The 282,053-nt window shown below is 40.2% G+C and overlaps 7 protein-coding genes across 7 annotated transcripts; 4 read left to right on the forward strand and 3 right to left on the reverse strand.

The window, feature by feature from the left end:
- Nucleotides 1–4,019: 4,019 nt before the first annotated feature.
- On the forward strand, nt 4,020–17,465 carry LOC139461784 (A disintegrin and metalloproteinase with thrombospondin motifs 9-like). Its single transcript, XM_071243242.1, has 7 exons — nt 4,020–4,358; nt 4,918–5,008; nt 5,392–5,559; nt 8,443–8,714; nt 14,616–14,783; nt 15,602–15,746; nt 17,404–17,465. The coding sequence occupies exons 1-7, from the start codon at nt 4,020–4,022 to the stop codon at nt 17,463–17,465; spliced, it is 1,245 nt and encodes a 414-aa protein (XP_071099343.1).
- Nucleotides 17,466–23,973: 6,508 nt separating this feature from the next.
- On the reverse strand, nt 23,974–31,908 carry LOC139462662 (uncharacterized). Its single transcript, XM_071244491.1, has 6 exons — nt 31,570–31,908; nt 28,294–28,384; nt 27,485–27,649; nt 25,706–25,956; nt 24,936–25,059; nt 23,974–24,044 (listed from the first exon to the last, which is right to left on the reverse strand). Exons 1-6 carry the CDS (start codon nt 31,906–31,908, stop codon nt 23,974–23,976), a joined length of 1,041 nt encoding a protein of 346 aa, XP_071100592.1.
- Nucleotides 31,909–43,203: 11,295 nt separating this feature from the next.
- On the reverse strand, nt 43,204–64,734 carry LOC139461785 (glucoside xylosyltransferase 1-like). Its single transcript, XM_071243244.1, has 8 exons — nt 64,624–64,734; nt 59,898–60,377; nt 58,742–58,907; nt 56,865–56,999; nt 50,735–50,927; nt 48,555–48,704; nt 46,438–46,610; nt 43,204–44,750 (listed from the first exon to the last, which is right to left on the reverse strand). Exons 2-8 carry the CDS (start codon nt 60,260–60,262, stop codon nt 44,550–44,552), a joined length of 1,383 nt encoding a protein of 460 aa, XP_071099345.1. The 5' UTR covers nt 60,263–60,377; nt 64,624–64,734; the 3' UTR covers nt 43,204–44,549.
- Nucleotides 64,735–83,709: 18,975 nt separating this feature from the next.
- LOC139462238 (uncharacterized) lies at nt 83,710–111,410 on the forward strand. Its single transcript, XM_071243837.1, has 20 exons — nt 83,710–84,096; nt 92,835–93,040; nt 94,423–94,512; nt 95,043–95,196; nt 96,326–96,521; nt 97,759–97,852; nt 98,399–98,476; nt 99,473–99,621; nt 100,059–100,114; nt 100,518–100,629; nt 101,275–101,445; nt 101,599–101,734; nt 102,041–102,160; nt 102,620–102,671; nt 102,806–102,958; nt 103,145–103,375; nt 104,088–104,243; nt 106,578–106,979; nt 108,239–108,679; nt 109,232–111,410. The coding sequence occupies exons 1-20, from the start codon at nt 84,033–84,035 to the stop codon at nt 109,429–109,431; spliced, it is 3,261 nt and encodes a 1,086-aa protein (XP_071099938.1). The 5' UTR covers nt 83,710–84,032; the 3' UTR covers nt 109,432–111,410.
- Nucleotides 111,411–112,440: 1,030 nt separating this feature from the next.
- On the reverse strand, nt 112,441–151,304 carry LOC139462239 (A disintegrin and metalloproteinase with thrombospondin motifs 7-like). The gene is made up of 17 exons (XM_071243838.1): nt 150,963–151,304; nt 139,058–139,281; nt 133,662–133,742; nt 133,319–133,439; nt 132,953–133,055; nt 131,737–131,824; nt 131,122–131,193; nt 130,226–130,368; nt 129,002–129,051; nt 127,504–127,612; nt 124,818–124,988; nt 123,943–124,075; nt 122,567–122,695; nt 119,000–119,051; nt 117,754–117,903; nt 116,957–117,205; nt 112,441–115,195 (listed from the first exon to the last, which is right to left on the reverse strand). Exons 1-17 carry the CDS (start codon nt 151,039–151,041, stop codon nt 114,999–115,001), a joined length of 2,151 nt encoding a protein of 716 aa, XP_071099939.1. The 5' UTR covers nt 151,042–151,304; the 3' UTR covers nt 112,441–114,998.
- A 19,345-nt stretch (nt 151,305–170,649) lies between these two features.
- LOC139462240 (ETS-related transcription factor Elf-3-like) lies at nt 170,650–184,035 on the forward strand. Its single transcript, XM_071243839.1, has 7 exons — nt 170,650–170,680; nt 173,516–173,756; nt 174,432–174,500; nt 175,111–175,215; nt 175,487–175,879; nt 179,480–179,672; nt 180,633–184,035. Exons 2-7 carry the CDS (start codon nt 173,558–173,560, stop codon nt 180,805–180,807), a joined length of 1,134 nt encoding a protein of 377 aa, XP_071099940.1. The 5' UTR covers nt 170,650–170,680; nt 173,516–173,557; the 3' UTR covers nt 180,808–184,035.
- A 44,184-nt stretch (nt 184,036–228,219) lies between these two features.
- Nucleotides 228,220–233,135, forward strand: LOC139462241 (ETS homologous factor-like). Its single transcript, XM_071243841.1, has 10 exons — nt 228,220–228,293; nt 228,726–228,795; nt 229,034–229,223; nt 229,375–229,629; nt 229,826–229,948; nt 230,326–230,460; nt 230,626–230,826; nt 230,982–231,177; nt 231,841–231,968; nt 232,177–233,135. The coding sequence occupies exons 2-9, from the start codon at nt 228,781–228,783 to the stop codon at nt 231,941–231,943; spliced, it is 1,218 nt and encodes a 405-aa protein (XP_071099942.1). The 5' UTR covers nt 228,220–228,293; nt 228,726–228,780; the 3' UTR covers nt 231,944–231,968; nt 232,177–233,135.
- Nucleotides 233,136–282,053: the final 48,918 nt, after the last annotated feature.

The raw sequence follows: 282,053 nt of genomic DNA on the forward strand, positions 1-282,053 counted from the left end.
AATTGGGATACGATAATATGCATCAACCAAGTCAGCGAGTCTGACCACTCGATCCCGTTAGTGGCCTCTTACGACAAGCATAGTCGTTTTTTTCGGCAAACATGGGCTGCTGAAGACCTATTCTACGCCAGATGTTCACGGACTACTAGAATGATGGTATATATTTTTGTAGGGATTGATACTGTCGTGATTCAGGAATTGTATGATATTGCAACTAGATAGATACCTACAAATGTTTTATTAAAATTATTGAAATACGAATAAATACATTCATAGATGTGTTTCTAGATTTAGTGACATAATTATTATGAAAATTAAAATACGATTTCAAGAATGCATGGACGGGAATTAAGTATAATACATAATATTTTGAGAAAGCAGTTGCTTAATATATATTTACTGGGTATTAATTGTATTAATACTTATTTTTAAAAGTGTGAATTTTAATTTTGCGGCGTTTGGGATATTCTCATAAATTTCTCATCCTGTGTGTTTGCTTGTTTGATGAATACCTGTATTTATTTATATATGATTCATATATTATACCACTCGATTTTAGATGTAAACATTTTCAAAGCACTTCAACTTGCATTTATTTGTAGATTGATTTAATGATAAACAAAAGACAAATTAACTGACACGAATTTGACCCAAAAGGAATACAGGAGAGCTCAGCGATTCTACAAAATTAATACACTCGGCAAGGTAGATTCTACTCTACAGGAGTTCACAAAGGGAAACAACTCCCATCTAGAGTATTAACTAAGATTATCTGCCCTTGAATTATCCAAAAGGTCAAGGACGTTACTAATCGCTTGCAGACATCTTAGGTTTTTATCCTTCCCTTAATAAAGCTAGCGAAAAGGTATGTTGTTTCACACAAAGCCCGAAGTGATGCAGGTCTTAGACATTTACCACTTCGGTGAAACCCACGACCACGGGTATGATGCTGACAAACCTAGAAACATAATCGGGGCGAACCGGGATTCGAACCCATAATCATAGGTTTCTGGCGTGCCCAAGGGTCGCAACTCTGCACAGTGAATCGCGGCGCCTTAGACGACTGGGCCACCCGTGCCCCCGTTTTGCGCTTGACCTCCTTCAAGAGGGTGTCAAGGAAATCGTCCCCGAATAGTTTCCATTTTCCCCAAGGCCGACTGCAAACAAGCATCATGTTTTAAGATGAGCTTTTTTGCTATTTCCTTTGGGGTACCACTGAATGCAACATTATCTTTTGATTGGCCTGACTAGCAAAGTCTGATTTCTTTTCAAAAGACTTACCCTTAGCCTGGAACAGATCATCTAAGTAAGTGTCGAAGCTAGGGGTGGATAGGATGGGTTCAATGGTAACAGATAGATCATCAATGATATTCTCCTATAATTGGCTGTCGTTTACAAAAGGTAGAGAAGGATTTCTCAGTTTGTTTTGACAAATGGGGAATGCTCGAGGCGAGAGAGTGAAAAGGGCATGTAATTGTAATTGTTACAGCAACTCGATAAATTCCCGTTAGGATTTTGAGAGGTTCAATTTCGGAATAGTCAGAAGAGCTATCCGAATGTTCATCAGACATCTGATAGGAGTCAAGAGTCTAGAAATTGAGAATCTATTTTTCATACGGACGGGAGCGGTCCAGCCTCTGGTCAAGACGATAGACTTTAGTCAGCCATGACTTGGTTGATGCATGTCATCGATCCCAATTGCGTCGACTGATGCTCATGATATCAATCACTGGACTGTCTGGTCCAGACTCGATTGTTTCAGACCGCCATCATATTGCTGGAATATTGCGTAGTGGCGTTATACAACAAACACACACACACACACACACACACACACACACACACATCTTTACTCACTCGCGCTTGGTGACGTGGTTGACAGTGTGGCTTTGTAACCCGACACCATAGATCATTGCTCATATCGATCACTGGGGGCGCTGGGGGTACCCCCTTGCTTGAAGCCTACGCTCGTCAGGCTGAAGACCCGGATTCGATTCCCAACATGATATAATGTGTGAATGTGTTATTTCTTGTGTCTCCAACCTCGATATTGCTGGAATATTGCGAGAGGCGTCGTAAAACACTCACTCACTATTAATCACTGGATTATCTGGCTCAGGCCGCCGTTATATAGCCGGTTTATGATGGTTGGTTGGTTTATTGTTTAACGCCGCACTCAGGAATATTCCAGCTATATGACGGAGGTCTGTAAATAATCACTGAAGGGAGAGCTATCTTCTACCTCGGGTGCATCAGGTGACAATTATTTGCGCGTGTATGCTTTGGAACTCTTTGGACAGTGCGAAATCTGTAATTTTTCTACCTTGGTATGAGTCAGAGAAGAATTACCAATAAACTTAATGTTTGACAGTTTGTGATTAACAGATTGTAAATAGTTGGTTGGTTGGTTGGTTTGCTGTTTAACGCCGCACTCAGCAATATTCCATCTATATGACGGCGGTCTGTAAAATAATCGAGTCTGGACCAGACAATCCAGTGATTAATATCATGAGCATCGATCCACGCAGTTGGGATCGATGACATGCATCAACAGTCAGCGAGCCTGACCACCCTATCCCGTTAGACCCCTCTTACAGCAAGCATGGTTTGCTGAAGACCTATTCTAACCCTGATCTAGGATCTAGATCTATGTAATTAAGTACCTACGTGCAACGACACATTCACAGCCATTGTCAAATCCCTACCATCACCGCGTTTTGCCAGGGCAGTTGTAGTGTATACAAACACAAAGTATTTGCTTGAAGGACAAGATGTGTGTTGAGAATAAATCATAACCTTAGAGTCGACAACTCTTCAGCCATTATTACACATTGATTGTCCATATTGACACATTAAAATTCTCAGAAATATTACACTACGGATAATTGGGAAGCCTTACATGTAAACAGTATGACAAATATCCCTATACGTTCATGAAAAAAGCATGGGGTATTTTCATTCCGTCTAAACAGCGTTGAGTTATTTCAGCCTTGTGTAATGTAAATTCAGGAAAACTAAAATTGAATTGTATTATTGAATTGCACTGTAATATATTCGTAAAGATCTTCAAGAAGGAATAGGTTTTCAGCAACCCATGCTTGCCGTAAAAGGCGACTATGCTTGTCGTAACAGGCGACTAACAGGATCGGGTGGTCAGGTCCGTTGACTTAGTTGATGCATGTCATCGTATTTCTAATTGCGTGGATCGATGCCCATGACGTCAATGACTGGATTGTCTGGTCCAGACTCGATTATTTACAGACCGACGTCATATAGCTGGAATATTGATAGTCATTCATAAACACATGCTCATGATATAATCGGTATCGTACTATCGACTCTGCTTTATCAGTAATAAAGGATTACAATCCGACTTCAATATGGTAGATACAATCATGCCAAGAGGATAAAAAACATTATTTTCACTATTCATATTTAAAACAACTCAAGGAACTAAACTCAAGAACTACATGGAAAAACTGAAAAGAAGTATTTTGTGTAAATTATTGGGAGATGACACTTAATAATTTTAAAGAATATGTGGGTAAGTGAATTAACCTCTTTGCACATAATTTCATCTAGATTTGGATAATACTTTCTCTAATAACAATGCCACTTTCCAACTAACATCGAAAAGACAAAAGCAAAATGAACAAGCGAATCAAGACAGGTCTCAATTAAAACATTTTTCATGTCTGGTGCGCGCTATGCTCTTGAAAGTGGTGGGATCCCCTAAGGCATATGAGCATTAATGCATCTTGAGTGGTTCCTTTCCATATGTCGCCCTCCTCTGATACATCATGGCCCCATCAATCGATTAAGTTGCATTATTGGTCTTGAGGGTGCTACACTTCTGTACGACTATGAGATAATGCATAACATGTAGAGACACATGCATTAATTACGTACAACGGGCGTTGCTATGGTCTCACTCGACACACAAACGATATTGATATAGATTGAATGTCTTATTGCGGCTTACACTTTAAAATATTATTTGGATCTGTTGGACAGGTATTATGTATCGTCTTGGTATCGATTGGATTCTTTGTACTTTATTTCTGATTTCTTCCGTTGCTTCAACTAACGCCATCGAGAAGACATGTTCTCCTATTAGTCAACTACCAGTTGTAACCGCAACAAGATTGCATGGAGCTGTGATTGAAAAGTTCACAACTTCAGGAGTGGTTTCTTGTGCCAAGGAATGCCTCTCAAGACGAGTGTGCCTGTCCTGCAACTTTAATCTTGATGACGGCACGTGCGAGCTCAATAGTGAGGGTGGCACTGTCATCAATGGAACAGTGTCGTTAAAGACAGAGCCAAGCTACGTGTATTCCATGTCATTGAATTGGACACAGGTTGGTATGCTTGACATAAATAATGCTGTACATGTCGGTATATGTATTTGCAGAAGATAAGATAAGGGGTCTGTCATCACGGCATTCACTTTAATAACACCATAACAGGACTCATAATAATTTGTAACTCTTAAGCATCATAATGAAGACTTAACCATTCGTATACACATTCGATTGAACAGTATTCCATACATAGTATGACTGGTCTGCTTAATGTGGGAGGGAAGTTCTTTGTACCCCAAAGGTACCACAAACAATGATAAGATGCTGACAAACTAAGTAATCAGGGTTTCGAACTCATAATTCTGACTCTGGTATGCCTAAGGGACACAAGACTGCTGTGTGTCTAAGTGAATACTGTTGAGGGGCTGTCAACTGATTACTGTTTACTGATCGAACTTGAGGACTCAATATTTTCAAGAGACTGGCAATATTGTTTTCACTGAAGTTCACTAAAACATAATCCACTAGAGTAAATCTGAAATATTTCAGCTCATTTTGAATTGTTACAAATTGCCACCTTTTAAAAGGTGACATTGCGTTTGTGTTTTTTCCTCAGAACATACTTGGTGTTTGCCAACACCACAACTGTGCTATCAACTCGCGTTGTGTAGAAACAGCGGACGGAGGCTGGGCGTGTGTTATCACATGTATGTAAACTGATATTTTCTTGTGTATTCTGTTTAACTGAAACCATACTACATTGCATATTCAATACGGAAAGACAGCAAATAATATTGGATTTCTTCAGGAATGAATGTTTTAGAGCAAACTGTCAACTGACCATTTCCCGTAAATTGTTAAAAAAGGTTGTCTGTATTCCCTTCATATTTCATTCACGAATCTCGGAAATCGAACTGTTTTTGTTTTAATCGAGAATGCACGTGCATATAAAAGAACATTTTGTAAATAACTTTAATTCTAACTGTGACCGACCAAACGATGCAATTTTTGTAGGAACATTTCCCAGAAAATAGCCATGTATACATAATTGTGGATATAAATTAATATGTTTCAATATTGATACTTATAGATTGCACGGATCCACCTACTGTTGAACATGCCAATGATATCGATTCATCTATCAACCACGTCACGGTGGTAAACTGGTCCTTGACCCTGGAGTGCATTGTGGGATACGTACCATGTGGAACTCTGACGTGTAACCCAGATGGAACATGGACTCGTGTGACTTGCATGCGTAAGTTGACAACAATCGTTTGCACCAACTGTATGTTGTGTTGTTTTATGTTTCATTCAATCGTGAAAGTCTTGCACAAACGTTCAAATCTACTTTTAATTGAATATCTGTTATATGATATTGATTATTGCACTGTCAACGTTGACATGATTCATAATATAATATACTGAACGGCAAAAGAAACGCCAATCCAAGTAACATTGCATGAAAGTATTTGGGTTATTTTTGGCAATGTTTCTAAAATTTAACATTACTTTGTCCGGAAAAATGAAATTTGATGATAGAAAAACAAAGCATCAAGGCAACGGCTATGGTAACCCGATGCACGTGAGTTCCGTGCACAATGAAATGCACATGCGTTCTCCCATTTCTTGCCCTTTAAAAATCCACCAAGATCGGATAACATTCATTCGTTATTGAATTGCTACCACATGCCAAGATTGACACGAAATCAGCGACACCAGGCTCTAGGACGATTGCAAGCTGAACAAACCCCCCGGCAAGTAGCCAATGCATTTCAAGTCCACGTAGGAACATATATAGGCTCCAGCATCGGTTCCAGACCACCAACACTACAGATCACTGACCACGTAGTGGAAGACCAAGGGTCGCCACCCTACGTCAGGATCGTCAGATTGTGCGACAGCATCTTCAAGATCGCTTTGTTACTGCTGCGAAAACTGCTCGACAGACCATGGGGACACACCAGCGACACACTAGTGCGGACATCGTGCGTCGACACTTCCACTGTCACAGGCAGGCCTCATTCAGGACCCATTCTGACACCACGTCATCGCCGGGACCGGCTACAGTGGGCAACACAGCACCACCATTGGCGCCACCAACAGTGGGGAAGAGTCCTCTTCTCAGACGAACGCCGTTACTGTATCTCAATAGCAGATGTCAGAGAGAGTCTGGCGACGCCGTGGGGAACGTTATTCGGATGCTTGTGTTGTTGAGAGATACTCGTGGGGTGGTCCAAGCATCATGGTGTGGGGTGGAATTGATCTTGCACAGAGGGTCGGCCCTGTGGTCTTCCAGAACATCGGTCCAGGGAGAGGCAATGGTGTCACAGCAGCTCGGTACATTGATCAAGTCTTGGGACCACACGCCATACCTCATTTGGCACGTCGCCGCAACAACGAATTTCAGCATGATAACTCCCGTGCCCACACTGCGTGAACAACAAGAGACTTCCTCCTGCAGAATGGCATCAGAACCATGCAGTGGCCTGCCCTTTTCCCCTATATAAATCCCATTGAGCGCCTGTGGGACGAGATTCAAAGACGGCTGAATGATGTCCAACCAAGGCCAACCAGCTGAACTGCGTCAGGCGTTCCTCAGAGTGTGGGCTCAAGTGCCTATGGCCTTCATCAACCGCCTCATCCATTCCATGTATCGACGTTGCAAGGCAGTCATCAATACACATGGCGGACACACGAGATACTGACTTGTGATACCATTTTGTCAGAGACTAGCGTTGTGTTTCACTTTAAGAACATTTGACACTTTAATTTCAACCTTGATGATCAGATTTGCCAAGTTTCATCTTTTTAATGTCTCAAAGTATGATTACAGTGTTTGGACAAATTAGGTTTCTCATATATCGATCCAAGGTGACGTTTCTTTTGCGGTTTAGTATTGATATATTATAGAGTCTAGTCAAAATTCTGACGTACAATTCTGTCGACGTGACTTGTCTGTTCACTTCAACAAAAGGCCCGTGAACATCCGGGTTAGAAGAGGTCTTTAGCAACCCATGTTTGATGTAAAAGGTGACTATGCCTGTCGTAAGAGGCGACTAAAGGGATCGGGTGGTCAGGCTCGCTGACTTGGTTAATGCATGTCATCGATACCAATTGCGTGAATCGATGCTCATGTTGTCAATCACTGGATTGTCTGGCCAAGACTCTATTACTTACAGGCCGCCGTCATATAGCTGGAATGTATGCTAAGTGCGGCGTTAAATAACAAACAAACTTGTGAAAAAACCCGCCTCCTACCATATTTCCACCATCAGTTAACGGAGTTAGCAGAAACTACAACCGTGGAACGTCTGAACACTTCAAAATGTATCAAATAAATACAGAAGTAGGGGATGTACCAAAATCTTATACAGTTGTCTTACGTGTTACAATTTAAGAACAACAACACTGAAGGTAGAGCTATCTTCTACCTCGACAATTATTTGCGCGTGTATGATTTGAAACTCTTTGGACAGTGCGAAATCTGTCATTTTTCTACCTTGGTATGAGTCAGAGAAGAATTACCAATACACTTAATGTTTGAAAGTTTTTGATTAACAGATTGTAAATAGTTGGTTGGCTGGTTGGTTTGCTGTTTAACGCCGCACTCAGCAATATTCCAGCTATATGACGTCGGTCTGTCAAATAATCGAGTCTGGACCACACAATCCAGTGATTAATATCATGAGCATCGATCCACGCAATTGGGATCGATGACTTGCATCAACCAAGTCAGCGAGCCTGATTACCCGATCCCGTTAGTCGTCTTTTACGACAAGCACAGTCACCTTTTACGGCAAGCATGGGTTGCTGAAGACCTATTCTATCCCGGATGTTCACGGGTCAGATTGTAAATATATTGTAAATAGATTCTGCCAACACAATGGACTTTCTAAATCCATAATACCTATTTAGGATCGTCTCATCAGGACCACTGGTTCAACAGATGACCAGCCAACTATACTAGCTATTAAAGGTGTGACCTATGAACACATATATGACGTCTACGCGTCCACCATCGACACTTACCTACCTTGGTGTGCAGGTTTGCAGGTTGTTCATGACGATATGTGCGCCGTGATGTCTCACTGCTAATAACACTGTCCACCTGAAGAACTCTTTATTCATATTGCTTCAGCCGTATCGACTTGTACCGAGGTACAACAGCTTGGTCCTTCGTACACTGACGGAGAATACTGGCTGTACCCACGACAACTGAATAGCGCCCGAGTGAAGGTGTACTGCCATGGTATGAACAGTACAGCCTCTGAGTACATCTCTCTGAGTACACCCTACTTCATGGACGGTCCTATGGTGGCGAATCCTGGCTGCCGTGGGGAAATACCGATTTTGAATCCCAACCCATCTCTGGGTTATCATGTCTATACAAAGTTTGGATTGAACATCGAGGTAAGGCATAACTGAAATGTTCACGATGCACCGTAGGCTTTAGTTCAAGAATAACGTCTCCATGTATTCACAGAAAATATTTGAGACAAATGTCGCTTTGTCGCGTTGTCGACCTTGTTGATTAATGGTGCACATGCGTAGCAAGTGAATTAATCTACGAATGCGGCGAAGTGGTTTTACTCCTTTTCAAACTCCAGCGGTGATTGTGTCAGCTCCAATGGTTCTAAAACCAACGTACCAATGGCAATGTGGTTTGCTTTTCTCAAAATGAAAACAAATTGTTCATCGTTGCTTTAGAAATTAGTTCATATGTCGTTATGTTTTGTGTCGGTTTTCATAAACCAAACGTTTTTGGGGTTTTTTTCACAGCAAGAAACAAACACTTTGCATTTCCATTTAATTACGATCTCCTAATTCCTTTTTTTTCAAATGACGCACGGCTGGGTCTGTCGTTTTAGATGGCGCAGTTCGCTGTGCGTCTCATAGACGTACCAGAAAACTATGACCGCGTGTTCGAATCCAAGAAACATACAACATTCAAACTTTACATAGCTTCTTGGGTGGATCTTATTATGGAGAATGGGGTCAATGTCACCAGAAAACTAATATACCAAACATGGAATATATGATAATTCATAAAAAAATAAAAATAAAGAATAGTACACAATGATCATGATATCAATCTTCTTTATCTTAATACTGAATGGTCACTGGCTCATGGCATAAGCGGAGAGGTTGTACATACAAATTATTTTCTAAATGGCATGGCATGATAAATTTACATTGATAAGTTACGAAAGTCAATACAAATTCTGTTCATAACTTATGAATGTATTAGTCCGGCAGAGAGGACAAAATCCAAGAATTGAGGGATAAAGTTTTTTTTATTGCTGGATTTGTTTAAGTACACATTCTAGGTTATGAAATTGACTGATGACACTCTGTCATCTTTGGGCATTTTAAAATATTCAAGATGGCCGCCAAGATGGCCGCTTAAACATGAAAATATCTCTTCCGTGCTAATTGTATGGAATATGGGACTACTTTTGGTGCATATCACTATTGTTTTGCCATCAACATATAAGAATATGTTATTCTAAATGAAATAGTTTCATTTGGAAATGTAATTAATCAAAATAATAGGCAATATTGTCTATGAAAACCCCCAAATCAGTATATATCGTTATATATACATTTGTTATTATATTATTCAGTGTCAACTGGGATGCTTGTGGATTTTGTAACTATTGTTAATGTTCTATAGTTACAAAATAAGATAAATTCCCACTGCATTTTGAAATCAAATTATAAAAAACAATAAAGATAAATAAAAATAATAGTAACCTCAAAAGAGGTGCAAATAAAGCAAAACCTATTATGTCTGTTATACACATGGTTGTATTAAATTGTGTTAAATACTTTTAAGAAATTCATGCCAAAACAAACTGGGCCAAAAAAGATTGGGCCAACTTTTTTGGAAAAAAAGAATGGAACAATTAATGACTGGCCCCTTTCAATGGCTGCCTCAAAGCTTGAACTTGACATCTCAGCATGCACTGCAAACACGAAAACGACGTTTTTTTCCGTATATGGTCATTGGACGGAAAAACAACTAAAAATTCATTAAAACTGATTAATTGGTTAGCGTCTTCTAGAAAGTGTCCGGAAAAGCGTCGAGTTTTTCAAGCGTAAAATGGACGGGAAAACGATGCTTTTTGCTCCGCCTTGTACAACTGTTAACGGCCAATCAGATGGCGCTGGTCCCCCGACGCACGTGATACCCAAGGCTTCTTTTCGGAAGCATTAGGTTTCGTATTTCTGGCATGCCTTGCTCTAGTATCTGTCGCGCGCAGTGCAGCGAGATTTGCTGATAAGTCAGTTTTAGGATATGTAACATGGTAATGGAATTCAGACACGCGCCAAGAAGTCAAACCGAACCATGCTACCAAGTTTATTGAGATAACATATCCCTCCGCTATGCACAGTTACCTCTATCGGATAATGGGTTGTGTTTCATTTGGTTATAACAGTAACTAATTTTGTAATGTGAAGTTTACACGATATACGGCTTTTCCATAGGACGAGAGGTGGGTCCCATGACGTTTATCAGGTGACTGTATTCTTGAAATTACGTAAACACTGACTTCCACATTCCTGGGGAAAACCCTGGGAATTCCCAAGTACGAATTCATACAGAAGCTTTGTTTTTCATCATTTAGACCCTTTAATTTTGTACGTAGCGTCTTAGCATACTCTTGGATAAGTCATAGAGTTTGGTTGCATGCCCGTTCAAGGATACCCATCCTAGAGAAAAAAAACAACCCAAAAATCCAAACTATCGTAGTGATAATCTATAGCAATCTATGAATTTACCTTAGTATCTATTTGACACATCTTTACAATCACCTTTCAATGATCGGCCAATTGATCTGTGATGACAAAGGCTTGAAATCGCCACAGGTTAATTAACAACTTCGGAAATATCTCCCGTCACGTTTATCGTGTCGGCCATTTTGTCATTGTGATTGACTTACTGAGGTAGTTCTTAACAGACCTCATCTAATGAGGATATTTTTTGGAATACATTTCTTGTAAACAAACTAAAACAGATGTTCCTCGCTTTGGGGGGAACTATTTAATTCCGGAATGGCCTATTAAAGCTAATAGTAAGTCAAGGCACAATGCGTGTATATGATCTGTTATTATATGTGTTTAACAAATACGGTTTTGGGCGTTAATAAAATACACTGACGCAAGTATATTCTAATCAAATCAATTGGATAATTGAATATGCTTTATTTTACATATTACATAACATCACTACACAAAATTTGGACAGTTGCAGTAACACACTACGGTGATCGCATTAAACACCACTTTGAACAGTATTTTAGTTATATCACGGTGTATCAGACTGATGTGGGATAAAAATCCGAAGTGGTTCAGGCCATCCAATGGGTGTTCGCGAAAGGTGAGCGTATTCTGCCATACAGGTGGCACCCGTCACAAACACATGCAAGGACAAGTCAATTGTTCACCTGAACAAAGCACGGAAACACACAATGATGCCCGTCCTCACTATTACCGAGCACATAAATTATATTGTCCGTCAAAAACATGGACGAGTATAAGCAATATGTTCCTACAGGTAATACATGTCATACATTTGACAAAATGTATTGGCTCAGAGCAATATTGTTCATCACAGCGTATAGACTCGGCATGCAGATGAACTCATCAGCGCATTTTTACACTTTATCTTTTAACTTGCATGTTAAACTTCTATTTCATAACTCAGTTTTATTTGCACGGATCACTATGGAATCTTGGAAGGGACATTGTCGCGTTGTCGTATTGCCGCATTGACGCCTTTACAAAAACAAGCAAAATGTGTCGAAATTAACCAAAGCGCGACAATTCGACAAAGTGATATTTTGGCCATTTGTCGCATTGTCGCGTTGTCGCATTGTCGCATTGTCGCTCTTTGAATAATCTTTTTCTATATTTTACAAAAGGGCGACAATGCCGTAACGCGACATTTTTCAATGTCAAAATATGTCTCGTTGTCGCGTTGTCTCCCCATCACAAATATGTATAAAAGGCGTAATGTTCAGTTAATGTTACAGTTAGGAAGCGGTAACCAAGTTATATCTGTCGTAGAAGTTCAACTTGATACATGTACGTCTTGAATTGAAAACACAAGTCCGTCAGCGAGTCCATAACGTTTTATGGTGAGCTCTTCTCTAAAATTGTTTGTGTTCAACTCCCAGTTTCAAACACGTTGTACCTCATCAACAATCCACATTCCTCTAGTGCAGTGATAGTCCGGAAGATCTTACTCTTGACCGTATCAGACAACTGACGAGTGCACGCCTGACCTGTGACCTCATTACACCCCCCATGAGGTGTTTGCAGAAGGGAGAGGGGCAGGAAATGTGTGCTCCAGCCCAGCGCGGAGCTCGCGACACACTGTATACTGCATGTTGTATACAGTAAATTGCAGTTGATATACTGTATACTGCATGTGATACTGATTTGCGGAAAAGCTGCAACTTTCAAGATTCAAGATTCAATTTGCATTTATTTCATATACAACAGACCGCCATCATATATCACTGGAATGCTGCTGAGAGCGGCGTTAAAACAACTTGTTTTGATAATGGAGCGCTGCAGTCATTTAAAATGGAACCGTATACATGTGTTGTACCAACTCAATCACTCTGTTACGAATATTCAGCAGCAAAAATATATAATAACCAGCTGTGAGGAGAGATATAAGATTTTTATAAGCAGTCAAATATGGATGATAAAGGACCCCTCACTGATTAGGTTCTTGTTTACTTAAGAGCAGAGTTGGCCATGTTAGATGATATAACGGTGTCCTCCCAGATCGCCTAATTTCTCCCCACAAGGTACCAAAATACAATTAGGTGATGTGGGTATGCCATGCCTGGATGAGATTTATAATTAGGTAATGTGGGTAGTTGGAACAGTCCACTTTACTGAATGAAGAGATGACAAAACAGCCAGAGATACATAGTTTTACATATTTTAATCAACAATATATTATAACAAGTAGCCTCTATCAAAAACTATGTGTCTCTGTGTCTCTTGTTGAATTAGCATTAGATAAGGTTGAGAAATAATTTGGAAAGTGTGTCGTCTCCTACCCCAGCTGGCACCATCACAAATCGTCAATCACCCACTGACCCATAGCCCCGGCAGCTGAATGTCCTGCTATTTTTCACAAATTAAACTACCAGCGGCGGTATTGATTTAAACATATTTTATTTCGGAAAAACAATGGGTTTAGGCACAAGTGACACACTTACGAGGCCTTCTCCTATTACATTGTAGCTCCAGTGTCTGCTTCAACCAACTCACTAACCGTGTTGTTGATGATGAGGAAGAAACCTAAACTGATTGTATGTATGTGAAGAAAACCTTGAGCCAATATTCATTTTTGAAAGTTCAGAATAATCAATTATCCTTAAATAGAATGCCGTGCTTGTTGACTTTATGTTTCGACAGGCATTTTGCCAGTTATCTTGCTTATTTTAGAATCAAATTATGTTTTAAATGATACCAGTTCATTTAGAATACCATATTCTAATTAGTTGAAAGCAAAATATTAGTGATTTGCTCCAAAAGTGGTATCATATTCCATACTGTTAGCAAGGAAGCGATATTTTCATGTTTTGGCAGCCATCTTGTCGGCCATCTTGAATATTTCAAAATGCCCAAAGATGACAGAGTGTCATCAGTCAGTTTCATAATCTAGAGTACATCATTAAACAAATCCAGCAATAAAAAAAACTTTATCCCCTAATTCTGGGTTGGGGGAAAATATTCATTTCTCTGCCGGATATGCTGTTTGTTTGTTTGTTTGTTGTTTAACGCCGCACTCAGCAATATTCCAGCTATATGACGGCAATCTGTAAAATAATCGAGTCTGGACCAGACAATCCAGTGATTGATATCATGAGCATCGATCCACGCAACTGGGATACGATGACATGCATCAACCAAGTCAGCGAGCCTGACCACCCGATCCCGTTAGTCGCCTTTTACGACAAGCATAGTCACCTTTTACGGCAAGCATGGGTTGCTGAAGACCTATTCTACACCCGAATCTTCACCGGTCGAATGTATATGCATAGGATTTAAAACATATCAATGAAGTAAACCTTGACCTGAAGCCAAAATGTTTAACGAAATTAATGCACTTGCTCAATACATAATGCTAAGAACAAATGACTCATTTGTAACTCCGTTTGAAGATTTGAGGACATCCAAGAAACATGTAAAATAATACAGGAAAAACATGACGACAAATAATGCTTTAATATATGATGCATTGTATTTGAGATTGACGTTACCTAATCGCATCATCATCCACAGACACTGTCCATTACAATAACAGATCGAAGATTTTACAACAGAACAGGAGGCATGGATGCCAATGTGGGCGTGGTCAAGGACTGCTACGTCCTCCGAGACAGCGCATGTGGCCCACGTGGTCGGGCAGTGATGGACCTGAGAGGGACAGGATTTGCTCTTGATGGTTTGGTCAGTTTCGAGGTTATGTCTGTAAATAATAGTCCCGACCAGACAATCCAGTGATTGACGTCATGAGCATCAATCTACGCCATTGGGATACGATGGCATTCATCCATTATTTCAGCAAGCCTGACCCGCTAGTCGATTCTCACGACAAGCATAGTTGCCTTTTACGGCAAGCACGGGCTGCTGAAGATGTATTTTTACCCGGATCTCCACAGTTCTCAGTTTCAGTTAAGATGTGCATCTCAAAACAGAAAAGGGACATTCATTTTATTCATTCACTCAGTGAAGTTGCCTGTGATCTAATTAATATGATATGTCATGTTTTACATACGTGATACCCGTGAAGATCCGGGTAGAAAAGGTCTTCAGCAACCCATGCTTGCCGTGAAAGGCGACTATGCTTGTCGTAAGAGGCGACCATCGGGATCGGGTTGTCAAGCTCGCTGACTTGGTTGATGCATGTCATCGTATCCCAATTGCGTGGATCGATGCTCACGATGTCAGTCACTGGATTGTCTGGTCCAGACTCGATTATTTACAGACCGCCATCATATAGCTGGAATATTGCGGTGTTAAACAACAGACAATCAAACATACGTGAATGTCTTTTTTCATTTTATTTAGCAGTTAACACAAGTGAGAATACAGTGTAGTTTGTCTTAAATTGGTTAGACCTGTAAAACGAAATAATATATTAAAATCTGATTTGATTTAAAGTTAATGTGTTGCAAATCACAGGCATTAATATCACAATGTTTTGTACTTTGTAACTTTCCATGAAAATATACCAGTGTTCCCCTCAATTTTCCTAATTATCCCAGGTAACATGGGCGGTCGTGGATGTTGGTTGGACACCAATTGTGACTCGGTCTTCAAAAGACCAGGTGATTGAAATACGCTGTGGAGGAAGATGTGGTAAATGCTCTCCTCAAGACCCTCTACGACTCGTCTTGGTGGAGTCTGATGGTAAGTTAGCTAAATGTAACGATTGTCAACATCACTGCTGTCGCATATTACTCTACGTCTGCAACAGAACTAGTGTTACATCAGTGGCTGCAGGAACATCAACACTACATTATCAAATGTAGTCCATCAGCCAGACTGAGTGCAAATGAGTAATGTGGGGTGAGGTGAGGTGAGGTGTAATTGGGTTTATTGCACTTATTGTAAGATTATTGCACTTATATAGCGACGTGCATGCACGTGTGTGTGTCTGGCTGCTTGTACAAGTCCGGACTGATGTCGATTTATAGTGCTAGCCCACTGAGATACCATGCCGCAGTTTAACATGAATACTCCACTCAGACACAGTATACTGACTCCGAGCCGACCAGTCCTTGTTTTAGCCCCTTAACGCCGAGCGCCAGACAGGGTAACAACAAGTACCATCTTTTAACGTCTTTTGGTATGACGCGGCCGGGGATCGAACCCCGGACCTTCTCCGGGCGGACGCTCTACCACAAGAGCACGGGGGCGGTCGCAAGTGAGTAGACCAAATATCACTGAACACAATGTGTGTCACTGCAGTGTGCCCATCTGTTTTTAGTCATCATGCATGCTTAAATGATATAACTGTCACTCACAGATGAACTTTGCGATTCGCCGTTGCTGAAAAATTTGGAAAGATGTCTTACCGCAGAATTGCAGAAAACGCGCAGAATTTGTCTTATGTTATCAAACCAAACGCTAATTTGCATTCTTTTCAAGCTCATCTATCGATTTTTCTCTCGAGAATGATGCCCAAACATTTAGCATGCAATTCTATCGTACATCATATGAGTGAGTGTGTGAGTGAGTTGGGTTTAACGCCGCTTTTAACAGTATTCCAGTTATATTACGGCGTTTCAGCTTAATGTGGGAGAAAAGCCCGAAGTGATGCAGGTCTCAGACACCATATGAATCCGTCAATAACGCGAAATTTGAAACACACCATTCTCACTATTAAATATTCTTTTGGTATTACAACAACATAAATTATGTTTACATCTAACGATAAATAAATATCTTAAACTATACATATGTATTTCCAAACTTTTATGTCTTGATAAGTCTAAATGCTGGAGATTAAGAATTTTACACAAAAACAAATGAGTTTGTAGTAACGTTTGACTGGGAAATGGTTATATGCTTACCGCTGAATTCGTCTGGGACTGAATCGGACACTGTACAATGGGCTTATGACTAAGGAAAGGGCTTTGTCACTTATACGGGGTATCTTTAATTATTTAACATTAACAAATAGCTTGTCCAAATCTTTGCATCATTAGCTCAACCATTTTCTTACGGACTTATAACCCGAGGTATTACCCACGGCACCCGTCACAAACACATGCAATGGAAAGTCAATTGATTTACCTGAAAAAACACGGGAACATGTGGTCGAAGTCAAAATGGAGAATTGCATTGGACATCATTCTTGTCACTTATGTGTCAAATTTGAAACGTCCTCCACACGTCTACCTTAAAACGTTTTGAAAGTTTTAACGAGATCTCGAATATTCTAACCCTTAACTTCTGAGGAAGAGTTGTATGACGCTCTTTAAAATTTTGGTGGAAACAGCATGCTAAATGTAGGCACCAAAAGAGGTATTCAAAAGGGGTCGTTGTTTTGATTGTGTTTCAGTTCCACCAGACAAGAGTGCCCTGACACCACAATGTGACCCTTCACATACAAGACAGCCCTAACGGATGGACACAGGATGGGCCATATTGAGGGTACCAGCATATTCCAAGCAAGTCCTGATAGCTGTGCGCACTAAATCATGATTTAATGTTATTGAGACATAGTGAGTGATAAAGTTGGTTTTGTAAGAGTATATCCGTTATATCATGACGTGAGAGTTGATTTGGGCTGAAAAACCGAATGATGCAGATCTTAGATGTTTATCACTCCTGATAAAGGGAACCTGGGACTCACGACAAGGATCAAATATGTATGGAACTGGTTCAGCACCGCAGCAAACTATTACACACTATTTTGCCAATAATAGGAATACAATAACTACAATCATAAAACTAGTTTTCATGTGGAGAACTCCGTGAAAAGGTTTTACATGATCTCCATATTGCTAGAGGAGTCGTCTAAGGCGCCGCGATTCGCTGTGCAGAGTTGGGCACGCCAGAAACCTATGATTGTGGGTTCTAGTCCCGGTTCGCCCCGATTATGTTTCTAAGTTTGTCAGCACCATACCCGTGCTCGTGGGTTTCACCGAAGTGGTAAACGCCTCACGCCTGCATCACTTCGAGCTTTCCTCCCACATTAAGCTGACACGCCGTGATATAAATGGAATACTGTTAAAAGCGGCGATAAACCCAACTCATTCACTCACACTCACCCACATTTCTAGATGAACTACATCTCCAATGTACAATTTGAAATTCATGTTCGATAAATCGAAATATGTTATTTCTGATATACTAGTAAGCACTTCTCTATTTCCGATATTATAAGCTCCTCTAACATTGGTATCTGGATAAGGTTCAGAAACTGAAGAAGACCTCAGAAGCAAGAATCTATAATATATATCTTAAAGTATTTTTCTTGGGGGTGTTGAAATCTTATGATCAAATAAAATGACTTCAAGTTCACATACACGTTGCGTCAAGTATTTGAAGCATTACGATCAGAGCCCAATTGGAGCTGATTGAGACTACATGTTCAGACCCGCTGACTTGGTTGAGACATGTCATCGATCACAATTGCGCGGATCGATGCTCGTCATATTAATCACTGGATTGTCTGGTCCAGACACGACTATTTACAGACCGCCGTCATATAGGTGGAATATTGCTGAGTGCGGCGTTAAACAACAAACCAACCAACCAACCAACCAAAAAAGTGACGCTGTACAATGTTGGTAAAGAAAGACAACCTCGACATCAACATTCCTTACTATTTAATAAGAACATTAAACAATTCATTACCACAAATGGGACGAGCTGGATGTACTGCTCATGTACAGACATAAGCTGATCTTAAAAGCAAGTACCGTATTCGACGTAATAAGCGCCCAGGGCGCTCTCAAAATTAGATCGTCAAGATATGGCTGAAATATTGCCGATGTGACGTAAAGCTTTAACTCACTCAAAATTAGAAATAAGGTGCTCTTTTTAGAATATTTAAAAGATAAATTTCGTGGTTTATGCTGACAGCCTGAAATGTTTTTGTACGACAGATATATTTTTTCAGAATTTAATTGCCCATGATTAAGTGTGCATGTAACACACGAGTGCGTATTATACGCGAATATGTAAGTCTTGTGTACATTGATCAATCGGAAGGGGTGCTTATTAGGATTGTTCACTGTGCAATATATAAGCAAATATCTCCGTGGGCACTTATTAGAGCGGGGTGCTTATTACGTCGAATACGGTAAGTGGAGCTTCTGGTAAAACCATCTTTCTGACCAGGGCGCATACCTTGTATAAGGTGATGTAACTACCACATCCAGACAAATGCTCTCACGGTGTAACTGTATACAATACACACTTTGTCAGCACGTACACATTGCAATCACATACCCAGGATGTACAGTACATTCACCCTGTACACTTAAAAGAACCGACCGCCTCCGTGGTCTAGTGGTAGAGCGTCCGCCCGGAGAGCGGAAGGTCCGGGGTTCGATCCCCGGCCGCGTCATACCAAAAGACGTTAAAAGATGGCACTTGTTGTTACCCTGTCTGGCGCTCGGCATTAGGGGGTTAAAGAAAGGACTGGTCGGCTCGGAGTCAGTATACTGTGTCTGAGTGGGGCATTCATGTCTAACTGCGGCATGGTATCTCAGTGGGATAGCACTATAAATCGACATCAGTCCGGACTAGTACAAGCAGCCACACAAACACACACACGTGTATGCACGTTGTTATATAAGTGCAATAATCTTGGACGCGACGTTAAACCCAATTACACCTCACCTCAACTTGAAAGAACCCACTTATCCTATAGCAGATGACCAGATGGTGGACACACGATTACCTGCATCTATCCGAAATACAAGGGTAAAAACGTGTGGCGTGACGTGGGCAAGAAACTTAATTCAAATGTGCCTCTGTTCACCCAGCAGGGAATGGGTACCCGATATGTGAGGCGGATGTACAAACCTTCTAGAGCCCCTGGGCAGCTTGGGTTGTATACTCCCCAGATCAAATTATCAGAATTACATTTATATATAAACAATCCTTTCGTTTCCTTACTTTTTTAGATCAAATTAACAAAAGTACCTTTTTTAAATTAAGGATGCGTTCGTTCCCCACTTTTTTAGAACAAACCTAAGCGAGGATAGTTACTCTAACCTAAACACCTACACAAATAGTACTCAGTGGCTCGCCCGAGCATGTCGATTGACAATAATGTCAAGTTACATATTCACAGTTTAATTACAATTACTATTTATTACAATCAAACTAAACGAGGATATCTTAAATAGCAACGCAAATGCTAAATGGAACTCTTGGGTATAAATGGGCCGTATCAGTACAAACCGAACATAATCGGATAAATTTCTATACTGATAAGGAGCAAGGCCAGGGAGAGACGATAAAAAGCATATATTTTTTTAAATAAAAAGAGACAAAACATTACAGTAATCATAGAAAACTTCAACCAAAAGGCCGAGTCCATTGTAAGATTCTGACGAAATCATAATCATGGACTGCCTTCATATAGCTGGAATATTGCTGAGTGCGGCTTTAAATAACAAACAAACAAACAAACAAACATTAGCATGGCTTTATGAATCAATACGAATAAGAGTAATAAGAAAGATCTTCTATGTATTATCTAGTCCTAACGGGCGAAAAAACATATCCTAGCCAGCTCCGACGTCTAAAATAGTAATCTCACTGTTTATGCTGTTAGGGTCACACGTACCATCAGATACTATTTCACGTCACAGTGCGGGAATGGAACAACACTTACAGGCAACATGTAAACTACCAACAATATAAATACATCATGTCAATACAAATTGGCTGTCCATTACAAGACGCAAGACCTTAAAATTTATATATTTCCCATTACTGACGCGCACAGGAGAATTCTCTTTTGCGAAATCAAATTAAACAATTATATATTCCTTTTCGTGTCGACTCACGCTTGGTGATGACACATCCAAAACATAAACAAAGCCACTTAAACAATAAAAATTACGTCCTATTAATATTACAATACGACAAATTCAACCATAGAAAACTGTAAGATTTGTAACATTGTGAAAAATGGAACATTTTGAAATTTGCAGCAGATGCAAATAGACAATTACAGTTTAATAAGATAATGTTATAAATCCAGACTCCAGTACTTGATTCTGTCGTTAGAGGGGCGGTCGGGTAGCCTTGTGATTAAAGCGTTCGCCCGTCACGCTGAAGACCCGGGTTCGATTCCCGACATGGGTACAATGTGTGAAGCCCATTTCTGGTGGCCCCCGCCGTGATATTGCTGGAATATTGCTAAAAGCGGCGTAACATCAACTCATTCACTCACTGTCGTTAGATCCAAGCGGACATCGTATTTGCCTGATACTACTAGGCTTGAAAATTTGTAGATAATTTGATAAACTAATAAATGTATAGTTTCTAATGTATAGTGACCTAAAGTGTGACGTCTACCTGCGTTTCTACCGAACATGGCAATGGATTGAATTCAAATGGAAACATATCTTCCGCTTAGTCATTGTCTAGATTACTTGTACCATATGTATGTACCGATGACATATGCAGGCATGACATATTGCTTAACTGTACATCTATCTGACATATCATAAGCGTACACTCTTTTGGAGAACAAGAAATCTATCGATCTGTTAAGCTATCCACAAATTAACGAACAAGCATTAAACAACCAGTCAATTTAAATGTCCTTGGTTCACTTGTACAAAACAATCTAAGGCTATCGTAAGTATAAAATGTCAATGCAAGAGAATAACCAGCCGAGATTTTTCTGCCGAAACAGATTCTGTTGGGCGTAAAGGGCACATATCCGTGGAAATTATATGAATGGACCACTGATGTGAGTGAGTGAGTTAAAATGTAACGTCACATCGGCACTACGTCAGCCATATGGCGACTAAAGGTAAGGTAAAAAGGTAAGCATGTCCTGCCCTACAGGTAGCACCCACCATTCATACAAATTGCATGAAAAAGTAAATATTTATTGCCTGACACAGCATTGCAGTATTTCTGACAATCAAGCCTGTGTTGGAGTACTGGAAAAATATGGTCTTAGCCCTAAATTCGCTTTGTGCATGTAGGTTTTGGAATAAAAGAACCTGGATGTTGACAGCGTAAATTCGGAAAAGAAATTAAAGAATTAGACAGCAGTGATATAGATATTATTCAAATCTTGACACGCTGTCAATGAGGTCGTCTCAATTTATCGTATTTTGACATCATCCACGTTAGAAGCCCGATCACATGTGGGGATTGTTGCACTGTTTTCTGGTAGAACTGCAAAAAACAACAAAATGAGATCAACACTACACAACGATAAACCAACACCTCAGCCATCGTTTTGAAGTTAGTGTCAATGTCAGCGGCATTAAGACAGTTATACCTGTATATTATATATGCTTAAAAGGCAAGTTCACACGGAAATGAACCATTTTTTCTTGTACTTTTTCCACTTTAAAAGTGTTAACATAGAAGTATCATAGACAAAAATATAAAAACATCATATTTAATTAACATATTTATTGCACTAAAACGATTTATATTTTTCACATTTACCAAGTGTTCTTTTTCCATAACAAAAACACCATGGCTTATGCCCCTTGCAATATGACGTCATTGGTGCCAATTGATAAACATTATGACGTCATCATGCTTTGTTAGAGCCGCTTCACGTGGTGTAGGTACAGTTTTGTGATTCTAGCATCTCAGATGCCAGCCAGAATTGTGTTATGCTGAGTCACCACTGCGCCGGAGTGTGTCGTAGACCATGTTGTTTTACCGCAAACTGGTCCTTGATATCTTTTGCGTTGAGAATAGACAGGGCCCCAGTTGAATTGGCACCAATTACGTCATAATCTAAGGCGGATAACTCAGGCCTATTTCGCTCGTAAAACGAAGGCCTCATAACGGCATATCACTTTCACACCATTGTGAGCTTCCTACTTTCACTGTGAAAAAAAATGAGTGTATATTTTCAAACACAGATACTAACTAATTCTAAAATTGCGTTTTGTTTAGAAAAAGAAAGAAAGTGATTTTTGCGTGTACACTTCCCCTTTAACTGCTACGGTTACGACAACTTTACAGTTATTATATGTATGTTTTCTTCAGTGATAGTAGTCATTAGACAAGTAGACACTCCTAATTCATACGCATACACATATGTGCAGGACATTAAACAAGCCTCCCATTTATAAATCAAGCTTATATCCTGTATGGAATAACAGATATGTCAGCAAAGCAAGCGAATTCAAGAACAGGTAATTACTGAATGATTATCGCCTATGTCAGTGTTGTAGCCAAGATTGCGAGATTCAAATGAAGACGTGGGTAGGTCAAGTCCACCCATCTGACCGGATTGTACGCACGATACGCCATATTTATTTAAGTTGTTATCACAACATCACCAGCATCGGAAATATACCTTTCAAATTCATATTACAAATAGTTTCGATTTTAAAAAATAAATTATAAGAAGCAAGCACTACTTATTTGGCGACTATGTTTGTCGTAAGAGGTGACTAACGGGCTTGGGTGGTCCGGCTCGCTGACTTGGTTGATGCATGTCATCGATCCCAATTGCATGGATCGATGCTCATGTTGTCAATCACTGGATTGTCTAGTCAAGACTCGATCACTTACAGACCGCCGTCATATAGCGGGAATATTGCTGAGTGCGGCGTTAAACAACAAAAAACACTACAGCGGGTGATTGAAAATGACCACAATCACTAACGTCCGTAAAATATGAATTCCAGCGAGGTCAAGGTGGGGTAGCCTAATGGGTAAGGCGTTTGCTCAGCACGCCGAATACCTGGGTTCGATTCCCCACATGGGAAACCTATTTCTGTTGTCCCCGCCGTTGTGTTGCAATAATATTGCTAAAAGCGGCATAAAACCGTACTAACTCTATATTGAAGCAACAATCACGGCATTATTACCATCTGTATCCGCCATCGAGAGGTACATAGGACTAGGAATATAACAGAATCCACACTCTGCTTCACACCGAAATTCAACCAGTTGATTATTTGAGGACCAAGTCAAAGTCGAAGTCCTCTTTAGGAAAGTTGAAAGGTACTTTACTTTCCACCTTGTCTGAAACAACAATTTTAAAGTACATGTGTCACATAGAGTTTATTAGAGGACTGTGATTCCCGTATCATCTTGGAAATAAAAATTATATTATGCGACTCTTTGTCGAGCGTAGTACATATGTTTTATTTACGGTTCGGAACAAAACGGGGGTAATACTAATTGCTGTATATTTGCGTTGTTTAACGACACACTCAGCAATATTCCAGGTGTATGACGGCGGTCAGTAAATAATCGAGTCTGGACCAGACAATCCAGTGACTGACATCATGAGCATCGGTCCACGCAATTTGGATACGATGACATGCATCAACCAAATCAGCGAGCCTGACCACCCGATCCCGATAGTCGCCTCTTACGACAAGCATAGTCGCCTTTTACGGCAAGCATGGGTTGCTGAAAACCTATTCCTTGTTGAAGATCTTCACGAATATATTACAGATGCAGTGCAATTCAATAATACAATTCAATGTTACCTATTCTACGCCAGATACTCACGAATTACGTTATAACCGTAGTTTACAGTAATGGCAAATCATTGCCTCGCCCTATCATACCGTATCGACTTCTTGATACCCTGTTAAATGATTATCTTGTAAAACATACTGACATACAGAACTATGCAGATACTGTTCATGATTATTTGTTGCCAACTGAAATATGATTCAGGAGCAAGTCAAACCAATATGCTGAAGGAAACAATTTTAGTGCTGACAACTATTGTTTTGAAATGTTCCAAGTTCCAACATTGTACAATGTATCCGACAAAGGAAATACCAACAACACAAATAGCTCAATAAGGTCTTGGGACTTCTGTCTGTTATGAAGTTTAAGTGAAACTGACCGTGTTTTTGATAGAGAGTCCTGTTCCCCTGAGATCCATCACAAACCGACCTGTTGGCCCACACGTAGAGTTTGCCACAGTGGAACATCCGACCACAGTGCCCACTGACAAATGGATATCTGAGCGGTTGTCTGTCTTGTAGAAGGTTGTATCTGACCTATTAATCGCCATATTCTAGGACACACAGATTAATATATAACAGTGATGATTCAAATCCAATTTTACACAACAGAAACATGTGGAACAAAGTGAAACCTTGTGCAATATTAACTTGAAAACAGAATATCGTGGACAGTTGACAGAAACAGTTGAATCAGATACAATCAGCTGTATACGTAGTTCGTAAAACGATGAGTGGGCGGACGAATGAGCTTCTGAACATACTTGGTATGATCGATATACCTTCTCTAACTTTATCAGATTACTGAATTACACTGAATAGTTGGCGAGATCGGACAGTTTCTCTACCTTTATCAAAACAGAAAAATACGTGGAATGGTATGAACGATAGGACACCGTCTTTGTTTTTTTTCAGACCAACTGGGTAGCCCTTGTTGGAATGACGTATTAGAATAGATTCCCAGCAACCTATGATTGCAGGATGGATGCTTTGCGTGATTAACTTACCCCGAAAACTTTGGAATATCAACCATTGCTGCGTCTGGCTTAAGTTCATTTTTTTCCTAGCGAGCTCTCATGTGGCTTGAACATTGCCAACTGCGGCGATCATCAACAAACAAGCAAACAAAGAAACAAACAAACAGATGGCAACTGGATTATGTTTATTTGAACGGAAGCTACACATAAACAACGAACTTACCTGGATATCCAAGCCGAACTTTGAAAAGACATAGTATCCATAGTATCCATAGTAGAATCGTGTGCAATATGGCGCCTGAGTTGCGTCCATGACGTAGGGTGTACTCAGAGAGATGTACTCTGAAGGTGTGCTGTTCATTGCATGACAGTACACCCTAACTCGGGAACCACTCAGTTGTCGTGGGTACAGCCAGTATTCTCCGTCAGTGTACGTGGAACTAAGTTGCCGTACCTCGGTACAGTTCGACACGGCTGAAACGACAATATGTCCAGTTATTGTTGCACGCTGTGAACTCATGAAGATCCGGGTAGAGAAAAGGTCTTCAGTAACCCATATTTACCGTAAGAGGCGATTATGTTTGTCGTAAAAGGGGATCAACGGGATCGGGTTGTCAGCCTCACTGACTTGGTTGATGCATGTCATCGTATCCCAACTGTAGATCGATGCTCATGATATCTATCACTGGATTACCTGGTCCAGACTCGATTATTTACAGACTGCAGTCATACAGCTGGAATAGAGCGGCGTTAAACAACAAACAAACAATTGCTATACGCCGTGACCTAGTATAGTAGGATTCTCTGTTATTTTATTTTGTTATTTTTCTATCAAGTCATGGACATGCGCAATCATTTGTCCAAGTGACAGTTGGGGTTAACGCTGTTTTGAGTAGCATTGTATCTACATCTCCGCGTGTCATCTTAATGTGGCAGGCGAATACCAAGATGGAGCGGGTCTTAAATTCTTACAACTTTGGAGAAACCCAACACCAAGAGCGTGGTGGTGATAAACAAGGAACCACTAACTGGGGTGAATTTGCCCGTCGAATGGCGGCTTCTACAAAGACGATGGGTAGATCACTTAGGTCTGCGGCGCTGACGTAGAGTTGCATACCCTACCAGTGCCAGGATCCGCTGATAATGGGTTTGAACATCAGATTCGCCCAGATAATGATCCTTTGTGTAACAGGATCATGTGCGTGAAGGCCTACTTTGACTCCCCACGTTAACACATCGTGATATACATAACTGAAAACCGGCCACAGCGGTGTTTAACCCCACTCACTTATTCTCTCTCTCAACTCAGTAATTCCAGACCCGTGAAGATCCGGGGTAGAATAGGTCTTCAGCAACCCATGCTTGCCGTAAAAGGCGACTATGCTTGTCGTAAGAGGCGACTAACGGGATCGGGTGGTCAGGTTCGCTGACTTGGTTGATGCATGTCATCGTATCCCAATTGCATGGATCGATGCTCATGATGTCAATCACTGGATTGTCTGGTCCAGACTTGATTAGTTACATACCGCCATCATATAGCTGCAATATTGCTGAGTGCGGCGTTAAAAAAACCCAAACAAACATTAATTCCACAATAGTAACTGGCCAAGGCGGCAATTAACAAAAACCGCTAATGCAGTCACATACTATATTTCTCTTGTTTGAAGTGGTGCGGTCGGGTAGTCTAGTGGGTAAAGCGTTGTCTTGTCACGCCGAAGACCCGGGTTCGATTCCCGACATGGGTACAAAATGTGAAGCCCATTTCTGGTGTCCGCCCCCGAGATAGTGCTCGAATATTGCTAAAAGCGGCGTAAAACCATACTCACTCACTCATTCACTGCTTTGAAGAATTTAATTTCAGCTTCTAATACTATCTGAGATGGTAAATGTCTACACACAAATCAGAACTGTGGCCACCCCACGCTTATATAAGACACACAATCTAAAGTGATAGAAGAAAGAAGGTCATAAGCACACGTACAGTAAACTTTTATCAACTCACGCATGCAAGTCATCGTGATCCATGTACCTTCCGGGTTACAGGTGACATTTCCACACGCTACATATCCCACAATGCACTGTAACGGCAATGACTGGAGCACCGGAGTAAGGTCGTTGATTGGTGAGGAAGTAATGGCGTCCCGAACTGTTGGGGGAGTCGTGCAGTCTACAATGTGCAGTGAGTGACAATTGCTTTACGCCGCATCAAGAATTTTCCAAGTAAACTCAGTGACTACATGTACCCGTGAAGATTCCGGTGTATTGCGACAAGCATAGTCGCCTATTACGGCAAGAATGGGTGTATAAAAACCTATTCTACCCCGGATCTTCACGGGTCACGAGGGGACCCGGGTTAGACATGGTACCCAGCATCCTATGCTGGTCATCAGGGGCGATTTAATGGATCGGGTGGTCAGGCTCTGACTTGGTTGATGCATGTCATCGTATCCCAATTGCGTGGATCGATGCTCATGATATCAATCACTGAATTGTCTGGCCAAAACTCGATTATTTACACATCGCCGTCATATTGCTGGAATATTGCTGAGTGCGTCGTTACACAACAAACAAACAAACAAACAACAATACGTAGCTTCGTAACTGTGACGCGACAGAAACGGCTTTGTGACATACACTTAACACAGGTCGTGCTATCCATCTTCCTAAGGAAAGACAGTGAGTGTGTGAATGTTTGTTGTTTATTGGTAAAGTTGGTAATTAAAAAAAAATATTACTTCACTCAGCAATAACGACAGTTAACATCAAAATCTGTCAGACAATTAGAACATCGATAAATTATATAGTACATACATGCAGTGACACATTCCCAGCCATTGTCTGATGCTGCCACACATCGGGTGTTGTTAGGGCAGCTGTGGTCTTTACAAACACCAAGTATTCGCTAGGGAGACAAAATGTGTGCAAAGAATGCATCATTAATATGAATTAAGAAAAGTATGTGTACATCACTTTGAGATTTAAATTAGGATATTCAGTGTCAATATTGACACATCAAAATAAAAAGGAAAGATTATGAAGCCCTTAACGGGAATATCAAACAGAAAGAACATTATTGCAATAATTTGGGATTACAAACTCGCTAAAATGTTAAATATTTTCTTTGCCTGTCTAAACAGCCCATTATGCCCGATAGTGTATGAGGATATAAATAAATATACTCACACGCAAAAGAAACGCAAGTCGAGTATGCAGTATACATGTTATTTATTTTCAACAGTGAAGACAAGAAATACTAATAGGGCAAGACTGACAAAAGAATTGACTGAAGGCAGTTTAATGGATTAAAAGGCAGATGACATAAATGTTTTTTTCAAATGTTAAGGGCTTACACAGCTTCGGGTCAATACCCAAAATGTCAGTCAATACCTGGTGTGACTACCATTAGCATTGATCACTGCCACACATCTCCAGTACATTGAGTGGATCAGACGATTTGTGAAGGCCCTAGGGATCTTCCTGCACACATCCAGAGCAGCTATGCGTAGTTCATCGGCAGTTGTAGGGACTGGGCGCACATTGTGCAGACGCCTTTGAACCTCATCCCACAAGTGTTCGATTGGGTTCAGATCAGGGCTGAGGGCTGGCCACGGTAGCACGGATGTTGTGTTGTTGCAGAAAGGCCATGGTACATGTAGCTCTGGTAACATGGGGACGAGCGTTGTCCTGCTGGAAAATGTGTTGTTGATGTTTTGCCCAAAACGGAACAACGTGGGGTCTGATCACTTGGTCGATATACCGCTGAGCAGTGACGCCGTGTTCCCGACCTCGACCAACATTCAGAAAGCACATGGGTCCAAGTCTCGCATTAAGTCCAATCCCTGCCCATATCATGACGCTAGGTCCACCCCATGGAACTATTTCCACAACGTTTCTGTCAGCGAAACGATCACCTCGACGCCGCCAAATTCTGCCTCTTCCGTCTGCATGGGAGACACAAAAGCGACTTTCATCAGAGAAGATGACACGCCTCCACTCACGATGACGCCAATTGTGATGACCCTGTGCCCACTGAAGTCGTGCTTGTTGATGCCGTGGTTGGAGAACAGGACGACGTGCTGGTCGGCGACCGACCCGTGAAGATTCCGGGTTAGAATAGGTCTTCAGCAACCCATACTTGCCGTAAAAGGCGACTAACGGGATCGGGTGGTCAGGCTCGCTGACTTGGTTGATACATGTCATCGATCCCAATTGCGTGGATCGATGTTTATGATGCCAATCACTGGATTGTCTGGCCAAGACTCGATTATTTTACAGACCGCCGTCATATAGCTGGAATATTGCTGAGTGCGGCGTTAAACAACAAACAAAAGAAACAAATGCTGGTCGGCGACATCTGAGGTTGTTGGAACGGAGACGTCGGATCACAGTGTCCCGGCTAATGTGTCGATTATGTGTTCCTATGGTCTGTCGAGCACTTTCACTTGCAGTTAGGAACGCATGTCGCTGGTGTTGACGGGTAATCTGCCGATCATGTCGAGGTGTGGTGACCCTTGGACGACCGCTCCGAGTAAGGTCATCTGGGGTATGTGTAGCATTCAATTTGTCTCGATGCAGGAGACGGTAAATTGTTGTTATGTTAACGTTGAAATGACGGGCAACATCTTGGGACAGACTCTCCGTCTTCCAAATGTCCAATAGCCTGGTTTCTCTGAATTTGAGTAAGGCGTGGCATTGTTGACCAAGGAGTGGTAGGTCCAAGAATCGGCCACAGTTTTATACCCACTACAGTTCGTGACAGTTCGTGCATTTTCGATTTCGTGAGAAATGGGTGCATGATACCCACATATTCAATGAAATGGGGCGTTTTGGCGATTCGTTTTTTATGTTGCGTTTTTACGTATTGATAACACCATCAGGCGTCACTACATGCTAAAACTCAATTTATGGTTCTGTGTTTGTTAACTATTTGCTTAAAACACTTGCGTTTTTTTCTGCGTGTGAGTATATAATCACTGCATCTGTAACAGATTTGTTACCTGATTCAGAAAACCAAGACCAAATGGTTATATAACAAGAACTATCGTACTGAAGCAGGACTTCAAACAATCAAAGTATGGTCTTACATTATGATATGACAAATATTGTTCCCTGCAAGTTATACTTTTTTGGTGGAATGGTGAGATGTAGGAATGCCCTGGTTGGCACGGCTCTGAATGCGATTAAAGTGATTTGTATAGCATGCACAGTATCTCTGGAATATTATATATGGTAGGTGGTACTAAAGAAATATTTAACATATTATAGGAAGCAAAGCACTGAGATTGGTAGTTAATTGGTTGGTTGGTTGGTTTGTTGTTTAACGCCGCACTCAGCAATATTCCACCTATATGACGGCGGTCTGTAAATAATCGAGTCTGGACCAGACAATCCAGTGATTAATATCATGAGCATCGATCCACGCAATTGGGATCGATAACATGCATCAACCAAGTCAGCGAGCCTGACCACCCGATCCCGTTAGTCACCTTTTACGACAAGCATAGTCACCTTTTACGGCAAGCATGGGTTGCTGAAGACCTATTCTACCCCGGAATCTTCACGGGTCGAGATTGTTAGTGGCTTTACCCTTGGTGGGGGTTGAAGTTGTGTAAAATGAGAGAGGGTATGTCAGACCACGTCATTCAAAGTAATTGTTTTTCCACCACAATTTTAATCATGGTAAATATGTTCATTGTTGGCTAAAGTTGTCATTAATCGCCAACAGCGGAAGGAATGATGTAAATCCGGCTAGGCTCCAAGCAGGTAGCAAAAGTACTGTAAGTCCCCATGGACCCTAGCATGGTGATCTACCTTCAGCTGCTGGGGATCTATAGTCCTTTTTATATTGTGGCGTTACTTATAGTGATATCTTTTTATAGTTGTATGCTAGTTTTAAATATTTATCTGTGATATTCTAGTAATTTTACTGTCCATCGATGACAGGTTTTTATTTAGTTTAAATATATGTATTAAAAATGGATAATTTCTCGTCACGATATGGCTGAAATATTGCCAGTGTGACGTAAAGCATTAACTCACGCACTCACTCACGCAAAGAACCAATTTGTGTTGTGTATATATACTCACCTGTGGCCAATTGTGTGCTTTGGAAAACACAAAGGGAGCCTCTCTTGTCACAGACACTGACCCATTGCTTCCTGGTCCAGCCTCACTGCTTAGCTCGCATGTGCCATCATCAAGATTAAAGTTATAGGACTTACAGGAATGTCTTGATAAACATTCCTTGGCACAAATCACAACGCCTGAAGTCACAAAAGTATCAAAAACAGCTCCACTCAATCTTGAATGTTCTTCGACTGGCAGTTGACTTAATGGGGAACATGTCTTCTCGCTGGCACCAACAAGAACAACAGCATTAAGTAGAAATAATACTCTCCGAGTTGAATATTTAGTGCGATCGGGCATGATGGAAGGACATCAATTAGGAGAACGTTTACTCCGTTGCTTGATTATATATTATATTTACCTGGAACCATGACAACAACCTCATAATAATCATCAACTTCTAAACCCCGTAACCTTCAACGTGTAGACATAGCGTGAATTTCGCCCATTGAATTTACCATCGTGTGATTTCAATCAGTTATAAAAATCATATTGGTTAATTACGGACAGAATATTTAAGTGTGCATGTGTGTGTATTTGTTGTTTAACGCCGCACTCAGCAATATTCCAGCTATATGACGGCTGACAACCCGATCCCGTTTGTCGCCTCTTACGAAAAGCATATAGACCGCCGTCATATGACTGGAATATTGCCGATTGCGGCGTTGAACATCAAACAAACACAGAGCTACGGGCTGTCCCATAGTGTTTTCCTAAAAGAAATCCCCGATGCTTCAGCAAATGTGAATGTTCGTGATCTCACAGCCAATGTAACATGATTCACTTCCCAAAAGAATTGTGCCTCCAAGAAGGGGGACCTTATATTTTACTTTATGCAACAATATATTTACTTATCGAGTTGGAAAAAGGACCGGTAAAGGTGATATACAGACCGCCATCGTATAACACGTTTTCATAAATGGACGGGGATGGAGTCTTAGGTCATAAGATTGCGGATTGGGGCATGAGAAAAATAAAGGTCACTTTATCTAATTGTGTCATTAATTTCACAATATCGCCATTAAATGGAGTTCATACAAGAAGACCATGGCCATTTGAATAGGTTCGCCCCTTTAGCAGCTGTCCTTACTGCTGTGCGCTGAGGACAAGCATGTGACATCTAGATCTATTTAAGGGAAGTGATGTTTGTTTGTTGTTTAACGCCGCACTCAACAATATTCCAGCTATATGACGGCGGTCTGTAAATAATCGAGTCTGGACCAGACAATCCAGTCATTGACAGCATCGATCCACACAATTGGGATACGATGGCGTGCATCAACCAAGTCAGCGAGCCTTACAACCCGATCCCGTAAGTCGCCTCTTACGACAAGCATAGTCGCCTTTTACGGCAAGCATGGGCTGCTGAAGACCTATTCTACCTTCGATCTTCACGGGTCTAGGATGATTGTCCAGACATGGCTTAAGTACCTGACCCGTGAAGATTCCGGGGTAGAATAGGCCTTCAGCAACCCATACTTGCTGTAAAAGGCGACTATGCTTGTCGTAAAAGACGACTAACGGGATCAGGTGGTCAGGCTCGCTGACTTGGTTGATACATGTCATCTATCCCAATTGCGTGGATCCATGCCCATGATGTTAATCACTGGATTGTTTGGTCCAGACTCGATTATTTATAGACCGCCGTCATATAGCTGGAATATTGCTGAGTGCGGCGTTAAACGACAAACCAACCAACCAACCAAACTTAAGTACCTTGTGGGACATAAAATTCTTACCTTTGACATTATACAAATCATGGAAATGACGCCTTACTTTTACCCTTACATTTGTTACAAAAGTAGTTTAACATTGAAGTTGCTTTACATACCAAAGCTTAATTTTAAGGTGTATTATGTGTTTTTTCTCAAAGAAACGATCTCCGCATCCAAGGAACGCAATTCACCACGCCTGATCATCCTCATCAACAAGGGCGAAAACAGCTTCCTAACATCCTACATTGTGTGTCCAGACAAAGGGATCTTGCCTAGATCCATCCATTTTAGATGCAGCCTTTTTACTTTATCTGCATTGTATGCGAGACACGTGTTTTAGATTCCTGAAAGAGAGAAAAAGGATCGATACTATTAGATACGTATGGCATTCCCAAGTGCTTACTTACATGTAAGTCCACACTACCTCATCATCTTCGCTCAATATGTCAATTCGTGTAGCAGTCAGTACGTTGTTTAATTGACATGCATTGGAAGATAACAGGCTACATTTCCTGTGTTAGCAGCAGTCGTCACGCATCAGTTCGCCAACTCACTGCTCTAGGATACTGAACAAAGCTCTACCGATACCACTTCGAGGTTCATAAACTGGCTGATCAGCATCCCGCCCCAAGGGTTGATCTAAAGTATCATCATTCCACGGCACAATACAAAACATTTCTAAAGCAACATTTAGAAAATCGACAAAATCCTTTCAATAAGAAATCTAAAACCAGAGTCCATTTAATGCTTCCGACTATATCATAATCATGTGTTTACGAATCACTATCAAATAATGACATTACCAGGAGTGTTCTGACACGTGAAGATCCGGCGTAGAATTGGTATTCAGCAACCCATGCTTGCGGTAAAAGGCGACTATGCTTGTCGTAAGAGGCGACTGACCGTGGATCGATGCTCATGATGTCAATCATTGGATTGTCTGGTCCAGATACTGTTTGTTTGTTGTTTTACGCCGCACTCAGCAATATCCCAGCTATATGACGGCGGTCTGTAAATAATCGAGTCTGGACAAGACAATCCAGTGATTGATATCATGACAACCCGATCTTTTGTTACCTCGTTCGACAAGCATTGGTCCGAAGTCCAACCTACTGGGGTGACAAGAAGAAGCTGATCAGTTATTTTTGTTTCTAGTATAGCACACGTCACATCGTATATAATCCAGAGCCGACCACAAATATACATGTTGAGCAAATCTATGTTAACTGATTTAGAACAAATGGATATTTGCAAATTTTATAGAAAAGATTTATCGGTAAATTTACACAAAGTTTGCAGTGAGAACTTCATATGTTAACATCAAAGAAAAATGGAAGACATTATCACTCTTAACCTAGTCCGTTACTGATTAAATCATAAGTGTTTGGGATCCGTGAAGTTCCGGGTTAGAATTCGTCCTCAGCAACACATGGTTGTCGTAAGAGGCGACTAACAGGATCGGGTGGTCAGGCTCGCTGACTTGGTTGATGCAGGTTATCGTATCCCAACTGAGTGGATCGATGCTCATGATATTAATCACTAGATCATTTACAGACCGTCATATAGCTGGAATACTGCTGTGTGTGGCATTAAACAACAAACAAACAAACATAAGTGTTTGCAACTTACAATAGTTATGACGGACAGTATATTCATTAAGAGTTCATAGTTTCATCAGAGTTAATTCAGTTCATATTTTCAGTCGTTGGGGTTGACAATTTGTTTCGCCAAACGTTTCGTGCATTGTAGTATACAATAACATAACCATGGTCTCTAATATAACATTTATGAACGTAATCTTTGAATATGGTCTACATCTTCCCGAGGCCCTTGCCGAACTAGGCTGGACTAACGAGTCTTTGAACAGTCTAATCAAAATTGCATAACGAACTTGACATCCGGTTCGTAAACATGGATTTCAAGATGCAGATTTCGGTCGATTGAAGGATTTTCAAAGCATGTGTTCCGCTAAGTGGGCGTCGACAGATATTTTGCAAATCTTTTCATGTTTTTATTCAAGATGCTCAAGTGATTTGATGCACTTTTCAAGGTGATTATCGATCAGATCGTCTTGACTTGGCGCCGCCATTTTGTTTTGAAACAATTGCAAGTGATATGAGAGGTGGTATCAAAATGAAAGACATAGTAGGGACATGTCTGTAAACAGCCACTGGTGGCGGTACAGTGGAGCCCAGAAATTCCAGCCTACTTCGGCAAGGGTGGAAACAGGACTTTTACAGTCAGTTAACGCCCTTGCCTCGGGAAGAAGTAAGGTCTATTGATACTCGAAATCTGAAATCGAAAGCCTAACCTAGCACTGATATTTTGTCACTGTCGTCCAGTTCAAATCTAAACTGTGAACATCAAAAAGCTGTTTGTAAAACAAATTGAATAAAAGAGTCAACACTGTTAACTTAGGCATGTATAATCAATAAAGTTTCCAGATAGTTGTTGCTAAAGAACATCACCTTGTCTTGCACAACTTCGCATATTGATTTATGTGATTTATTATTGATGGTTCACTTGAATAGAAGGCGTAATCATGAGATTTCTGTAATGTTAATTCAAATATCCTTCTGGCATCAGCGGGTTATAAACAGAGTGACAAAGTGATTTCAGAATACAGGACGCAAATCAGTATCTGAAAAGTAAACAGTCTAAATATGCGAGAATGTGGAGACAAACATTAAAACGCATCCGATGTATTGTTTGTTTACTCATTCGGCAATGTTCAGCTATATGACCGCGAGCCTGGATAATCGAGCCTGGGCCAGACAATCCAGTGATTAACGTCATGACCCACGCAATTGTGATACGATGATATCAGCACAGTCACAGCGCCTGACCACCCGATCCATTAAGCCGCCGCGTACCACCAGCATACAATGTAGGCTGCTGGAGATCTATATTCTTACCCGGAATCCTTACGGGGGATCCCCCCGGTGCCCCGCCGTGATAAGGTAGAATTATGCTGAAGATGACGTAAACTTAACTCACTCACTCACAATGTTGTGTGCCATTTTTTCTCAATCCTGTTTGTTTGATATATAAATAAAAGAAAACAAAAACAATTTAATGTTCAAAAGTTGTTATTCCAGTTATGGTTATTATTTTTTGAACATTTGTCTGCTAAAAACACTTGTTTACTTTTAGCGTTTGCAAAAGACTTGTTGTTGACAGCATGATCTGTGGTTCTAGAGCTTTAAAGCAGAGAACACACAGTTATGTCAGACAATGACTAGTGAAGGTAAATCTTCTCAAAGACAAAAGTAAAATGAATTTATTTATTTATGAATATTAATAATCGTGAAGATATGAACTATGTGGATTCTTGTATTAATTGATCTTCTGTTTAATCGCGGGATTGCTTGCAAAACTTGTTTGTTTGTTGCTTAACGCCCAACTCAACAATAGTTGCCATTTGTCACCACACGTACGCCCCTTTCCGTAACCTGCAAGTACACTCTTCGATGAATGTTTTGTGTGAAAACAAGACAAACCAATCAGAATGTACATATGACTTCAATTACTTCGGTTAAAGAATCCCTCAGGAATAATGTTTGATTTTACACGTCTTGCGTTTTTAAAAAATACCCAAGATACAGTTGAATGTGTTCTACCATACTGTATAATAATGCAAGTCCCAATGTGTTGCCAACAGCATCTGGAATATATATGATATATGGGGGAAATATATATGAATCATTACGCAACGAGTTGACAATTCTTTAGCTATTTGCGCTTAGACGGAACCCATGCCAGTCACGAAAATGGCCAAGAGAGGGGCACGAATCGCTATTCGGCTTGTCCCGGATTAACACGAGTGGGTCACGAATGCAATAGTTGCCTCCGTCTGGATCAGACAATCCACTGATTGATAACTTAAGTTCAGCCTCATGTCCTGAATCTGTAAATCTTAAATTATAACGTGTTTCATTATAGCCTTGAAGACCTTGCGGTTGTATGAGATAGGCCCAAGCTTAATGGATTCAGGGGTAGAATACTGGTTCTAAGTAACATAAAGGGTTGACACGATGCAAAGAGTTGACTGGAGATAGGGAGGACTGGAATAAAGTATTTTAAAGTTAGTTTGCCAAATATACAGTTGTCAATAATAGTATGCATAGCTGCATAAAATACACAGTAAGACAGTGAAGCTGTCAGGAATTATCACGATTGCTCAGGCGAGGTGAAGTGGGGTTTAACTTCGCATGCACGCGCGTGTTTGTGTGTATGTGGCTGCTTGTACTAGTCCAGACTAATACTGATTTTATGGTGCTAGCCCACTGAGATACCATGCCACAGTTTTAATTTGAATACCCTACTCAGACACAGTATACTGACACAGTAGCACAGTATGACGCAGCCTTGGATCGAAACCCGGACCTTCCACTCTCCATGCGGAAGCTGTACCACTGAACCACGGAGGCAGTCGCACAAGAGAAAGAGATGCTTTTCACAATAACCCTCACGATGGCCTCCCTCAGACACTGATACTTCGTGAGGTAAGGTACTTGCATGTTGATGCCTAATCAAATTTACCGAAAGTGTCAAAGATTAACCACGGATCCGCCCCTCTCTCCTTTGAAGAAGGATACAGGATTCATTACTAAACCAAAAGCTACGAAAACGCTTGGCAAGCCACTGATGATGTTATTGACACCACTACAACCGTTGAAGATAATTACATTGAGGTAAAATAACAGGGGGCTTTCTTGCTCGGACTTTGGCAGCTCGTAAATGTTAAACGGACAGTCTTGTGAGCATATGGCATCTACACCAGGAATTTGTGGTTCCAGGGAGTGTCCTGATAGTGGGTTCAAATCCTGATTTGCCTTCATTGTTCTCAAGTTTGTTGGCGTCATGACCATGAGTGTCAATCACAACCTATTAGTGGTAAACTTTCATCACTTTCAGCATTCTTACTTCTATCGATCTACGCAATACAGGATACCATAACATGAATCATCAATGTCAGCGAGTCTGACCACCGGATCTGTTAGTTGCAATTTACTGCAAGCATAGGTTCCTAAAGACCTATTCTAACCTGGGTCTTCACAGGTCTAAAAGGCGACTTACAGGATCATCATACCCCAATTGGATAGATTGATGCTCATGGTATCAATCACTGGGTTCATACTTATTTATTTACAGACTACATTGATTTAGCAGGAAAAAGGCTGTGTGTGGCATTAAAAACAAACAAACAATGGGTATTGAGTCCTTTCAATTGTTTGCATTAATTCTGTCCTTGTGACGTCAACTATATGACTAAGTCTAAAACCATAAAGAGGCCAGTTTAAGAACAATCCTATATCCAATTCCTTGATCAACATATCCCGACACGATAGTTCCCATTCCAATACTTCCTAAACGGTACAGGTAAACAAACAGTGGATCTAATAAGAAACAAAGGCAGTAGATGTTTTATTTCTGAATATGAATCATCACACAATCATGACAATAATCATCATAATCATGCATCACATGGATTAATGCTTGTACACACATGACTTCAGTTAGCTCTTATCTTAGACGAAGGCTCACTAAAGAAATATTTTTGTTCATCACAAGAACACATCTAAGGGAAAACCTATTTGCTAAAATATATGTAAAAAGGAAAAATAGTAGAACATTAAAGTCTTCATTTGAACTGCAGGAATCAAACAAATATTTCACAAAGGAAATATTGCACTCTCCATGTGATATTTACTTGTTCTCATCCTTGAGCAGTGACCTAAATAATTTCATGCTTAAGGCATTAAAACTAATCTAAATAATCTAATTCTGAAAGCTGTAGCATTTTGTAGATCAATCAAAAGACATAAGGAGAGAAACTAAACAATACTTTACAAAACTTCATTTTTTATCATTTTTGTCACAAGACCTTGTACATTTGTCACATACAGGGTGTGTACCTTGGTTAAGTAAACATATCAGGAAAATATGGCAAATATCAGCAGGACAAAGTGCCAATATGGGGTCTATGTAGAATTTTTATTTTAAAGTGAACTTTTTCAACCACTCCTTAAAACAGACTGCATCAAAAATATATTCATCCATTCTAATTTACAGCATTCCACACTCAAAAAGCCATAAACCTATCCTAAGTTTTCACAAAGCTTCTAAGACTTTTCACTAATTATTCCTAGTTTCCTCGAACTTTAAGTATCATTATTTTGGTTGAAGTTTTTTCCTTTTTGTTGCTAGATCTATATATTGGTCATTCTTTTGGATTTCTTTTGAATGGCTGGTTGTTGATATTGATCGGGTGGTCAGACTCGTTGTCTTGGTTGATGCATGTCATCGTATCCCAATTGTGTGGATCGATGCTCATGATGTGAATCACTGTATTGTCTGGTCCAGACTCGATTATTCACAGACCTCTGTCATATAGCTGGAATATTGCTGAGTGGACAGTTAAACAACAAATAACCTAACCTTACCTCACAAAATGCTTGGACTTTGTACTTACAACACTCCTAACTTAGTGATGGGATCCCTACAGTATCACCGTGGTATGTCATCCTACTGGGGGAGGCAATCCTAGAGTCAGGGACTTTGTACTTACAACCCTCCTAACTTAGTGATGGGATCCCAACAGTTTCACCGTGGTATGTCATCCTATTGGGAGAGGCAATCCCAGAGTCAGAGACTCTGTACTTGCAACACTCCTAACTTAGTGATGAGATCCCAACAGTTTCACCTTGGTATGTCATCCTATTGGGGGAGGCAATAACAGAGTCAGAGACTCTGTACTTACAACACTCCTAACTTAGTGATGCGATCCCTACAGTTTCACTGTGGTATGTCATCATATTTGGGGAGGCAATCCCAGAGTACTCTGTATTTACAACACTCCTAACTTAGTGATGAGATCCCAACAGTTTCACCGTGGTATGTCATCTTATTGGGGGAGGCAATGCCAGAGTCAGCAGGTGTGTGCCCAGTTGATGAAACAAGCATGGGTAAGGTGCTGACACACTGACATGTAGGATCATAACAGGGGCTGATGTGGGATTCAAATCCAAGACCAGCGCAGATGAAGAACACAATTCTGTCCAACACCCCTGGGACACTTATCCTATCCTCTAATTCATCACAGGCTTTAAACAATTTGAGGAATATGGTTAATCTATCAAAGGCAAACGTAACTGTGATCACATATACTTTCTGATAAATGAAGCTTGATTATGATGATTTTGATGAAATCAAACTTTTCCAATGGAAACAGAAAAAAATATACATTCTAAAAATCCCTAAAGAGCAAAAGGTATGAGTTGACAAACCTGATCTTTGAGTGTGCACTTCCAAGAAAGAGTACCGGGTACCTACTAGTTTTAGAGATATGGTCTGGACAAACACACCACTATGAATATAGTCAAAGTCAAACTTGCTGTCATGAAGGCAGAAAAAAATATATATTATAAACACCCCTAAGTAGCAAGAAACAGGAAAAAACTGATTTAAAAAAAACCCCTAAATTGCAAAAGGCACCATTTCAGCCCCTGATTAATACATGTGCCAAGTTAGGATGCAAAATGTTAAATAGCTTTTTAGTTCTGTTCTGGAAACGACATCTACCTCCTTTTCAGCTGAGTCTAACTTGCTTAAATGGAAACAGGGAAAAATTTTGAAAAATTCCTAAATAGCAAAAGGCACGACTTCAGCCCTTGGTTAATGCCTGCTACATGTCTCAGGTTTGGATGAAAAGTCTTTCCATACAACTGTTTGGCTATAGAAGTGTTTGACAACTGTTTGGCTATACAACTGTTTGGCTATAGAAGTGTTTGACAACTGTTTGGCTATACAACTGTTTGGCTATAGAAGTGTTTGACAACTGTTTGGCTATACAACTGTTTGGCTATACAAGTGTTTGGTAACTGTTTTGCAATACAACTCTTTGGCTTTGCAACTGTTAAGCTTTACATATTGAAACATGCATTATTTACATATTGTTTTCCTTCTAATGTACTGTAAATCAATTGAGAGTGAAAATAAGGAAATATTCCAGCAAACATGTGAAATCCACAAAAAATCCTAAGGGATAATTGAAAAGGAATTAAATATCTTTAAAAAGATTAATCAAGACATCTACCTTCTTTTAATAAGCACCCAGCAATAATGTACTTTGAAAAAAAGATCAGTAAATTAGAACATAATTACAATTCATTTTCTGTTAGGTAGACATAGATATCTCAAGAGACACAACACACAATCAGTCATTGATTCTTCCTGCACATTAAACAACAAACAGATTCTTCCTGAAATATCTTCTGAGACAAGGGGACATGCTGAGTCTAACACAATTCAGTCAGTGCTAATTTTACAATACCATACAAATTAGGCTGTAATAAAGTTAACACATAAGCAACCATACTTGCATACAAAGAGCTGCCTACTGAGGATTCGTTGGATACAATGTCTGACCTGGTTTATTGTATGTCCTAATACCTATGATGCTCAGAACATTGCTCTGCTGTCACTCACTGGTTCGTCTGGACAAGATGTTATTTACAGGCAACTTTCAACAACTTTTAGTCTCATTCCTACAGAAACATATGTCATGTATTTTGAAATGAGGGAGGCCATCTATGAGCTTAGAGTTGCTAAATATGAAGATGAATGATGCCATTTATCAATCAGCGAGAGGACATATGTTTGGGCATCAGGTGTTATGTTGGGTGGTATCAGGTGTGGGGGGTGTAATTGGGTCTTGTATGGGGTGAGTGAGTGAGTGAGTGAGTGAGTGAGTGAGTGAGTGAGTGAGTGAGTGAGTGAGTGAGTGTTGAGTGAGTGAGTGAGTGAGTGAGTGAGTGAGTGAGTGAGGTTTTACGCCGCTTTTAGCAATATTCCAGCTATATCACAGCGGGGACACCAGAAATGGGTTTCACACATTGTACCCATGTTGGGAATCGAACCCGGGTCTTTGTCATGACGAGCGAACGCTTTTAAAACCACTAGGCTACCCATCTGCCCCGGGTGTTGTATGGGGTGGTATTGGGTGTGGTGTAGGGTTGTATCAGGTCTTCTGTGGGGATGGTATCAAGTGTTGTGTGGGGTGGTATTAAGTCTTGTAAAGGGTGGTATTGGGTGTTGTGTCGGGTGCTATCAGGTGTTGTGTGGGGTGGTATTAAGTCTTGTGTGGGGTGGCCACAAAATCCAAAACCCTTAAAGAAACTGGCCAACATTGATGTAGTCTTCAATCGAAGAAACAGTATTCACAACACCATTAATGCCATAGGAAAACCACTATCCAGCCACAAGCTAGAACCATCAGGAGCAGTGTACCACATTCCATGCAATTGTGGACAAGCTTGTTGAAAGATCAAGGCACCTCAAAACCCGAACTAAAAAACATTAAAGCCCAGCCTCTACAGCTGACTCTAAGTCAGCTCTATTTGACCACATCCATGACAACCCAAGCCCCAGCATCCAGTGGGACAAAATGAAGGCCCTTACAACTGACCTAAAAGACTTCAAAATCAGAAAACTTCCAGAAATCAACATCAAAATACTCCAACCATCAATCAACCATGATCAAGGCTGTTACATACCCCTTGCGTTCCATCAACTCATCAAGGACTCCAACCATCAATCAACCATGATCAAGGCTGTTACATACCCCTTGCGTTCCATCAACTCATCAAGGACTCCAACCATCAATCAACCATGATCAAGGCTGTTACTTACCCCCTGCGTTCCATCAACTCATCAAGGACTCCAACCATCAATCAACCATGATCGAGGCTGTTACTTACCCCTTGCGTTCCATCAACTTATCAAGGACTCCAACCACCAATCAACCATGATCAAGGCTGTTACATACTCCTTGCATACCATCAACTCATCAAGGACTCCAACCACCAATCAACCATGATCAAGGCTGTTACATACCCCTTGCGTTCCATCAACTCATCAAGGACTCCAACCATCAATCAACCATGATCAAGGCTGTTACATACCCCTTGCGTTCCATCAACTCATCAAGGACTCCAACCACCAATCAACCATGATCAAGGCTGTTACATACCCCTTGCGTTCCATCAACTCATCAAGGACTCCAACCATCAATCAACCATGATCAAGGCTGTTACATACCCCTTGCGTTCCATCAACTCATCAAGGACTCCAACCATCAATCAACCATGATCAAGGCTGTTACATACCCCCTGCGTTCCATCAACTCATCAAGGACTCCAACCATCAATCAACCATGATCGAGGCTGTTACTTACCCCTTGCGTTCCATCAACTTATCAAGGACTCCAACCACCAATCAACCATGATCAAGGCTGTTACATACTCCTTGCATACCATCAACTCATCAAGGACTCCAACCACCAATCAACCATGATCAAGGCTGTTACATACCCCTTGCGTTCCATCAACTCATCAAGGACTCCAACCATCAATCAACCATGATCAAGGCTGTTACATACCCCTTGCGTTCCATCAACTCATCAAGGACTCCAACCACCAATCAACCATGATCAAGGCTGTTACATACCCCTTGCGTTCCATCAACTCATCAAGGACTCCAACCATCAATCAACCATGATCAAGGCTGTTACATACCCCTTGCGTTCCATCAACTCATCAAGGACTCCAACCATCAATCAACCATGATCAAGGCTGTTACTTACCCCCTGCGTGCCATCAACTCATCAAAGACTCCGATCAGTCATAATCACTTTGTTAAACTACTAGCTTCACCTGTTAAGATGTTTATCTTGTATGACCCCCTTTTATGAACATAACAGGCTTCTCCACTCCAGTGTAACTACATCCTAATGTATCCAACTGTATAAACATTGCCTCCTATCCTGTATATATGCTTGTCAACCATACTCTGTACATCACTTGCTTTATAACAGTGTTAGAACATATGCCAAAATGTAGCTCATAATTGTAATAAAGAAATTGTTCATCCGCATATCTTATCCTTACTTAGTACTCTAACTTCTAAAATGCCTCTCAAAGAAGTTGCACCAAAATGTAGCTAAAGCTGGAAATAGATAAGATCTGGCCTCGAAAACAAAAGCAACAATGAAAACCAATATCCAAATCAAACACAAATTTGTAAACTTCTGTTGTCAGATTACTATTTCAGGCCTTAAAAATAATGTTTAAATAAATTTCAAGTCTTAAATAAGCAAAAACTCATTAAGTTGCATGGATATTTGCATATGAAAATATATACACCAACATCTATGTACATTTTCTGTTATCTCGGGGGATGAGGAGGCTTTTTATCTTTCATTTTTTCTCTAGCTTTTTTCTCTGCTTCTCTCATGTGATTGGAGTATATCTGAACTTGTTTGGTGTAGATGTGTCCATGTTGGCCACAGCTGCTTTTGATGGTGCCCTCCAGGTTCCTCTCAATCTGGACCAACAGCTTATACTGGATATCATCCCCAAGACGGTGCTGCAACAATAATGGCGTGAGTGAGTGAGTGAATAATGTTCACCTCTGCTTTGTGCAGTATTTCAGTTACATCAAGGTGTGTCAGCCTAATGTGTGAGGATTGCCTGAAGTGATGGAGGTCTCAGACGTTTACCACTTTGGCGAAACCCAGGAGCATAGAATATCATGAAACAGTTTCAAATCAACAATAGTCATATTTTCTATCACTATTTAAATCAGCACTACTTAAAAGGAGTTACGGACCACCCGAGTCTATCATATTACTGTAGTTAATCTGTCATGAAAGATTAGCTCTTCAGCAACCCATGCTTGCTGTAAATGGTGACTATGCTTGTCGTAAAAAGGTGACTAACTGGATTGGGTGGTCAGGCTCGCTGATTTGGTTGATGCATGTCATCGATCCCAATTGCGTTGATGATGCTCATGATATTAATCACTGGATTGTCTGGAGTGCGGCATTTAACAACAGACCAACCAACCATGAAAGATTAACCATTGTAATTTGAATGAATCAGGTAGTCCTTAACTTCTTTTGAGTAGTATATATGAATATGAGGTAAAAATGCATTGACCACAATCAAATAATTGTTTTCCATGGCAACTGCTACTCTAGTCATTGATCACAGACATATGCGTATCGTAATGGTTGTAGACTCACCTATGATCAATATGATGATAGTACTGGTGTTTTGTGTTCTTTAACGCCGCACTCATCAATATTTCAGCTATATGATGGCGGCCTGAATGTAATCAATTCTGGACCATTTATAAGACACACCACAGTCTACATTGTATGCACGCCTTCTATCAAGATTATTTTATTAATAATTTGTTTTATTATGTCTTCTACTTTGATTGTAAATCATCTTCCCGAGGCAAAGTCCAATTTCCACCCTGCCGAACCAGGCTGGAATTACTCGGCTCGATCGTAGCGCCACCAGTGGCTATCACCAGTTATATCCCTTCTAAGCCTTTCCTATGGACCAGTCATATTCCTCCTCTCATATCACTTGCGTTTGCTTCACACAAAATGATGGCACCCAGTCAGGACAATTCTGATCGATAATCAAGATCTATATTGTGATAAAATGGGTCTTACATCGCAAAATGCATCAAATCACATGAGCACCTTGATTAAAAACATGAAAAGATTTGGAAAATATCTGCTGACGAGTTGGCGGTGCACATGCTTTGCAAATCCTGCGATCGATCAAAATCTGCACAACAGTTTACAAACCGGATTTCGATTTCGGTGCTTGGATGTACTTGGAAATGGAATAAAATTTATTCAAAAAAAAAAAAAAGGGTTCTGGACCAATCTAGTGGTTGATATCACGAGCAGAGTTCTAGGACGTTTGGGTACAGTGACATACAATCAACTAAGTCACAAGTTATCTCTAACCTGGAATCCCCACGAGAGATAGCACATGTGCTTAACAAACAGGTTTTATTGACTGATGCTTCAAAGCATACATGTACAAAGACAAAACAAATACTAAATCGACCCAAAAATTTGACAAACTAAGAAAGGGATACTTTAAGTAAAATAAGACAGAACTGCAAAATATCAGAGATGATAGCCCAGAAATATGTTGACCAAAAATTGTTCCTTGAAGGCTGAAAGTCATGTCCCAAATATAAAATATTTTCAGCCTAATGCAAAGAAAGCGTGGATCTAAATAGCTACCTCTTTGAAAGCATCGTACACTGCTTTGAAGGCTGGCTGTTTGTCATTGAGAAACACCCTCCGACTGCCGTGCAAGATGTAGGCGCCATTGGTTTCAGCTGCACGGCACACGCTCATGTACATACAGTGGTCGGCGCGGTAATTCCAGTCACACCCGAACACATACAGCTGCTCTGAAAGCCATTAGACAAAAGGTCAGGTGAGCCATTGTCACACTTTTGTATGTTATTGTTTGCAGATTTGATTTTTGCCAAAATGTTAGCTACAGTAAGTTATAATGAACATAAAAATTAATGTTACTGCACAATAGTACCAGAATACTGAAATATGCTTTTCAAATGATATAGATTGTAATACTTGTTCTGTGTACTGGTATATTGGGAAAACAAGTTTTGTATAATTTGTATTGTTTAATCTATAATTTACACAGAAATTCACTCACAAATGATGTTTCCCTCAAAATTGATTGATTTATGATTGATTTATGTACCCGTGAAGATTCCCGGGTAGAATTGGTCTTCAGCAACCCAGACTTGCCCTAAAAGGCGACTATGCTTGTCGAAAAAGGCGACTAATGGGATCGGGTGTCAGGTTCACTGACTTGATTGATACATATCATCGTATCCCAATTGCGTGGATCGATGCTCATGATGTCATGACGTTAATCATTGGATTGTCTGGTCCAGACTCGACTATTTTACAGACCGCCGTCATATAGCTGGAATATTGCTGAGTGTGGCGTTAAACAACAAAGAAAGAAAGAAAGAAAGATTGATATCTCCCCTGTGTCCATGTCTACAAAATGGCGATGACTGACCATGCGGAGTAATATGTATTTTAGTATGCTGTTTGTTTGTTTGATTTCTAATGCTGCATTCAGCAATATTCCAACTATATGACAGCAGTCTGTAAATAATCAAGTCTGTACCAGACAATCAAGTGGCTGACATCCCGAGCATCGATCTTTTCAATTGGGATCGATGACATGCATCAACCAAGTAAGCGAGTCTGACCACCCGATCCCGTTAGTCACCTCTTACGACAAGTATAGTCGCCTTTTACGGAAAGTATGGGTTGCTGAAGACCTATTCTACCCCAGAACCTCACGGATCTACTTTAGTATGTAGACAAGAGAATCTCTATGTACAACCAGTGTCAATCAGTATCAAACACTTTAGCTCCCAGTATATGTAACAATATATATCACAATATATATCACAACAAGTATACAATACAGATGTATATCGCAATATAATGCCAGAAAATGTTTGATGCCAATACACAGTTCCAGAAATGAAATACATCTGTGAAGATCAACGTCATATAATTCTATTTGTCGTCACATTGTTTTGGTCAAAGAAACAATAAGAAGAGTGCCACAGAACAGTAGCTCACCTGGATGTGTAGACAACAGAGTTAGGTGGAAACAAAGACAAACAGGGCTGTAGGCACTTATATTAAAAAAAATTCAGGCCTTAATATATGACCGAGGACTTAAAACTAACACTTAACTCTAAATAACTTGAACAAAATATGATGCCCCCATCAGAAGAAACATACATGCCAAAGTTCAGTTCCCTGGCTATTTCAAAGGAGAAGGTTAAAGAGCCAAATGTGCACCTTGAGACGATAAGAGCATGAACGTTTTACTCTGATATCCTGATATATGATATACTTCACACCTGTGAAGTAAGTAGATATTGATGAGGTCCTGATTTAACAGGTTACACTATATCATGTTTATATCCTGATATATAATATACTACACCCCTGGGGTTCAATTGGGAAGTTATGAAAGTAGATGTTGATGAGCTCCTGACTAAACAGGTCACACTATATATCCTGATATATGATATACTACATACCTGGGAAGTTATGAAAGTAGATGTTGATGAGCTCCTGACTAAACAGGTCACACTATATATCCTGATATATGATATACTACATACCTGGGAAGTAATGAAAGTAGATGTTGATGAGCTCCTGACTAAACAGGTCACACTATATATCCTGATATATGATATACTACATACCTGGGAAGTAATGAAAGTAGATATTGATGAGCTCCTGACTAAACAGGTCACACTATATATCCTGATATATGACATACTACATACCTGGGAAGTAATGAAAGTAGATGTTGATGAGGTCCTGGTCGCCCCAGGCTATTTTCAGTTTATATTCTTTATAATACTCTATCAAGGACGGCAGCCAAACTGATTCTCGCAGACGAGTCAGGTTCATCAACATCACTCCAGAATTAAGACCTGAAATATGGAAATTTAAAGACGTTACTGAATAAGAGAATATAATGCAGATGTTCAGAGAGTAAATATGTTTCATTCTTGGAACATTATTTTAGTTCTGAAGCTCTGATCAATGTTATATGCCAGTCTAATGTCATGACACAGCAAGATATACCTGATGCAAGCTAAGCCGAGGGATCCAGTGAGGTTCCCGGTGTGTGCATCCCTCCTCTTACCAGTTACCGGTAATTACCATTTTTTCACCAGTAAAATTAGGCTTGGACAGGTAATTCATGTGACTGCCAGTCATTGTGGACTGTCAAATAAAGTACCTTATAAATCTTTGTTGCTGAAGAAAACATTGGTGATATTCATACAGTGATCCCTTGCTACAACGCTACCTTTGAGGTCAAAATAATTGATGAGCGTTATAGATGATCAGCAGTTTAACAAAGGTTGAGCCTCAGGTGACAGATTATAAACAAAACTGTAAACATGCTCTGCCTACCTGACAGGATCAAGGCTGCACGTTTCAGAGTTTAAAAAAAGATTAGAATATAAGTTTGTTTGTTTATGATTCAGAGTGTGATATTCATACAGTGATCCCTTGCTACAACGCTACCTTTGAGGTCAAAATAATTGATGAGCGTTATAGATGATCAGCAGTTTAACAAAGGTTGAGCCTCAGGTGACAGATTATAAACAAAACTGTAAACATGCTCTGCCTACCTGACAGGATCAAGGCTGCACGTTTCAGAGTTTAAAAAAAGATTAGAATATAAGTTTGTTTATGATTCAGAGTGTAAAAAAAGATTTATTGAGTATTAATATGCGCTTTATAAAACCACATCGTATCCCTGCAGCGAATTCAGTTGAATAAACAGGTATAACAAACTTGGTCAATAAAAAAATGAAATTTAATATATAACATCACTAGACATGATGATTAAAATGTATTTCCTGCTCACCAAGGCATTATTTTATATGCAGAGATTAAGATTACCATGTGTATTTTCTTGTAAACTAAGCCGGAAATAGCAATCAGCTGTGCACACGTTTCCTCCCAATCTACCGGTGATTCAGTTAAAAAGTACCCAATGATACAACTTTAAGGAATTTTGATGCAATGGTCGGAAGAAACTGTATCTGAAATTATTATTTTATCAGGAATAATATATTCCAATATCGTGTTATTTTCGTTGGAGCTTCCACTATATATATATGTACTTAAATTTAAAAGAATCATAAGCATAGCACTTTGGTACAGGTGGTATGCAGGATATTTTTTGACGTCATTGCAGTGAACATGATGTTTCTTTGGAAGATTCATATGTGATCCAATTCTACTGTAGATTCAGTCCACAACATGCACTCTTCCTTTGTCATTGTTTGTTTGTTGTTTCACTTCACACCCTGAAATATTCCAGCTAGATGACAAACAGTCAATACAGTGATTGACATTGTGAGCAATGATCTAAGTAACGGTACAATAACACCTAATGAAACATGTCACCAAGCCTGACCACTCGATCCATTATGTCACCTCTGACGACCAACATAGGTTGCTGAGACAAATTCTAAGCTGTATCCATGAACATGATGAAGGGGATGCAATTCTAAACAGACTTGCAGCAAACATTTACGCCTTTTAAGACAAGCATAGTCGCCTTTTACGGCAAGAATGGGTGTATAAAAACCTATTCTACCCCGGATCTTCACGGGTCACCAGGGGTTGGTTGGTTGGTTTCTTGTTTAACGCTGCCCTCAGCAATATTCCATCTATATGACAGCGGTCTGTAAATTAACAAGGTCTGTACCAGACAATCCAGTGATTGGATCATGAGCATCGATCTACTCAATTGGGATAAGATGACATGCATCAACCAAGTCATTGAGCCTGACCACCCAATCCTGTTAGTCGCCACTTACAACAAGCATGGGTTGCTGAAGACCTATTCCACCCAGTGTCTTCACGGGTCTGCATCAAATGGACAACTGGGCAAGTGCTGCTCCTAGAAATGAGGGAAGGAATCAGGTACAGAAGCACAAACCTAGATTCCCGTAGTAAGGGTGCCTGGCAAAGCGGTTGTACCATCCTGCCGCCGCATCCTCATGTTCTGGCGCCAGGGCGGCGAGCTGGGTGGAGTTGAAGAGCTGGAAGAAACTCCAGATACCCTCCAGCGGGCTGAGGAACAGGATGTCGGTGTCCACATAGATCAGAGCATCAACATCAGTCAGCAGTGTCTGGAACAACAACATCTCACATGGTCAAATAGCCTGTTCACTCAGCAGTTAAAGGTACCCCTGTTAGGATTAAATGTTGATGTGAATGCAACATACCTCGACGTCTATCAGCAAGCCTTGGTGTTTACTCCCCAGGGAGCTGGGAATGCTATTTGGGTGAATACTGGTTGGTTGCTTTGTTGTTTAACGCCGCACTCAGCAATATTCCAGCTATATGACGGCAGTCTGTAAAATAGTCAAGTCTGGACCAGATAATCCAGTGGTTAATATCATGAGCATCGATCCACGCAATTGGGAACGATGACATATATCAACCAAGTCAGCGAGTCTGACCACCCGATCCCGTTACGACAAGCATAGTCGCCTTTTATGGCAAGTATGGGTTGCTAAAGACCTATTCTTTCCCGGAATCTTCACGAGTGAATACTGATCCTGTTAATGAGGCTTTACTGCATGTGCTTGATCATGTTGAGTGGGCCATTCCATGGATAGAAACTGTTTGGGTAGTTGTCAAGTGGACACTTATAACACTCAGATGTTTACGTGTGCCTGTTGGAATTTAAGTGTTCTGAAAAGACGAATAGCTTTGATCGATCTTCGAAAGTGTTGATTCTAATTTCATTATGACCTAACTGTCATTTTACCTCCATGTCAGAATTTTGAGATCCGATTGGATTGCTTAACGCCTCACTCAGCAATAATTCAGCTGTATGAATGCTGTCTGTAAATATTCTGGACCCGACAAACCAGTGATTGACATCACGAATATTGACCCACTCATTTGGGACACGATGACATGCGTCAATCAAGGCAGCAAGTCTGACCACCCAACCCCACCCTTCTATCCGGATCTTCACGGGTCTTTCGTGATCTGATTAGTTCATGTGATCGTGATAAAATACTTCATATCCCTGGGAGGGAAATAAACATCTGAGGTAGGACAACAAATTTCTTGCACCCCACAATGAAGAAAAAGTTGCATGTTGTTTAAGTCACCTGACACAGCACAAGTTAACCTCAACTCAATCGCACAGCTGTCTTCTATCAATTTTCAGTTTATTTTAATTCTGTTCCAATGGCAGATTGAACATGATGGCAAGATCAATTCGTTGAAGAAGTATCACCCAGGATATATATGTGATTTTACTCCTCATGATACCACTACATCTCAGAATATGCCCAATCTCATTAAAATCAGATCTAAGTTCTGGCTGCCGCTAAACAAAGATCTGAGGACATCCCATTACAGGACACGTCAGAACAAACTTTGAAATGACTAACAGCAAGTCGAATTAGCCAATTAGAAAGCAGCTTTCTCTAGCTTTATGGCACTCGTTTCAACCTGGCGACGTCCATTTCAGACTACGCTTCAAAAATATGTTGACACAGTTCTCGATTAAAAATTTGAAAACTGAACAAACGAATATTCTAGAATGTCTAATATATGGTTGAGATTGTATGGCAGCGCTTTCCACGAACTGTGCAACGCCTCCTCCGTTCAATTGTATATTCCACGGAAGCGGGAGATAGACGATAATTTTCGCGGAATCAGTCGTTCGGAATACCCCGTTATTTATGATCAGAAAACACATTCCGACTGTCACTTTCAAGATCTGGTAAGCGACTCTCTGATTAGTTGGATGAAAGGTCGTTCTGACGTGACCTGTAATGGGATGTCCTCAGATCTTTGTTTAGCGATAGCGAGAACTAAGGTCTGATTTTAATGAGATTGGAATATGCCCAATTAACATGTATTTGTCTAGTTCTCTTACATTGTGTCTTATGTGAAAGTACACATATCAACTGAAACATTATCAAAAGGTTTTCATGCACCCGAGCATTATGATATTGTTTGTTTGTTTGTTTGACACTCACTAAATAATCAAGTCTGACCTGGACAATACAGTGATAGACATCATGAGCATCGATCTACATAATTTACTATGTGGCCTACTTATGTTTTTTCAGGATAATGACTGAAACAGGCTAGGGGTCAATGGGGTATCCTAGTGGCTATGCCTCATGACGATGCTGGGTAGAATAGGTCTTCAGCAACCCATGCTTGCCGTAAAAGCTAACTATGCTTGTTGTAAGAGGCAACTAATGGGATTGGGTGGTCAGGCTCGCTGACTTGGAAGATGCATGTCATCGTATCCCAATGATCAGTGCTCAAGATGTCAATCTCTGGATTGTCTGGACCAGGCTTGATTATTTACAGACTGCCGTCATACAGCTGGAATATTGCTCAGTGCAGTGTCAAACAACAAACAAGCAAACAAACAAACAGCATAATCCCGTACCTCAGCACCTTAGGTTAACTGACACAGGCTAGGTGTCAGTAAGGGTAGACATTTTCACACATAACTTTCTCACTGGATCCACACAAGTACATCCCATGTAGTACATACATGTCTGATGTCTGAGTGTGCCCTGTAGGCACCAGGAAACTGTTTCAAAAGCATCACTGCGATTTCAATTGTGCCACTGGCAAACATATACAAGAAATCTGAACCCTGCACAACAAGAGCTTGTATTGACTGAAGCACCCTAAAAAGGACCACATATTGTCTATCATGTCTATGCTATACCGCGATACATGTATGTATATGTCAAGAAAACAATGCCATGTGTTCCAAATACAGAAATATTGTTAAAAATGCTGACCCCAAAACTGTTACAATCACGTTCATCCATATGATGTGATTGAGATGCCTAATCGTGTAGCCAAACTTAAACAAAACAACTAATGCAGGTGAGGTGCCAACAGAACAAATACTACATGCTGCTAAATGATGAACACGTGAACACGCTGGTTGCACTGTATGATTCCCAAAATATATTCAGCTATTCAGATTTCAATAGAAAGGAAGTGGACATGTCACAGGAACAACAAAGTCCATACACTAGGCTGATGCTATATTTTGCTATGGAAGAGTCCTGTAAATATAACAAATGAAATGTTATGTGGCTTGGTGGTCCGGCATGGTGTGTCCGGCATGGTGTGTCCGGCATGGTGAGTTGTTTTAACTAGCATATTATTGATATATATTTTTGATATATTTGGTGTGTGCTGGGTTCTTTATAGAGGACAGTCATGTGATCTGCCTCTACATCAGTTGCAGGGACTGCATGTGCCAGGGCCCAGGATGTACCTCACAGACCACAGTTAAGGTGGGCTGTTCAAGCCAACATTAGGTATGGAAAAAAGTTGGTGACATAATTGATTAATAACAGATCAGTAAAATTTAACCTGCGACAGACAAACTTTACAGCTGCTTATAATCTGTCCGATGACATTCACAGAGTCCGATGACGGACAAACATTATTTTTAAGTTGGCTCTTCTTTAATTAGGGCCCACCTATTAGTGCTCTGTAGCACACTGGAGAATAACAACATCTCCATCACTTCTTGAAATACCCCAGAATCAGTGTCTGAAACTCTGCAGAGTAAACTCAGAACCTTAAGGCCAGTACATTTAAAGAAATGTAGGCCCAGTGGAAAAACTGTAGGCCCAGTGGAAAAACGGTAGGCTCAGTGGAAAAACTGTAGGCCCAGTGGAAAAACGGTAGGCTCAGTGGAAAAACTGTAGGCCCAGTGGAAAAACGGTAGGCTCAGTGGAAAAACTGTAGGCCCAGTGGAAAAACGGTAGGCTCAGTGGAAAAACTGTAGGCCCAGTGGAAAAACGGTAGGCTCAGTGGAAAAACTGTAGGCTCAGTGGAAAAACGGTAGGCTCAGTGGAAAAACTGTAGGCTCCAACATTTTCACCCAAGCAGGGAGACATACTCTTGCAACTTAATTACAAAACTCAACCAGTCAACCAGAAGCTTTTACTGCTATCACACCGAGTTCCCAGAGACTCAATGGTGATAAATGAAGCCTACATTTATTGGGAAATTATCAGTTTGTAAAACATCTTTGGGACTACAGGTTAAACACCATTTGAAAGGTCTATTTCTGATTATATACAAATAAATATAAAATGTGTTTATCACTTTACTTAATTAATGCTTAATAAATTATTTCTTAAACAAACTGCAGGCTGTAAGGGCCTGCTGAAATTTAAATCTATCAGCCCAAGAAGAAATTGGTTGGCCTCGGGTCAAGAGGCCTATGTGTATTTTGAACACTGCTCTGAATGCTCCTACATGTGATCTACTTACTGGCAGGAAGAGTCGCTGTGAGGCACAGTCTACTTACTGGCAGGAAGAGGCGCTGTGAGGCACGGTCTACTTAGAGGCAGGAAGAAGCGCTGTGAGGCACGGTCTACTTACTGGCAGGAAGAGGTGCTGTGAGGCACGGTCAACTTACTGGTAGGAAGAGGCGCTGTGAAGCACGGTCTACTTACGGGCAGGAAGAGTCGCTGTGAGGCACGGTCAACTTACTGGCAGGAAGAGGCGCTGTGAGGCACGGTCTACTTACTGGCAGGAAGTGTCGCTGTGAGGCATGGTCTACTTACTGGCAGGAAGTGTCGCTGTGAGGCACGGCCTACTTACTGGCAGGAAGTGTCGCTGTGAGGCATGGCCTACTTACTGGCAGGAAGAGTCGCTGTGAGGCACGGTCTACTTACTGGCAGGAAGAGTCGCTGTGAGGCATGGTCTACTTACTGGCAGGAAGAGTCGCTGTGAGGCACGGTCTACTTACTGGCAGGAAGAGGCTCTGTGAGGCACAGTCTACTTACTGGCAAGAAGAGGCGCTGTAAGGCACGGTCAACTTACTGGCAGGAAGAGTCGTTGTGAGGCACGGTCTACTTATTGGCAGGAAGAGGCGCTGTGAGGCACAGTCTACTTACGTCCGGAAGAGGCGCTGTGAGGCACGGTCTACTTACTGGCAGGAAGAGTCGCTGTAAGGCACGGTCAACTTACTGGCAGGAAGTGTCGCTGTGAAGCACGGTTAACTTACTGGCAGGAAGTGTCGCTGTGAGGCACAGTCTACTTACTGGCAGGAAGTGTCACTGTGAGGCACAGTCTACTTACTGGCAGGAAGTGTCGCTGTGAGGCATGGTCTACTTACTGGCAGGAAGAGTCGCTGTGAGGCACAGTGTCCTTACTGGCAGGAAGAGTCGCTGTGAGGCAGGGTCAACTTACTGGCAAGAAGAGGCGCTGTGAGGCACGGTCTACTTACTGGCAGGAAGAGTCTCTGTGAGGCACAGTGTCCTTACTGGCAGAGGGAGGCGCTGTGAGGCACGGTCTACTTACTGGCAGGAAGAGGCGCTGTGAGGCACAGTCTATTTACTGGCAGGAAGAGTCGCTGTGAGGCACGGTCAACTTACTGGAAGGAAGAGTCGCTGTGAGGCACAGTCTACTTACTGGCAAGAAGAGGCGCTGTGAGGCACGGTCTACTTACTGGCAGGAAGAGTCGCTGTAAGGCACGGTCTACTTACTGGCAGGAAGAGTTGCTGTGAAGCACGGTTAACTTACTGGCAGGAAGTGTCGCTGTGAGGCACAGTCTACTTACTGGCAGGAAGTGTCACTGTGAGGCACAGTCTACTTACTGGCAGGAAGTGTCGCTGTGAGGCATGGTCTACTTACTGGCAGGAAGAGTCGCTGTGAGGCACAGTGTCCTTACTGGCAGGAAGAGGCGCTGTGAGGCACGGTCTACTTACTGGCAGGAAGAGTCGCTGTGAGGCACAGTCTACTTACTGGCAGGAAGAGTCGCTGTGAGGCACAGTGTCCTTACTGGCAGGAAGAGGCGCTGTGAGGCACGGTCTACTTACTGGCAGGAAGAGTCGCTGTGAGGCACAGTCTACTTACTGGCAAGAAGAGGCGCTGTGAGGCACGGTCTACTTACTGGCAGGAAGAGTCTCTGTGAGGCACAGTGTCCTTACTGGCAGAGGGAGGCGCTGTGAGGCACGGTCTACTTACTGGCAGGAAGAGGTGCTGTGAGGCACGGTCAACTTACTGGTAGGAAGAGGCGCTGTGAAGCACGGTCTACTTACGGGCAGGAAGAGGCGCTGTGAGGCACAGGGCTTGAAGAGCTCCTTCCAGTGGTCCGTTTTGCCTCCAGATGGGAAGCTGATATCATAGATGAAGTAGTCCACCTTGGACAGAAAGTCAGCCGGCCAAAAGTCCAGCTGTAAAAAACATAAAACAGATTTTAAATAATCTATTTCAGGAGAAAGCCATTCCATCTTCACCATGTCCATCCCATCTTACTGAGGCAAGGGAGTTAACTGACTGTAAAAGTCCAGTTTCCGACCTTGCTGAACTACTCTGGAATTTCTGGGCTCAGCACCAGCGGTGGGCTCTTCTATGTATGTCTCTTCTATGTACCTCCAATTGACTAATCAGATTCCACCTTTCATATCACTTGCATTTGCTTCAAATAAACTGGTGTCGCCCGGTGAATCAATAATAAATAATCAAGTTCTATTTTGTAATAAAACGGGTCTTACTTTGCAAAGTACACCAAATCATGTAAGCACCTTGACTAAAAACATGAAATAATTTGAAAAATATCTGTTGATGCTAAACTGACGTTCACATGTTTTGCAAATCCGACCGAAATTTGCACAGCGGTTTAGGAACCAAATTTTGATTTCGTTACACAATTTTGATTGGACTATGCATAGACTGGTTATCCCAGCCAAAACATAACTCTATAGGTCCCCCTAGTTCGGCAAGGATGGAAACTGGACTTTCAGTCAGTGAACTCCCTTGCCTCAGGAAGATCTGTCCATCCATCAGAGGGCAAGAGTGTCCCAATCATCTCAGGCATCACCAATTGCTGGGCATAGTTTCATTTCTTACGTGTGCCAGAATCTCTTACTGAAGGTTCGTAACCCAGATTCGATCTGATGAAGTTTTGGCTCATGGTTTCATCAAAGTGGTAAACAGCTAAGACATGCATCACTTCAGGTTTTCCTCCCACAACACGCTAACACATGGTGATCAAACTAAAATACACTTCAATACAGCATAAAACTCACTCCATACATCAGATGTTCCTCAAGGCATTCCAATTCTGAATGTCACCCTTATTTTAAATTGTCAAGAATAATTAAAGGTTGTGTAATTTTGTGTCGTTTTTATTATAGAATATGTAGTTTGTAAACAAAAAAACATATTACAATATATACAAAGATGTACGTTGGGTCACAGTCATCACCATTCACTATAGTCTTAATGCCCCTAACAAAATATATAAGTAAATCGCAAGATTTGGTTTGTTTGTTGTTCAACGCCGCACTCAGCAAAATTCCAGCTATATCACGGCGCTCTGTCAATAATCTAGTCTGGACCAGACAAACCAGTGATTGACATCAAGCATAGTCGCCTTTTACGGCAAGCATGGGTTGCTGAAGACCAATTCTACCCCGGATCTTCACAAGTTACCATGGCTGGCTTACTACAACTATTTGACTGATAGGGATGGAATGCACACGAAGTGTTTTGGACTGTTCAGATCAACTTCCTTCAAGGTGAAGTGAGGTGAAATGGGGTTTAAAGTCGCATCCAAGATGATTGCACTTACATAGTGACATGCATGCATATGTGTGTGTGTGTGTGTGTGTGTGTGTGTGTGTGTGTGTGTGTGTGTGTTTTGTGTGTTGTATGTGTCAAGCTAACCAGTCCTTGTTTTAGCCCTTTAATGCTGAGCACCAGACAGGGTAACAACAGGTACCATCTTTAAATGTCTTCTGGTGTGTCGGAGCCGGGAATCGAACCCTGAAGTTTCTACCGTGGGAGGCTTTACCACTAGACCACAGAGGCTGTCACTTCATTATAGGAATTTGACTAATCAAAATGTAACTGGTATATTAGTGTTAGTGCTATAAGTCATGGACTGCACTACATGCATGCAAGCTTTACATACCTGGTCTCTAAAGCCTTTCTGAAGCTGTGTTTCAGCAAATATGTGGAATACCAGATGCTTGCTTGTGAATAATACGGCTGATTTTAAGAGGATGAGAGATTCAGGTGTGCGATCACCACACGCAACAACTGAGAGGTGGATGGAGTCTTTTGGAGCAAATTGTGAGCTGAAATATACAATCATAATAGTCTTGATTCAAGGTACTTACCCAAAATCAGATATGCAACTTAGCCTGAACATCTACTAGCCCTGTGTGAATTTCTTTTGTTAAAATCTATCTTTTTGAATCAAGGTGGTTAATTTTCTTAGCTGAATCATCTTAGAAAGTTGACATCTGGTGGTTCAATAACCATGGGTGGGTGGATCACCTGTCAATATACATTATCCAAGGATTAATCTAGACTTTCTCAAAGGCTTACATTCAGTCCCAAGTCCTTAGCAACTGTTAGTATGAATTCCCAAATCTTCTCATATAGATCTTGTTTGTTTGTTTGTTGTTTAATGCCGCACTCAGCAACATTACAGCCATATGACCGCGGTCTGTAAATAATCAAGTCTGGACCAGACAATCCAGTGATTGACATCAAGAGCATCGATCCACGCTTTAGGATATGATGACATGCATCAACCAGGTTAGCGAGTCGGACCACCCAATCCCGTTTAGCCGCCTCTTCAGACAAGCATAGTCGCCTTTTACAGCAAGAATGGGTTGCTGAGGACCTATTCTATCCCGGATCTTCACGGCAAGCATGGGTTGCTGAAGACCTATTCTACCCCGGATCTTCACGACAAGCATGGGTTGCTGAAGACCTATTCTATCTTCAAGGCAAGCATGGGTTGCTGAAGACCTATTCTACCCCGGATCTTCACGGCAAGCATGGGTTGCTGAAGACCTATTCTATCCCGGATCTTCACGGCAAGCATGGGTTGATGAAGACCTATTCTACCCCAGATCTTCACAGGTCTTATACAGTAATGACTATGGTTAGGGTTTTGTAATGGACACTTTAATGTCACTGACCATGGGCACTTAGTATGGAATCCTGGGTACTTCCTGTCAGGATAACAGTAGGCATTTCTTTCTTACTTGATTCCATGTGTTACTCTAGCTTCTGAAATCTTTGTTGAAAATACCAAATCAACATCAAAGACTTACCTTGAATAAACTGCTTTTAAACCTTTGGTCTTGCCATTTATTTTCTTATTTACAACACTGTCTTCGGAATGGCTCTGGTTTCCGTTGGATTTCTCAATGCCATGATGTTTGTCCGACTCGGGAATGTTTTCTGACTTTTTCAAAGGCTCAGAGTCTTTATTTGAAGTCATGTGTTCCTTATCCGCTCCATCTATAGATTCTTTCTGGACTCCATCAACTTGTTTCCTTTCAACTACCAACTTGTCCTTGACCTCGTCTTCACCTTGATGTTGAAGGTCAGGGTCGGTGTGCTGTATATACACGATGATGACAGCTACAGCTATCACAACCGTTACTCCCAACTTGAAAATCATTCTTCGACGCATCAAGAAAGATGGGCATGGTATGATGGATAAGAACACTGAATTGTTTGGTTTCTTTCAGCAAATGAACCTAATGGAGATCCTCTTTAACTTGTATGAAAGAGGGCCTGGGTTCTATCTGAAATTTCATAAAATACATTCACATTCCAAATACTATCATGTTTGTTTGTTTGTTGTTTAACGCCGCACTCAGCAATATTCCAGCTATATGATGGCGGTCTGTAAGTAATCGAGTCTGGACGAGACAATCCAGTGTTTAATAACATGAGCATCGATCCACGTAATTGGGATTGATGACATGCATCAACCAAGTCAGCGAGCCTAACCACCCGATCACGCTAGTCGCCTTTTAGCATAGTCACCCCCTACAGCAAGCATGGGTTGCTGAAGGCCCCGGAATCTTCACGGGTCCCAAATACTATCAGCCCAGAAAGCTACACAGATGTATTAAACATACAGTGCACACCGTCTGAACTGGCATCTTTCGGAACCGTCCAAAAATGCTGATGTAGACAGTGGCGGACTATTTAGTTTGTCTGTTTCTAAAGTCAACATCAAATGAAGTAATAGTGAGTGAGTGAGTGAGGTTTTACGCTTCTTTTAGCAATATTCCAGTAATATCACGGCAAATGGGCTTCACACATTGCACCAATGTGGAGAATCGAACCCGGGCCGTCGGTGTGACAAACAAATGCTTATATCCAGTAGGCTACCCCACCGCCCCCAAAGGAAGTAATAACACTTTGCGTCTCTGGTGAAGTATTTGCTGATTTATTTGCTCCAGCAGAATATTACACTCAGCACCCACTAACCTTGCCATCTGATTTAACGATGCTAATTGACTCGCTAGGCAAACACAATCATTGCAAGCATGCAAATAAAGTGTGTGTGTGTGTGTGTGTGTGTGTGTGTGTGTGTGTGTGTGTGTGTGTGTGTGTGTGTGTTTTTAAGCCCCTTAATGCCGAGCGCCAGAATGGGTTAAAACAAGTACCATCTTTTAATGTCTTTTGGTATGACGCGGCCGGGGATCGAACCCCAGACCTTCTGCTCTCCGGGTGGACACTCTACCAAAAGACCACGGAGGCTGTCGCTGATATTTGGAGAGGAAATTGGAGATTGGCACCAATATAGGTATCCAGAATAGACAGGTGCTGGAGTACCAAGGGTTTAAATAATGATGTTATAACCAAATTTTGATGGGACTGTAAATAAATGGCAGTTATAGAGGTTGCTGGAGTTCATGTACTTGGATACCGTAACGGTTTTCACACTGTGTTTGGTTTATACATTTTACATGAAACTTGGTCAGTTAATGAGCGAACCCATCAGGACAAAAAAAAGACTTACAAGAATATGCAGAAACCATGAGGTTTAGAACACACAGTACAGAGGTACCTAGAGCAGCTTGTTTAAGAAAAGTACAAACAAAGTTTGATATGAATCTAATATTAAAATTATGGGGGCCAAAAGCCACTTGTTTATTTTATTGGTTTTAACAAGATTCATTTGTGAATCCCATAGTCCAGGCTTTTTTTCATTTTGATAGTAAAATATTTGGTTGGTAGATAGAAAACTATAGAAAACAAAATGCAAAGTGAATTGCAGCCCCTTATATGATTTTTGTTTGTTTATTGTTTAACGCCTCACTCAGCAATATTACCATGATTACACCTGTATGACGGCGGTCTGTAAATAATCGAGTCTGGACCAGTCAATCCAGTGATTGACATCATGAGCATTGATCCACGCAATTGGGATACGATAAATTAGATGCATTCACACTATTCACTGCATTCACCTGACAACTAAAATATCCGACACACAGACAACCATTGACACCACATTGGCGAAAATTAGTTTCCAAAATATTCATATTTTCTTAGTTTAGAAGTTTATCTGTCAAAATACAAAAATGACCACTGAAAATAAATTTAATTTGAAACTTTCAATCACGTTAAAATTAAGATTATGACTTATGCATATATACAATTACAAGTGGGTTAATAAAATGATATGCTTCGAGTCCCACACAACACATTCAGAGTGGAATGATCCCTGAAACAATTCTGACCCTATTTAAAGGGGCACTGATCTAACGCCATTCCCCGGACTGGTTGTTGCCTTTGTTATTGTTTTTCCCCCGTGAGTACCCGGATGATACGCAACGCAACTGAGCGTGACCAGAGACTGGGCTACCGTCTGCAAGGACAGCTAAATAAACTTGGAGGCTGGAGGCAATATTTGTTTTACGCATTTTTGCATAAACACTGATTGGTTAACTGTGATCTATAAAGATTCGGCAAAGGGCGCATGTTAAATAATTTCTTCAGCCTAAACAAACAGACAAAAAGAACGGCGGAGCTCATCGGAAGTCGTCATTTGGAAATACCCCAGATGGTTATAGTTTAATACTAAAAAACGTATCCATGCAGTGAAAGCATTTTCGGATTTCGGATTGTGTAATACGATTTCTACTCCCTTGTTGTCATACACGTTTTCTCGTATAAGCCTACACTTGTGTATTTGTCGTCATTCACTTGATGCTCAGTTAATGAATTTATTACAGGTACAATTAGTGGTAGCACCACTTAGATTACCTGACAAAGGTTCTCATTTGGCATTTATTGTGTCTGGGGTAATTATTCAATCTAAATCCAGGTTTGAAGTGAGGTTATGTAATATGCACGTGGCAGCCCAGCAAGAGATGAATGATCAGTTGATTTACTTTTTTTGGTAAATCAACGGATCGTTCCTAGTCATCAAAGGATTAACAGAAAATACGTTGATTGATTAATCACTGTTATCTTGCACAGTGGATATGTCAAAAGTGAGTGTTTACATGTCTAGGTTTTCTAAAACAAAGGGAATACACTCATATCATGGCGTGAAGTGCCGATGTAAAAACAACATACAATTTGTTCAAAGGGTTAACTGATAATACGTTGATTGGTTGCTCATTGTTATCAAACTCAATGGATTTTTTAGGAACCGTCGACGTAATGAAAATAGTTGTCACGTGGCCTTTCTCAGCCGACCCTTGAGACTTGACACCCGAAACGATATATATCTTTTAGAATATTTGATAGTTACAGAGACACGTGACATCAAATAAGTTATTTTGTATAGCTGCAGACGAGTGGGATATTATTCCTTTGTGTGGATATTCACGGATACATTCCTCGAATAAGGAAGCTGCCTATTTATACACATAAATTTGGTAAGTTGTAATTATGGTATTTCCATTTTGTTTTCCTTCATTTGAACCGATTCGTTCTTGTTTTTCTACGTCTTGGTTGGGAAATTCTTCAATGCGCGATAGACGTTATTTTCACAGGTCATTTCCTTTGTAAGCGTGTATAGATTACCGTCAATTTGTAAAATGTGATTCTCTCAGTCAATTTTTAAAATGTGTAAATATTTCAGTCATTTTGACTAAAAAATCTGTCCAGATTTATTAAGACGATCAAAAGGGCCTACAAACATCACAACAGATTATTATGTAGGATTAGAAGCCAAACAACATAGAAATGTACTTTTCAACGTAACATTTTCAGTCTCTTGGTGATGACATTAAACATCAAAATGTTTGGAATTCGTTATCATAATAATACAGATGGAAATGTTTTTCAGTCACTTTGTAAAATAACTGAATATTTAGACGTTTAATAAATATGTTACACATTTTGACAGTAAAAAAATATACACACTAAAAAAAAAGCAATGCTCAAGTGAAATATTTACTTTGTGTTGCAAGTCAAAATAGTGTAAACGAAAATCGCAAAATTACCAAGCAAGTGACTTATCAAAACTTCGTCACCATTACCGATGCTACCCACAAAGATGCCTACATTTCCTTATTATCTCGAAAACTGTATTTCATTTTGTTGATCAATGTGACCATACGCTCTTATTACTACCGGTATCCATAAAAGTGACTAATGCGCTTACGAATGGCGCAACAGAGGTCGCGAGCTAGTCTAGATTTCTGCTCTACATCCGGGTACTCACTGGGAAAAAACAATAACAAAGGCAACAACCAGTCCCGGGGAATTGCGTTAGATCAGTGCCCCTTTAAATACTTATGAATGACTAACCTCACGTCAATAAATCAGTGGAATTATTGCCAATCAGTTCATATTCTTTGGCGACAACATTTTGACAAAGTAATCCCTTACAAAACACGTTCTTTTTCAGCCGGATGCTTTTCTAACACCACATACTAAATAGCCTAACCATCTAAGTATTTTTTCATTGATGGATGAGCCCGGCTCGTACTGGTAGCTCGATCATAGAGACTATAGATCGAGCACCAACGCGCCGTGCAAGCTTATATAATGATAGAAATATGAAGTATTTCAACTAACCGTCATGTCGACATTCCATCCCCATGGTATGAATACCAAAGGTGTCGCCTGTCCGTGGCCAGCACCGAGACGGGGACAGATGTGTTTTCACAGATGACACCTAAGATTCGCGGATTGACACAGGAAGTTTACTTTTGTTGTACGTGCTAAACGAGAGTTACTCCCCTTGATCCGACACACCTCACTCCAATCATTTTATGCACGCGTCTTTTAGTTCTGGGCTCAAGTATACTGCCATTTCATATTGGGGCAAAAGGTAAGACTGCATAATGTCCGAATGTCTTTTTCGGACTGTTCATTATGTAAGTAAATTCGAAGTTGCTGTGAAATACTTCTTCAACAATAAGTTTGTGTTGTGAATATTTGTAGCATTATACTGACATCTATGACTGAGTTACGTCCCTTTGAGTGTGGGATGTCGTCTGCATTAATCCTTCGAACAACCATGTGACAACACTGAAGACATTAGATCACTACAATGGTACAATTCGACGTATTATGACCGCTGAGCTCCAAAAACGTTACTGCCCAAACCCATATCGTTTTTTCAAGGGTTATTGAAAACAATTACGTGTAATATGTTATTGAGGAACGTAATAAAAGAGTCGGAAAATTGCTACGAAGAAGAGATAACAGAAATAAATTAAGTCATATTTAAATAGTGCTTGACCAGGTCAGGTCACAGCGTTTTGCAGGAAATCTCATAAACAAATATACAACTAATAATAGACCGGACTGATTACACGCGAGTGTTTTTGGCTTGCCCGGAATAATTAACATTTAATGGGAACTTAATTACCGTTGTTGGCGAAATTGTATGTGAAAACAATTTTATCTGAATAAAGAAGAAGAAGAAGAAGAAAAATAGTTTATTTAAGTGTCCAGCGGTGTATACATAAAATTACATCAATTTATAAAGAAGGTAAAATATATTAAAAGATATACATCGCCCGGCCAGCGTGGGCCTATTAGACACTACTGTTCTTAAAAGCACTGCAAGAGCTAAAATAGTTATAGTGGACAGTGATGAATTTATTTATTAATGGTGCACAAAATACGTGATAAAAGTAAAATACTCGTAAATTTATAACAAGCATTGCCATACAATGACATGTTTTATAAAATATACAGAGGCATACAATACTAGAATGGGTTTATGACACGTTGTTATATAACCTACGTTTGTACATGGATTTAATTAGTGCAGCTACAGAATAGGATAAATTATCGCACTTCATAAGGAATGTGGTTTGATCTATAGGGGTCATGAGACAAAAATTTGGGCAAAGGGACGAGGCATAACCCCAAACATATTCTCGGTGATCTGCATAAAGATTACACGTTGTTAAGAAATGAACCCCGTCTTCGATACTGTTTGTATTACCATTATGTAAGGGAATTTTTGGTTTCAAGAAACGACCAAGTTCAATTTCTAGAGGGAGGGTACCACATCTAAATTTAGCAAATATACTACGATGTTCTCTGTTGGCTAAATTAATGACATATTTGGAGGAATTTAAAGACGTTTTAAACACATTGATTCAACTCCCTAAACTACCTCTCACTGTCCCCCTCCGCTTGTCGCTGCCCCCCTCCGTCTCGCACTGTCCCTCATTGACCCCTCCCCACCCCCTCCTCCCCATCTCACTGTCCCCGTTAGTGCTCCACCCCATCCCCTCCTCCCCATCCCACTGTCCCCGTTACTGCTCCACCCCACCTCCTCCTCCCCATCTCACTGTCCCCGTTACTGCTCCACCCCACCCCCTCCTCCCCATCTCACTGTCTCCGTTACTGCTCCACCCCACCCCTCATGATCAGTAATTATTCCACAGTAGATATGTTACAGTTATGTGTACAATCAGTCAATGTGTAAAATGTGTTTCACTTGGGCAATTTAATTTATGCCTAAATATTTCAGTCATATTACAAATTGACTTAAAATCGGTCACGAGCGACGGGATTCGTTATCATAATGAAAAAATGAACATATTTCCTCAGATATTTAGTACTAATTCCATTTATTTTAAACATTGACTGATTTTACACATTGACTGTAACGTGTGAGTGTTTATCAGGTAAGATTCCTGGAGAAGAACCTAAAGTATTAGAGTCTTACATGTTTTTATCCACGGATTTGAAAAGGCATTTCTCATGACTGAATTTACTGCTGATACGTGAAAGCGAAGCGTATTACTGTTTTTAAAACAATGAAAATAAACTGAACTCTACATGACGGTGTGTATTCAGAAATCAGACAGGTAGACCATAGTCCCATACAAATAACAACAATGCCCCCTCAACACTTTCAAACAGCTCGACCAAATTCGTCTCATACTCGAAATGATGTAGTAGTAGTAAAATATTTATTAATGTGTCACACGCACAATATGTACTATATAAATTTGATGCACATAAGACAAAGGGTGTGTGGAGTGCGCCCAGCCAGACATTGGCTTATGAGACGCTAAATACATTATAAACAATATATATATATATATTGTAATAATTAAATAAGTGTAGTAAGATTGAACAAAGTTTTAATAGGCTAGCGCCTTCAACTCGTACCACGTACGAGTCTCATCAGGCCACACACACACACACACACACACACACACACACACACACACACACATACATATAATGCGAGAGGTGGGAAATTAAGCTACGAATTCAGAAGACTCATCGGAAACAATAGAAACTCCTCGTTTCAACAACGAAAGAAAAAAATGTAGTATATAGAAAGAGAGGTAATTTGATAATCATGGCAACAAAAGTTGTCTCTTAAACATTTTTTTTTGTAAAACGTTTGATTTCATTAAGTAAATAAATTTGATTATGACCATGCATGTTGTCACCATGCTGCCTACGTTATCAGTCGGAGTAAACAAACATAGGTGTTACGGCATATGCAGGTTCATCAAGTGAGTGTTAAAGAGTTAAACTGTAAGTAGGCCGTGTGTATAAAGTGTGTAGAATAAAGAAAGAACGGGCCAGTGTTTGTTGTGATGTAAGTGTCATGCCGGCTTGTGAATGACGAACATTAAAATGAAATTTTCAGACGTCCGTCAAGTTGTGTCAAATCCAACATGGTGTACTCCCAAGTCACCGACAGCTCTGTGTCGGTAGTGCTACGTGTCAGATTATTTATATGACATTTGTTAAATTCAAGATTGTGGCATATTTTCATGAAATAAGTAATTTGTAGACCGTAGTTTTAAAAAGAACACTAGCCATTTTTTATGTTTGAAGCCCGACTCGTGGTAAATGCTACCCACGGGCCCTGTCCTAGCGAACTAGGCGTTACGACTACCGTAAGTCCATATCATATAGTATGTATGTTACGACAATCGCAGCGCTACAGATCGCTGTGTGGAACGGGCGTCTTTTTCGAATTTTGGCCATAGGGCGTTCCCTTGGGAACAACGATCTGACACCAACCCACCAATATGATAGGGAGGTGTGTGTGTGTGCGTGCGTGCGTGTCTGGGAGGGTTGGTTGGGGAGCCACGTCACGCCGAAGGCGTAAAACCACACTCACTCACATAAATGTGGAATAGCCAACTGTAAACTGTACATCGGGATCAGATATGGAAGAGCCATTGAAATCACAAATACATATCACTGATGTCATCGTAAGGGGATTTTACCTCCTTTTCAAATGGCTATTGACGTACGTTTACTTTATGACAATTGCCCCCAAACTATTTACAACACGATAGAACTGTTCAAATGGCTTTCTATTTGTTACCATGTATATCGACCTATCGATACACAACCCGCCTGGTACTGACGATGATTGACTTCTGGCTTTGATAATGTTTTCATATAGATTTATTGTTGTTACATCGACAAGTGAGCGCGTTATTTGGGAGAAACGCCGTCAGATCAATATTTCAGCCGTTGTGAGTCGATCAGTTTTACCAAGGTATGGTGCTGACATGTGGAGCTTCTTAATCGGGAGGTTAGTGGGCTCTAACCCACAATAGATCTATTCTGACAATTAAACACTGCGATTTGTTTCGCCACTGACCAGTGTACCATACCTGAACCGCAGTTTGTACCCAAATTTGATAACAACGTGAACATACTTGTGATATTTGTACTGTCAATCAATCAACCAACCAACCAACCCATCAACCAACCAACCAACCAACCAAATCAACTTTATTCAGTACAAAGCCTTCGCGACAATTATTATTTAGAAAGATATTTATACCCAACTCTTAGGAATAATCAAATACGTTCGATATATCCGAAGTTCTGTATTCACGCAAGCAATAATACTCAATCATTCGTGTCTGATTATATTCACCATACCCAACTTTGTTATCCGAGTTGACTAGTGTATCCACAAACCACGTTTCCCGTCTGCATACCAGTTAAAGCTGGTTACCGTTCAATGTTGTCAACGTGACCGACTTCAGGTCACCACGTATTGACAATTCAGGCCCATGTTAGAGAATGGGGCCATCATAATGATCACATGAAACCCAGTATATCATCAGATCCGGGTACAGGTTCTCAGATCGTGCTAAAACCTATGGACAGTATAGTAACGTCGTGACTTGCAGATCATACGCGTACACGATAACAAAAGCAATTTCGACATACCTGTTTGTTTTGCTTTAGCATGTCATATACAATGCAAATCCTTCGTGTGGTTCAGAATTTATCGCGATTGGGAGTAATTAATACATTCAAACTTGCCGATCGAGACTGCCATTTGTATTTGTTACGTATAAAAACGTGTTCCCTTGACAGTGAGATATTATATTTGCTGTAGGTTCAAGAGGGATTTTTTCGTAGAGAATGTTGAATCGTTGGGCTTTGCCATTGCCAATAATCCAGCTAAATGACGGCGACCTGTAAATAATTGGGCCTAGTCCAGACAACCCATTCATTGTTATTGTAATACATGTACTTTTACGTGTAAACATTTACAATATGTACGTACAGGTTTACATAAATATTTATGAGCATAAAGTTAAAAGTTCAAGTTACAAATCATTAAAGGAAAACCTTATTGGCCAGCATAAATGTCATACAGTTCATTTTAGGTGTATACGTTTACAAAATGTACATACGGATTTACGTAATTAATAATCATAAAGACATATAAAGCTTAAGTTGAAAGCTATGTGCAAAGACCAACGCCGTGCGGGTACGTTGACACGCTATGAACCGAGTCACCGAGCCTGACCACCCCATTCATTAAGTCTCCCCTGACGACCGGCTTATGTTGCTAGGGACTGCAGCTTCTATTGCCAACAGAGCACTTTGCCTTCAGTGTTGTCAAAACAACTCCATGGCTCAGGACACACCATATCAAACCCTTCATCCATGTACCGCAAAGAACTTATCCATGCAATGCCATTGGCAACAAACAATGAATACTTTTATACTTGAAGCTTATTGTTTATATATTAACATTATAGTGAGTGAGTTATTATTTAACGTCACATGGGCAATATTTCAGCCATATCGTGACGAGTATTAACATTATAAAGGATGACAATAGATATTTGACACTTCTCAAACTCAAAGCATTTGCTTGACTATTTACAAAACAATTCCATGTTCAATTCTGCCAAAATATTTGTACACCACTATCCCACATGACAAGCTTAAGGAAATAATTGATTCTTTGATCCATGGGGTACGTGTGGCCCAGTCGTCTAAGGCGCCGCGATTCGCTGTGCAGAGTTGCGTCCCTTGAGCACGCCAGAAACCTATGATTGTGGGTTTGAATCCCGGTTCGCCCCAATTATGTTTCTAGGTTTGTCAGCACCATACCCGTGCTCGTGGGTTTCACCGAAGTGGTAAACGTCTGAGACCTGCATCACGTCGGGCTTTCCTCCCACATTAAGCTGACATGTCGTGATATAACTGGAATAATGTTAAAAGCGGCGTCAAACTCAACTCACTCACTCACTTATCCGTTGATCCATGGTTTCAATACGTGGTGATCACAGATACAGTTACATATCTATCTTCAGAGGTTCAGTACAATTTGTCATAAATGAAAGCAAATGTCATCTGAAGTTCACTGAGAAAACACTATGTGAAATGTTGGACTTCCTCATTGATAACATCTATATATTAAACATTTGGGGAAAGACCATTTCTACCCTAATTTATCGTCTCTTGCGACTAACAGTAGGGTGCTGGGGACACCTACCCTGGGTGCCAATGGGGTTTATACAGAGTCAGTAGATTAGGTTCTTGGAACAAAGTTTCCGTTATATCACGCTGTAGGTTGTTGATGTGTAGTATGTCGGTGAGACCCAGAAGCAGGCTATGAGGACCAATACCAATGATTTTAAGAGGCTAATCTGGGATTCGAACCCCCGATCACCGGTTTGTGACTAAGGATTACAAGAAATCTGGACTTTTATTCCTCGGTATTATCTAATTCAAAATCGCAGTTACACAAACATGACAGGCGAGGCTCATTGTCATATACAATATAATTCCTGGTAAAATGAAAGCGACCAGGATGTTTCGTGATCTTCTGTGTGCAATATCTATGTTACAAATGCAGTTCATTCTCGCCGGTACTTGTGAACACTATAGCGTCCGGCTCCTTCACACAGAAATAAGGTTTGATGTTTGTATTCCCCACCTTGAAAATTAAATGTAAAGGTACACAATTGGGTGTAATAAATGTGATTTCTATGGAACCATTTGAATTTTTAGCTACATAACCAGTTGAGTTATGAAATGTGAGGTGAGGTGAAATGGGGTTTAACGTCGCGTCCAAGATTATTGCACTTATATAGCGACGTGCATGTACGTGTGTGTGTTCGTGTGGCTGCTTGTACTAGTCCGGACTGATGCCGATTTATAGTGCTAGCTCACTGAGATACCATGCCGCAGTTTAACATGAATACCCCACTCAGACACAGTATACTGACTCCGAGCCGACCAGTCCTTGTTTTAGCCCCTTAATGCCGAGCGCCAGACAGGGTAACAACAAATACCATCTTTTAACGTCTTTTGGTATGACGCGGTCGGGGATCGAATCCCGGCTTTTACGCTCCCCTGGCGGACGCTCTACCACTAGACCACGGAGGCGGTCGAGTTATGAAATGAAAATGTGCAACGAACTATCACTGATTATGACATGCTGGAAGTAGTTCTGTGGTGGGTAAAGATGGTTTTATAACTGTTCCCCGCAGTTATATACCTCATGTACATGTTTACTCACGAACATATGTTATGAAATCGAAAATAGGTCAATACGTATACAAGGTCACAGTGAGTAAACATCTAAAAATAAAATATCGTCATTGACTAACAGAACGTGAGAAACTCACAATGTCACAAAGCATTTCATTTTTGCGATATGGAAATCTTGAACAATGACGCTGCACTTATACAACCAGGTCTGTTTTGTTGAGCGGACGTGAACCGTAAACCAAAGTTCAACGATGAAAGACGAAGCTACGAGGGGGGAGGGGAGGGAGGGGGGGAGGGGGGGGGGGGGGGGGGGGGGGGGCAATTAAGACGGGGGACCCTTGTATAACAATCCCACAGCTTATATAAACTTCATTCAATTATCAAATTAAAAAAACATTTTATTGAAAGAAAATGATTAATTTTGTAGAATAAATTAAGATTGTTTTAACTAAATGAAACATGTACCAAACTTATTTTAACACGCGAATTATTTTGAGACCAAATACAAACCGAAACATTATGTTCAGCTGGTTTGCCCTGCTTAAATATTTTCTAAATAACAAATAACCATATATAGATTATAATTATAATATATTTGCATTATCAGAAACCAACCAGTACTTTCATTTAGGTTTGGGAAATACTTTTGTTGTGGCGTTACTCTGACGATAAAGAGTGAGTGAGTGAGATTGGTTTTACGCCGCTCTTAGCAATATTCCAGCAACGCATTGTACCCATGTCGGGATTCGAACCCGGGTCTTCGGCGTGACGACCGAACGCCTTAACCACTGGGCTACCCGACCCCCTCCTGACGATGAAGAGACCAGAGACCACGCCCCTATGTTTTGAAGAGTATAGTCTTAATTGTACACTCCAGACATATCCCCAGTAGAACACCTCTGGGATGTCACGGATCGTCATGTTCGACAGCGACCACATGCTTCAGCCAACCGACTGATCCAGGCTCTCCAAGCAAAATGGCGACGTTACCCAAGTGGTGACGTATCCCACGTGACGTCATCAGACAACAATGACTTTTCCTGGACGCTGTGTTTTTGCGTGTCTTGTAACAGGGTGTAGTCATACACTCCATGCCACCCCACTTCAATTCCGGCAACTGTCTGATGCTGTATGACTGTCGTTTTAAATGTTGATTTCCTTGAGATTTTGATCTTTTCAACACATTGTCCTTCATGGATCTATCTTTTGTGATTTAAAACTATAGTAAAGTTTCTTTTGGCAGTCACTTTATATCCACTTCCTAAAATAAGTTGAGTCAGTTTTTCGATGCTTGTTACCTGACACAATACACTTGAATGAATGGTTGTTGCACCTTTGTTGATAAATTTGACATAAACGTCGATGGTTAATGCATCGTCCCTGTTCAAACTAATTACGCACAAACACACGCAGTGGTGTAACTTTGACCGAGCTGGGATCGTCATAGAGAAGAAGAAGAAAATTATTTTATTTACGTGTCACACACTGTACAACAATGACAATAAAAACACAGTGTGTACAGTGTCCGGCCATTATGGCCTACGAGACACACAAGACGTCACATACATATGAGTAAAAATGAGAAATATCACAGAACATACATATACATAAAAATGAGTTATCACCAGTTATCAGAACATTCTGATACTTAGAAATAAAATACATTGAACTAAGTTGGTAGAGACGAAAGACACAGTTGTCTTCGCTGATACATGTGATGAAGAAGCGCGGCTAGGGGTCTAACCACCCTATTGTTCCGCATAAAGAACACGGTCTGATCGGCAGCGGACATCTGGACAGTGGAAAAGTGTAGCAAGACAATGGTGTCGCCTTAAAAATATGTCTAGTAGGTTAAACAAACGTGTGTTTAACTGGGCTGATAGATACGCTGTAAATGGTTGTAAAAATTGGAATGGTAGGGTAAGAAAGAAGTTTAATAATATGGATTTAGGACATCTATTAAACGCTACAGGTTTTATTGATAAATTTTCTGTTTGTACACAGGTGGAACAATGGTGTAAAAATGAATATGTTACCCGTTGGAGCGATATGTTAAGAAAGGAAGAGGGGCGAAATGGGCTTAATAAATTGAGAATGTATCGATGTTACAAACAAGTATATGGGACAGAATACTATGTTTCAAATAAGATGCCCAGAAACTATAGATCGGCACTTGCCAAGTTTAGATGTGGTGTGGCTCCTATTCGAGTGGAAACCGGTCGATACGAAGGTGTACCTGTCAATAATAGAAGATGTTTTCACTGTAATGACAGCGTAGAAGACGAGGTCCATGTTTTGTTTCACTGCGCATTATATGATGATATCAGGGCAACTCTTTTTAATGAATGTATTGCTAAATCTTATAATGTTTTAGATATGCCTGATGTCGACAAATTTTGTTTTATTTACAGTGACTCCAGTGTGTGTTTTATACTTGCCAAAGTCTGCTTTTTAATTCTTAATCGTAGAAAACATCTGGGGCGGGTGAATCTTCCCAATTCTATTTCTCATGGCAGTGAGCCGCAGCGAAACTTACTTAATATACTGCGCTGACATCTGTTCATCAATAAACTGACATAGGGTTCTACTGATAAAGAATCTTTAAACAATCTGTATGTACGTAACTTATTACCATTTACCTGGCCCGTATCGATCCAGAGCCCATGTAACCACCAGAATGGTCTAAGGATAACAGACATACTTTAGACAAGTTAAACTCTTCAGTAGAAATATTATTTAGATCATAAATTGGTAAATGGAAACTGACAAAGTAGTATTATTCCAGGATCTACGGAATTTTACAGACCATCTGCAAATAACACTCAGCATTCGGGATTGATCTGCAGCATGCAAACTGCGCCAGAACCGAAGAATTTCAATTTTTTGTTTTGTAAATGAGGCTGTCCAGCCCATTTCACCACGGACAGCCAAATTTAGAGTCTTTCTACCAACTGCTAAGAAAAATCCACACGCTCGGTTTTGGACAGCATTTATACAGCTAAATTCCTTAGTTCCCCCAAATCATAGAAACTCGTAATTAGGTCACTCGACTTGATCATGCAGGAAATATTCAAGTGGTTCCATGTATACGATTCACCAAGACAAGTTAATATGGACTAAACACGCAATATATTTTGCATATTATCGAATATTTAATGTATCAACAATATTAATCATACATGATACATACATACACAAACTAAACCTGTATCGACTGTTCAAAACGGGACGAAAATACGTGTAATATGTGAGGTGAGGTGAATTGGGGTTTAACGTCGCGTCCACGATTATTGCACTTATGTAGCGATGTGCATGCACGCGTGTGTGTGTGGCTGCTTGTACTAGTCCGGACTGATGCCGATTTATTAGTGCTAGCTCACTGAGATACCATGCCGCAGTTTAATATTAATACCCCACTCAGACACAGTATACTAACTCCGAGCTGACCAGTAGCAGACAGGGTAACAACAAGTACCATCTGTTAACGCCTATTGGTATGACGCAGCCGGGGATCGAACCCCGGATTTTCCGCTCTCCGTCCGGACGCTCTACCACTTGTACAGGCGGTCTGCAATATGTTAAGTTGTTAACTATGCCCCGATTTATATAGTTCGTGTATATGTCAACGCGGAGATGCGATCCTCCATTTTTAAGACACATGACATGTCAACCCAATATGTGTTTTGTGTTCACTTCGTGACTGGAGAATGATTAAAGTGTGCGCCCGCCCCCACCCTTTTAAACAAATAAATCCGGCTTCAGTCTTTGGACCGTGCAAGGCGAAAATTAAGAAACGGTCGGGAATATCCACGTGTGTCTGTTAACCTTCACAGTTCAATCGGACATATGCCTGGCCATGTTATCAGGTCGTAAATATGTCAATACAAGGTCACAGATGACTAAACGTCTAAAAATAGTTTCATTGACTCACCGAACGTGAGAAACAAACAATGCTACCGGTGCGGAGAAGCGTTTCATCTTCTGTGGTTGGGAAATCGTGAACAATAACGCTGCATTTATGCAACTAGGTCTGTTTTGTTGAGCGGACGTGAACCGTAAACCAAAGTTCAAAGATGAAAGACAAAGCTATGAGGGGCCAATGGACTGCAAAACAGCCACCTGCAAGGAGTGCAGGCCCAAATATGGAAGACGAGGGATCATTAACAACACGATTTGAACATACCCAAAGCGTTACCCAGACTGAAATACGATTGACCTTTGTCCAAAACCCTTGTATAACAACCCCACAGCTTATATAAACTTCATTCAAGTACACAAATTCTTTTTCAAATAATATTGAAAGAAAATGATTTGTAGAAAACTAAAAATTGTTTTAACTAAATGAAAAATGTACTTTAACACGCGAATGACAAAATACAAACTGGAACGTTATATTCAGCTTGTTTACTCTGCTTATATATTTACTGAATAAAACAACTTTTAGATAAAACCGTATAGAGATTATAATTATAATAAAAGAGCACTATCAGAAACTTAACTAAACAGTTTTGTTTGTTTGTTTGTTGTTTAACGCCGCATTCAGCAATATTCCAGCTGTATGACGGCAGTCGGTAAATAATCAGTTATTGACCAGACAATCCTGTGATTGACATCATGAGCATCGATCCACGGAATTGGGAAACGATAACATGCATCAAACAATTCATCGAGCCTGACCACCCGATCTCGTTAGTCGCCTTTCACGACAAGCATAGTCGCCTGTTACGGCAAGCTAGGGTTGTTGAAGACCTATTCTAACTAAGATTAACAATCAGTGAGTTGACGTTATGACCTTTCGCACAGTCCATGGTGACCATGACGTTACTCGGAATAAATTGACGTACTGGGTGACGGAAAAACATGTTTATGACAATAGCCTGAGGAACTGGAAGAAAACTCATATCCCCGGACGAAAACGTAAATAAAGTTTTCCTATGTTCCTTAGGAACAAAAAAAACATGTTACTAAGTTTGAAAAGTACATGTTAGTAAGTTTGAAAATATTGTCATAAACACTGCTACATCCCTCCAAACTCAGGTTGTCACTCACTCACTCACTTGGTTAGAAAAATAACACATGTGGATTAACAACATTGGAGACACCAGGTTAGACATGATTCGAAAATGATTTTGTGTTTGACAAATCCATGATCCTGTTTCTCACAAATAAAATCATCGATCACGATCCAGAGGTGGCCGGTTTGTTGCCAGCATAATAATCTATGGTCCATTACGTCACGACTCAAGCAGTCGTATTATCATAAATAGTCACGATAAGTGCACAAGCACGGATTTCACGTTTCCTTGAAGGCACATTATGTTTAATTATGCGTATCGGGTTTTAGTAGCTTCACAGAACTTTTCGATACCGACTACGTCGCGACAAATGACTCATTGCTGAATTTACAAAGTACCATCATACTGACTGAAAAAAACTACAAATTGTGTTTGATAGGCACGGAATCGAACTCTAATTGTTGTTCGAATAGTTCGAAGCTCATCGTTCGACTTACGCGACATTGCAATGAACCAGTTTTAACGTTCTGACCATACACTGATTAGAATATTTTTGACTAAAGGAGATGTGTATGCCCGTCCTTATGGTTTGAAGAGTATAGTCTTAAGTGTATTTTCCGTTTTTTTTTCCATTGAAAATGTAATTATCATGTCACCACAGGAAACACTGAGTAGGGTTTTGCACTGCATTTTTCCAGGCTATTATGGCCGAGGACACCAAAAATGGGGTTCGTACATTGAACCCATATGTGGAATCGAATCCGGATCTTCGACGTGACAGGCAAACGCTTCAACCAATATGGCTACCCTGACGCAGTGTCTAACCATAGAGACAGAGACAGAGAGAGTGTGTGTGTGTGTGCGTGTGTGTGTGTGTGTGTGTGTGAGAGAGAGAGAGAGAGAGAGAGAGAGAGAGAGAGAGAGAGAGAGAGAGATTACTGACGGTAATAATATTTCTAGAATGATCGTAGTATTAAAAACTGACAATCGGTATTGGGTGAAAAGGTAAGATAATCGATGTGAAAATTGTGAGAATATCCAGGAATTTCCACACTGAACACCTTTTCCATATGATGGACATGTCCGACATTGCCGAACTCGGATTGTATTCAGGAAGTCATCATTATTTAAATACGGGTAAATATTATTAAAGTTTGAACATTAACATCCTGCTGCGCCCATCATGGTTTATTCTCCCTGCAGTATTTTATTCATTTTATTTCTTACATAATAGAGGGGCACGGTAGGTGCGTGTCTTAGGAAGGCCAGGGTTCAATGATAGTGGCTTCGAATCCCAGAACAAACCTGATTATAACCCTCGGTTTGTCTTCCAAAACGTGTATCACGCCCATTTTTTTATTTGATAATTGTAATGATGTTCAACGCGGCGTTAAGCTCAATTCCTCCCTCTGTTTGTTAGCGTGGCTAGGACGTAGAGCAAAACTGATTGTACTGTTTCTCATATGTACAATTTCAAGAAATTGTAATGTGTTCTATCTTGTCATGTGAATCACTATTTTGTTAAAATTGAAACGTTCACAAGTCTATAGGCCCTACCCTTTCAATAAGCTTAGACAAATCAATTGAGACTCGTATAATAATGTATCTTCAAACTATAGGTAATTATGAACATGGAAATATGACAGAAATGTTATCAAATGTTTTAATAATATAGTTCGTCATACATGTAAATACATGTGCCAGTGGATAAGTATATGATATATCATAGATAGATATCTTTCTCACAGTTCACAGTACTCGTCACTCATCATTGGCCGACCCCTGAATCATCGACAACACGGTCACAACCATCGCTTCATGAAACACAGACTGTTTTCATATTCAGAGATCCGGGTACACAGTAATGTATTCGTCATATCGTGTTATAAAGCTACATACATTGCTGCCATGATCGGTATGTTTCAACCACAAGATTAAATATCCTTATTCATGAAATCGTTAAAAAATTGCTATTTTGTTACATTAATATGTGAGGTTAATATACCGTAACAATTCCCTTCTTATTTCCAAATCATCAAGAATAAAAATGTATTATAATATCGTATTTTCAAAGAATATTGTATACTGGATCACGTGTTCTATTGTATTCATTAACAAGTATGCCTATATATATCACGCTGATGACACACAACTGCTGTGACGTGATTGTATAAGGCATGTTTGAGCGTGACTTTACAAAACGACACGAAGATTCTCATCGGAACAAAAAGTCTGTACGCAGATCCTGTATTAAATTCTCAAACTGTTGCTGGCCAATTCGTGTAATGTGCACCAGACTACACAAAGTACGAGTTCGAATCCAATATTTGACCTGCTTATGATTCGTGGTGTATCACTACCACACCACTGGTCAAATGTATACCTGGGCAATGGGATAGCCACGTAGTTAGAGCATTCGCTCTCGACGCCGAAAATCCAGATGCCATTCCCCACATGGGTGCAATATGTTAAGCCCATTTCCCTCGCCTTGATATTGCTGAAGAACTGCTAAAAGTGGCGCAGAATCCTACTCACTCACTCAAATGTGTAACTAAAGTCGTTATTATAAACGTAACAGTGAGTGAGTGAGTTTGGTTTAACGCCGCTGTTAACAGAAGTGCAGTCATGTCGCGGCGTGCCAGCTTAATGTGGGAGGAAAGCCCGAAATGATGCAGGTCTCAGACGTTTACCACTTCGGTGAAACCCACGAACACGGGTATGGTGCTGACAAACCTAGAAACATAATCGGGGCCAACCGGAATTCGAACCCACAATCATAGGTTTCTGGCATGCCCAAGGGACGCAACTCTGTACAGCGAATCGCGGCGCCTTAGACGACTGGGCCGTTCGTACCCCTATATATAAACATGAAATATTGTTCACAGCGACGTTAAAACACACTCCTCCACTCATGATAATAGTACTAATGCCTTAACGTCTGAAACATATGCACAGTCACATAAGTTGGCTGAGTCAGTTTTTCAAAATTGCCAATACGTGTTACCAGACACAATACACATAACTAAACGGTTTTTGCGCCTTTGAGGATGTATTCAATAATTATGACCTAAACGTCATTAGCTGATGTCTCATCCCTGTTCATCCAAATTACGCACAAACACAAACGTAGTTGTGTAACTTTGACCTAGCTGGGATCGTCATAGAAACTCGTAATTAGGTCACATGACTTGACCATTCAGGAAATGTACAAGTGGTTGCATGTATACGATTGACCCAGATATTATCCATAACAAGTTTATGGTAAACGCAATAACGTATGATGTCAATTTAGAGAGAACGTGTCGTATGCACATGGCGGGGTGGCATGACAGACAACAGGCTTGCTTTATGACCACGTTTCAAGGTGTGAGTGTGATGTGGGTGGGAACCTGATCGGAATAATAGGAAACAACATATGCTTATGAAAAAGAACAAAATATTTGTAACCAGAAATGTACACAGCATTTCATTTTTTGAAATTTATATTTAGAGTAGGAATCAGAAAACAGCATAAACAAAGATAGGAAAGTACGACAACCTTGTCCCACTCCAGTGTCATCGGGGTGGTGGGTCAGCTCTGTGGGTAGTGCGTTTGCTCGTCACGCCGAAGACCCGAGATCGAATCCCGACATGGGTACAATGCGTTGCTGGAATATTGCTAAAAGCGGCGTAAAACCAATCTCACTCACTCACTCTTTATCGGCAGAGTGACGCCACAACAAAAGTATTTCCCAAACCTAAATGAAAGTACTGGTTGGTTTCTGATAATGCAAATATATTATAATTATAATCTATATATGGTTATTTGTTATTTAGAAAATATTTAAGCAGGGCAAACCAGCTGAACATAATGTTTCGGTTTGTATTTGGTCGCAAAATAATTCGCGTGTTAAAATCAGTTTGGTACATGTTTCATTTAGTTAAAACAATCTTAATTTAACGACAGCCTTGTCCTACTCCAGTGTCATCGGGGTGGTGGGTCAGCTCTGTGGGTAGTGCGTTTGCTTGTCACGCCGAAGACCCGAGATCGATTCCCGACATATGAGTACAATGTGTAAAGCCAATTTCTGGTGTCGCCAGCCGTAATATTGCTGACATTGCTAAAATCAGCGAAAAATCATACTCACTCACTCCAATTTTATCGTCCGTACATACTCTATTAAGACAAGTTATACCACATGGGCTTTGGAAGTTTAGTTTAATTCAAAGCACTCTGTGAACTGTTTCCCCCAAACAGAAAAGAGCTTTAACGATAGAAGTGTTTTTTTCCAAGATCTAGCTATTGAGCATTTCAATAACACAACACTATTAGTGTGTTAATGTTGTGTCGTCACATTCGAACAGGAGGTGAGTGATAATACGTTTAGAAGACCGTGAAGTACTGGAGATCATATCGACCTAGTCAGTATCACGACATATGCTTGTGTCAATACAGTCAATCTATACGAAGAGTGATTGGGAATCTACTTCAATATGATCTGTGTTAATCTGGGCGGTAGCCTGTCGAGTCGTTCGCTTAACGTTTTTCTAAGACTAAATAGTAGGAGTAATATCGTTTAAGTGTAAACGTTTCTATCAGTATAAAAGACTTCATTTCTCGAAAACCAGTGGTACAGAGAACATACCATGAACAAAACAAACATAACGTAACAATAAAACTAGATGACATGATATTATATCACATAATAATTAGCTTTTTGGTGGTACTTAGAAAAGTTAGAACTTAGTAAATACATAATAAAAACTATAAGTCTATAAAAAAAAACCAATTAAAAAACATCTTGCACCAGTGTATTTTTGTAGCAGACAATTTCAATATTTTTTTCAACAAGCATGGTCTTCATATATTTCTGGAAAAAAATTCTTTTTTTTTCAGATAAATTCCCATCAACTCACCAGCAACGGTATCATATTTCATTACAACCTGTCTCATGAAAAGGAAGCTTTATTCGCGTATTGATGAAAATCTTAAAAATATCGAAATTAATTTTAGAAGTAAAACACTGACACTTTCACTATCTATAAACTATACGCAATAAATTCAACATGAAACAGAGCGTGTGTCCCCCGCGAATTGATGACAGGCCGAAAACGGCGAGCACAAGCCTATTTTCTGTTACTCTATTGACTCACTTTAGATGAAAAAACTAGCTTTTGGGGTCAGAAAACTGGCTATAGTTATTCTCGAAACTAGATTTGTAGCATTGCTTCGCATGGTTAATTACAGCAATCTGTCACACGATCACATCTGGCGTCGTGACCAGCACTACGTCACACGCTGATTTTATTAATGAATTTATTAGTCATCGATGGTCATCAAAATCGAACGAGCTAATATACATTTTAGAATCGATGTTAACCCCCAGTCCATTGTAGAATAAGTGAGCTTCTGGAAATTTATGTCGTAATCACAGTACAGCATTTTTAGCGCAGTTACCGGGTCTCAGACTTGAAAACCAGTGGTTGATATTGAGAGCAAATGCAGTCGGCGTATAGTCGGATTTGTACCATGAACACTGTTTATTAAGATGGTTGTCTCGCTTTTATTCTGATAGCAATATCACACAATAAACTGTTTCGTTGAGCGTTGATTCTTCCTGGTATTTTCTTAACCATACCCAGCAGTAATTTGGATCAGTCAACCCCTTTTCGTCACTAGGTTGTTGGTCCATCACTTGAGTGTTTACAGGCCGACACCGTAAAAGCGGCGAAAAACCATACTCACTCACTCACTGAATTCCTCACACATGTGTCTCTTTGCAGAAACCGAAAATGTTTTAAATTTATTCCAACATTACCAACAGTAGTATGTCCAATTTGGGTTTGATACGAATATCATAAACTAATGAAAACAAATATATTTTCTGTGAAATGAACTTGACGAATAAATAATGATGAATTGTATTATATAAAAAAATCATTTGTCATCCCATTCCAGTGAATTATCATTCGGGACAGCGTATTTCTACTTGAATATATGACTAACATCATTTGGTACATGTACGTAAATATCAAGGCACGCTTTAGTTCGTGATAACGTGTTTGGGGGAAAAGAGGGACTTTATTCCGAGAAATGTAGTTTGCGTGACACCCGGTTTTCATCTTAAGGAGAATAGGATTGGAGTCATTTAAAAACGTGTCTGTGTCTTAAAACTCAAGTTGTATTATCTGGTCCTCAATATAGTGGTTAATGAATGTCGTAAATATTCATAAGCAACGTCTAGGTTTGACACATGTCACTCCTAGAGAAAGACTGAAACTGGGCACCGGGCTGCTTTGTGTGTTTCTTGTTGTTTAACGCCACACTCAACAATATTCCAGCTGTATGACGGCGGACTGTAAATTGTCGGGCCAGACTAACTACTTATTTATCAGACAGTCAATACCGCTGAGGAAATTCTCGTTAATATGGCTAGAGGTTTTGTCCTCAAGGAAATCAATCGATCCACAGGTATGGATGGCCCACCAGCTGTGACACCTGCGTCCGACAATCGATCAGTAACGTCCTAGGTAACACTCGGTAAAGAATAAGCATCTGTTTGATCAACACAACCTGATTCTTGAACGAAGATCGATACAGGTATAAATACAGATTCACCCATCAGGTAGATCAGTTCTACCATCCATCGATCGTGATAAACATATGTAAACAACCCGTACAGCATTTCCCTGGATATTCATATCTAATAATACTATACTAAATAAATATAATATATGAAACCTGTTCATACTCAATATATGAACTTGGTTGATGTAAGGTAAAAGTCAGCGTGACACTTAGAACAGCATCGAGTTTCAAAACTCACTAACGCTTCAAAGCGCGACGCTAGAAGGCCGCAGTTGACTAAGCGGTCGGCTTCACCAGGTGAATCGCTGCGTCATCACAGGAGCGCTCAGTCAGAGCGGACGTGTGTGTGTGACTGGACCCTCGAGTCAAGAGCTTAGCGCGCGCAGGGGAAACAGGACCGGGGTATGTGAAGCGGGTAGGGTCACTGGAGCATGAATGATTTCATAGTCCCCCAATCACAAACAATCTTCGTATGGAAATGTCGGTATGACGTGCTTCGCTAATAATACATGGTCGGAATCACGAGGAGGTTTTGTGTATAGGCTGCGTGTATATAAAATCTGCTGAGAACGAGGACGGTCAGTTCAAACTTGGAATCAGAGAGAAAACAACTGTTTGTTTAAGAAACGACAACAAAGACTTTTACCATGCGGACATTTATACGTTACCTTCTCCTCTCGGTGTGTGTGTATTTAGTTTCGAGCAACAAAGGTAAGGATTTTACATATTTTCATAATTCATATTATCAACAAAATATTTTAATGTTACGTTTTGGTAACTTTTATGGCAATTTAAATCTGTTTTTAACAGTTTATATTTACACATTTACATTGTAATGCTGTATGGTTTTAATTTTAATATGTTTCTTAACATATATGAAATAATGTATTTAAAATGAGACGCTGTGTCGTCGTCAGTCAGAGTGTTTGTACAATATGAGTGAAAGTGATATGTTCTGACTGGATTACCATTTAGACATAACATTTAACACATAATCCAACACAAAAAACGATTATGGCATTGCTATTATAAGAATGGGCTTGAAATCATTTCCAATATTCCAAGGATTTCAAATACCAGAAAATGGCAACTTCATGTATATTTCAAAACTGTTATTTACATCCCAAATGCATAGAATGTATTCAACTTGATATATCCCATTCACATAGCACAGAAACGGCTGCTGCAGACCTCTCGCTCGTTTCATGACGCACTTGTTAATCAATAAAGTACTGGGCCCGAGTAAACTGTATCATGGCGACTATAACAACAAACGAAAGTCAATTGGTGTTATTATTCCACACCCTGCCGTATCTTTGTCCCCAAGACGTTACGTAACGCCCATTTAAAGTTTCCTGTTACTATGGTTACGTGTCTAGGATCCCCTCACGTTCCGTTCTAGTCAAATCATAGGCATCGTGTTATAAACAATAACCGTTAACCGTTGAACGGCGTGTGGTTCATTATGATGCTCTGAACCTGAAGCGCCCATGGAGCAGTTTCGTGTTGTAAAGGTCTTATCTGCGACAGTACCTGTATTTACAATGAATCACACGTTTAAAAGCAAATAATAAATTTTGTCAGGTAGATAACGTTATAACTGTGACAAGTAAACGCACGCAGCGCAACTGCTGTACATATCCCACCAGCAACTAAATATACAACCAATGACTGCGGCCTTTTACACAACGATAAGCCTTGTTAAAGGTATACCAGGAAACAACAATGTCCATTGTTATGATGTGTCATAGTTCGATAAATCCGTCCTTCACGCCCGATCAGGAAATAGTAGGTTCTATAAATACATGATCAAATGAAAGAGTGAGTATGGTGTTACGCCGCTTTTAGCAATATTCCAGCAATATCACGGCGGGGGCACCAGAAATGGACTTCACACATTGCACCCATGTCGGGAATCGAACCCGGGTCTTCGGCGTGACGAGCGAACGCTTTAACCACTAGGCTACCCGACCGCCCGCAATACATGATCAAATAGCTAGAAAAAGTACGTTTTATTTACACCTTTCTCTGTCACGAAGTCGTTATCAGCAAACAGCCACAATGTTGAAGGCCGCTTAAAGTTTTAATTCAACCCCACCCAAATCACTCAGGCATGTTCGATTGTCGATTGTCACATTAAATATGTTCAATGTCATACATTTGTCCTGTTAACACGTTTTGGTTTTAAACGACGTTTGTTATATCCAGCTTCGTTACAGCCGAAACTACTAACCCTAACGTAAGAAAAGAAATAATCGTTAATGTACCGGAATAACCATGCTAGCAAGCGAATGACGATGAGAAATAAATTGTCAATGCAAAAGATTAACCAGCCTAGATGTTCTGCGCAAACAGATTCCATTCGCGTAAAGGGCCAAATATCTGTAGAAATTCTATGAATGGAGCACTGAAAATCAGTGATGAAACCAAGTGTCAAACACGCATTTGTGACCGGAATCTTCTGTCCCATTTACTTATCGCTTTGACCGACCATGTTTCTCCTCGAGCGGTAACTGAGGGCAGGTGTATGTACGCTATGCCTGTAGGTAACTGTGAAAGAGGTCAACCTATTCACGAAGCAGTTCAATGGGGCTGCCTTGGGCGCACACTTAGGTTAAAATGACCGTCCAGTAAAGCCTCATTATTGAATAAGTATTCGTCTTTATTGTATTGAATGTGAGTCATTATTTATCAGGGACTTGGATTTATGTATGCGGGCGAGATATATTTTTGGATTTAGTTTGTGTTTTGAACCTTGTAATCCATATCCATAATCCGATATTATTCAGAGTACATCGTGGTACTTAAGCCGTCAACAATATAATACCTGAATAGTATTCAGTGCGTTTATATCCAAAAGTGTTAAAAGTTTTCCTTGCGACTCATATATATTCATGTGTGGGACACCATTAAGTTGTATAACAAGTTTCTCGTCAAACCTCGGAAATTTTAAGTATAGTTAAGATAGCAAACATGTAGTGAACCCGGCTAAACTAATGCTTCCTTTACTTTCGTATATCCACAGTTCAGATTAGCTCTTTTTTCCTTGTTTGAAGATAAACAAGCTTTTATGGGTCTAGTGCCTATTGTCAGTGTAGTAGATTTACCTGCAGATTCCAACGTGACTGCACATTTCTACGTATTACACAGCCACTATGTCAACACCTGGTCACTGTATAGATAATGGCAGACCATGTGTTTGTTTATCAGTATACCTGAACTGTTTGCAAACTATAATTACGTAATTTTATACACATATAATCAACAACCACATTTGTAAAATGTGTTAATTTTTGTAAGAAATTGAATGTACCAGAATGTATAAAGAAGTTCATCGAAGTTTAAATATGAAAATGTTGATAGGATTTTGATCAAAATGTGAACTCTTCTTTCGCTTCATAAGGAAGTAAATTTCGAGGACCCTTGACCTCGACTGACCATGGTCTTGTGACGGGCAACCTTTCATCTAAGGTCAAGGCATACTCACCTGAGAACTTGACCAGGAAACGCAGCGTCCAGAAAATCAATTAACCCTAGACGGCAAAAACACTACCTGTCAATATGTCAATCATCATCACGTAATGTGTTTGTAAGGATGGGATGGTTGCGCAACGTACAAACTGATGTGTCCAGTGTGACCTCGTGAACCAAATGTACAGTAAACTACGGTTATAACGAACACGCTTATGACGAACTGACCGATATAACGAACTTATTTTTAGTCCCGGCCATTCGTTGTACATATGCTGTATATATGCTTATAACGAACTACGGTTATAACGAACTAAAATTAGTGGTCCCTTTGAGTTCGTTATAACCGTAGTTTACTGTATCACAATTTCGTTAGAAGTCGATATGATCAGAGTCACAGCGGTTTGTTGCATGTTTTTAATGAACGTAGATGACCTGAGTTCACAACAAAAATGTACAGTACATGTTCTGAAATGTTCGCTTTTATTACATTTTGTGAACTCGATTGATATAGAAAATGAGCATTTATAAAAAAAATATATCTCAGGTGATTTTTGAATCATTGGAAGTAGTAAAAGTGCCACACAAATTTTCGCATGAGGACATCGCACCCTAAACAATGAAATGATTATGGAATAATGTCAAGGAAATAATTATGCCATATGATAGTTTATTAAAAACAATAAAAATCCATAATATGTTATCATAAACTGCTTAAAAGGAAACAGCTTCCTGTCATTTATGTGAAAAGATTCCTCCCCGGCCATGTTAACATTCCATATGGTTAGACAGCCTTGTCTCATACCTGTTCATGTGAAACGTTATTTACACTCGCCATGACGAGTAGTTTTGCTCGTAAACGTAGTTCTCACATAATAAGATGAATATACTCCAAAATGAAGGACGTTGTTTAGGATCTGCTATTTATCTCCTGGCTCGTTCTCAACCCTCGTGAGCGTGCAAGCGTGAACAAGATAAAGACATTACCTAAGGGGAACGGAAACTAATGTAGCTAACCCTTATTATGTAATACCGTCTGTGCGACGAGGTGTCATTATAGATAGGTCGTTACGGCTGTTAAATATCCATAAATGTCCGTTGCGTACATTCATTTCTGTAGTTTTTTGTTATAAAAATGCATAACTCGTAAAGAAATGTTCCTTTCTTTCTTTCGCCCTTTCATTCTATCATCCTTCTTTCTTTCTCCATTCTGCCTCTCATTCTTTTCCTCATCCCTTTTTCCGCATGATGCATTCAGGAAGACACGTCACAATGAAGAGGTAGACTACTGTATCTGAATACAATCCATTAAAAGTGGATACAGTAAACTACGTTTATAACGAACACGCTTATAACGAACTGACAGATATAACGAACATATTTTTAGTCCAGGTCATTTGTTGTATAAATGCTGTACATATGCCTATAACGAACTAGGGTTATTACGTACTAAAATTAATGATCCCTTCGAGTTCGTTATAACCGTAGTTTACTGTACTTATAAAATAAGACTATTAAAGTCTCGTTCATATTACGTAATATAAACGACTAACACGTCATTGTGGCGGTATGTTGATTTCAATGTACATCTGATTGCCTGATATCAAACACTATCTCTTTCACTCATATATGTACATGCATCGCGTGAATGTAGTTTATTGTAAATGTTTACGTGAGATAAGCGTTAAATATCCTCCCAACTGACCCAACATGGTATAATTTTTCGTAAACGGTTATGATAAGAATAAATGACGTGTGAATGAATCTGTTATATGCGTGGGATATTAAAACTTCGTCATGAAAGAGTTTACCAGGATGATATTTTTTCCTCCCTAAGTTAAAACTGATGTTCATATAAGGACAATGCAACACCTCCGTAAACAATTATTCGCAATAACCTAATTACCATCAGTATCGTCCCACATAGCCGGGCGGACCACAATATTAGATAGCGCAATTGGCTGAATGCACGTTAGTCATGCTGTGGTGCACCGTTAGTCATACGGAGTTTCACGCAGCTTTACACCCTTCGCTTATTGTAGAAAGGAAGGGGTATTTGTCATATGAATGTGTAAGAATCACTATGGTCTACTTAAGATTCGTTCTACACGACTATTAAGCATGGAGCTTTGATAGATGTTTTATTCCTAGTTTGATCGTTAAAGACATCCACTACGGCACAGATGCTGATTTACTCAAACGAATGTTATACTCAAACACCTGTGAACAATTCTGTATTGCCATACATTATATGGCTCCATTTTATTAATTACTAATAGGTCAACGCCCCGATACTAAAAGCAATTACTAGTAGATCGATGTGTATGCGTCAGTGATGGGACACCTGTCAAATGATATTGGCAACTAACATGGTCAAAGTTGTGTTCTCGACTGTAGATGCACCTATAATGCTAATTCAGCTGAAATGACATCTCGTTCGAAATATTAATGTAATTATACTCGTGTTAGCTGTTTGTGTAATTCTGCTTTGAAACTGCTCGATAATTAATTGCAGATGGTGCTGAAAGTGAACTTAATGGGCACGTACGTTTAAACTTAGCCATTCGTATACACCACCGATGTATTATTCAAGCTTTGTCTATTATAAAACTCCTTATTCATGACGTGAGGGACATTTCAGACATAACGAAATGAAAACGCTGCAATTTCTCACACCCGCAGTGTGAAGGCGATACACTACAGCTTCTTGTTTCTAATGATGGACACTTGTGATGTGTTCTGTTTAACAGTCTCATAAATCAGTTTTGTTGCTGGAAGACATTAGCATCCGTCACCATCATGTGATGAACAAGCCCCGTAAACATTTCGTACTGAAAAAAACGGATGTCTCATATCCTGAAGGGCTGCTGATGTAGGATGTGACATGTGAGGGCGGCTAGGGTGGGGACTGAGTTCCTGAAACCCACATTGTGTCACATGTCGTGGGGTTACATGAACATGGAAGACAAAGCGCATCTTAATAAAATTCTTTTGTTACAAAGTTTAAACCCGATGTTCGGTGGGATTGTCTGCTGTTTCACTTGATTGTTGTTTGCTTGTTTGTTGTTTAACGCCGCACTCAGCAATATTCCAGCTATATGACGACGGTCTGTAAAATGATCGAGTCTGGACCAGACATTCCAGTGATTGACATCATGAGCATCGATCCTCGCAATTGGGATCGATGACATGTATCAACCAAGTCAGCGAGCCTGACCACCCGATCCCGTTAGTCGCCTTTTACGGCAAGCATGGGTTGCTGAAGACCTATTCTACCCCGGAATCTTCACGGGTCTGTTTTACTTGAAGATTAAATATAAATAGTTTAGCAACAATACATGCCTATTGGTCGATACTCATTGTAGTGTCAATTCCTAGTGATAATATCATGTTATGATTCAGCAAACACAACATGTAATACACAACGGCAACGCCAGAGAATAATCAGTCTGGATAATTCCATTTCATGATGATTGTCAGTTATACGAGTAAAAGGATTGGCATTAGATATGAAGGCGACTATGCTTGTCGTAAGAGGCGACTAACGGGATCGGGTGGTCAGGCTGGCTGACTTGGTTGATGCACGTCATCGTATTCCAAATTCGTGGATCGATGCTCATGATGTCAATCACTTGATTGTCTGGTCCAGACTGGATTATTTACAGACCGACACCATATAGCTGGAATACTGCTGAGTGTGGCGTTAAACAACAAACAAACCAAATCAAACCATTAGATATGAAACTTGACATCATAGAGACATTTAAAGAGTGACTACAGCATAACACGTGTCTATTCATCTATAAGTAGATTACCAGTAGAAGTTTCTAAAACTCACTCGCTCTTCACCAGAGAAACACCAAAGGCACTTCCAAATGTCAAGATCACAAATTCTCACAACTACAATCATTCGGAACTCTGACAAAGTAACCTTTCCCTTTAAGCCTTTAAGCCTTTTCACTTTACTTGTATGCACAAAACGCTACCCTGCAGTATTTCTGCCACCTCCTTGAAGCAGGACGCACAGGTGTAAACGTTACACGTGACCACGGATTTAGTGGTCAGGCGATGGTCAGACCTGGGACATACAGTCCGCTTAAGGTATTCATTAACCTACCTCGCGATTTAATTACCTCGAATGTGCAAACAGCGATTTGCAGGGACAGTCTAGGCTTGGGGTCGCTCTGTGGGCCTGGTATGGGGTGACTAGGAGTTGTTGTATTTACCATAGGCGGAGGGGCAGGTTGGAATTGACAATTTAACTTGATCCAGGTGATCTAGAAACAAAATATACGAGCCGGGTATTTTCTGACGTGAATATAATGAAATTAGGCTCGATTTTCGTATTTAAAACATAGTGACTTGTGAAAATTGAGGATATTTGTTCTATGGCAAGTGTATTTGTTCTGAAACAATACATCATTTGAGTCTGGTAATTATTGAAAATATTACTCAACTACTTGTTTTTATTGTAAATGGCAAACATAACTTGTCGGGAAATCAACAAATTCTGTGTAAGTTTGTTCAAAGAAATTAATATTTTACAACGATATCAAATATTTTTCTTTTTTGACGGTCACAATCTTTGGAGAAATATTCCGCAATACCTTTGCTCAAAATGCATTGCCTTATGATACTATAAATAGAAATAGAAACAAGGATCCTTTTATTCTTTCTATGAAAGGATTCCTCTAATATTATTCAAAGAAATACAGTTAGGATTCATGTTGTTTTCCTGCTGTCTGATATGAATTCAAACTTTAAAATACAGTCCTGTCTCTGGTAATTGTATGACAATATTACCTGTAATCACCACACAGGTGAAAATAATGCTGACTCTTCAGACAGGAAACTAGCAACTTATTGCCATTTTATGAGGCAGTCATCATTCAAGACAGGCAGATCAACTTTTGAAATGTACTGAATCATTTGGCAATAAATTCCTCCACCACAGATTCATACCATAGACTCTTTGTGGAATACCAGTTATGTAGGCCTTTATTTCAATGTACCCCACGCTCCGTCTCGTAGACATATCTTAAATCATATATGACATCATGGGGTAAAAATAACTGAAGTTTAACTGACGTCCCAAAACAAAGTTTTCTGCATACAATTGTGCGTTATAAGATTCTTTACTGTAAATATAAAGTTGTACGTTCTTTAATATTATACTCACAAACCTCTAGAAAGCCACGCAAACAGTTCATGTATAGTGTTACAGGTGCTAGTATCAAGAAAGTATGTGCCATGCACTTAAAGATGTTGGATACAGGTTGTTTATATAAATTTTCTGTTATGTGTATTGTTTTGTTTTGTTCATACGTCATGGGAATAGAAGGTTCATGATGGAATCGATGGAGTTGCCATGACATTGGATATTTAAGAACTGTGTAAGAAAATACAGTACAAGGCCATTGCTGGACAAAGTTCCTTATGATTTAGATATCTCACGTACATATCTTAAGTGGAACGCATCTACGTATTTAACAGCTTTATACACACATCTTATCATAATCGTACAGCGTTTCCTATGTGCGTGATATGTACATTGCGTGCTTCGTTTCGGCAGTTGTTCAGTGAAGCCATTATGTATGCATGTTTGATTTTCGTGAACTTATACTGCTGCACTGTTAAATAACAGACACGAACTCTTTCAAATAAGACGTTATATTTACATTTCAGTTGACCCAGTCTCTGTCGTGTCATGTGTCTTGTTATTAAATAATGACTCAGCTTAATGTTTGACTGTAAGGGACCGACCGTTTGATATTGGGATGAGTTGGGATGGGGTGGAGGTCAGGGTCGCTGATTTGGTTGATGTAAACCTATTCTGATTACGTGGATCGATGCTCATGATGTCCATCACTGGATTGTCTGGTCCAGTCTCGATTAGGTGCGGACCACCATCATATAGTTATTATTAAAATAATATTAAAACAAACAAACTTGTAACATCTTTAATCTTTTCCTTGCAGCCTATGTGCAGGTGTCCGACACAACACTGACCGAGATCAGCGAGTGCAAGTTACCTAGGACCATATATATCACAGTAACAACAGATGGCCATTCCTTACCTCTAACACTCACCAAGAATGCAGATATTGATATAAATGTTCCGTTATACACGACAAGTCTGTTTCGAAATGATGAGGTGAAGAAGGAAATCCTTCTCGACATATCGGTGAGTTGGAAATGATGAACGGTTCCAGATCTACTGAAAATATATTTTCAGCACAATTGATTCCTTAGGTAGTCAATGTGTTTTTCTACGTGGAATATACCCTTAAAGATCCGGGTTAGAATTGGTCTTCAGCAACTCAAGCTTGTCGTAAGAGGCGACCAACGGGATCCGGTGGTCAGGCTCGCTGACTTGGTTAAAGCATGTCATCGTATCCCAATTGCATTAGTTCTATGCTCATGATGTCTATCATTGGATTGTCTGATCCAGACTCGATTATTTACAGACCGCCGTCGTATGGCTGGAACATTGCTGAGTGCGACGTTAAACAAGAAACAAACAAACAAACAAACAAACAAAATTCTACGGGGAATTAATAATCAATGTGCAGTTTCCTGATGGCGTAACGGGATTTTTGTATGTCCGAGTATACTGTTGTAAAGATGACATTCAAATTCTGTTATCCCTTTTAAGACATATACACTGATTTCCTACTCTAGGATATTACTCCTTAAGGAATCATTCCCTGTTAATCTACGTTGAAGTGTATCAAGTTTAAAAGTGTTAACTCCATATTTAATTATAAATCTGTTTATATATGGTTTTGTACATTGAAATTTTCCACAACATATACATCCTGCAAGCACGTACTGATCTTGATATGTGTATTTAAAAGATGATCAATAGATATCCTTAGGGATCGGGTTTCGGCATTGCATTCCAAAATGCACTCAATCACATCAGGTATTCGACATATATGCTGCATATGCTATTGATTTATATCATGTTTTTTGCATTGATATATGATACACGAATCAAACCGACAGCATGCATTTTGAATAAGAATTGATAATCTGTCATCAGTTGAGTTGCTTCTAGTTTTTGCATAAACAATAACTAAATTAACTGGAATGGATACTTGTACAAGCCATATATACATATAAAACGTTTGTGCTCCTTTTTTGCCCACTTCAACGAAGCATATTTTAAGTATCTCCTGAGGCAACATAGCAGTTATGGCACATCAAAATATGACTTCTTGATAAGTTTTAATGATTGTAGGTAGGGTGTTTTAGGCCAAACTAAATAATAAAATGGTTCTACCACTCCCTGAAACGATATCATAGATATGTGAAATCCAATATAAAAAAATCAACTTCAATGAATACCTTGGTGTACCACCAAGGAATTTTTGTTAATTTTTTATCTATATGAAACACATATTTATGAATAGACGTAAAACTATATACATATATGTGTAATGCACAACGTAATGTGATCTTGTGCAACATCTCATAATATTCGAGTACATTAAGTTTTGTAAACAACGTTTAATATTTTACACCAAATGCATTATATGCTTTAACAATTTTATCTATTTTCAGGATAGCGCAGAATACCAAGATGAGGTGCAAAAAGCGGCCATGACAGTTGACTGTCAGATGCTGGAAAACCAAGGAGTACATGTATCAGTGGTAGGTAGTCACACCATTCAGACCAAAAACAGGAGTGTTCACGTACAAATCAAAATCACGTCTTCCCATTTCCTATTTACATTATTTTTCCTTAGTTCATATTGGCCCGGGGGCGGTGGGGTAGCCTAGTGGTTTAAGCGTTCGCTCGTCTCGCCGAAGGCCCGGGTTCGATTCCCCTCATTGGAACAATGTGTAAAGCCCTTTTCTTGTGTCCTCGGCAGGATATTGGTGAAATATTGCTAAAAGCGGCGTAAAACCGTTCTCACTCACTCAATCATATTGGCCCAAAATGCTCATGAATCATATATTTGCATGTGCTAACTTTTAGATATCAGTGGTAAGTATATATAGAATGAGAGAAGAGAAGCATTGCAGATATTGATGAAGCAATATCATATATTGATCGCGTCGGTGTAGAGGTCGTATGTACTTACGAGAAGGTAGTGTGGTAACTATATATTTGGTACAGTGATGAAAAACAAATTTCAGCTGCAAAGCCCTCATGATCAATATCCTTTTTGTTATTTCAGCATGGTTCAATCACAGTGGACCGGAAACTATATATTATAGAGAGACCAAAGAGGCAGCGCCGAGATACAAATTCAACAAGTGATCCAGAAGAATACGAAATTACTGAAGATGTTGCACCAGTCACAGCAAATGATTACAGAGAGGCACCTCCAAGTACGCACTCACGTTATTATTTTTGTTGTTGTTGCTATTATTATCATTATTATTATCATCATCATCATCATCATCATTGCTATTAGTGGTGTTATTCTTGTTTCACTATCCATTTATATTAAAAATAGTTTCTTGAGAAAAACGTGGGAACATGCTTAAACTGTAGCACTACGTGGCCCCTGTGAATTTCACGTAACGGTTGATGACTTTTCCTCTAGGGTATACATGTGACTTGCGGGAAACGAGGACCCAGAAATAGGAAGTTGATGACGAAAACGTGGAATGTAAACCTTCGCAAGCATCTGTTAAGCATTTGAGTTAAAGGAAACACTTCGGGAACATAGCCTCTTTACCCCATATATTTAAAGGCACGTGTGTCAGGGATATTTGACGACATACGAGATAAGACTCCCCCTAGGCTTGGTCTCGATTCGCTGCTGGTGGATAATACGTGTGATTCAATATCCACCTGTAATGGCTACATGTCTTCATGTATGATGTAATGATTACATGCATGTATGGATAAATCTACTTTACTATCCACTCCCTTTAAGCATACATACATTCATCTATACATTTGTATGGTGTATTCAACCAACCAACTGGCCTTGCAATTAGCTTGTATTTAAATATCAGACTATATACAGACTAGATGATCTTAAAGGGCTGAAGCATACTTGCTTTATGTATATGTTTAATTCAATCACGATTCTATGTTTGTTACGCGAATAGTTGCCTATAACCATATACCTACCCTCGGGCTGATATGGAAGTCTTGGGTTGATGTTACCATAATAACCTCTACATAAGTAAACGCATAATAATGTATAGTGTGCAATATAAGTTTGAAACAACATCAACGTGCTTTTTATGTGTCGTGTATGCATGGTGTTAATCTGTAAATCATTTTGACCCCATGTTATACAGAGGACATACATTACCGTCCTCCTTGTGTTAATAAACGGAAACTGTAATGGACAGTGTCATACTCAAAGTAGGTTAACCCTGTTGTACGATAAGTAGAAAGGTACCATCACACATACTACATTCCGTTGTGCATACTCCCATCACATGTTTTGTTTACGAGACACATACTTCAAGTTAATGATAATTTTATTCATATTTCCAGCGGCCGAGGATCCCCTCCGTACCATCAAAGAAACTCATCAAGTGCTTCCTCTCAAGGATGCCACCATTACTAGACATAAACGCCATTCTTCACAATATGTACCGCTGAAAGATGCCCCCCTCGACAGGCAAAAACGTCAAGTTTCACAGTATTATATTGATGTCCTTGCTCTTGTAGACTACGGCGTTTATGAAAGGTGGGTTTAGTAGATGTTGGGGGTTTACGGAAACGCCGGCGGGTAAATGATAGTTAACACCTGCTAATCTAGTCCAGGTTGGCGTACCTGTGTCGTTGTGCCTTGTTGACTTTCTGTCTAAGGTCACTGACCTCCAGTGCTTTTGTTTTTGTCAATAGACCATAAATTTACGTCAATATTATTAAAGATTTGTATTAGTTATAAATACCATATTTTTACATATTGATGTTTTGAAGTATTTATAGATAAAAATATCTTGTTATATTTTATCCTTTGAAACTATTGAAGTAACTATGAATAAGGAAGAGAATTTATGGATGTCAAATTCTTTATTATGAGGAGCACAACGTTTCGGAGCATATGCTTACTCCTTCAATCTCTTCCTTATGTGTATCACTTTTAAATGACTTTCAAAGACTTAACAGTTTCTCTAAACATGAACTATTGATGCAATGAATCTTTCACACGTTTAAAATAACGTACTTCGTATAGTACCACTACCAGTTCAAGTACAGATGATCATTTTCGTGTAAAACGAAAACATGTTCAAGGTGCATTTTTGTAGTAACAGAAGATGTGTTATTTTGAGAAAGAGCAAAATACCAACATACTGCCAGAAACGTCGGTTAATTGACACACGTTAAACATGTCAATAGTTACGTTAACGTCAACAGAACATGGAGGCCATGTGTCAAGTTCATTCAGAAACAAACATAACCCAGAGCGGCAATTAGGCTAGTATTTTGACGCCAAACTTGGCCCCAAACAATCTCACAACCAACAATGTCGCTATTTCTGGAAACATGGATAGGAACACACGCAGAAAACAAATAAAAGAAGGTGTCAGTTTTGTTAAGCGTGTTTTAGATTCCGCGTCCTGAACAAATACTCACAAACTGAAAGATTGTATTATATACTGGTTTTCTGTCCCTTAGTTCAGTGTAACGTTATTTTCACTATCTATTTTGTGTCTTTGTAGTTTGTATGATATAAGTGTTTTTGAGTAACAAGTCAAAATTAGCAAGAAGAAGGAGTTTTGAGTATATCAAGACAATTTGAAAATATGTACATTGATAATTCATTTCATTTGGTGGAACCTGCACACATTGGGGAATGGTTATTTTTTGGGAAAAAATGTCTGGCATATTCATTGTTAACTTTGTCAGCGTACCTCCAATCAAAAGAGGCAAGAAAATTATGAAAAGAAAATACTTATTTTCAAACTATTATTTTCCAGATGGTATGGCGTCAGCACAAAGTCAACCGCTGCTCAGAAAAAAATTGAAACCTTGCAAAACATAAGACGTTACTATGCCTACATCATGAACGGGGTAGGTGGATGTTTATCTTTACAGCACTAACAGCACCTTAATCAACCTGGAGGCGGCAAAAATCAGACAGGGTGTCGTCAATTGAATGCGTGCAAACTATTCGCCTACAGGGATTTCTGTAGAGGTCTCAGCATTATGCACTTGAACACGCCCCTGACTAATGACTTACGAGCTGTTTGCTCAATAAATCTGCAAATGGTTAAATAAGCAAAATGAACAAAGTGGGTTAATCTAGGATAAGGTGTCTCTGTACATAAATATTCATTCATTGATATATACAGTAAACTACGGATATAACGAACTCAAAGGGACCCCTAATTTTAGTTCGTTATAACCGTAGTTTGTTATAAGCATATATACAACATAACTACAGCAATTAGTCGGGACAAAAAAATAAGTTCGCTATATCCGTCAGTTCGTTATAAACGTAGTTTACTGTAGTTGATTAAAATGCCCAAACTGTAAAATTTTCCTTGAATATATTTTCATTTTTCATTACATGCCTTTGTAACATGCTATATAGTTGCTTTTTTTCGTCTCTTATAGGTCAATCTGAGGTTCAAGTCAATAACTGGCCTTAACTCACGGATTAATGTTCGACTTGTGGGCTACTATGTGGCCGAGGTATGCAATAAACCTATTTATATCATTTAATGACCCGAGGCTTTTAGTACCCACTCAACAAACTGTTAACATACCATGCAGTAACCCGAAACGTGTCTTCCTCGTTGAGTGAAGAGAATTGTCGTCATTTTTATATCTATTCTCACTATTTCGTAAATGTTTCCTAAAATTAATATAAAATTCCATAAAACATCTTAGTACGCCTCAGAGTTGTCAAAGTAAGAGACAAGCGGGTTGTTGACATCTGACATGAACTTTATGTAGAGGAAATAATTATACAAGACGTTATGTGGCCCAAGGCAGAGGGTTGGCACAATAAGATCATTATCAATACATGTGTGTCACATCACAACTACTGGTCAAGCAGTCTCTTATACCAGGCATAGCGCTTACAGTGAAAATATGAGAATTAGCAATACGTAAGTATCACATCACAACTACTGGTCAAGCAGTCTCTTATACCAGGCATAGCGCTTACAGTGATAATATGAAAATTAGCAATACGTATGTATCACATCACAACTACTGGTCAAGCAGTCTCTTATACCAGGCATAGCGCTTACAGTGAAAATATGAGAATTAACAATACGTAAGTATCACATCACAACTACTGGTCAAGAAGTCTCTTATACCAGGCATAGCGCTTACAGTGAAAATATGAGAATTAACAATACGTAAGTATCACATCACAACTACTGGTCAAGCAGTCTCTTATACCAGGCATAGCGCTTACAGTGAAAATATGAGAATTAGCAACACGTGTGTATCGAACCCCAGCTGTATCTTGTATCTTGTATCTTGTATAGTGCTAAGACGTAGACTAATGTGGGTTAATTCATGATAAAATAAGGGTATCGTCATGATCATAACCCGATTGGCATCTGATATTATTGACTTCAGTGTGTGTTATATCAACCGTTGAGGTATCCAATCGACCGATTTGTTTATTCTAGTTCATATTTCGTTTGCATGAAGTAATTGGTTTATTGTTTTCAGACCGCAGCTTCATCGCCATGGACAGAATCATTCCGGATATCCGGTAGTTCTCGTTCTGAAGTTGATGCGGACAAAGTACTTGTATATCTCCGAGATTGGGTCGCCAGGACGTCACTTCCGGCAAACGATCACGTCATGATGTTCTCTGGGTAGGATTTAGTTGTATCATTGATAGAGTGAGTGAGTGAGTATGGTTTTACGCCGCTTTTAGCAATATTCCAGCAATATCACGGTGGGGGACACCAGAAATGGGCTTCACACATTGTACCCATTGTACCCGAGCGAACGCTTTAACCATTAGGCTACCAGACCGTCCCTTACAATTGTTAGAAGTAGAATCTGTTAAAGTCAATTTTGATATGTGACGTTGCCCTTGGATCACAGTGCCAAACATGCGAACGCCGGATATAACGAGTTGATATTTTTGAAGGTTGTTACATGCGAAAAAAGATGTATTTGTGTCGTTTCTATTGTCCGGGGTGACTTTGGTGTAAATGTAATGTGTATCATTGTGTATAAAAGGAAGTACTTACTGAGAATCTGTGTGGACGCTCCCCTGCAATGTCTTGTATTTCTGTTCTTTCAGGTATGATCTTTACACTATCAACTCCTTCACCAACGCCAAATCCACTGCCACTTCAGGTAAGCCATTGCCTTTAACAGATCAGACGAAGGATGTAAACCCTGGACAAATATTCCCAATAATTCCTGTTCATACATTGTCCTATCTTAAGGCTTATGGCGTTACCAATCTTGTAGTGCGACTTGAAGATAGCGTATGCTGGATTGGGGGTGGGTATGGTTTATGCCGCGTTTAGCAATATTCCAGCAATATCACGGCGGGGGACACCAGGAATGGGCCTCAGACATTACTACACCTTGATCTGTCTAAACTAACAAACTAATAGTTATTATAAACGACAATGATGAGGTAAATAGGTGGTATATGTAAGCATAATTATTGAATGGTTAACTGAACAGTTAATTGCACTTTCATCTTTGTTGGAGTGATGGTATAATGTATTTTATTGGTGTTTTATTACAGGACTCGCTTACATCTCGACTATGTGCAGAAGCGACGGGAGGAGTATTTCATTGGTGGAAGACGTCGGAGGGTTCCTGTGTGTTGATACTGCCGCCCACGAACTTGGACACGGGTAAGTCTATGTTATGAATGCGGTACGTTGTTCTCTAACACTGGCCTGAATGAGTCTCCAGCGTTATAACCATGGGTTATTGACGCGATAAGCACATACAGGCACTGGGAACTCATTTCAATGTTAGGTTTGATGCCTCTTTTTTTATAACGAGAGTTCACGTTTAAACAATTTTTTTGAGATTCTTCGGATATTCGTTGTTCACGGAACGATATTTGAGATACCGATAGACTATTTCCGATTACAGTGATGGTATTTGTAGGAATCATCGCAGGAATCTCTAGACACACTATATCACTTTATCTATTGATGAAAAAGTAACGAAATATATAGTGTTACTTAGTAAAGTTAATTACCCGATAAACATTGGAGGAAAAAGTAACGAAATATATAGTGTTATTATAGTGAAGTTATTTACCCGACAACCATTTGATGAAAAGTAACGGAATATATAGTATGACATAGTGAAATTATTTACCCGCTAACCATTTGATAAAAAAGTAACGAAATATATATTGTAATTATAGTGAAGTTATTTACACGATAACCATTTGATAAAAAAAGTAAAGAAATATATAGTGTTACTTAGTGAAGTTATTTACCAGATGACCATCGCAATCTGAAAATATTTTTTCCATCTTTCAGCCTTGGAGCTAAGCATGATGGTGATGGCAACAACTGCAAAGCAAATGACCGTTTCATCATGTCTGGGGGATCATACAAGTCTAACACAGAAAATGACCGGAATCCATGGTTCTTCTCCACATGCTCAGTCGATTACTTCCGGACTCTGATTTCATCCCTTTCCAGGACATCGTAAGTATCTTTCTTTCTTTCAGGAATTGTTTTGAGTCAGTCAGAGTAGGTTTGGAAACGCTAAATCCAAGATTGTTGCGACGAAAGGTCCGTTCAGATTTCTGGAAATGTACACTGGAGGTCATTACTATTGTTCTTATCGCTATGTTTCAGAAGTGGAATTCAGTGTCTCACCAGTGCCTCGCCTGTAGAAAGTGTTCCGGATATAAGCTCTGTGAACCCAGGACAACTGTACAACCCTGATCAACAATGTCAGATGACCCATGGAACCCGTTCCAGACAATGCATGGTAATAATAACAACAATAATACTGATGATAAAATAATAATCATCATAAATTAAGTAGTACCGGAAACCTGTATGATGCATTTGGTCTGAGTGCCGACCGCCAGGCAGGGCAACAGCAAGCACCATCTTTTAACGTCTTTTGGTATGACGCAACTGGGGGTTGAACCCCGACCTTCCGCTCCCCGATCTATCCATTGGACCTCCGAAGCTGTCCTGCGGGACCATAGAGGACCATGTAAATATTAATATTTAATATTTTTGTGGTATTTGTCTTCGGTTATGAACGTCTATTTTGTGTCTGTTACAGGGTCCAGAGTTCGGTAATTACAGTCGGATATGCACCAGCATGTTCTGTTTGGATCCAACCAGTGTGGGCACCTGCTTTCAGCACGAGGCAGCCCGGGGGACAACCTGTGGCGATAGGAAGGTGAGAACTCCTACCCCCTTCACTTATCTTACTGAACGTTCACACAGGAACTTTTCAGTCAAGAGGATCCTCAGGCACAATACGTGATACACATGTTGTCGAATCTGTTGGAACGTATTAGTGTATCTCGATCAACAGTTTGGTCTTGTCATTGTGTTGACTTATACCGATCTTATGATGGACGGATGATCAGGACCCGATGTATTCATTAGCATCACTATTTTCATAAAAAAAGAGAGCAAAATGGAAATGATTAAGCTCTTTATTCAGTCGTAATAATATATAGGTGGCAACGAAAAATTTATGCCATCGAACTCTAAAATGTAATTCTTTTTTGAACGGCAAAGAACTTATAGTCCAAATAAAGTGACAGTGACAACGAATACATTTTTTGTGAATGAATTGTGTGTAAAGCGATTTTATCATCAAAATATTCATTTACCTTTGTTCATATTTCAGTGGTGCATAGATGGATTGTGCCAGTATTCCCCTGAAGCTCCGTCTGCGGACGGTAAGTGAAAATATCCAGCCACTTTGCCATTCTAGATCAAAACTAGCCAAAATCCAGTTCTCTCTCATCCCCTGTCTTAAGTAATTTCATATTTCCTCATTTTAGTAAAAGATATATATTCTCTTATTTTCCAGACGATTGTGCATTTGGAGACCAGAGCGGGGTATCGTTTGAGGGCCAGACGTGCGAGGACTTCACAGCAGGTGATAACTCTCCGTACTGTTACCAGGAAGTGGTCAGAGGCCGCTGTTGTGCCTCCTGCAAGAGACATTTCACAGGTCTACAAAGTAAGTGGACATGAATTGATGAAAGTAACCATTATGTCGGCAAATGTTTTTTACTGAAAAATAATTACGAACTATTGCTACTGTTGGTGTTTACAAGGTCTTGATTGCTGGAGTAAACATCCAATTAAAGGTTCAATCAGGAACATTTGGTTGTTATGGAAATTTCATATTTGAACCTCTCGACAGGCTGTCTTTACGGCGACAAGGTCCGCGGCTGCGACGACCAGTTCTGCTCCTACATATACAACGACGGTACCCGGTATGCGGACAACTGTTGTAAGACTTGCGGACGTGGTGTTACCGTCCCCGCTACGACAACTACAACAACGCCAGCACCAGTAACAACAAGAACAACAAAAACAACAACAACAACAACAAGAGCACCTGTTCCCACTACGACATCCACTACACAAGGAGGTACGTCAGAGAGATTGCGATATGGGGTGGACCTATTTTGGTCATAGGAGAGACGGGGGTTGGGTAGCTTTGGCATCATTATTATTATCGTTGGTTTCACCAAAGTAGTAAAACAACTTCGACCTGCCAAATGGGTTTTTCTGCGACATTAACCTATCGCGCCAAGAAATAACTAAAATATCGCAAAAATACAGTGTATAAAGTAATCGCCTGCCCGACAATACGAGTGGATATTTTTGTCGGATGGTTAACATTTACGTCCGATCGTCTGGCTAAAATCGTGTTTTGTTTTGTTAATAAAATTATATTGTGAGTGTAGCTTTGCGATAAAGACCCGAGCTTAATATATCACAGAACACTTGCAATGTATATTCCACGGATAGATCAACGAAGCATGATCTCAATTATTCTCATTTGTAGTATTTATTGTTCAGTCCAATGTGTAAGTAATCTGGATTGGCAATATACTGGACTTGCAATCTTTAAAAAATACTGCCTAATGCTGCTGGAAACTCATTCGAGATATTGTAGAGGTCGAGACTGAAAACTCCTTAAAACGCTTCATGTCATATAGTGTTAACTTCGAGAAGTGATAGTGTCTTAGGCTGTTTATGTTAAAGTGATTATATGTATTATTATTATAATTCAACTTACGAACTTGCCATGACTTAAAGTATATTTACTGTGAATGTCCTTTTCTCTGCTGTTCCAGCTGATTGCACCAGTAACCTTGGTGACAGGAATGGCGTAACCTTCAACGGAATGTCGTGTGTCGACTACGTCAACTCAGACTCAGGCGTCTGTTACAGCGAGTCCACACAAAACTACTGCTGCTACTCCTGTAAACAGAGACAAACGGGCATACAAGGTAAGGGAGACTACTCTCATTTGCTAACCTATCGCTTAGAGGATATGGGACTAACCTGTCGTCGCAAGATGGCTGCCACGACATAGCAGCCATCTTGTTTACTGATAGTGTGTGCTGTTTGCTAAAAGAGTTAGGGAGGTAAAATTCGGTTCGAAATGCTATTTTATCTTGGTTTGGGGATTTGGAAATTGATATCGCTTTAATCAAAAGTTCGTTTGTGGATAATTTAAAAGATGTTTGCATGATTGAAATGCATGCGTGTTCATCGATTCTATGTTTCTGCTTGAGAAATTGCTTAACTTGTTTGAGTACTGCATGTGCTTATATCATTCTCATTACAATAACACTTATACAGCGTAATCTGCATTGCGTGCTTTCTTTACTATCTTTACAAATACAGCATAATCTGCGTTGTGTACTTCTTTACTAACGTTATTGTTAGTTCGATGTTTGTTCTTGCTGTTTTACCTTGCTTCCTGAATGAGTTTCAACATCACAAAAACACGATCATTCTTCTTTCTTATATTTTTCCTTAAGTAATAGTAAAGAAATCGACAAACAACTGTCAGCATTATCCAATGATAAACGCCAAAATGTCATCAAGGTACAAATATCAATAAGATATTGATTTGCTTTCACTCGCTTTTTTTTTAATTTGAAAGATTTTTTTATGGCTGAGAATATTTTCAGGAGTGTTTTTTTAAGTCAAGGAGGTCAAAAGACGTTAAAACTTTATCGTGTAATTTAACCTAAGTAGGTATTGATACTGCCACCGCCTTGTACTTTACATAGTGTTATACTCGATGACATTAGGATGCGTGAGACTCATTTATTGGAAAGTATTTCCAGAATAAAACCCAACGCTTTCTTCTTTCTTGATGTGCTAATATGACTGCTTTCATTAATTATATATTGGCAACCTGTCCGATATAACATGTGTGCCATATAACCTCCACTGCGTTCAATATGCCATGTCTGTCTGTGTTGTGTGAACTGTTGTTCTAACAAACCTAACTTAATAAAAGCTTTCTCACTTGAACTGTGTGCTCTGTAATTTATCATGAGAAAGTTCCTCGGAGGACGATAAACCCTCAGGAGTTACCTCCCTTCTTTAAAAACCAGACCTGTGAACTGCAATGGATGTACTTTTGCTCGCGAGGAGAAAGATTGCCTGTGGCGTAAGAAATGCCAACGAAAGAAGAATGAAACAGTCAACCTTTGAGAAGAATATATCACAACAAGTATATCATCCTCTCCCTCTACGCCAGACAGACAATGGATTAAGTTTGAAATTGGAAGAAGAACGTTTTGGCGATAGTACAATTCCAAGTTTATTTGATCACGTCAGAATCTTTATCAGAAGAGATAACGGAGCTTTCCATCCTCGACTTTCTAGGGAAACGAAGAATCCTACTTCTTTCCTCGTGGTACCCTCTCACAGTACTACACTCTAATCTCACTCTGTCTGTGTCACGCCTGAACTCATTCTGTAATAGTCCGTGTTTAACCCTTCTCACCATGCCTATATCCACAATGTCAATAACCGTAATGTAATACTACCACTGTCTAGCGAGGTCATGTTCTCTTATGACGGTACAGCAATCTTCAAACGCCGTTGAAATTGATGTTTAAGCAGATACATGTACATACTTACTAGTCCTATCCTAGCGTAGTACTGCCCCTGTATATTCATATTCATATTCATATTCATATACCGTCAATAACTTTAAAGGAAGAATATATGTCATAGATAGAAATGGGGCTTGGAGGGCCAATTCACTGAGCAAAGTTGCGTCTGTTAGGCGTGCCAGACACCTGGGGTCGTGGGTTCGAATCCCAGAATCGGCCTAATTGTGTTTAGAGGTTTGTCAGCACCATGTCCCTGTGTTCAATGAATGCTAAACGTCTAAGGCCTGCGCCACGTCGGGTCTTCCTCCCATGTAAAGTTTACACAACGTGATATGACTGAAATAATGTGCTAAGCGACGTTAAACCAAACACACACTCATATAGCGGGCGTCCCTCTTTGATGTTTATCCCCTTTAATCTTTGATGGACGTTTGGGCATCCTCAACGGAGACCCTAGATTTCCCACAGCGTGAAGCCAATTATTGGTATCGCATGTCGCGATATTTCCGACATACTGGTAAATTGTTCTGAGATGTTATCCACTCACATAGAAATATATTCCAAGAAACCTCAATATTCAACATTCTGTTTGAGCATATCGAGGAAAGACGGTAGAAAGTAGGAACAAAAATGACTTTGCAAAAACGTCTTGGTTGTCATGACCAATTTAAGCGATATCCTATCTTTATGACGATATTTCTCCAGGCTGCATGTACGGGGATTGGTTCAGTGGATGTGTAGATAGCGCTTGCGACTACGTCTACGCGGACGGAACTCCCTACCGTTTCTACTGCTGCGACACCTGCAGCGGTAGACCGGCAACAACAACAACAACCCCAACTACAACTACAACGACTACCACCACTACCACAACTCCTACTACAACTACACCCACAACTACGACAACCACTCCCACAACAACGACTACAACAACGACAGCCAGACCCACCACCAAAACACCTGTGCAAGAGAGGTGTTCAGAGAGGATATACGGTGTAAGCTGCCAGGCTTACATCGGCCTGTACGGCAAGGGGCGTTGCTACAACAGCGACGTTTCTAAAGCATGCTGCAGTTCGTGTGCAGCTGTTTCCAGCCCCTCCAAACCAGGTAACGCACAAACGAACTCTTTAACCAAACCCTTTAACCAAAAACTAGGAATATTTACTGTTTAACCATCACTGTTCTTATTTCGTTCAGCTTTCTGTAAAAATAAATGACTATCTCTGTGGTCTTCCACTAGCTAATCCACTAGTTCAGTACTTTATCTCTTAATTTAATGTTTCATTTCCGATTTTTCTTTAGTTTAGATTCACAAACGCTTTCTTTTAACTCTGTGCAGTGCACTGTAGTTGATTTTCTATTGCTTCACAATGTCAAGCACCTCTAACATCCATGGAGAACTTTCTCAAACTCTCTGCAGTGTACAACCCTGACTCCTAATGAACCTGATCACCACTTTCAGGACGAGGTTTCTTTTTCCGACGTAGGCCATTGAATGGTCGTATTAAGCCTTCATCACGCCCATCGTCTTGGATGCGTTATCTTTCATCGTTAGGATTTCTTTCCTAGGGAAGATAACAAATAACAATGAAACGAAATTGGAAAATGACAAAAAGGCAAGGTGAATGATTTTTTATCAAATCAAACTTCTGTTCATACTTTTGAAAAGACAAAAAATATCGTATTTAATTTGGTAAACAGTTTCTGGTGAATCACAGCTGACTTCAGATGGAATACATTTTGACATGCACCTTACGAACTCATTCTGAAAACTCCTTGGAAATATGTCTCAGTGTTTGGCGGGTTAGGATTAAACCCTTATTTGAAGGTCTTTATCATTTTATAACTATACCCTTTAACATTTGGTTTGTCCATTTGGGCACGTGAGAAACCTAAGATCATGGGTTCGAATCCCGGTTCGCCCTTTTGTTGTGTACTGGGAGGGGAGGGAATAAGTGTTTGAGGGAGAATATTGGCTATTTTCTTTACAAGAGTATCAGCAGAAGTTTGTCATTTGGACCATGAGCATATAAGTGTATACACAATTGTAATCAAAGCCTAGTTTCTGCGCCTCTCGCTTATCACTCACAGCAGACTTTATTTTGCCAACTTACTTCTAATTTGCTCTTTTCGTTAGTCTTTAAAGTGGTCTGTCTTCACAATAGTAACACTGTTGCACTTTTCCATAACACCTAGAAATCTTAAATGTAGTTATATGTTTATAATTTCTTAATTGAATTAAATGTGAAAACATTTTGTTATAACTTATATTGGATTTCATACTGCAATAAAATTTAGGCAAAGGTCTAGTTACAATTTTATGCGGTATAACAGTAGATATTCATGAACCACGTTTCCAACTCTAGACTGCCCCTACGGAAACCGATACAATAGCTGCTATGCAGTACTCTGTGACCACGTCTTTGACGACGGAACGCCGTACACATACTTCTGCTGTGACACGTGTTCAAACGTACTTCTTTCAACACTTGCACCACCGACAACAACATCAACTACAACAACAACTACACGTCCGACTACTACAACGAGAACAACGACCCAACGTCCTTCGCCTACAACGAAAATTGTTACTCCTAGTCCTGTCACAACGCGTCCACCAACTTCAACCAAGACTACCTCAGCTACAACTACGACACGTCCCGCGACCACAACTCCAGCGTGTGTTGACACCAACAGCAACTGCTCTGTTAATCTTAGAACGGAAGGACCCCCGGCTTGTTACATACCAGATTTTGAAGACCTATGCTGTGTTTCTTGCGCTAATATTCGAATTGACTCTGATCCAGGTACATGGTTGTGATAAAAATGTTTAGACAATGTACATATCTTTAAAGCTGATTTGTTTACGCTGGTAAAGGTTGTTTCGTTTGTATTGAAAGCAGTCATGTTTCGCATCACGTCTTATTTCTTCATATAGAATCTTATTTTCCTTGTACATTTGTATTTTAATTTTTATATTTGGGTTGACTTCCCTATGACCAGGTGTAATAAGGTGTGTCTGTTTGAATACACGATGAAGGGTGTGGACATGTCTTGGTGTGCAGCAGTCTACTACATGTTTCAAATACGTTTTAAGATATCTGACTTAAATGTGCTTTGTGATAAGAACCAACTTGAGTTTCATGAGTTTATTCCTAATAAAAGTAGACACGCACACGTTCTTCAGTGGACTGTGAGTGACGAGACAAATTATTGCTTTAATCATTTAAAAAATGAAACAAAGGGTCAGATGTATTATTTCACCTTTCATGGGCGTATAAGTTTTCACGGAAGGTATGTGCACTCTTGCAACCTTGTTATTTGCATTACTCTAATCTAATGCATGTTATTTATTTCAGGATGTGAGTATGGCGACAAGAGTCCAGCAATCTGCAGCGGTCTGAGAGCACCTTTGGAGACCTCTTGCAAGGGATTGGAAGAAACCTGCTGCAATACTTGTAAATCTGTTATATCAAGGGCTGATCATCGGACGGGATGGTCAGCAATATCCGCAATAATGTCCGGACTATGTGTCACCCTTATAGCATTATTTGTATGATAGCGCTGATTATTTAGTTCACATGTGGTTGTGGACAATCATTACAATTGCGCATTTTACAAGGACATTTGCTGGTGGGTATTTGTCTCCTAAAGAATGAAGTTGTCTTGAAGACAGGCGAGGTTGTGAGAAGATCTCTGGGGTTTCCACTAATACCTTCGACCGCTCCAACAACATTGTGTCGATTTGATGCACAAATTGATAGGCGTCAGTTCCTGGACAAAAGTGAACCATTGTGAAAGAGTTTGTCAAGGTGTCTACTTGCACAGGGTTAAAGACTTTTTAATCATTCACATTGCAGCTGTCTTCATGGCATTCCTATTCCATCGTTGTGGCTGTATTCTGAATAACACCATGTTCAGCATAGAATGCACACTGCTCTGATGTCAGACAATCTACTCGATAATGCTCAGCATTAATTGTGCCTTTGACAGATGCTGAAGATATCACTGTACAGTTGTGTTTTGTAGACACCTTTGCGTGAGAGAAACAATGAAATCGATAATGCTCAACGATATTGCAATAGTAGTTTATGGTCCTCAACATGATTGTCAAGTTGTGAGCTTGTGATAATGCAAGTTGTGTTGCGTTAACAGTTGTGTCGTTGCGAAGTCTTGACTACATGTCTGTTAGTTTGGTCATCACTGATTGGTCCAATGATAGACGTAGCGTACCCATACTGATCAAAATACGTGAAGAGTCACGTGGTCTTCCAATAACAAAGAGCTCATCCAAACCATTCTGTGATAGACATTATAAGGTGGATAGCTTGTTTGTCGATGGTTGTATGCAATTCTGGTTGTCCTTTACTTTTCATATGACATTTATTTCTTTAACACTGACTATTTCTTTTGTGCATTCTATACATTCACAGCAACAATTAACTCAGTTTAAATTGCAAATGAAACGTGTTGGTCTCTGAGATGGAGAACGCTGTGTCACGTATTGCAGATGAGCATAATACTTATGATATAGAATTCTTGTCAAATTTTAGCGTGTATGTTGTGCTGAGGTTTGCTTGTCGGTATGATCAACAGTGCAAATGAGGGATGTTGACACCTGAGCGCATCCTTTATACATAAAACGCTTAAATGTCCGATTTCATTTTAACATGTACATTCCATTATGTTGGTTTGGGTATCAAAGTTGATACACATCTTTAATATTTGTATCAACTTGAATATTTTTAAGGCATTCTGTTTGCTTACATTTAATCTGCTTTAGTTTGGGTTACATTTTATTTTTTCTATACAATATCATTCTTTCTCAATGAGATTTTTAGGATTTTGAAGATTGATATGAAATCAGAAATATGTATATGTGGCTTTCATAGCTCTGTTGCATGTTATGTAACCATATCTCTCCCATGACCAACGTGCTCTGCGGGACGGAGTGATAGATCAAAAGAGCCAAAATGTAGTCAACACAAGTATAACAGTTGAAATATAATCTCGTCACGTAGTGCAATCAGGGTGAATTTTATGTATATCCGAATACATTATAACAAGTTTAAATGATGAATTACTAAACACGCCTCTTGAGTCTATTTTTATACAAGACAAAGGTATAACAGAAACAGATAAAGATTCTGCCATGTCCTACTTCTTGATGTTCTTGACATTCTTGATACATATCTTGACGAAATCAGGGAGTTGTGATTTCTGCGACTTTTTTTCGCATTATCACGTTTGACATGGTATTATATCTTTGTTTATGTTTTGTCACTCCAGACATGTTGAAATCTGGTCAACCTTAAGTTATAAAAGTGTCATTCGCATAATAATGATCAAGTCACATTCCAGTCATGTTTATGAAACGCCCTTTTAACATTTAGTCACTTAATCTAATCTCAAAATATTTTAATTTTGATTTAACGAATATCTTTTTTAAATTTCATGTATACACATAGTTATTATTAGAGCTGGTCTCTACAATTGATATAATGGATTTTTTTTATATCATTATCATGTATATATTGTACATAGAAATAAAATCCATTTTGACATGACTTAATATTTGTTTGATGAATGAGGTATTTTCCTAAGTTACACCAAGATGTCAAACGGCTAACCTAAGTGGTTAGGGGACACGGGTGGCCCAGTCGTCTAAGGCGCAGCGATTCGCTGTGCAGAGTTGCGTCCCTTGGGCACGCCAGACACCTATGATTGTGGGTTCGAATCCCGGTTCGCCCCGATTATGTTTCTAGGTTTGTCAGCACCATACCCGTGCTCGTGGGTTTCACCGAAGCGGTAAACGTCTGAGATCTGCATCACTTCGGGCTCTGCTCCCCGATAAGCTGACACGCCGTGATATAACTGCAATAATGTTAAAAACGGCGTGAAACCCAACGCACTCACTTAAATGGTTAATGATAATAACAAACAGATATCAAGTCTTGCAGATCTCCCTGGCTAACGGGTCACTGTACATTCAATTTCCGCGCTCCAAACAAGTTGCCCTTTTGCAATTAGATCAAATACCAGCCTGGAACTGAAACCCTAGAAACTCGCCGAAGTGAAGCGTGCCGAGCACGCCCACCCACCCAGCTGCACACCGTCACCAGCGTTTTTTTTAAATTATATATTTAATATTTAGACGCAAAAAAGGTGAACGTCGCACACAGATGGGTGATAGTGTACGGGGGTTTTACTCATTGAGAGTTTCCAGGGCTTCGGTCCTACCCTTCACTGAAACACATGTACCACATGGGGTGTCTCCTGAGGCAGATGACTTTCATGGAACCATGCCTCTGTTCACCCAGCAGTGAATGGGTACCCGGTAGTTTGAGAAGGTAATGTGACTTCCAACCTTCAATCGCCTCACATGCAGCTTGGGTTATATGATCCCCAGGGGGCTGAGAATAAAGATGAACAATGATCCATTGACCGCTGTTATTATTGGGCAAAGCGCCGATGAACAGCCCAGCTGGAACTCGGCGCTCTATAAAAACATTATTATAAATAATGATGTCTAATGTTCATGTATATATGTATCGACAAAAACAAACAACGCAGTCAACATTTTTATTCTTTTCATATAAAATATCAACAAATACATGAATATTTCATTTGAGCAATATCAATCATATCAAAACCACCGGACAATACATGCCATATTCAGAATATATTAATATCATTCTTGTACATTTTGCTTCAGCTGTAAACACACAAAAATATCAATAAGTCATTTATGTTATTATTGATATGCATGCATAAAATGAGGTTCCACAACAATTAACTTCATACCATTCTTAAACATACAAATAATTCCAGTAAGATGGTTTTAACGCCGCATTGAACAGTCTTTCAGTTTTATCACGGCGTGTCAGGTTCATTTGAGAAGAAACCCTAAGTAATGCAGGTTTTAGGCGTTTACCACTTTGATGAAACCCACGAGCGCGGGTATAGTGCTTGACAAACCTAGAAACATTATCGTGGCAAATCTGGGATTCGAAACCAAGATGAAAAACACACCATATTGGTGACTTCGTGTGCCAGTATATAAAAGATCATAGTTATTAACGCAAATTAAATCGACCTGTCACGATCCGTGGTAGAATAAGTCTTGAGCAACCCATAAAAGGCGCCTATGCTTGTCGAAAGAAACGACTAACGGAATCGGGTGGTCAGGCTCTCTGACTTGGTTGATACATGTCATTGTATCCCAATTGCGTGGATCGCTACGACATGAGGTCAATCACTTGATTGTCTGGCCCATGCTCCATTAATAACAGGCCGCCATCATACAGCTGGAATATTGCTGAGTGCGTCGTTAATCAAGAAACAAACAAACTATTAACTCAAATAATAACTGCGATAATGTAGATTGGCTTTAGCTAATTCCATGCATGTCCACATCACCTTTTCTCAAAGGATCGTTAACTCTCACACGTCTCCATCGCAATTCAAGAACCACTCTCAATAAACGTGTCAATCTCACTCTTGGTCATGATAGTATCTCGCTGTAATAAAACTGAACGCTGGCTATTAAAATTACCCTGATTATTTGTGATTGAAGTTTCAGGCTAGAGGCTCAATGAACATAGTTATATACACAACAGATTACACAAAGTAGTGCATTTGCAGAATCTTTACATACATATATATATATATATATATATATATATAGTTTGCACTACTGGAAATCAAATAATGATAAACAGCAATGTATGTGGAAGCTATGAATATCGTTACTGCATTGCCAAGTGGAATTTAGAAGCAAACTATACAAATTTTGACAAAGCTACGTTAGTAGATTAACATGATGATGACAGTAAGTCAATATTTTTTTTTATGCGTAGGGCTAACATTTTATTGAGTATCTAAATACTTGTTTCTAAGCTCCATATAAGCTTCGCATTCCAGTTAAAAACGATGTTGCCCTAGATGTATATATTAATAATTATCTGATTCGCCTTCATGTACTAGTGTCTCTCACTCCCTGATCTACCTGGCAATAAATGCTTAATTGTACTCATTTCGCTCTTGACCCGTGAAGATTCCGGGGTAGAATAGGTGTTCAGCAAAAGGCGACTATGCTAGTCGTAAAATGGCGACTAACGGGATCGGGTGGTCAGGCTCGCTGATTTGGTTGATGCATGTCATCGATCCCAATTGCGCGGATCGATGCTCATGATGTCAATCACTGGACTGTCAGGTCCAGACTCGATTATTTACAGACCGCCGTCATATAGCTGGAATATTGCTGAGTGCGGCGTTAAAAACAAACAAACAAACAAACAAACATTTCGCTCTTCTCTTTATTTTTACATGTATAATGCGGTCTCGGGACGGGTGGGATTCTGGGTAGGTATATATGTCCTCAGTTACATGTGCTGGTCGTAAGAGACGATAAAGCGGATCGGATGGTCAGGGTTTGTGACTTGGTTGATTGCATGACATCGTTTTCCAACTGGATCGATACTCATGATGTCAATCACTGAATTGTCTGGTCCCGATTCTATTATTTTTAGTGTGAGTTGGGTTTAACGCCGCTTTTAACAGTATTCCAGTTATATCGCGGCGTGTCAGCTTAATGTGGGAGATAAGGCCGAAGTGGTGCAGGTCTCCGACGTTTACCGCTTCGGTGAAACCCACGAGCACGGGTATGGTGCTGACAAACCTAGAAACATAATCGGAGCGAACCTGGATTCGATCCCACAATCATAGGTTTCTGGCGTGCCTCAAGGGACGCAACTCTGCACAATGAATCGCGCCATTATTTATAGAGTTGTGTGCGGCGTAAAATAACAAACATAATAAGATATCATTTTAAAGTCGTAGTTACATTATATCATATTTGGCACATTTCCCTAATTTATGAATCAGATCATAAAGGGGTTATATTTTTGGAGGATTGGGAATTGACTTCAAGTATATGTGAAACGTCTTAAGCGGCTTGTAAATAATTGAGTGCAGACTGGGCACCGTTCGACAAAGTGACCTCAGCGCTACGACGATCATATGCCTATGTTACGATTAGCTCAGCGCTGAGGTCGGTTTGTGGGACTGGTCCAGGTGTGAAATTAGGGTTTTGCTGATGCCATTTATTGCACATATTTGTTCATCTTACTGACAAACATAAAGCAAATTTGCTATGAAAAGTAAAAATATGGCCGCGAAAGATGACGTCATGACATGCGCAGAATTGACATCCGGCGAACATGTTTTGCAACAGACTTCCTTGACTTCTCTGTCGGTGCTGCATTCCTTTCCGTAGTTACTTAGAATATCACATCGCTCCTGCTGGTCCCCGTATTCGCAGCCTATAAAGAAATATATATATAGGAAACAAGGTATTAGGATGTGCCACGTGTATGTCTGCCTGTATGTGACCTTTGAAACACAAGGTAAACTGAAAGGCCACCCCTTCCCCAGAAAAGGTGACTATGCTTGTCGTAAAAGGTGACTATGCTTGTCGTAAAAGGTGACTATGCTTGTCGTAAAAGGCGACTATGCTTGTCGTAAAAGGTGACTATGCTTGTCGTAAAAGGCGACTATGCTTGTCGTAAAAGGTGACTATGCTTGTCGTAAAAGGCGACTATGCTTGTCGTAAAAGGTGACTATGCTTGTCGTAAAAGGCGTCTAACGGGATCGGGTGGTCAGGCTCGCTGACTTGGTTGATGCATGTCATCGATCCCAACTGCGTGGATTGATGCTCATGTCAACCACTGGATTGTCTGGTCCAGACTCGATTATTTACAGACCGCCGTCATATAGCTGTAATATTGCTGAATGCGGCGTCTAACCGGACGATTAGTTTCTCTAGGTAATCGCTTGATTCACCATTGCCTGGATAAACGAATCTTGGTGCGGAGTAATGTTTCTGGGGATTACAGTGAAACCCCATTATACCGACACTAAGTGAAAACCCCACGGGGACTCCGGGTGACAATAATTATTGTTCTTCAGCAAACTATGCTGGTCGTAAGAGGCGACTACGTGGATCGGGATATCAGGGCCGTGTACTTGGTTTATACCCCGACAGAGTCGGTGTGCTCATAATATTAATCACTGGTTTGTTTGATCCAGACTCGATTATAAATAGACTGCCGTCATACAGGTGGCATGTTGTTAAGCGCGGCCTTAAACAACAAACACGCATGCAGGTACATAAACAATATATACACAGTGAGTGAGTGAGTGAGTGAGTTTGATTGTACCCATGTCAGGAATCGAACCCGGGTCTTCGGCGTGACGAGCGAACGCTTTAACCACTAGGCTACCCGACCGCCCCCATATATACACAGACAGACACAGAGACACAGACAAACACACTGACAGACTATGCTTGTCGTAAAAGTCGAGCATGCTTATTGTAAAAGGCGACTAACGGGACCAGGTGGTCAAGCTCGCTGACTTGGTTGATGCATGTCATCGTATCACAATTGCGTGGACTGATGCTCATGGTATCAATCACTGGATCGTCATGTCCAGACTCGATTATTTTCAGACTGGCGTCATATTGCTGGAATATTTCTAAGTGAGGCGTTCAACAATAAACAAAAAAACAACATGCTTTCCTAGGTATATATTACACAATGCCCACTCAAATATATGACCTGACACGACACCAAACCCACATCACAAAGACAGCCTAACACCACATCAACACTCTCATATTATAACAACAATTACTAGCATAACTTAACAAACAAAACATAGGTTGAACGATCGTAGCAAAGCCAGTTACAACACGACTTTTTTATTTAAGATCTAGGAATCGACTGCGGATTTTAAATCTCAACCTAACCAGATATCATTACCATTATTCGAGTTACTTAGCAACATTAGAATTCCGTAAATCACTGGTTATACATTGGTTATTTCCCTTTGAGGAGACATAGAGTTATCTCCCTTAGACTGTAAACGCCTGTCGCTAAGAGCATTATGTTTCCCACGAAAAGACACCTGTCAACCAAGCGCGATTAAAGACGTTTGGTATCATAAGGACACCCTGACACCACATGAATATACACTAAAACAAAAAGGCTTAACTAATCATCAACATAAACATTTCTACTTACCAGTATTGTGGACATTCCTGTATTTTGCACACGCAGAACAGCAGGAGAAGGCAATGTTAGGTTTATAACACTGGTAGGCTTGTATACGAGAGCAGTCGAGGTCGGCTGTAGATTCGTCTCTGCATTGCCATGCACCGATGCTGAAGTTGCACGTCCGACAGCAGTCGTCGTCATAGATTTTACCGTTAAAAAGGATGGAGTGACAGCCGCGTGTCACGCAGCCGGGTAGTTTGTCTCCGTACTCGCAGCCTTGGTAGAAAACAGTTCTCGTAATATTCATCAAATCAGAGCTCCGGATAAGCTGCGTAGTTGCGTAAAATATAAATCAATATTACACAATCTATTTTGAGTTGACGGCGTACAAATACGCATAAAGATTCAAACCCCAATAGTATAACAACACTCTGCTCTTGTTATCCAAAGTAATCTTTTCACCTTAGTAGCTGTATTTCTTTACAGATCGATATTTACTGATTGGATGCAGGCATCACACATAAATGAATTCTACTGCAGTATATTGTATGACAACAAGGTGTGTGTGTGGGGGGGTGCCCTGAATGCCCAACGTCAGGCAGGGTTACAACAAGTACCATATTGTAACGTCTTTCGGAACGTATAATACGTTTCGTGTGTACCATAAATCTTTTTTGTAATACCATGTGAATCATACGGAGCAGTAGGATTCTTGTCAAAAAAAACTTTAACTTTGTGAAGGGTCACCATTTCCTTGTTTGGATGGCAGTTTATTCCACATTTTTCAGGGTATTTGTTCAAATCAACACCCCTCGCATTCTTACCTCTTGTACGTGGTTGAATATTCCCGCACGATCCACAACAACGCTGCCGAATATCACTTCTGTAACAGGCATAAGGCGCCTCCGCTACCGCTGCTGAGCAGGTTTTGCCGTTCACGGTGACCCCGACTTCGTCACCAAAGACACAATCATCTACAAGAATGAAAGTTTTGTTTATTTGCAACGCAACAGTTTGAATGAGCGTATACTTACGGTGGATGAGTGAGTGAGTGAGTGAGTGAGTGAGTTGGGTTTAACGCAAATTTGAACCGTATTCCAGTTACATCAATGCATGTCAGCTTAATGTGGGAGGAAATCCCGAAGTGATGCAAGGTTTACACGTTTACAACTTTGTGGAAACCCACGAACACGTGTTCCGACAAACTTAGACCATAGATCTCTAAGGGGCGCAACTCTGCATTTTGAGTAGCGGTACCTTAGTCGACAGGACCGCCCGTGCTCCCTTTCGAGAGTAGCAGGAAGACAGTGTGTGTTTCCAGCACAACATTGCAGAAGTAGAAGAAGAAGAAGAAGATCCTCCATATCTAAAAGTTGTATTAAGCGAAGTAAATCAGGAAAAAAATAGTATCTCTCAGATAAGCATGCAAACTTTTATTTATGTAACGTCAGTAGTTTCTGAGAAAATATTGTCCCGATTGTAGACACTATGCACTAACTTGAAGTGAGTGAGTGAGTATGGTTTTACGCCGCTTTTAGCAATATTCCAGCAATATCACGGCGGGGGACACCAGAAATGGGCTTCACACATTGTACCCATGTCGGGAATCGAACCCGGGTCTTCGGCGTGACGAGCGAACGCTTTAACCATTATGCTACCCGACCGCCCCGCACTAAGCTGAAAAGCACGGGCCATAATTCTGTAGAAAAATTATTTACGGCACCGATTTTGAAACTCAGTCTTGACATGTAACACTTAGAAAAGCATGCGAATCTTCAGTAGTTTCTGAGACAACTTGTCCCCATTGCAGACACCATGCACTAAGTTGAAAAGCCAGGAGCAAGGGCCATAACTCTGTAATAAATGAATTTAAGACACCAATTTTCGAACTCATTTAAGATCATGACTAGTAACACAAGTGTGTAAAATTTAATTTCTCTAACTTAAATAGTTTTTGAGAAAATGTGTCTCCTTTGAGAAGCGGACGGACGGACGGACGGAAAGACGGACTCCGTTCCTATATCACCAGTCCCACTTCGTGGCGGGGTATAATATAGGAAATTATCTTACCATCTTTAACTGGTGCATCTTCAGATAAAATACATCGTCCTTGCTCGCACCACTGGAACACAATACCAATGACGTGTACTGATATAATCATCCTTATGTCTCAATCAACGGCGCAGGATCTCTTTCGATGGGCTATGTTGAATATATGTAGACTTATCTGACATACGCATACTTCCTTAAACACTGAGCCTTGGAACGGACAACGTTATTTTAAACTCTGAAACATCACGCTCATCAATTGATACGCGTCATCAATCGGACGTCGGAGTTAGTGAGTGATGTGATTTCTCAAATTGCAATGATAAAATAAAACAGTTTTGTCTACCTGAGGAGGGGCTAACAATCTTTGCACTGTATACAGAGTGAGTGTATTTTTACGCCTCTGTGAACATTTTCAGTAATGTGTAATGTGAGCTTGATGCAGGATGCAAAACCAATGCGAGTCCTTAAGATGGACGTTTGGGGGTAAGTTTCAAAATCAGGCGAATCAGAGATTCAAACTTACAATCAACAGATCCTGGGAAGACTAAGGGACGCAACTCTGCATGGCGAATTGCGGCGTCTCAGACGACACAGCAATATTTTAGCAATGCCGATGCAGTAAACATCAGAAATGTTCTTCACACAAATTACCCGTTTTGGGAATCGAACCTGGGACTTCGGCGTAAGGAGCTAACCATTTAACCACTCGGTTACCTAACTACCCAAGGAAACCAGAGAATGGTTTGACTGATCCATTTTACGTCACTTTCTAAACTTCACCATATACGGGAGCTAACCCGGGTGTTGTGCTAATGACTATGATGTAAGGTGAAGTGGGGATTTCTGGTTGCGTTCAAAATTATTGCACTTATATAGCGACGTGCAAGTGTGTGTGTGTGTGTGCTTGTACTAGTCTGGACTAATGCCGATTTTATAGTGCTAGTCCACTGAGATACCATGCTACAGTTTAACATGGATACCCCACTCAGACACAGTATACTGACTTGTTTAGCCCCTTAATGCTGAGCGTCAGGCAGAGTAACCACAGGTATGTTTTTGAACGTCTTTTGGGATCGAATCCCCGACCTTCCGCTCTCCAGGCAGACGCTCTACCACTAGACCACGGGGGCGGTTCCGTGACTATGAAGCTAACACCGTTACACATAGACTAACCGACATATATGTCTTAGTACTTATATATCACATCTCATATAAGCGTGGGGATTCCGGTTGGGCAAAGACCATACAACCTATACCAGTCGTAACGGCGACCAAATGGATCGGGTAGTTAGACTCGGTGACTTGGTTGATCGTGGCCCGACGGGGTGGATCGTCATTCACAATATCAATCCCTGCATTGTTTCGTCAAGCCTCGCAGCTTGTGTTCATTTCAGTCAGTCTCAAAACGAATGGCATGACCAAAGGGATGTAACTCTGGATGGACTATGACTTCAATCAAATTTACCAGCACAAGCCTAGTCTTTATACTCTGGGCAAACTCGCGGGTTTTTTTCAGTAAATGATTTGGGTACAAATGTCTCGCGATGAACATATTTGTTAAGTTTCTCGGGACATCAGGATGTCGAGATTGCAATATATACACTTGAAAAAAGTAACCACAACCCTTTTTTATTTCATTTATGTCGAACTTCCATATGTATGGAAAAAGACATCGATATCATTTTGCTACATGTCTTACATACCAATGATACCTGGAGAAATGTGGGTACAAGAACACTGTATGTTTCTCCGGACGGTCTCATCACCGAGTCACATCACTTGATGCGAAGGAGAGGAAGCCGATATAATACAGTAAACTACGGTTATAACGAACTCAAAGGGACCACTAATTTTAGTTCGTTATAACCGTAGTTCGTTATAAGGATGATAGATACACCATATAAACAAACAATCGGGACCAAAAAATAGTTCGTTATATCCATCATTTCGTTATAACCGTGTTCGTCATTAACGTAGTTGACTGTAGTCACAAAGATAATCGATATTGACTTCTCTACTTCAATATGCGTTATCAAAAACACATGCCTTTCGCCTAAAAGTTAATACAGGATAAAAAAAATTAAAATGGCTTTTAAATATTGAAATATACACCTGGAAAATAATTAAACATTTTATTTCCATATAAGGAGCTATTACAAAACCGTACCGTAGATTTATTATATGAGTAAATATATTTGTATGTTTACAACGTCACATACTGCAATACTGAAACCGAATTGATTATCTAAGAAAAGTAATGTGATATTTGACTTACTTTTTCAAATGCCACGTCAGCTTCTTCCCATATTATATACTGAGGGGCAAAATAGAATATACCGAGTTTGTTTGTTATGTGATTGAAAGAACTATCGTTAAATTTAAGTATATCTTTTTAACCATCACTCATTCCTGCAACAGTTTGTAAACAGTAATCTGTGGTTGGGTGATTGTGTGTAAAATAAATTGGTTCAATGAAGACCGGGGGTAAGAAATGAATTTGCAACAATACGCTCCTTACTATGTTGGAAATGTAAATTTATGCCGAAAAATCAAATTTATCTATTTTCAAAGATAGGCCTAGGATATCTGAGATGACCATCAACAGTTGTGTATTATGCGAAATATTATTTTAATTTTTAATGTTTTGAAATCGACTATATTTGAAACAATAAAACCATGTAGACGTATTCGTTGAGTGCTGACTAAGCGCCAATACAGTTCATTGGATATACAGTCAACTACGTTTATGACGAACACGGTTATAACGAAATTATGAATATCACGAACTTCTTTTTTGGTCCCGGTCGTTTGTTTATATGCTGTATTTATTATGCTTATAACGAACTACGGTTATAAAGAACTAAAATTGGTGGTCCCTTTGAGTTCGTTATAGCCGTAGTTTACCGTATATCGCTAACGTAAGATATTTCCGTTTTAAATCATCCATATCATAAAACGAACTGAGAGGTATAGTTTGTGTTGCTCTTCCGTTTGCTATGACCAGAGGAGCAAAAAGTGTCTATATACCAACCTTTCACCAGGTATAGGTGATACCTTTGACACTAACAAAATAACATCAACGACATATGCAGCTAGGTCCATCCTGGACGTTGAGGATAGTTGAACGCCGCACTCCAGCTATATGAGGTGGGGTGAGGTGAAATGGGGTTTAACGTCGCGTCCAATATTATTGCACTTATATAGCGACGTGCATGTACGTGTGTGTGTTTGTGTGGCTGCTTGTACTAGTCCGGACTGATGCCGATTTATAGTGCTAGCACACTGAGATACAATGCCGCAGTTTAAGATGAATACCCCACTCAGACACAGTATACTGACTCCGAGCCGACCAGTCCTTGTTTTATCCCCTTAATGCCGAGCGCCAGACAGGGTAACAACAAGTACCATCTTTTAACGTCTTTTTGTATGACGCGGCCGGTGATCGAACCCCGGACCTTCCGCTCTCCGGGCGGACGCTCTACCACTAGACCACGGAGGCGGCCCCAGCTATATGAAACAAGGAAGGTGCTCAACCTGCTTCAAGAACGTATTACTGATAAATATTTGATTGATCTTGAGTGTCACCTTTCTGTTTCCGCAGGATGTCCCATCGGCTGCATGGTGTTCATTGCATCGAATTTGGTTGGCATCCACGTTATTCAGGTAACAGTACATGGAGGTACAGATGTCGCTGACGTTGCTGAATGAAGGCCCCTGTAAAGATGTAAATAGTATAGTATATTTATTTATGTATTTTTAATTGTTCCCAGAGTTGTAGAGTAATACAGTATTCCGTCAAAAACAAATTTCGGATTCCATTTTATGACACAATGCATACTTTAAAATTTAAAGGTTTGGAAACAAACATTGTCACATTTCAAACCAAAAAGGGTGCAACACACATAGTATGTGTCATCAAAGAGCGAAGAATAAAAGTGACCACTTTTTGTTAAAGTGAAAATAGATATAGCTGGTATCTAGACACTTGCGCAAAACCTAAGAGAGTTTAACACCGCTTTAAACATTATTTGAGTCATAATACGGCATGTCAGCCTGATGTGGGTAAGGGGCCCGAATTGATGAAGGTCTTCTAATAGTAGTGAAACCAACGGGATTCAAACCCACGATCATAGGATCCTGACACGCCAAAGGGAGGCAACTTTGAACCTACCTCGGGATACATGATGGGCCAACCTGTATCCCACTAATATCTGACTAAGTAGAAAGGAAGCATACATGTACTTAAGGACGCTTGAAGGAGAAAGACTATTGTTCTGTAACTGTCTTCAAGACAGTATTGCGAAACATATTTTGTTGTAACACAACACATGATTTCAGGGCATGCAGGATATCCAGTGATCAATTATATATTTCTGTAAAAAATTGCGTAATTATATAGATGCACCGGTTCTAACACCGTTATCAAGTGATGACTTGCTTGATAATGGTGTTAGAACCGACACCGAAACGTCGCTCTTAATTGTAATAAAGAAGTTGTTCCATAAATTCTTATCCTTACTCAATAACTAGGCGATAACACTTATTACCAATGGTCATGACCATTCCTTGATATCAGGTTGTTCGTTATAACGAGTGTTAGGTAAACTATGAAACCCCATTAATCCGTACTGTTCACAGACAATTCGGCCGGATTAACAATTCTCCGAGTTCACGATAAAAGTACAGTAAACTACGGTTATAACGAACTCAAAGGGACTACTAATTTTAGTTCGTTATAAACGTAATTCGTTATAAGCATATATACAGCATAACTACAGCATATAGTCGGGACTAAAAAGTTAGTTCGTTATATCCGTTAGTTCGTTATAACCGTGTTCGTTATAACCGTAGTTTACTGTATTGCGATAAGTGTACACGTACACGGTACTAATCGTCCGGATTGCAGGGCGGCCGGACAAAGGAGGTTTCACTGTATCCGAGTTGGTTGTATATGGCCTTACCCTGCAGTAGTATGACTGTGGGCCTTCGATATGTTGACACTGTTGATTGGGGCTGTACAGTTGACCTGGTGCTGAACTGTTGACAGTCGTAACGTTTGTTCCCGTGTTGTTTAACAAGCACGACTCGCTGCCTCTGCAATGTTAGAAGATTATTGAGTGAGCTGATATTATGTTCGCTTCGAACAGTGTTTGAGTGAGTGAGTGAGTTAGGTTTTACGCCGCTTTTAACAGTATTCCAGTTATATCACGGCGTGTCAGCTTAATGGGATAAGGCCTAATAAATTATTACCGAACCTTGAAACGGAGTCAAATATGCTGCGTCATCTGTCAGTCAGTACACACGTATTGTAGTGAGTGAGTGAGTGAATTGGGTTTAACCCCGCTTTTAACAGTATTCCAGTTATATCACGGCGTGTCAGCTTAATGTGGGAGGAAAGCCCGAAGTGATGCCGGCCTCAGACGTTTACCACTTCAGTGAAACCCACGAGCACGGGTATGGTGCTGACAAACCTAGAAACATAATTGGGGCGAACCGGGATTCGAACCCAGAATCATAGGTTTCTGGCGTGCCCAAGGGACGCAGCTCTGCACAGCGAATCGCTGCGCCTTAGACGACTGGGCCACCCGTGCCCCCTAACAGCATTTGAGATATATCACTTCGAATGTGAGCGAGAGAGTGAATGAGTGAAATTTAAACAATATTATCACAGCTTTCGGGAACTGATGCTGGTCTCATATCCTTTTGCCGAAACTCCAAAGCATCGATAGGGTGCATAACCTTTGCGGATCTGGTATCGAAATCCAAGATCACAGAATCCGGACACGCCCAAGGGAAACAATTCTGCACATTCCATGATCGACATGGCATTACTTACTGTTTCAATTTGTTTTCAAAAAAGTTTGCCATCGTTTGTATTGAACAGTTTGAGAAGCGCCATGGGTTGGACCTGGTCAGGTCTGTGGGCTCCTCCGGCCGCCCGGCCATCAGGTAGCGGTCACGTGAACTACAGCTGGGGTCGTCGTCCCCGTCATGGGTGGCATTCATGCTGGAAACACACAAATAATGTCAGACCCAAATTGTAAATGAAAGTGGCGAGTCAGTTGGGTTTAAAAGGGCTTTTAACATGATTCTAGTTATATCACGTGTCAGCTTATTGTGGGAGGAAAACCCGAAGTGATTCAGGTCTCAGAAGTTAATTACCACTTTGGTGAAACCCACGAGAATGGGTATAGTGCTGACAGACCTAGAACCATAACCGTGATTCGAACCCGAATATATGTTGCTGCGTGCCCAAGGGATGCAACTCTTGTCAGTGTAATAGGAAAGCCGGAAGTGATGCAGCTTCTTAATGAGACCCACGTGCGCGGCAGACAAACCAAGAAAGATAATTAGAGTTTTGGATTCGAATCTGTCCATAGCGCATTACGGTGCCTTGTGGCTACACGTGCATCAGTAAAATAGAAATAGACGTGACGATACATAATATATATATTTTGCATTATATGTTAGTAAATATTACGTCTGCGTTAGTAGTGTTGCGTAGACACTGAACGGTTGAACAGGTGTGTGCCGGTAGGTAGATTGGTGTGTGGATGGTCAGATTGGTGCCTGGATGGGTGTGTGGATGTGTGTGTGGGATGGGCGTGTGGACGGGTGTGTGGGATGGGTGGATGGGTGTGTAGATGGTAAGATGGGTGTGTTGATGGTTGGATGGGTGTGTGGGATGGGTGTGTGGACGGGTGTGTGGGATGGGTGTGTGGATGGTAAGATGGGTGTGTTGATGGTTGGATGGGTGTGTGGGATGGGTGTGTGGACGGGTGTGTGGGATGGTTGGATGGGTGTGTGGATGGTAAGATGGGTGTGTTGATGGTTGGATGTGGGATGGGTGTGTGGGATGGGTGTGTGGATGTGTGTGTGGGATGGGTGTGTGGACGAGTGTGTAGGATGGGTGGATAGGTGTGTAGATGGTTGGATGGGTGTAGGGATGGTTGGATGGGTGTGTGGATGGGTGTGTAGATGGTAAGATGGGTGTGTTGATGGTTGGATGTGGGATGGGTGTGTGGGATGGGTGTGTGGATGGGTGTGTAGATGGTAAGATGGGTGTGTTGATGGTTGGATGTGGGATGGGTGTGTGGGATGGGTGTGTGGACGGGTGTGTGGGATGGTTGGATGGGTGTGTGGATGGTAAGATGGGTGTGTTGATGGTCGGATGTGTGTGTGGGATGTGTGTGTGGACGGGTGTGTAGGATGGGTGGATAGGTGTGTAGATGGTTGGATGGGTGTAGGGATGGTTGGATGGGTGTGTGGATGGGTGTGTGGATGGTAAGATGGGTGTGTTGATGGTCGGATGTGTGTGTGGGATGGGTGTGTGGACGGGTGTGTAGGATGGGTGGATAGGTGTGTAGATGGTTGGATGGGTGTGTGGATGGGTGTGTGGGATGGGTGGATAGGTGTGTAGATGGTTGGATGGGTGTGTGGATAGGTGTGTAGATGATTGGATGGGTGTGGGGATGGTTGGATGGGTGTGTGGATGGGTGTGTAGGATGGGTGGATGGGTGTGTAGATGGTTGGATGGGTGTGGGGATGGTTGGTGGGTGTGTGGATGGGTGTGTGGGATAAGTATGGGTGTGTTGGATGGTTAGATCGGTGTTTTGCAGGTGGATGGGTGTGTGGGATAGTTGGATGGATGTGTGGGATGGTATGATGGGCATGTGCCGCCAATTGGATATGTGTGTTGATGGTTAGATGGGTGAGTGGGTTGGTTAGATGGGTGTGTGGGATGGTTGGATGGGTTTGTGGGATGGTTAGATGGATGTGTGGATGGTTGGATGGATGTGTGGGATTGGTGTGTGGGATGGTTATACGTGTGTGGATGGTTGGATGAGCGTGTGGGATGGTTGGATGGGTGTGTGGGATGGGTGTGTAGGATGGTTAGATGGATGTGTGGGATGGTTGGATGGGTGTGTGGGATGGTAAGATACGTGTGTGGATGGTCGGATGGATGTGGGAGATGATATGATGGGAATGTGCCGCCAAGTGGATATGTGTGTGGATGGTTAGATGGGTGTGTGGGTTGGTTGGATGGGTTTGTGGGATGGTTAGATGGGTGTTTTGGTGGTCGGATGGGTGTGTTGATGGTTAGATGGGTGTTTTGTTGTTCGGATGGGTGTGTGGATGGTTAGATGGGTGTTTTGGTGGTCGGATGGGTGTGTTGATGGTTAGATGGGTGTTTTGTTGTTCGGATGGGTGTGTGGATGGTTAGATGGGTGTTTTGGTGGTCGGCTGGGTGTGTTGATAGTTAGATGGGTGTTTTAGTGGTCGGATGGGTGTGTGTGATGGTCGGATGGGTGTGTGGATGGTTAGATAGGTGTGTGGATGGTTCGATGGGTGTTTTGGTAGTCGGATGGGTGTGTGGGATGGTTAGATAGGTGTGTGAAGTGTCGGATGGGTGTGGGTGGTTAGATAAGTGTGTGGATGGTCGGATGGGTATGTGCCGGTAGGAGGATGTGTATGTGCCGGTAGGAGGATCGGTGGTGTGGATGGTTGAGGTGTTAACCCACCTATGAGCCAACTCGTGGGTAGCCGTGTGGACACTCTGGAATCCTGCATGGTCCTCGACGACGGAGACGCTACGACCAACTTCACACAACGTCCCAACAAACGCCTGACCTGAAACACAACTTCAGTTGTAACAAACCCAACTATAACGAATACTTGATAATTAAACAATGCCTAATCAACCAGTAACCATAACCATCATAGTCCTCATCAGTATGAACAGGGTGAATGACGAAATACGGATGAATCGAATAACCAGGTGAAGAATTGACAGCTATTACCCGAAGGAAGTAAATTTTATGAATGACAACTTCTTTATTATGAGTAACACAACATTTCGGAGTAATATACTTACTCCGTCATTCACCTGATAAAGGAGTAAGTATATACTCCGAAACGTTGTGTTCCTCATAACAAAGAAGTTGACATCCATAAATTCTCTTCCTTATGTGTAACACTTCAAAATGCCTTTTAAAGACGAGCTATATATTACCTTTCTACATAGTTAGGAGTGGCAATTTACTGCATAGTAATAATGTAAATAACTAACTCTGTATGAACCGACACCTGTAACAAATACACGGAGACAGATATAAATTTAAACAACGCAAGAACTTTCACTGTGTTAAACAGTAACAAGATACATGTACATGTGAGATATCAGTACATTATATGAGTAGCCAGGTGAGTCACTGATCTTCTTCTAGCCATCTAGGGAACATACATTAACAGCTGCCTTGCTTGATAACATGGGTGTGTCGTTTTTTTCTTATGCAGCACGGGACACCAAGGTTATCGTCCCATACCTTTGTAGCCAAGTCACAGATAATCAATATATTTTTTATAGTTATATTTAGTGTAAGATTTACATGTAGCCCCTATATCCCCACGAGACAAGGAAGTAGGTGGTCATATTCAAACATTTGAAATATAAGTAGGCTTATAATAAGCGGTGCGAAAAGGTAGGATAGATATAAGTGTGGTATTTTTTAGGTTTCTAAATATGTAGCAATACTGCACCATTTGTTTTCAAAAGATATGTTATCGCACCCATGCATGATTTTTTCAATGTTTTAATTATGTCTTGTCACACACACACACACACACACACACACACACACACACACACACACACACACACACACACACACACACACACACACACACACACACACACACACAGGTATGTATGTATGTATGTATGTATGTATGTATGTATGTATGTATGTATGTATAATCAAGTGCATGTTCATGGCGCTAAAATATTATAACCCCAGTTTTTGGTTCAGTGTGTAAACAAACAAAGTTGGACCTCTACTACTACTAACGCTCATGTTGTTAATCATTGTCTGGTCCAGACTCGATTACTTACAGACCGCTGAAATATAGCTGGAATATTGCTGGAATAGTGCGGCGTTGAGCAACAAACAAGCAAACAAAACTACTAACGCTACCACTACTTCTAATTATGCTATTATGAGAAGAATGATAATAAAATACCTTTGGTGTACTTGAATAAAACGCCATTGTCAGAGCCGAAAATGTCATACCTGGAAGGAAAGTAATTAGTCCTGCACCATGACTGTTGAATATATTTATTTTATGAAAAAAAAACACAATCTAGAAGCGTATACAAAAGCAAGTCTAGCCAGCTCCAGCTAGCTGTATAAAATCAGCATCGGGAAATTTAAAAAATATATTTTTAGAGTCAAGAAGGGTATTGTGTAATATAAGATTTCATAGACTAAATGTTAGTCTAAAAGTAAGATTCAATCATTTTTAACGGATTTGCATATTCCCGAACACAAACACAACGAACCCAGTAAACAAATGAAATATGCGATCCACGAAGATATAGATACGCATTGTATAACTGATAGTATGACAGCAAGACCAAAAGACACCTGGTGTCTGTGGCGTTCTGACAGTCACCCATTGTGTTTGATAAACACATGCTTCACAGGATGTCGGAATCGTACAACGGTCTCTGCTTCAAGCAGAGATTTCTGATGATTATTCATATTGGTTTGTGGCTTTTATTTAACGCCGTCTTGAACAGTATTTCAGTTGTCACGCGTCAGCTTGGGAGGAAATTTAAAGTGATGTCGGTCTTAAACGTTTACCTTTGGTGAAATCTTTGAATATGGGTATTGACATGCAGAACATCATAATAGATCTGGAATTGAAACCCATCATCACAGGATCCTGGTACAGCTAAAGGACGCAACTCTGCACAGCGAGATGCGGCGCCTTTGTTGGCGTAGCCATGTGTGCATCGTATCTGTGCTAGGTTGGTTGGTTGGTTGGTTTGCTGTTTAACGCCGCAATCAGCAATATTCCAGCTATATGACGGCGGTCTGTAAATAATCGAGTCTGAACCAGACAATCCAGTGATTAATATCATGAGCATCGATCAATGCAATTGGGTTCGATGACATGCATCAACCAAGTCAGCAAGCCTGACCACCCGATCCCGTTAGTTGCCTTTTACGACAAGCATAGTCACCTTTTACGGCAAGCATGGGTTGCTGAAGACCTATCCTACCCCGGAATCTTCATGGGTCATCTGTGCTGACAGAATGTGACTCGGTTACGTGTCTAACTGTAAAATACGAACAGTCACCATCAGTAAATAATGCACCGTCAGAACACATGATAAAACGGAACATTGTTTATTCCAGCATATCTAAATACAAAGGGAAAACACATAATTAAAATGCTTACCCGGTAAATAACATCACGTGATCATTCTGTGGAAGCTGATTGGATGCCACATAGTTTCGCAAAGCAAACAATGTACTGTTAGCATTTACGTTATTACTAACTGCAAACTGACTTGTGAGTATTGCAGTCGGTGACGTGGCAGTCTACAACAGAAACAGAAAAAAATGACATGTTTAGAATTATACCGTGTTCACTGAAACCCCGTTTATTAGGACTTAACGTTTTTCTTATGATCAAAGTTGAAAATGTTAAAATGAACTCTGTCTTAACCGTACTTCCGTGCGACCGAACTTTTAGTCCGGTTTAGGCAGAGGTCCTGCTCAGTGTGATTATAACAGTAGATAAAACTATTGGAAAGAAGTATAAGTGTGAAAGACACTAGTATTACTTGAAAGAACACCGTAGTAAAATCAGAACCGTTTATGTGTTGCGGTATTGACATAAATCTGGATCGGTCAGAATCAGATTTTGACAGATTTTAAAGGGGCATTACTCTAAACCTATAATGTGCAAATCCGGAAATCGATATTCCGGACGAATGGAACACGACGGCATGAAATGATCATGTCTGTATTAAAATGGCAAACAAAAAGAAGTTCTTTGAAAGGCATTTAGAAGTAATACACATAAGGAAGAGAATGTATAGATGTCAACTTCCGTATATGAGGAACACAACGTTTTCGGGGCATATGCTTACTCCTTCTCCCCAAACACATCATTCACCTGATGAAGGAGTAAGCATATACTCCGAAAACGTTGTTTTTCCTCATAATAAAGAAGTGGACATCCATAAATTCTCTTACAGAAGAAGTTCTTTTCCATAATGTTTTGGGGTCTATTTTAGCTTAAACAAACAAGCAAACAAACAATACAAAACAAACACATTATCGACTTACCTCCGCAATGATTATATGTGCGATTCTGACATTGATTTTGTAGTCTGAGATGCTGGCGAAGCGAACATTCACCTGAATAAAACAAAATAAAGAATATATACACCAGGAAAACGTTTAGTACCCCCCGTTCTTTGTTTTCAGTATCTCGAATTGCATAGTATAGTTTCTAATTCCACACAGCTTTGAAAACTGTGGTGAAACATAAATAGGATAAACCGGGTTTCGAATCCACAAACCTAGGTTCTGGTACCCCAAGGGGCGCAAATGTGCGTTGTGAATTGCGACGAAAAATAACTTAATCTAACCCCGGAGATTTCAAGATTATTTTAGTAATTTCAAGATTATTTTAGTAATTTCACGGCCCATTTCTGGTGTCCTCCGTCGTGATATTGCTGGAATATTGCTTGAAGCGGGGTAAAACCATTCTCACTCACTCACTTCTAAAATCTTCGATAAACATATCCTTGGACAAATAAGGGACACAACTCCGCATGGCGAATTGCAACGTCCTAAACTTAACCACCCGAGAAGTTCCAAACCAGTATGAAATGAAACTGTTCACTAATGAATAAACGTAAAAAGAAGAGGATTATGATGAAGGAAGCAGTCACTCACCCCTTTAAAAACCAGCGCTATATAAGTCTTGATATCTGATTTAGTCTTATCTATTGTTGTGGCTGACCCAGTTACAAATTTGCGCCAACTGTTGAAGAAAATGAAACATATTTTGACACAATTTAGACTAACACCAAAGCGTATGACGAAAACAGAGTGGTTCTATTACGTTCTGCTTGTGTCGCCCCGTGGGAGTTCCGGGATAGAAAATGTCCCTAGCAGTCTGTGCAGGTCTCGAGGGGAGACTTAATGGATCGGCGGGTCAGGCTTGGTTGCGTGTAAGTACCCCTACGGTGTGGACTGTTGCTCATGATATTGGTCACAGGATTGTCTGATCCAGACATTTCTGTCCGCCGGCTTATAGCTGGAACATTGTTGAGTGCGGCTTAAGATAACACACACTCACTCCCCCTCACACCCACTCACCCACAACCACACACCAACGCACCCACAACCACATACCCAGTCACCCATAACCACAAACTCACACCCCCTCACATCTACTCACCCACAACCACACGCCAACTCACCCACATACTGATTCACCGACACACCCACAAACTCACACACCCACGCACCCATAACCACAAAATCACATACCCACTCACCCACAACCACACACCAACGCACCCACATACCCACTCCCCGACACACTCACAAACTCACACAACCACAACCACGCACTCACACAACAACTCACCGACAACCACACACCAACTCACCCACATATTCATTCACCGATACAACCACGCACTCACATACCCACTCACCCACAGCAACACACTCATGCTCTCACTCACCCACAACCACACACTCATACTCACTCACCCACAACCACACACCAACTCACCCACATACCCACCCCCCGACACACCCACAACCACACATTCATACGCTCACTCACCCACAACCACACACCCACTCATCCACAGCCACACACGCACACAACGACAAACTCACGCAGCAACTCACCCACATACTCACCCACTAACTCACTCATCCATGCACACACACATACAAACGCGCGATCTCGTGCGCCAAAAAACAACGCCCAAGCAAACACACACTATTCCAACGTCACCGACCTTACTTATTATTTATATATAAGACAATACGAACTTCGGATATAATGAAGTGTGTTCAGGGCTCCTTTGAATGGGTCATATCCGGGCTCGACTGACAAAGCATATTCTCATTATTGATAAAGGATACTCACTGCTGAAAAAGCTGATTATCTACTATTACTAAAACGTCAATGTTGTACTCTGAGACTACTTCTCGTCTGTGCCGAAATCGACGGTTTAGTTGCTGATGGAATTCTGGAATAAACATAGATAACAAACAATGAATACAGAATAAAATATGACGTTAACAACTCGATCTTCGGAAATAAACGTATATAAATATAGAGTCAATTACTGCATAATTATGCATTTGTGGACTTGGCGTATTGAGGTTTAAAGTACATATTGTTTTATCGTACTGCATAGGATGATAAGGTTTCGTTTATGAGAATATAAATAAAGAATTAAATAAATATTATTTACTGACAAAATACAAAATAAATTTTAACGAAAAATACCTATTTTTTCAGTATTGGAGACTTCCGACAACGGAACCAGATGATGAACATGGCGGGAGGATACACCCCCCTCCAATGGCTTCAGGCGGTATAGTTGGCCGCCAACGATCACAAACCCAGACTGAAAATAGGGCGTAAAGGTTATATATCTGTCGATCATCATTATCCTCATCATCCTCATCATCATCATCATCGAATATTCTTCTTCTTCTTATTATTATTAGGCTCATCAGCTGCGGGCCTTTGCCCCCTCTACACGAAGCCCAGACAGCGAATGGGGCTTCTCCAAGGAAGCACTGCCTAGTCAAACCCACCCAGAACTTTTTATTATTATTATACGCACTATTCGATACAATGGTCTGGATTCTGTCATAGAGCATGCGACTTCAAGGGAGCTGGTTCGATGGACATCTTCGTAGGATCTCTGAAAACACACGCGAAAATAAGTACAAAAACACATGCGTTTATTTAAGTCAGTTCTACGATTTCACACGGGTACAGTTTTGCAGCTGTTTTACAAGTACAAAATATTCCTCACGTGTTTTGTTTTCCAGAAACCTTTCGTTTTGTTTCGTATTTAAAGCAGTCCATGCAGTGGTGTCAGGAATTACAAAGGTCAGCGTCATCGTGAGTCACAACATACAACTGAAGATTGTTTCCGTTACAGCGCCCATGTCACGCGGAACAAAGGTAACATATGCAATGATTTAAGGACATTGCAAAAGAAATCGAAAGCAAAAGAAACAATTCATTTCTGGTTCTCACAGGGACAATACTTCCATGTGATTAGAAATTCACCCATTTCCCATCAAAGGTCATGCCAGTGTGTGTGAGTGCGTGTATGAGAGAGAGGAGAGAGAGAGAGAGAGAGAGAGAGAGAGAGAGAGAGAGAGAGAGAGAGAGAGAGAGAGAGAGAGAGAGAGAGAGAGAGAGAGAGAGACACTAAATATATTTCAAACACCATATTGTAATTTCGTGGGAGTTAATTTCCAACAGTCTGAAGCATAACTATTTATTGAAAGAATTCTACAGTCATGTCAGTAGTTACAGACGACGTCATCATATTGATAGATGTTCTGGATTAACTACATGAATCATATTGGAAAAAGCAGAGCCCATATTCCCGAGCGTGATCGATGATCGTTGTCAAATGACATAACAGTCTTATTTTAAATCGCATGTTGTTCGTGATCTCTGTAAATACACAGGTCATTGGTCTGTACATATTAAGGAAATTACTCTGTAAATAAATGGAATATTAGTCTGTAAATTCAAAAGGGCATTACTTTGTAAACAAAGGACTTTACTATGTGAGAATGAAGGACAATACTCTTTGAAAATGAAGGGCATTACTCTGTTAAAGTATTCAGTAATCAGACATTTTATATATCGGGACGATTTCGACTGCAACCGCATAGTCCGGATTAGCGAGATTGTACATCGCAAACACAACGGGAAAAGAAGAAAAAACAGATAAACTGGGCCACCTCTATGTTTGTGGGAATGATAACTTCTTTTGCACAACCAGTAAAAAATACACAACATGCATGTTGGTTGGTTGGTTTATTGTTTAACGCCGCACAGCAGCAGCAGCAGTAGTAGTAGTAGTAGTAGTAGTAGTAGTAGTAGTAGTAGTAGTAGTAGTAGTGATGACAGTAGAAGTAGTTTGTTGTTTAACGCCGCACTCAGCAATAATCCAGCTTTATGACGGCGGGCTGTAAATAATCGAGTCTTGACCAGACAGTCCAATGATTGATATCATGATCATCGATCCACGCAATTGGGATACAATGACAAGCATCAACCAAGTCAGCAAGCCTGACCACCCGATCCCGTTAGTCGCCTCTTACGACAAGCACAGTCGCCTTTTACGGCAAGCATGGGTTGCTGAAGACCTGTCCTTCTCCGGACCTTCACGGGTCAACATGAACGTAACCGACATGCGCGGGGATGCTAACGCAATGCCCTCTTGAGAAATCTCAAGTTTGTATTTCCTTCTGGGTTTAGCTGGATGATTCAATGAGTTATATTTAGATACATTACGGATAATGTACAGTCTTTGTTCATTCCCATTGTCTTGTTTCCTGTCCTGGGGGGTGGGGTAGGGGTGGGGGTGCTGGTGGGGGGATACTCAACTAAGTCTTACGTGTTTCTATGATTGAATGAGTGAGTAAATGCGTAGTTGATTGCGTGAGTGAGTGTGCGGGTGGTTGAGTGAGTGAGTGATTGACGCAGGCCTTTTATATTCCTTTGGTGAAAGAGCGTATGGGTACAATAAACCAAGGAGCATAGTTGGTACGAAATCGGGATACGAACCCAAAATCAACGGGAACCTGGCACGACTAAGGGACGCAACTCGGTACAGCTGTTTGAGTTCGTCAGGTGATCTATGTAGAACATTGTGAGCGAGACAGAAGTTCACATTGACTGCTACATCGTAGACATTAATATGTAATTCTTAATTAGCAAAATCAATCGGAGCTTTGTCATTGTTGGATCACGATTCTGTGCGAAGTGACTACCACATGATTGTCAAGCGGCGTTAAACCCTGCTCAATAAATAACCCGTGGACGCCTTGTGGTAAAGGTGTTTCCTTGTCACGCATCAAGCTAAGATTTGACTGACGACGTGGGGAACCTACTGGTACATGTATATTGGTTAAGATCACATCACAGAATAAAAATACCCAAGACCAGATTAAAATACTTGCTCGTAATAAATATTCAAAGGCTAACATGTCAATTATAAAAACGAAGCAAAATTTAGTTTTCAGTAGTAATTAAATAACCTAGGTCTTGGAAATTATATAGATTATAAGCAAATTTATGAAATTAGGACTATTATACAGGTATAGGTTCAGTAGTAACGCGTACGGTACAAGTTGGGATAAAGGTATCTGTAAAAATGAAAACAAAATAATAGTCTCGATCCAGACAATTCCTTATGGTGATAATTCATGCTCACTAACACAAAACATCTTCACATTAAAAAGCGATTATGTCAACAAAGCGATTTTATTAATATTTTTATTTAAGACAATTGTTATTCTCTTATTTCTCATATGTTGTTTTACCATAATATCTAAAAAAATTACTGGTATACATAATTCATCACACAAATAGTTAATATAATATTGTTAATGTTACTATTTTCATTGAAGTATGGAAGTTTGTATGCTGGTTACATATTTCAATGTTTAATACAGTCCGCTGTCTGCATATATATGTTTATGGAAAGAGAGTTGTACTTTAAACAACTTTTGCCTAATCAATTTGACCTTTTAATGTAGCCTCTTTTCCTGCACCTACTTTCTATGTTACCCCTTCCCCTACACCTAGTGTCCATGTTTACCCTTCTCTTGTGCCTAGTGACCATGTTGCCCTTTCTCCTACATCTAGTGTCCATGTTTACCCTTCTCCTACACCTAGTGTCCATGTTTACCCTTCTCCTACACCTAGTGACCATGTTGCCCCCTCTCCTACATCTAGTGTCCATGTTTACCCTTCTCCTACACCTAGTGACCATGTTGCCCCCTCTCCTACATCTAGTGTCCATGTTTACCCTTCTCCTACATCTAGTGTCCATATTTACCCTTCTCCTACATCTAGTGTCCATGTTTACCCTTCTCTTGTGCCTAGTGACCATGTTGCCCTTTCTCCTACATCTAGTGTCCATGTTTACCCTTCTCCTACACCTAGTGTCCATGTTTACCCTTCTCCTACACCTAGTGACCATGTTGCCCCCTCTCCTACATCTAGTGTCCATGTTTACCCTTCTCTTGTGCCTAGTGTCCATGTTGCCCCCTCTCCTACACCTAGTGTCTATGTTGCCCCTTCTCCTACACCTAGTGTCCATGTTGCCCCTTCTCCTACACCTAGTGTCCATGTTGCCCCCTCTCCTACACCTAGTGTCTATGTTGCCCCTTCTCCTACACCTAGTGTCCATGTTGCCCCTTCTCCTACATCTAGTGTCCATGTTGCCCTTTCTCCTACACCTAGTGTCCATGTTGCCCCCTCTCCTACACCAAGTGTCCATGTTGCCCCCTCTCCTACACCTAGTGTCCATGTTGCCCTTTCTCCTACACCTAGTGTCCATGTTGTCCCCTCTCCTACATCTAGTGTCCATGTTTCCCCCCCTCTCCTACATCTAGTGTCCATGTTTCCCCCCCTCTCCTACATCTAGTGTCCATGTTGCCCCCTCTCCTACATCTAGTGTCCATGTTGCCCCCTCTACTACACCAAGTGTCGACGTTGCCCCCTCTCCTACATCTAGTGTCTATGTTGCCCCCTCTCCTACACCTAGTGTCGACGTTGCCCCCTCTGCTTCATCTAGTGTCCATGTTGTCCCTTCCCCTACATCTAGTGTCCATGTTGCACCTTCTCCTACATCTAGTGTCCATGTTGCACCTTCTCCTACATCTAGTGTCCATGTTGCCCCTTCCCCTACATCTAGTGTCCATGTTGTCCCCTCTCCTACATCTAGTGTCCATGTTGCCCCCTCTCCTACAACTAGTGTCCATGTTGCCCCCCTCTCCTACGTCTAGTGTCCATGTTGTCCCCTCTCCTACATCTAGTGTCCGTGTTGTCCCTTCCCCTAATCTAGTGTCCATGTTGTCCCTTCTCCTACATCTAGTGTCCATGTTGCCCCTTCTCCTACATCTATTGTCCATGTTGCCCCTTCCCCTACATCTAGTGTCCATGTTGTCCCCTCTCCTACATCTAGTGTCCATGTTGCACCTTCTCCTACATCTAGTGTCCATGTTGCACCTTCTCCTACACCTAGTGTCCATGTTGCCCCCTCTCCTACATCTAGTGTCCATGTTGTCCACTCTCCTACACCCAGTGTCCATGTTGCCCCTTCTCCTAATGTACCAAATACCTTTTGCACCTGATGCACCCGAGTAAGTGAGTGAGTGAGTGAGAGAATGAAGGTGGTGTCAATAGTTTCCACGTAAGGAATCGAACCCCGATCTGTAGTAACGATCGAACCCTTTAACCACAAGGTTATAACACCGGCCAGATGCACTTGCATGATACACCACGAAGCAGAACGATAGCAAGTACCCAGAAATTGTTTATCTTGTAAGGGATCTGACTATCCCCGCGGAACAGTGTGGTGGACACATATGTGTTTCAGTTGTGGTTTCGTCACAGTGGGTATTTCATGTTCCGAGACGTGAGCGTAATCGATATAAGATATCAGTCTTGTAAGCCACTTCCTGGTGTGTTTTGGTCCGTCCTAAACGAACTGCTACCGAGTTGATTTTTTGTCTAAAATCAGACGGGATCCATCGTATTTTCAATTTTATGCCGAATTTCACAAAATACATAACACAGGTAATTTTGGGGTAGAGCAGGAAGAGGTTTCTTTCTGTTCCCATATCAACAATAAGATTATTACATATGATGGACTCGTGAAGATCCGGGGTAGAGGCAAATAGGGTTGTCATAAGAGACTACTTTCGGGATCGGGTGGTCAGGCTCACTGCGTAGATCGATGCTCATGATATCAGTCACTGATTTATCTAGTCCAGACTTGAATATTTAAAACGGCGCGGTCATGTAGTTGTAATATTGCTGTGTGCGGCGTTGAACAAAAAAGAAATAAACAAACAAGCATATAATGATTACCACTAGGGGGTGGCCATTTGAGGCTACGCGTAAACTACGGGATCATTTCAAAACGTTTTGGGAATTTCTTCCGCTGACAACACAGTTATTTGCATATTACAGTCTCACCCATTTAGTTGTTATCTGTTGCCAAAACCTGGAGACGGATTGCCCATTCGCCTTCCTCCCCAACACGGGAATGGGGGCTCTGGTGTCGTGATGTGGTTCATGCTGTAGATGTAGAGTTATCGATACATTGCGGCCTTGCATTTGAAGGTAAAGTTCGTCTGCAAGGTGGCAGGAACGTTGTTCCTCATTTGGTGTGGCCTGGACGGATATACGGACGACTCTGTCTGTAAATAAATAAAGTAACATCTGATTTGTAATTATAGGAAAATGGATATTTCGCGAAATATGATTAATCAATTTTCGTTATAGTGAGATGATGCCTTGCCAGGAACAATTGGCTGTAAAGGGTTTAGTCAAAATATATCTATAATTCACGGCTTTCTGTTTGCTGCTCAGGACCAGTCAACTTCCAGCCCCAAACCGTCAATGAGCGATTTTGCATTAAATGTCAATATAAAATGTAGATCGTGCAATAAATTTAATGAGACTGTCCAACACATTGTCAATGGATGCCCATCTTTGGCAAAAACACAGTATCTTAAGCGACTTGATGGCGTGGCAGGATCCTGTTATTACCGTCTTCACGATTATAAAGGGAGGGAGTGGTTTGATTAACCCACCAACCCCGCTCTTCCCTCAATCTCTTATATGAACAATTATGACGGGAGAGCGTAGTTTGATTAATGTGGAGGCTCCTCATGGTACAATTGTGTAGTGACTCATGAGGAAAACAAGTTCCACCATTGTTCTCGGTGCCTTATGTTTGGTACCACCAAATATGTTGACTGACATTGGGAGAGTACCCGAATTACAGCCCTTCTGACGATATGGTTAATGCAGAAGGCTGCAGTGTTGGGGAGTCTTCACATACTCTGAAATTTGTTGGGTGAGTAGGCAGAGCTTCCTGTCCCATTTGCTGTCTGGGCTTCGTGTAGAGGGAACAAGGGCCATGAGTTGATGATGCGCCTAACCAGCCTGACTGTGCCAGGATCACCCCAACCCTCTTTGCTGCATGCTTACGTCCTAATGATAATAACCTTGAAATCTACCTCGCTCGGAAATCATCACTTCGAAACTTGGGATTACAAAATGTATTAATCATTCCGTTTCATGAAACCCGTATGAAATATCATTGAAGCGGAACTTGTAATGTAATCTATTCCAAACACACCCGTTAAAAAGATATAATTGTAGTTTGTTCTTTACAATTTTAAAGCACTCAGTAACTCCTGCATCAAATGTATTCTGGGCTAAACTGATACCAAACACATTCATCTTGCTTTATCGAAATGACACGTTGACTCCCCTTCACGTGTGGATGTAACCAGAGTGACACGCTTGACAACACACATTATCTGGAGATAAAACAACTTTTTGCGCGTTTAGCAGTGACTCAGAAGACTGTTAAAGAGAAGTTCGCGCCGCGAGCTACTAGTTTGAACGTTCTGTCTCAGACCTGCGTCAGAATATAAACTGCCGGGCATAAGAAAGTACTCTCCCATGTTTGAAAGTGGCTAATCAAACAAACAAGAAATGGGTATTCGATGGTGATGTATTTGATACGGGTACCACATACAATATTTCATTCTTCATATCAGTGAGTATCTCACAAAAGCTGACGTGGTCATGACGTCTCAAGGGACATGAGGGTCACAATTTGACAGTACACAGTAATGAGCAGAGTGAAGTGTGTGGTTTGTAGCGCATACTTTCTTTTGCCCGGCAGTGTAATATGCCTGGCAGTAGGCACTCTCTAGTAGTCTCTTCTTCTCCTACTCCTTCTTCTTCTTCTTCCTCTTCTTCTTCTTTCTTCTACTTCTTCTTCTTCTGCTGCTTCTTCTACTTCTTCTACTCCTTCTTCTTCTTCCTCTTCTTCTTTCTTCTTCTTCTGCTGCTTCTTCTACTCCTTCTTCTTCTTCTTCCTCTTCTTCTTCTTTCTTCTTCTTCTTCTTCTTCTATGCCTTCTTCGGTTACCGCAGCTAATATATGCCGAGTGATGCGTTCGATATAAGCAGAGTACCAACATTCACCATAGAGTTGTTAAAGATTCTTCTGTTACATCAGTTTAAACGATTTAGCGAGCGGTTGGTTGGTCCATCCAGATGTACAGAAACGTAGCTTTGAGATATAGTAAATGGTAAAGAGATAACGATTAAACATGATGCTTTGTGGCTCCAGTTTGTGGACGACTTCATCATTGCTGTATCGCTACGCATCCAGATCATAGGTACTCTTGGTTCGAACAGGATCTCAGTAACTAAATGGATCGAGATCAGGCTCTATGACTTAGTTCATTGCGTCTTATCATACCCCTACAGGGCGATGCTCATAATATCAATCACTTGTTTGTCTGGCCCATACTCCATTATTTACAGGCCGCTGCCATAGAGCTGGAATATTGATGAGCAAGTTGTTAAACAACAAACACACGTTACGCACGGACAAAGTCACGACTATACCAGGAACTCCAAAGAAGCACGTTTCAAATTAACCGGTTCGCAGTTGTATTGGCTCTCTGATGCTGTTGGTTCCAAGAAGACCCCAACTTGCGGTGTAAATTCGCATCCGCCCACTCTCTTCAATGGTGGCAATTACTTAATTAAATGCGTAGCAAATTATTGATACACATCCTCATTGTCTGTATTATGTCGCTTTTCGTGTTATGCTGAGTGGAATTATAAATATGCTCTTAAATATAACTTGGATTTCAATGTATTTCGTCAGAATGTAAATCCTGGTACCTCGTGAACAGAATCTCACCGCAAAACGTTCTGCATTTGAAAATGCAGGCATTACATCTCCTCCTCCAAAGACAGCAAGTTTGAAAGTATATTTAAGAAGTAAATATGCTATCTTTTAAGTCTCGAATATATCTGAGTTTATTAAACATGATGTAATTATACTTAAACATGTGCACAAATATATCCTACACTGAAGAAGTTCGTGTGTGAGAGAGTTGTGCATTTTAAGAAGATGTCACCCTTTGCTGCACGTACCTATTTTATTAGTCATCCAATATCATTAACAAATATTAAACACGTTTAAAAACAAAAAAAGAGACAAAACCCTTTCCATAATCATATAAAATATCTTCATTGTGCGATTTCGACTACATCATTACAATGTGATTATGAATCAAGAAATATCGACATCGTTATAACTATATTGTCAAGGCAGTGTAATATACATGTACTAAACATCTAGAATGAACACAAACGATGTGAACATTGATATTGTAGCAGGCCGTGGAGTCATCCCACAGATGACATCCTTACCTTGTCAGCTTGCTGATGGCTTAACCTCTTTGGTCATGTGGACAAGGCATCCGACCTCTGTCAACCCAAAGATGACATCCTTACCTTGTCACCTTGCTGACGGGATTAACCTCTTTGGTCATGTGGACAAGGCGTCCGACCTCTGAGCAGAGGGTCTGTGGTTCGAATCCCATCACGGTACTCGGAAATTGTATGGCCGCTAATCTCGGGGTCCCTGCTTCAATATATATAACTTGTGTTCAATGACTGTACACTAATTGGATTGTTCTAAGATCATAATAGGTCAAACTCTGACAAGTATGCTGCTTTTCAATGACGTATCTGCAGAAACGTATTCTGCCGTGTGTATCTCATATGACATTATGTATATCTCCCGGGTACTGGTTGAAGTTGTCCAGCATTGTACAACACATCTATGTCCACTTAAAGACACATTTGCTACTATGTATATCAACTGTAGTAGGCAGTTTTGTATCGTAGTGTGAGATACTTGATATATCTCTTGGACATTCCATGACACAATGACATACTGATCATACAGTTAACCAAAATTAAAAATATGTATCTCCTTTTGGGGAATTATCTTATAAGGGATCCACGTTTTTATAGGGAGATTCTTGATGGAGACAGAATATGTTTCAAGATGATGTTTCAAAACACACAATTGTTTTCATTGAAATGAGGAAACGAACAGTTTAACACATCATCTACAGCACATCCAGCCGAGCTAGCAATTTATTGTTTTTTGTAACACCGGAGATAAAAATTCTTTTTAAAAAAACCAACAACCCAAGGCCCCCTTCCCCTGCATAATCCAGGATTGGAGTGAGTGAGTGAGTATGGTTTTACGCCGCTTTTAGCAATATTCCAGCAACATCACGGCGGGGGACACCAGAAATGGGCTTCACACATTGTACCCATGTCGGGAATCGAACCCGTGTCTTCGGCGTGACGAGCTAACGCTTTAACCACTAGGCTACCCGACCGCCCTCCAGTATTGGAAGGTGACATGACATAGTATGTATATCTCTAAGTTACTGCAATTGAAAAAAATTAAAGTTCTCTCTTCAGAACAAATTTCTGCTGCGTATATCACCCATGGAAAACTGTACCATTTGCTAATATGACACGATATATGTATATCCTTGGTACTGGATTATAATATGACACAACACATGTATATCCTTGAAAATGGATTATAATATGACATGATATATGTATATCCTTGATACTGGATCATAATATGACAGGATATATGTATATCCTTGATACTGGATCATAATATGACACGATATATGTATATCCTTGAAAATGGATCATAATATGACAGGATATATGCATATCCTTTAAAATGGATCATAATATGACACGATATATGTATATCCTTGATACTGGATCATAATATGACAGCAACAGCGAAGATATTTTCTTGTGTATATTCCTTCATATACCAGGATCTTGGCGTAGGATTGTGATAGGTTTAGTCATATGACACTCAGCGATGCGGATACATGAGATTTCACAATATCTCCACCAGCCGGATCTACATGTACATGTGTCAAATATTTGTTTTAAGAATTCGCATTAAATAACCACAGTTGAATTGTAAAAAATATGACTCTCTTTTCTTTTACGTGACGCAAAATGTAGCATAATGTAAACCTAACGTTTTTAATTAGTTCCAAGCTGTGTGTATCTCGGATAATTTAAAAATTCGAAGATATAATTGTCTTAAAAAATCGCTGGATTGTATATAAATTACAAATGTAAGTTGACAGTTAACAGGACTTCCCCCCCGACTTTACAGTGAAACGACCGCCTCCGTGGTCTAGTGGTAGAACGTCTGCCTGGAGATCGATTACAGGCCGCGTCATACGAAAAGACGTAAAAAGATAGTAGTGTTACCCTGTCTGGCGCTCGGCATTAAGGTGCTAAAACAAGGACTGGTCGGCTCGGAGTCAGTATTCTGTGTCTGAGTGGAATATTCATGTTAAACTGCAGCATGATATCTCAGTGGGCTAGCAGTATAACATCGGCACACACATACACACACACGCATACACGCACGCAGGCACGCACACACACACACACACACACATACACACACGATTGAGGTGGTTGTGTGTGGCATTGGAGATTCTGCTATAGTTATAGTTATGTCTGCATTATGACTGTATGCATCAGTTCAGCTGGCAAAGACATCTTCGTCCTCATTATCATTGTGGAGTATCTTTAAAATTAGTAATGATACTACTTCCCATGCTTTTGAATGTCTTTTGGGACTAGGACAATGCTGTGTCATAAGTCCGCTACTGTTCACCTTTCTTATACATGGGCGTTAAAACAAAATCATAGGATTACTCATTGTATACATGTAACTTCAATACCGAATACTACATCTTAGCCCTAACATGTTATAAATTAGAAACCCAATGCAACAGTTTAGATTCAGTTCCCATTGCCTAAGAAATTAGTAAAGAAACGAGAAAGATGGAATTTGTGTTATTTGTAAAGAGTGCTATATAGAAGACGAATATCATTTTGTTTTGATGTGTAAAACATATGATCTTAGATCCCAACTGATAACACCAACAGACTATGCCCATGCTACTAGACACACATTTGATGTATTAATGTCGTCCACTAACGAACACACCGTCAAAAACATCGATGTTCATATATAAAGCAGAGTGTATTAGAAGCAAACTGGCATCCTGGGCCTCCGACACCCTGATTGATTGATTACAGGGGTTTCCGGGAATATATTGTTTCGTTTAAACATAACCAGGGTCTTAGTTATAGTACCAACATGTATTGTAAGAAAATATCTGTGGGCCATGGATTTATATTTGTTTCTACAGAAGTAAGAACACGGCACTTTCTACTCACTTTAGTCCAAAACTTGTGATAGAGTGAAGGCATATATATGTATTCTTTATTCCTCCATAGGAGAGTTACATACATATAAATACAGTATTTACAAGTGTATGAAAACAGGCATTCTTATGTTAAGTCTATCCCTGCTCACATGTCAGAACATATAATGTTTCTTCACAAGGTCTATATATTTCTTCAATTGGAAGAGACCTTTGATTGCAGCTTTTACAAAGTTCTCTACCGTCTCTGGATTTGCTGGGATCGGGGGCGTACATGCTAGGAGACAGCCAACTAACTCAATTTGGTGCTTGTTATGAAGAGCCACGCTGACTTCCACTGCACAAGTGTCGACTATGCTACACCACAAATTGTCTCTGAGTTGCTCTGTCTGTGGACATATACACACAACATGAACGAGCAAGTCCTGGCGGGCAAACTTACACATGTCACACACACCCTGGACTAACCAGGGTCTTAGTTATGGTACCAACTTATTTCGTAAGAAAATTTCTTAGGGCCATGGATTTATTGTTTCTGCAGAATTCAGAACACAGCACTTTCTACTCACTTTAGTCCAAAACTTGTGATAGAGTAAAGGCATGGTTACCAATATTCATAACGAAACAAATGGTCATTTTGACCATTTTTCTGCTTGTCTGAAAGATATCATTATCCAGCTTATCTTTAGCATTACTTTTTTAAAATTTGCATGTATGTCCAATATATAAGGTCGTATACTGAGTGACTCATATAGGAAGTGTTCTTATCAGGGTGACCATAGTAAGTGGCACACGTGTATATTGGTAGGCGTTGTTTGTCCAGCTCTTCAACAAGGACGTCGCATGAGTACCCCTCTCATCTCATGTCTTTTTGTAGGAGGACAAATAACGGATGCCCAAGTCGTCAAAGGCGCCGCAATTCGCTGTGCGGAGTTGCGCCATTTTGATGTACCAGAAAACTTTGATCGTGGGTTTGAATCCTAGATTCGCTCTGATAATGTTTTGGTTTGTTTGTTTGTTTGACGCCGCACTCAGCAATATTCCAGCTGTATGACGGCGGTCTGTAAATAATGGAATATAGACCAGAGAATCCAGTGATTGACATCGATCCAGGCAATTGGGATACGATGACATGAATCAACCAAGTCAGCGAGCCTGACCACCGATCCCTTTACTCGCCTCTTACGACAAGCTTAGTCACCTTTTACGGCAAGAATGGGTTGCTGAAGAACAAATCTACTCACTCACTCACTATCATTAACAACACCAAATACACAATGCGTCTAGTCTGTATTGTCAGAGTTGCACAGAATGAACCCTCTTTTTACCTACAAATCTACTTTAACAAACGGTTTCTTCTGTAGTATATTTTATGAATACGAAAATATTTTAATACGACTGATTTTGATCAAACGATCTGGGTCACGGAGTGCCATTAACAATGTTTCTGTGGTTGATTATGATGATGCTAGCGACGATTGTTGGTGACAAAGTAACAATACAATCAATCATTAGCATCCATAATCGATCCTACGTATCCATAATGGAACACAAATGTTCGAAATCGATCACAGTATTCTTAATGGATGACACAGTAGATCCAGTAAGCATGAGGATAGCTAAATTTTAAGTATTCGTTAAGAGATGTAATGGTGATTCTTAAGCTAAAATAGGAAGAAAATATGTGCCCGAGTACCAGTGATTTGTATATGCACCCTAAACCAAAGGGGACTTAACTTGACCAGAAATAAGCATTTTTGTGTATGTACATTTGTGGAAATACAAAATATTCTAGAAACTGTTCATGATTTTTATAAATGATAGTCAATGGCAAATTCTGAACACCATCATCAGTCTCCAGCAATACGTTCTCAAGTGAAGACGAGCACACAATTATTTAATAATATCCCTATAAATATTCATGATCCCTGGTCTTTTTGTTCAGTATAATTATGACTTGATATACATGTAGCCGTCAAGTAATAATGAACGAATCACACCCTCGTGGACACTACTAAATCGTGCCGCAATGGCCGACCCTCAGCGTGTCTGGGTCGGGTAAGACGTGTGTAAATATAAAGCACAATATGTTACACGGGCAAGGCTTGCTATATATTCTGCCTCAGTGCATCTAAATGAAATCGTGAATGTGATAAATCTTAGCGCCGATTTACTCCTTTACTGGCGCACAAAGACAAGATTATAGCGAGTACGTGCGTGTTTGCTTTCACTGTCTGTGAGTTTATATTGTAACTGAAGATGTCTCGTGAACACTGAGGTTAGATCAGGTGGAATTTCAGGCCATGGTGATCTTACACTGTACACCGGCAACCAGAAATGGATCGGAATGGGATGTTTGAGCTGAGAAGGGTTAAGAATGGATGTTTGAGGTGAGAAAGGATAGGAATGGGATGTTTGAGCTGTAAAAGTATATAGGAATGAGATGTTTGAGCTGGAAAAGTATATAGGAATGGGATGTTTGAGCTGGGAAAGGAAAGGAATGGGATGTTTGAGCTGAGAAAGGACAAGAATGAGAAGTTTGAGCTGGAAAAGGATCGGAATGGAATGTTTGAGCTGGGAAAGGATAGGAATGTGATGTTTGAGCGGAGAAAGGGCGGGAATGAGAAGTGTGAGCTGGAAAAGGATAGGACGGGGATGTTTGAGCTGGGAAAGGATAGGACTGGGATGTTTGAGCTGAGAAAAGACGGGAATGAGAAGTGTGAGCTGGAAAAGGATATGAATGGGATGCTTGAGCTGGGAAAGGATAGGAATGGGATGTTTGAGCTGGGAAAGGATAGGAATAGGATGTTTGAGCCGAGAAATATATACATGCGATGCCACAACTTAGAAAGGAATGCTAGAGCTCAGAAAGGTGTAGGAATAGTATGGTAGAGCTAAAAAGGGTAGGAATGGGATGTAAACACAGAGAGAGGGATGTAGCTAGCTATAGGATGCTGGAGGTGATGAACGGCACGGAATGGGTGGTATTGAAGAGGAGGTTGTTTTGCATCTTATATAGCATCTAAAGGAGACCAAAATAACAACCCTGCTTAATAAACGCTCCCATTGTGGTACGACAATCAGACAACCCCATTCCCGTCTTGAATACGCTGAAATTGGCGTAGGAATTATTCCAGCAAAATCTAGGGTGGGTGGGCATGGGTAGCACAGTCGTGAGAGGCGCCGCAATCCACAGTGAAGAGATGCATCACTGAAGCTTCACCAAAGTGGTAAACGTCTAAGACCCGCATGCATCAATTCAGGCGTTCCTCCCACAACAAGCCGAAACGCGGTGATATCGGAGGAATTCATCAAACTCATTTACTCACTCACTCTAGCGATATCTGCATAACTAATGTTCATTTGACATTTTTAGCATTGATAATATTTGAGGAAGTTCAGCACCGGTTATAATAAATAATAATATGATTTCGAGGAGAGTGCGAAAATTACGTTCAGTCGTTTACTATACGAGGCGCTTTTCAAAAAGCCGCCACGTTTTCTGGTAAACTCGTCATAGTCTATCAATGATACATGCAATCTATTAAAAGTCGTTTTTAATAAACTTGTTGAACATCTATTTAGATGTGACCTGATTACATTCCCCGGTATGCTGAATTAGACGTGAATCACATTTCATATCCGATTTGAGCAACTGATTATAAACTATAAACGCAACATACGTGTAACAGAGTAAACGGTACAAAGTACTACATATAAATATTTGAAATACTTTTTAAAGAATTGAGAACTCGTGAACGCCATTCTGGGGTCATATTCAGGTATATCGCCGAAGGGACCCCAGAAACGCGCTTCACGGATTGTTCTCATAAGCGGAATCGAACCCGGACCTTCGGCGTCATGCGAGAAGGCTATAACTACAAGGTTAACAAACCCCCAAGTACCTTCCCTCCTTGCCCTATGTCAGACTCATGTGATAGGTCCAAGTGACGTAGGACGTTCACATTGTATAACCTTAATGAGCCCCATTAGCACAGTGGTCACAGACCAAGGCTCAACTACAAATCCAAGATTTAAGCCCATGACCAGAGACTCCTGCACACAAATCCACACAGCGAAATGCTGCGTGTATTTTTACACCAAAGGTCCCCCTGTCCCGGATGTTCATAATAAGGATATCACTCATTTACTCAATAACAGTATTAGCACACCGTGAGTCACCATGGCTTGTGATTGATTGGGTGCTGTGAAGAACCTACCGCTTCCGGGTATCATTGTCACACGTTTGTTCATATTCTATATTAATTATACCACATTGTCTCTGCATACTACAAAGGCGAAGTCGATTTCCAAGTTGATCAAACCTTTTTGTGTTACAATACATGTGTTTTTTTCGTTTATTTATCCGTAAAATATTGTGATCAATAGTGTCTTTATGATGAACAAATAAAGACACCCGTGATCACAGAAGATAGAGTTTATGCGGATCCACATATATCTTACTGTTCATGAAGCACCAAACATTAGTTTGTGTGTATGCTCATCCACATACATGTGTTCATGAAGCACCAAATATTAGTAAGTGTGTATGCTCATCCACATACAAGTGTTCATGAAGCACCAAACATTAGTTAGTGTGTATGCTCATCCACATACAAGTGTTCATGAAACACCAAATATTAGTTAGTGTGTATGCTCATCCACATACACGTGTTCATGAAACACCAAATATTAGTTAGTGTGTATGCTCATCCACATACATGTGTTCATGAAACACCAAACATTAGTTAGTGTGTATGCTCATCCACATACAAGTGTTCATGAAACACCAAATATTAGTTAGTGTGTATGCTCATTCACATACAAGTGTTCATGAAACACCAAATATTAGTTAGTGTGTATGCTCATCCACATACAAGTGTTCATGAAACACCAAATATTAGTTAGTGTGTATGCTCATCCACATACAAGAGCTCATGCAGCACCAAACATTAGTTAGTGTTTACGATACGTTAGAATATATATATATCAGTAATGGATTATATCTGTTTACTGTTGTGGGATAGATGCCACAATTACGAACAGTGAACAGAATGTAGCACACGATAATGTCATCTCTAACTTAAATACAACACACGTAGCAGAACTAAACGACACAGTTGCGATTGTATGTACTATGTTATCAATAATCATAATGATCACTGTTATTAAATAACAATCGTCAAAACACGGACCTGTGTATCGCAGTCAGCCAAGCGGAACGACCGCTTGTAACATGGTCCGTAAAACCGTGAAATATATATCCCGCGTTGAAACATTCTCTCTCTATAAGTTCAGTTTATGCATAGATAAATCCTCAACAATATTTCTCATATGGTATCAGAACTAATATACATACACAATTAACACATGGTGATAGTGCATTACATAACGATTTATTTAGAACAAAAAGGTTTATGCGAGGAATTGATATACCGATTTGGCAACCCATGGATTTTTTTTTATAGAAACAGTTTTATTTGAATCAAGTTAGGGACAAGTGATACTTGTACAAATATTCGACCCCCTGTCAAAAGAAAATTAACAACGGCCTTGGTGCTCAATCCCTTTAATGTGTTTTAGCCAAATTAAACCAGAACAATCGTGTGATAGCATATATTAGAAACTGGGTCACAAATCAAACCACAATCTGTGTTGTTTACATAAATCTACAACGCGAGAAGCTACGTTAAACATCCAAACAATAAAACGTAACTGCTTGAAATGATGATGACCACAGGTGTACAGCCTTACCTGGTCGTTGTGATGCAGCAGGTAGCACAGGTGATAAAAACAAACAAAAGATTACAGGTAAAGTATTCAGTTCTTTCATCGCGTCCGGTCAATCACGCTTCCTGGTGAGCGAGTGCTTCAATGTCTTCGTCAGCTGGCGATGGTCGGTAGCGATCTGCTCCCCCCGATGTGTCGCGCGACAAGAATGAGTGAAGATCGCATGGAACACGATCCCCCGTGTTCAAGGGAGCGTGAAAATAGAGCACAGGTTGATTCACGGGTCCGACATACGATCCGACCCCTCATTGCTTCATCTCCGGGTGTTTTGTAAAATGTTATACAGGTAGTTTAACCTGAATGACGCGGCATTCTCAAGACGGGTGACGTATATTTACGCAACAGGGGAGACAACCCGTGTCGTCAGTAAGGGTAGTTCATGTACAAAGGGCGTAGCCCAGTCGTGATCCGAAAAGCCTATCGATGTGGTCGATACCTGAATGAGTCTTTTACTGGAAATAGAAGGTGTTGAAAGATCAAATCGTGTTGACTGTGATTACAAAAGCAAAAGCCGCAAGTCTTAAGGCAATATTGAAAGCATGGTTGAGTGTATCATAAAAGCCCAATGATCACGAACAGCTTGCTTTACCCATAGAGCGAAGGTTAAACATTATAATCTAATTTATACAATTGAAAGGGCCTAAATTACAACGGGCGAGGACTTGAATGTTCATATCCATGTGATTTACGCTTCTTGTAGCTGTTATTGTAGAATGTGAATCAGTCCAAGCTAGGGCGAGGGTTGTGGCAGGTTCTCCGTCTTTAGAAATACCGCGTGGCGTCAGAGTGTAAATTATAATTTAATAACCATTTAGTGGAAGCACGTTGTCGCATGATATTTAACATGAAATTGTGAGTGAGTGAATGTTATTTTACGCTGTCGAAAGGGCTGTACATGAGGACCAATCGCGGTCGTAAGTTTGACCTAAGTCAATCAAACAGAAGTGTGATTGGCTCGTTTATTCAATTTTGATGAAATCAAACTGGGAATTCTAACCCTGATTAGATAAGGACCGAAAATAACCCAGAAGGGATGAAGGTCTCAGACGTTTACCACTTCAAAAAAATTCGTTAAAACCCACGAGCACAACTACAGCGCTGAGAAACCAAGACACGTGACCAGGGCCAACCAGGCGTCGAATCTACGAGCACAGGTTTCTAGCCGAAGGGCCGCAACTCTGCCTCATCGCGGCCCATGGCCCCCATTTACGCAAGGAGCAATTGGAAGTGGGTTCATGCATATGATTTCAAAATCAGCACTTATTCTGAAATTCATACTGGTTCAACGTTATTTGTCGGACAGCACCATTGATGCGGTTGTATTTACTTGCAGTTCTGGTGGCACAGGAAAAGATCTGCTGTCGGTATACCTCATGTTTGTTATATGGCACAACTTTACTGGATACCGAGAGTGTAGGCTCTATGGCTTGAATCCCTGCGAGTCAGCATACCCTGATGGCGCTATCGTGGTTTCTCTGTCCCAGATTTTATTATTTACATGCCGCCATGGTATATATTCGTAGCAACTCCCTAAGGGTGCTATATGGATTTCAACGCTCTAGGGATATAACTGAATCAATATCACCGGCAAAGGGGGACGCTAACCTGCTAACCTCTATCAATATATTGATGTTAACTATGCTGTACTGACCCACTGTCAATACCTAGTTCTAGGCGCAGTACACAGCTCCGACAACATACGTAATTGGTTCGAAATATCACATCACATCCAACACATTAACTTGTTCAAAATGAATCATTATGATTTACACTGACAGTGTCTGATTCTACAGTGGGTGAGTGAGTGAGTGGAACAAACCAGGCTGTCATCGTATTATCGCTGTAGTGGCTTTCGCGGTGGAGTGAGTGAGTGAGTGAGGTTTGTTTAACGCCGCTTTTAACACTATTACAGTTATATCGCGGCGTGTCACCTTAATGTGGGAGGAAAGCCCGAAGCGATGCAGGTCTCAGACGTTTACCACTTCGGTGAAACCCACGAGCACGGGTATGGTGCTGACAAACCTAGAAACATAATCGGGGTGAACCGGAATTCGAACCCACAATCGTACAAGGGAAGAAACTCTGCACAGCAAATCGCGGCGCTTTAGACGACTGGGACACCCGTGCCCCCTGATGCTTCACCCAGCCTAAACAGTGAGTATCTCATTCTTGGCCCAGCACACCACAGGCCGTATATCATTCACCGACAGAAACTGGTTCTAGATCAAGCACATCACTGACAGAAACTGGTTCTAGATCCAAAACATCACTGACAGAAACTGGTTCAAGATCCAGCACATCACTGACAGAAACTGGTTCGAGATCCAACACATCATTGACAGGAACTGGTTCTAAATCCAGCACATGATTAACAGGAACTGTTTTTAGTTCCAACACATCACTGACAGGAACTAGTTCTAGTTCCAACACATCACTGACAGAAACTGGTTCCAGATCCAGCACATCATTGACAGAAACTGGTTCCAGATCCAGCACATCATTTATAAGAACTGGTTCTAGATCCAGCACATCATTAACAGGAACTGGTTCTAGATCCAGCACATCATTAACAAGAACTGGTTCCAGATCCAGGACATCATTAACGAGAACTGGTTCTAGATCCAGCACATCATTAACAGGAACTTGTTCTAGATCCAGCACATCATTTACAGGAACTGGTTCTAGATCCAAAACATCACTGACAGAAACTGGTTCTTGATCCAGCACATCACTGACAGAACTTGGTTCTAGATCCAGCACATCACTGACAGGAACTGGTTCTAGATCCAGCACATCACTGACAGGAACTGGTTCTAGATCCAGCTCAACTCTGTGAATAACTAATTTTTGGACAAGCAAAGCACTGACATAAAATGATTCTAGGCCCAGCACATCGCGCCCATTTAGTGGCTCTACAAGTTAGCCACCCTGATATCATATTGCGCCAGAGCTGCTCAAATATGTTACCATCACGATCGACAAAGATAATAAGAGAACACATGCACCCCAAATGATTAAAAATGTCAACAAGACGCGTGTCTGTGACCTCGCAGTTGAAACGCTCACTCCACACAGTTGTCTAACTGGCACGCAGGAAGTAAACCTACCATATGTCCAAGGAGCAAATATCAAGTGTTTGTGGTTAAATCTCCTTTAATCTCGAGTGCACATTCTGTCTGAAACCTAACCAGGATGCATCAATCATATTTCATTCCCCCATTTGGCCCGCATGGACATGAACATATCGGCAAACAGCTATCACATTATTTTAACTTTTTTACAGATTATATATTACATAAACAACATTCTATGAATAAAAAGTGACATTTTGCACGACCAGAGGAACGATACAATGCATTTTGGCATGGTATACTCATTCAAGATATAGTAGTAAATATGACGTGGGGATGTCAAGACAGAATAGGTACCAATGCTAAAGGGAACATATTGGTCACAGTGTGTGATATGGTTGATTAGTATGCTACTCATGCTATCACTCACACGCCCTCATTACCCAGGCTCGATTCTTACAGGCCGCGATGAAAGAGATGGAATTTTGCTAGCTCCGGCGGAAATAAATATGACCTTATTTTGTAATTGAGAACAAACCAGGCCGTCATTGTATTATCGCTGTAGTAGTTCGTGAGGTTCGCGGTGGAGTGAGTGAGTGAGTTAGTAAGTTAACACCGCTTTTAACAGTATTCCAATTATATCACGTCGTGTCAGCTTAATATGGGAGGAAAGCCCGAAGTGATGCAGGTCTCAGACGTTTACCACTTCGGTGAAACCCACGAGCACGGGTATGGTGCTGACAAACCTAGAGACATAATCGGGGCGAACCGTGATTCGAACCAACAATCATAGGTTTCTGGTGTGCCTAAGGGAGGCAACTCTGCACAGCGAATCGCGGCGCCTTAGACGACCGTGCCCCCTGTACGCGGTGGATGTACTTTCCTCTGACTTAATATCCTACATATTTCTCTGTGTTATTCCTGTGTGACCAGTTACTTTATCAGTGTTTTCAACACAAGTCCATATATCTGATATCAAATGACAGACGGTGAGATTCTATTCATCATCAAAACTTATTCGCCCAGCTTGTAAACCGTAATAAAGAGATTCTTGAGTTTAAGTACAGCTAATATGGCAGCCTCTATGGCAGAGTGATTAGAGATGTCATTGATGTCATGGTCACGGTTGCCGTCATAATGGCCTGCAAAGCATTGTGGTGCAATTTCACTTCAGCCATAGCTCCTTGATATTCACCCAAACGATATATTTCTAATGTAAAACGCAAATTTTGAGGATAAATTGGAATCGAACTCACGATAAGAAATAATTACTGGCAAGCCCCGAGGAACTCATATTTGCACAGCGAACTGCACACGACTGCTTCGTCGTGCCCCTCACACACAGATGATCCAGTTATCAAACCTTCATCCGTGGGGTTCCATCATTATGTAAATTAACAGAGAAGCAGTGACAAAATCCTTTCCATAGTCCTAGGATTGGTTGGTTGGATGGATGGTTGGTTGGTTTGTTGTTTAACGCCGCACTCAGCAATAATCCAGCTATATGACGGCGGTCTGTAAATAATCAAGTCTGGACCAGACAATCCAGTGATTGATTTCATGAGCATCGATCCACGCAATGGGGATCGATGAAATGCGTCAACCAAGTCAGCGAGCCTGACCACCCGATCCCGTTAGTCGCCTTTTACGACAAACATAGTCGCCTTTTACGGCAAGCATGGGTTGCTGAAGACCTATTCTACCCCGGAATCTTCACGGTTTCCATAATCCGAATCCAATGTTCGATTCCGACTGTTTTATAAGCATACGTTTATGAATCCCTTTCATTTAATGATAATACCAGGCGTATCCTGTCCTACATGTGGCACAAACACATGCAAAGGAAAGTCAATTGATCATCCAAAACATGGGAACATATGGTACAATTATGAATAGGGAATCACATCATTTTTGTCACTGATGCGTCATCCACATGTCTTCCATAAAACAATTAAAAGCTTTGCTAAGTCCTTGAACAACTTGGAGCAAAAGTCGTATAACGCTCTTTGACATCTTCGTAGAAAGAGCATGATCGATTGTAAATCGAACATTGTGAAATGTTGAAACCAAAGACTGGAGCTGCTGGAATATTTAAGAAAACAAACAGCTTCATGGATATGCTGGAACATAGCTTGACATGAAGAAAAATGCGACCAATGAAAAAATTCAAGCAAATCCTTAAACATAGTGGAATCGGGGCCATGCAACCACGTCACTAAGCGTATTAAGAAGTTCGTGTAAAATGCATCATACATATCTGTATGTGTGACATGTATTCATGCCAGTAAACAGACTCGTTTGCAATATCCTCCCGGATCCCGAAGCCTTGCGTGGCATGTCGCCGAGAGTTGGTAAGTGTACAAACATATACCGCGCGACCCCAGGTACTGTCACTGTATTACAACTTCCTTGTTGAAGGCCTATTAATCTAAACAGGCACAGGTTTGTGCAGTTGTAAAATGAAAAACAAACTAAGTCTACATTCGAATTATATGCATGTGTATCTATCTAATGTTGATATTATTATATTATAGGTCTAATAATAAAAATACAGTTGAAGTTATAACCTCAAATATATTACATATGAAACGCCAGAGAATATTCAGTCTCGGTTAGATGCCGAAACAGATTCCTTTGAGCACCAATGGCATAATAGTCATGAATTTACATGAACTGATCACTGAAATTCAGTGGTAGCACCAGGTTTTCCAGGTCTACCTTAACTCTTTCTGAAAGCTACTACTACTACTACTACTACTACTACTACTACTACTACTACTATTAAAATCTGTGATATACCGATTGAGAAACGTAGGCCAATAAAATAATTTAACCAATCATTTCCTCAGAATCAACTTAATAAATTAAATAAAATTATTTCAGTTACTGTCAATGCGAACTGCTCTTTGCATGACCTTAACTGCTGCGTGTATGCTGCTGCTCGAACACTGGAGGAGCTCCATACAGTTAAAAAAAATTAAATTAAATTGAATGAAACAAGGAAAGACGTGTCCTCGATAGAACTTTGTTTAAAACTGCGTTCTTCGGGACAATCTATGTCAAAACGCCTGAGACCAATTTGGAAAAAATTAAAAAGAAAACACAAGACAACAAAGGAGAAAATTCTCAATCAAATTCTTGATTCTCTAACGGCAAAGATAATGGTTTGGACAGAAAGAAAAAGAACGTGAGATAAGTTGTTTTTTTTCATAAACATAAAATAAATTGTTGAAATCAAATGAAAAACAATTTTACAGGCAATTAAATGCAACGAATGAGAGTGATGAGAAAAGACCCACCATGGATTCCAGTGAAAGGTTTTGAAAACAGTTGTGGTCTATACCCGTCAACTGTAACTTCGAGGAACCATAGGTAGAGAATTACAATAATCGTATCCATGAAAAAATAAGGTCACCATTCGTGTGTTTCATTACACCTGATTGCCTAAAAAATGTCATTTAAAAGTCCAAATCTAATGCGGCGCCAGGGTCTGATGGTATTCGAAACCGGTATTGGAAACTGTTCCATTGTGTCTAAACGCCATTACTTCACTGTTTTAATTCTCTTGTGGATGCAGGGGATGTTCCGCCTTGGTTCTGCAAAGGGCGAACAATACTTCTCCCAGAGAAAGGTGATCTGACTGACCCTAAAAACTTCCGCTCAATTACATGTTTGAACACACAGTACAAACTATTTACAGGGTGTCTTACAGATCTCGTGTCATCGTACTGCTCTTCGAATGCCATTATCTACATGGAGCAGAAAGGAGCCAGAAAAGGGATGTTGAGGTGGTAAGGATCAATTGCTGGTTCAGAAAATGATCCTTGTAGAGGCTAAAACTTACCACCGTAACCTCTCGACGTGTTGGATAGACTACAGAAAAGCTTATGATTCTGTACCTCACGCATGGATTTCGAAGTCACTGGAATGTATTGAGCTCCCTGAGCGACTTCTTGTTTTACACAAGTCTTTAATGAATTGCTGGTCAACTCAACTTATATATTCGCAGGGGCAGGTGGTGACTTCGAAACCCGTTTCTATTAGGAGAGTAATATTACAAGGCGATTCTTTCAGTTCTTTGCTTTTCTGTTTGTCATCAAATCTTTAAGCTTTTTGCTTAGAAAAAAGAGGAAGGTCATCATCCTGAACCTCCTTAGCACAGATCCCCAACACCCCTTACTCACCTCCTTTACATGGATGACCTTAAACCTATTGCCAATGGAGGATCCAAACAGATTCTCCTTGTCGAGTCTTTTTCTAATGATATCGGTATGTCCTTTGGACTCGACAAATGCAACATTCTTCATCTGAAATGTGGCAAGGTAGGAGAGGGAAGATCAGTCAGTTTATTTGGAGGAGGAGTTATTGACCATTTCGTGGAAGGTCAGGCCTTTACGTACTTAGGGATGCAGATTAGGGACAGATCAGCAATCATGCAGAGTCCTTCGCTTGGATGAAGTCGTCTGGCCTGAAAAGTGAAACAAGGTGTTCTGTTTGCTGCTCAGGACCAGTCACTTCCCACTCGAAACCGTCAATGTGTGATTTTGCTTTAAAATGTTAATAGGAAATGTAGATTATGTAATGAATTAAATGTTTGTTTGTTGTTGTTTAACGCCGCACTCAGCACTATTCCAGCTATATGACGGCGGTCTGTGCAAATAATCGAGTCTGGACCAGACAATCCAGTGATTGATATCATGGGCATCGATCCACGCAATTGGGATCGATGACTTGTATCAACCAAGTCAGCAAGCCTGACCACCCGATCCCGTTCCTGTTAGTCGCCTTTTACGACATGCATAGTCGCTTTTTACAGCAAGTAAGGGTTGCTGAAGACCTATTCTGCCCCGGATCTTCACGGGTCAATGAATTTGATGAGACTGTCCAACCCATTGTCAGTGGATGCCCAGCTTTGGCACAAACACAGTATCTTAAACGACATGATGGTGTAGCTCGATCATGTTATTACCGTCTTCGACATGCTTGTGGTTTTGACACAGAGGTCCACCCATGGTACGACCCGGAATATGTAGAGGGCGTCTTGGAAAATGATAAATACTTTGGAATAGGCCCTTTTACAGCCTCGGACGTATCCATGGTCAACAAACCTGATCTTGTCCTTTATTGATAAATCCAATGAAATCATTTACATCATTGAATTTTCTGTCCCTTTTGACTTCAATGTGATTGACAAGATTCAGGAAAAACATGGCAAATAGGCAGACTTCGCTTTCGACATGTCACGGTTGCATCCCAAGTATGCAAGTTGTCTGTCTCCCCATTGTTCTCGGTGCCTTAGGTTTGGTACCTCCCAATCTGTTGACTGACATTGGGAGAGTACCCGGGTTTGCTACCAGGAATACAGCCCTTCTGACAATCGGGGCAATGCAGAAGGCTGCAGTGTTGGGGAGTCTTCACATTCTCCGAAACGTTCTGGGTGGGTTTAACTAGGCAGTGCTTCCTGGGAGAAGTCCCATTCGCTGTCTGGGTTGCGTGTAGAGAGGAAAAGGGCCCTAAGCTGATGGTGAGCCTAACCAGCCTGACTGTGCCAGGATCGCCCAAACTGTCTTTGCTGCATTTTTTATTTGTATAAAATAAAATTGCAATTATATGGAGCAACCCTTCACACTGACGTTCTCTCTATACGCCATTAATGGAATGATGCTTGTCCTCTGCATCAGTCAAAACAGAGAATCATGCGTTTGAAAACATTTGAAAAGGTGAGTTTTCCGTTATTTCTTTAACACAGCCAGACTTTTGGAGGACTTGATCTTATTGCTCCATTTGGTTGCAGCTGAGTATTGGAAGTGACCAAATGCGTGGGTTTTGATGTTTGGGACAGAAAGCGGCATCTCGTCATGTGATCTGAGTTTACGTGTTGGAGAGTAGGGGAGCAGTCACTCCGTGAGATAGACTGGTGACGAGAGATTGCAGCATTTAAAATCAGTAACTAATAATTGAAAGTCAGTATAAGGTTGGTTGGTTGGTTGTTTAACGCCGCACTCAGAATATATTCCAGCTATATGACGGCGGTCTGGAAGTTATAGAGTCTGGGCCGGACAACCCAGTGATTGACAACATGAGCATCGATCCACGCAATTGGTATCGATGACATGCGTCAACCAAGTCAGCGAGCCTGACCACCCGCTGAGCTGAAGACCTATTCTACCCCGGATCTTTACGGGCAAGTCAGTATGAGGAGTTTAGTAAGACAATGTGACCTTGGTCAAATAGGAAGCGTGTCACTCTACCCGACAATCAGTAGCGCGATACGATAAGGTTTATTGTATCAAAATATAGTATCGCTGACAAGGATATCAGTTACAAATTGTTTTGTATTTCGCACTCATTGGTATCAGTTGTAAAACAAACATGATATATCCTTTTCGTAATATGTCAACAGCAAAGAAATAAATCCTTACTGACAAAAAATACAGTATTGCTTCGTCATAGGATTATATCTTAATTATAACCAATAAATATTTGCGACTTATAACATCAAAGACTTATAACACGCATATGACTACCAGCAATTATCACGACTTTCATGCTGCTCGGTTAGAATTACTTCCTCAAAGCCTCCACGCTACAATTACCCACATGGTACAAGGCCATCATTCGCAGCTAGGTCGACAATTGCACGAAGTCCCCAAGTGGCTACTTCAGATGAAAGAAAACAACTTGGAATGCATTGTCAATTGATCCCAGCGTGGTCGAAAAGTCAAGAAGCCCTCATCCTTGGCTTGGATGAAACATCCGTAATACGATATCGCGGGTTGAGGATTCTGTTGAGGGCATGGTTTTACGCCGCTTTGAGCAATATTCAAGCACTATCATGGCGATGGAGGCCAGAAATTGGTCTCTTGCTTACCTCACCCTGTGTTTACGAAATAGCAGTTGTCTGTTGTATGTTTAGTAAGTAGGTTTAGGGTGGTGCTTGTATATTAGGCGGTCATTATGTTGTGTATATATTTTAGAGTATATCAAGTAAGCTAAGCGTTGAAAAATCGCAGAATATACGGACTGAATGGTTCTTTTAGGTCTGTGATTTCTAACCGAAATTTAAGATCCAATTTTGGTAATAAGTCCATACTCTACGAAATGTTTGCAACGTTCTTACATAAAATGAGCCCCAGCAAAACAAAGGTCAAGTCATTCACACACCTCTGTACATCTGTATACTCACTCACTTGACGAATCGAGACGATGTAACAATATTGTTCAGGCAGAATATGAATAGGACTTTTGGTAGAGAGTCCACACTCCGCTTGTATCAAAAGTCTTAATATTTTCGATTGTCGCAAGGACTTAGGAGTTAACAAACATGGTCCGTCTGTGATATACTATAGTTATGGATCTTTATAAATTATGTCTGTGTAGTCTATGGCTGTGTCTGCTTGTGTATGTGGTTATAAGTGTGTCTGTGTTTGTGTCTGCGTCTGTGTCTGCTTGTGTATGTGTGTAGGAGTATGTGTTTCTGTTGTGTATGTGTGTCAATGTCAGTGTCTGTTGTTTATGGTTGTGAATACGTGTCAGTGTGTTAGTGTTTATGTGTCTGTTTCTGTGTCTGCTTGTGTATGTGTGTCTGTGCCTGTGTGTGTATGTATGTCAGTGTCTGAGTTGTGTGTGTACGTGTGTCAGTGGTTGTGTTCCTGTTTGTGTATGTGTGTTAGAGTATGTGTGTCAGTGTCTGTGTCTGTTGTGTATGCGTTTCAGTGTGTTTGTGTCTGTGTGTCTGTATCTGTGTCTGCGCCTGCTTGTGTATGTGTGTATGCATCTGTGTCCTATTGTGTATGTATGTATCAGTACGTTTTTGTCTGTGTGTCTGTATCTGTGTCTGCTTGTGTATGTTTGTTTGGGTGTGTTTGTGTATGTGTGTCTGTATCTGTCTGTTTGTTTATGTGTGTCAGTGTTTGTGTGTCTGTTTGTGTGTGTGTGAGTGTCTATGTGTCTGTTCGTGTATACGTGTGATCGTGTTTGTGTCTGTTAGTCTGTATCTGTGTCTCTGTCTGCTTGTGTATGTGTGTCAGTGTGTTTGTGTCTGTGTGTCTGTATCGGTGTTTATATATGTGTGTCTGTGCCAGTTTGTGTATGTGTGTCAGTGTCTGTTTGTCTATGTGTCTGTATCTGTGCCTGTGTCTTATTGTGTAGGTGTGTGTCAGTACGTTTATGTCTGTGTGTCTGTATCTGTGTCTGCTTGTGTTTATGTGTGCCCGTGTGTCAGTGTCTGTGTTTGTTTGGGTGTGTCAGTGTGTTTGTGTCTGTGTATCTGTGTCTGTCTGTTTGTGTATGTGTGTCTATGTGTCTGTGTATACGTGTCAGCGTAACTGTGTCTGTATTTGTGTCTGTGTCTGCTTGTGTCAGTGTGTCTGTATCGGTGTTTGTGTATGTGTGTAAGTGCCTGTTTGTGTATGTGTGTCAGTGTCTGTGTCTGTATGTGTGTCTGTGTCTTATTGTGTATGTCTGTGTCAGCATGTATATGTCTGTGTGTCTGTCTGTTTGTGTGTGTGTGTCAGTGTTTGTGTGTGTGTTTGTGTCTATGTGTCTGTTTGTGTATACGTGTCAGTGTATGTGTGTCAGTGTGTGTTTGTGTATATGTCTGTGTGTCTATATCTGTGTCTTATTGTGTAGGTGTGTGTGAGTACGTATATGTCTGTGTGTCTGTATCTGTGGCTGTCTGTTTGTGTATGTGTGTCAGTGTTTGTGTCTGTGTGTGTGTCTATGTGTCTGTTTGTGTATACGTGTCAGTGTGTTTGTGTCTGTGTCTGTATCTGTGTCTGTATCTGCTTGTGTATGTGTGTCAGTGTCTGTGTGTCTATATCTGTGTCTGCTTGTGTATGTGTGTCAGTGTCTGTGTGTCTGTATCTGCGTCTGTGTCTGCTTGTGTATCTGTGTCAGTGTCTGTGTGTATGTGTGTCAGTGTCGGTGTGTCTGTATCTGCGTCTGTGTCTGCTTGTGTATCTGTGTCAGTGTCTGTGTGTATGTGTGCCAGCGTGTTTGTGTCTGGTGTCTGTATCTGTGTCTGCTTGTGTATGTGTCTGTCTTTCTGTCTGGATATAAATGCAAAAAATATTTCGTTTCTTTCCCATCGATTTTTAGAATGATAACAACTTCCAATTCGACACTCCCTTTCTCGAACTCCAGATAACTCGAAATATCTATGATGGTTCCACTGACTTCGAGAGATCAAGGTTGAACTGAACAACTCTTTAGATAGGGTTGAGCGGCTCCAGTGCTGCATGTAATTACTTGTGAGCACACGTACCGTTGCCACATCATCGGTCACGTCATGACGATGCTAGAATGGTTTCCTTTTGCAGAAGCAAGATTCACGACATTCAGTGACCTAGTCGGGACCTAGCTGCACCAGGGTCGACGTCGACGTCACAGTGTTGGTGAGACAGGATGCAAAGCTGGCAAAACAACACCGCCGTGAGCAACGTCGTGGGATGGTTGTGACCACGTGCAGAGCATGCACTCGCTAGGTTTGTTTCCTCCAGAGATGTCTGACTTACACGCCTTTTCCTTGTTGAGACAAGTCACATCAACAACCAGATATACAAGTTAGACATTTAAAACATTTTTTTCCAAACCTTTGAATCAATTAATGATATGAAAATGAAATTTATAAATGCATATTACTGCACTGAATGTATGTTTTTAAAATGTGCCTTAAAGTATGATTCTAATGTCTGGAGCATATTCTAATTTCAGGACATCTTTCGGAGATGTAGGTATAGACTACAAACCAATGGTTTTAGTATGTTCGTTCAGGCACTCGTAGTTATTACTTTTGTTTTATAAAATAACTACATCAGAATTTCAAGCCAGATTCTATGGGTACACTGTATCTTGTAAAATTCTGATAATGCCATGCCACTGATAGATTATTAATGTAAAATATAATTTTCTGATAAAATGTATAACGTCTAACAAAATCGTGATGATAAATGTTCACGTGCTAGAAAATTGTACTGTTATAATTGTTCGCATTGGCCATTAAACAATAAACATTGATGAAGTAAATGATGTCTCTTATCAAATCAGTCCAATATTTGTAGATAATGTAGAAAAAGTAGGTTATTTGCAAAGTTTTAAAATTTGAATTTTTAGACTCAGATATACATTCAGTGGTTACAGATTACACGTAACCCACCTGCTACCACCCCATGTGCTTTATCCAGCCTGTATGTAAATTGCGATAAATTCATTTCTATAAGTGTTTGCTCACACGCTTGTAAATATTGCCATGTCAGCATTACGCGTTGCACTGGGGCGTTTCTTGATTACTTGAAAGATAACTGTACTTTCAACAAGTTGCGCATGATGAAATCTCTTTGTGAAAAGTTGAAAACGCTTTTTCAGTTTAGAATATTTAATCCAACAGTTTAGTGAATATGTCGGTTGCTGCAGATATCTGTTTTGTGTGGCTTTATAACTATATGTGTGAAGGCCGGGTCAAGCTGACATCAGGTAAATTATTTCTAATAGTGTGTATGGATATTGTAAATGGTATACCATGGATAAGGCCTAATTAGATATTACCGAACCTTGAAACGGAGTCAAATATGCTGCGTCATCTGTCAGTCAGCACACACGTATTGCAGTGAGTGAGTGAATTGGGTTTAACGCCGCTTTTAACAGTATTCCAGTTATATCACGGCGTGTCAGCTTAATGTGGGAGGAAAGCCCGAAGTGATGCAGGTCTTGGACGTTAACGACTTCGGTGAAACCCACGAGCACGGGTATGGTGCTGACAAACCTAGAAACATAATCGGGGCGAACCGGAATTCGAACCCACGATCATAGGTTCCTGGCGTGCCCAAGGGAGGCTACTCTGCACAGCGAATCGCGGCCCCTTAGACGACTGGGCCACCCGTGCCCCCGTATTGCAGTGAAGGAGCGTGGGGTAGTATAATGGTTAAAGCGTTCGCTCGTCACGCTGAAGTATGGTTCGATTCCCTACATGGGTATAATGAGTGAAACCCATTTCTGGCACCCCCGCCGTGTTCGTTCTGACATTTTGCTTAAAGCGCGTAAAATTTACCTCTCTCACATGGTCCACGTGTGCTAGGAGGTTTGTTTGAACATTCCTCTGAAGGTTGTAACACGCCCCCTTATACACACATTACAACACGAGTAGCTTCAACAGTATCCTGTTGTGTGGAAGCCCGTGACGCATCTTGAAACGGACACGTACGCCTGTCTTCACGTGGTATTATTCTTATACTGGTTTCCTGGGCTGACTGTTACCGCTGGTTCACTGGAACTGGGTGTGTTAAGGTTGGCCTTCTGGATGTCATTGAAAATATTTAAATGGTTTCATTTGACCCTGTGAATATCATGAGTGAGTAAGTTGTTTTTTATCCTGCCTGTATTCAAGAAACATGAAGCGGAGGACATCAGGAACTGGTGTCACACATCCTACCCATCTGGGAAATCAAAATCGGGCGAGAGGCTCAAGGAGTGAATTCTTTAACCACTTAGCTACCCTGACGCCCCTGTACCTCAGTTAATTTGTTCATATATATTTAGTAAACTACGGTTATAACGAACTCAAAGGGAGTACTAATTTTAGTTCGTTATAACCGTAGTTGATTATAACTACAGTAAACTACGGTTATAACGAACACGCTTATAACGAACTAACGGATATAACTAACTAACTTTTTAGTCCCGACGACTTGATGTAGCTCCACTGTGTATATGCTTATAACGAATTACGGTTATAACGAACTAAAATTAGTAGTCCCTTTGAGTTCGTTATAACCGTAGTTTACTATATATATATATATATATATATGGTGTATACAGCAAATGCCGTGACAAAAACACATACGTTATATCAGTCAGTTCGTCATAAGCGTGTTCGTTATAAAAGTAGTTTAGTGTATGAACTACCATAATTTATCAATTTTCAGTCTATTTCCTTACTAACATCATATATCTAACCTTTTATCTTTTTTTTGTATATAGGCATTGATCTATGCTTTCGTCATGAGTTGTATTTGATGTCCCTAGCAGAATGCAAACATACATTAAGGGTGTACATATATGCAAACAACAACCTTGTAACGGTACACATTAGAATGTTAACTGTACCCATTTCATAACGTTTCTATTCGATGCTACTTTGGAGTATACATTTAACGCCGTAAGACAAACTGAGAAAGTTGTGATATAGTTATTGATCAAATATCCGTGGGTTTCGTAATTACAAAATGCAGAGTCGCGTCCCTTGGCCATGCCAGTATCCGTTGTCCGTTTTAAAAAGTTCATGACCATTTCGCCTTCGTAAAACTTTGTATAGAATTGATACTCAAAGGCCTAGTGTCCATATCTAGACAGACAGTCTCCGTGGTCTAGTAGACGTCTCCCGGAGAGCAGAAAGTCGGTGGATCGATCCCCGGCCACGTCATACCAAAAAACAATAGAATATGGAACTTGTTGTTTACTTGCTTGATGCCCGGCATTAAGGGGATAAAATAAGGACCAGTCGGCTAGGAGTCAGTGTATTGTGTGTAAGTATGGTGTCCATGTTAAACTGCGGCATAGTATCTTAGTGGACTAGCACTATAACAACGGTATTTGTCCGGCCTAGTATAAGCGGCCACAAACACAGACACAGGCACACAGACACACAGACACACACACACACACATACACACGCACGCACGCACGCACGCACGCACGCACGCACACACCACAAGAATAATACATTGAACTCGATGTTGAACCCCATTTCACCACACCTTACCCATTTCCAGTCAAGATCAAGACAAATTGAGCGAAACTGAGACATTATTTTACCCCCGTTCAAATAGCGGCATTAAGTGGTGAACAAATTGAATGATTTCTCTTGGACTCAAAACTCGCCACTATTTAGAGAATGGTGAAGGTGCAGGTAAGGTGGGCTTTTCATTATTTCACTCATAGCAATGCGAGTCAGCTCTGCGTTGGTGGACAAATCCCAAGTGGCGCATGTCCTACACGTCCACCACGTTGGTCAAATCCACGAACACCGTTATGGTTCTGATAAACCAAAGATTATTATCAAAGCAAATCTCCGATTCGAAACCACGATTATATTATCCTGGAACCCCCAAGGGACGCAACTCTGAACGAATCGTGGATTCCAAAAGGAACACTATAAGCCGACACACCTTGATGTAGTATAATTCCAAAAAGGCTTTGTTAAAATAGTATAGTTTTATTTTAGTTACAGCAACTAGATGATTAATATATTCTCCGAAAATGAGTCGAAATTATATTGACCATGTACATCATACCAGGAGCTACTTTCCTCTAACAGCGCATACAGCTCTTCGCCAGGAAATATACGCTATCAGCCGTCTAGCTAAGTCATCCCGGGATCTCGATTGTTTCCTCAAAGCCGCTGGACCGAAATAGGCGATGTTGAATCTATTCACAAAACGCGCTGTGTATTATGCAAAATATACACATTAAGTAAACATTACAAAATGCATTCAGAAAACACAAAAAAGCTGATTCTTTTGAACACAAACGTTTCTATCATCACCATATGCTGAGTATTCATGCGGATATATCATATATGTTATCATGATATATTCCTAGTGATAACATTCAATACACATAGATCATACATTGTTCGATTAGGAGGATAAATGCGACCGTTGGTAAATCTTTCCTTCTAGTATTGTGGCTATGTAGGCCCATGTTATTTCAAGGTGTTGTCGAGCTGGGTCACCATAATACATTTACGTGTTGAAATTATTTTTTCTATTGTGTACGCATCAGTGACAACGATTATGCACGATGCAATTCCCCATTTTGACGTGTACCATATGTTTCAGTTCTTTTTTTTCAGGTGAACTGGCTTGCCTTTGCATGTGTTTGTGACGGGTGCCAAAGGTCGGCAGGATAAGCTCATCTTTGCACGAACACGCTATCATCGCTATTTGACAGCAACTCAAAAACATATGATATAGTAGGAATCGTGGAATCGACTCTGCTCTCAGCATTTTAGGAGATATTAATTTTCATATGATTATGGAAATGTCTTTATGGTTTGCATTTACAGTGACATAGGGCCCAAACAACATGTGCTAGCCGTAAGTGGCGAATTAATGGATCGAATTGTCAGACGCGTTGACTTGGTTGATTTGCATGTCATCGTACCACACGGCGTAGAGCGTTGTTCATGATATCAATCACTGGTTTTCTGGGCAAGACTCGAGTATTCATTTTTAATATTGCTGTGTGGTGTTTAACAAAGAAGATCAGCCTTTCAAAAACATGAAACTCTGCGCCTACAAAATCAACCCCTAACGAACTCCGTGTTAGTCCTGACTGGTAGAGGGGTACTGATGGTAAGCATTAGGCGTATTGCTTCGAGAAACTTAACAGCACTGCCGGGCATAAGAAAGTAGACACCTATCTTAGATGGTGGCTAATAATTGGTTGTGGGATGTGGGGTGTGGGGTATGGGGTGTGGGGTGTTGGGTGGGGTGAAGAATTATCACAAGTGACAGGAGAGGTATCAGTTCAAAGTAATCCGTCTGATTTTAATGAGATTTCAGTATTCGTCAATCAAAAATGAAGTTCCGTATTTCTCTATGAATCCTTGTCATATTTATTTTCTCAGACGCGTGACTTGTGAATGTATTATTACGTCCTGGTAATAACCACGTGATTTACTTAAAACGCACACACAATGCCGACACTAGGAAATTGTGATGAGCACGATGTCGATACATTTAGAACGATGCAACCAAGCATGACAAAGAACAACTGACAAGTTCATGGAGTCATTATGAGTAAAATGTTAACACAGTTTTCAACATAATACAGTCTCCACTGAAATGGCAAATTACCAGAACATCGACAAGTCTCACACTTGACTTGCCTTTGCATGTGTTTGTGAACCTTGCCTCATGTGGGGCAGGATACACTCATCCTTTCGCTAACACCTGGAATCATAACCGTTTGATAGTGATGTTGTCATTAAATGCTTATGGTATTGTCGGGATCGTTCAATGATCTGTCGTCGATATATGGCTGAAATAATGCCGATGCAACGTTAAATTTTAACTCACTCACTCCATCTTAAGATTATGAAAATGGTTTTGTCCACAATTTATCTGTGCCTGATATTTCATTGTGTATTCGTTAACGTTCGTTCACACATTTCCCCACAAGTCATATAGTTTCATATCTACGTAAAATGGTACGTAAAAGATCTAATTTTCCACTGACGATTTGAAATAGTATCTCTTGGTAGTCTGCATCCTGTAGGTGATATCCTCATCATATACTGAAACACTCCTAGGACCAATTCACTACCTTTGCTTCGTTTACGTTGTGACTCCGTTCAGATTGCACGACGCAACAAAATAGCTATCTATGAATGTTGTTTAACGCTGCACTTGGCAATGTTTCAGCTCTATCACCGAGACCTGTATATAATCAAGTGACTGAACAAACTAGAGCTTGAAAGCATAAACACCAGTCCACGCAATCCATGCAACAAATTAAAGCCTCTACAAATTGATAGTTATTTGTGTTGGTGATTTTCAATAATGCATCCACTAATAAATCATTTGTTTTATTGAATTTACAATCCAAGATCAAGAATGGTGATCTTTGAAACGCATTTAGCAGTGATACACATAAGGAAGAGAATATATGGATGTCAACTTCTGTATTATGAGGAACACAACGTTTCGGAGTATATGCTTACTCCTTCATCAGGATAACTCATTCACCTGATGAGGGAGCAAGCATATAACCCGAAACGTTGTGTTCCTCATAATACAGAAGTTGGCATCCATATATCTCTTCCTTGAGAATGATGAGTTAAGAAACCTTTGAAACCAAAATGTTTGTTTTCTTATATCCGCTTATACGGAGAAATAATATATAAAAATCACGCAAGAATACCCTAATTGTTAAGCGAGTTAAATGACACCAGCATTCAACATATGACAGCAATGTTATCAATAACAGTAAGAGGGGCAGTATCAACACACGTCACATAACAGTGTAAGTTGTAAATAATTAATGTCGTCCCTCATCCTCCCCTCCCCCCCCCCCCCACCCCCCCACCCCACCCCCGCACCCCCCACCCCCCCCACACACACACACCCCGCGCAGATTTTGTATAGAATATATGTTTATATATAAATATATTGATTAAATTGTCAAAGTTTAAATTCACTCCTGACATTGGTGACTTCGGATCACACTCATATTTTGTATGTGTGTATGTTATTGACATTTTCGCTGCTTAAGATATTATTATAATAATATTGGGGCATATTGCATGACAGATATGCAAATATACATGTCTCGACTCGATAAATACGTGGGCTCAGAAAACCCCACACTTCTTTCAGGTTTCTCACTGGCTCATCGAGTCTACTCAACCAGCAAACAATCGGTGACGTGGAGCAAAGCGATTGGCTCAATTTCCAACTTGTCAAAGTTTATGCCACATGACTTCCTTCTTTTCTAAAAATAACTATGCGGTGGTTTCCCGTTAGGCCTAACGTTAAGACCTGCTTATTCTGATATTCCTTATTTACAACACAGTGACCAAACCGAATAGACGCGTGCAGTACAGCAGACAAGGTAATTGTAACACCTTGTTTACAAGCGTAGGTTTATTGTTTTAATATCATTGTATGCCTACACCTTTCTTTGATGTAGTCGCGTTGTGATTATAGGGACTCTCTCACACCCACAACGTATATTTTATACAGAAAGTATTGGTTTTGGTTTTGGTTTTGGTTATTAATCATATCTATATAATGTTTTGATATTGCTTTTGTCGATGTATGAGATGCACGTGATAACTTGACTTGCTTTTGCATGTGTTTGTGACGGGTGACACCAGTGGGGCAGGATACTCCCTCCCTCTCGCGAACATCTGGTATCATTACAATTTTGTAGTGATTCATATCATTGGAATTGTATAGACTGCTTTTAGAAGAAATTTCATGTGATAATTGGGTTTTGTCGATTTTATATACCATCCTGGATTAAACAATTTCTCCGAAAATTGTAAAAGGAAAAGATGTTGATATAAAAAACAGCACCGAAGAAGAAGTTATAACACAACACAGTGTGAAGTGTTTCATTGTGATGATGTAAGTAACCTAAAATGCTGAATCATTCGAGAGTCGATGTTAATATAAGCGAGAAAAAAACTTTCCATATTCATCAGAAACCTTGGCTAAAAGTAGATTCTACGATCGGATCATGTCGGATCATGAGCCTGTGTTTAGGAATGATTCTTGTAGTGATGGCACTAGGTGTCGCGAATAGGGAGCATATCAGTGCAGAAGTGTTCGCTGATAAAAAGTTGAATATTTTATATTATTTTGTCAGATTTCCACATTCAACACTTCTCTGGTCTTTCATACATGCTTGCTTTCTGGTGGGGGATTCGGTGTTCACAAGCATCCATCTCAGTGTTTCTCCATCACTTAGGAGAAGCAAATCATGCCTAACGGCGTATGCCAATCCCACAGGAAACATTTTGGCGATAAAAGCTACCAGCCATATCCGTCTGTCAACAGTCTGTCGTAAATTGTCTGCAACTCTGACCTAAATCCTGTTTGACAATCTCAGTGCGGTCATCGGAAATAGTCAGAAATATCGTTCGTCCACATTTCTAGGGAACACTCGGTTCCTCGCAGTACTTGAGGAAATACATCAGGGCTTTCTGTGAAAGTTATGTAACATCACCAGCTGATCATGAGATACTAGCATTAAATGTAGCTACGTTTCTGGAAATTACCAGTCTAATTCATTTCCCCGTCGAGCGGGAACAAACACGGGCTATAAAAACTTTGATTGTTCTGCAAAGTTAATCACACACTTTGGCTGAACAAGAAATATATACTTCATTCGAGACATAGGAGAGTGAAGGTTCGGTTGGGAATTCTGAAGGTAATTGTTGTTATTCCTGACTGGTTTTAAATATTGACGTCCGTGTTGAGTTTGTTTTATATATTTTAGCCTATATACATTTGTAGCTTTAGCTATACAGTTAACTACGTTTATTACGAACATGCTTATAACAACGGATATAACGAACTGGTTTTTTTTTGTCTCAGCATTTGCTTTGTATACGTGTGCTTATAACGAACAACGGTTATAACGAACTAAAATTAGTGGTCCCTTTGAGTTCGTTATAATCGTAGTTAACTGTACTTTCATTATTAGATCTATGGAATAATTACAGAGGCATTGGATGCACATGCATATAATTCGAATGTTGACTTAGTTTGTTTTGTGTTTTGCACAAATCCTGCTGTGACATGTTCAGATTGAAAAGGCGTCTACAGGGAAGTTGTAATACGATGAGAGTACCTCGCATTGCGTGTCATATGTTTATATATTTACCAACTCTCGGCGAGGTGCCCGACAAGGTTTTGGGTTCCGGGATGAAATTTTAAACGAGTGTTTTCCTCGTCACGTATACATTTACGTATCATGCTTTTTACTCGACCTTGACCTAGATGATGAGCACTTCATCATGTTTTCCTCATGGATGACGGACCGCCTCCGTGGTCTAATCGTAGAGCGCCCGCCCGGAGCGCGAAAGGTCCGGGGTTCGACGTTAAAAGATGGTACTTGTTGTTACTCTGCCTGGCGCTCGGCAATAAGGAGCTTAAACAAGGACTGGTCGGCTCGGAGTCAGTATTCTGTTTTTGAGTGGGGTATTCATGTTAAACTGCGGCATGGTATCTCAGTGAGCTAGCACTATAAATCAGCATCTGTCCGGACAAGTACAAGCAGACACACACACACACACACACGCAGGCACGCACACATATATACACACGCGCGCGTGCATGCACGTCGCTATATAAGTGCAATAATCTTGGACGCGACGTTAAACCCAATTTCAACCCCAAACTAATATGTAGTGCTCAGTGTATCAATCCTCAGTGTATCAGATGTTTCTTGTGTGTCAAAGTACGCTGATCGCACTTGGTTCGATGCTCTTACTCTCTGTCACTGGTTACATGGCCCAGACTTAGTGTTTACTGGAAATTTTCTAATAGTCAAATGCCCCTTAATGTTAGCAATATTTCAGAAGCTCCGTCTTAAGTGTCAGATTTGGGGTAGAATCGAATATGCTCCTTCTACTAAGATTTCACAGAGCGCCCCGCGCCCCCTGTTCAAAAGCTGTTCTTGCCTTAGTAAAACTTTCAAAATGTTTTCTTTTTCAAATTTGACGCATCAGTTACAATAATGATGTCCGATGCAATTCCCTATTTTGTGTTGTTCCCGTGTTCAGGTGGGCAATTGACTTGCCTTTGCATGTGTTTGTGACGGGTGCACGATACCCTTACCATTTCGATTATTTACAAGCCAACGTCATACAAATATCATATTGCTGAATGCGGCTTTAAACAACAACATATTCTGACTCTATTGAATGGTTGTTTGCAGGTTGGCGGTCAGATCGTAACAACAGCGTCAAGTGTCAAGTACATGGATAACAACCCAATAAAAACAGATTCAGCTTCGTATTCAGATAAATATTCCCCCGAAACAATGAATGTCGTGCAGTCCAACCCCCAGTTTCACATGTCGCAAACCGGACCTCACATGATGACGCATCTAATACCAGTGACGTCACACCTCCCCCCGCAACCTGAGTCGACCGCGAGTGTTTCCCAAGCAGAACTAGGTAAGATGTTTCAAATGTTTCATGGTGTTTCAGTCTGCATCTATCCTGCCTGAAGCTTCTCTGACTTCTCTATTGTATGCGTGCGCTGATTAATCTGGAACTACTAAATATTAACAATCAGGAAAACATATATATAGTTACACATTGAGTTACTGAAAAGAGGGAAATTATTATGTTGTTGATTTTATAGGATTCCTTCATCCTCTGGGGGCAAAATTAATTGTATAACTGCCATATATGGTCTGAAACTAGAGGGCGGTGCCTTCCTTTATGGTTCTTGGTATACATTCTAAATAACATAGTAAAAGGTAGAATATTATTTTAAGAATTATTTTCTGACGGCTGCATATCTGTTGACTGTGTTTATATACTAGTGGGTTCCTAACATGTAGCGGTATCGGTAATGACGTATAGACTTTGTTTCCGTGGGGTTGTTTTTTCATATAAAAATGCTACTGAATGGCAACCTTCAATAGTAAGTACCAATATGGGACTCGAACTCGTGTCTCGTGGGTGACAAAACCAAAGGTTGAATCAATCTCGGAATACAGAGTTATTTCCCTTACCGTTTATGATCCAGTGGGCGTGGGTTTGTCACAGATTGAGCCAAGCAGACAATTCTCGACTCTTCATACGCGCTTTATCTGATTGTCTCCCCTTCGTATGTGCTTGCAGATTTCTTGGTGTCCTGTTTAACCAAAATCGCCTGTTTCCCCATCGGATATGGTACAGAACAAATAGAAAGTATGTAATATAGATTATATCATATTATTAGTTATTATGAGAAATAACTTATATCATTATTTTAAAAAATACGCATTTGACAAGAATGTATTTTGATGAATTCGTTTTTGGAAAGTTTTAAGTCAAACCTAAGGATTTTATCAAATATTTTTAAATGGGTCTGTTAAAATTCAATTTGTAATGATTTTCTTTCTGGTTTCATAATGTTTGAGATAGATTCATTTCTTTTTATCTTCTTAAATTAGATTTTTATTTACGTAAACATGTGTATTACAGGTACACGTAAGATCTGTATTCACGTATTCATGTATTATACTGACAGTTGTTAAAGTTTCTGCATTGTCGACAACTTCATTATTCTTCATTGGAAAAAACTGCAAATTTATTCAGATATGCAAATAATGAAAGCCAGCTGTTTGTATAATGTCTCGTGTGAATGTACAAAGCCTGGGTCTGTGCCATCTCCGCTAGCGGAACACGGCGTAACGCAAATGCTTTTTAGCCTTCATATTAATACATGACAGATGATATGTATTTCATGATAAACGTGTACATCTGAAATTATATTTATACATGACAGTCAATATGTATTTCAATATCATTTTGTTAGCAGCTGGAAATATTCCATTATTTGAAGAACTGATCGATAGCTCAGACATGGCATCAAGACCAGACAACCCAACGAGGTCAAATATTGAAACAGCGTCGTATAGTGGTAAGTGTCATTCACCGACTATTAAATGTTGGCAGGATCGCGTGTATCATTAGGCTGCATCGAAAAAATAACATGACTTTGAAAGATATGTTTTCAAACTGATGAGGTAAGATAGACTAAAGTTCGTGATAGTTATGACAGGAAAAGTAATTGTATTGTTTCCCTGTCAAAATGTAGGTTTGTATTGCTCCAGAAGTATTTGATTTGCATGGCATTTGATGAATCGTACAGAACACGTTTTTATCCGAGTGCCCACTCTATTTTATTAAAGCTAGCACCAGTGAGATGGAGACGGCGGCAAGATTTGTCCAAGAACTTTTACACCACGACCCCCAGACTGAAACACAAAATCCCCACTCCGGAGGCCACGACTTCGCGCAGACAAGACATTCAGGCATCCCAACGTCATCTTCTCCAATAGGTCAAGGTCATCAAGTTGGAAGTCAAAGTCCCCAATTTGAAGGTCAAATCTCTCCATATGGAGGTCAAAGCCCGCCGTTCTCCGGTCAAGGGTCACAGTCAGCGATGGAGTTCTACTATCCGATAGTGGAGAATCCAGATCACCGATCTTCCCCTCAAATGCTCCCTGTCATGGAGATGGGGTTCCCACAAGGTCAAGGTCAAGGTCAATGTTACATGCATGATCCCGGGGCAACATCTCAAGGTGATTAATTTCTCTCTGTTTTCACACGTTGCATGGCATTGACGAAAACAGGAAAGAGTGTATTTCTTTGCTTTCGTAAAGGCCTTTAATTAATCGAGTCTGGTAAAACAGACCAGTAGCTGGTACCAAGAATATTTGCGGTGACATCGATCCATCCCTGCAAAACACTAACATTATAACAAATATTGGCTTCTGATTGGTTAAAGAGCAGGGAGTTATTTTCCAAGTAGCCCGCACGTGTAGCCCGCTGGGAAATCTATCGTAACACAACTTAGGTAACTTGCTTATCTCGCATAAGTATCATTGAGTTTCTGACATGAATCGATGTTTCCCGAATGCATTGGGTAAAGGGAAATAACTCGGCTCGTTTGCGTCGTCTGCTTCGAGTTTCGATGACTCGATGAAATTGCGGACATGGTTTCCGGAGCTGTATAAATGCATGAATGAATGTCGGAAAGGTAAATTCATTGTCTGCCGATCCCTCGGGGCATATGGTGTGATATACCCTGTGTGTTAGCCTATATGTGAGAGCCTGGCGACTCGGTGTCCATAGTCTCACGCAGAGGGTACACCACACCATATGCCTCTCAAGATCGGCTGACAACAAATAATTTACACTTTATAATGCATACTGTCATATTGTCTTATCGATACGGAATTCACAAAGTACGCTTCGACCACCATAGAATATATCTTTTTCAAATTTGAAAGCAAGATGAAATAACAAATGATTTAAAAAAACATAGAATGGTCAGATCGACGGATACTCATACACACACTGGAAGAAGAGTAAACAATCTCCAGCCATTAACATGCACAATTATTGTCTGCCGCAGCCAATGATTCAGTAAGGGGATGTAACTCTTGTAGACCAATAGTTGGAAGAGGAAATGTACATTACTTGAAGCGTACATACAATCACCATGAGGAAATTTTGTTGGGTCACTTCTTTCCTTATGTTGAATCGTATTTGTCCAGTCAGTGCCTGACTACATACACATTAGCTTCTGAAGTTTGCTTCATCGAAAACTCAAACTTCTCCAGTTTAATGTTTTTTGTTTTTACAAAACCATTATTTTTTAATATTCTGTCCACGAATCTTGCAATTTGCTTAAATATGGGTCAAATTGTACAGTTATGCATTCGAAAGCAATATTCATTTTACAAAAACTGGCTTTATATCTTCTTTGTGAGGCATTAGAATTTGGAGTACTAAGTAAGGATAAGGTATATGGATGAACAACTTCTTTAGTTGATATCTACTCAACTGCTGAAACACTGCCTCATACCTGTAAAAATGCTTGTCAACCATACTCTGTGCATCATTTGATTGATACCGGCGTCAGAGCCCCACCATGCGTCGCTACTAACTGTTATAAAGAAGCTGATCATCTATAAATGCTTACGTACTTGGCTTAACATCGTTTGGTGAGATTCATCACAACGCTTTACTGACCATTGTGATGTCCTCGGGTACAATTAAATGATCACTAATCTCTCTGCCGCTGAAGCTGATGAGCTGTACCTTGTATAATCAAGACACTATTTTATACTGTTTATAAGCTTAAAGAGTTGGAAGTATTATTTTGCATGATAAAAAGGATCTCATGCTTTGATATTAAATATATCAACGCTCGCCAATAAAAGAATAACCCCCCCCCCCCCCCCCCCCCTCTTTCTCTATTGTCCGACATGGGCCAGAAGCCAAAGAATCATACCACAGTCTATTTATCAGCAACGTGTCAGTGTGTCAACTTTCTTTTTGAACAAAAGACGAATATACTTTGTCGTCATTGGTCCACGATCGGTCCATTCGTAGCTCGTGGATTGTCTTGTTTACCTACAGCACTTAAAAAATGTGTTACCTAATCTATAAAGAAGACTGCGCATCAGGAAACGTTGCAAGTGTTTAATTCGCCATTCAGATTGGCTCACAATCAGAACCTGTAATAAATTCTTCCTCTGCTAGCTACGTGATGCTTCACGCACAATACAAGTGCCCTAGTCCCTCACATGTTTACATTTCTTTCAACAAGTCGTGACTCAGGTGGCCTAAATTTGGATTCTAAAAATAAATCTGAGTTTTCCCAATAACAATGAAATAGCGCAGACAAAAGTGACGGGAGTTCCCCTACGCACAATACGGACCAATCAAAATGCTTCATTCGTTTGCCAGCCGGTGATTAGCTACGAACCAAGTTTGGTTGTTAACAGTTAGTGAACTGGGCCGATGTGTATGGAGCGGAACGACTTACACACCTGTTATCAGTAAAGCAGTCTGATGTATTTTGACACGCTCAAGGGGACCTTAGTGGGGGAATTTAGCCAGATAAATAGCGTGCATGACAAGGGAGGTTTGTTATTGAATCGTTAGTTACACAGTGTTTGTTGTGTCATAGTGCACGTTGTATTAGACCACTTATGCGATATCGTGGACAGATCGTTTGCCTGGAGAGCGGAGAGTCGGAAGTTCGATGTCCGGTCGCGTCATACCAAAATACGTTAAGATATGGTACTTGTTGTTACCCTGAGTGACGCTCGGCATTAAGGGGCTAGAACAAGGACTGGTCGGCTTGGAGTCAGTACACTGTGTCTGAGTGGGGTGTTCATGTTAAACTACGGCATATTATATGTCTCAGTAGGTGAGCACTAGAAAATCGGCATAAGTCCGGACTTTTACAAGTGTTATTATGAGGTGTGAAGTGCACAGTTTTGACACTATTGTACAATGGCGTTACTATGTCCCTCGTGCAATCGTGATCGATCGGTGTAGGTGCTTTTCTGATCTGACATTTTGATTAATGAATGTTGATACATCGGGACAATATGGAAATAAATACACAAACAATTTCCTACTGAATATATAACAGTCATTGTAAACAACGGTAGTGGCTTGTATTAATCACCCATGTACACAACAGCTTGCTGGCGAAGGGGAACGTGGTTGAGTGAACAACTTATCAATAATTAAAACACAATTCCCCTCGTATCTACTGCCCTGTGTGTGTCATGTTTGAGGCTAGGGGTATTTGTTGGTTAGATGTGACAATTTTACCGAATGATGCAATTTCGTAGAGGCTCAATTTCGGAGTCAGATGCTATTTGGAAGAATAAAACATTTCTTTGTTGTTTGTAACGACGTGTCAGAGATCCTTCTTGTCTTTCTTTGGGGGAAAATGTTGTTACGAATAATAAATGATTTGTTATCGATCCACATTTGCATGTACGTTTTTCATGTTCACCAACTTCTAAAACGGTGGTTTACACGTGTGGATTACGGGTAAAAATATATGTCCCCATCCAAAATGCTTGTCGTTCGATGCGAATGAATAGATCGAGTGGTCATGTTCGGTTCATTGAATGTCATCGACACTTGCGTGTTTACATGCTGATGATGTCAGTCACTGGATTGTCTGATTCAGACTCGATTATTTAAAGACAGCGCCATAAATTGAAATAAGTGCGACATAGGGCAACAAACAAGTGAACATTGTAAATGCTATCAAAGACTTCAGATGCTATGTAGATTAAGTGCATTTCGTTCATGCTCTTTGCATCTAAAACTGTACCCAACTTTACCAGGTCACGTGTTCATTTCAGAAGGTCAGCCCCGGCTGTGGAAGTTCATCCTTGACCTTCTCGAGGACCCCCGTTATAACCCCTCATATATCGCTTGGGTCAATCGCCAGGAAGGCATCTTCCGGCTCATCGACCCCCAGAGACTGGCTGAACTCTGGGGCCACGTGAAGGGAAACAAGAGCATGAACTACGAGAAGCTTAGCAGGGGGTTGAGGTGAGTCCATATGTAAATTTCTTCAAATTTCTATTTAATTCCTTAGGTGGCCAAATGGACCAGATCGCAGTTCGCTGTTGAGTCCCTTAGTCGCACCAGGATCCGCTGATCACAAGTATTATTGCGCGTTTGTTCGGCGGGTAGAGGGGCTTTTATGCCACATATCCGATAACATGTAAAGGGGCGACACTTAGAATGAATACGGTATATCCATGTAACTATCACACCCCCTCAGTGCCCTAAACATACATCACCGTGCAGTGCATGGTTGTGTTGTTTACTCACATATCAACTTGTAGGAACGTCTTTGAAGAACTTCCCGTGGGTCTAGCGTCTCGAGTTGTGACCGGCGCTGCTTCCTAAAAACCTCCTACTTAATAATCCATATCGCGACAACCGAGCCATTCGCAAATATTTGCACATGTCTAACCTTGAAAAAAAAATTGTGAAAGAGGGTTAAAAACACGATTAAATATTTAATTCGTACGTGACACATATCACAAGTAAGAACAACCTGTTTCGATTATCCGACGAAACAAGTTATACTGGGCGTAAAAGGCAGAATAGCGGTGAAAATTGTTTGAATGGATACCTGAAGATCAGGAGTGACACCAGCTGTTCGCACACCACACTGATGTCATATATCTCATGAGTCATTGCTCCCATATGTCTCAACCCTTCACGTCCCGTCTCTATGTATCACGTGTTCGTTGACTGTCGGGTGCAAGGATGGCCCCGTCGTCTAAGGCGCCGCAATTGGCTGTGCAGAGTTGCGTCCCTTGGGCACGCCAGAAGCCATGATTGTGGGTTCGAATCCCTGTTCGCCCCGATTATGTTTCTACCAAGTCTCACTTGTTTCTCATGTCTCCCACTTCCGTCATGTCTTTAGTGTCTCTTCTGCTTCTCGTGTCCTCTATGTCTCACACGTGTCTCATGTCTCTAACTGTTTGATTGTTTCAGGTACTATTATACACACAACGTCTTGGAACACGTTCCTGGAAAACTGGTTTATAAGTTCAGCCAGGGCGCACAGGTGTGGCAATACCTCTCCCAGACGTCGATGCCCATGACCCCCAGAACAGTATCCAGCACGGTGACGTCACAGAGCCACTACCCCCCTCATACGTCATATTAGATGACGTCATTCATGTACTTCATACTTAAACTCAAAGTCATCTAGTCAAACATCCATTGCAGAGACCCCTCTTTTAGCTGTTACGGCTGCTAAGTAACGTCCCTGTCCCAGGCTTCAAGACTTGGCACATCCCGATGCATGTTTAAAACATGCGTACGTCTGTAACGGGTACTATTTTTCTGATGCGTATTGGTGATGTTTTGGGTTCTGTGTTAGGTGTCCCTAGACTTCAGAAAAAGTGCCATCCTTCATGGCTGTATACTACTACGCCATGCATGTGTAAACCGGCTCAGTGACATGATATCTACACAGCTGTGTGGACATGTCTCATGACATAGGGTTTTGCACGAAAACTTAGCACGGGCCAGACCTAGGATACCTCCTGTTTACACGTGAACAACATGTGTGAAGGAGGTAAGCCAATTTGGACGAGTGCTACAGCAGAACCAATCAGTTAGGTTGTTTTACGTATCCTCTATGAGGAATTTCATCGACAATCATTCCATGTGCAAACTGGGTTTTATGAAACAGATTAAATTTGACAGTATGCAATGAAACCTCAATATCTCAACATCGAAACATATAACGCTGCTTATCTTAACGAGATTTAAAGTATCGTGTTATTTTGTAACGTCATTCTAATTTTACACATATCCTGGTTGTTTTAACACTGGTGTCCCCTGTGCAGAGAGAGACGCCGATCGTGACGTATTAAGGTCACGTGTAACTTTACGTCTTGCAGCCTTTTGGTATCGCTCGTTTGTGTTCTTTAAATATAATTCAAGTCAAACCGACGTTAAACCAAAATGTCCAGATACTGCACAATCAGTTACAGTAAACTACGGTTATAACGAACACGCTTATAACGAAATGACGGATATAACGAACTTTTTTGGTCTCGACAAATTGCTGTAGTTATGTTGTACATGTGCTTATAACGAACTACGGAACTCAAAATAGTAGCCGCTTTGAGTTCGTTATAACCGTAGTTTACTGTATATGTTTAGCCTTAAAAAAGGAACGAATCGAATGACTTCGAGATAATGAGGTATTAACGTATACGAATTGTCGCTTAAAGTTTTAATGCCACTTTATTAAATCAAAATTACTGTGAACAATTATACAGTGCTGCTGTTATAGTCACATTTTTTTCATCTTAATCTGCTCCGGTGTCGTAGTTATTATGTCATCGGAATTGTCCAGGAATTATTAAACTAGACCAAACAGCCATATTACTAATGAAATCAGCATCTTGCAAAATATCCGTTAGTTTCAATATCTTGGCCACCGTACTCATTTGAGTATTTTTGGTTTACTGGTGAATGTTTCATATTGCCCAATGCACAGCGCTCTGCGGCCACAACAAATGAACTACTTTTCCGAATCAAAGTTTCCTGCTCATCGAATATCCTTTTTTATGTCAATTATTTCTAAATCAAAGGCGGATCACACTATTTGCTACCAAGTTACCCCCTTTTCTTAACATGGCTGTCAAAATCGGCGAAGCTCCAAACAAATTCACAAGATGAAAAAAGTTAACTTTTTCAAATTGTGCTATCTAATCATAATTATAAGTGCCCCTTGTTTGTATAAGAGGATTATACCCTCGCCCTGTTATGTTGATAAAAGCGAAGAAGAAAATGTTAAATTTGTTGTGGCCTACAGGAGCAAATACACAAACGCTTTGTTTACTGCGGTGCTAAGGACAATTTTGTGTATGTATGTTGAACTTGTGTAAATTATTTCAAGATTTGTTATCGCTGATGTCCGATATAGGCATCATTTCTTTTGAGTGACGTATGCTGATTTATCAATGACGTATAACTTGGTTTGTTGAAATTAGAATTAAATCATGTGTTAGTTATTGTCATGTATTGTCCAGATATAGTCCGGATTGCCGAATGTCCGCATTACCGAGTCACTGGTATACGTTATGTCCTTTTAGTCGTGCGGAATAATGGAGTTTCCGAACAAATGGAGTGTGACGTCATCGCTAAGTGTTCTGACCCACAATAGTAACAAGCGATAAATTAATTATAAATCAAGGGAAGATCACTCTATCTAACCATGACTGCCGGATTATGTCCCTTGGTGTACATTAAAAGGCAAGACAACAGTTATACATTATAGGACATAATGTAATGATGTTAATTTGTTTTATTATTAATATTCCAATATTAAATACATCTACATCAAATATCAACGAGCTGAAAATCCGTCCGTGTTTCGAAGTTTATTAATTAAATATCCATCATCATTCCTCAAACACATGTTATTGTTATATTTACAATCATCCTAAAAAGTCACCCCGTTTGTATTTTGTGTTCGGAAATACAAAGATATAAAAGTATTTGGTATTCGACCTATATTGTGAGTCCTTTTATGAAAATATGTTGTATACTTTTGTGAAGTTTCTTCACACTAAAATCATACCTTTGAAGATATACTGCTCAACAATTGATATGCATATTGCTTATATTCAATTGTGCGAATTCTCATGATGTAACAGTGTGAAATATATCAATATTTGTTTCCTAATTTAGGTAAAATGTACAGTTTATACTAGCGAAATACACAAGAGGTTCATGGTGGTTTTACAATTAATTCGATACAGTTAATAAGAAGAGGAAGATAGATTTAGAATACATAAGTAAATAAATCACCATTGATTAATTGGTCAAATGGACAGTGCTTCAGCAATGGTACTGATGTTTATCCAGTCTTGTATGTGGATCAAAGAGTTCATCAGAGCAATAAACGTCACAAAAGAGACCCGTGGTCCTATCAAACTGCCTCTTAACGCCTAAGTTGTCAAAAATGATTGAATATATACATTAACAATTCATTACCTACATAGCAAAGGCGAGACTTATGAGCACCTCCACGTCATAGTGGGACAAGCAGGGAGTGAGAGTTGCCCCTTGGCTACTTCCACTAGCGGCAGGCAATCACTCACGACTCGCACGTTACATACCTTTGATTGTATATATATAATTGAAAGAATATGATTAAAAGGATGATTGTATCATTTGTATATTATATGTTGATTTTTGGTTTTCGTTATGACAGTTATTCCTAGTCTGCCTGCATTTATGTTCATTGATATGGTCTGTTGGTTAAGTACATTGAACACGGATCTATTCACCTGATCTATTGTACTTGATCGATGATAATACGTCAGCAAACCAACATTCGTGATGTTATATTATGTATTGAATAATAATTTATTGTGAATAAAATCTGCAAAATATGTTTTGAATGTCCTATTTTTTTCACGTACTCTATCGTGAATGCTGCACTTTCTAGTTCATCATAATCATTATCATAATCATCATCATCATCACCATCATCATCATTATCATATCATGTACAGATTAATATAAACAATATTGGGTGATCCTGGCCCAGTTAGACAGGTAAGGCCTATCATCAAGATTGTCAGAAGGGCTGTATTCCTGGCAGCAAATCCGGATACTCTTCTTCTTATTATTATTATCATTTATTAAGCAAACATTACCAATTGTGTATTTCAAGGAAGAAAAAGAAAGGGGGTAGTAAGCACCCCTGTTACACCCCTATATGCGCCTTGGGCATTTTCATGGATAATGATCTTGATTATGTTAATAGGAGAACCTGGGGGTAACTAATCCCCCGTCAATCACTACGTGCAACGTGAATCACACAGGTACGTACCGGTGAGCCGTTTGACGTGGTACTTGTCCATGCCGGCCTGTTGGTAATTTGTAATAATCTAATGACGACTAACATCGTAACTTGCATGGTTGTCATCTGACAGAAACACCGTTTATCCAGACGACTGCGATCCCGGTGAAATCATAACAGATTTTGGAATATCCGGATAAACGAACTATTGGTCCTGGGTTATATATATTTCTATGTACTCATACCCAGATATCTTTTTGATACCTTATCCGGTTGTTTTCTTTTCTTTTTATTTTATGATAGTGGATAGAATGAAAACAATATTTCTTTGGCTATTAAAATGTTGCCCATTGAGTAACATAATCATCTGCTATATGGCGAATCTACTTTATTGTGTGGACAAGAGGATTCAGCGAATGTTTTATGGTGTTTTTTAACTCATTGGAAGAGTGAGACGTGGTTCGTTGTGTAAGTGTGTGAGAGGGTGAATAACGTGACGGTCGAATCGGCTGGGCGCGGAACAGGTTTTGAGATTTTGTTTGTAAAATCATATTTATTACATACCGATAAAGTCAACTAGAGTACTGCATGCATTTAAAAAAATAAACAACACTTCCTACGTCCTTGTAAATCCACTATTCCCGACAGAATGTGAAGAGGATATCACCTTTGATGACAAAACACGCCCACATAGATGTCAGATAAAGGAACGTCTCCTTGACCTTGATCCCAAATACTCCTGAAGGTCAAGGTTACTCTTTGCATAGCATGCCAGTAAAAAATAATTCAATCTGTGGTTATATATTTTATTGACAATATGAAGTACCATTGGATAAATATAATCAGGACCAAATACCTAACATACACTCTGAAGGGATGTCCAAAGTGTTTATGGTAAAGATGTTATATAATGTCAAACACGATGATCTATTTGACCATTTGTGAGTGAGCGGTGATAGGCCTCTTTTAGCAGTGTTCCAGCAATATCACGGCTGGGACACCTGAACAGACTTTGCACATTGCAGCCTTGCTGAGAATCGAACCCGAGACATCTCTGTGACGAACGAACACTTTAACCACTGGGCAACCTCACCGCCCCCATTTGTAAGTGAGCGAGGGTTATCGTCGCTTGAAACAGGTTTCAATTTTTATTATGGCGTGAGGGTGGGGCAGGAGGTGGATTGGCGGTGGTTTTATGATAACAATCCCTCATAATAGTTGGTGGGGGTGGGGGGATGTTGTTACCAAATGCATCACTTGGGTATTTCCACAACCATGCTGACTCACCGGGTGATATTGTGGACGGACTCCAACCCAGCCTACATGTCACATCCTATATCAGCAACGTACCGATAACTATACCAGCTTGAAAAACCGACTGCACTGTTTATCTTTAAAAATATTCGTGTAATTTACTGAAAAATAATGATAGTGCTTCGTCGTAATACGGTAGAGTACAATCAAAATAGTAAATAGCAACTATCAAAATATCACAGTAAATAGCAACTGTGTCTTTCCGTTTTCTGCTATTTTAGGTTTTCATTTGAACAGATGCATTGTGGTTTTGTCTTCATTGATTGTTGAGACATATTCGGGTCATGTGGAAGTAGCAACCAAATATGTGGGCAAATGACTTGATGGCAATAGGGCACAGATATACCTTCCCAGTATACGTAGGATCACTGATGGGCAGAGATACGTTTGCATAACAATTTCGCTTCCTTCCCTGTTTTGGACATCGTTCTATTTATGTGTGAGTGCGTGCATGCGTGCGTGTATCTGTTTGTGTGTGCGTGTGTTTGTGTGTGCGCGTGCGTGTGTGTAATTGCGTGTTAGTGTGTGCTTGTGTGTGTGTGCCCGCGTGTGTATGTGTTTGTGCGTGTGTCTGCTTGTGTGTGTGCGTGCGTGCGTGTGTATTTGTGTGTACGTGCGTGTGAGTATCTGCTTGTTTGTGTGCGTGAGTACGTGCGTGCGTGCATGTGTATATATATATACATATACACACACACATATATATGTATATATATATATATGTGTGTGTGTGTAAATGCGTGTGAGTGTGCGTGCGTGTGTGTGTGTGCGTGTGAGTGTCTGCTTGTGTGTATGTGCATGCATGCGTGTGTGTGTATGTAGGTAAGGCGAGGATGGGTAAACATTGAATTAATACACAGTTTATTCACCATTCATACTCGAATAGTCAAGTATGAATAAAGATGAGGAAAAAGAAGAAGAATATGTTATTTTTCGTGTCAATTTTAAAATAACATATCACATCTATTAATGTACATTGTATGGCCAACATGGCCTATGAGACACAATACATAATATTAAAACATTGTATACTTAGGGTGAAATTGTGTGAAAGGAAATAATGTCCAACACCCTTGCAAGGAGAACATGAACACGCTCTGAATAAAAGGATATTGATGACATATATCTGGCTACTTGAAGCAGCATACTGATGGGCGCAAAGCTTATTTGGGTAAAAAGCACGTGGCAGTTTGACTTCTTACGGTAAATTACTGTTATAATAAACATCATATGTTGTTACAGGAATTAGTTATTTTCAGACCCGTGAAGATCCGGGGTAGAATAGGTCTTCAGCAGCCCATGCTTGTCGTAAAAGGCGACTATGCATGTCGTAAAAGGCGACTAACGTGATCGGGTGGTCAGGCTTGCTGACTTGGTTGATGCATGTCATCGATCCCAATTGCGTGGATCGATGCTCATGATATCAATCACTGGATTGTCTGGTCCAGACTCGATTATTTACAGACCGCCCACATATAGCTGGAATATTGCTGAGTGCGGCGTTAAACAACAAACCAACCAACCAGTTATTTTCACAGCATACAGTTTTTTTTAATAAAAATGTTGACAGTGCAGCTGACGGTAATTTACCGGAAGAAAATACGGAAAAGGTTTACGGTGTTTGATGTAAATACGCATTGGTTAACATAATGTGAAATGTCAAGTTGATTACGAAATAGGAAATGTTGATTACGTAAAATGAAAATCTCACAACAAAGAGTTATTTATAATTATATGAAAATACGATGGCCAAAACCCATGCAGAGGAAAAAACTGTCGCAAAAGGGTGTTTTCCCTGGCTACTCACGACACGCATTGTTTGAAACATGAAATGACCTTTGACCTATGAGTATGTGAATGGTTTCCGAGGTTGTCATACGAATGTGACGTGGGACGACTGAGTGTCGAGTGATTAGATAACGAGTAATCAGCTCTTCATTATTTTGATACGCCTTCATAAAAAAATAAAATAAATTGTTTTATTCATTATATGTTTGTACTTTGTTTACCTATCAAAATTAGGTTATTCAATATGGTAATGAGATCCGAGTACGTATTTTCATGTGTGAGTGAGTGAGTGAGTGAGTGAGTGAGTGAGTGAGTGAGTGAGTGAACGGGTTTCGATACCGATTCATGGTGACAATCTGTAAACTCCACTTCTGGTGTGCCCAACGTATAAGGGAGGGAATTGCTGTGTTTCGTTTGTAGCCCATTTTATCACCATGTCTCATATATCATACAGCTCTCGCTTTGTAAAACGTGAAAAGCACGAGTGAGTCAATTTGATCTAACGCCCCATTGCACAATATATTCAAGCGCGGCTGATTGACGTGGGAGAACACCCAAAGTGATGCAGGTCTCAGATGTTTAACCCTTTGGTGAAACAAACGAGTACGAATACGGTGACAAACCTAGATCAAAACCTAATCAAAACGGAACTGGGATTCGAACTCGGTGATTATAGATTTCGGGCCAGCACAGCCAATTGCGGCGCCTTTGACAACTGGGCCACCAGTGTACCCTAAGTTAAGATAAAACTCAAAGTGACTTTCCACCTAATGATGATAACAGAAAAAGTATTTTTGGACAAACAACGGATTTGCATTTCCGACTAGCGGATCGTTGCGCGGCTAAGGGAGGCAACCGGGAATTGCAGCGACTAAGTGTCATTACAAATGTTGTGATAACTTAGGGCTGTAGTAATTGTAGATTGAAGCTCGTGGTTCTAAATAAAAGGATTGTGACCGTTGTCACAATCTCGGCATCACCTGCGTTTAAGGATTTACGTCAACCGTGGCGTACTGGTGATGAAAATACGTATACAGTAGCACCCTGTTAATCATGGTGTTGTCAATGGATATGGCCCACAATAAAACTAAAATGCTTTAACGAATCATTTGTAGTAATGTCTATTTGATAATGCATATGGTTCCTTAAAGTTTTAGTAATCGTCCAAAAGGTAGGGCGTGGGGGTAGCCTAGTGGTTAAAGCGTTCGCTCTTGACAACGAAGACGGGGTCAGATTCCCCATATGGTGTCCACATGTTGGAAAGCCCGACAGTGAGTGAGTGAGTGCGGTTTAACGCCTCTTTAAATTTGATCACTGTTTTGAAAAGCTGAACCTCAGAAATTAAAAGATCGGTTCTATTTGATAACAGTATGAGAATAAATATTCGAACCAATCCAACACGAAGTAAAGAAATCTATATTATGCAGGTTGCATTGTGCAGAGATCGCTGACATTAATCCCAGGAACGGGCGAAATGTCCAGTAAAGAGAGGGTATTCGAGAAGACAGAGCTCAAGGATGGAGACAGGAATTGGTACCGGTGCCTAAACTTTAAAAAGTCGCATCAGTGAGTAGGTGAGTGAGTGAGTTTGGGGTAACGTCGTATTGAATATGATGTGAGTTATATCACGACTAGTCAGCTTGATGTGGGAGGAAAGTCCGAAGTAGGATTTTTCTTGGACCTTAACCACTTTGGTGAAACCCACGTACACGGTAATGGAGCTAAGAAACCAATTGAAACATGATCGAGGATTCGAATGTGTGTGTGTGTTTTTGGGGGGGGGGGGGGGGGGGGGGGGGGGGGGAAAGGGAACAAGGAGTCGAAACCACGATCACAGTTTGTAGACAAGCTTAAGGGACAGCTGCCCCCCCCCCCCCCCCCCCCACACACACACACACAAACCCTACACCAGGACTTGAAACGTAACGTTGCATTAAATTACATTGCAACATTCATGGGCGTTGAGAGTATAATATATTTGATTGTTTCGAGAATCGGGCGTCATTGATAAGGGCCTACACAAGTGCACGCTTGTGAAATCCATGGCGTTTCTTATTGACACCCTGCCCTTGTAGGATTCCGAGTAGACGTGATGATTTCGATGAACCCAGGAAACAAAGCATCGGAAGCCGGTAGCTAATTATACACTGACATTAAATCATATCGCTAACCAATCAGGTTTCAGAGTAAGTTTAACTGTTTGAAAAAAAAAGGTTTAAGTTGAACTGTTTGAACTTCCTGCAAACGAGAACATGTCGTTATCATAATATTTCTCCCTATCATGCGTAAGGGTTCGTGCTTAATATAGAGACAAATAAGTTAAAATATGAAGCTACTGCATTGTCCGTGATAATGTGCTTCCTGCTATTGTGATGTATGCCGGGGTCTGATTGGACAAAACAAATATATTGAAGGGCAAAAGAAAGTACACGCCCCTGTTTGATCATGGCTAAAATGAAACAAACAAGAAATGTTTTTTTGATGGTGATGAATTGATAGGGGTATCCTAGTTGTGTTTTGGGCTTTAGGTTTAAAGTGTTTTGGCGACTGTTTTCTGTCCAGTAACGCTTTGATAACATTAAATCAATTTTTAGGTGTATGCTTTCTTTTGCCCTTTAATATATTTGTTTTGTCCAATCAGATCCCGGTTTATAAGAAACATGCCAGACACGAAGAACTATTGATAATGCATCTCTGTTTTGCTTTAACTGTTTAGGTTACAGATTAAGAATCTCATTAGATTTGTCTTCCGAGGTCAAATGTATCAAGTAGAGCTGATACAAAGTATCCGAGGTTTGCCGAGCACATTTTCACTTTTATCAACGAGTCGTGATATATTTGAGCTTGCATACTATTTGTTCACATCATTATGCTTTAATCCCATATATGGCCGACATGGAACTATATATGCAGCACAGCACAGCATGAGATACAGGCACTCTTACAGAAGAGTCAGCAAGCCTTGCAAGGTGTATTTCTGCGCCATTATGACGTCACACCTCTCATGCTGACACAGAAAATATGACGTCACAAGCGGCTATAGAAATTGTACTTATATCATTTAAAAATGCCTACCAACAAGGACTGAAAAAGAAGAACTTTATTTAGTTGATATTAACATTTTCTTACGCTGTGATGTGGTCGTCTAATCGGCTGTAATTGTAATTTTATACCTGAGATTGTCCAATCAGAATCGAGCATTTCCCAATTTCATGTTAGAATTTATATTAATTCCGAAACCCTTGTTTATTGTTCTTAGTTAGTTAAATGATCCAGGTGAATATGACAAAGTGAATAATTCGAGCGGAATGTGAAGTAGTAAGGTGAAATTTGGTATATTTGGTATTTGGAGTATTGCACCGATAAGGATACCTGAATACCGGTACGTGTGTGTTTTCGTTACCGATTATGTAATGCTAGCCCACTGAGATACCATGCCTCAGTTTAACATTAAGGCACAGTATACTGACTCCGAGCCGATCAGTCCTTGTTTTGACTCCCTTTAAGCCGAGCGCCAGGCAGGGCAACAACAAGTAACATATATTAACGTCTTTTGGTATGCGGGGACTTGGGATCTAACCCCTAACTTTAAGCTCTTCGGGCGGACGCTCTACCACTAGACCACGGAGGCGGTCCGGAATAAGAAGCGTTCAGATTAACGGTTTCCGGATTAACCAAGTTCGCGTTGTAGAAACTGCATTCAAAAGACACAAAAATATTTCTTTAGTCTTCAAGTATTGACTTGAACAAAATGGAACAGAAAATAAGATTTATATTCACATACATTTATGCGATACATTCTTTTTCATTTTCTCAATAGTGTTGTGAAATATGGTGACTCATCGTTACAGGGAAAGACAGTCACCCACTATTGTCCCGAATCTTTGAAAAGGGATATGTAAGTATGTCGATGGCCACCGCTTTTAACGCCAAATGCACAATGGGTCGAGGTTTGATGTTTTCCCTCACATTTGTCGTTTGGGATGTCGTGATGTACAAAATTGAACTTGGTCCTTTTCTGATGAGGCCAAAATTGATCCACAAGGTATTAATTCCATACTTTCTGTGGATATAAACAAATCCCGTCCTTTGCTAAGGATTATGGTTAATGTTTGTGACAGTATTTGGTGATACATGTGCCGTACCCGGTAATATCTTTCTCTTTGAACGGATATTAATGAAACTTTGCAAACCAGAACAAAAGAGGAATAGACAAGTCTTCAGGTGTTAGTGACAAGTCAAAAGTTGTTGGTACTGTTGTATTGTTTTGGCAGATATCTTCCTCCGTTAACACCCTGGCCTTATGTGGGGCATGATTTGATATGTCACTTATGCCAAGTTCCACGATCAAACAATAAAGTGATGCTTACATGAAAAGCGTTATTTGAGGCCTTGTTAGTAGGAGTGAGTGAGTATGGTTTTACGCCGCTTTTAGCAATATTCCAGCAATATCACGGCGGGGGTCACCAGAAATGGGCTTCTCACATTGTACCCATGTCGGGAATCGAACCCGGGTCTTCGGCGTGACGAGCGAACGCTTTAACCACTGGGCTACCCCACCGCCCCTGTTAGTAGGAACAACTACATTTGTTTCGTGTAGGCCAAGGTTAGGATGGCAGCTGGCGGGGACAGAGTGGGTTTAATCCAATTCTGTTTCCTCTCTTCAGTTTGTGCATTGTACTGTTACGCACTTTAACTACCTGTTTCACCTCACCCACCACTACTATTGCTACTTTTGCTACCACAACTACTATTATTATTGACCCGTGAAGATCGGGATTTGAATTGGTCGTCAGTTATCTATGCTTGTCGTAAGAGATGACTATGCTTGTTGTCAAAGGCGGCTAACGGGATCGGGAGGTCAGGCTCGCTATCTTCGTTGATGCCTGTCATCGCATCCCAATTGTGTTGATCGATGCTTATGATGTTCCAGCACTGGTTTGTCTGCTCCAGGCTCGATTATTTACAGACAGCCGTCATATAGCTGAAATATTGCTGAGTGCGGCGTTAAACAACAAACTAGTTCTACTGTCATCACTACTACTACTACTACTACTACTACTACTACTACTACTACTACTACTACTACTACTACATATATAGGGGTGTAACGGGGCGCTCACTCTCCGCTTTCTCTTTTACAGTGCAATACCAAAACTGTTGGGACTGGTTACCGTAGCTTGATTAAGTAAGTACTACTACTACTACTACTACTACTACTACTACTACTATTACTACTACTACTATTACTACTATTACTACTACTACTACTACTACTACTATTACTACTATTAATACTACTACTACTACTACTATTACTACTACTACTACTACTATTAATACTACTACTACTACTACTACTACTATTACTACTACTACTACTACTACTACTACTATTACTACTATTACTACTACTACTACTACTACTACTACATATATAGGGGTGTAATGGGGCGCTCACTCTCCGCTTTCTCTTTTACAGTGCAATACCAAAACTGTTGGGACTGGTTACCGTAGCTCGATTAAGTAAGTACTACTACTACTACTACTACTACTACTACTACTACTACTACTACTACTACTACCCTTAAAAGAGCAAACACCCACAGTATCAACAGTCCCATAGCAGAGAGAAATCGAGCAGAACCTCGCTTAACAGACGGTATCTTCTGCATACATCTGCATACATTTTTCCGTACCAAATAGGTGATACGCACGATTTAACAGATAACAATAGGGCCTGGATTAATGCTGATTCACTGTATACGACTCAATTGTTCAGCTAACAGTCGATACTGCGTGCTTTAATCATGATGTAAGAGGTGAAACGAAAATATTTTTTTGTCTGTCTGTCTGGATCAAAGGAGACAAATTCACAAAAGGTTCCCATCTAAGTCAAATACACAGAGCTACAAGTTTCCATATTTGCTCTCACGTTAGACCAATAACTTGAAATGAAACCCAACGGCGATTTCCATCGCTTAGAATAGATCATTGATGGGAAAACATCTATAAAAGGTACGTATAATAGGAGGTACGTTCCAATCGCGTACACGCACACATCCTGTCATCCTCGGACATTCAGTGAACAGATTAAGTGTCATCCTGAACAGAACAGAACATGTCTGCTGTAACTGATAAAAGAATTGTATGTATCACGGACAAATATACATTACCTTATACTTATAAAAGTGAAAGTGTTGTTTTTTACTACTTGTACTCTCCCCATGTCAGACAACAGATTGGGCGGTACCAAACCTAAGGCACCGAGAGTCGGACAACTTGGTACTTGAGATGCAAGCGTGACATTTCGACATTATTATTATTATTATTATTATTATTATTATTATTATTATTATTATTATTATTAAACAATTTGGCTTGGGGAAAGGGGCCATTCCCTGCTAAAATCCAGAAAACATAACAGATTCAGGGAAAAGGTTATGAGAAATATACAATTCAAAAGTTTAGCTGAAAGGGGCAATTAAACTGCGATAGATATAATGTTTGTTTGTACAATGTTCCTAATATGGAAGTATACTGCTGCGCAATACGAGAACGAGTACATGGAAAGTTCGTAATTAAATGGCATACTTTTCAGAATAGTTATCATCGTCAAAGTGGAACAATTTACGACCTAATGGCTACAATCAGGACTTCAAGTGTGCGTTACACGAACTGAACACGGATATCATGGTGTAAGGGCATTGTCATTCAATAAAGCCATATATATAGGGTTCACCTTCTGTCCAGCGTTCATGTCTGTCTCCTAATTGTTGTAGAGTAGGTCCAAAGCTCAAAATCTTAACAAGCAAAGACAATGATACATGCGACTGGTTACATGTCATGGTCCAGAATTATAAAAAAAGCCATGTTTTTTTTACTCAAAGTAAACATGTATTGTTAGGATCTGGCACATCTACTTTCAGCAAATTCTGTTATATAAAGTGTACACACGTTTACTTGTCTTTCACTTTCACTGTACCTTTATATTCACGTAATGCATAACACAATTACATGTATACATGGACACTAAAAACATAGAGACCTATGAACAAAGAATATCATAAAGATAGCTATTGTATCACTCCGAATACGGGGCTTTTTACGAGATGACGTGATATAAGATATAACGTTTTTGAAATAGTAGGTTAACAAACAATATTCTCAAAGGGATGCGCTTGGTAGAATATTTCATATCCCCGACAAAAATTTATCGATCCCAATTGCGTGGATTGATACTCATGATGTCGATCACTGGATTGTCTGATCCCGACTCGATTATTTACAGACCCTCGTCATACAGCTGGAATATTGCAGAGTGCGGCGTTAAACACCACACAAACAAACAAACAAACAAACAAACAAACAAACAAACTATTTGATAGTGATTCATAAACAAGTGTTTATGTTATTGTCGGAATCTTACAATGGACTCTGCTTTTAGCAAAGATGTCTTGGGACTATAGAAAGGTTTTGTGGATTAAATAAAACATTGAAGTTATATGGATGACGCCAAGATCAGTCCTGACTGTTTATTCGGTTGAATTTCATATCATAATACACTTTTCGAACATTAACATCGGTTTTCTCAGAAAAAGTTTAGTTATGTATTCGTTTTCAAGATAAAGCTTCAAAATGTATTGATTTAAAAACTGTTTTATAATTTAGAAATATACTAAATAAAACGTGACTTCTTTCAATATCAACACATGGTTTATTTAAATATCTATATGACATGGTTAATGTTGACGGGATTAGAGTGACCGGCATGCAATAACAGAATAATAATATACAGTTTTATCAAACTCACGATTCTTCAAAGTCAACTACACACACGGTAACAGTATGTTTATTTGACATTGCTGTTCACTATCAGTGCAGACAAAACAGGCCATGTAATCTAGGACTGCTTCGTGATTTTGAAAGATGCATATCAGGAGTTTTAACCTTTGTAACAACAGCGCCAATTATCCACTTCAGCTGTTATGCCTGGAGCTGGAGTAACGAGTTTTGACAATGATATAAACACCTTTCAAATGCACACATATCGTGAAATATAATATACGTTATGATTCTGCTGACAGCGGTGAAGTAAACAAAGAAACAAACACAAACAAACACCGATGATGTGGCCCTTCTGGACACAAGTGTTAGTTATCACTACTACTACTACTACTACTACTACTACTACTACTACTACTACTACTACTACTGCTGCTGCTACTACTACTACCACTACTACTACTACTACTACTGCTGCTACTACTACTACTTCTTCTACTACTGCTGCTGCTACTACTACCAACACCATCTGCACTACTACTGCTGCTTCTACTACTATTATCACTACTACTACTACCACCACCATCATGACCTCTACTACTGCGGACGCTACTACTACTACTACTACTACTACTACTACTACTACTACTACTACTACTACTACCACTACTACTACTACTACTTCTACTACTGCTGCTGCTACCACTAATAATATCACTACTGCTTCTACTACTACTACTACTACTTCTACCACCAGCACTACTACTACTGCTACTACTACTATCACCACTAATACTACCAACACCGACACTACTACTACAGACGCTGCTACTACTACTACTACTACTACTACTACTACTTCTACCACCAGCACTACTACTACTGCTACTACTACTATCACCACTAATACTACCAACACCGACACTACTACTACAGACGCTGCTACTACTACTACTACTACTACTACTACTACTACTACTTCTACTACCATTACAACTACTAATAATGATAATAATAAAACTAACTCTGACAAAATACCACTGCTAGTCCTTGTTAAATATTATGTAACACACGTGGCAGGACAACCATGCATATCAAATACATGTGTCTTCCAAAAGCAAGTTTTATGATTAGGTATGATCAAATAATATTGGAATATACATTTATATTTTCAGCAGAGTTGCGATGTATTAAAATGAAATAAATTCATGATGGAACACTGCAACAATTCAACGTTCCATAACCGTACACCAAGGAAGTGACAAATATCAACATGTTTTTGTAAAATCTGAATCTGAAACGCAGAACACAAATTAGTTAATCATAATTCAAACTATCGTATAACACAAGCCACTAATAATGCATTAAAACATTTTTTAAACGATAATAATCTGTTCCCGAAAACGACGTAAAAACAATTTGTCCTAAGTTTTCTGAAGAAAAAATAAACCGTTCCAATAAAAACGACGGAACCCTTTCCATAATCACATGCAGATTAAAGCAGATTCCACTGTGCAATTCTCGACTATATCATGAGCATGTGTTTATGAACCATCTTTAAATAATGGTAGCAGGTGTTCGCGACAAAAAAAAATGTTTGTGGATCTAAAACAAACTGTTGGGTATTTCCCTTTAGAGAAACAAATGTCTCGTTTCTGATTGAAACGTATACTGTATCATCTGACAGAAATACACACTGCATCATCTGACTGAAATACACACTGCATCATCTGACTGAAATACATACTGTATCATCTGACTGAAATACATACTGTACCATCTGACTGAAATACATACTGTACCATCTGACTGAAATACATACTGTACCATCTGACTGAAATACATACTGTATCATCTGACTGAAATACACACTGTATCATCTGATTGAAAAGTATACTGTACCATCTGACTGAAATACATACTGTACCATCTGACTGAAATACATACTGTATCATCTGACAGAAATACATACTGTACCATCTGATTGAAATACATACTGTACCATCTGACTGAAATACATACTGTACAATCTGACTGAAATACATACTGTACCATCTGACTGAAATACATACTGTATCATCTGACTGAAATACACACTGTACCATCTGATTGAAATACACACTGTATCATCTGACTGAAATACACACTGTACCATCTGACTGAAATACACACTGTATCATCTGACTGAAATACACACTGTACCATCTGATTGAAATACACACTGTACCATCTGACTGAAATACACACTGCATCATCTGACTGAAATACACACTGTATCATCTGATTGAAATACACACTGCATCATCTGACTGAAATACACACTGCATCATCTGACTGAAATACATACTGTATCATCTGACTGAAATACACACTGTATCATCTGACTGAATTACATACTGTATCAAATATAAAAAGGTCGTAGGCTGAGTATATTTCTTCAATGATACATCAAAGATAACGCATTATATGTCATGGAGAACAAAATATCCTCAAATCATTAAAGAATATAAATACACGAAAAGATCAATAATGTGGCGATAATGCATTAAAACCTCATGACTGATAAATGAATTGATACCCCATGAAATAAAGTATGGCTGTTTATCAAACAAACCATGAACGTAAACAGGTGATCAAATAACTAGAACAATACAACTGGAAGATCGTCTGTACTTTAATCCCCAATATATATTTTTTTAGAAACAAACTCACCATAAACCGACATACTGACATATTTATGCACCATGGAGCAGTGGTAGGCAATTAAAATATAGCATTCAGTCTTTAACAAAGCGATCATTTGTGCGTTGTTTGACATGACTCAAATTTCAAATAGTCTAACAGTAATTTGCAGGTTGACATTCCGGTATGTGTCCGTCCCGACGGAGTTGCGTCCCCTAGTTACACTTATCTAATCAGATGCACATAAACGTCATCATATTCAAGCATGCACTTGCACCGTGACTACTTTCACTGTTCAATGTAGCGCTACACATATCTCATACAATGCGCATTTATAGACTCCCAAGAAACCCGAGGCACAATCCCAGCCGATCTTCAATCGATAGTGAGGCCTGTAAGATGATTGGCTTAAAACTAACCAATGAATGAGCTCGTGTTTTGTGGCCTGGCTGCTATCTGGGCCAAGGCCGTCCATGTATTCATGCTTTTGGGTGTGCTTTTTCACGCTCTACCCGTATAAATTCTTCGGATGTCTAGTGTAAGGGTATCTTTAAAGACACATACACATTACTCTGAAAGGGTATTATGTTTAGGGTGAATGGATATCCTATGTGAATTAAGGGCAGGTTGACCCGTTTGAAAGTCCACTGACCTCCGTCTATTAGTTCGTTTGAATATATTCGATTACCATAATTGCTATTAGTTGTGAAATAATAAGTGGGTTGGCTCTCTTGCGATTCGGTATTTATGAGCATGGTGGAACTCTATTGGCGATTAATATTCGAAACGCTGTTATGAAATACAAGGAAAGTAGCTGCATCTTGAAAACAGATTCCAATGGGAGTCAAAGGCAAAACAACGGTGAAAATTATATGAATGGATCACTGAAAATCAGTGATGACACCAGTGTTCGCGAAAAGGGTAATCATGTGCTGCTCCCCTGGTAAAACACGCTAACACCCAATCTGCAAAGAAAACGAAGTATATGTTTGTTGGATACCGCCTGACAGCAGTAGTTTTACCACACGTACTACACCTGTAAACAATGAAGTCTTGACCTGACAAGACAGTGATTGCGTGTCTTGACCAGATAAGACAGTGATTGCGAGTCTCAACCAGACAAGACAGTGATTGCGAGTCTCGACCACACAAGACAGTGATTGCGAGTCTCGACCAGACAAGACAGTAATTGCGAGTCTCGACCAGACAAGACAGTGAATGCGAGTCTTGACCAGACATGACAGTAATTGCGAGTCTCGACCAGACAAGACAGTGAATGCGAGTCTTGACCAGACACGACAGTAATAGCGAGTCTTGACCAGACAAGACAGTGATTACGAGTCTCGACCAGACAAGACAGTAATTGCGAGTCTTGACCAGACAAGACAGTAATTACGAGTCTTGACCAGACAAGACAGTGATTGCAAGTCTTGACCAGACAAGACAGTGATTGCAAGTCTTGACCAGACAAGACAGTAATTACGAGTCTTGACCAGACAAGACAGTGATTGCGAGTCTTGACCAGAGAAGACAGTGATTGCAAGTCTTGACCAGACAAGACAGTGATTGCAAGTCTTGACCAGACAAGACAGTAATTACGAGTCTTGACCAGACAAGACAGTGATTGCGAGTCTTGACCAGACAAGACAGTGATTGCAAGTCTTGACCAGACAAGACAGTGATTTCAAGTCTTGACCAGACAAGACAGTAATTACGAGTCTTGACCAGACAAGAAAGCGATTGCAAGTCTTGACCAGACAGGACAGTGATTGCGAGTCTTGACCAGACAAGACAGTGATTGCGAGTCTTGACCAGATAAGACAGTGATTGCGAGTCTTGACCAGACAAGACAGTGATTGCGAGTCTTGACCAGACAAGACAGTGATTGCGAGTCTTGACCAGACAAGGGAACCATTTTCTTCCTTAAGATGCTTCATGAAAATCAGCATGCATTAATGTATAAAATCATCTGGTTATGTACAATTTGAAACTGGTAAAGGGTAATTTCGAGATCTATGCTGCATAATTGCCCGGTGCAGTGCAGGTGACTGATTTCTCATTAGAAATATGCAGTCATATTGATTCTGCACATGTTGCACGATGCATCACACCATGCATCCATTATCATAGGTGAACATATGGCTAGAGGCATATTTTTTTCAAGTACGTAAGCCGTGACATTACTGTTATCTGGTGTGGTGAGGATTTGAGTTCAGAATAGTCATACTGGCATCTATCATTTTATGGGAATTAGAACATTTGAGTTAAGTAAAGAATATTATTTTTGTCATCTAATAGAATTTGAATTTGAGAAAGCCATATGTCATATGTTATGGTCTGGGAATTTGAGTATCTGGGTTGAGGAAATCAGCGTCTTCTGGTATTGGGTGAGAAATTGAGTTTGAGAAAGCCATACTCTTTCCTAGATTTGTAAATCTATAAATCAAATATCTAAGTATCGATGTAGTGATAGTAAGAAATACTTAACTGATACCACATCGTCGATATGACTATATAGATTTATTGATTCTCTTAATGAATTATAGGTTAAACAGGAAAACGGTGGCTCATCTTCTGAAGCATTGTGTATTTCCAACTTGCATAATTCAGACCACGTACGTTGTAACAGTGAAAGGTGTGGTGAGGTGAAATTGGGTTTAACGTCGCGTCCAAGATTATTGCACTGATATAGCGACGTGCATGCACGTGTATGTGTGTGGCTGCTTGTACTAGTCCGGACTGATGCCGATTTATAGTGCTAGTTCACTGAGATACCATGCCGCAGTTTAACATGGATATCCCACTCAGACACAGTATACTGACTCCGAGCCGACCAGTCCTTGTTTTAGCCCCTTAATGCCGTGCACCAGACAGGGTAACAACAAGTACCATCTTTTGACGTTTTTGGGTATGACGCGGCCGGTGATCGAACCCCGGACCTTCCGCTCTCCGGGCGGACGCTCTACCACTACACCACGGAGGCGGTCGTTAACAGTGAAAGACATCGTCAGGTAACGTTATGACAGAACCTGGACTGATCGACAGGGACAAGTGGTCACGTGTCATGATCACTAAACAATGGAGGTACAAAGTCATTCTATCCTGGCATACCCAACATAGACGATGAAATCGTGTCCGTTTTGTGGGCCAGCGATAAAGGGACTTGCCAGAAATTCCCCTTTGCAGAATTTCTGACGTAATACCTCTGTATTAGCTTAGCGTTTAGTGTCAAAACAATACACCTGAAAAAACAGCCAGTGGTCTCACAATCATCACGACAAGTAACCGAACCTGTATGAGCCAATCAATATATAGCCACCGATTCAGCTGTACTGTGTGTGGGTGCAGCTGATTAACCTCCAGCGTATAGGGTACGCGAGCACCATCGACATAAGCATGACGGGACTGATTATACGTACTCGGTAGACGTTACAAGGAGGTCTAGTAAGACACGATAAGCGATAAGTGAATAACCTTCAATATCACCCACTTGACAATGTGCAATGTCTTCGTGGATGTTCTAACAATAAAATCATACGAACTTGTGAATGCTTTTTTGTGTCCGTTTGATGTTTAACGCAACACTCAGCAATATTCCAACTGAATGACTGCGGCCAGGGATATATCATGGATTTAAAACTGCCTCTGGTAGACAATTTTGGAAAATTAGCTTTGATAAAAATGTGGATTTTTTAAAAAGTTCGTATGTATTGTAATCCAAAAATAGGCCTATTGTAACATTGTATTTTTAGATTGCAATCAATGCAATAACATATAACTCAGCACTACCACCTCATCATATTTATTTGTCCTGTTATCAGTGAAATACAGGTTATTTCCACAAAGCCACATGATTAAATATTACTTATTAACATAAATTAGAAAACCTTTTATTCCATTTTTGGAATATTTTCATGACATTTGCTGCAGATTTGGGGACGATACACCCCTGCTGCGACCTGTATATAATAGAGTCTGTACCACACAAAGCAGTGGTTGCTTTTATGGGCAACCGTTCACGCCGTCAAGGAACATTGATCCGCAGACAACAAAGTCACACGTAAGTTGCAAAATAGGTTGCTGGGGATCGATTCTAACTCGAAATCTCAATGGGGATCTTGATAAATAATATTAGAACTGAAATGATACAGTGTCATTTAATGCAATCTTATAAAATGAATTGAAAGATTTTGAGGTGCTTGTTATGTATTCATAATTAATAAATAAATTAATTAATTAATTAATAAATAAATAATAAATGATAGATTTATATAGCGAATCTTATCCAGATTGTCCCTGCTGAATTGAGAGTGCGTTCAGTTATATCCTTTTTTGATGAGGAGGGTCTTGAGGGTTGATCGGAAGCTGGTGATGTATGGTTTATTTACATGCTTATCTTAAGAATATTGTCATCGCGATGCTTACTTTACAAGATGTGTACTTCACTACACACTGATGTCAATGTACTCTCAAAATTATTATTATTATCATTCATAATATTATTATTAGTAAATCATTATCATTTACAGATTAAAATAAAAAATGCAGCAAAGAGGGTTTAGGTGATCCTGGCCCAGTCACCCTGGTTAGGTTCAACATCAGCTCAGGGCCCTTGCCCCCTCTACACGCAGCCCGGACAGCGATTGGGACTGCTCCCAGGAGGCACTGCCTAGTCAAACCCATCCAGAACTTTTCGGAGAATGTGAAGACATCAAAGACTCAAGCTAGAATGTGGGACTTATTCGACATTGTCTTTTCAGCTTAACTATTCGTTGCAAAATGGAAAGCATGATATGTAGTTAAACGTCTTCAACCTTGTTCTGGTTCACCGCTTATGCCATTTTAATGTCTGAAAGACGTTAAGTAGACATTAAGGCTGATCCTTCAATCAGCGTAGTGGCGATATTAGCGCACAGTGGCACATATGCGCAGTGAATGCTGCGCTATACAAATGCGTTTGTTTTTTGTTTTATTTATTGTTATTATTATTATTGTTATGTACAGAATAAATAAAACAATAAATAAAAAATGCAGCAAAGAGGGTTTGGGTGATCCTGGCCCAGTCAGACTGGTTAGGCTCATCATCAGCTCAGAGCCCTTGCTCAGGGCCCTTGCCCCCTCTACGGCCCAGATAACGAATGGGACGTCTCCCAGGAAGCGCTGCCTGTTCAAACCCACCCGGAACTTTTCGGAGAATGTGAAGACTCCCCAACACTGCAGCCTTCTGCATTACCCGGATTGTCAGAAGGGCTGTATTTCTGGTAGCAAACCCGGGTACTCTCCCAATGTCAGTCAACAGATTGGGAGGTACCAATCCTAAGCCACCAAGAACAATGGGGAGTCGGACAACTTGGTACTTGGGATGCAAGCGTGACATTTCGAAAGCGAGGTCCGCATATTTGCCATGTTTTTCCTCAATCACATCACATTAGTGTTAAAGGGGACAGAAAATTCAATGATATAAATGATTTCATTGGATTAATCAAAAAGGACAAGATATGGATACGTCTGAGGCTGTACATGGGCCTATTCCAAAGAATCTTGTATTGATCATCTTCCATGACGCCCTCTATATACTAATATTCCAGGTCGTGCCGTGGATGGACCTCAGTGTCAAAACCACAAGCATGGCGAAGACGGTAATAAAAGGATCGCGCCACGCCATCATGTCGCTAAAGATACTGTGTTTGTGCCAACGTTTATCGACATTGTAAAATACGAAAGTAATCAGGGTTTGAAGCACTCATTATCAACGTTAAGTCTCACAGTTTCAAAACAGCCTAGAATACGATAACGCCATGATAATTAAAACCACCAGGTTAGCAGAATGTGAAAAAACCCAATTGCATTGATGTTGTTCTGAAAATATTAAAGAAGCTTCACTTTTAATTAACCCAATTAATGATACCCAGTTCGCGTGATTCCGTGCCATCGTGCCACAACGACCTGGGATGTTTCTCGTAATATCACTCAATAAGCACAGCTATTCATTTAAGAATTGACCTTCTCATACGCCAATGAACTCACACAAAGTGAAAGTCAATTCTTATATTTTTTATCACAATTTCTGACCTCAATGGATGTAGGCCTAGATCTAAACACAATTATATTTTGTACGTGTGACTTCATGTTTACACTGACAGCCATACAACAACCAGCTATATCGCGGAATACAATAGTTCCTGAAAAAGTGAGGTGACATGAGCGTGTGGATGCACAACTGGCTCTTCAGAAACATCTTACGCAACATATGTGTTCCAATAATATCACCATTAGATGAGAAAGGTCTGTAAAGAACTACCTCAGTAAGTCAGTCACAATGACAGCGCGTCGTAATACATTTACATCAAGTACAAGACGATAAACGTGACGGGAGAGATTTCCGAAGTTGTTACCGAACCTGTGGCGGTTGGTTACATGTGTTAGTTATCATTGATCAGCTGGCCGATCATTGAAAGGTGAATAAAGATGCGTCAAACAGACACTTAGGTAAATTGATAGATTGCTGGAGACGGTCACAGATCGAGTCGATACTACGATAGTTGGGATGTGCGTTTCTTCGTTTGTTTAGGATGGGCCGTAGCGGGGATATTCGTGCACAATCATGCAGTCAAGCTCTCTGACGTTTCTCAATGTACACTGAAACTGCTGAGACCAAGATTAAAGGTTATACGTGATCAGAAGGAAAGCTTATGTACGTTTTCTTGCTAGGCAATTCCCAGGGGTTTTCCCGGGAATGTGAAAGTAGTCCGTCAGTGTTTACGTCATTTCAAGAGCAGGGTCTCGTGAAAAACGTATTGTGTCGTTCATACACTTGTGAACGTCAATTTCGAGGTCATGTGACCGACCTCTCGTCCAATGGCAAAGCCGTATATCGTGTAAACGTCAAATTAAAAAACTCTTTGTTGTTATCACGATGATGTTGATTTTTGTAATCATCATAATCATCACCATTAGCATGTATTTAGTTATAAATGAAATGCTTGATGTATCTTTACTTGAAAATTTGTACAATAATCACACTATTATCAACAAAACAATTGTAAGAATGATGACGATCATTATAACGATTATAACAACACTCATGATGAGTATGATAATAGCAAAAGAGGCGCTGCTGCCAATATTATTCATATATATTTAACGCTTTGGGTACCTATTAGCCCAAAGCACACGCACATTCATTCACAAATTAGCTTTTAGGGATAACTTTACTGAGCTTCCCCTCCCTAGATTTACCCTCTTCTCCCCTCCCCTTTACCCCTCGAAATATTTTTTGGGGGAGTTCATTTTGGAGCGCGCCTTCAAACGAATTAGTTTCTCGTATACCGTTTCTCGTCCATGTAGCTACAAGTGTAGGTTTACCGACGGAAACTCGTCGTGTTCGTCCTTTCCGACATCTCCTGTTGAAAGTCGTGTGTCGTTTGTCTACTTGCAAGTCGGAACAGATCAGGTATCTGAAAGTTATACTGAAAATATGCCTCGTCTGACAATGACGGTCCGCGTTACGATACTAAACACGTTTGATTCACACAAATAAAGATAATCGCTTATGCACTGGGTTAATTTGATTGACATTTTACTCAACTCCAGAATCTGTATTTAATTTACATTTTCTTCTTCAGACATTATGAATTGGTGGAACGCAGTTTTACACTTAAGTCCAGTTAAAGCACCGCTGACGGTAAACCATCGAGCCTCATGCAGGGTAACCTGTGGTTGATAGCAAGGGCAACAATCAACGCCATCAACGACACAAATTCAGCCAGTACCATACCATTCACCACGAATCAGTTTGTTACCTTCGCAGGGTTCAAATTAAGAATGGGCAGAATTGTACGCCACTTCTAGCAATATTCCAGCAATTTCACTGGGGGGGGGGGGGGGGGGGGGGGGGGGGGGGGGGACCCCACACATCGTGTCCATGTGGTGAATCGAACCCGGACTTCTCCGTGACGCGGAAAGTGCTATGCTACCACACAACTCGAATCAGCTTGGTGAGAAACATGTTTCTTGACAACAATTCTTGATAACAAGCCTCTTGATAACAAGCATATCGGAAAGAACGTAATAAGGTTGCAAATGACGAGGCAAACAAAGCATTCGTCAAAACACCATCATTATGGAAACATGTTTGAGCTTGTTTTCGTGCTTCGTGGAAATAAGTCAACTAAACGGACCCGTGATCAAGAATCACACTGCAAGCAGCGATATTGATTTTGCAACCGTTCAAGGTCAGAATTCCTGGTAATTCGGCGTAAACAATCGTGCAGTGCCACGTGAGCGCTATGTTCGAGACGGCACCGGGTCCAGCATGAGATGATGTAGTACAATTCATCAAACATAATAATTGTAGACATCCCTTATGTCCCATTTCATTCATGTTTGAAGTGATTCTGAGCTGAAGTTCCAGATCGATGGCACGCCCCTCATTCAAGAGCAGCAATTTACTGTTACAGATGAAGGGATGTTTTTTCTCTCCACTAGATGGATCGTTCATCTTAATGAATGAGTTTGGTTTAATACTGCTTTGAACAGTATTCCAGTTATATCACAGCGTGTCAACTTTTTGTGGGAGGAAAGCCCGAAGTAACGCGAGTCTCAGACGTTTACCATTTTGGTGAAATCCACGAGCACGAACCGGGATTTGAATCATAGTTTTCTGGCGTGTCCAAGGTATGCAACTTTGCACAGCGAATTGTGGCGCCTTCGACGACTAGGCCACCCGTGCTCCCTTATATATGCCGACATCTACAATACCCTCATAAAGCGGTGTCATCTTATCGGTCGAAGATATAGTTAAGAATAAATGAATGCACACAAGCGTTTTTCGACCTATCAGATCAACTTCATTCCAGGTATAAGACCGATCAGATAAACTTTATTCTAGGTATTAGACTGATCAGATCAACTTTATTCCAGGTATTAGACTGTTCAAATCAACTTCATTCTAGGTGTTAGTCCGGTCAGATCAACTTCATTCTAGGTATCAGACCAGTCAGATCAACTTCATTCTAGGTATTAGACCGTTCAGATCAACTTCATTCTAGGTGCCAGACCAGTCAGATCAACTTCATTCTAGGTATTAGACCATTTAGATCAACTTCATTCTAGGTATTATTCCAGTCAGATCAACTTCATTCTAGGTATCAGACCAGTCAGATCAACTTCATTCTAGGTATTAGACCCATCAGATCAACTTCATTCTAGGTATCAGACCAGTCAGATCAACTTCATTCTAGGCATCAGACCAGTCAGATCAACTTCATTCTAGGTATCAGACCGATCAGATCAAATTCATCCTAGGTATTATACCGGTCATGATGTAACCCATTTTAGCATACCAAATTAAAGAATTTGATTTGGACTTTTGCAAAACGGCCATGTGCTTGATCTGGTTTAGAGATACTTGTTATATGCCAGCAGCGCTGTGTCCTCGTGTAACTGGTACATTATATCTCCGTTATATTATTACTACCCAGAACCCATTCAGCAATAAAGTTTCGTTTCGAAAGTGACGGCACCATCTGAATCTCACTACAAATCTACAGACCCGTAAAGATCCGGAAAATAGTAGGTCTTCAGCAACCCATGCTTGCCATAAGAGGCGCCTATACTTGTCGTGACTTTACAATGGTACAATCGAGTACATAGAGTGTCATTGACGGCATTTTTATTTCTTTATATATGACAGGTACGCGATAAATCGCAACGAACAAGAAAGAACGAAGCGTAGGTAATTTCATGATGTCATATCTGGAGATTCGAACGTGCGCTCGAAACTTGATGATGACGTTATTTTTGAGAGGGGGCTTTGGGGTAGCCAAACGGTTTGCTCGTCATGCAAAAAACCCGGGTTGAGAGAGAGAGAGAGAGAGAGAGAGAGAGAGAGAGAGAGAGAGAGAGAGGAGGGGGGGTGGGGGGGGGGGAAGGCTTTATTCCGGACTTGTACAAGCAGACACACTCACCATTGACTTACCTTTGTATGTGTTTGTGACACCTATTCTCGATCACCTGGTACCATGACTAATTGAGAGTGATTCATAACCATGTGATATTATATATTCACACAGGTAGATGTTTATTAAATTTATTGAACCTAATAAAGTCGATGTAATTACTTAAATATCATAGATACAAATATGAAATTTGTACACAGACATTAAAAACTGTTCATTGTCATGTCACATAAGGCCACAGGGTTGCTTTGAACTCTCGTGTGACCGCCCCGGGTAGCAATAACGGCTCTGCATCTCCTCGGCACTGAATGGATAAGTGTATGATATCTGGAGAAGAAGCCGGTGAAGAAGAAATCGTGATTCATCGCTAAACCACACTCGTCTCCAGTTTCTCAAATTCCAAGGCTGTTAGGTATGGCACCAACGCAAGCGACGCTGTCGATGGATTTGTTGCAAATCAGGGGCGATTACTGGTCTTCTGGGTCGGATTCCAGCCTCGCGAAGATGGTTCCTGACAGTCTGGTCTGATATCCTCCTCAAACCAGGGATGCTTCCTGCAGTCTCCGCAGCTGTGGCATTGCGATGACGTAGGTGGAACAATCGAATGTAGCGATCCTGTGCAGGGGTGGTAACTCTTGATCGGCCGGTGCTCGACGGTCTGCAGTGGATTTGAACTGTGTGTATCGGTCCCAAAGGCGGCAAATGGTGGACGTTGAAGTGGCGTGCAGCAGAAGACTGCGATTCAACTCTTTAGATACGTCCTATAGTGTTCACATCGGCAGCGCTGAGTCTCGGCATTTTCGAACTTGAAAAATGTTGTCAATTGAATGACAAATTATTGGCTTATGCTTGTTTTTTTATAGCCACTACAATGATGCAACAACTGGCACGTGCATTTTGCTTTACTGTTTGGCTCCATGACATTTTTGAACAAGTGTGAAAACAATGCCGTTTAAGACTTTATAAATCGACAATGTCTGCGTGTTGACGCACCTTTTGTCGAATATCAGGCCACCAACATTTTCCAATAACATATATCCAATGTATATATCAGCTTTTGGGGTAGTCGGGTTCAATGAACTACATACAGTAAAGTACGGTTATAACGAACTCAAAGGGACTTCTAATTTTAGTTCGTTATAACCGTAGTTCGTTATAAGCATACATACAGCATAACTACAGCAAAAAGTCGGGACCAAAAAAGTAAGTTCGTTATATCCGTCAGTTCGTTATAAGCGTGTTCGTTATAACCGTAGTTTACTGTACTACCTTTTTTAAAGAGTGTATGCACTGTGTTTTAGACAAAATCAATAATATTATTCAATTGAGGCCAATAATCGTCGGTTAGCAATGACTATGTTTCTACATGTATGTTAGACAGCACCATCACACTACTCATGTGATTTTATCAAAAGTTGTACGTGAAAGGCCTGTGCTCTCTGGGCAATCCCCAAAATTACGCTGACACTGAACATAAATGCTGAACCTATTATTTAAAACACGCTAAGAAACTTTTATCACAGAGTGAATTGTGTTATCGATGCGTTCAACCAATCCGATAAACCCATCCGAAAGATACGCAGCCGAGGTCACTAAGCAGCAACGACTGCATAACATTCCAAAAAGACAGGGTTTTTTCCTGTATAAGTGGTTATACAATGACTGACATAATGAAAACTAAATTCCTTGGTTCAGGGGGCTGAACGTGTCACTAAACAGGACAGATTGTAAAAAAAATGCAAGCAAATGTCAACAATATGCGTCATGTTGGACTTCCTTATTGATACAGTAAACTACGGTTATAACGAACACGCTTATAACGAACTCACGGATATAACGAACTTACTTTTTGGTCCCGAATATTTGCTGTAGATATGCTGTATATATGCTTATAACGAACTACGGTTATAACGAACTAAAATTAGTAGTCCCTTTGAGTTCGTTATAACCGTACTTTACTGTAGTATCTAAACGAAATTTGGAGATAGGACATTTTAGCATGAAGTAGGCATCATCATGGGTACCAATTGTTTGCCCTCTTTGCTGATCTATTTCTTCATGCATACGAGTGAGAATTTCAGCTTGGATTGCCAAAATCAAAACAATGCAATTTGGTCAAGAAGTTTAACTTAAGCATCTGGTATATCGATGATTTGATATCTTCAATATTTGTTACACAGATATTATAGAGAGGCATACGACTCTTGGTCACAAGTTGTTTGATCACGGTTACAAAATTAAAGGCCTTGATAGTAAGCTTACAAAACGTTTCATGATAGACATGAGGCGGACATTTTTAAATTTGACACATCAGTGACAAAAATGATGACCGATGTTATTCCCGATTTTGACTGTTTTTCCATGTGAAAAGTTAAGTGTCTTTGTATGTGTTTGAAACCTTTTCGCGAACACCTGGTTTCATAACTATTTGATAATGATTCATACACACATGCTTATGATGTAGTCGGAATCAAGCAAGGTACTCTGTCTTTTTTATGAGGGGCGGTCGGGTAGCCTAGTGGTTAAAACGTTCGATCGTCACGCCGAAGACCGGGTTCGATTCCCGACATGGGTACAATGTGTGAAGCCCATTTCTGGTGTTCCCCGTCATGATATTGCTGGAATATTGCTAAAAGCGGCGTAAAACCATACTCACTCACTCACTCTTTTTATGATTATGGAAAGGGTTTTGTCGCTTTTATTTATGTAAATAAACATGGCTGCAATTCATTTGTGACTCCATAATAAATTGGGCGGTTCACTCGGGCATTGCATTCCGATACTATTTCTAAAAGTACTTTAGTGAAATAAAACAGGCCTAAGCTTTAACTACTTGATAAAGAAGTTCTAACTCAAGTTCGTTTCAGTATCGTGAATATCATATTACAATAAATGCACATAATGTATGAAGCTTCTCACAGTATCATCTTGGTTCCTTATACAGCTAACTACGGTTATACGCTTATAACGAACTGGTTTTTAGGTCCCTGCCATTTGCTGTAGATCTGCTGTATATATGCTTATAGCGAATTACGATTAAAACGAACTAGAATTTGTGGTCCCTTTGAGTTCGCTATAACCGTATTTTACAGGATTAAACTCCATATCACACAATATAGGTCAGTCTGACATCCAACGATTGCAGTGATTCAGAGCACGTCATCCAGTGCGTTAATAACATACGTAATGCACATGAACAGTTAAAAGAAGCTAACCAGTTGTCACATATTCATCCCCATGAACATAAACCACTGCACAATGCCATAAAACACAGAAAAATGCTGACACAATTTTAGCGCACAAGAGCTGAAACAATAGAGACTCTATGATCTGAATAAATAAAAAGCAACAAAATATATGCATCGTACATTGTACAATTCCGACTATATCATAAACATGTGTTGAACACTGCAATAACATTTTCAGGATGATGTTTCAATTAAACTAAAGCTGGTAACATGTGGTAAATACACAAAACAATTGAGGAGTGTTTGCTTAAAATGAACAGATGTCTCTCCAAACCCGACTGAAGACTTTGTTATCTGGATATTCGAGGGGAATGATACGGACACCCAATATCAAATATCATTGGATACCGCTGTAGTACCCCAAAGCGTTATGTAACCAAATAAAGATAATTTCACAATGGTGGATTTTGTGTCAAAGTAGGAAGTCTCCTTTGTTAGATGAGCCTGCTTGTGATCCATCACATCCTTGTAGCGGTCATGGTCGTTGTAACTGAACGCCGTTGTTGGCAATGCAACAAGACGGAACATGTATCATACACATGTACTTGAAACCTTCAGCGATTCCCAGTAGCACTTATGGGCTCACTTATACCCTATGCAGTATCGACAATGAAACTATAGTCGACCCTGTTGTCTCGAACTTCTGAGGACCAAAGAAATAGTTTTGTGTATCGAAGTTTCATCACATCCGACGCGACCTCACCATACTACTACTACTAAAAATAGGCCATTTATATTGTGCATATTTCCACACCTCTCAGGGGCATGCTCAAAGCGATGTTATAACCCCGGTCACTGAGTGCACACTTAAGAATCGTTCTCAGCTCCTTGTGGAGTTTACAACCCAAGCTGCCTGTTAGGCGCTAATAGGTTAAGAACCAATTTTCATTCGCATCTTCCTGGGGAGTACACATCAAAACAGCATGTGAGGTTCAAGAAGTTTAACAGTCATATTACCTTCTCATCCTACCGGGTACCCATTCACTGCTGGGTGAACAGAGGCACATTTCGGACAAAGTCCCTTGCCCAAGGAGACACCACATGTGCAACCTGTTCTCCAGTGTTGGACAGGACCGGAGCCCTAGAAACTCATTACCTTCTGACTGACATCCGACAGCAAACGTACATGTATGTAAATATCATATCTGTAAAAATAAAATAAAAAAGAAACATTTGTCAAGTCTGCTTCACGTTTAGGCCGTTATACGTTGTGCAAATTATATTTATAAGTGGGCTACGAATGGACAAGGGATACGGAAATTTGAAACGCCCAAACAGTCACGTCCGGGTTAATAGTGATGAATATAGTAAGAGTTTGTCGGGACCGGATGCTTCGACACAACTGAGGTTTCGATTCATCCGAGTTGAGACAACTGGTTCGACTGTATGTCGATTTACATTCATCCAGTCATCTCCATGTTACAAGTTAGGTTAACGAATGCCTATTTTACAGAACAGTTTGTTCTTCGAACAGCTGTAAATATATATTAAGTAGATGCTATCATCTTCCCGAGGCAGGGGAATTAACTGACTGTAAAAGACCAGTTTCCCCCTTTACCGAACTAGGCTGTTATTCCGGAGTTACATTTTGGCTGGCCTAACGAGTCTATGCATAGGCCAATCAAAATCGCGAAACGAACTATCCCTCCAATTCGTAAACAACATGGATTTCAACGTGGAGATTTCGGTGAACTGAAGGATTTGCAAAGCATGTGTACCCCTAAATGGGCGTCGACAGATATTTGGCAAATATTTTCATGTTTCTAATCAAGGTGGACAAGTGATTCGATGCACTACGCGAGGTAAAGCCCGTTTTATTACAATATAGATCTTGATTATCAATCAGATTGTCTAGACTGGAAGCCGCAATTTTTTTTTAATCAATTGCAGGTGATATGAGAAGTGGAATCTGATTGGTCAATAGGAGGGACATAGAAGGGACATAACTCGTAATAGGCACTGGCGGCGCTACGATCGAGCCTGGAAATTCCAGCCTAGTTCGGGAAGGGTGGGAATTGGACTTTTAGCCAATCCATCAGCATAATATTTCAGCTATTTGTGTATGCGAATGCACAATGCACATCATATTAATACGAGCTTACTCTCGAATTGGGGCGGTGGAGGTATGCTACCGGATGGAACGTCGACTTGTGACGCTGAAGGCATTGGTTCGAAGGTAATTACAGGGACCACCTTAGACCCCTTTGTACAACGGGGTTGGGATTTTAAATCAGAATTTTTATGTTTCGATTGTGGCAGACAATTTCGGTTTATTTTCAACAACGCCAAGCATGTGTCTTTTCGATAAAATCACCCTCCCATTGTTTAAATACAAGCAGTTCCCTTAAACCCAGCGTAAATGTTTAAATGCATAACAAATCAACATTTGTCTGAATTATTAATTCCAAGCATTTTGTTTTAAAATTATGCATAACAGGGTTAAATATGCAGTACCCATAAAACTGTCAGAAATTAGAAACCTGTCACAAATGACATAGGACTGAGGCAATTACCCTGTCGCACACTACAACTGTCAAACCACATATAACTATAGGGCCGACAGGTATACAAATGTATATACGTATTACGGATGCAAACAACTTGTTGATTTTTTTGTTTTAAATCAGCACCATAGCATTGGCTGATGAGGAGGAAGTATGAATTTTTGAACAGCCTATTATAGCGTCAGAAGAGCATCTTTTTTTCCCCCCATTAAAGAAGGGGCAAATATCATCGTTGCGGAACTATCTTTCAGAGTCCCATTCTGTCGGGTCGAGGCCGTACACTAATACATCTTCCTCCTGCCGGACCTGCAGTAATTGTCGCTGTTTGAAGTTACGATATATCGCGACATAACTTCTTTCAAAAAATTATTTGCCTTTGTGCACGCTGCAATTTAAACATCCCATAATTCAGAACAAAATTTTATTTCCAAAATCTTTTTTTTTCAGTCGATAACCGGTAAATCACTGGCCGAATGCGACAGTAAGCTTCCTACAATGTACAGATGACAAAATAGAAATTTGACAAGGGTTCCAATATATGGCTTTGAGCAGTGTATTGCATCATTTGAAGGAGCAACAACATGAAGATTTAAGTAATATTACTTGAACGTGTCTGTTGGTCGGTATTTAAATCATTTGACGTTTTTTAGATATCTTTTTCATCTACTGAAAACAGGCTGGGGCAGACTGCATTATTTTGTGATTTGGGCACTTATTTATCAAAATATCCTTCATAGACCTTCGGTCGTCTAAGGCGCCGCGATTCTCTGTAAAGAGTTGCGTCTCTTGGGCACGCCAGAAACCTATGCATGTGGGTTCGAATCCCGGTTCGCCCCGATTATGCACCATACCCGTGCTCGTGGGTTTCACCGAAGTGGCAAACGTCTGAGACCTGCATCACTTCAGGCTTTCCTCCCACATTAAGCTGACACGCCGCGATATAACTGGAATACTGTTAAAAGCGGGGATTAAACCCAACTCACTCACTCATAGACCTGCATTACTTCGGGCTTTCATCCACAATCAATCTGACACGCCGTATAAAAGCTGGAATACTATTAATAATGTATAAGTCCCACTTTTCTGTAAAGGCATATTGGGAAAATGTTTATATTTAATTATTATTAATTTTTTATAACCATAACCATTTATAACCATGTTTTGTTGGTACATACTTGTATACATAAAGATTCAGAGTAACACTAAATTCTCTACAAGATAGTATGACAACTTTCCAATAGTCAACTTTCCCTTTATGTCGAGCATTATTCCAGCAGTTCCAGCCTTTGGTGTCTACATTTTATAACTTTGGTGTCTACATTTTACAACTTTGGTGTCTACATTTTACAACTTTGGAGGTACAACGGAGCCTGTTTTTTCTTCGAAGATTTCAAAGAGCGTCACACGACTCTTGCTCAAAAGTTGTTTGAGGATGGTTACAGAATTTAAGGCTTGGAGACATTTCCTAAAATATAAAATTCTTGTCCGATGTAATTCCCTATTTTGACTAGTACATTTATACCATATGTCTCCGTGTGTTTTCGGGTGCACAATTGACATGCCTTTGCATGTGTTTGCAATGGGTGCCACCAGTGGGGCAGGACATGGTCACCTTTTCGCGAACACCTAGTATCATCACGATTTCGTACAGTCGACCCTGCTTTTAGCTGAGATTTCTGGTGACTATGGCAATGTTGTTGGCGCTTTTATTTATTTATAAAACGTTGAATATCACATTATTATTTCTATATTATATGTCAGTATGCTAAGGTCTGAAAAGGTGGAACCAAAACGAGTTTCTTTAGCTCAATTACTTTTACTGACCGGATCACCGCGTCATATTGACTCAAAATATGCCATTAAAGTACACACGATTTACATTTCGAGTTCTTCATGGAATATGAATATCATACCAGCTTGACGTTAAAGGAGAATGGTGGGATGGGGTGCTCACGCTTGGTAAGTCATATTACCCTGACGGCGAGGGAAGGTTTGTTTTGTTTTTGTTTGTTTGTTTGTTGTATTCTAACTATATGACGGCGGTCTGTTAATAATCGACTATCAGACTATCCAGTGAGTGTCGAATGGAATATTGCTGAATGCGGGGTACAGGTCGCAGCTGCGCAGGGTCACACTTCCTGGTTACAATTCACCCGGTTATGACCCTTCTTCAGTCACAACAATTGGGTGCTCTGGATTTCACAAAAGTCTAAAATGTCCAACACCCACATTTCGTTGTGCCCCACCCCACACACGTTGTGAACTATACTAAAGACTCACTCACTGTCAGTCACAGACATGAGTGTGAGTGAGTATGGTTTAACGTCGCGTTTAGCAATATTCCAGCAATATCACGGCGGGGGACACAGGAAATAGGCTCCACATATTGTATCCATGTCGGGAATCGAACCCGGGTATTCGGTGGGACGAGCGAACGCTTTAACCGATAGGCTACCCTTACGTTACGATACGTTGCCCTTCTGTGCTGCCAATCTTGTTTCACAACAAGTGCCTGTTGGAGCGCCTACATTCTGCACAACTCGGTCCGTTTCATTACCTCATAACTTCCACAACGTTTCGAAGTATATGCGTCCTCCTTCATCATTCACCTGATGAAGGAGAAAGCAAATACTCCGAAACGTCGTGTTCCTCATGATAAAGAAGTTGACATCCATAAATTCTCTTTTGTGTATCACTTCCACATTCCTTTCAAAGACTTAAATTAATTCTTGGTGACGTATCGAAACTTGATAACATATTCATCCATAGTGATTCCCGAGACAAAGTGTCCTATTCGGAGGTACAGTGCGCCATGTCAACAAAAATAAAGCCCCAAATGATGGTGGTTTTCGAAACAGATGTACGAGTGTATTGCTTAATGGTGAATGCAAAATCTCATCCTTGTATCCACAGGGGTGTCTGAGAAAATGTGTCCCTATGTGGGAAATCTGCACCATTTCCAAAGATCACACAAGGCACATAACTCTGTGAAATATAACTTTTGAACTCGATCATCAAATTTATATCAAGTATTCATAACGATTTCTGAAAAAACAACGTGTACCCATTGAAATCGGGCAGAGAGACGGAGCCCAAACCTATACCCAACGTCCCACTTAATGGCGGGGGATAAATATTGTTAGAAATATAAAGAAATCATTTCTTAAAAGCAGAGTCCATGTTATGATTCCGACCATAAGAAACATGTTGAATAACTATCAGAAGGTAATGCAAACTCGTTAGGACCAGATCTGTAATACCTATCTGCGCCTAGGCCTAAGAACACCTACATGGAAGGCCTAAGAACACCTACATGGAAGGCCTAAGAACACCTACATGGAAGGCCTAAGAACAACTACATGGAAGGTCAAGTCAGGGGAACTTTCCAATAAGAAAATCAGTGTCGAGGCTCCTAAATTCTCGGTACGCGTGAGTGAAGCATTCAGGCAAGCATATCTAATTTCTGTATCTCGAAAACGAATATAATCCAGGATACCCGAGTGCAAAACTTTTTGTTGTGGATATTTGATACATCCTGTCGTTTGTGTGCGCCAAGGCATCGTCAAGCAAAATGGTTACTGTGGAAAATATCTTTGTGTTCTGTGACGGACCTTTTTGTCAGAAGCCACTCATCTCATATAGACTCGGTGGCCCAAGCTAACTAAGGGTTCACCTGACCCGACCCTCTCAAGTATTTCAATGAGATTGAAACATGGGACAGAGCAAGACAACACCGTATTTTAGGGAAAAGTGTCTTTATTAAATACAGAAAATGTACAACACGATCCCGTCAATAGTATGTACACCTACCTCTTCTGGAATGAAAATATACGTAACGAACCCCCCCCCCCCCCCCCCCCCACACACACACACACACACACACAAACACACACACACACACCACACACAGAGAAAACAACAACAACAACAACAACAAACAAACAACAACAAAACAGACACAAAACGAAACGATCAAAAAATAAATAAATAAATAAATAACAACAAAAGCACAGATACAACCAACTAACATTCTATATAAGCCGTGAGTGGACAACAATGCTATGATTATCAAAAGCGAATTGTATGATTGCGTAGGTAAACATAAAGCTTATTTGACCTTATTACCTGTAGCCAAAACAAACACGATGAAATGTACCACAACTGAAAGATCAGTTTAATCATTAAACTAAATATAATTTAATAATGAATGATCTAAAAACACCGCGGCACAAGTTATTCATTTAATACTCATATTGATTATACGTACCATACAAAGCTGTTTTACAAGTTACATACATGGATCTTACGATTTAATCTGCTTCTGCTCGGTGGGGGGTGTACCTGGCATGGAAGAGCTTTGATACCCTAAGTGACACTGAACTGAAGGGACACATACATCACTGGAGCGTGTATCTGTCCCTCGTATCTACGCCATGCGTTGCACACCCGGCCTCGTCTTGTGATTACCTCTCTCACTGAACAGTCATATAAAGTATTCATATATCAAGGTCCCCAACGTACAGGCATAACACAGCTCAACAAAAGCTTTTCCCAAGAAAACCAGGAGGTACAATTGCCCGTCGCAATAAATAGAAATCACAATATGATCACAGGTTGTAATAGGGGAATTTGTTCCACCTACCTGACAGACCTTGCTGAAAGAAAAGTTATAAATAAACGGCCCTGCGTCAGAGATCATCAAAGATTCATGCTTTCTCAGAAAGAAAAATTCATGGAATACGAAAAAGGCGGGCCACGCCTATGTGGTATTGTTCAAGTCTATACAAGAATGGGAAGGTTAATGAGATGCCGATCGCGAGGCCTTTAGTGCGCTTTGTATAATTAGACAAGGGTGACAAAGGACTTGGCAGGATAAGGGCCCCTTTGGGCTCACAGGGTCTGCATAATTTGAGAACTGAGCAATAGTTTTCAAAATGGATATGAAAGTTATCAGATATGTTCATATGAATGTGAACTAGACTTTGTTCATTTCAACATTCATGTTTGTGACTTAGGAGACACTGGGTATCAGGAGAGAATGTGTAAAAAAGGATTTGAATATCACCAAGTCTTTGGCCTGAGCTGATTTTCATAGAAATGTACATAAAACATTAGAAACGTATCGTAAATATTCAGTTTGGACTACCGACTTTTCATCAAGTCTTTGAAGGGCATTTAGAAGTGATACACATAAGGAAGGTAATTCATGGATTCAACTTCTGTATTATGAGGAAAACAAAATTTCGGGGTATATACTTACTCCTTCATCAGGTGAAAATCATTTCATTATTTCCCCCTGATGAAGGAGTAAGCATATACTTTGAAACGTTGTGTTTCTCATAATAAAGATGTTGACATCCATAAATTCTCTTCCTGACCTTTTCATCGTTAGATTTTCATTTCAAGTTCTAAAACTCTGCCTCTTTCACTAATCTAAGTCATAGTTGTGTGTTGGACCATGTCAGAAGGCCACAACTTGCAAGTGTAAGAAAGGAAAAAGCTTGTTGTCAGCTATTTGAACATGTCTGGTAAGTTTTATACACAATAGTTTACAGTTTTAAGCCCAAAAGACCCTTATCCGACCTCGTCCTTTCACGAACACCTGGAATCATCATTATTTGATTGGGATTAGTAAATTAAAGCAACAAAACCCTTTCCATAGCCTAAAGAAATAACCACATGCTTATGGTATTGTCCAAATTGAGACAGCTCTAAGTAGTGTTTGTTTGTTTGTTTGTTTGTTGTTCAACGCCGCACTCAGGAATAATCCAGCTATATGACGGCGGGCTGTCAGTAATCAAATCTGGACCAGACAATCCAGTGATTGACATCATGAGCATCGATCCACGCCATTGGGATCAATGACATGCATCAACCAAGTAGGCGAGCCTGACCACCCGATACCGTTAGTCGCCTCTTATGACAAGCATAGTCGTGATTTCTTATGATTGTGGAAATGTTTTATTTCCATAAGTTAATGAGTGCCATCCGAGCCGTTGACTATATGAAGACAATCGATTGCATTTATATCGTTGTATTGATTCGTATCATTTTATTATATATATAATCAATATTTCTTTGTCATTATCAATACAAATTGACCGCAAACCACTAAGTCTACCCATCGCCCGAGTCGATACACAGACAAGGTATTTTCATCTTAAGGATACAATATCAAGTAGCGCAAAGTAGAGATTATTTATGGATAACAACTTCTTTATTTACTGTAAAGGCGACGTTTCGGTACAGATCCTTGTACTGGTGTCAAGCATGGCATCCCTTATCCGTGCCAGGATCCGCTGATGCTTGGTTCGAATCACTGCGATGATGATTATATAAATACACATATATAAATATAAATATATGTATTTCAGGAAATCATATAAAAAACCCAAGTCACATTGGGTTTTCAGTATTTGATGACACCGAGAAATAACGGATATACTATCAAAACTGCGTTACACACAACCGAAATGTATTTACATGGTCCGAATAACGGTCTTAAAACCATTAAAACAGTGATCAAATACGTATATACGTCGAGAACATCGTATCAAACTGTGGTTTCTATATTCAGTTTCAGTAACCCCTCTACAACGTGTAAAAATTAATTCTAAACAACAATAAGTTACATATAAACTCATACATATGAGTACAAAGTCGTTCCTATCAGGATAAAGCCCGCTTTAGTCACTATAAGCCTGTCTGTATATGGGCGCATTCATGAGTACCACAGCGTGAATGCCACACGTACGTGTCACAGTTCAAGCGCGTATTTCCTGTGTGCAATACGCCATCACGTGAAACTATTTATACTAAGAACCCCTACGTCACCTTAATATTGCGTATATATTTATAAAGAGGGTAAACAAAATCGGGATCCGTAGTCTATAAACATATATCAACATCAGCTAAATGGTATTTCTACTTTTGATAATAATAAATCTAAACTCATAACCAACCGAACGAAAGGTGTTATCAAAATATGTTTTCATGTTAAATTTGGTTCCCATTCCGCTTTTTGAGATACTTCTCATTCTGAATTTGCACATTTTATGTAACCTGCCTTGACGACCCGCAATGATGTTCGTGATATATTTTCTAAAAAAAGCTACATAACATGTTCCTTACTCTGAGCTTCTTAACTTCTTTTCATTTAGTACAACTGAGAATTAAGTTTGAAGTTATTGTGAAATCGAAATAAAATATAAATTAAATTTGATATATCAGGTTGGTTTTTTGATCGTCTTTTTAGCATTAATGCTTGAAGTGATTTTTCCTAGTGTTTCTTTCAATTTTATTCTTAATCATCGCTTCAGATCAATACATACTTCGATATGATGACTATGATCGGTACATTACATACAACACCAATAATAATAATATTAATAATAATACCAACATAGTGATTAATCCACACATAATCAATAGTTCAATATCTCAAAAGTTGTTACAAAAATAACTCGTTGATATAACTGTTGACATCCTTACAATCGTTCGTAGTGCGACCTTTGTTTTAATAAACACAAAAGCTGCGAAATCTTCCATAAAAACAATAAATGCCAAGAAATATGTTCCCATAATCATGATAATCGTAAGCTTGTTAAATTCATTATCTACTGCAATGAAAATATGACAGATCGATTACCGTTATCAGATGCTCATAACCGATACGAGTACCGTTAACGCGCAAATCGGAACGTGACACTAATATGGCCTCAACTGACCTCTAGGGCACCCGTCGACAATTGTAGCCAAGGCCCAGCCTTATCAGATCGACATGACACTCCTGCGTCACACGTGAAGCTGTGAAGTTATCTCCCATCTGATGAGGCTATTATGGTCGCTGCTACATACATTAAGATTAACATTTATTATCATGATTATTTGGTTTAATCTGTGAAAGTTTTGACAACTATGTGCCCGGAGAAGTCAAGGCCGTACGAGTAGGTTAAGGTCACCGACCCGGAACGACAAAGTCACGTCAGGTCACATCACGCCATAATGCCTAGGAGAAACTAATGAACGGAGATGGTGCTGTTAAGATATCTGTTCTACGTGACTGTCATCTGGAGAAAAGTTATTTGTGTGAATATTTTTGTACTGGTGACTTATTGATAAAATCGTTCACAATATAAATCGTGTCCTGAAAGAATCTGGAGAAAGTTAAATCTGGCCTTTTCAACCAATCTTCATGATTTTTATTGCCGATGTGTACTTTTCTGCTTAAAACGCGTTATCTCGACAAACAGCCTTTTGGGGACATATATACCAAAGTTTGAACTAAATCAGCGGCAGAACTTCAACATCTTTGTAAAGTCAACTCATAATACAACCACCGATGACGCAATACGAATAAGCTGTTACATCCGAAATTCGTATAGACAACAGCGTTCGGTTGCTACAACAATGGAATAACCCATATTCGCTTTATCCGCATTCGTCATATCCGAAGTTGAATTAGCCTGTTAAAACAAACTAGATAGCCATCGTTAATAACAAATGGTTAAGTAGAAATTTTACCTATTTGTCGAGGAAGAAAATTTATGGATGTCAATGTCTTTATTATGAGCAACAAAACGTTTCGGAGTTCATATGTTCTCCTTCATAGGGAGAATAAATGCTATGTGGCAGGGCACATGTACATGTACCTATTTTTCGTTCACAAACGTTTGTGGTGATTTAATTGCTTTCAGGAGAATATATACTCCTCAAAATAAGTTTAAAAAACCACACTTTGTGTTCATATGACTATAGTTAATCTGACATGGTCGTTACAGTTCAACTATACTCCTGTGAAAAAATCAGGTGTTTCTTCTCTTCTTTTGAATAGTACACACAGCGTCAATTGTCGGTCAATGACATTTAAACAACCCTACACTAGGAACATAAAGGGAATAATACCCTTCAAATCTGTGTCATTTTTTCATCAAGGTTTTAACTTTACAAAAGTATTTGCAATTGTTCGGATACTGCTGCATAAGAATTAGAAAATGAACGTGGATTTCTATAGTGTGGTTCAGCACAGGGGGTCACATCACTGACTGACTATAGTTAAACAACCTCCCTGAGTGACACAACTCAAACTACTTCAAGATTATGGAGGTTTTTAGGGGTTGTATTTCAATTGTATATCCCCTTGTTAGTGGCAACATATTGCTGTTCGAATGTGCAATGAGATTGAGCAAAACTGAAGAGTGACTCCCTCCCCATTTACGATCTGTCACGTACTTAACGCATGTTGAATATGTACAGTATATAATATACATAACATACATTTACGTACATCATTGGTCTCCTTAACCACAGAATATATTAGACAATCACTTCATTCTATTCTCATCCTTCTCAACTCTAGCAGTCACACCCATCCCCTTCTCGAGGATGCCTTTATATAATTACATGCCTATTAAACGTTATGGGTGAGTGAGTGAGTATGGTTTTACGCCGCTTTTAGCAATATTCCAGCAATATCACGGCGGGGGACACCAGAAATGGGCTTTACACATTATACCCATATCGGGAATCGAACCCGGGTTTTCGGCGTGACGAGCGAACGCTTAAACCACTAGGCTACCCGACCGCCCCGTTAACGTTATGCATAACTTTAATTCGCGAACTATATCAGTCTGCTCCATCATAACTATTACTTATGGTGCACATATATCTATAGTGCTGCATCAATGAATACAAAATGGTTTGGTGGTCGTTGAGTAAAAAACAAACCTGTTAGGCTCATGCGGTTATAATCATCATGAACTGTTAGGGAAAAATTCTTTTTTTTTATAATAAAGCTACTAGACCCCATTACTATAAAAGTCAATGCCAGGATATAACCAGTCTCTATTAGCTGCAGAAATAGTGATGGAAATTATGTGAAAGGAACACTGAACATTGATGATGACACCGGGTGTTCGCGAAAAGAAGTGTATCCAAGTCAGGCTGACCTGAGGCAGCCGTATTCGTTGCTACATATTCGACACCATTGCGGATGAACGCACACAGTTGCAGCATGAAATGCGACTTTAACAAATACTATCTTACTTATTTCCGACTAGCTTGATTCTGGGCTAGCATTACAGGTTCAGCTCAACATCTTAAAAAGATGGACATTCCGAACCCTAAATAGTCTTTAGAAATTACATACATGCTGAACGAGATATGCATAGCTGGATTCTAACAAAACAAGTAGGAAGACAAACTTAAAAAAATAATGAATTACGACAACGGTTTCTAGCTCATTTCAAACTCCTTTGTTGGTTAACAGACCTTAAACACATATCCAATTGTTTGTCGATTTAAGTATACCAACGCATTGCATGACAGCAGCAAAACTATTTGTTTACAATACTGGTCGTTTTTCACTTGGAATTAAACAACCTGGCACTGTATATAGTTTGTTTGTTTATTGTTCAACGCTGCACTCAGCAGTATTCTAGCTATATGACGACGTTCTGTGAAAAATGTCGAGTCTGGGACAGACAATCCAGTAATTTACATCATGAACATCGATCTCCATGCTTCACACCAGGTCAGAGAATCTGACCGTTCGATCCCGTTCCTCGCTTTTCACGACAAACATTAATTGATGAAGACCAGGGTCTTCACGGGGAACTGTGTATACTTTTTGAGTATAAACCGTCTCACAATAACATATTAGTACATTATCAATTTGAATTTGCCATTTCTTATATACATGTTTAACATGTTTCATCATTTTATGATCAGTGCTTTCCAACACATCATATATAATGCCCTATACTTAAGTGGCTAGATCGCAACATACTTATGTGGCAATTTCTATCTTCCCAACGTCTCACAAAACGTCTGTTGTGAATTAATAGTAATCTTATCCAAGGAATTTGTTCTTCACAAATTATTATGGGGAAAACTGATGGGTCACATATTAATATGTTCAAGAAAAATGGTTCACATATAAAAAGGATACTGTGTTCAAAATATTGGAACACATGCATGCACTTCGAGTAATCTGGTACTTGCAGACATCACTATATTGTCGAATGATCACTGGGTATCGTCGAATACCTACTGGAATTCATACACAGCACATGCTTCATTAATAAGCGTTCTCCTACTTGTACTTATCAGCATATGAATACATTGGTAGGAAAGTGGATATTTTTATATTTTATTGGGCATAACCAAAACGTGTTGGAGCTCGCTAAAATAATAAGTTTTGCAAACATGTTCTGAATGTAAAGCAGATATGTAAATGACTGTCATGGGAAACTACCTATTTCCCAAATCTAGGACGACAGCACCATCATCGCGAATTCCTTGAACCAATCAAGAGATTAATTACTTAAGAGGCATTATGTAATTGGCCTTGGGCAATAATTACACGTCGCCTGCAACTAAAGCATGACGTTTAGTGAGTGAGGTAGGGATATGCAAACGGACTTTCATCATATTGTCCCAAGAGCAGGCTTACTTGTAAGAACTAAAATACTTAAAGACGCGCAAATAAAAGCGACAAAAACATATCTGTAATCATAATAATTCACCACTAAAAGCAAAGTCTATTCCGACAACATCATAAGTATATCGCTATCAAATTGTGATGAAACCAAGAGTTCGCGAAAAGGTGGACTTGTCCTGCCCCACCGATGGCACCCGTCATAAACACAAGCACATGCAACATTTCATGTACCAACCTTATACTTATATAGAATAAATCCGGTACGTAAATTACAATGTCATGAGCCGTCATATAGCTGTAATGTTGCTGAGGGCGAGGTAAAACAACAAAAAAACAAATATATTGTCATGACATATTTTCTTCATCTGGTTAACGTTGGCAGCAGAAGGAGAGAGAAGCAACACGTCGTCTTGATACGTCACAGCAGAATTGCTTTTTTGCACACTTCAGATGTACACCATTTTCATTAAACGTATCTGGCAAAAAAAAATCATTCTTTCGAGGACACATTGTACAGCCCTGTGTGTTTGTTTACACAAAACCCTCTCACACACCGTGAATATGATCAGGGCATGCATACAGCACATTTAATAGCCTACAGTACTATATCGTGTATACGTGGTTGAATTGAGGAGAAACGTTACCTTTGGTTTATATCCAAACCTAAATTAACGCTGGCCTTGTAGTCCGAGACTAATACATTGGACTGAGGACAGGTAAAACTCGAATGATGGTGGTCACATACATTGACTAGTAGCATCATTTAAGGGCTATAATTCTGAGCCAGTCTCCAATGCTTCTTTGCTGCAAATTGGAACTGAATAAAACTGACAGAAAATGTATTAATACATGTCTGTCTCGTTCAAGAGGACTGGCTACACATACTGAGGACAAAGAGCTAAGGTTCACACGAGTCCTCTCCCAAACCAAAGGCGTGCGTATTAATTATGGATGTAGAATTCTTCATTCATTCATTTTTTCAAATTTCATTATTTCAGGTGTAGGTGATATGTGACACAATAGATCAAAAACAAATTTATCGCATCCTTATAGGATTTGAAGCTAGGATTGTAATTATTTTTGTAAATCTGTATCCTTTTATGCAAATATTTGTCTCAAACATCTTAAGAATAATTCATTCATTCACGTGAACATTCATAGTTACCGTGCGCATCCAGCCTTGACCTTTGTGTGTGACGAGCGTTCACATCTCACAGGCATGGACATTGGGCTGTATATTATATCGAAAGCTGCATGTGTTTCTTGCAACGAATAAGTTGCCACGTTTTTTTAAATACGTTGATTTCAATCTAACCGATCACAACGTTTTAGCGGATACTAGCAATAACCTCGGAAACAGGCAACAGCTTGGGGAGAAGGCGTATGCTCACAGGATTCTGACGAACGATAACATATTTTCAGTTTTTGATTTTTTAAAAATATTTATCCGTTAATACAAACGTTTCGTAATTAAGGACATTTCCAATGCAAATAAAGTATATTCACTAGCCTAGGAACATAAATTATTACCATAAATGACAGAAGAGGGCGTACGTGAAACTGGCATCGCTTGATTTGTATTGAAACATAGTCGTTGCTAAATAGATTTGTGAGTGCCGATCGAGTGCAATAAAACTATACATATTGATACATTTTTCTCGAACTGGGAATGTTAGTTTATTTTGACGCTCGAGAAAATCGTCATGAAATCCGGGATATGTACATTCTGGTAACAGCTTTCCTTGCCATTTTGGTATGCACATCAACATCACAAGTTGCATTCGCCTATGGCTGCATCTATTTTTTTTACTCAAAATAGCAAACATGTGTACACGTAATGTGTACACGGATCTCTCACGCCTGTCTTACAATCAAATTTTGTTGCGTGCGTAAACTTAGTTGCTCAGCAACGCTATGATCAGCAAAATGCGTAAAAAAATACTTTTATAAAGCTGTGAGAAATTTAACTCTTGGTGTGAATGAATGGTCATCAACTTTGTCACCTCACATTTCGATAGTCTAGAATTAAATTTTATCACTTTATATAATTAAAATCGTCAAGAGAATGCAATATTTGTATTAATAATATTGAAAGTAATTCTCGATTAACACATCGCACGATCCCCGGAATCAAAAGGCAAGCCACGTTTTGTTGATAACGTATGCAATGACTCCGTAATGTGCAACAGCGAATATTATTGGTCTGATATGATGTTATGTTTGTGTAAAGTACATCATTGGAAGAATATGGGACAAACAAACAAATCATGTTACGAATTTCATTTATTCAATATATATTTACCAAATACCACATCCCGACCTTAAACGTACAGGGAGCTTTAGACGTCACGCGTCTGTGGTTGATGTAAAAATAAATACTCGTGCATACAAATCAAATTCTCATATTTCTTCTTCAAATAATGCATGTGTTTAGGATTGCCGCCTTAATTACGATGGTATTATGCCAACGTGTTTAATCCGCGACAAATAGTCGAGTTCATAATTTATTGTTTTTCCATAACTCAAACTAGCAACTCACACTGACGTTTATATCGTTTCTTAATGTAATCGGCAATCACATTAAACAGCGCCGCGTTCCCACGGCAAATCGCACAACACGAGCCTCGGGCCAAGAGGCGTGTTCATTGAGCCACGACCAAATCGGCCTGTCTCGCTTGCGCCAAATGATGTCAACTCGAAGAAAAATGGCGGCCATGTTTCTATGTCAAAGTATTCTCGATACGATACACTGCAACAGCTCTGCAGCTATCGCTGTGATTACAGCGCTTGGTCTGTTTTGTCGCCCGGCTAAATATATCCCTACTTTAATTCGCCGCAACACGCGACTTGACCCACAAAGCAAAATCAATACAACGTCACACTCGGCCAGCCAATCAGAAGCACGTATTAGAGTTTAGGTGATTCCCCTTCTAGCCCCTGGACTAGTTGGCGCTGATTGGCTGAAAAATTGATGTCACATGGGTAGCGCTTGGTATATATCATGCGTTTTACATGGTCAAAGCAGAACACTACTTGAATCAGTTTTAAAAGGGATAGTCTGATCTAAACTCCTAAATACAAGGAGTAAAGTGGCTTATAGTATAAGGTAAGAGGATATTTATTTACTTATTTTGTTTAATTTTGATTTAATCTTAACACATATTCTGATTTTTTTTTAATATGCCTACCGACATTTAGGTTGGCGTAATTGATTCATAAGCCATCGATGATCTGATTAATGGACAAGCGATTTGGTGATTTTGCAAACAAATTTTGATCAAAACATTGAAAATTTTGTTTTGTTTATGTATTGACATTGTTATCCAATAGGGAATAATTAATGATATTTTATACATATTTATTTGACAGTATGTACGTTATTGTTCATGCAGTGTTTGAATCCACATGCGAACAACAGACTGCGGCTGTTCCATTTTTATATATTTTTACCTTGAACTTGTACATGCATATATTATATTAGACTTAGGTATTTTATATTCTCTTAACAGTTATTTGATTTGTTTCTGTTTTATTACAGCTGTTGGCGTTTCCATAGCAACGACTTTAGATAGGACAACACAATATCCCCCCAAATGTACACTGAATCTGTAAGTATTAGAACATGTGTGATATGAAATGATTTAAAAATATCAATGCCTCACGTCTTCATCATCTGCTTCGTAACGCCATACAGGCTGTTATCATATCGATTGATCCACTTGTCACAATATGCGCTGTCACAGCAAGCTGCGTTCCTTCTTCTGATTCAGCCTTGCTTATGAAACATTGCACTGAGATATATATTCCTTCCGATCATGCAGTTACAGTTGATTGTTTTATTTTCAGTATTCTGAACAAATGTTTGACACGGACAACGCAAGTATGTTCAGCATGTATGACCCAACCATCGTCAAACCAGAACCTATGTCCGAGAACTCATGTTCTGAGACAGATCATCCAGTCTACACTGATCTGTCTTCGGCACAGTACTCGTTCACAACGCCCAAACTCACCCTTTTGAAACAAGAAAAGAAAGGTAAGCAGCAATTTCAGTAAAGCAATGGTACACACATATATCATACACTAAGAAGTTATTTTTTTGTCGTCCTTCGTTAATAAATATTTAAAACATAACTAAACACAATAATGTCATTGAAACCTAATTTTGTGAAATTTTCATTCTAAAGAATTCGCGGAAACATTCGACAACCTTCTCAGCTGGACATCAAAACACCCCGAGCACTGGTCAAGACGTGAAGTTCTTGATTGGGTCTACTATGTCGCGGATGTCAAGAAATTTGACTGTTCCAAACTCTACGGCGAACGATACCAGAGTCTCACCGGACAGAAACTATGCAGGATGTCAAAGGAAGACTTCACGTCTCTGGACTCGCACTATGGAGCGATACTTTACAGCCTGTTCTCATCTCTCGTTCAGAAATGTAAGTTAAATAAACTAAAACTTTATATATTAAACATAGACAGCCCCATTCAAACCTTTTTCCCGTCTTGATAAGAAATATAAAACTATTTTTTTTAAAAAACTGTCAGGAATCTACACATTTAGTTTGAGTTGGTAATGTTTCTGATTATTTAAAAAATTTTTTTTGCTTATTAATTATTTTCTGTTTATTTCAGCAATATTCAGCGAGCCCTCTCCCCCCGATACACTGAATCCCGATGCGTATCCGTTCCTGCATACAACCTATCCCTGCCTTCCGGTACCATTCGGGGCGACGAGTGACCCCTCCAGCACAACAAGTAGGTACCAATCAATCAACGGTTGATGACGTTCATTTAATTAGTCATGTAGCCTAAAGCTGGGATTAGGTACCGCCTCATTGGGTACTGGCTGTGGCGGTAGGAACATTATATGGGCATTCGTCATTTCCTGGCTTCATAGTTTAAAGCAACTTTGCGCGGAGGCAGACTGCAGATTCAAATACTGAGTTGAGCTTTTCAAATCATGATTACACTTAATACGAATCCAGCTGCATAATTTCCTGTTTCCTTGCTATCATTGTTAATATAATTTCTGATTCATTTTGGAAATTTAGAAAGTTTATTGAATGCTATTGAATAGTCGGATTTTTTTAGTGTTGGACATTGTTTGTAATTTGTTCATTTGTCTATTTCAGCTGAACACGATCTGTCAGTCTTCATCAACGACGCTGGTGTCTCCGTGGACATCGACGGCAACTTTTACGACATCGACGTCGCTACCAAAATAGACATCCCCAAAATAGACTGCGACTACGGATACGTTAGCGGAGGTAAATGAAATTATTTTAACGTTGAAATCTTGCACATTTTCAATCAGTTTCATAGTTGACCCTGCAAATGCTCTTTATCCATCATAATACAGAACAGATATAAAATAAAAATATAAATAAAAAAATATTCAAGATTTTCACAGTGAAATGTTTTTTCGCCTTTAGGCTCCGACATGGAAAGCAATATGGCTAGATGCGGTTCCACAAGTAGCGAGCCGTACGATTCCTTCAGCATCTCCGATGAAGAAGAAATGCAGACGTGCAGTCATTTCACCCAGACATCGAGGAGAAGGATGTCTCCCAGTGTCTCCTCAGACGAAGACATTGAGGAGAAGGTCGTCTCACCGAGGAAGAGAATAACTTCAAGTAAGTATAAAATACTTGAAGGAAATATGATTTATTAAATTGCAATTAAATAACCTGTATAAATCATGGCAATAATAATTTAAATATTCGTATTGATTGTTTCAAACGTGTCATAAATAAAATTGAATTTTCATTTAATTTGTTTTCTTTTGTAGCATCGAAAGGCAATCACTTGTGGGAGTTTATCAGAGACTTGTTGAAGGACCCCAACTTGAACCCATCCCTTCTCAAATGGGAGGACAAGGAGTCAGGCGTCTTCAAGTTCGTCCAGTCCGAGGCTGTCGCCAGCATGTGGGGTCGCAAGAAGAACAACCCTGGCATGACCTATGAGAAACTCAGCCGCGCCATGAGGTGAGATATTGCTCAAATCGTAATTAAGTAAGATAAAACTAAAACTAAATTGAACTAGCCTAATAAAACGCGGTTGTGTCAGTGCTGAAATGTCATGCTGGACTATAGTGACATTTTAATTGGCGTTGCAACTATCACTGATATCTAAACGCGATAACATAAAATCAAGATGTTATCACTGATGTCATTTTTAAATCTCATCACATCACGCGATACGTGTTTCCTAACAACTTGTAATTACTGTGTTAAGTGTGAGGCTCGTCTTTCTCTTCCCCGAGGCTATTTCTTCCGAAATCAGAACCCATACCTTAATTCATCATCTAAATCAATTATACCTGTCAAATGGAAGGTGTTGATCTCGTTAAGCTAATCTGGTGATTAATCACGTGACGTAACGCCTTGGCGCTCACATGATCGATACTTCTTCCCGAGGAGATGTCTTGAACCTTGAAAGCCAAACCTTGCCTCGCGGGTGTTTTTATATGTTATGGTTCGTCAAAAATGGCGCCCTTTCTCCGGGAAGCCACTACAGCGCACAGCCCCAAAGGGAGGCCACTCTAAATATTGTATGCACATTTTACAGTTGCTCGGTTGCGTGTCGTGTCTTGTTAAGCCTGATGTGTCGAGAGTTTGTGTATAAGTATTCGCGTTTTTCCCCCACAGATTCTGCCGCACAGCAGGTTACTTTGGAGATGTGCCCAAGAATGGAAAATTCCCAAAGAAGCTCTGCTTCCGATTCGGACCCAAAGCTCATGACTGGAAATAAATTCTGAAGTCGTTTTATATCCCAGGTAAAGATACACTTCCATTCGTTAAGAAAACAGTAATTAATTATAAATAACAGATATGACAATTTGTATTATTATTATAATTATAATTATAATTATAATAATAATGATATTAATATTTTTTAAATATTTATTATCATTATTATTATTATTTTAAATATTATTATTCTTATTATTCTTATTATTATTAATATTATTATTATTATTTCAGGATATTCATGACAATCAAGTCGGCGGGTCCGATTATAGTGCTAGTGCGGTTCAAATCAAGTGACTCGAAGAGAAAAGGGTCGTCCGCAAGTCAAGTTTCCACCGTGCCAAACTCCGTACACTGTACGCTGTACGTCTGTACGTCTGTACATTTGTTTAACTTTGATGAAGACTGTATATTGTTTCTGATGACGGACATCGCAAGCAGATCCACCGTGACACGACGATCGCCGTTGACAGGTCGATGCATCGAAGTCGATATATCTGTGATATATGTATTGATGACAATAACTTTGAAAGCGCGCCATGTTATGGCCTTTTATTTCCTTTGGAGATTCTGTGGTATATGAATCCGGGCTGAAATCGACAAGAGCCCCCGAGTGACTGACACCTAACACGCTCTATGCAATCGACAAGGTGCTATCCTGCCCACCTCATGCAGTGACATTATTTGACAAAACGTGAAAACAAATTATGTATTTATCATGATAAGTACATAAAGTGATCACAATACGTGATTAAAAATAAACTTTTAGAATTCAAAATTTCAAATTTTGAAATTTTGAAAGTTTTGGATTCAAAGTTTAAAATGTTAAAAATATTCCTTTTGTTCCGTACCATTCATGAACATATGATCACAATAAGTGATCACAATCTATTATGTGAATATTTCGGTTTTGAAATTTACAAATTCTGCCATTTGGCATAGCACCAAAGACTCATATATTGCGGGATAAGGAAAACATTGATAACCCTCTGGGTTAAAAGCAAGTATCCCTTTTTTGGGATTATATCTCATATCGCTGGTAGGAGTTAGTTTGCTATGTATATAATCTGCCGGTCAATGCCTTTTTGTACAGGCAAACATTTGTGCATTTAAGTGTATGTCGTACAAACATTTACACTATCGCTGTGCCTTTATGTTATTCGCTTTGAAATACATTGATATTCATTGTTGTATTACATACATTTTTAATAAAATGAATTAAATGAGTTGATTGTTGCTACTGTATTTGTATCAGGAGGAATGATGTGAGGTGATGTTCTGTCGATAAGCTGGATTTCATGGCCGACGTAAGTTTTATAACGCGGTTTTTGTTTGAACCACAAGTTCGGGTCAAACAAGATCCGCATGCCAGTGTTGGTAAAGAATGTTGTTACAGAAGCCATGTAGTAAAGTGTATACGCGACAAGGGTCTGTTTGATGCGGGATGCATTTATGTGTGTCCCAGTTTCAATTGAATCGTCATGACATTTTACAAACGGGTCATTTTTGTCTGAGGGGGTAGGGCTGATTAGTGATTAAAGTGTTTGCTTGTCACGGCAAAGGCCCGGGTTCGATTTTCCACATGGACACACTATGTTAATCCCATTTCTCGTGTATACCGCCGTGATGGAATAAACGTGGTGTAAAACTATACTCATTCACTCACTCACTCACTCATATAAATCACAGTATCTATATCTTTATCTATATATAAATATATAGAAGATATATAAGGTATCATTCAGTTTTGTAGTTCACACGAACTTGCGATCTCATTAAAATCAGATATATTACACCGAGACGTCACTTTAGCCTGTCTTACAGTCTGAACAGTATTAGTTTCTCTCCCACCCAGCCCTTTCTACCAAAATAAAAACTCTACGTGAAGCAAGTCTAGATTTTCCTCAGGGTCTGAATCTCTAAACTCCCCGGGGCACCATTGCAGTTTAGAGGTAGTTATTTATTTCAATAAAAAACAATTGTTTTTTTCAGGGACTAAGTTTTAGTCTAACGTGACGTTTCCGGATAAAGATCTGAGGAAATTGTGTCAGTCTCAGAAATTATAATTAGTCAATCAGTGTCGAGTTTGCGCACGAATTATTCACAGGTGGACATACTTAAGTTTATTTTGGGACGTCAAACGTCAAACGTTAATAATATAATAACTATAATTCATTGGCTCGATAATGGCCGTTCAATGTATACCGGCCATAAATATAACGGTACGTGATATGTATTTATAATTCTACATAGAGAGTCGTGATAGAAATGGCTAAATATAGTTTCTGTCGAATTTGAATAATGCCCCTGGATTAAATTACTTGCAGTAAATCTTACGATATCTCTTGATATACGCCCATTACGTGTCATTTCATGTGTTTAAATATTTGCAAATACAAAACCGGGTTTGATTAGAATAAATCAGATCCTAATTCGGCGTTCCTGCGTTGTATGAATAGTGAAGCGGTTGTTTAACAGTCGGATCATCATTCGGACGCTCACGTCGACATCCATGTCGTAAATAAGGAGGAAACTGTCGCTTTATCTAACCACGTTCACTTACTTATGCCCACGTGGATAACTGCTCATGTTTGCCGGGTGGAAACAAGCCAACACCTACACAAAACATGTATATTTCATCGTAATGTTCCTCAAAACCTTCCAGCCCCCTCAACACACACATCCAACAGCACCCCGGCCATTCCCGTGTTTTAAGTTTACATAACAGTGTTGCTATTTAAAGAAATGAAAATTTAACGAAAACAGGTGACGTAAAAAATTTAATTACTTTTGCGAATTGCTCGACACTTTCTTGGAAACTGTCTCCTTGAAACAGAACGAATGGTTTAAAGGGTGGGCGCGTATCCGGTATGATAAGTGAGTGAATGGATATGGTTTTACGCCGCTTTTGGCAATATTCCAGCAATATAACGGCGGGGGACTCCACAAATGGGCTTCACACATCGTATCCATTTTAGGAATCGAGCCCGGGTCTTCGGCGTGACGAGCGAACCCTATAACCACAGTGCTACCCGACCACCCCTCAGTATAAGGTCTGGATGGGGTCACGAGCTCTTTATTAAACGTCAGTCGATATAAATATGTGCACAAAATGTAGGTTACAAATACGACAAATTAACACCTTGTTTGGGAAAACGTGGTCTGGGTTTTATGTCGCTTTCAACAATGTAATTGCCACTGCATAATCTATAAACTTCGCTTGCCGTCGCCCCGACAGAACAAGGCCACTACAGATGTGAGTGAGTTGTGTTTTACGCCGTTTTGAATAGCATTCGTTTAGTATCACACCGTGTCAGCTTAATGTGGGAGGAAAGCCCGAAGTGAGGCAGTCCTTAGACGTTTACCACTTTGGTGAAACCCACGAGCACTGGTATGGTGCATAATTGGGGCAAACAGGGATTCGAACCCACGATCATAGGTTCATGGCGTGTCCTGGGGACTCTGTAACGCGATTTGTGGCGTCTTAGACAACTCATCCACCGTACCCCTCACTATAGGAATCAGTTGTTGAACAGAGTGTCAGTGTAGGAGCAAGGCTCACTGTGATGTATGTTTTAGAGGTTTATAACTTTGGCGAAACCCATGAGCATGGGAATAATCTACTGACAAGCCATAGATTATTATCTAAGATTCGAACTCACGACCACAGGATCCAGGCACGCCAAAGGGCCGCAATTCTAAAGGCAAATTTGTGCGCTTCCAACAAACGGGCTTAAACGTACCGACAAAATACTAACTAACTAACTCTAATATGGCGAGACGAGGTGAAAAAGGGTTCAAAACTATTTCACTCTATAGCGACGTTCATGCCCGCGCGCGTGTGTTTGTGTGTGTGTGTGTGTGTGTGTGTGTGTTCGTGGTGTGTTTTGCTGATTGTACTCGTCCGAACTAATGTCGGTTTTGTTGTGCTAACCTACTAAGATACAATGGATACTAGTTTAATGAGGATACCCCACTCAGACACACAGGGCCACGTATAGCCATACTATACTGATTGTACTGATTACACTAGTGTGTCAGTACAGTATGGCTATACGTGGCCCTGTGCTCAGACACAGCATAATGACACAGAGCCAACTTTATCCCCTTAATGCCGAGAGTCAGGGTAACAACAAGTGCTATCTTTTAATGTCTTTTGATGCGTGACGCGGCCGGGGATGGGGCCACTCTCCAGGCAGACCCTCTAAAATAACTATGTTTTAAATAACTAAAAATGACAAAAACGTATGCTTAATCGCTGGTATTCTAGAATCCTGATTTGCAGACGAAATTAATCAGTCTGACTGACTATCTGCTATGTAGGTCAACAAGCGAAATTCTCAGCATGTTTCACTCGTGAAGGTGCCTGGTGTGCCAGGATAACCCAAACCCTCTTTGCTGCATTTTGTATTTTAATCTGTACACCATCATGATGACCAGTAATAATAATAATCATCATCATCATCATAATAATTGCATCGCTTGCATCCCAAGTACCAAGTTGGCCGACTCCCCATTGTTCTCGGTGTCTTAGGTTTGGTACCTCCCAATCTGTTGACTGACATTGGGAGAGTGCCCTGGTTTGCTACCAGGAATACAACCCTTCATACAATCTGGGTAATGCAGAAGGCTGCAGTGTTGGGGAGTCTTCACATTCTCCGAAAAGTTCTGGTTGGGTTTGACTAGGCAGCGCTTCCTGGGAGAAGTCCCATTCGCTGTCCGGGCTGCGTGTAGAGGGGGCAAGGGCCCTGAGCTGATGATGAGCCTAACCAGCCTGACTGTGCCAGCATCACCCAAACCCTCTTTGCTGCATTTTTTATTTTAATCTGTAAATAATAATAATTATGTTAATATATAGTTTATTTTAGTGAATTGTGTAAAAGTACATAACATATGCTAGAAGCAGTAGTTTCGTCCTACACCCGGCCTCACGGGTCCTATAAGACATCAGGATGTCACCGACCACTCTGGCATGTGTGGAGTGTTTTAGTGAATATCAATAATTGTATCTATCATAACCGGTTTGGAGTGATGCTCATGTAATGGTGTGCGGTACAAATTCGGAGGACATTTATGCAAAAAAGTCATTTTAGTGGATTTTATAGCTTTAATTTATTTTGTTTATTTGTTTGCTTGTTGTTTTACGTCGCACTCAGCAATATTCCAACCTTATCACATGCATGTAAATAATCGAGTCTGGACCAGACAATCATGACACCACGAGCATCGATCTATGATCTCCTTGCACATAACAAGATGCATCACTGAAGTCAGTAAGTCTGACCACACGATCCCGTTAGTCGCCTCTTACGTTTTAACCAACCCCAAGTCCATCCTACCCTCACTCGCTCATAGACAACAGACCAGCCCACATCCACCTACACCCATCCACCCACCCTTATTCATGTTAGAGCGAAAGTCAAAAATGAAAGTTAATGATTTTGTGTAAAACAACAGAATTCAACAAGAGTTGTCTCCCCTGGTCTATCAACTCGGAGGCCTTAACATGTTACTTGTATGCGTGTGTCCCTTTCAGATACGACCGAAACAATATATATTGTTATTGATTTTATGATAAGATTTAAATTACATTCGGCTACAGAATCAATTCATCTTTAGTGTGTTGTGGCACAGCAACTCTAATTGCTGATACTGTATTTGGCCTACAGAACCGCATTGATGTTCTTAAAGATTTTTGCCATAGATATTCATTAACTGTTAACTTTGATAAAACTAAAGTAATGGTGTTCAGTAAAGGAGGAATGTTGTCTAAAAATGAAAAATGGTATTATGGAGATGTTAGATTAGAATGTGTTTCTTCTTATAAATATTTGGGTGTATCATTCTCAAAAACTTTAATTTGGTCTAACCATATATGCAATGCTGCACTTCAGGCCAAAACAGTATTGTTTGATATTTTAAAATCACTCAGGAATGTAAAACCAATTGATCATGAAGTATTTTTCAAGATATTTGATACCAGAGTAGCACCAATATAGACTGAAATTTGGAGCTTTAATAAATATCAACGAGAGAAGCACCAGTCTCATTATAATCGGCTCGTCATGCAGAGAGGTAGGTATCGGAATGAAGAATCTGATTTTAATGGGGGATTGAGTATGGGTTTACGACGCTTTTAGCAATATTCTAGCAATATCACAGCTGGGGACAACAGAAATTGGCTTCTCACATTTGACACATGACGGGAATCGAACCGGGTCTTCGGCGTGATGAGTGAACGATTTAACCACTAGGCTACCATACCTAGTTTAATGTTTTGTTTGTTTGTTGTTGTTTAACTCCGCACTCAGCAATATTCCAGCCATATGACAGCGGTCTGTAAACCATCGAGTCTGAACCAGACAAATCAGTAATTGACATCATGAGCATCGATCTACGCAACTGGGATTCGATGGCATGTATCAACGAGCCTGACCACCCGATGCCGCTAGTCGCTTTTTACGAAAAGCATGGGTTGCAGAAGACCTGTTCGAAACCGGATCTTCACGGGTCCGAGTTATATGAGACTGTGGAAATCATTGATGTTAGTACACAGAAGTAGCCTCGATTCTTGCTGCGGAAATTCTGTAAATTCTGTATTCATTCTGAATCTCTGAAGACTCGGTAATTCAAATGTATTTTTGCGTCCCCTAACCGTGCTAGGATCCGATAGGCGTTGGTTTGATTCCCAGGTTTGCGTGATTTCATAAAAAAACATGAACATGCCAAAATGTCAATTTACAAATCAACAGTGTGTGTCCACCTCTGGTTGCGATGCAAGCAACACATCTTCGTCTGATGGAATAGACCAGGCGTCGCACAAATGGATATGGATATCTGTCCATATCTGCGGGAGCATGTTGCGATGTTCCTAGAGTGTCTGTGGAACACGTGATTGACGTCGAAGGCGCCGATCCATCTGATCCCACATGTGCTTGATTGGTGAGAGATCAGGGGAGCGAGCCGGCCAGGGGATGACATTCACGTTGTTTTGTTGAAGAGAGTCCTGAACAAGCGTAGCAATAAGAGGCCGGGCGTTGTCATGTTGAAAGGTAATGCCTGGGCCATGACGATGCAAAAACGGTAGAACAACAAGGCCGATTATCTCGTCGCGGTAGCGCTGTCCATTGAGATTTCCCTCTACCAGTATCAAACGGGTCCTCTGTCTTCCTGTAATCCGACCCTATACCATAACGCGGCCGCCCCCGAACCGATCTCCTTCCATGACACAATGATTGACGTAACGTTCCCCTCGACGTCGGTACACTCGAATCCGTCCATCGCTGTGGCTGAGGTGAAAACGAGACTCGTCAGTGAATAGAACTTGTCCCCATTGCATGGCCGCCCAGCGTAGACGCTGTCTGCACCACTGTGGACGTGCTTCAAGGGTGGTTTCCTGTCAAAATGGGACGTCTGGCGAGTCGTCTGGCGACAATCCCTGCACATGTGAGGCGACGACGTACGGTGTGTGAAAATATTCGTCGAAGGCCAGGGATGCTTCTTGCAGTCACTGTTGCTGGCTGGAATCGATTTCGTAGGTGTGTTGTTCGAATCCAGTTGTCTTGTCGATTATTGGTTACGCGTGGCCTGCCACTCCGAGGATGGTCTCTGACTGCATTCGTCATGTTTTTATACTCATTCTTGGGTAGTGAAATGCACGAGGCTTGCATAAAAGTCAACTTTTGCATAGAATTCACGCTTTTCTGTAGCAGGTGCGTTTTTGTGACTTGATTCCATACAATATTGTACTACAATATTAAAAACCAAACTTTACTTGTTTGAAAAAAACACTAAAATATTGGTGTCACAGGAACTTTTGTTGTTGAGTATATGTTAGAATGACGCAGCAGGGGACACTCTCTCTATTCACGAGTTTAATGGGTCATGACCTGGAATGGTGATGATATACGTTCGTCTGTCAAAGTGATTCAAGGACAGGCGCACTCTGATCCAATGTCGACCAAGAATCTTGTTACCGCATTGAAGACACCGATACCGACGAATGGCAGTCCTAAATATCTAAATGACCTTTGTCAGTTACGGTATACATACATACATACATACATACATACATACATACATACATACATACATACAAACATGCATGCATGCATGCATGCATGCATGCATGCATACAAACATACATACATACATACATACATACATACATACAAACATACATACATACATACACACACACACACACACAAACACACAAACATACATACATACATACATACATACATACATACATACATACATACATACATACATACATACATACAAACATACATACATACATACATACATACATACATACATACATACATACATACATACATACACACACACACACTCATTCATACATACATACATACAAACACACACACACACACACACACACACACACACACATACATACATACATACATACATACATACATATATATATTTGATGTGGGAAGTACATATTAAAAACAGCCAGTGAGGTGAAAGAAATTTAACAGTCCTATTACCTTCTCATCCTACCGGGTACCCATTCACTGCTGGATGAACAGAGGCATATTTCAAACAAAGTCACTTGCCTCGGGAGATACCACTTATGTTAAGTGCTTCAGTGATTACCTGAATTGTGCGCAGTACACATGAACACGTGCTATCATTTATGAGGAACGTATACAAGGGGCTACAATGACACACAAAAAACAACAGTCTGGTCACCCGGTATATATCTAGTCGCCTTTTACAGCAATCTCTCTCTCTCTCTCTCTCTCTCTCTCTCTCTCTCTCTCTCTCTCTCTCTCTCTCTCTCTCTCTCTCTCTCCTTTATCTACGAGTGACAACAATGACAGTGCACATACCGCACCGCATACCCTTGAGTTCTAAGGACGTTACTTCACATCTGCCATTCCTGGCTACACCCTCACTCGTTGCACATTGCCTTTATTGCTATTCGCCATTTTCAGTAGGCAGCACGTGCTGTTGCCGAGTATTTAAAGTATGAAACAAACAAGAGGTGTAGTGGATCCACTTGCATACAGCTGTAGTTTGAGATATACATTTCTTATAAAACTCAACCTATGTTCTAAATTAACAGCTTACGGTTGTTAAAATCTTTACAAAATCCTCTCTTAGAGTAGTAACTCTTATTTGAAACCGTGTTATCAACTTTACATAAATTTACATAATTGCGTCCCTTTTAAAATATAAAATGCAGCAAAGGGGGTTTGGGTGATCCTGGCAGTCAGACTGATTAGGCTCATCATCAGCTCAGGGCCCTTGTCCCCTCTACACGCAGCACAGACAGCGAATGGGACACCCAGAACTTTTCGGAGAATGTGAAGACTCCCCAACACTGCAGCCTTCTGCCAGATTGTCAGAATGGATGTATTCCTGGTTGCAAACCCGGGTACTCTCCCAATGTCAGTCAACAGATTGGGAGGTGCCAAACCTATGGCACCGAGAACAATGGAGAGTCGGACAACTTGGTACTTGGGATGCAAGCATGGCATTTTGAAAGCGAGGTCCGCATGTTTGCCATGTTTTTCCTCAATCTTGTCATTGGTGTCAAAACGGAAAGAAAATTCAATAATATAAATGATTTCATTGGATTTGTCACAATGGACAAGATCAGGTTTGTTGGCCTGGATACGCCTGAGGCTGGCTGTATACGGGCCTATTCCAAAGAATTTTGTATTTATCATTTTCTATGACGCCCTCAGATGGACCTCTGTGTCAAAACCACAAGCATGGCGAAGACGGCAATAAAATGATCGAGCCACTCCATGATGATGATGTTTCACAATTGCATTGTAATTTTACGTTTTAAGATGATTACCAAATATTTATATATATGGACGGTCGAGAGTCATTTTGTTTATTCATGCATGTTATATTTGTTCAACTTAAAGCAATACCTTCCTACTTTTATACATAAAAGGCGTTCACTATCACATGGCAACGCAAAAACCTTTATATCACCGGTCGTTATGTATAAATTATATGATTGTATTTACATTTTACATTGAAGTATTTTCCGCGTCATTTGGGTGCTTGACAACATTCGACATGATTTTATTTGTGCGGAAACATTACCGGGGATGTGCTTTATAACGAACTTTAAAGGATCAAAGGAATACAGAAGGCTCGATTTATAACCCTTTTTAGTAAACTGTAATGAGGTTTATATCCACGGTTCTTTACATTGAGAGCTTAATGTTAAGCCTCAATTCAAAGCTGTAGTGTACTTTTAACCTAAAACGTCTCTGACAACTTGAGTACTGACGATGGGAAGTTAATGGGAACCTTTTCCTATTTCCTTTTTCCTTGACAATCCGGACACTTGTCATCCGGCAACCTCGCATTTCAGTGATTGAGCTGGTTCAGATTAACGCGGATTTGAGCAGTATTTCAGTTATATCATGGTTTGTGAGCTTGGTGTGGGTGGAAAGTGATGCACGTGGAATATATTTCCCACTGTGGTGAAATCCACAGTTATGGTGCTGACAAACCTGGAATCATAATCAGGAAGAATCTGGGATTCGAACTCACAATTATATGCTTTATCATTGTCAAGCTGATGTATTCACTCTCTCTCTACTGCCTTCTATGTTGCATCACAGATTTCTGTATTGTATAATTGTCTCCACTATATCCGCTGTTTCATGTGATGTTAATGTACAACATCAGTACCTTATGTTCCTCTCTATCCTCAGGGGCGGTCGGGTAGCCTAGTGGTTAAAGCGTTCGCTCGTCACGCCGAACACCCGGGTTCGATTCCCGACATGGGTCCAATGTGTGAAGCCCATTTCTGGTGTCCCCCGCCGTGATATTGCTGGAATATTGCTAAAAGCGGCGTAAAACCATACTCACTCACTCTCTATCCTCAACATCGCCTAATTCTTCGAACTTTCACATTTGTTTGTTCTTCGTTCTTTCAACAATTCAACTATCCTTAATAATTAAACTCTCTTTCCAATTCTATAATTATATATACTAATGTATTAACGTCCCTCTCTTTGCTATTCTATACAAATGTATCCACTATTTCACTGTAATCTCTCTGTTTACTCATCTATGCAAATATATCCACTATTTCACTATCGACTGCTTCTTTCCAATTATATACAAGTATATACTTACTATTTAACTATCAAGTAAGATGAGTTCTATGGATGATCAACTTCTTTATTACAATTGGTGCGACATTTCGGTGTAGATCCTAACACCTTTATCAAGCAAGTGAACTCGTCTTACTTCATCACACCAACTTCTAAATGCCACTCAAAGAAGTTATTTAACTATCGCCACCCTCTTCACTGTTCTATGCAAATACATCCACTATTTAGCTATCGCCACCCTCTTCACTATTCTATGCAAATACATCCACTATTTGACTATCGCCAACCGCTTTCCTATTCTATACAAAAAGATGCACTAATTCACTTGAGAGAGACAGTCGCCCCGATTACAGCATAGTTGTTTCGTTAATGCAGGAATATACAGAAATATCAAATACAGAACATCAACGTCAGAATACAATACAAAGTAATGACTTTGCTCATTTTTTTATTTATCTATTTATTTATTTTTTGTTGTAATAATTTTTTTTATTCAGGGTTCAGGATACATTGAACACGATATAATGCATATAAATACATTAACTGTTTGCACATCATTTGTAGTGTGAGATTGATATTACTAGTAATAATAAATGATTTAATACATAATATATATGTATTACATGATGGAATCCCCTTTTTTTATCATAAACACAACAGCCATTCACACTTCTCATACAAACACCATTTACACGCTTTCACACAGGGACGCCACAAGCACTCTCATACACACACACACACACACACACATTATATTCTCAAAGAGAGATCTCAAATCTCAAGTCAGTGGTTCCAATTGAATGATACGGAAATGTAGACACTAACACATGGGCATACCATAATATAGTACTAGTACACTAGCATATATAGCACTAGCATATATATATATATATATATATATATATATATATATATATATATATATATATATATATATATATATATATATATATATAAACACATACACATACATATCCTAAGATTCAAAAAGGTTATGGTATATCATCTAGTCTTTGTTAAATTCCAAACCTCTGTTTGTGGACAAAAAAACATCTTTTCTCTATCTTATAGCGAAGTTGGAGTTCATTCTTTAAAAACTATATATTCAGTAGTATATTTTGAACTCTACATCTGTAGATAAAGTATTTTGTGAACAGGATGATAAAATCAAACACTTTATCAGTAATAAGATTTTTTTTAAAGCCCAAAATAATAAATTCTGCTGAAAGATTTAGATTATGAATGTGTCCACATTTGTCATTTATCCAGCTCATAAACTGTTTCCAAAAATTCTGTACAATATCACACTCCCACAAGAGATGGACGATCGTCTCTCTATCATCACTGCAAAAAGTACATCGATCACTGTCCACATTCTTGATATAAAATAGAAATGAGTTGGTTGTAAGTATCCTATGAATTATCCTGAACTGAAACCAACGAAGCTTTGTATCTTTGGTTATTTTGAAAGGTTTTATAAATACTGCTGAAAGCGGAGTTAAAAGATAACTCACTCACTGTTTCCTTTTTAGTTATATCAGGGAACTTCGTCCCAGTTGGATGTACCAGAGAACAAATGTATCTAATCACGGTACATTGTATCCAGTTTATGGCAACAAACCCTCATAGAATATCTATTCTTATTTTAATTATTTGAAAGATAAACATGTAACGTTTCACACTACAAGCTAGCTGTTCAAGTTGATATCCACCCACGGACAACTGCTGAAATAGATACACGGGATTTACAACAGATAAAAAAGGGTTTTCGCACATACGTACATTTCCTAAAACATCTGCATCCTGTTCCGGAGAAAGTTCAGAATATATTTTATAGTTTACATCCTCATTCTATAATGATACTTTTCAAAATTTGCATACAATTTATTTAAGTTTATTTAGAGAAAGAAAAAAAGAAAGCAAATTTGAACACAACTGAAGAAATAGTATTTCCAAAACATATTTTCAGCTGAGCTGGATTATCACCTTAAATTGAAATTGTTTTCAAGATGCATTTCAATATTACTGCAAGAAAACAGATTCGGTACGGAATGAAATTTGTGTGTGTTGGGTTTACTGCAGCTTTGGGTCCTATTTCAGTTACATGGGCCCTATTTAAGTTACATGGGTCCTGTTTCAGTTACATGGGTCCTATTTCAGTAACATGGGTCCTATTTCAGTTACATGGGCCCTATTTCAGTTACATGGGCCCCATTTCAGTTACATGGGTCCTATTTCAGTTACATGGGTCCTGTTTCAGTTACATGGGTCCTATTTCAGTTACATGGGCCCTATTTTAGTTATATGGGCCCTATATCAGTTACATGGGTCCTATTTCAGTTATATGGGCCCTATATCAGTTACATGGGCCCTATTTTAGTTATATGGGCCCTATATCAGTTACATGGGTCCTATTTCAGTAACATGGGTCCTGTTTCAGTTACATGGGTCCTATTTCAGTTACATGGGCCCTATTTTAGTTATATGGGCCCTATATCAGTTACATGGGTCCTATTTTAGTTACATGGGTCCTGTTCCAGTTACATGGGCCCTATTTAAGTTACATGGGCCCTATTTCAGTTACATGGGCCCTATTTCAGTAACATGGGTCCTATTTCAGTTACATATACACATGTTGTAGCCTTTATACCATCACAGGAACGTCCACAATTGTATATTTGACGCCTTTGTACGCGAATAATATTTTTGTGTGTAAAACCTGAAGCAAATGTTTGATTTTAGTACATGTAATAATAACACCCCCACCACCGCCATCATCCCATAACATCCACCCACCCCCCACTCCCCATCTCCTCTCCCCCCCCCCCCCCCCCAGCAGCTTATCAATGGTAAGTTCCTGACATCGAGGTGTACTATCAGAGCGAGTCTGGGACATCAACGACATGCGGATCCGGAAGGGACCCAACTCCGCCCAAAACTTGTCCTAGTTGTACAAGATCACGACGCTGTCTCATGGATTCTTTTCACAGAAATCAACACCCTATTATGTAATGACGATGACTAATTTGTTGTCAACGAAAGCATGCAGTATTTCCCGAATTGAAGAAATGGCTCACATTCCCCAAAACGAAGGCAGACATTCAGTATGAACAATTCTTTCCTTTGCGTGTGAATTTACATTTTGACACACGGATCTATTAGTGGGTGTACGCCCATGCAGTAGACATGTGTCCAAATGTGATGATGACAAGATGAAATATGGCCATTATAAAGCTATGTTTGATCTCGTTAAATCGGTTTCCGTGTAATTCATTGATTTGTCGTCACCTACACTTTGTCATTGCGAAACCATAACAATCCCAGTCATTTATGTACATGATGAATTAATGATACTAATATTGTGATGTGATCGAATATGCGATAAACACCAAGTCTATTTACACACAATCGTAAATTACCACTACCACTACCACTACTGGGGTGGTCGGGTTGTCTAGTGGTTAAAGCGTCCGCTCGTCATGCCAAGACCCGGGTGCGATTCCCGTCATGGGTACAATGTGTGAAGCCCATTTCTGGTGTCCCCCGCCGTGATATTGCTGGAATATTGCTAAAGCGGCCTAAAACCAAACTCACTCAATCACTCACACACTACTACTACTACTACTACTACTACTACTTCTGCTAATTACTTCTATTACTACTGCTACTAGCCCCGTAAAGATCCGGGTAGGAATTGCTCTTCAACAACCAATGCTTGTCATGAGAGGCGACTAACGGTATTTGGGGACTTGATGGATGCATGTCATTCCAAATGCGTAGATTGATACTTACGATATCAATCACGGGATTGTCTAGGTCTTTTTATTACAAACCGCCGTCATAAAGTTGGAATATTGATGAGTGCATCTTCCCTCGGCAAGATTGTTTTACTAACTGTAAAAGTACATGGTCCACCCTTGCCGAACTAGGTTGGGATTATGGAGTAACATTTTCACTTGACTAACGAGACTATTCATAGTCCAATCACAATCGCGTAACGAAATCGACATCCGGTTCGTCAACTGTTGTGCAGATGTCGGGTGATTGCAGGAAATGTAAAAGCATGTCACACAGTGTATCGTCAACTCGGCGTCGACCGATATTTTCCAAATCTCTTCATGTTTTTAATCAAGGTGCCCACGTGATTTGATGCACTTTGAGCAATAAGACCTGTTTTATTACAATATAGATCTTGCATTGATTATCGATCAGATCGCCTTGGCCGGGCGCCGCCATTTTGTTTTGAAGCTATTCAAATGATATATGAGGTGGACATACCTCGTAATAGCCACTGTTGGCGCTACGATCGAGCCCAGAAATTCCAGCTTAGTTCGGCAAGGGTGGAAACTGAACTGTTACAGTCCCTTGCCTCGGGAAGATGGAGTGCGGCGTTTAACAACAAACACACCTGTACTCTTTACTTCCTCTTTAGACGAAGCCTCCGGGAACCACGTGATAATGCAACACTGTTATGTCTGTTACAAACCATTACTGTCGCAAAAAACAACAACATTTATTTATTTTTATTGTATCTCCAGGCGCGAACTGAACACAACCAAAGAATTTTATGCAAACATGTCACGTGAGTAACATTGTTTGTTTGTTTGTTTAACGCCACACTCAGCAATATTCTGTCTATATGACGGCGGTCTGTAAATAATAACATCTGGACCAGACAACCCAGTGATTTATATCATGAGCATCAATCTTCTCAATTGGGATACGATAACATGCATCAACCAAGTCAGCGAGCTTGACCACTCGATCCCGTTAGTCGCCCCTTTGGAAACATGTTGAACAAGCATGGGTTGCTGAAGACCAATTCTAACCCGGATCTTCACGGGTCTATCGCAGTAACAGCACACTCAACAAGGAATGCAGTACACAGATATACAAACAACGACAGTGGTTACACGGAAAATTCCAGAATCAGGGAAACTGATAATGTGGTTCCACCCGCTGACAGGGAAGGAACGGGCAGCTGTATTTACTCTTAGTTAAATTGTGCTTGAACTTGTCTAATGTAAATAAAAAAAGTAATATAAACCGGGTGAGTCAAAGGGGTTTTCAACCGCAATCAACAGTATCAGAGTGATACCTTGTATTACTGGAGGCGAGATGGGCAGAGGGGATCTGAAATAGGGAGAGGAGGGGAGGGGGGGGGGGGGGGGGGGGGGTAGTAGATAGTATGGGGGAGATCGGGTGGGCAAAGTTGCGGTGGAGGCACGATTGAGTGCGGAGAGATTGGACTGGGAAAATTGGTTGGGGTGAATTCTGACTGAGGTGATAAGATGATCACATGGGAAGGTTGTACCTCGCTTGGTTTCAGATGATAATAGTGATGAGGAAAGTTACAGGGATGAACATGGTGATAGTGAGGATGTTAGTACACGTGTGCACGTGTTGGATACGTGGGGCGATACGACGGGCTTGGTGAGGATGTTGGGTGGTTGATGAGGATGTTCAGCGACTGAATTCGAGGCGGACTTTCCATGCAGTCAACGGTTTCCTCCCAAAGAGACAAATATTATTGATACCCCTTTCATAAAGTGAATAAGAGTTACGGGGATTTTATAAAAACCGTAACACTCCATAATCTCATATTGACACTACCTTCCCTCTCATGAATATATTATCACTCCTATCAAAATTAGCATGACGTCTCGATGGTCACACGTAACCGTGTGTCACCCGTTCTTCATCATTGTCAGAATGTCCATCCTGTACTAACTATGTTTCCAATTTCTTGAAAGGATATCCCCCAATGTTGACGCCTTAATGCCTTATTAAGGCCACGAGAGCTACCACGTCTGTGAGCGAATAATCATTTACGTCACATAGTCCATGAGCCAGACCAGATATTGGTACCACCTAGGATGGCAAACTCTCACTATGATTTTTTGAAAGTCATATATCCATAGATGAAAAAACACTTTGAAATCAATCCGGAACTCACAGCTTAGCTGTAGTAATCACCACATAAAGGCGGACATCCGAGTCGAATCCAAGAGACCATATTTCAGGGTAGGGGAAACTAAAGGGTGGAAAAACTTTACAAGCAAATGTCATATTGTGAAGTGTGACCCCTCAAAATGTTGGTAGCTGGATGCTCTATACACGGGTATGTAATATATGTTCAACACAGTAATTATATAGGTCACCTGAGGTCAAAAGTTCACAAAATTCGACCCCTGACTAAAATCTTACCTCTTGCCAGAAAATACCACACCAGTGGTACTTTCTCAAACAAAGTGGGTTATAATTGAAGCCAAGAAGTACACAAGTCTATTAACAGTCGGTAATAGTCACGTCGGTGTAATTGATTGGGGTCTTGTGGTGTCCAAATCCAGGTTGTCTGGGTCGTGTGATGAGACTCGGGTAGGGGAAGAAGTGTTTGGAGTGAGTGAGTGAGTATGGTTTTACGCCGCTTTTAGCAATATTCCAGCAATATCACGGCGGGGGACACCAGAAATGGGCTTCACACATTGTAACCATGTCGGGAATTGAACCCGGGTCTTCGGCGTGACGAGCGAACGCTTTAACCACTAGGCTACCCGACCGCCCCTAGAAGCGTTTGGAGGAGTGGAATGTTTAGCGCCTAGGACCCTCGTAGGACAAAGATGCGGTTATGGCTATAGCTTGCTGAGATGTTTCAATGTGTATGTGTATCAGATCACAGAATCCCTGATGTGAGTGAATGAGTGAGTGAGTATGGTTTTACGCCGCTTTTAGCAATATTCCAGCAATATCACGGCGGGGGACACCAGAAATGGGCTTCACACATTATACCCATGTCGGGAATCGAACCCGGGTGTTCGGCGTGACGAGCGAATGCTTCAACCACTAGCCCCTGAATCACTAATATATCACTGAGGGAGACATGTACTCTACATTTCAGAACTAATGTTCCTTAGATAATCGCGATCATGTAGCGGCCGTATCAGGACCCAGTCGGGATTCGAAGTTTTTTCTTGTCGCGATTAAATCGCAATCGGATCGCGTTCGCATCGCATTCACCTGACGCGACTGGATCGCTAGTGAGGGGACTTTACTTTTGAAGTCACAGTAATACAGAATAGAACAAAAATGCATTGTTAGTAACAGGGCCGTATCACGACTTTACATCAGGAAGAAAACTTCCGCTCGAATTAAAACACGTCTGTGACGTCATTCTATTGTTCAAACGCTCAATTATTTTTCAGGAATGGAGACTCATTTCTCTGTTATACATTTTCTTGAACCAACTTGGAACAAACGCAAATATTTTTGAAAAAAAAAGAATAATTTCAAATTGTGTCGGGTAACATGTGTCGCTAGCGGGGTTCGAAAACGCATCGTTTCTTTTGAAGACGTGTAATTGTTCACTTGACCTACGGCGACACATGAAGGGATGGTATGAAAATAACTTATAAATATTTTCAGAATTTTGCAAAATGCTTAAAAGTGCAAAATAATATGTATATAATTTATTGTTAGAGCAGGTTACCTATGGCAAGGTTCATATTTATAGCAATTAGATAAACCTTTGACGAGAAAATAAATCAGGTAAACATATATATCCTTGTTTGGGGCTCTATATTTCCTATTACCGCTGTCATCATGTATTTATAATTTGCGAGCGATTGATAAAATACCAGATCAGGACCCTAGGAAACTATGAAGAACCGCGTACCGTGCATTGTAAATAACAGCTCGCGACGGAGCTTGATGAACAGTGACAGGGAACGCATTCCCCGTGTATCACGCGCAACGGCGACTCACACTGTATAAATACAGTCCACAAAGAGTTCTGGTTTATTTTTTCAAATATTTTCCACAAGAGACTATTTTGTCAAAGTGTAAAAATGTAACTCTCCATTCCTAAAACGAAATTGGGCCTCTGCTCCCTTATTTTGAAGTAATAGACATTACCCTCTACTAAAAACACAACAGGTCCGTTTGTTGTCTTATATTAATTTCATTCCTTCTTTACTAACTTTCGACCTAATTTGATTGTCGAATTAAACCAAATGATTTTGTAACCTTAATATGACTATTCATATTGTTTTACTTTATACAACAAATACATACATGTATTATAGCCGCCACTAAAATCCCACCCCTTCTGTCTATCCCTCACGTTTTGTTATAACCCCCAGTCGTGAGAGCCAATGGAGTAAGGTGAGCTGCCATCTGAAAATATAACGCATTATTGCGCAATGTGAGTGAATGACTAGATTTTTAAGCCGCCATTATCAATTTTCAATCTATATCACGTCGAGGGATACCAGAGTGAATGAGTATGGATTTCCGCCTCTTTAGGCAATATTACAGCAATAACACTGCGGGGGACATGAGAGTGAGTGAGTGAGTGAGTATGGTTTTACGCCGCTTTTAGCAATATTCCAGCAATATCACGGCGGGGGACACCAGAAATGGGCTTCACACATTGTACCCATGTCGGGAATCGAACCCGGGTCTTCGGCGTGACGAGCGAACGCTTTAACCACTAGGCTACCCGACCGCCCCGGGGGACATGAGAAGCTAGTGCCACAATTTGTATACGTGTGTGGATTTGAACCCGGGTCTTCGGCGTGACGAGCGAACGCATTTAACCCCGAGGATTCCCCGTCCCGGGGTCATCAGAAATGGGCTTCACATATTGTACGTGTTTTGGGAATTGATCCCGGTCTTTCGCCTGATGAGCGAAGGTTTTATCCGCCGCACCAGCAAATGTCACCTTATAGTACATGAAGTAAATAATGGTTGGTTGGTTGGTTTGTTGTTTAACGCCGCACTCAGCACTATTCCAGCTATATGACGGCGGCTGTAAATAATCGAGTCTGGACCAGACAATCCAGTGATTGATATCATGAGCATCCATCCACGCAACTGGGATCGATGATATGCATCAACCAAGTCAGCGAGCCTGACCACCCGATCCCGTTAGTCGCCTTTTACGACAAGCATAGTCACCTTTTACGGCAAGCATAGTCACCTTTTACGACAAGCATAGTCACCTTTTACGGCAAGCATGGGTTGCTGAAGACCTATTTAAACCCGGGTCTTCACGGGACAGTTTCATTTGCGAGGCATTACTTAGTCATGCAGGTCTAGACGTGTCCCACATTGGTGAAACCAGCGTTCGAAGATCTGCTGCTGACCGGTTGAAAATCCGGTTGAACTTTGGATTCGAACCAACGATCATAAGACAATAAGGAGGTGTTTCCTGGTGAGTTCCAGTCATTGTACTCTGGCATGTTGCTCATGCTATCACGAGTGGCCCAGTCGTTTATGGCGCCGCGATTCGCTGTGCAGAGTCGCGTCCCTTGGGCACGCCAGAAACCTATGATTGTGGGTTTGAATACCGGTTCGCCCCGATTATGTTTCTAGGTTTGTCTACACCATACCCGTGCTCGTGGGTTTCACCGAAGTGGTAAACGTCTGAGACCTGCACTACTTGGTGCTTCCCTCCCACATTAAGCCGACACGCCGTGATTTATCTGGAATACTGTTAAAAGCGGCGTTAAACCCTATTACATGATTCATATGGTTTTTAAAAAACCCAAAACAAAACCAAACAAAACATCTTGAAACAATGAATTTTTGCCGACATATATTTTTTCTCTCCACAATCTAAAGTAAAACCAATGTTTTCGAGCATTTTCAGGCACAATTATTTTTGGGGACACACACACACACACACACACACACACACACACACACACAGGGGGCGATTCGCTGTGCAGAGTTGTGTCCCCCGGGCAAGCCAGGAACCCATGATTGTGGGTTCGAATCCCGGTTCGCCCCGATTATGTTTCTAGGTTTGTCAGCACCATACCCGTGCTCATGGGTTTCACCGAAGTGGTCAACGTCTGATACCTGCCTCACTTCGGGCTTTCCTCCCACATTAAGCTGACACGCCGTGATATAACTGGAATACTGTTAAAAGCGTCATTAAACCCAACTCTCTCTCACTCTCTCTCTCTCTCTCACACACACACACACACACACACACACACGCACACACACAGAGACAGACACACAGACAGAGATAATCAAATGTCGGTCCCTGGGGGTAGATTGTAATATCTTGCTCATGGTGATAACTTTGCTATTCAGATCATCACGTTTGCTCCACAAAGGCCATCGTACCTTGTGAATGATGACTAATCGTATGTCAACACGTGTTACTGATAGCCAGTCACACATTATCAACAAAACAGCTTCCTTTCCCACATGAGGCCTCTTTGTTCTTTCCCCAATGACCAGAACGTAGACTCCCGGACTTCCCACCCCTCCCCCCAATCAAGAAGATCCGCCTCCAATCCCAGGCATCCCCACCCATCACACGCTTATCAATCGAATCTTGCTGCACCCATCTACATGCTGTCGGAGGAATTAACGAAATATGACACATCGCTGGTCAAAAGTGTGACCTTTAAGCCAGACAACTCTTCTTAACTCGTCTTTTGGCTTTTAAGAACAACTGTTCTATGAATGCACATGGCTTCATCCCGGATTTATGAAACATTCTGGAGAAGTATCTGCGTCTACCCTTCTCACATGCTTTCATGGTCAGTGGTTCATTTCCCTTACAAAGCTTCTGGAAGAAAATTGTAAAGAAATCCATTCAGAGAAGAAATGGAATACGCAGATATCTCTAGATCACGATCTTCTTCATTTCAGGAAAATCCATTCCACCAGAAAGCCCCACCCAGCCTGGTTCATAGCTAAAGCCCACCCAAACATTAAACAGCCTATATGATATGTGCAACTTCTTAAGTAACTCTTAATCCATGTAAAATCTCTCCTTTTCCCTGATAACTTATAACATGTTTTGTACTCTCCTATGGAGGAATAAAAGCATATATACAGTGTTCACTCCTCCTTACTCACTGGCACATATTTTTATGCTTTCGGTGGACAGACTTGGTGACTTGGTTGACGTGAATCTTTGCTCATTATACTGATTACTGGATTGTTTGGTCCAGACTCGATTGTTCAAAGGCCGCCGTGGTATGGCATGAGTAGTGCTAGGTGGTTGGTTGGTTGGTTTGTTGTTTAACGCTGTAAATAATCGAGTCTGGACCAGACAATCCAGTGATTGATATCATGAGCATCCATCCACGCAATTGGGATCGATGACATGCATCAACCAAGTCAGCGAGCCTGACCACCCGATCCCGTTAGTCGCCTTTTACGGCAAGCATGGGTTGCTGAAGACCTATTCTACCCCGGAATCTTCACGGGTCTTTTGCTAGGTGCGGCAATACGCAACGAACAAACGTGTGGGAGAGCCGGGAGCTTCCGCGACTCCCCTTTTCGCGACTACCTTGTGTCACTGATATCCAGAGATCAATTCATAAAATTATCATCACTACTTTGTCTTTACGCTCCATTGAATCTGTTTCTGTGTATAATATTAATTGTTTTGTCTCCGGCGTGGACATTATGAATTGTACCGTGAGGTCATCCAACACTGACTACACGAAAAAAGAGAAGGGAAGAGATTACGGGTTAGAGAATAGCTTCGTAATCTAGTTGATAGAGCGTCTGCTTGAAGAGCGGAAGGTCGGTGGTTCGATCCCTGGTTGCGTCGTACTAAAAGACGTTAAGAGATAGTACTTGTTGTTACCGTGCCTGGCTCTCGGCACCCAGTGGATAAGGGGATTGGTTGACTCAGAGTCAGTATTCTGTGTCTGAATGGGGTATTCATGTTAAAGTGCAGCACGACTAGTGGTCTAGCTGTAAAAACCGGCATCAGTCCGGACACACACACACACACACACACACACACACACACACACACACACACACTGACACACACACACACACACACACACACACACACACACACACACACACACACACACACTGACACACACACACAAACACACCTACAAACACACATGTTGGTTAATATATGAAGAATTACTCATATCCAAGAGATATTAGATTGGTTCGATGCACACACGAACATAATTTTATGGTGTGAGAACTGACACTCATGAACGCATCACCTGTGACGTCATAGATCCAAGATGGACCATTTGTCTCGTGTAAAGTTTGGAAATTAGGTGCAGCATAATTTGATATGAATAAAGACATTGTGGTAACATTTAATTGATTGTTAGTTTTGTCATTAAGTGGTACAAATTGGAAACATCTCTTCTCAACATACATACTTCTCTATATGTTTCTATGGTTCGCGTTTCATTTGGCGGTGAGTATATATGTTCACGCAATGTATTGATAGAGAGAAATGTGGAGTGGACATTATGAATTGTACCGTGAGGTCATCCTACACTGACTACACGAGAAAAGAGAAAGGAAGAGATTATGGGTTAGAGAATAGCTTCGTAATCTAGTTGATAGAGCGTCTGCTTGAAGAGCGGAAGGTCGGTGGTTCGATCTCCGGTTGCGTCGTACTAAAAGACGTTAAAAGATAGTACTTGTTGTTACCGTGCCTGGCTCTCGGCACCCGGTGGATAAGGGGATTGTTTGAGTCAGTATTCTGTGTCTGAATGGGATATTCATGTTAAAGTGCAGCACGACTAGTGGTCTAGCTGTAAAAACCTCACACACACACACACACACACACACACACACACACACACACACACACACACACACTGACACACACTGACACACACACACACACACACACTGACACACACACACACACCTACAAACACACATGTTGGTTAACATATGAAGAATTACTCATATCCAAGAGATATTAGATTGGTTCGATGCACACACGAACATAATTTTATGGTGTGAGAACTGACACTCATGAACGCATCACCTGTGACGTCATAGATCCAAGATGGACCATTTGTCTCGTGTAAAGTTTGGAAATTACGTGCAGCATAATTTGATATAAATAAAGACACTGTGGTAACACTTGACTGATTGTTGTCATTAAGTGGTACAAATTGGAAACATCTCTTCTCAACATACATACTTCTCTATATGTTTCTATGGTTCGCGTTTCATTTGGCGGTGAGTATATATGTTCACGCAATGTATTGATAGAGAGAAATGTGGAAAGACACATAAATGGAATTAATTGTTTGACACGAAATCTGCATCACTTCGAGCTTTGTATCCCCATCAAACGGACGTGCCGTGATTTGACTAAAACAATGTTCAATGCGGTGTTAACATCAAACTACTCACAAACAATATGTTCACGGGTAATCGACAATAGTTCGTAAATAATGGCCGATTTGTTTGACTATCAACCTTGACTCGTGTTTACTGAGGTGCTATTTAAACTTAAATAAATAAAGTAACTTTTCATTTAATGTGTCGAAGTTAGTGACCAGAAACTAGCTCCAGGCCAAGTGTAGACTAGTCATGTGATATTTAATCTACTAAATATCACTCCCTCACTCATTCTTTCAGCAGTGACACCAGATTCGACTTTTCCCACCGTGTTTCGTAAACAAAACAGTAACCTAATATCTTCAAATGTTCCCTTATTTTCCCCACTCAGTATATTCGGATTCGGGCTTACTTATGCCTTCATTTATATATGTGAACATAATTTGATTATATCACATTCGAATCAGACAGGTTGATCTTTGATGTCAATTCTGTTTTGCATGAAATCAACAAGCCATGAGTACTTATGATTGCGTCATAGACCCCCCTGCCAGGTGGCCTGCCAGGTGTGCGTGATGCACGTGCAGCAGGAAGTTCCCGTCAAACGCACGTGGGAACATAGGTGACGTCACTTACGCAATAGATTCTGAAGATAAAATCATGTAAACAATGACATTCGCATATATTGCAATCGTATTGAAGACGATCTACTCTGGGAGTCTATCACATTGTCACCTCTTGGCAATAGATGTATGATCTTATCTTTTAAACGCACGCTTTTCAAAACATATCTTAAATACTTAACCAAGCGGGAAAACATGCCACAACCTCATCTTGAACTCCCTCCCATATACAGGCACAGGATGATATGTAACAGTAAGCGTGATCTGTCAAGCATGTTATATCAACAATGGGTAGAAGAAATTCAGTGTTCACTCGTACAGAAAAAAACACACCCTTAGGATGTGTTCCGGGTTTTACCGTTGAATCTTTTCAGTTGGCGAGTCACGTATTGGTACAAGTATTTCACGAGACACAAAACATTACTTTGGACAGGATAGGTCCTTTGTCTTTGCGCAGAAAAAAACGAAACAACCTGTAAAACGCCAAAGTGACATATTAACGTACATGGAATATAGGGGAATTTATCATTGCTTCCTGAAAGTGATCTGTGGCGAATGCCGAATTAAACTTTTCCTTTCTTTTCAGACATTTAGCATGACGCATAGTCTCTTTTACTAATGGATACAAATATATTTCATTGTACTGTATTATTGAGATATGAATTTAAACAATAAATCAAAATACACCAAAGGATACCCGGACTAACAACAAACAAACACACAATATGTCCCAAAGTACTTGAAAGAAGAACAAAGGGTTTATTTCATTTTTCCTTTAACGGATGTCTGGCTGTCGTTGATATGATACATCAGCCACGTGGCTCCAAATCTACATCCTTCCGACCACACCGCCACATCTGATTATTATTTCACTTCTCATTCCTGTGTGGTTTTAGTTTGAACAAGCATAGGTTTTAACATATTCATCTTATAAATTTATATTCATATTCATAAATAATCAACTTTCCCTGTACCCACCAACACTGACATTTTATTTTTCAGGAATAGTCTTTCGTTTTGCCCAACTCAATATGGTTATATTTTTGTTGCTTCGAGACTTGTGTTTCATATGTCATGGTTAGAGACCGTCCAGTTGATATTCTGGAGGGTGGGGGTGGTGGTGGGGGTGGGGGTTGTGTGTGGTGTGTGGTGTGTGGTGTTGGGATTTTGTCTGGAGATCAGATATTTTTTTCAGCTCAGCTGCAAAAGCTGATATTTTCTAAATTGAAACCATAAGCCTCTATATGAATAACAAAAACACCTTGCAACGAAGTAAGTTTAATGGCACACACTTTCTTTTCTTTCAGTAGCCTAAAGCTTAATTATTTCAAGAATTTTCTGGGACAAATTCTTTTTCGACGAAAGAGAGCTCAAGAGTACCGTTATAAGGCACCGCAGTTCGCTGTGCAGAGTTGCTTCTCTTAGTTTTGTTAGGATCAGCTGAACGTCGGTTCGAATCCCAAATTCTCTAAGACCTGCATAAGGCAGAATTCCTCCCCCGTTGGCGCTAACCCACATTCACTCACTCATATCAAGAGTGAGTGAGTGAGTGAGTGAGTGAGTTTCAACAGTATTTCCGTTTTATCGCGGCATGTCAGCTTGACGTTTCCCAGTTTGGTGAATACCACGAACATGGGTATGGTGCTGAAACACCTGGAATCATAATCAGGTCAATGGTTTCTGGGACACACAGAGAAGAAACACAACAGAGAAACATATACTTTTCTAAACAGTGTCATTGCACTGCAAATATACCCATCAGGTCTTATGCATGACTTATGCATTAGTAACTTATATATGTGGCAGGGGTATTCCTATTTTGACACGATACACGGAAATGTTACTCATAATATTGTTACTGGTTCCCATACGAAACATCTCTTAATGAAAGGTGTAGTAACACTTTAAACTGATTTGTACCGTTATATTACCCCGTGGGGATTCCGGGTTAGAATTGATTCACACCAACAAGGTCCAAGGGTCGACTTAATGGATGATTAGGTCGGGCTCGACGATTGCGTGTCATAGAACTCTGACAGCATGGGACGTTGATCATTATATCAATCACTGTATTGTCTGGTCTAGATTATTGACAATCCGTCGTCATACAGGTTGAATATTACTGAGTGCGGCTTTAAACAACAAACAAACAGACAAACAAATCCAATTATATTTCATATCACTTCGTCACTGGCTGACTGACTGACTGACTGACTGACTCCATGTATGTTGGGAGTTACTATGACTGAGTGTTCAAATATTTACTTTAAGAAAAACGCATATCGCATTCTTAGCTTTTTTTAAACTGTGAATGATGTTAATATCTTTATTCTTATGTATAATGATTAAATATGTAAATATAGATAGATTGATAGCTAGCTAGATATATCAGAGAAAGCGTCTATGAGTATCGTTATAAGGCGCCGCAATTTACTGTGCAGAGTTGCGTTTCTTAGTTGTGCTAGGATCCACTGAACGTTGGTTCTAACTCCAAATTCTCCCTTGGGTTCACGTCTAGTACCTATGTAACGCTTGAATCCCAGATTAAACAATAACCTTGCTATCTCCATGCATGTTGACAAAGTACTTTCACTTGGCTGACTTCGACTTTGATGATTTCACATATCGTAATACAAAATAAACAAGCTCCTAGACGACCACAGCATAGAGAAGCATAGTTAACGTTTCATCTTGTTTCTTCTATCTGTTTCCTCACGTGTCTTGAAAGCTAATAATAACATTGCTTCATGTGCAAAGTAAAATCACGTACACAGTCAGGCTAGAAATAGACAATCGTTCAACTTGCTGATGGAAAGCGTGTTCCTTATTTGCAAGGTGTACGTCCATATTTGGAAGTGTGTATGTCCATATTTGGAAGTATGGACCTACGTGTCATCGGTGAACATGGTGGAAAGAGGCTACTGTTCCATGCCTTGCTAATTCTGTGACATATGAAACACAACTTCTGTCGTTTAATACATGGCCTTTGTTGTTGTTGATGGCTTTTCAGTGGCATTAAATAGGCACGGGACAAGTGGCAATCGATCCCCCAATCACAGATTTCATCCATTTCACACAATGTCTAGTCCTACAATTACATCTGCTTACTACCACAGAGTGTTGTAACTAGTTTTGGTGATTCCAAGGCACCATTCATCAGATTCCTATATGACTGTGGTCATGATCAGGAGTCTGAGACATCAATCTGCAAATCGCATCGTCGTTAAGACGTTCCAAAAGGACCGTAGCTACTAAATACACACCTAGACACATATATACTGTCCAACATCCATTTGAGAATTAACGCAACACCAGCGTTGATGCCTACTAGGACTTTACTGAACGTCAGTCCATCCCTGAATACACAACTGACTGGACATGACAGGCTCCTCACAGAATGGGCAACTGGAGCGGCCCGAGGTTCGACTGCAAAAACCGCACTACTCGCTTAACCATGGGAAGCTGCTTTTCAAGGCATTCGAGCCCGACTAAGCCTGCCACGTGCAGTGAGATACCATTACGATAAATTAAAAACATACCAGACTCTAAAAAGGAATGTTTTGTGCTGATCCGAAAATTTCTCGACAGTTGATCAAATCAACCTCTCTCGATTTCTTTCATCGTTGCTTTAACTCCGAGACTTTCTGTCTTCAATGTTTCCAAATTCGGTACCTCTTTACCAGAATGCCAATACAGAATCGAAGTCATTTTGAATATCCATTTTTTCAGAATGTTCTAAGAATATGGGGATGTGTTTTTACCTTATAACAATAGTTCTCATTTGGAACCGTACCAGAAGTGGAAACATTTGGCCGAGGGTGGAGCCAATGGTACAAATTTGGTTCTTATTATTCCCCCCCCCCCAAAAAAAAAAATAAAAAAAATAATAATAATAAAAAAATAAAAAAATAAAATAAAATAAAATAAAACATAAATATAAAAAAATAAAAATAAAAATAAAAATAAATGTTCTTGGACATGCTGGGTATTGATGAAAGAAGAAAATCGTCTTCACCTTTAAAAACCTTCAAAATAATCGTGGATTGGCGTTTAGAAGTGATACACATAAGGAAGAGAATTCATGGATGTCAACTTCTTTATTATGAGGAGACACTCATAATAAATTCCTTATAATAAAGAAGTTGACATCCATAAACTCTCTTCCTTATGTGTATCACTTCTAAACGCCAATCCACGATTATGTTTGAAGCATTTTCGATTATCCATTATCTTACATGTATATCCATGTTATCAATATACCCTGGACCCGCTCACCACCATATAGCTTCGTATGGGAATAAGATGGGTAGTCCAGGGTATATTTTATAATAGAATGAAGATGAGATACACTGGATCATCGAGGATGCTTGAAGTAGTAACTGAGAGGATATTCTGTCACTAGGAATAGTAAATCTGTGTTTGATGTACGGACACTTTCAACGATTTCGGCGATCTACGCCATCACAACTGTGCGGCATCTGGTTGTCATAGTGATAAGAGGTGACTAACGGGATCTGGGATCAGGCTTGCTGACTTGGCTGATGTGTGTCATCGTGTCACAAGTGCGTAGATCGATGCTCATGTTGTCAACCATTGGACTGTCTCTTCCAGACTTGATCATTTTACAGATCGCCGTCACGTAGCTGGAATATTGCAGAGTGTGGCAAGCAATCGAACAATCAAACAAACAAACAAACAAACAAACAAACAGACACACAAACAAACACATCACAGAAGTGCGCTTCATTTCATAACACTATCTCACAGCTATGACTCTCGTGAGTCTATCCTACGGGTGTCGCTACTTTTTGATTCAATACATAATTATATGTTTGTGGCCCGAGTAAACATAAAGGTTTCAGTACATAACACTCGATGTTCATCACACTCAGAAGACGCGCACAGTGGTCCTTTATCCCACAAAGCGATCTTAACGCTACGACAGTCGTAAATCTGTGCTCAAGTCTGATTGTGATAATCTTTGATTCAATATCATTTATACACCATTTTGTGAAATAATACTATTTCTTCACTACACCCGTACCCTGACAACGTACTGACAAACAATCCACACCTCATATTGTCGCGTTCGGTTTCAAATTATATCGAAAGGTACTTCTTCCAAAATTTGGAGGAAATACCATTACGTGTCTTGAACAATGGGATTGAAACCCTTATGACATACCAGGTGCGCAAATTCAGTATCACGGAAATGGTTTCACTGGTTTCCCACAATGCCATGTTGTCATGGCGTCTAAAATACACTGGTTTCCCCGGGTATTTTAGCAGTCTATTTTAAGAACCGTGAGAAGACTTTTGGTGTGACACTAAAATACCCGGGGTGGATGAGTCAGCTCTATGTAAATGAACCACAAACGTGTCTGTGTGGCTTAGAGGCTTCGCTTACGGAAAATGTATGGTGTTATTTTGTCATACGATACATCTTCAACCTTTGCATTAAACATACGTGTCGTTCATGTAGGTTCGATTACAAGGCTTGGCCCCTGTACCAGTACAACAGCACGCCACAGCCCAGATAACCAAGTTACATGAACTGGTCTCCGACCACGTGATCGAATTTCCCCGAACGACAAGTCAAGGCCTGTTGCAGTGGCAATATATTTGATATATTTGATATACATAACTTGGTGGAGGATAATTCCCGAAAGGGGGCACGGGTGTCCCAGTCGTCTAAGGCGCCGCAATTCGCTGTGCAGTGTTGCGTCCCTTGGGCACGCCAGAAACCTATGATTGTGGGCAGTTAGGAATATTCCTACTATATCTCGGCATGTAAATAATCGGATTAGGTCCAGAAAAACAATGATTGATTGCGTGAGTACAAAAGACATAAGCTGTTGAGGCACGATGACATGCAATCAACCAAGTCATCGATCTTGACTAACCGTTCCAAATAGTCGTAAAAGGTTGCTGCAGAACCAATTTTAACCCGGAATCCCAACGGGGAATATCTGATGAATAAATCACAAGTCAAAATACGCTTTGTTATTGTCATAAAAAGTGTGTCATGTCTTAGGTGAAATATAATGAGTAATTATCGACTAATTGTAGCCATGTGCGGATTTGAACCCAGGAATCAGGACGAGTCAACGCTGCAACTACATGTGTACAGCTCCCGCCGACCTGGAATATTTGGCCAACGTCCCACAGGGCAGTCACTGATTATTTTTTTTTACGTATCACGCATAAGCTGAAGGCTGGGTTATCTGTACGACCCTAAACAAACAACAAGAACCGATAGGTAGATAATCCGAACTCACAAGGAGCCCCACTAACCTGTGAGAAAAGTCTTTGTGCACATGCATGGTGAGATAGTGTGGGATGGGTTTGGGTAGGCTAGGGTGGGGTGGCCGAGGGATTAATGTTCGTTTCGCCGAAGAACTTGGTTCTACACCTCGCGTGCACGTATATGATGACAATTATGTATTTTCTCTTCACATGACATATGATGACAATTGCGTGTGGTCCCTTCCTATGACATATCATGACAATTGTGTGTGGTCCCTTCCTATGACATATGATGACAATTGTGTGTGGTCTCTTCATATGATATATGATGACAATTGTGTGTTTTCTCTTCACATGACATATGATGACAATTATGTGTTTTCTCTTCACGTGACATATGATGACAATTATGTATTTTCTCTTCACATGAAATAAGATGACAATTGTGTGTGGTCCCTTCCTAGGACATATGATGACAATTGTGTGTGGTCCCTTCCTAGGACATATGATGACAATTGTGTGTGGTCCCTTCCTATGATATATGATGACAATTGTGTGTGGTCCCATCATATGATATATGATGACAATTGTGTGTTTTTTCTTCATATGATATATGATGACAATTACGTATTTTCTCTTCACATGATATATGATGACAATTGTGTGTGGTCCTTTCACATGACATATGATGACAATTGTGTGTAGTCCCTTCATATGATATATGACGACAATTATGTGCTTCTCCTCACATGATATATGATGACACTTATGTGTTTTCTCTTCACATGATATATGATGAGAATTATGTGTTTTCTCTTCACATGATATATGATGACAATTATGTGTTTTCTCTTCACATGATATAGGATGATAATTGTTTGTGGTCCCTATTATGATATATGACGACAATTATGTACTTTTCTTCACACGATATATGACGACAATTGTTTGCGGTCCCTTCATATGATATATGACGACAATTATGTGCTTCTCTTCACATGATATATGATAACAATTGTGTGTTTTCTCTTCACATGATATATGATGACAATTATCTGTTTTCTCTTCACATGATATAGGATGACAATTATGTTTTTTTCTCTTTATATGACATATCATGTCAATTGTGTGTGGTCCCTTTATATGATATATGATGACAATTATGAGTTTTCTCTTCACATGATATATGATGACAATTGTGTGTTTTCTCTTCACTTTATATATGATAACAATTATGTGTTTTCTCTTAACTTTATATATGATGACAAATGTGTGTTTTCTCTTCACATGATAAATATATGATGACAATTGTGTATGGTCCTTTTATGTGATATATTATGACATTTATGCGTTTTCCCTTCACATGATATATGATGACAATGATGTGTTTTCTCTTCACATGATATATGACAGTTATGTGTTTTCGCTTCATATGATATATGATGAGTTATGTGTTTTCCCTTCATATGATATATGACGACAATTATGTGTTTTCTCTTAACATGATATATGATGACAGTTATGTGTTTTCCCTTCATATGATATATGATGATAATTATGTGTTTTCCCTTCTTAAGATATATGATGAAAATTGTGTATGCCTCCTTCATATGATATCTGATGACAATTGTGTGTGGTCCCTATATGTGATATATGATGATAATAATGTGTTTTCCTTCATATGTTATATGATGACAATCATGTGTTTTCCCTTCACATGATATATGATGAAAATTGTGTATGCCTCCTTCATATGATATCTGATGAGAACTATGTGTGGTCCTTTCATAATATATATCATGACAATTGTGTGTGTCCCTTTCATATGATATACGATGACAAATATGTGTTTTTCCTTTCATATGATATATGATGACAATTATGTGTTTTCCCTTCACATGAATAAATGATGACAATTGTATGTGTACCCCTTCATATGATATATGATGACAGTTATGTGTTTTGTCACTTCACATGATATATGATGACACTTGTGTGCGGTCCCTTCGTGTGTAATCTTAGAGGTGAAATATTAGTGAGTAAAATCGGCAACACACATTGCTCCCATGTGGGGGCAATGTCCACAGCTGCCACCTGGAATATTACGTCAACGCCACTACCGCCACGTAACTTGATTTAGAGTTTTCAGATATTACCTGGAAACTGGGTTATCTTAGTGACTCAAAAGAAACCGCATGTGCAGATATGCAATCTTGACCCTCAAGGAACTTTCTATGTGATGGGGTAGGCTAGTGGTTAGTGTAGTTGCCCGTACTCACCGAAGACCCGAGTTCTCATCCCCCAAATGCGTGTGATATATTCCTTGTGTCTCCTGTCTTCATACATGGCACGAATGTTGCAAAATGCGGCGTTACATCATTTTCGCTTTTTATGTTACACCACGCTCCCCTATTGTGTTACACAGTAATCACTTATTGTGTTTCACCACATTCACCTATTGTGTTACACGGTAATCACTTATTGTGTTACACAGTAATTACGTATTGGTTTACACAGTAATGACTTGTGTTACAATACACCTACCTATTGTGTTATACAGTAATCACTTATTGTGTCACAAAGTTATGACTTGTGTTACACTACTCTCACCTATTGTGTTATAGAGTTGTCACTTATTGCTTTACATATGATCACTTGTGTTATACCACACTCAACTATTGTGTTGAACAGTAATCACTTATTATGTTACATAGTAATCACTTGTGTTATACCACACTCAACTATTGTGTTGCACAGTATTCACGTATTGTGTTACATTGTTAGGACATGTGTTACAATACACCCACCTATTGTGTTATACAGTAATCACTTATTGCGTTACATATTAATCACTTGTGTCATACCACACTCACCAATTGTGTTACACGGTAATCACTTATTACCTTACATAGTAATCACTTGTGTTACATCACACTCAACTATTGTGTTACACAGTAATCACATATTGTCTTACATAGTAATCACTTGTGTTACACTACACTGACCTATTGTGTTACACGGTAATCACTTATTATCTTACATAGTAATCACTTTTGTTACATCACACTCACCTATTGTGTTACACAGTAATCACATATTGTGTTACATAGTAATGACTTGTGTTACACTACACTGACCTATTGTGTTACACAGTTATCACTTATTGTGCGGAATAATGTCGCTATGTCAGTTTAATATTCTTGAACGCGACGTTATATAAACCCAATTCACTGTACCTTCTGATCGGGGTGACTTCAATGTATAAAGCAAGACGGACCTTGGTAGCATGAAGCCACCCACAGCCAAATGTCCCTACTTATCTTACTGCTGCACATCTATGGCGTGCTTGAAACATATGATCCTGGGTTCGAATCCCGGTTCGCCCTGATTATATTTCTGGATTTGCGCTTAATTGTCAGCATCACACAAAGTGGTAAACATCGAAGACCTGAATCACTTCAGGCTTTCCTCCAATAATGAACTTGACTCGCCGTGGTATCACTGAAATACTGCTCAAAGCTGCTTTAAATTCACTCACTAAATCACATCCTGTTTGTTTGTTTGTTTCTTGTTTAAAGCCGCACACAGGAATATCCCAGCTTCATGACGGCGGTCTGTAAATAATCGAGTCTGGACCAGACAATCCAGTGATTGACGCCATGAGCATCGATCCACGCAATTGGGATCGATGACATGCATCAACCAAGTCATTGAGCCTGACCACCCGATCCCGTTTGTCGCCTCTTACGACAAGCATGGGTTGCTGAAGACCTATTCTACCCCGGATCTTCACGGTCCATTCACATCCTAACAAATGCGGAGAGAACATAACCCTACACGTCGCCATAACATCTAAGAACACAGGTAAAATGTACAGCTGACATTTAGAGTGTATTTACAATTTTAATTTAATCATTAGAGCTACTTTGTTACCTTTCGTCAAACTAAACGTTAGTCTCTTTTGGGTAATATGTTTCTAAACAGACAAGAACATAATTATTCATTTCCCTTCTTTCAATGTAGATGCTCACCATGAAAATATGTAGAATCGCCGTGTCATGAATGCCTTCGAGAGATTTGCATGGTACGAAGTTGGATTCATTACTTCGGTCGTATCACGGCGTTTCGGTAAATTGTGAGAGCAAAGTCCAAGGTCGTATCACTGAGAGACGTCACTTTGATGAAGCCTGCCATTTCGGGTATTGTGCTGACAAACCAAGACTCGACACGACTGAGTTTCAGCAAAAACAATCCATGAAATCTCCAATTGTTTGAGTAAATGACTGAACGAATGTTGTTTTACGCTACAGACTTCAATATTCCAGCTAGGGTACTGAGGTCTGTAATAATTCGAGAAGGAACAACGACCACGCAGCTGACGTTGACCCTGACATCTATCTCGTCAACTTGAGGCCAGGTCTTTCATTATACGAAATACGATATGTGACTTCTATAAGGAGGCATGACCCTACACTTTACAAAAATACTGAGTGTGCTAGTATAGCTTTTATGCGACACTAAACTACAGCGCAAAGTGGAATCTTTTGTTGCAAGGCCACCAGGGCAGTGTTTTACAGTAAGTAGGTGTTAGAGAAGGACAAAGACCATGTTGTAAGGTCATCTTATCATGTTCCGTCTGGGTTTGCAACGTTGCGAGGGCAAACGTCGTGCTGTGCGTGGAACTGTCGGTCTTTAGGACAGCCAATAAAGTCTGGGCTCAGATGCACCACGACAATTGGTTTGGTACATGTTTGACAAGTGTGTGTGTGTGTGTGTGAGTGTGTGTGTGTGTGTGTGTTTATTGTCTTGTTTTCATTTAAAATGAAATAGCAGCAGACATAATGATGACAAAGATGACAAGAGCGACAATAATAACATCCATGATAATAAAAATAACGTGGCGATAATAATTATGCAACAATTATCATATTGGAGACGACGAAGACTACTACTACTACTACTACTACTATTGCTACTACTGCTGCTACTACTACTACTACTACTACCATTGCCACTACTGCTGCTACTACTACTACTATTGCCACTACTACTACTACTACTGCTGCTGCTGCTACTACTACTACTATTGCTGATGCTGCTACTACTACTACTACTATTACTATTGCCACTACTGCTACTACTGCTGCTGCTACTACTACTACTGCTGCTGCTACTACTATTATCATCACTTCTACTACTACTACTACTCCTACTACTATTATTATTATTATTACTACTATTACTACTACTATTACCAGTACGACGACTGCTACTACTACTGCTAAACAAACATAAACGACATACATGTGTGTATTGGGTTTCTCCCTATCGTCAGGAATAGCCACAGTATAATCACAGTATTCACAAAAGGCCCTTTACAACCTAGTTACAGGGGAGAGGTGTGTTGGCCTGGGTTTATAGTTGGAGATCTAGATCGGTTGACAAAGTAGTGAAGATACGAGGAGTGCAGAAATTGTTTAGGGGTGTCATCTTACTAATCAGGGTCAAACACATCATGGAGGAAAGACCATGATAAATTACTATGACACAGACAGCAAATTCCATTCTTATCTGATATGCGATTAGCTAAATTATATGAAGTCTTTATTTTTATATTCATTGGCAATTTACTGATGATCATTGTCGTCGTCGTCATCATCATCATCATCATCATCATCATCGTCGCGGCCAACTGAGGATGATGATAAGGATGATGATAATGACAATAGCGACGACGAAGATGATGACGATGATGATGATGATGATGATGATGATGATGATGATGATTGGCATAGTCATAATCATGAACATATTATTACCAGTGGTAGCCAGTTGTGTTAATGCTGCTGTGGCTATTGCTGTAACAGTATTGTCACCATCATTCATAGAGGGGATTCTGTCTGATGCCTAGCACGCTGTGCCTCCGTTTGTTGTACTACCGCATGCCGCACCTGCAGAATGTGCGACGATGTGAGTTGAAACAATTTCCACCTGTATTAGCATAACCTTGACTAATCCTAAAGCGGATCCATCGCTATCTACACACTGAGTTCATGTCACCATCCTCTTCACAAAGGATACAGGAACAACCTTCATCCAATGGACAGAGACTTTGGCACCAGGAACCATCAACTATAGCGCCACCAAAGACAGGTCGAACCATGCCACAGTGAGTATAGCACCTGCCTGCGTATTGCTATCAGTATACTTTCAACGCGTCCTTCTGTACAGGTGGCACAAATGAATCAGTGGTCTAGGGGCACGTTCCTTTGCAGAGTTGCGTCTCTGAGTTGTGCCGGGGCGGCCAGGTAGCCTAGTGGTTAAAGCGTTCGCTCGTCACGCCGAAGACCGGGGTTCGATTCCCGACATGGGTAAAATGTGTGAAGCCCATTTCAGATGTCCCCCGCCGTGATATTGCTGGAATATTGCTAAAAGCGGCGTATAACCATACTCACTCACTCACTCTTTCAAAGTGGTGAAAGTTACCGACCTGCTTAAATGAAGTGTTCCCCATTTGAGTTTTTTTTGTCTTCACATCGTCAGGCGTATCAGCTCGCCTCACGAAACCAATGATCGCGGGGTCGACTTCCTGTTTTGCTTTGATTTTGCGTCTTATTTGTCAACAACTTGTTTGTTTCACCAACGTGGTAAACGTCTAAGACATGAGACCCAGTCACTTCGGATTTGGGGTGAAATGGGATTTTAACGCCACGTTGAAAATTATTGCGCTTGTGGGACAAGAGCCTCGTGTATGTACGTATGGCTGTTTTGTAGTGCTGGCCCACTGAGATACCATGCCGCAGTTTAACATTGATACCCAACTCAGACCCAGTATACTGACTTCGAGCCGACCAGTCCTTAGTGCGGAGCACCAGGCAGGGTAACAACAAGTGCCATCTAATAACGTCTTTTTGTGTGACGCGGCGAGGGGTTCGACCACCGCTTTTCCGTTCTCCGGACAGGCGGTCTATCCACTCACCAATCTATCCCAACATAAAACTACCACGTCATGATTTATCTGAATAAACTCAATCATAAACTCACCATAATGGTATCATTGGGCAGCCGAGTCCCCCAGATCAACCATCGCGCGAGGATATAAAAAAGTATGAATAAACTTAAATGAGGTTTAATGCCTATCGGTTCGTGTGTGTGTGTGGGTTTGTGTGTGTGTGTTGGTTTGTGTGTGTGTGTGGGTTTGCGTGTGTGTGTGGGTTTGTGTGTGTGTGTGGGTTTGTGTGTGTGTGTGGGTTTGTGTGTGTGTGTGTGTGTGTGTGTGTGTGTGTGTGTGTGTGTGTGTGTGTGTGTGTGTGTGTGTGTGTGTGTGTGTGTGTGTGTGTGTGTGTGTGTGTGTGTGTGTGTGTGTGTGTGTGTGTGTGTGTGTGTTGCCAAGCAAGTTCACCACTTTGATAAAACCCACAACAAGCACGTGTGGTGTGCTGACAAACCGCGAAACATATCCAGGGAGAACCGGAATTAGAACCTACGTGTAAAGTTTTCTGACACTCTTAATGGACACAACTCTGCACATTGAAGTGTGTTGTCAAAATTAACTAGGACACCCCGTAGCCACACCACTGTAAAAATCTACTCCGGTGCAGCCACTGATTGAATACCAAGTCTTGTAATGAGTCGGGGTGCCTTACCCTTCCCTTTGAATCCCGAATGCCATATAATTTTAAAATGCAGTAAACTACGTTTATAACGAACACCCTGATAACGAACTGACGGATATAACGAAATGTGTTTTGATCCTGCTGTATATATGCTGTATTTATGCTTATAACGAACTACGTATACGCTTATAACGAACTAAAATTAGTAGTCCTTTTGAGTTGGTTATAACCGTAGTTTCATTTGCGCACTCCTACTTTAGACAAATATTAAAAACATATATCAGAATTTACTCGATAAAGGCAGAATAGCAATACACGGGAACAATGGTTTTCTTAAGATAGAAGAGACGGATATTCATTTGGTAGCGAGAAAACAAATCTTCCCTGCTCCGGTGTCATCCTGAGTCTTTTATATTCAGGCGAACGGTAACCTCTAAGAAAATGATAAAATGCCATGACAATCCATCATTGGTTGATTGAGAAGTTCTATGTCTGACATGGAAGGAATTGGGTAACAGTGAAATCTTTTGGTGTGGATATTATCTGATGTCATAGAGGTACAGCCACAAAAACTTGATTCAGCTGAGGTAATTGTGTCGCTAATTCGTCAAATAAACAGGGGTTTGTGATCTTTGGAAAGTGGACAAACTGGAGGAACGGGCAGTGATCAAGTACTTGCAGACTGATGTTGGGACTTACCCTATGGAACTTGTCAATCTATTCTCGTATATACGATAATCCACTTTTCCATAACTAGTGATTTAACAACGAAGCTTAACTGTTGCATATTAATGGTGGATCTAGGTGGAGGGATTCAAAGTATCAAAATTAAGAATATAAATTTATCTAAAACGGATTTATTTGTGATATATATATATATATATATATTTCAGGGATTATCTGGTTCTGTTAGTTATCCCTATACATACGATCACCGCTTTTGTTTGGTAGAAAGACCAACACGAATTGGTCACTAATGAGTCAAGAATGTCATGGCGTATGCCGGAAACAGACGAAAACCTACATAACATGAGGGGGATGGGGTGGGGGGGGGTGGGGGGGGGGGGGGGGGGGGGTGCAGCCCCATGAGTGAAGTCCGGTATGGTTCTCTTACTGGTTCAGTTATACCAAACCGAGACAATACAGTTACTGTATTTGTTAATAAAACAACGTTTAAGTTTAATATCTGTTGTTAAAATCGTTTTACCCACTTTACTCATTCCAACCATCACATATATCATTCTTCACAAGACCCACGTGTATCTATTTACAACTAAAGCGAAAACAGGATTTTATACATATTATTTTATTAAAACAGTGACGTAAACGGTTTTCCCGTACCGTCACAAGAAGTCCCGTGCAGTCATAATGATTGTTTACCTGGACAATATGGGTCAAGGTCGAATTTCATTTCAAAGTATGCAATTCCCCAGCTTTCGTTTTGCATCAACGAGTTTGATCACGTGAACAAACAACCGCAATACTTGGCGCAGTGCACTGAACCAGTCACCACCCAACACGCACAAGTACACACCATAATCAGCGGCACTTTGTTTCATAATAATACAGCTGGAATGGGATAGAACTTGGCATGACCAATAATAATAATAATAATGATAATAATAATAATAATAATGATGATGATGATGATGATGACGACGACGTCGACGACGACCACAACAGCAACAACAACAACAACAACAACAACAACAACAACAACAATAATAATAATAATAATAATAATAATAATAATACGCCATTCTTGTTGTTTTGACACACAGGTCCACCCATGGTACGACCCGGAATATGTAGAGGGCGTCATGGAAAATGATCTATACAAAATTCTTTGGAACAGGCCCGTTTACAGCCTCAAACGTATCCAGGCCAACAAACTGATCTTGTCTTCTTTGATAAATTGAAGGAAATCATTAATATTATTAAATTTTCTGTCCCCTTTGACACAAATGTGATTGACAAGATACAGGAACAACATGGCAAATATGCGGATCTTGCATCCCAAGTACCAAGTTGTCCGACTCCCCATTGTTCTCGGCGCCTTAGGTTTGGCACCTCCGAATCGGTTGACTGACATTGGGAGAGTACCCGGGTTTGCTACCAGGAATACAGCCCTTCTGACAATCTGGGTAATGCAGATGGCTGCAGTGTTGGGGAGTCTTCACATTCTCCGAAAATTTCTGGGTGAGTTTGAATAGGCAGCGCTTTCTGGGAGACGTCCCATTCGTTATCTGGGCTGTAGAGGGGGCAAGGGCCCTGAGCAAGGGCTCTGAGCTGATGATGAGCCTAACCAGCCTGACTGGGCCAGGATCACCCAAACCCTCTTTGCTGCATTTTTTATTTATTGTTTTATTTATTCTGTACATAACAATAATAATAATAACAATAAATAAAACAAAAAACAAACGCATTTGTATAGCGCAGCATTCACTGCGCATATGTGCCACTGTGCGCTAATATCGCCACTACGCTGATTGAAGGATCAGCCTTAATGTCTACTTAACGTCTTTCAGACATTAAAATGGCATAAGCGGTGAACCAGAACAAGGTTGAAGACGTTTAACTACATATCATGCTTTCCATTTTGCAATGAACAGTTAAGCTGAAAAGACAATGTCGAATAAGTCCCACATTCTAGCTTGAGTCTTTCATGTACTGGTAAAGATGTATTAGATCCCTTTTGATGAATTTGAATCGGTAATGTTTCACGTGCCTGTGATGGTTGCGACAGTTATTTTCTTATTGTGAGTCCGTGATAATTCTTATTTTTATTTAACGATAATCAAACATACGCGTTGTTCAAACTATGACACGGGGTATACGAAGGCTTACATGTTAGGAGCTGAAACCAGGTGGCCCATTGGTCTAAGTTACTGTGATAGCTGTGTCCTGGTTTCGAGTCCCACATTCGCCCCAACTCCAGTAAAATACGTTTATAACGAACACCCTTATAACGAACTGACGGATATTACGAACTTTTTTGTCCCGGTCATTTTGTATATATACTTATGACGAACAATGGTTATAACGAACTAAAATTAGTAGGCAATTTGAGTTCGTTATAACCGTAGTTTACTGTATAATCAAGTATCTGTTATCTTTGTGGTTTTCACTATTGTTTATCTAACCCGCTTTGTCAATACGGTTAGACTCATACGTATTTTTTGACCTGTGGTAAATAGAAAGAAGGCTGTTGAAAAGACGTTTCGGAAGTTTGTTTGTTTGTTTGTTGTTTAACGTAACACGCAGCAATATTCCAGCTATATGACAGCGGTCTGTAAATAATCGAGTCTGGACCAGACAATGCAGTGATTGACATCATGAGCGTCAATATACGAAATTGGGATCGATGACATGCATCAGTCACTGATAGTAATCGTTACATGGATTGTGTAATTGCAAGCACTTATAGCTCTGCAGATGTGTTTACTTTCTGAAAAAGGAGAGAGTCTCTCGGCTCCTTTTCATAATTTTTATTTAACAACTGATGTTATCTGTAAAATTTGTTCATTTCAGGTGTTAGTCTATGAAAAACCAAAAAACATTACCGTGTGTGTGTGTGTGTGTGTGTGTGTGTCTGTGTGTATGTCTGTGTGTGTGTCTGTGTTATGTAAAGAAATAGTTGGCAAGCTAACCAAGCTCTCTTTTTCGATGATCTTTGAATCCCGATTTGTACATTCGTGACTTTAATGTCATGACATTGACATAATGGAATACAGGGGCGGTCGGGTAGCCTAGTGGTTAAAGCGTTCGCTCGTCACGCCGAAGACCCGGGTTCGATTCCCGACATGGGTACCATGTGTGTCCCCCGCCGTGATATTGCTGTAATATTGCTAAAAGCGGCGTAAAACCATACTCACTCCCTCACTAATGGAATACATACAATAGAACAATTTAAATTTCTTGGAAATTAACTCTGTCGAGCATACTACAATGTTCGATAGTTTCTCTTGTCCGTTTCCTGGAACTTGTGTGGAAGATCGATCAACGTGGCGTATACAGTGACTGTTATTCAGAAGTCGTTGTAGGGGGTCTGTTCGAGTTGCGATGTTCAATGAACTTACTGATTAAATATTTACTCCCAATATCGACGCTTAGGGTCGTGTCGTTTGTGGTGGGGTGTAGGGTGGATGTCTATATGTTTCATTGCATCTGAGCAACGTTCTTCATCTCGAATTACTCCTATTGGATAAGTGGCTGCCATTTGTAAGGACTGTCATTCTGTTGAAATACGGCTGATACTGTCATGGCATTGTCCTTCATTAAAGCTGTTGCGGAGTTTCCTCCCTTTGGCGTACCAGAAACCTATGATCGTGGTACCTAATCCTAAATACGCTTGATTATGTTTCCCCGTCTGTCAGCAAGCACTCGAGCTTGTGGATTTCACCAAAGTGGCAAACGTCTTAGAAAAATTAACTGCTTGATAGGCATTCTGGAAGGAGGAGAGTAAATAACAAAATTTACCACTTTATGGATACCAACTTCTGATTTAGTGCATAAAGCGACGTTTCGATGTAGATTCTTACACCGTTATCCATACCAAAATACGTTAAAAGATGGTACTTGATGTTACTTGTTATTACCCTGCCTTGTGCTCGGCATTAAGGGGACAAACACTATAAACCGGACGAGGTCAAGCAGACATAAACGCACCGCACACGCACGTACGTACGCACGCACGCACGCACGCACGCACACACGCACGCACACACACACACACACACACACATGAACGTCGCTATATAAGTGAATAATTATCCTCTGTTACATCTAGACCTGCTAGCAGTGAGAGAGGATGATTTTTCGCCGCTTTTAGCACTAGACCAGACACATAACGGCGAAGGGCAAGGACTTGGATTCACACATTGTACCCTTGTGGGGATCGACCCGAACATTCGGCGTGACGAGCGACGGCTTTAACCAACAGGCTGCCCCGTCGCCCGCGTCCCTTAAAGAAAGGTCCTCTGAGGACATGCGAATTGAGGGGGTTTAACGGTATAAGGATCCAAGGTTAAATTCAAACAGTAGTCACTAAGGCGGAACATGTACTTAAACATTATCCCACGGTGTGAATTGCACCGACAGTAATCATAAATTGTGACTCTTTCTTCCTCCTCCTTCATAGTATATCGGAGACTAAAATACTTCTGTTGTTTTCATCACAAAAGTTTATACACAATTCTCAGTTCCAGAGATGCATCAGCGATGCCACTAAGCGTCAGTCTTCTTCACCTCTATTCAAACCTATCAACAGGTTTGTTCATGCGAAGCATCATCGGGGATGTTGGTTGTTGTTATCTCCGTGAGAAAGTTAGTTTTTGTCTAACTATATATGAATACATAAGTTGAAGTAATTAAATGTGTCCGTGGGCTAGTTGTTAGATCGGTGTTTCGATCCTCGCCTGTTAAAAATGGTTACGTAATATACTGCCTTGCAGAAAACAGTATACGTCCATGTTTTTTGGTGGCTAAATATAAAACAATCAAGAAACGCTTATTCGATGTTGAGTGAGTGAGTGAGTGAGTTGGGTTTAACGCCGCTTTTAACATTATTCCAGTCATATCACGGCGTGTCAGGTTAATGTGGGAGGAAAGCCCGAAGTGATGCAGGTCTCTGACGTTTACCACTTTGGTCAAATCCACGAGCACGGGTATGGTGCTGACAAACCTAGAAAAATAATCGGGGTGAACTGGGATTCGAACCCACTATGGTGTTGTATTTGATATGGATAAGTTTAGTTTACTTTTCAAGCGTGTACTTTTTTTTGCCCGGATGTTTAGGTTGGGGCTATCGTCATATTGCTGGAAAGACCCAGGTTAAAATAGGTCTTCAGCAACCCATGCTTGCCGCAAAAGTCGATTATGCATGTCGTAAGAGGCGACTAACGGGATTAGGTGGTCAGGTTCGCTGACTTGGTTGCGTGGATCGATGTTCATGATGTCAGTCACTGGATTGTCTGGTCCCTATTCGATTATTTACAGATAGCTGGAATATTGCGGCGTTAAATAACAAACAAACAATCATATTGTTGGAACAATGTGCGCCGTTAAACAACAAACAAATATGTGGATTTTAGAGGTGAAATCTAAAACAGCTCGATAATTATGTGTTTGTGAAATTTTTGTGTTTTTGAAGTTTCCAATTAGCTTTTATTTACCAAAACAATATGAAAATTAAGTTTAAATATGTACTTCAAGGTACATACCCTTTGTTACCAGTGTGAAAATTGTCTTTGATGAGTTGGGTCGATGTTTGCTCGATGCATTAGTTGTTGAGAATGTTTGGGTTTGATCACAATGATCAAACTGTTCTTGATTTACAACGTGTTATGTCCAGAACGTGGTAGGGATATGTTCGCGTCATCTCTGTTTAAGATATATTGACTAAGCTTGCATGTGTTTGGTCTGTCTTTGATAAGTGTTAGAAGTGTTCAAGAAAACATTTGTTGCAACCTACTTGCCTACCTTTTGATTTCCCCAAATCCAAAAAACTCACTCAATCTGTTTTATAAAATGGCTTCGACGTCCTTTCGGGACCTTCTCTGACTACCGGGGACACCGGTGGCCCAGTCGTCTAAGGCGCCGCAATTCGCTGTGTAGAGCCGCTTCATTAGGCGTGCCAGAAACCTACGATCTAAGTTCGAATCCCGATTCACCCTGATTACGTTTCTAGGTTTGTCGGTGGCATTGTCGAGTTTGTGGGTTTTATCAAAATGGAAGCCATACCCGTATTCTTTAGCTTTACCAAACCAGTAAACATCTGACACCTGCATCTCTTTAGGCTTTCCTCCCACACCCTACAACTGATTATTATTATTGTTCAAAGAGGCGTCAAATCAAACACACTCACCCACTCACTCTCAGAGAAAGTAGTTATGTGAGTGAGTGAGTATGGTTTCACGGCGGGGAACACCAGAAATTGGCTTCACACATGGTACCCATGTCGGGAATCGAACACGGGTCCTCGGCGTGACGAGCGAACGCTTTAACCACTAGGCTTACCGATCGCCCAGAATGTAGTTAAGATGCATATTGGTATTCATCAAGCTTCATGTAGAAATAATAACACAGATCACAAAGAAGATAATGGCACGTCCGTCCGAACGGTTTTGAAAAGAATAGTCATTTATATTTTATGTAGTACAGTAGAGACAAACATTTGTTAGGCGCTTGTGTGTAGAAATGCACAGGCAACCACGCGTTTCTAGCTTTGCATTGATACTGCATACATAACAGATTCCCATGAATGTTATGTTGACCACCTATGTGTTATATGAATCTTACAACATGGGTTATCGTCGAATTATGCGGTTCAGGACCCTTTGATCGTATGTTCGCTAACACATAGTGATGGTGTTCTGTTGCATAACCGACTGTTCAATTTTCACAAATAAAGGGGAATTTAGTTTTAGTTTTGAAAAATCAATAAATCATGTTTCACTTCCTCAATCCACGGGGATCAACTATCATGCCCTCAAGTGCATCAATTTAGAATATTTTTAATGATATTGTATCATGGAGAGTACTCAACAAGGGGATATCGTGCCACGTGGCTTCTTCAAAGATAAAATTTATACAAGTAGAGGCACACAGTAAGATTTTGACGTGGATTGCCCGAACAGGAAGACAGATTCTACCTTGCAAACAAGTTGACACGTGTTTCTGTTCACCTTTATTATTTACGTGAGGAAAACTTTAGAAATCCAAGTTCGACAAATAAGGAATTTCGTGTCCCCTTTTCCCGTTTAATTACAATACTGTCACCCAATAAGAAAACTTGGCAAGGGAAATTAGTTTTATTGTTGGCACATGATTAAACAATAAAAAAAGTTTGACATGATGCAAAGATTTTAAAGTGGGGAGCAAAAATATACCGAGTTTATTTTTCATGTAATTGAAAATTAAAAAGAACTGTTTATATATTTGATTATGTCTCACACTTTGTAAAGAGTCTGTGGTTGTGGAATTGTGAGCGAAATATTATATTGGTTCAATGAAGTCTTAAGCAAAAAATGAATTTTCATGACCCTACCGTGTTTGAAATGTACATTTGTCCCGAAAAAGAACATTTATTGATTTTCAAAGATAAGATATCCATCAGCTGTTGTGTATAATCCGAATTTGTTTTAAATATTGTTTTAAAGTTTTTTAATAAAATTGTATTTTAAGGACTAAAACCACGTATAAGTATTCTTTGAGTGCAGACTAAGTGCCAGTATAATTCATATGTTGGAAATAAAAATTGCATATATTAAGATATTTTCAATTGAAAATCAAACATACGAACATACGAACTTAGAGGTATTGTTTCTGTTGGTCCTCAGTTAATTAAAATACAGCTGTTTCGACCGCCTCCGTGGTCTAGTGGTAGAGCGATCGCCCGGAGAGCGGAAGGTCCGGGGTTCGATCCCCGACCGTGTCATACCAAAAGAGGTTAAAAGATGGTACTTGTTGTTGCCCTGTCTGGCATTAAGGGCTAAAACAAGGACTGGTCGGCTCGGAGTCAGTATACTGTGTCTGAGTGGGCTATTTATGTTAAACTGTGGCATGGTATCTCAGTGAGCTAGCACTATAAATCGCCATCAGTCCGGACTAGTACAGCAGCCACACAAACACATGCACGTCGCTATATAAGTGCAATAATCTTTGACGCGACGTTAAACCCCTTTTCACCTCACATCCCTGTTTCCCGTTTTCTGTTTTAGAAGAGACCGAAGGTCTGCGGTTTGCGATAGTAACATGTTGAAATATTTTACAATCAGGAAATTCAAAATACTCACTTAAAGTTACGGAGAAAATCATCTTTGACGGAAACAGTTAAGTTACAAAAGTAAGCGATCATGACTTTTAGGGCGGTGGGAGAGACAAGTTGAAAACCTTCTCTCACCAATGTATTATACACCAAAGACCTGCATTACTTCGGGTTTTCCTCCCACATCAAGCAGACGCGGTGTGGAATAACTGAAATACTGTTCAACGGCGTTACATCTAACTCACTCACTCATTCTTAAACGTAGACCTGCCTTTCTTAAACGTTATCGACGTTGTTATCGAACATCCACGCGAATTACCTTAACATGATTTGATTCAGCATAGTTGAAACATGCGAATGATTCATACATAACTCGTGATCATTCCTATATAATTCAGGGAGAATGGTAGAGGGTTCGATTCCCTGACTGGACTTATTGTTTCCCTGCCGGGCGCTCGGCATGATGGTGAGAGTGCTCGAGTGGCCGGCTCAGAGTCAGAGTCAGTATATTGTCTAAGTGGGATATCTATGTTAAATTTTGACATGCTATCTCAGAGAGCTGGCACTATAAAACTGGCAGTAGACCGGAGTACAAGCAGCCACACTCACGCACACACGCACGAAGGAACGCACGCACGTACGCGCGCACACACATGCACACATATACGCGTGCATGCTCGTCACTATATGAGTACAGTAATCGCGACGATAAACCCCATTTACGTCCATTGTAATACAAATGTAACAATGGGCCGATGGCCTACACTTACGAAATAAATCGAATTGAATTAACAAACCCCATTTCACCTCCTATGGAATCCTGCCGGGTAAGGGCGTTGGGGTAGCCTTGTGGTAGAACCGTTTGTTCGTCTGGGCTTGAGTTCGACTCGCCGTATGGGTACTGCGTGAAGACCAGTTTTGGAATCCACGTTGTAATATTGTGGTAGGTTTACCAACAAACCAAATCACTCACCCTTCAAAGAATATATGTCATATATTATAAAACATTAATGCATCTACGTCACCATTCTGTATTCAACGGTAATTCAAATTGACTTCAAACAGTATTAGTGTCATAACAACGCATATTGTAGATATTTTTACCGTTTCAGAAAAGACACAAACACGGGAAAAATACGACTTGGATGAATCAAGTATAATAGTAATTTCAAATTCAATTTTCAAAACTAATATTTTATTTCTGCAACAAAATCACGATATACAAACACACAAACACATTTGAATGCACCCCGAAGGGACTGACTGCGAGGAGCAAGACATTAAGCTGATCAATAACTTAACATGCATGCAGTGACACCATTATATTTCTCTCCATCATCTGCCGGAGAAAGCTATCCCGTGTTCTCTTCTAATAATTTGTATCTTCATCAATTCGCAACACACGTTTGCACTCAATACACCAACGTATCCAAATCATCAGAGGTAGATTGAACTTTTCATTTCTATGTGAAAGGTCATTTTGAGGTCATTGTATCAGTAATTAAAGTTTGCAGGAAAGGTCAGTGAGGAAAGTCGTGAGCTAAGGAAGAGTTCCTTGAAGAGTGGAGCTTCATTTAATACACGTTTACACTTGTCTAACAACAGGGAAGACAAACAAGAGCCATAATCATCTTCCAATATCCCCGGCACATACTCAGACTTTATGAAATGAACTTTCCCTGTTTAATTTACCCATGAAGGTGATGTTCTGCGCTGCCGTCGCCTAAAGTTTAAATTTTATTTCAATTCATATCAATAAAATAGTTTGCAGTTTCTAGCAATATTGTTGTAACAGCACATCGGAAACACTCAGAAATGGCATTCAAATATTGTCTTCATCCATGTGGGGAATCGAACCCCGGCCTTTGAGTTGAACCAATGTTTTAAACACTGTGCGACCCCCTTTTAATACCATTTGAAATTCCAAATTGGAAACCATTCAATACCAGTGCCTTAAAACTCCAAGGGAAAATGTTTTGAGGTATCTGCTTCGAAAAGAATAGAACACGATTATTTTTAATTTGTCAGATTTATATATTGTATATTTACGTGATTAAAACTATAAACTGGGTTATATATTCCCAAGCAGGGGCGGTCGGGTAGCCTAGTGGTTAAAGCATTCGCTCGTCACGCCGAAGGCCCAGGTTCGATTCCAGACTTGGGTACCATGTGTGAAGCTCATTTCTGGTGTCCCCCGACGTGATATTGCTGTAATATTGCTAAAGGCGGCGTAAAACCATACTCACTCATTCACTCACATGCACCTGAACACTTTGAATATATTTCCGTACAGTGTGGTGAAATGGGGTCGCGTACAAGATTATTGCACTCGCGGACCTGTCCTTATTATGCATACCCAATTCAGATACAGTATTCAATCTCTGAGCCGATCAGTCCTGGTTTTATTCCCTTAATGCCGAGCGCCAGACAGGGTAACAACAATTACCTTCTTTTAACGCCTGGTATGACGCGGTCAGGGGATCGAACCTACCGACCTTTTCGCTCTCGTGGCAGACGACCTATTCACTAAAGTGTGGTGAAGTGGATCCTCACCACTCTCGTGCATCAAAGCAAATGACATGACAGAATACAAATTGTGAACTTTTTTGTAGCGGACACAAGCATTTCAAAATGTACGTCAAAATGT

The sequence above is a fragment of the Haliotis cracherodii genome, unplaced genomic scaffold, assembly GCF_022045235.1.
Source record: "Haliotis cracherodii isolate W230 unplaced genomic scaffold, xgHalCrac1.p SCAF_15, whole genome shotgun sequence".
NCBI lineage: Eukaryota > Metazoa > Mollusca > Gastropoda > Lepetellida > Haliotidae > Haliotis > Haliotis cracherodii.

Bases quoted from the DNA above. Each gene is read 5' to 3' on its own strand.
- LOC139461784 (XM_071243242.1), top strand. From the start codon at position 4,020: ATGTATCGTCTTGGTATCGATTGGATTCTTTGTACTTTATTTCTGATT. The intron at 14,784-15,601 runs GTCAGTTTCGAG...TAATTATCCCAG, and splicing joins GATTTGCTCTTGATGGTTTG to GTAACATGGGCGGTCGTGGA. The intron at 15,747-17,403 runs GTAAGTTAGCTA...ATTGTGTTTCAG, and splicing joins CGTCTTGGTGGAGTCTGATG to TTCCACCAGACAAGAGTGCC.
- LOC139462238 (XM_071243837.1), top strand. From the start codon at position 84,033: ATGCGGACATTTATACGTTACCTTCTCCTCTCGGTGTGTGTGTATTTA. The intron at 95,197-96,325 runs GTACGCACTCAC...TCATATTTCCAG, and splicing joins TTACAGAGAGGCACCTCCAA to CGGCCGAGGATCCCCTCCGT. The intron at 104,244-106,577 runs GTAAGGGAGACT...ATATTTCTCCAG, and splicing joins GAGACAAACGGGCATACAAG to GCTGCATGTACGGGGATTGG.
- LOC139462239 (XM_071243838.1), bottom strand. From the start codon at position 151,041: ATGAAAGAACTGAATACTTTACCTGTAATCTTTTGTTTGTTTTTATCA. The intron at 124,076-124,817 runs GTAAGTAATGCC...CTAACATTGCAG, and splicing joins TTTGAAAACAAATTGAAACA to AGGCAGCGAGTCGTGCTTGT. The intron at 119,052-122,566 runs GTGACACTCAAG...ATTGTGTTCCAG, and splicing joins CATCCTGCGGAAACAGAAAG to TGGTGCGAGCAAGGACGATG.
- LOC139462240 (XM_071243839.1), top strand. From the start codon at position 173,558: ATGGATAACAACCCAATAAAAACAGATTCAGCTTCGTATTCAGATAAA. The intron at 174,501-175,110 runs GTATGTAATATA...TCATTTTGTTAG, and splicing joins TGGTACAGAACAAATAGAAA to CAGCTGGAAATATTCCATTA. The intron at 175,216-175,486 runs GTAAGTGTCATT...ATTTTATTAAAG, and splicing joins TGAAACAGCGTCGTATAGTG to CTAGCACCAGTGAGATGGAG.
- LOC139462241 (XM_071243841.1), top strand. The intron at 229,949-230,325 runs GTAGGTACCAAT...TGTCTATTTCAG, and splicing joins TGACCCCTCCAGCACAACAA to CTGAACACGATCTGTCAGTC. The intron at 230,827-230,981 runs GTAAGTATAAAA...TTTCTTTTGTAG, and splicing joins GAGGAAGAGAATAACTTCAA to CATCGAAAGGCAATCACTTG.
- LOC139461785 (XM_071243244.1), bottom strand. From the start codon at position 60,262: ATGCGTCGAAGAATGATTTTCAAGTTGGGAGTAACGGTTGTGATAGCT. The intron at 50,928-56,864 runs GTAAGTAGACCG...TTGTTGTTCCAG, and splicing joins CACAGCGCCTCTTCCTGCCC to ACACTGCTGACTGATGTTGA. The intron at 48,705-50,734 runs GTTTGTGCTTCT...TCCATATTTCAG, and splicing joins CCCTTACTACGGGAATCTAG to GTCTTAATTCTGGAGTGATG.
- LOC139462662 (XM_071244491.1), bottom strand. From the start codon at position 31,908: ATGCCCGATCGCACTAAATATTCAACTCGGAGAGTATTATTTCTACTT. The intron at 28,385-31,569 runs GTGAGTATATAT...TTGTCTCCCTAG, and splicing joins AAGCACACAATTGGCCACAG to CGAATACTTGGTGTTTGTAA. The intron at 25,060-25,705 runs GTAAGTTCGTTG...TGTGTGTCCTAG, and splicing joins AGTTCGGCTTGGATATCCAG to AATATGGCGATTAATAGGTC.